The sequence below is a fragment of the Coregonus clupeaformis genome, chromosome 25, assembly GCF_020615455.1.
Source record: "Coregonus clupeaformis isolate EN_2021a chromosome 25, ASM2061545v1, whole genome shotgun sequence".
NCBI classification, from domain to species: domain Eukaryota; kingdom Metazoa; phylum Chordata; class Actinopteri; order Salmoniformes; family Salmonidae; genus Coregonus; species Coregonus clupeaformis.
The window spans coordinates 14,126,985-14,415,342 of NC_059216.1; the positions used below are offsets into that span (position 1 = coordinate 14,126,985).

Genomic DNA, 288,358 nt, shown 5'->3' on the forward strand with positions numbered 1-288,358 from the left:
CTAAGGGGACAGGACAACTTCACCGCATCAAAGGGACGATGGACGGGGTCATGTACCGTCAAATCTTGGGTGAGAACCTCCTTCCCTCAGCCAGGGCATTGAAAATGGGTCGTGGATGGGTATTCCAGCATGACAATGACCCAAAACACACGGCCAAGGCAACAAAGGAGTGGCTCGAGAAGAAGCACATTAAGGTCCCGGAGTGGCCTAGCCAGTCTCCAGACCTTAATCCCATAGAAAATCTGTGGAGGGAATTGAAGGTTCGAGTTGCCAAACGTCAGGCTCGAAACCTTAATGACTTGGAGAAGATCTGCAAAGAGGAGTGGGACCAAATCCCTCCTGAGATGTGTGCAAACCTGGTGGCCAACTACAAGAAACGTCTGACCTCTGTGATTGCCAACAAGGGTTTTGCCACCAAGTACTAAGTCATGTTTTGCAGAGGGGTCAAATACTTATTTCCCTCATTAAAATGCAAATCAATTTATAACATTCTTGACATGCGTTTTTCTGGATTTTTCTGTTTTTATTCTGTCTCTCACTGTTCAAATAAACCTACCATTAAAATTATAGACTGATCATGTCTTTGTCAGTGGGCAAACGTACAAAATCAGCAGGGGATCGAATACTTTTTCCCCTCACTATACAGGAGCTAAACAATCAAACCTCTTGCCTCCCTGGCTAAGCCCTAGTCGCTCACCTCCTCCTGGTGCCTGGCTAACCTCTTGCCTCCCTGGCTAAGCCCTAGTCGCTCACCTCCTCCTGGTGCCTGGCTAACCTCTTGCCTCCCTGGCTAAGCCCTAGTCGCTCACCTCCTCCTGGTGCCTGGCTAACCTCTTGCCTCCCTGGCTAAGCCCTAGTCGCTCACCTCCCTCCTGGTGCCTGGCTAACCTCTTGCCTCCCTGGCTAAGCCCTAGTCGCTCACCTCCTCCTGGTGCCTGGCTAACCTCTTGCCTCCCTGGCTAAGCCCTAGTCGCTCACCTCCTCCTGGTGCCTGGCTAACCTCTTGCCTCCCTGGCTAAGCCCTAGTCGCTCACCTCCTCCTGGTGCCTGGCTAACCTCTTGCCTCCCTGGCTAAGCCCCTAGTCGCTCACCTCCTCCTGGTGCCTGGCTAACCTCTTGCCTCCCTGGCTAAGCCCTAGTCGCTCACCTCCTCCTGGTGCCTGGCTAACCTCTTGCCTCCCTGGCTAAGCCCTAGTCGCTCACCTCCTCCTGGTGCCTGGCTAACCTCTTGCCTCCCTGGCTAAGCCCTAGTCGCTCACCTCCTCCTGGTGCCTGGCCAACCTCTTGACTCCCTGGCTAAGCCCTAGTCGCTCACCTCCTCCTGGTGCCTGGCCAACCTCTTGCCTCCCTGGCTAAGCCCTAGTCGCTCACCTCCTCCTGGTGCCTGGCCAACCTCTTGCCTCCCTGGCTAAGCCCTAGTCAGCTCACCTCCTCCTGGTGCCTGGCTAACCTCTTGCCTCCCTGGCTAAGCCCTAGTCGCTCACCTCCTCCTGGTGCCTGGCTAACCTCTTGCCTCCCTGGCTAAGCCCTAGTCGCTCACCTCCTCCTGGTGCCTGGCTAACCTCTTGCCTCCCTGGCTAAGCCCTAGTCGCTCACCTCCTCCTGGTGCCTGGCTAACCTCTTGCCTCCCTGGCTAAGCCCTAGTCGCTCACCTCCTCCTGGTGCCTGGCTAACCTCTTGCCTCCCTGGCTAAGCCCTAGTCGCTCACCTCCTCCTGGTGCCTGGCTAACCTCTTGCCTCCCTGGCTAAGCCCTAGTCGCTCACCTCCTCCTGGTGCCTGGCTAACCTCTTGCCTCCCTGGCTAAGCCCTAGTCGCTCACCTCCTCCTGGTGCCTGGCTAACCTCTTGCCTCCCTGGCTAAGCCCTAGTCGCTCACCTCCTCCTGGTGCCTGGCTAACCTCTTGCCTCCCTGGCTAAGCCCCTAGTCGCTCACCTCCTCCTGGTGCCTGGCTAACCTCTTGCCTCCCTGGCTAAGCCCTAGTCGCTCACCTCCTCCTGGTGCCTGGCTAACCTCTTGCCTCCCTGGCTAAGCCCTAGTCGCTCACCTCCTCCTGGTGCCTGGCTAACCTCTTGCGTCCCTGGCTAAGCCCTAGTCGCTCACCTCCTCCTGGTGCCTGGCTAACCTCTTGCCTCCCTGGCTAAGCCCTAGTCGCTCACCTCCTCCTGGTGCCTGGCTAACCTCTTGCCTCCCTGGCTAAGCCCCTAGTCGCTCACCTCCTCCTGGTGCCTGGCTAACCTCTTGCCTCCCTGGCTAAGCCCTAGTCGCTCACCTCCTCCTGGTGCCTGGCTAACCTCTTGCCTCTCTGGCTAAGCCCTAGTCGCTCACCTCCTCCTGGTGCCTGGCTAACCTCTTGCCTCCCTGGCTAAGCCCCTAGTCGCTCACCTCCTCCTGGTGCCTGGCTAACCTCTTGCCTCCCCTGGCTAAGCCCTAGTCGCTCACCTCCTCCTGGTGCCTGGCCAACCTCTTGCCTCCCTGGCTAAGCCCTAGTCGCTCACCTCCTCCTGGTGCCTGGCCAACCTCTTGCCTCCCTGGCTAAGCCCTAGTCGCTCACCTCCTCCTGGTGCCTGGCTAACCTCTTGCCTCCCTGGCTAAGCCCCTAGTCGCTCACCTCCTCCTGGTGCCTGGCTAACCTCTTGCCTCCCTGGCTAAGCCCTAGTCGCTCACCTCCTCCTGGTGCCTGGCTAACCTCTTGCCTCCCTGGCTAAGCCCTAGTCGCTCACCTCCTCCTGGTGCCTGGCTAACCTCTTGCCTCCCTGGCTAAGCCCTAGTCGCTCACCTCCTCCTGGTGCCTGGCTAACCTCTTGCCTCCCTGGCTAAGCCCTAGTCGCTCACCTCCTCCTGGTGCCTGGCTAACCTCTTGACTCCCTGGCTAAGCCCTAGTCGCTCACCTCCTCCTGGTGCCTGGCTAACCTCTTGCCTCCCTGGCTAAGCCCTAGTCGCTCACCTCCTCCTGGTGCCTGGCCAACCTCTTGCCTCCCTGGCTAAGCCCTAGTCGCTCACCTCCTCCTGGTGCCTGGCTAACCTCTTGCCTCCCTGGCTAAGCCCTAGTCGCTCACCTCCTCCTGGTGCCTGGCTAACCTCTTGCCTCCCTGGCTAAGCCCTAGTCGCTCACCTCCTCCTGGTGCCTGGCCAACCTCTTGCCTCCCTGGCTAAGCCCCTAGTCGCTCACCTCCTCCTGGTGCCTGGCTAACCTCTTGCCTCCCTGGCTAAGCCCTAGTCGCTCACCTCCTCCTGGTGCCTGGCCAACCTCTTGCCTCCCTGGCTAAGCCCTAGTCGCTCACCTCCTCCTGGTGCCTGGCTAACCTCTTGCCTCCCTGGCTAAGCCCTAGTCGCTCACCTCCTCCTGGTGCCTGGCTAACCTCTTGCCTCCCTGGCTAAGCCCTAGTCGCTCCACCTCCTCCTGGTGCCTGGCTAACCTCTTGCCTCCCTGGCTAAGCCCTAGTCGCTCACCTCCTCCTTGTGCCTGGCTAACCTCTTGCCTCCCTGGCTAAGCCCCTAGTCGCTCACCTCCTCCTGGTGCCTGGCTAACCTCTTGCCTCCCTGGCTAAGCCCCTAGTCGCTCACCTCCTCCTGGTGCCTGGCTAACCTCTTGCCTCCCTGGCTAAGCCCTAGTCGCTCACCTCCTCCTGGTGCCTGGCTAACCTCTTGCCTCCCTGGCTAAGCCCCTAGTCGCTCACCTCCTCCTGGTGCCTGGCTAACCTCTTGCCTCCCTGGCTAAGCCCTAGTCGCTCACCTCCTCCTGGTGCCTGGCTAACCTCTTGCCTCCCTGGCTAAGCCCTAGTCGCTCACCTCCTCCTGGTGCCTGGCTAACCTCTTGCCTCCCTGGCTAAGCCCTAGTCGCTCACCTCCTCCTGGTGCCTGGCTAACCTCTTGCCTCCCTGGCTAAGCCCTAGTCGCTCACCTCCTCCTGGTGCTCATTACTGCTACCACAGTTCTCCTCCAAAGGAGGAGGTGGATCCTGCGCCTCCTGCTGCCTGCTGCCACCAGGTCCCAGACCAAGGCTCTCCTCCATAAACTTCTTCTCCTCCCGCTCTCTTTCAATGTTTATATCACCTCCCTGATTCTCTGAGCGGCTGGACCTCCCTGGCCCTGGCCCCTGATTCTCTGAGGGGATGGACCTCCCTGGCCCTGGCCTCTGATTCTCTGAGCGGTTGGACCTCCCTGGCCCTGGCCCCTGATTCTCTGAGCGGCTGGACCTCCCTGGCCCTGGCCCCTGATTCTCTGAGCGGATGGACCTCCCTGGCCCTGGCCTCTGATTCTCTGAGGGGATGGACCTCCCTGGCCCTGGCCTCTGATTCTCTGAGCGGCTGGACCTCCCTGGCCCTGGCCCCTGATTCTCTGAGGGGATGGACCTCCCTGGCCCTGGCCCCTGATTCTCTGAGCGGATGGACCTCCCTGGCCCTGGCCTCTGATTCTCTGAGGGGATGGACCTCCCTGGCCCTGGCCTCTGATTCTCTGAGCGGCTGGACCTCCCTGGCCCCTGATTCTCTGAGGGAATGGACCTCCCTGGCCCTGGCCCCTGATTCTCTGAGGGGATGGACCTCCCTGGCCCTGGCCCCTGATTCTCTGAGCGGCTGGACCTCCCTGGCCCTGGCCCCTGATTCTCTGAGGGGATGGACCTCCCTGGCCCTGGCCCCTGATTCTCTGAGGGGATGGACCTGCCTGGCCCCTGATTCTCTGAGGGGATGGACCTCCCTGGCCCTGGCCCCTGATTCTCTGAGCGGCTGGACCTCCCTGGCCCTGGCCCCTGATTCTCTGAGGGGCTGGACCTCCCTGGCCCCTGATTCTCTGAGGGGCTGGACCTCCCTGGCTCCTGATTCTCTGAGCGGCTGGACCTCCCTGGCCCCTGATTCTCTGAGGGGCTGGACCTCCCTGGCCCCTGATTCTCTGAGGGGCTGGACCTCCCTGGCCCTGGCTCCTGATTCTCTGAGGGGCTGGACCTCCCTGGCCCTGGCTCCGGATTCTCTGAGGGGCTGGACCTCCCTGGCTCCTCCTAGAGGCAAATAAGGCAAATATGTTCAGTGTACAAATGCATATACAAGATAACAGGGGCTGCATCTGAAAAAGGACCCCATTCACTATAAAGTGCACTACTTTTGGCCAGGGCCCTATAGCGCACTATATAGGGAATAGGGTGCCATTTGGAATACACTAATTTCCCTGCATTCGGTAAGTATTCAGACCTCTGCTTTTTCCACATTTCATTACATTACGGAGACTTATTCTAAAATGGATTAAATTGTTTTTTCCCCCCTCATCGATCTACACACAATACCCCATAATGACAAAGCAAAAACAGGTCTTTAGAAATGTTTTGCTAATTTATTAAATAAATAAAAAACTCCCAGTCCCTGCCGCTGAAAAACATCCCACAGCATGATGCTGCCACCACCATGCTTCACCGTGGAGATGGTGCCAGGTTTCCTCCAGACGTGACGCTTGGCATTCAGGCCAAAGAGTTCAATCTTGGTTTCATCAGACCAGAGAATCTTGTTTCTCATGGTCTGAGAGTCCTTTAGGTGTCTTTTGGCAAACTCCAAGCGGGCTGTCATGTGCCTTTTACTGAGGAGTGGCTTCCGTCTGGCCACTACCATAAAGTCCTGATTGGTGGAATGCTGCAGAGATGGTTGTCCTTCTGGAAGGTTCTCAAATCTCCACAGAGGAACTCTGGAGCTCTGTCAGAGTGACCATCGGGTTCTTGGTCACCTCCCTGACCAAGGCCCTTCTCCCCCGATTGCTCAGTTTAGCCGGGCGGCCAGTCTTGGTGGTTCCAAACTTCTTCCATTTAAGAATGATGGAGGCCACTGTGTTCTTGGGGACCTTCAATGCTGCAGAAATTTTTTGGTTCCCTTCCCCAGATCTGTGCCTCGACACAATCCTGTCTCAGTGCTCTAAAGACAATTCCTTCAACCTTATGGCTTGGTTTTTGCTCTGACATGCACTGTCAACTGTGGGGCCTTTCCAAATCATGTCCAATCAATTGAATTTACCACAGGTGGACTCCAATCAAGTTGTAGAAACATCTCAAGGATGATCAATGGAAACAGGAAGCCCCTGAGCTCAATTTCGAGTCTCATAGCAAAGGGTCTGAATACTTATGTAAATAAGGTATGTTTTTTATTTTTAATATACATTTGCAAAAACGTCTAAAAAGCTGTTTTCGCTTTGTCATTATGGGGTATTACGTGTAGATTGATGAAGAACATTTTTTATTAAATCCATTTTAGAATAAGGCTGTAACGTAACAAAATGTGTAGAAAGTCAATGGGTTTGAATACTTTCCGAATGAACTGTATTATATTTCCCTATAACAGCGCACTCCTTTTGACCAGAGCCCAATGGGCTACATTAGGAAATAGGGCGTCAAGCCCAGACTCTCTACAAGTGGTGAAAGTGGAACATAAAACTTACAGGCTCCTTTTCTTTCCCTGCACGTTTCCTCTCCTTCTGTCGCTGTGGGGGGTAAGAACAGAGAGAAATACCTGCATTAGAACAACAGGTGGTTTCCCCTGGAGGGCGAAGAGCATGTGTACCAAATGCCACCCTTCTCTCTATACACACACACTATGGGCATGAGGCCAAAAATTCAACACTTCATAGGGAATAGGATGTAATTTGGGATGAAACACATGATTACTGCTTGACCCTGTTTGGCTACTGCTGTCACCACACACAGACGGTGCAGTAGGATCGGGGAGGATTTTCATATCGTCATACCGTCCTTCTCTCATATACATTATTACCCCTTAGGGGGCACCAACAAAACACTAAAAACCCTATTGGGTATCTATTGCCAGAACACTAATGAAATTAGCACAAGTAACAGTTGAAATGAAGAACGCGATCTGCTTTATCGCCAAACGTATTGCACAAGTTGACAGCAGGTATTCATTTAAAAAGTGGCTACAAATATTTAAAATTTATTGAAAAACTTAAAATAAATAGTTTAAAACAGCATTGAAAAAAGCATCATGTGGTTATTTCCAAATACCGCCCAAGCCTACAATACAGACAGACAGGACAGACAGGACAGGACAGGACAGGACAGGACAGACAGGACAGACAGGACAGGACAGACAGAGACAGACAGGACAGGACAGACAGAGACAATACAGACAGAGACAATACAGACAGGACAGGACAGACAGGACAGGACAGACAGGACAGGACAGACAGGACAGGACAGGACAGGACAGACAGAGACAGACAGAGACAGGACAGGACAGGACAGACAGAGACAGACAGGACAGGACAGACAGAGACAATACAGACAGGACAGGACAGACAGAGACAATACAGACAGGACAGACAGAGACAGGACAGACAGGACAGACAGGACAGGACAGACAGGACAGGACAGGACAGGACAGACAGGACAGGACAGACAGGACAGACAGAGACAGACAGGACAGGACAGACAGGACAGGACAGACAGGACAGGACAAAAAGGACAGACAGAGACAGACAGGACAGGACAGACAGGACAGGACAGACAGGACAGGACAGACAGGACAGGACAAGACAGAGACAGGACAGACAGGACAGGACAGACAGAGACAGGACAGACAGGACAGAGACAGGACAGACAGGACAGAGACAGGACAGACAGGACAGGACAGGACAGGACAAGACAGACAGGACAGACAGGACAAGACAGACAGGACAGGACAGACAGAGACAGGACAGACAGGACAGGACAGACAGGACAGAGACAGGACAGACAGGACAGGACAGACAGGACAGACAGGACAGACAGGACAAGACAGACAGGACAGGACAGACAGAGACAGGACAGGACAGACAGAGACAGGACAGACAGGACAGAGACAGGACAGGACAGACAGAGACAAGACAGACAGGACAGGACAGCCCATCACTACAGACTAGGATTAACATGGTAACTGGGATCATCCCTGGAACACTTTATATTTCCTGAAAAGAATAGAACTGACAAGACCCGGGAAATCAAACCTTTTCCCCATGTTTCAGGCCCTGACTCAGGCCCTCACTCAGGCCCTAACCCTAACCCTCACTCAGGCCCTCACTCAGGCCCTCACTCAGGCCCTAACCCTAACCCTGACTCAGGCCCTGACTCAGGCCCTCACTCAGGCCCTAACCCTAACCCTCACTCAGGCCCTGACTCAGGCCCTCACTCAGGCCCTAACCCTAACCCTCACTCAGGCCCTCACTCAGGCCCTCACTCAGGCCCTCACTCAGCCCCTAACCCTAACTCAGGCCCTGACTCAGGCCCTCACTCAGGCCCTAACCCTAACCCTCACTCAGGCCCTCACTCAGGCCCTCACTCTGGCCCTCACTCAGGCCCTAACCCTAACCCTCACTCAGGCCCTAACCCTAACCCTCACTCAGGCCCTAACCCTAACCCTCACTCAGGCCCTAACCCTAACCCTCACTCAGGCCCTCACTCAGGCCCTAACCCTAACCCTCACTCAGGCCCTGACTCAGGCCCTCACTCAGGCCCTCACTCAGGCCCTAACCCTAACCCTCACTCAGGCCCTGACTCAGGCCCTCACTCAGGCCCTAACCCTAACCCTCACTCAGGCCCTCACTCAGGCCCTCACTCAGCCCTGACTCAGGCCCTCACCATGCGTAGTATCAAACAGGTTGTCCATGAAGCCTTTAGCCTGTAAACAACAGCAAATCAGCTCCAAGTGATTTTAATTTTGGAAATCTGTTCCAAAGTACAGCAGTATGTGGACACTCCTTCAAATTAGTGGATTCGGCTAATCCAGCCACACCCGTTGCTGACAGGTGTATAAAATCGAGCACACAGCCATGCAATCTCCATAGACAAACATTGGCAGTAGAATGGCCGTACTGAAGAACTCAGTGACTTTCAACGTGGCACCGTCATAGGATGCCACCTTCCCAACAAGTCAGTTCATCACATTTCTGCCCTGCTAGAGCTGCCCCGGTCAACTGTAAGTGCTGTTATTGTGAAGTGGAAACGTCTAGGAGCAACAACGGCTCAGCTGCGAAGTGGTAGGCCACACAAGCTCACAGAACCGGACCTCTGAGTGCTGAAGCGTGTAAGAATCGTCTGCCCTCGGTTGCAACACTCACTACCGAGTTCCAAACTGCCTCTGGAAGCAACGTCAGCACAAGAACTGTTCGTCTGGAGCTTCATGAAATGGGTTTCCATGGCCGAGCAGCCGCACACAAGCCTAAGATCACCATGCGCAATGCCAAGTGTGGGCTGGAGTGGTGTAAAGCTCGCCACCATTGGACTCTGGAGCAGTGGAAACGCGTTCTCTGGAGTGATGAATCAAGCTTCACCATCTGACAGTCCGATGGACGAATCTGGGTTTGGCGGATGCCAGGAGAACGCTACCTGCCCAAATGCATAGTGCCAACTGTAAAGTTTGGTGGAGGAGGAATTAGGGCTGACCCCATTTAGTCGACTGGTCGATTGTTTGGTCCATAGGCTGTTGGTCGACCAAGATTTATTTAGTAGAGCAGTCACTTCAGAGAATATGGCAGTACGTCCAACAGGCCTCACAACTTCAGACCACGTGTAACCACGCCAGCCCAGGACCTCCACTTCCTGCTTTTTCACCTGCAGGATCGTCTGAGACCAGCCACCCAGACAGCTGATGAAACTGAGGAGTATTTCTGTCTGTAATAATGCCCTTTTGTGGGGGAAAAACTCATTCTGATTGGCTGGTCCTGGCTCCCCAGTGGGTGGGCCTATGCCCAGTCACATGAAATCAGTTGATTAGGGCCTAATGAATTGATATCAATTGACTGACTTCCTGATATGAACTGTAACTCAATAAAATAGTTGAAATTGTTGCGTTTATATTTTTGTTCAGTAGAGTTGATAATCCCTGCTATAAAAGAACGTGCGACTCTTAGAGCTGTCATTGTGAATCTTCACAAAATTGATTTGCAATCCACTACATAGGAATCGGTCACTAACCAGGTTTCCGTAATCCACTACATAGGAATCGGTCACTAACCAGGTTTCCCTCCAACCTTGTAATGCCAGTAAAGTACATGTCGATTAAAAATAAATGTCACGAAAGGCCTGATTGAAACAGGAAATTTGTCAGTAAACTTTCAAAATGTCGACAAAACACAAGGTGGGATCCTTTTATGTATAAAATGTATTATGCAAGAAATGGCGGTGGAAACATTTATGCGCAAATATTGATATAATAACCATAATTTCAAAGTAAACTTGGGAGTCATGTGAAGATATGTTGTGTGGTCCTCCCACTACGACTCATTGGAAACCCATGCACTTTATTAGACTAATGAAATAAATGATGATGAACTTCACAGGGTGGTGAAAGTGCACGGTGAGGAGCTTGATGCTCCTTTCCAATAAATATCGAGGGTCTTATTCTGGTGACATGATGATCGATGCTTGGCTGCAGTTTGACAAATATAAATAATCTCATTGTCCATAATGATCTCATGTAGGCTATATAGAGCGCAGGTGCAAACCAGAGTGGGCACATTACACGCTGTAACTAGTGATGGGGAAAAAGACAAAAAAAGTAGATATTTACATATCGGGATATTATATTAGACGATATATTGTATCGTTTTGACAATATCGCAATATTATTTACGCGCAAGTTGTCTGTAACATGCACCAAAACTCCTGTCTTTCTCCTTCATAGCTTGATCTCCATTCTTTAAATAGGGAGCCAATTTGTTTTAAGCACTTTAATTTCTATGACTGATTAAAACTCATTTTCTCACGTCTCCATCTGGTCCCACTGCGGCAGACATGAGCAATATGTTTGGAACATCGAATCGCCATAAAAAAAAAAAATCACAGTATTGAATCGCAATACATATCATATCGGCACCAAAGTATCGTGATAATATCGCATCGTGAGGTCCCTGGCAAATCCCAGTCCTAGCTATAAACGCAAAACATTTGTGACTAAACCATCAGTAGAGTTTAAAATGTGACGGAAACCCATTTAACTATTAAAACATGTCAATTGGATGGAAAACTAGCTACAGACATGAAGTCTTAACAATAAAAAAAAATAAAAAATCACATTGTATGATTTTAAGTAATTAATTTGCATTTTATTTTATTTAATTCAGAGAGGCATGAGGGAAAATTCAGATCTTCTCCTGTCCCAATCCCACTGAAACCCCAAAATCCTGATTCCTGTCTCGCATGAAATTCTTATCTTTATTCTGTAATCCATAGTTTGTATTATCAAAGCATGTCTCTCGCCTATGCATGTCAAAACACTGCTATAACATTTCCCCCGCTTCTCTGCGTTGTCTCGTATTGCTGCCAATATGAGAGCGTCGGCAGAGAATGTGTGATGAACAAACAGTATGAGTAGATATGGATAACAGAGTTACTCCCCCGTTAAGATACCTTGATATTGGGGCCTCCCGAGCGGCGCAGCTGTCTAAGGCACTGCATCACAGTGCTTGAGGCGTCACTACAGACCCGGGTTCGATCCCAGGCCGTGTCACAACCGGCCGTGACCGGGAGTCCCATAGGCCGGCGCACAATTGGCCCAGCGTCGTCTGGGTTAGGGGAGGGTTTTGGCCAGGGGTGCTTTACTTGTCTCATCGCGCTCTAGCGACTCCTTGAGGCGGGCCGGGCGCCTGCAGGCTGACTTCAGTCGCCAGTTGAACGGTGTTTCCTCCATTGGTGCGGCTGGCTTCCGGGTTAAGTGAGCGGGCGTTAAGAAGCACGGTTTGGCGGGTCATGTTTCGGAGGACGCATGACTTGACCTTCGCCTCTCCCGAGCCCGTTGGGGAATTGCAGCGATGTGACAAGATCGTAATTGGGTAGGAAAAGGGGGTTAAAAAATAAAAGATACCTTGATATTTCTAATATTTCCACTCTTCAACCCATTACTCATGAGCTGATCTGCTATCTGTATAATCAACTAGATTTTGCCAAATATAGGAGATATTCTGTCATTCGTTGGAGGTTATCTAGCAAGTTTAGCAACTTTTGACTTTTGTTTGACAGCCGTTACAAAGTTAGAATATTTTGACAACGCTATACTCAGAGTGCTCTGTGCATCCGGAGCGTGCTCTGTCGAAATGCGCTGCCGATCAAAGATAGTTACTATCATTACTAAATATCAGTTTAATTTGCTGTGAAATCTTGACATAGCGGCACAGCCAAGCCAACCAGGTGGCACAGCGCCCCTCTTATTTGGGGAGAACCCTGGCATAGTGACCAGATCTTGGTTTTAAAACACTTTAAAAACGGGCACTTCCGATTGATGCGGTACTTCCCAGGACTCTCTGGATAAATATGCATTATTCCAGGTATTGAAACGTGGTAGATTTTCAGGAAAAATATTAATCCCTACGACAGACACTACAGACAGACTATAGATAGACAGACATACACTACAGACACACACTACACAGACAGACAGACAGACACTACAGACACAGACATACACACTACAGACAGACATGACAGACAGACACACTACAGACAGACAGACAGACTCTACAGACAGAGACAGACAGACTCTACAGACAGAGACAGACACTACAGACCGAGACAGACAGAGACAGACAGACACTACAGACAGAGACAGACACACTACAGACGGAGACAGACACGACAGACAGAGACAATACAGACAGACACTACAGACAGACTATAGATAGACAGACATACACGACAGACAGAGACACTACAGACAGAGACACACTACAGACAGACAGACACCACAGACAGACAGACTACAGACACTACAGACAGACACACTACAGACAGAGACAGACACGACAGACAGAGACAGACAGACACGACAGACAGAGACAGACAGAGACACTACAGACAGACAGACACTACAGACAGACAGACACTACAGACAGAGACAGACAGACACTACAGACAGAGACAGCAACACTACAGACAGAGACACACTTCAGACAGACATACACTATAGACAGACACCACAGACAGACACATACACACTACAGACAGAGACAGACACTACAGACAGAGACAAACACTACAGACAGAGACAGACACTACAGACAGAGACAGACACTACAGACAGAGACAGACACGACAGACAGACAGAGACAGACACTAGACAGACACTACAGACAGAGACAGACACACTACAGACAGAGACACACACTACAGACAGAGACATACACACTACAGACAGAGACAGCAACACTACAGACAGAGACACTACAGACAGAGACAGACACACTACAGACAGAGACACACACTACAGACAGAGACATACACACTACAGACAGAGACATACACACTACAGACAGAGACAGACACTACAGACAGAGACAGACAGACACTACAGACAGAGACAGACACGACAGACAGACAGAGACAGACACTAGACAGACACTACAGACAGAGACAGAGACACTAGACAGAGACAGACACACTACAGACAGAGACACACACTACAGACAGAGACATACACACTACAGACAGAGACAGCAACACTACAGACAGAGACAGCAACACTACAGACAGAGACACTACAGACAGAGACAGACACACTACAGACAGAGACACACACTACAGACAGAGACATACACACTACAGACAGAGACAGCAACACTACAGACAGAGACAGCAACACTACAGACAGAGAAACACTACAGACAGACAGACAGACACGACAGTCAGAGAAACTACAGACAGAGACAGACACACTACAGACAGAGACAGCAACACTACAGACAGAGACAGCAACACTACAGACAGAGACAGCAACACTACAGACAGAGACACACTACAGACAGAGACAGACACTACAGACAGAGACAGACAGACACTACAGACAGAGACAGACACGACAGACAGAGACAGACACTAGACAGACACTACAGAGACAGACAGACACTAGACAGACAGAGACATACACTACAGACAGAGACAGACAGACAGACACACTACAGACAGAGACAGACACACTACAGACAGAGACAGACACACTACAGACAGAGACAGACACTACAGACAGACAGAGACACTACAGACAGACTATAGATAGACAGACACACATACACTACAGACAGAGACAGACACGACATACACTACAGACAGACTACAGAGACAGACAGACTCTACAGACAGAGACAGACAGACTCTACAGACACGACAGACAGATAGAGACACTACAGACACACTACAGACAGAGACAGACAGACACTACAGACAGACAGACAGACAGACACTACAGACAGAGACAGACACACTACAGACAGAGACAGACAGATACAGACAGAGACAGACACAACAGACAGACACACTACAGACAGAGACAGACACTACAGACAGAGACACTACAGACAGACAGACACTACAGACAGACAGACACTACAGACACTACAGACAGACAGAGAAGACACTACAGACAGACAGAGACAGACACTACAGACAGAGACAGACAAACTAGAGACAGGCAGACACTACAGACAGGAGACAGACAGAGACAGACACTACAGACAGAGACAGACACTACAGACAGACAGACAGAGACAGACACTACAGACAGACAGAGAAGACACTACAGACAGACAGAGACAGCCACACTACAGACAGAGACAGACACACTACAGACAGAGACAGACACACTACAGACAGAGACACTACAGACAGAGACAGACACACTACAGACAGAGACACACACTACAGACAGAGACATACACACTACAGACAGAGACAGACACTACATACAGAGACAGACAGACACTACAGACAGAGACAGACACGACAGACAGACAGAGACAGACACTAGACAGACACTACAGACAGAGACAGACAGACACTAGACAGAGACAGACACACTACAGACAGAGACACACACTACAGACAGAGACATACACACTACAGACAGAGACAGCAACACTACAGACAGAGACACTACAGACAGAGACAGACACACTACAGACAGAGACACACACTACAGACAGAGACATACACACTACAGACAGAGAAAGCAACACTACAGACAGAGACAGCAACACTACAGACAGAGAAACACTACAGACAGACAGACAGACATGACAGTCAGAGAAACTACAGACAGAGACAGACACACTACAGACAGAGACAGCAACACTACAGACAGAGACAGCAACACTACAGACAGAGACAGCAACACTACAGACAGAGACACACTACAGACAGAGACAGACACTACAGACAGAGACAGACAGACACTACAGACAGAGACAGACACAACAGACAGAGACAGACACTAGACAGACACTACAGAGACAGACAGACACTAGACAGACAGAGACAGACAGAGACATACACTACAGACAGAGACAGACAGACAGACACACTACAGACAGAGACAGACACACTACAGACAGAGACAGACACACTACAGACAGAGACAGACACTACAGAAAGACAGAGACACTACAGACAGACAGAGACACTACAGACAGACTATAGATAGACAGACACACATACACTACAGACAGACAGACAGACACGACATACACTACAGACAGACTACAGAGACAGACAGACTCTACAGACAGAGACAGACAGACTCTACAGACACGACAGACAGATAGAGACACTACAGACACACTACAGACAGAGACAGACAGACACACTACAGACAGACAGACAGACAGACAGACATACACTACAGACAGAGACAGACACACTACAGACAGAGACAGACAGATACAGACAGAGACAGACACAACAGACAGACACACTACAGACAGAGACAGACACTACAGACAGAGACACTACAGACAGACAGACACTACAGACAGACAGACACTACAGACACTACAGACAGACAGAGAAGACACTACAGACAGACAGAGACAGACACACTACAGACAGAGACAGACAAACTAGAGACAGGCAGACACTACAGACAGGAGACAGACAGAGACAGACACTACAGACAGAGACAGACACTACAGACAGACAGACAGAGACAGACACTACAGACAGACAGAGAAGACACTACAGACAGACAGAGACAGACACACTACAGACAGAGACAGACACACTACAGACAGAGACAGACACACTACAGACAGAGACAGACACACTAGAGACAGGCAGACACGACAGACAGGAGACAGACAGAGACAGACACTACAGACAGAGACACTACAGACAGACAGAGACAGACACACCTACAGACAGAGACAGACACACTACAGACAGGAGACAGACACACTACAGACAGGCAGACACTACAGACAGGAGACAGACACTACAGACAGAGACAGACACTACAGACAGAGACACACTACAGACAGAGACACACTACAGACAGAGACTACAGACAGAGACAGACACTACAGACAGACAGACACACACACTACCTACAGACAGAGACACACTACAGACAGAGACACACTACAGACAGAGACTACAGACAGAGACAGACACTACAGACAGACAGAGACAGACACACTACAGACAGAGACAGACACACTACAGACAGAGACAGACACACTACAGACAGGCAGACAGACACTACAGACAGAGACAGACAGGCAGACAGACACTACAGACAGAGACAGACACTACAGACAGAGACAGACACTACAGACAGACAGAGACACTACAGGCAGACTACAGACAGACAGAGACACACTACAGACAGAGACAGACACACTACAGACAGAGACACACTACAGACAGACACACTACAGACAGAGACTACAGACAGAGACAGACACTCACCATCTTTTTAAGTCTTTTCTTTTCTGCTTTTTCTTTCAGTTTGTTCTCTTCTTCTATAAGTTCTCTGGCGTTTTTTTCAGCTTCCTAAAAAGGAAAGTTATTCTCAGTAAAAACGTCCTCTTCATGCTGAATGTAATACAAAATGATGTGATTGACTGAAAAAGTTGTTTGGCATCTTACCTCAGGAGTGAGTTGTCTTATACGTGGGTGGGGGGTTAATGATTTCTTTGGGACACTATGCCCTAAAAAATTCTGTGCAAATCCGCAATAGGCTTTATTATTTTTCAGCTTTCTGTCATCATAATAGTCTTCGTCATCGTCAACATAGTCAATCATGGGGTTGACAAAATCAAGACCTGGAAATCAAACATAGGGTGAAATGCATGGCAATGGACAGCAATAATACATATCTGCTGATTAACTAAAGCAGTCTTTCCCAATCCTGGCCCTGGGCACCCAAAGGGGCAAATCCTGGCCCTGGGCACCCAAAGGGGCAAATCCTGGCCCTGGGCACCCAAAGGGGCAAATCCTGGCCCTGGGCACCCAAAGGGGCAAATCCTGGTCCTGGGGTCCCAAAGGGGTGCACATTTCTGTCCTTAGTAGCACTATACAGGTGATTCAAAAAATCAACTCATCATCAAGCTGTGTAAAGCTAGCGAAAAAACTAAAATGTGTACCAATTGCGGTCCCCAGGACCAGGATTGGGAAATGCTGAACTAAATCAATAAATGGTACCGTGTAATGACAATTCACATTAGGACCACATCTTTACAAGGCAGACATGTAGATCCCTCATCTGGCCTTTCAGTAGGGTAAAGTCCCAAATGGTACCCTATTCCCTATGTAGTACACTACTTTTGACCAGGGCCCATATGGATCTGGTCAAAAGTAGTGCACTACATAGGGAATAGTGTGTTATTTGGAACACATCTCTGAGTTCACCTGAACTTGAACTGGCTATCATACAGCATATGACCTAATCAGACTTGAATCATCCAAAGATTTCCAAACAAAAATATGACTTGCTAAACAGTATTTCTTACCAATCTGGCATTAATAGGGAACAATGTACCATTCGGGACTGTATGTTCTTACCAAACATGCCAGAGTTGAACAAATCCATAAAGGTGTGTTTAGTGTCTCGTCCACTTATCAGATCCACCAAAGCTTCCTGTCGGTGAGAGAGAGAGAGAGAGATTAAAGTAGATTTACTGGGAACCATGAGGCTATATAGCTAACTAACTATATACTGCCGCACTTATCATTGGAGCAGAAGGCAAACATGAATCTGATCTGTCATGCATCAGATTTAGATTCTAGTCATTTAGCAGACGCTCTTATCCAGAGCGACTTACAGTTAGTGAGTGCATACATTATTTTTCTCCATACTGGCACCCCGTGGGAATCGAACCCACAACCCTGGCGTTGCAAGCGCCATGCTCTACCAACTGAACTACAGGAGGCATGTACTCACTCGCTCACACACACACACACACACACACACACACACTACTCACGTGGGTTTGCAAAATGTGTGGGTTTTCCTGAATGATGACATGGTCTGATGAAGTGAAGAGAAAATATAATCAGAGACAGGGTAAGTTACCTCATGTCTATGTGCGAATCTTTGACAACAAATGGCATAGCTAGCTAATTATGTTCAGAATGACATCAATTTCCTATTAATGTGTGTGGTTGATGGTGACCTGTGTTGCCACCTGCTCCTACACGCTGGTGCACATGCTGAAGAAAACAGAAGCTGAAGTTTGCCAACTTAATACGGTTACCTCAAATTCAGCAGTGGCTAACTGGCTAACGTTGGCGTTATATAGCTAGCTACCTTTCCTTGGTTACGCGACGAGACTGACACATTTCAAGCTAGCTCATCTCGATCTTACCTGGTTTCCAATCTCTCTTTCTAATGTTAGACATTTTATTTGACTAATTTGTGGTGCTTGGTTCGACAGAAAATGACTTCTCTGAAACTCAACGTCTTCCTTGTTTCTCCTTTCCGGGTTTACGTGACGCCCAGACACGCCTGCGTAGCTTAACTCGCTACCTTCATACTCCACTGCTCTGAAGTGAATCCAAACTAGCCTCACATATGAACGCCAGAGGTCGTCACTAGTTACCCCAGCCACAAAGTCATAAACCCCGCCTATTTCTAGAATGTATCTTCTTAAAATGTGACGTTAAACCTAACCTTAACAACACTGCTAACCTTATGCCTAACCCTAACCTTAACCACACTGCTAACCTTATGCCTAACCCTAACCTTAACCACACTGCTAACCTTATGCCTAACCCTAACCTTAACCACACTGCTAACTTTATGCCTAACCCTAACCTTAACCACACTGCTAACCTTATGCCTAACCCTAACCTTAACCACACTGCTAACCTTATGCCTAACCCTAACCTTAACCACACTGCTAACCTTATGCCTAACCCTAACCACACTGCTAACCTTATGCCTAACCCTAACCTTAACCACACTGCTAACCTTATGCCTAACCCTAACCTTAACCACACTGCTAACCTTATGCCTAACCCTAACCTTATGCCTAACCCTAACCTTATGCCTAACCCTAACCCTAACCTTCTGCCTAACCCTAACCCTAACCTTATGCCTAACCCTAACCCTAACCACATTGCTAACCTTATGCCTAACCCTAACCTTATGCCTAACCCTAACCCTAACCTTATGCCTAACCCTAACCCTAACCTTATGCCTAACCCTAACCCTAACCACACTGCTAACCTTATGCCTAACCCTAACCTTAACCACACTGCTAACCTTATGCCTAACCCTAACCTTATGCCTAACCCTAACCCTAACCCTAACCCTATGCCTAACCCTAACCTTATGCCTAACCCTAACCTTATGCCTAACCCTAACCTTATGCCTAACCCTAACCCTGACCTTATGCCTAACCCTAACCTTATGCCTAACCCTAACCCTAACCTTATGCCTAACCCTAACCCTAACCCTATGCCTAACCCTAACCTTATGCCTAACCCTAACCCTAACCTTATGCCTAACCCTAACCTTATGCCTAACCCTAACCCTAACCTTATGCCTAACCCTAACCTTATGCCTAACCCTAACCCTAACCTTATGCCTAACCCTAACCTTATGCCTAACCCTAACCCTAACCTTATGCCTAACCCTAACCCTAACCTTATGCCTAACCCTAACCCTAACCTTATGCCTAACCCTAACCCTAACCTTATGCCTAACCCTAACCTTATGCCTAACCCTAACCCTAACCTTATGCCTAACCCTAACCCTAACCTTATGCCTAACCCTAACCCTAACCTTATGCCTAACCCTAACCCTAACCCTAACCTTATGCCTAACCCTAACCTTATGCCTAACCCTAACCCTAACCTTATGCCTAACCCTAACCCTAACCTTATGCCTAACCCTAACCCTAACCCTAACCTTATGCCTAACCCTAACCCTAACCTTATGCCTAACCCTAACCTTATGCCTAACCCTAACCCTAACCCTAACCCTAACCCTAACCTTATGCCTAACCCTAACCCTAACCTTATGCCTAACCCTAACCCTAACCCTAACCTTATGCCTAACCCTAACCCTAACCTTATGCCTAACCCTAACCTTAACCACACTGCTAACCTTATGCCTTACATTAAGACAAAAAGCTAATTTTAGTCTTCATACAGTTTTACGTTATAGCCAATTTGAACTTTGTGACTGTGGTAAGTGGTGGAAACCAGTCAGAGTGGAAGAAACATAATTGGCCTACATAATTGACCTTATGCCAAATCCATTCATCTGTGGTTACTTCTGTTTCCTAAATTGCAGCCAATTAAAGAGTTGCAAATTTTTTCTATAGCTCAGTTTCCATCCAACTGGCGACCGATTTTCATACGAATATTCTAAAATCCGCATTTAAACAAATTCACATTTCCCCACCAGAGATGTTTCCATCAAATTAACTTGTTGCAGATAAAAGCTTGTGCATGATGACATAGTGCACACAAAAATACCTTTTGCGATTAAATTCCCTTGTACCGAATAAAAAATACAAGTTAAATAGGTTTCCATCGCATTTTAAACTCTACTGATGGTTTTCTCACAAACAATGTTGCGTTATATAGCGAGTTTACCCACTCTGCTATTGGCAAGTCCACTTTGGTATTGGCAAGTGCACTCTAGCCAACAGTGCTGTCTGCGCACTGTTGGCTAGAGCGCACTTATAGCATTTTACATTTACATTTTAGTCATTTAGCAGACGCTCTTATCCAGAGCGACTTACAGTTAGTGAGTGCATACATTTTTCATACTGGCCCCCCGTGGAAATCGAACCCACAACTCTAGCATTGCAAGCGCCATGCTCTACCAACTGAGCTACAGGATGCCTACATCATGAGATTATTATGGTGTTTTCAATACAACTGAGTTTAATATGTCGTCAGAAAGTAGGAGCTAGAAAGAGTCCAGAGTTCCCGATTTGGAATTCCGAGTTGGATGACAGTCAGAGCGTTATTTTCAGAGTTCCCAGTTGTCTTGAACGCACTGAAGTCGGAGATTTTCCAGTTCCGAGTGCCCAGTTGTTTCCAGTTGTTTTGAAGGTGGCATTATTATGGACAAAAGAGAGAGAAAGTCTGGTCATGGCTCACGTCAACACCCATCATCCTGAAAACCCTAGACCCACTCCAATTCGCATACCGCCCCAACAGATCCAAAGATGACGCAATCTCAATTGCACTCCACACTGCCCTTTCCCATCTGGACAAAAGGAACACCTATGTGAGAATGCTGTTCATTGACTACAGCTCAGCGTTCAACACCATAGATCACCCTGGGACTAAACACCTCCCTCTGCAACTGGATCCTGGACTTCCTGACGGGCCGACCCCAGGTGGTAAGGGTAGGTAACAACACATCTGCCACGCTGATCCTCAACACGGGGGCCCCTCAGGGGTGCGTGCTCAGTCCCCTCCTGTACTCCCTGTTCACCCATGACTGCATGGCCAAACACGACTCCAACACCATCATTAAGTTAACCGACGACACGATTGTGGTAGGCCTGATCACCGACAACGATGAGACAGCCTATAGGAAGGAGATCAGAGACCTGGCAGTGTGTTGCCAGGACAACAACCTCTCCCTCAACGTCAGCAAGACAAAGGAGCTGATCGTTGACTACAGGAAAAGGAGGGCCAAACACACCCCAATTCACATCGACAGGGCTGTAGTGGAGCAGGTCGAGAGTTTCAAGTTCCTTGGTGTCCACATCACCAACAAACTATCATGGTCCAAATAAACCAAGACAGTCGTGAAGAGGGCACGACAAAGCCTATTCCCCATCAGGAGACTGAAAAGATTTGGCATGGGTCCCCAGGTCCTCAAAAAATTCTACAGCTGCTCCATCGTGAGCATCCTAACTGGTTGCATCACCGCCTGGTTTGCAACTGCTCGTCATCTGACCGTAAGGCGCTACAGAGGGTAGTGCGTACGGCCCAGTACATTACTGGGGCCGAGCTTCCTGCCATCCAGGACCTCTATACCAGGTGGTGTCAGAGAAAGGCCCTAAAAATGGTCAAAGGCTCCAGCAACCCAAGTCATTGACTGTTCCCTCTGCTACCACACGACAAGCAGTACCGGAGCGCCAAGTCTAGGTCCAAAAGGCTCCTTAACAGCTTCTACCCCCAAGCCATAAGACTGCTGAACAATTAATCAAATGGCTACCTGGACTATTTGTATTGACCCCCTTTTTTTTTTTACGTTGCTGCTACTTGCTGTTTATTATCTATGTATAGTCACTTTACCCCTACCTACAAGTACATATTACCTCGACTAACCTGTACCCCCGCACATTGACTCGGTACCGGTACCCCCTCTATATAGCCTCGTTATTGTTATTTTATTGTTACTTTTATACTTTAGTTTATTTAATACATATTTTCTTAACTCTTATTTTCTTAAAACTGCATTGTTGGTTAAGGGCTTGTCAGCATTTCTACACCTGCTGTATTCGGCGCATGTGACAAATAAAATGTGATTTTATTATTTTTATTTGTCAAACTGCAGCCAATCATCGATTATCATGTCACCACAATAATGCCGCGTTCACATGCTAATCAGGTGTCAGAACTAGGACACTCAGACATTTATGACATGCTGATTCGTTGAACGTGGCACGTGTATAACTACAACCAGATAGCAAGTTGGGCATTTCAGAGTTTCCTAGTTCCGACTGGTATGTGAACGCGGCATAAAACCCTCGATATTTATTGGAAAGGACGGAGCGTCAAACGCATCACCTTGCACTTTCACCACGCTGTGAAGTTCATATTTTATTTCATCTGTAGACTCATAAACTGCACGCTTTCCCGACGAGTCATAGTGGGAGGAGCACAGCATGCTGGGAGATCTCAAACTGAGGATAAGGAAGGAACTAGAGGAAGTACATGAGCCGTGATAAATTCCAACCATCTCCTGTGATTACCTTTAGTTAGCGTTCTTTGTTTTATCCAAGGCCAGTGTACATCGTTCAGAAATTTGAGTTCATATTTCCTACAATTCATGTGTTGTGGACGCACTTCTTTGTTATGCTAGTTAGCGTTTTTACCGCGAGCTAGCAACTGTAAGCTTGCTGACCCTGTTTGTCATCTAATTTCAGACATTTAGCATTTCAGGGTCTAGTCTTATATGCACTGTGGTTATATGGATGTATGCTGTTTAGATTATGTGGGTATTTTGTTAGCAATTAGCCTTGTGGATGCATTATACATTCAAGTTCATGCAGTTGTGTGAGGATGATGGTGCTGCGCAGTTGCACTCCTCTGATCATTCATTAGTGAAGTCACAGCCATGTTGTTAGGTTGTATTGCCCTTGTGCAGCAGATAACCTATTGTAGCCATATTATTTATAGCTTATGTAATTGGAGGTTGTATTAAGCCTGTACCTGCCATTTACTATTGTATTTCATTTTCCCTTTTTCAGAACCACACACAAACTCTTGGTTGACACAATTGTGCCATTACTGCTCTGTGAATCAGCGTAAATTAAACTACCTCAACTGGAATCATACCGGTCTGTCATCTGTGCCCTTACAAGCGCCTGGGAGAGAACACATAGTGCTAAGTACAACCCTACAGAATATACAGTCCACCAAGTCCTCAACTACCTGGTCCCCTGTAGCTCAGTTGGTAGAACATGGCGCTTGCAACGCCAGGGTTGTGGGTTCGTTTCCCACGGGGGGGCCAGTATGAAAATGTATGCACTCACCTACTGTAAGTCGCTCTGGATAAGAGCGTCTGCTAAATGACTAAAATGTAAAATTGTTATATCAATATGTGCGCATAAAAGCGTTTCCATCGACATTTCTCGCATAATTCATTTTACTAGGGGGTAGATCAGCTTAATATTGCAGATAGATTGTAACACCCACATACATGCATACATACACATACAGTGGGGAGAACAAGTATTTGATACACTGCCGATTTTGCAGGTTTTCCTACTTACAAAGCATGTAGAGGTCTGTAATTTTTATCATAGGTACACTTCAACTGTGAGAGACGGAATCAAAAAAAAAATCCAGAAAATCACATTGTATGATTTTTAAGTAATGAATTTGCATTTTATTGCATGACATAAGTATTTGATCACCTACCAACCAGTAAGAATTCTGTCTCTCACAGACGTGTTAGTTTTTCTTTAAGAAGCCCTCCTGTTCTCCACTCATTACCTGTATTAACTGCACCCGTTTGAACTCGTTACCTGTATAAAAGACACCTGTCCACACACTCAATCAAACAGACTCCAACCTCTCCACAATGGCCAAGACCAGAGAGCTGTGTAAGGACATCAGGGATAAAATTGTAGACCTGCACAAGGCTGGGATGGGCTACAGGACAATAAGCAAGCAGCTTGGTGAGAAGGCAACAACTGTTGGCGCAATTATTAGAAAATGGAAGAAGTTCAAGATGATGGTCAATCACCCTCAGTCTGGGGCTCCATGCAAGATCTCACCTCGTGGGGCATCAATGATCATGAGGAAGGTGAGGGATCAGCCCAGAACTACACGGCAGGACCTGGTCAATGACCTGAATATAATAATAATAATAATATGCCATTTAGCAGACGCTTTTATCCAAAGCGACTTACAGTCATGCGTGCATACATTTTTGTGTATGGGTGGTCCCGGGGATCGAACCCACTACCTTGGCGTTACAAGCGCCGTGCTCTACCAGCTGAGCTACAGAGGACCTGAAGAGAGCTGGGACCACAGTCTCAAAGAAAACCATTAGTAACACACTATGCCGTCATGGATTAAAATCCTGCAGCGCACGCAAGGTCCCCCTGCTCATGCCAGCGCATGTCCAGGCCCGTCGGAAGTTTGCCAATGACCATCTGGATGATCTAGAGGAGGAATGGGAGAAGGTCATGTGGTCTGATGAGACAAAAATAGAGCTTTTTGGTCTAAACTCCACTCACTGTGTTTGGAGGAAGAAGGATGAGTACAACCCCAAGAACACCATCCCAACCGTGAAGCATGGAGGTGGAAACATCATTCTTTGGGGAAGCTTTTCTGCAAAGGGGACAGGACGACTGTCCTTCCCTCAGTAAGAGCATTGAAGATGGGTCGTGGCTGGGTCTTCCCGCATGACAATGACCCGAAACACACAGCCAGGACAACTAAGGAGTGGCTCCGTAAGAAGCATCTCAAGGTCCTGGAGTGGCCTAGCCAGTCTCCAGACCTGAACCCAATAGAACATCTTTGGAGGGAGCTGAAAGTCCGTATTGCCCAGCGACAGCCCCGAAACCTGAAGGATCTGGAGAAGGTCTGTATGGAGGAGTGGGCCAAAATCCCTGCTGCAGTGTGTGCAAACCTGGTCAAGACCTACAGGAAACGTATGATCTCTGTAATTGCAAACAAAGGTTTCTGTACCAAATATTATGTTCTGCTTTTCTGATGTATCAAATACTTATGTCATGCAATAAAATGCAAATTAATTACTTAAAAATCATACAATGTGATTTTCTGGATTTTTGTTTTAGATTCCGTCTCTCACAGTTGAAGTGTACCTATGATAAAAATTACAGACCTCTACATGCTTTGTAAGTAGGAAAACCTGCAAAATCGGCAGTGTATCAAATACTTGTTCTCCCCACTGTATGCCCCTTTGGCTGTAGTGGCCTGTATGCAGCCGGCATCTCAGCAGCTGTCTTCTCAGGTGAGTTCTGTGGCTCTGGCCTCGCAATCTGCTTCGAGACACGGCAGAGGCCGGATCGATGGTGAGGCATATCTGTAACCAAAGACTTTGTGTTAAGCCAGTGTGTTAATGTATGCGGATGACTCAACACTACAGTTGAAGTCGGAAGTTTACATACACCTTAGCCAAATACATTTAAACTCAGTTTTTCACAATTCCTGACATTTAATCCTAGTAAAAATTCCCTGTCTTAGGTCAGTTAGGATCACCACTTTATTTTAAGAATGTGAAATGTCAGAATAATAGTAGAGAGAATTATTTATGCTTTTATTTATTTCATCACATTCCCAGTGGGTCAGAAGTTTACATACACTCATTTTACATTTACATTTTTAGTCATTTAGCAGACGCTCTTATCCAGAGCGACTTACAGTTAGTGAATACATATATATTTTTTTATACTGGCCCCCCGTGGGAATCGAACCCACAACCCTTGCGTTGCAAACGCCATGCTCTATCAACTGAGCTACATCCCTGCCGGCCATTCCCTCCCCTACCCTGGGCCAATTGTGCGCCGCCCATGAGTCTCCCGGTCACGGCCGGCTGCGACAGAGCCTGGATTTGAACCAGGATCTCTAGTGGCACAGTTAGCACTGCGATGCAGTGCCTTAGACCACTGCGCCACTCAATTAGTATTTGGTAGCATTGCCTTTAAATTGTTTAACTTGGGTCAAACTTTTCGGGTAGCCTTCCACAAGCTTCCCACAATAAATTGTGAATTTTGGCCCATTCCTCCTGACAGAGCTGGTGTAACTGAGTCAGGTTTGTAGGTCTCCTTGCTCGCACACGCTTTTTCAGTTCTACCAACAACTTTTCTATAGGATTGAGGTCAGGGCGTTGTGATGGCCACTCCAATACCTTGACTTTGTTGTCCTTAAGCCATTTTGCCACAACTTTGGAAGTATGCTTGGGGTCATTGTCCATTTGGAAGATCCATTTGCGACCAAGCTTTAACTTCCTGACTGATGTCTTGAGATGTTGCTTCAATATATCCACATAATTTTCCTTCCTCACGATGCCATCTATTTTGTGAAGTGCACCAGTCCCTCCTGCAGCAAAGCACCCCCACAGCATGATGCTGCCACCCCCGTGCTTCACGGTTGGGATGGTGTTCTTCGGCTTGCAAGCCGCCCCCTTTTTCCTCCAAACATAACGATGGTCATTATGGCCAAACAGTTCTATTTTTGTTTCATCAGACCAGAGGACATTTCTCCAAAGACTACGATATTTGACCCCATGTGCAGTTGCAAACCGTAGTCTGGCTTTTTTATGGCGGTTTTGGAGCAGTGGCTTCTTCCTTGCTGAGCGGCCATTCAGGTTAGGTCGATATAGGACTCGTTTTACTGTGGATATAGATACTTTTGTACCTGTTTCCTCCAGCATCTTCACAAGGTCCTCTGCTGTTGTTCTGGGATTGATTTGCACTTTTCGCACCAAAGTACGTTCATCTCTAGGAGACAAAACGCGTCTCCTTCCTGAGCAGTATGACGGCTGCGTGGTCCCATGGTGTTTATACTTGTGTACTATTGTTTGTACAGATGAACGTGGTACCTTCAGGCGTTTGGAAATTGCTCCCTAGGATGAACCAGACATGTGGAGGTCTACAATTTATTTTCTGAGGTCTTGGCTGATTTCTTTTGATTTTCCCATGATGTCAAGCAAAGAGGCACTGACTTTGAAAAAATGAAGGTAGGTCTTGAAATACATCCACAGGTACACCTCCAATTGACTCAAATGATGTCAATTAGTCTATCAGAAGCTTCTAAAGCCATGACATCATTTTCTGGAATTTTCCAAGCTGTTTAAAGGCACAGTCAACTTAGTGTATGTAAACTTCTGACCCACTGGAATTGTGATACAGTGAATTATAAGTGAAATAATCTGTCTGTAAACAATTGTTGGAAAAATTACTTGTCATGCACAAAGTAGATGTCCTAACCGACTTGCCAAAACTAGTTTGTTCACAAGAAATGTGTGTATGTAAACTTCCGACTTCAACTGTAAACACGCCAGCTACCACAGCGACTGAAATGACTGCAACACTTAACAAAGAGCTGCAGTTAGTTTCAGAATGGGTGGCAAGGAATAAGTTAGTCCTAAATATTTCTAAAACTGAAAGCATTGTATTTGGGACAAATCATTCACTCAACCCTAAACCTCAACTAAATCTTGTAATGAATAATGTGGAAATTGTGCAAGTTGAGGTGACTAAACTGCTTGGAGTAACCCTGGATTGTAAACTGTCATGGTCAAAACATATTGATACAACAGCAGCTAAGATGGGGAGAAGTCTGTCCATAATAAAGAGCTGCTCTGCCTTCTTAACAGCACTATCAACAAGGCAGGTCCTACAGGCCCTAGTTTTGTCGCACCTGGACTACTGTTCAGTCTTGTGGTCAGGTGCCACAAAGAGGGACTTGGGAAAATTGCAATTGTCTCAAAACAGGGCAGCACGGCCGGCCCTTGGATGTACACAGAGAGCTAATATTAATAATATGCATGTCAATCTCTCCTGGTTCAAAGTGGAGGAGAGATTGACTTCATCACTACTTGTATTTATGAGAGGTATTGACATGTTGAAAGCACCGAGCTGTCTGTTTGAGCTACTGGCACACAGCTCAGACACCCATGCATACCCCACAAGACATGCCACCAGAGGTCTCTTCACAGTCCCCAAGTCAAGAACAGACTATGGGAGGCGCACAGTACTACATAGAGCCATGACTACATGGAACTCTATTCCATATCAGGTAACTCACAGTAAAATTTTAAAAAATTGATAAAAATCCACCTTATGGAACAGCGGGGACTGTGAAGCAACACAAACATAGGCACAGACACATGCATACACACACATGATAACATACGCACTATACACACATGGATTTTGTGTTATAGATATGTGGTAGTAGAGTAGAGGCCTGAGGTCACACACTTAATATGTTGTGAAATCTGTTATGAATGTATTGTAATGCTTTTAAAATGTATAACTGCCTTAACTTTGCTGGACTCCAGGAAGAGTAGCTGCTGCCTTGGCAGGAACTAATGGGGATCCATAATAAACCCCAGGAAGAGTAGCTGCTGCCTTGGCAGGAACTAATGGGGATCCATAATAAACCCCAGGAAGAGTAGCTGCTGCCTTGGCAGGAACTAATGGGGATCCATAATAAACCCCAGGAAGAGTAGCTGCTGCCTTGGCAGGAACTAATGGGGATCCATAATAAACCCCAGGAAGAGTAGCTGCTGCCTTGGCAGGAACTAATGGGGATCCATAATAAACCCCAAGGAAGAGTAGCTGCTGCCTTGGCAGGAACTAATGGGGATCCATAATAAACCCCAGGAAGAGTAGCTGCTGCCTTGGCAGGAACTAATGGGGATCCTTAATAAATACAAATACAAATGTAGAAAAACACTTTTTTATGCATTTTATATTTTAATGTTTAATTATTGTATTTCAATTACTTTACTATTAATTTATTACAATGATTCTTAACACTGTTTTTAACATTGTATTAAAAATTCATCATAATGCATCATTTTAATCCTGTTTTTAGAAGTTAATTGTTTCTGCGTGATAATCATTTGAGTCACATTTTTGGTATTTTATTAAGCATTAGAAGGCATCGTTGTTGAATAGTAAAGCATGTTTGATTAAGAGGGAAATGGAGAATCTGCCAAAAAAAATACACCATAACAAAACAGTCATGCGGTGCGACCAGCAATGTTCATTCGGTACAACCAGTGTTTTTAATGTTACTTTTTTTCTATAAGAGACTGGTTTTCATTTATTTAACAGAAGTTGTAGTTGAGTCATTCAAAAAGGTTCGTCCAGTGAAAAGTGAAAAAGAAAGATATTTATTATACTGTAACTTATAACTTCTTTAATGTTGAATATTTGAGATATGCATATATTCATATTTTACTCTTATTTGCTTGAAATAATGGTCCGAAAACATTTTTTTATTTTTGATTCATGGTCGCACCAAATCACTTTTTTTTTGGAGGTCAATTTAACAATCGCATAAAAAAATGAAAATTAACAACCATTTTTTGCGACAAACCCTGAACGTGCATACGTAACACTCAAGGGAACATTAGTGTTTGAAATTAAATAGTTTTCCCTTTTCAAAATGTTTCCCTTTTTAAAACCTTATACGTTATTGACCCTTCAACAAAGTACTGAGTAAAGGGTCTGAATACTTTCCGAATGAACTGTAGATATGTGTCTGTCTGTCTGTCTGTCTGTCTGTCTGTCTGTCTGTCTGCGTCCTACTGTCCTTTCAGTCCTCCTCCTATTCCCCCCCCCGCAGTAAGTCCAGTCTGTACTCTATCAGAGTAAAGTTGGTGATTTTGGCGATGGGCTCAGGGATGACGAACTCTCTGATCCGTGTGTAGCCCATGTTCTCATACAGCCTCTGTGCATCAGTCTGCACTACAGACGTGTAGAGGATGACAGCAGGGAAGCCTCTCTCCCTGCTGAAGTCTGCCACTGTCCTGCTGAGGGCCTTGGCGATGCCCATACCCCGGTGTGTCCGGCGTACAGACAACCTCTTCAGCTCCATGTAGCCTGGTTCCCTCTCCGCGGGCAGGCAGGCCACCGTTGCCACCACCCGGCCGTCGCTCTCAGCCACCCAGAAACACGAGTCCTTGTTCTCCAGGTAGGTCTCCTGGATGTGGTTGAGGTCCTTCTTAAGGGAGGTGTCGATGTAGCTGTTGAAGAGGTAGCCCACCAGCTGCTTGGCCCCGGCCAGGAGGAGAGTGACCGCTACTACAGGCAGCAGGATGGACTTGGAGCTGGCCAGCAGGGCGCAGAACGTGACCATCAGGGTCATCTGGGTCAGGGGCTGTTTGAGGAGGTGCATGAAGGAGGAGGGGACGTGCTCGCTCATCCCCAGGGTGAAGATCTCCTTCACGGACTCCTTGTCATCATCCTGGTACCTTCGGATCGTGACGCCAGCAACCATGGCACTGGTCTGTAGGGTTGGGCAGATATTATTAAATTGAACATCGTGATATTTGACATTGATGATATAGTGATGTGCAAGATGATATATCATGATTTACAAAAATATACTTATTTGAACTTTACAAATCAAAACTGTGCAGTTTTATCAGTTAGACTATCAATCTGTCAAATGAAGTCTAAATGAATTAACTAGGCTAAGCCTTATTTTTTCACCATACGGAGATTACTTAATGAGAATGCGACCATTATATAATAAATTAGCAAAATAATGACAGTCTGGATTTAGTCACAGTCTATAATGATTTAGTCATTAACGGTGCAAAACGATTATATCGTATATATCAATATATTTTTAGAGTAGCATATCGTAGAAGAAGTCTCCCCAAATATCAGCCAACCCTACCGTTCTGTCTACTGTCTGCACAATAACAACACAGAAAGAGCAGAAACCTTCCGTTCAACCCACAAACAAACATGGTAGTCAGTCACACTAAACCGGAGTCTCCTCTGGCTCCCCGTCCATCCCCCATAAACACACACTGGTCTGCCCTTCAATACATACAGAGATGACAGTGAGAGATGACAGTGAGAGAGAACAGTCTAGTAGTCTAGTCACTACAACCCGTAGAAATATAATCTATAGATGGTATAATAGGTGACCTGGCAACATTAGTTCACATTTCCAGGGTTAAAGGTTAAGCCCTTTCTATAGAGTATATGTCTACGCTACAACCTACCTACCCCTCAACACTCCAAGGTACCTTCGACACACACACACACACACAACACACACACACACAACAGCAACACTCTCCCTCCCAACCCTCATCAACAGACTCCCTCATCAACAGACTCCCTCATCAACAGACTCCGTGTCCTTGGAGGAGGTCTTGCCTCAGATAGGTACTTTCAGCAACACGGGTGTATTTACATACAGTGCATTTGGAAAGTATTCAGACCCCTTGACTTTTTCCACATTTTGTTACATTACAGCCTTATTCTAAAATTGATTAAATATATTTTCCCCTCAACAATCTACACACAATACCCCATAATGAAAAAGCAAAAACAGTTTTTTGAAATTTTTGCAAATGTATTAAAAATGAAAAACAGAAATATCACATTTACATAAGTATTCAGACCCTTTACTCAGTACTTTGTTGAAGCACCTTTGGCAGCGATTACAGCCTTGAGTCTTCTTGGGTATGACGCTACAAGCTTGGCACACCTGTATTTGGGGAGTTTCTCCCATTCTTCTCTGCAGATCCTCTCAAACTCTGTCAGGTTGGATGGGGAGCGTCGCTGCACAGTTATTTTCAGGTCTCTCAAGAGACGTTCTATCGGGCTCTGGCTGGGCCACTCAAGGACATTCAGAGACTTGTCCCGAAGCCACACCTGCGTTGTCTTGGCTGTGTGCTTAGGGTCGTTGTCCTGTTGGAAGGTGAACCTTCGCCCCAGTCTGAGGTCCTGAGTGCTCTGGAGCAGGTTTTCATCAAGGATCTCTCTGTACTTTGTTCTGTTCATCTTTCCCTCGATCCTGACTAGTCCCGCTGAAAACATCCCCAGAGCATGATGCTGCCACCACCATGCTTCACTGTAGGGATGGTGCCAGGTTTCGTCCAGATGTGACGCTTGGCATTCAGGCCAAAGAGTTCAATCTTGGTTTCATCAGACCAGAGAATCTTGTTTCTCATGATCTGTGAGTTCTTTAGGTGCCTTTTGGCAAACTCCAAGCGGGCTGTCATGTGCCTTTTACTGAGGAGTGGCTTCCATCTGGCCACTGTACCATAAAGGCCTGATTGGTGGAGTGCTGCAGAGATGGTTGTCCTTCTGGAAGGGTCTCCCATCTCCACAGAGGAACTCTGGAGCTCTGTCAGAGTGACCATCGGGTTCTTGGTCACCTCCCTGACCAAGGCCCTTCTCCCCCGATTGCTCAGTTTGGCCAGGCGGCCAGCTCTAGGAAGAGTCTTGGTGGTTCTAAACTTCTTCCATTTAAGAATGATGGAGGCCACTGTGTTCTTGGGGACTTTAAATGCTGCAGACATTTTTTGGTATCCTTCCCCAGATCTGTGTCTTGGAGCTCTACAGACAATTCCTTCGACCTCATGGCTTGGTTTTTGCTCTGACATGCACTGTCAACTGTGGGACCTTATATAGACAGGTGTGTGCCTTTCCAAATCATGTCCAATCAATTGAATTTACCACAGGTGGACTCCAATCAAGTTGTAGAAACATCTCAAAGATGATCAATGGAAAGCTCAATTTCAAGTGTCATAGCAAAGGGTCTGAATACTTATGTAAATAAGTGTTTTTTATATTTTTTTATATACATTTGCTAACATTTCTAAAAACCTGTTTTCGCTTTGTCATTATGGGGTATTGTGTGTAGATTGATGAGGAACTTGTATTTAATCAATTTTAGAATAAGGCTGTAACGTAACAAAATGTGGAAAAAGTCAAGAGGACTGAATACTTTCCGAATGCACTAGTATTGCTTTCAATTGTCCTGGGTTGCACAAAAACAGTCCCTGGGAAGCCACAAGTTAAATATAATTCCATGTCAACTTATTGTGACAGTGGGAAGGACGGTTGGTCATTATGACGGGGGGAGTTTGAGACAACATATCTTAAGGTTCGTATTATGAAACAGACTTTCCAAACGTGAAACGGAATTGTATTTAACTTGTGGCTTCCCAGGGACTGTTTTTGTGCAACCCAATACAATTGAAAGCAACACTAGTGTATAAACTAGTACACTGAGTGTATAAAACATTAGGAACATCTTTGTAATATTGAGTTTCACCCCCACAAATCATCAAGGAACCTACCAGGTACAACCCTAAATCCGTAAACATGGGTACCCTCATAGATATCATCCTGACTAACTTACCCTCTAAATACACCTCCGCTGTCTTCAACCAGGATCTCAGCGATCACTACCTTATTGCCTGCGTCCGTAATGGGTCCTCGGTCAAACGACCACCCCTCATCACTGTCAAACGCTCCCTAAAACACTTCAGCGAGCAGGCCTTCCCAATTTAGTCATTTAGCAGACGCTCTTATCCAGAGCGACTTACAGTTAGTGAGTGCATAAATTTTTCATACTGGCCCCCCATGGGAATCAAACCCACAACTCTGGCATTGCAAGCGCCATGCTCTACCAACTGAGCTACAGGAGGCCCAAAATAGACCTGGCCCGGGTATCCTGGATGGATATTGACCTCATTCCGTCAGTAGAGGATGCCTGGTTGTTCTTTAAAAGTGCTTTCCTCTCAATCTTAAATAAGCATGCCCCATTCAAAAAATTCAGAACTAAGAACAGATATAGCCCCTGGTTCACCCCAGACTTGACTGCCCTTGACCAGCACAAAAACATCCTGTGGCGTACTGCATTAGCATCGAACAGCCCCCGCGATATGCAACTTTTCAGGAAAGTCAGGAACCAATATACACAAGCAGTTAGGAAAGCAAAGGCTAGCTTTTTCAAACAGAAATTTGCATCCTGTAGCACTAACTCCAAAAAGGTTTTGGGACACTGTAAAGTCCATGGAGAATAAGAGCACCTCCTCCCAGCTGCCCACTGCACTGAGGCTAGGAAACACTATCACCACCGATAAATCTACGATAATTTCAATAAGCATTTTGCTACGGCTGGCCATGCTTTCCACCTGGTGCCTACCCCTAACCCGGCCACCAGCTCTGCACCCTCCGCTGCAACTTGCCCATGCCCCCCCCGCTTCTCCTTCACACAAATTCAGACAGCTGATGTTCTGAAAGAGCTGCACAATCTGGACCCCTACAAATCAGCTGGGGTAGACAATCTGGACCCTTTTTTAAATTAGCCGCCGAAATTGTCGCAACCCCTATTACTAGCCTGTTCAACCTCTCTTTCGTATCGTCTGAGATCCCCAGAGATTGGAAAGCTGCCGCGGTCATCCCCCTCTTCAAAAGGGGGTGACACTCTAGATCCAAACTGTTACAGACCTATATCCATCCTGCCCTGCCTTTCGAAAGTATTTGAAAGCCAAGTTAACAAACAGATCACCGACCATTTCGAATCCCACCGTACCTTCTCCGCTATGCAATCCGGTTTCCGAGCTGGTCATGGGTGCACCTCAGCCACGCTCAAGATCCTAAACGATATAATAACCGCGATCGATAAAAGACAGTACTGTGCAGCCGTCTTCATCGACCTGGCCAAGGCTTTTGACTCTGTCAATCACCGCATTCTTATTGGCAGACTAAATAGCCTTGGTTTCTCAAATGACTGTCTCGCCTGGTTCACCAACTACTTCTCAGATAGAGTTCAATGTGTCAAATCGGAGGGCCTGTTGTCTGGACCTATGGCAGTCTATGGGGGTGCCACAGGGTTCAATTCTCGGGCCGACTCTATTCTCTGTGTATATCAATGATGTCGCTCTTGCTGCTGGTGACTCTCAGATCCACCTCTACGCAGACGACACCATTTTGTATACATCTGGCCCTTCATTGGACACTGTGTTAACTAACCTCCAAACGAGCTTCAATGCCATACAACACTCCTTCCGTAGCCTCCAATTGCTCTTAAACGCTAGTAAAACTAAATGCATGCTCTTCAATCAAACGCTGCTGGCTTACTTCTAGGTTAGACTACTGCAATGCTCTATTTTCCGGCTACCCGGATAAAGCACTAAATAAACTTCAGTTAGTGCTAAATACGGCTGCTAGAATCCTGACTAGAACCAAGAAATTTGATCATATTACTCCAGTGCTAGCTTCCCTACACTGGCTTCCTGTTAAGGCAAGGGCTGATTTCAAGGTTTTACTGTTAACCTATAAAGCGTTACATGGGCTTGCTCCTACCTATCTTTCCGAGTTGGTCCTGCCGTACATACCAATACGTACGCTACGGTCACAAGACGCAGGCCTCCTAATTGTCCCTAGAATTTCTAAGCAAACAGCGGGAGGCAGGGCTTTCTCCTATAGATCTCCATTTTTATGGAACAGTCTGCCTACCCATGTGAGAGACGCAGACTCGGTCTCAACCTTTAAGTCTTTACTGAAGACTTATCTCTTCAGTGGGTCATATGATTGAGTGTAGTCTGGCCCAGGAGTGTGAAGGTGAACGGAAAGGCTCTGGAGCAACGAACAGCCCTTGCTGTCTCTGCCAGGCCGGTTCCCCTCTCCACTGGGGTTCTCTGCCTCTAACCCTGTTGCAGGGGCTGAGTCACTGGCTTGCTGGTGCTCTTTCATGCCGTCCCTGGGAGGGTGCGTCACTTGAGTGGGTTGAGTTACTGACGTGATCTTCCTGTTCGTTGGCTCCCTTGGTTTGTGCTGTGGTGGAGACCTCTGTGGGCTATACTGGCCTTGTCTCAGGATTGTAAGTTGGTGGTTGAGGATATCCCTCTAGTGGTGCGGGGGCTGTGCTTTGGCAGAGTGGGTGGGGTTATATCCTTCCTGTTTGGCCCTGTCCGGGGTTTCTTCGGATGGGGCCACAGTGTCTCCGGACCGCTCCTGTCTCAGCCTCCAGTATTTATGCTGCAGTAGTTTATGTGTCGGGGGGCTGGGGTTAGTTGGTTATACCTGGAGTACTTCTCCTGTCTTATCCAGTGTCCTGTGTGAATTTAAGTATGCTCTCTCTAATTCTCTCGTTCTCTCTTTCTCTCTGAGAACCTGAGCCCTAGGACCATACGTCAGGACTACCGGGCATGATGACACCTTGCTGTCCCCAGTCCGCCTGGCCTTGCTGCTATTCCAGTTTCAACTGTTCTGCCTGCGGTTACGAAACCCCTACCTGTCCCAGACCTGCTGTTTTCAACTCTTAATGATCGGCTATGAAAAGCCAACTGAGAGACCTGAGCCCTAGGACCATACGTCGGGACTACCGGCCGTGGTGACTCCTTGCTGTCCCCAGTCCGCCTGGCCTTGCTGCTATTCCAGTTTCAACTGTTCTGCCTGCGGTTATGGAACCCCTACCTGTCCCAGACCTGCTGTTTTCAACTCTTAATGATCGGCTATGAAAAGCCAACTGAGATTTATTCCTGATTATTATTTGACCATGCTTGTCACTTATGAACATTTTTGAACATCTTGGCATGGTTCTGTTATAATCTTCACCCGGCACAGCCAGAAGAGGACTGGCCACCCCTCATAGCCTGGTTCCTCTCTAGGTTTCTTCCTAGGTTTTCGCCTTTCTAGGGAGTTTTTCCTAGCCACCGTGCTTCTACACCTGCATTACTAGCTGTTTGGGGTTTTAGGCTGGGTTTCTGTACAGCACTTCGAGATATTAGCTGATGTAAGAAGGGCTATATAAAATAAAATTGATTGATTGATTGATTGATCCGCCCGCCCGACTAGAATCACTACTCTCAGCGGGTCTGACATAGAATATGTGGACAACTACAAATACCTAGGTGTCTGGTTAGACCGTAAACTCTCCTTCCAGACTCACATTAAGCATCTCCAATCAAAAGTTAGATCTAGAATCGGCTTCCTATTTCGCAACGAAGCCTCCTTCACTCATGCTGCTAAACATGCCCTCGTAAAACTGACTATCCTACCGATCCTTGACTTCGGCGATGTCATTTACAAAATAGCTTCCAACACTCTACTCAGCAAATTGGATGTAGTCTATCACAGTGCCATCCGTTTTGTCACTAAAGCCCCATATACTACCCACCACTGTGACCTGTACGCTCTTGTTGGCTGGCCCTCACTACATATTCGTCGCCAAACCCACTGGCTCCGGGTCATCTATAAATCACTGCTAGGCAAATCCCCGCCTTATCTTAGCTCATTGGTCACCATAGCAACACCCACCCGTAGTATGCGTTCCAGCAGGTATATCTCACTGGTCATCCCCAAAGCCAACACCTCCTTTGGCCGCCATTCCTTCCAGTTCTCTGCTGCAAATGACTGGAACGAACTGCAAAAATCTCTGAAGCTGGAGACTCTTATCTCCCTCACTAACTTTAAGCATCAGTTGTCAGAGCAGCTTACCGATCACTGCACCTGTACACAGCCCATCTGAAATTAGCCCACCCAACTACCTCATCCCCATATTGTTATTTATTTTGCTCATTTGCACCCCAGTATCTCTAATTGCACATCATCTTCTGCACATCTATCACTCCAGTGTTAATACTAAATTGTAATTATTTTGCACTATGGCCTATTTATTGCCTTACCTCCATAACTTACTACATTTGCACACACTGTATATATATTTTCTGTTGTATTTTTGACTTTATGTTTTGTTTTACCCCATGTGTAACTCTGTGTTGTTGTTTTTATCGCACTGCTTTGTTTTATCTTGGCCAGGTCGCAGTTGTAAATGAGAACTTGTTCTCAACTGGCTTACCTGGTTAAATAAAGGTGAAATAAAAATAAATTTAAAAAACATCCAAGCTAAAAGTGCCTGCATATGGAATTTGGCCAATTTTACTGGGATTTTATCAACATCAAAATTACACACAAGCTGAAATTCTAAACCACCAACAGAGTCAAATAAATACTTAGGGAAGACATTCCAAATACTGTTCTGGTTCTTAATATACTTCAGAATCCAATTTATTTTACAATTATTATTTAGAGTATTGAAATCTAAAACCTCAAGACCTCCTTGTTCTTGGGTATTACTGAGAATATCTTTCCGTAGAGTGAGGCTTGTTCCTCCAAATAAAATTATAAAGAATCTTATCTAAGTCCTTTACAATTTTAGGGGGTAAGTCAAGTGATAACCCTTTCGCTTTGGACAACTTGGGAACTATTTCACACTGGGACGATTTTTACATGACACCTACATCTTTTGTCTTGCCCATTCACCCTCTGAATGGCACAAATACACAATCAATGTTTCTCAAAATGCATGCTACCGTGCTCCGAGTACGCAAATTGGAGCTTCTCAAATGTACTCTCCTCCTCACAAGAGAACGTGGTCGGAGCATGAGTGTGGAGCACGGTAGTTCGCATATTGAGAAACTCCCAATGTCTCAAGGCTTAAAAACCCTTCTTTAACCTGTCTCCTCCCCTTCATCTACACTGATTGAAGTGGATTTAACAGGTGACATCAATAAGGGATCATAGCTTTCACCTGGATTCACCTGGTCAGTCTGTCACGGAAAGAGCAGGTGTTCCTAATGTTGTAAATACACCCGCGTTGCTAAAAGCACCCGGTTTCCCGTAACCTGACTGCAGTGTCAGTGTCCTATCCGTCATCCAATTAAGATGCGACATCAAACCTCTGATCATCGCTAGCTATAATAAAAACAGTTATTTGATACCTAGCTATATTAGTTATCAAATCATTTAAATAAACTAAAATAATTTATCCCGATTAGCAAATAGCACGTGACTCTACTAGTAAGCTAAATGTAGGAATTGCTAACTCGCCAAATGATACGTTGGCCATCAAATTATTAATATTTCTGCTGTAATGCAAATGCTGTTTGTAAGAGATAACCCACCTGATTTAGAAATGTCTCAGAGAAATATAATCCAATCTGAACAGGTCGAACAACAGGCGGACTTCCGTCTTCGCAGAGGTGGGAGGGATTTATGGTATGTCTTGTTTCTAATTGGCTGAAAGAAAGACCTTATAGCTCATATATTCTGAAGTTTATTTTAGCACCATTATAAAAATGAGAAAGAAACTCAAGGCCAATGTAGCTATTTAGAAAGGTAAAACAAGGGGTAGCTTAACATGTGAAAAATTATCTTGATAAAAAACAGCTCACACATGATTATATACTTCATAGGAAGGCCCTCAAAATTGTCAAAGACTCCAGCCACCCTAGTCATAGACTGTTCTCTCTACTACCGCACGGCAAGCGGTACCGGAGTGCCAAGTCTAGGTCCAAGAGGCTTCTTAACAGCTTCTACCCCCAAGCCATAAGACTCCTGAACAGCTAATCATGACTACCCAGACTATTTGCACTGCCCGCCCGCCCCCCACCCCATCTTTTTACGCTGCTGCTACTCTGTTAATTATTTATGCATAGTCACTTTAACTCTACCCACATGTACATATTACCTCAACTAGCCGGTGCCCCTGCACATTGACTCTGCACCGGTACCCCCCTGTATATATAGCCTCCCTACTGTTATTTTATTTTACTTCTGCTCTTTTTTTCTCAACACCTTTTTGTTGTTGTTTTAATTTACTTTTTTATTAACAAATAAATGCATTGTTGGTTAAGGGCTGTAAGTAAACATTTCACGGTAATGTCTACACCTGTTGTATTCGGCGCATGTGGCAAATAAAATACTGAGTCAGTATCTCTCTAACCCTGCTGTACCCTACCGTGCTGAGTCAGTATCTATCTAACCTTCATAACTTAACCTACTGTTCTGACTTGGTGGTGCACATGTAGCCTATAGGCTGTTTTAGAGAAATGTAAATATCATCGAATATTGTAAGAGCTTTCATTGTCTGCTTATATGCCCCCTTTATTTATCCTACGGTTCTGACTTGGTGTACAGGGAGAGAACACTGTAAGAACGGCCCATGTTCTGAATTCTGTTGCTGTAGATTTCAAAAGCGCTGAACAAATAGTTATATTGACTACGTCCGTCCTAGCTCGCTCGTTAATGTCTTAAACAAAATTACGGATTGCCTCTTATCCGCTTGGCGTCCCCTTATGCCGTAGTTTGTACATCTCAATTGTCAGTAGAAACCACATTTGTTTAAGCAAGTCAGCCATTTCAGAGGGACTACAGGGGACAGACAGAGGGACACTGCAGTGGACAGACAGAGAGGGACTACAGGGAACAGAAAGAGAGAGACTGCAGGGGACAGACAGAGAGGGACTGCAGGGGACAGACAGAGAGAGACTGCAGGGGACAGACAGAGAGACTGCAGGGGACAGACAGAGAGGGACTACAGGGAACAGAAAGAGAGAGACTGCAGGGGACAGACAGAGAGGGACTGCAGGGGACAGACAGAGAGAGACTGCAGGGGACAGACAGAGAGACTGCAGGGGACAGACAGAGAGAGACTGCAGGGAACAGAACGAGATAGACTGCAGGGGACAGGAAGAGAGAGACTGCAGGGGACAGAACGAGATAGACTGCAGTGGAAGACAGAGAGGGACTGCAGGGAACAGAAAGAGAGAGACTTCAGGGGACAGAAAGAGAGAGACTGCAGGGGACAGACAGAGAGAGACTGCAGGGGACAGACAGAGAGGGACTGCAGGGGACAGACAGAGAGGGACTGCAGGGGACAGAACGAGATAGACTGCAGTGGAAGACAGAGAGGGACTGCAGGGAACAGAAAGAGAGAGACTGCAGGGGACAGACAGAGAGAGACTGCAGGGGACAGAAAGAGAGAGACGGCAGGGGACAGACAGAGAGGGACTGCAGGGGACAGAACGAGATAGACTGCAGTGGAAGACAGAGAGGGACTGCAGGGAACAGAAAGAGAGAGACTGCAGGGGACAGACAGAGAGAGACTGCAGGGGACAGAAAGAGAGAGACGGCAGGGGACAGACAGAGAGGGACTGCAGGGGACAGAACGAGATAGACTGCAGTGGAAGACAGAGAGGGACTGCAGGGAACAGAAAGAGAGAGACTGCAGGGGACAGACAGAGAGAGACTGCAGGGGACAGAAAGAGAGAGACGGCAGGGGACAGGAAGAGAGAGACTGCAGGGGACAGACAGAGAGAGACGGCAGGGGACAGGAAGAGAGAGACTGCAGGGGACAGACAGAGAGACTGCAGGGGACAGACAGAGAGGGACTGCAGGGAACAGAAAGAGAGAGACTGCAGGGGACAGGAAGAGAGACTGCAGGGGACAGACAGAGAGACTGCAGGGGACAGACAGAGAGACTGCAGGGGACAGACAGAGAGACTACAGGGGACAGACAGAGAGACTGCAGGGGACAGACAGAGAGAGACTGCATGGGACAGGAAGAGAGAGACTGCAGGGGACAGACAGAGAGAGACTGCAGGGGACAGACAGAGAGGGACTGCATGGAACAGAAAGAGAGAGACTGCAGGGGACAGACAGAGAGACTGCAGGGGACAGACAGAGAGACTGCAGGGGACAGACAGAGAGACTGCAGGGGACAGGAAGAGAGAGACGGCAGGGGACAGGAAGAGAGAGACTGCAGGGGACAGACAGAGAGAGACGGCAGGGGACAGGAAGAGAGAGACTGCAGGGGACAGACAGAGAGACTGCAGGGGACAGACAGAGAGGGACTGCAGGGAACAGAAAGAGAGAGACTGCAGGGGACAGGAAGAGAGACTGCAGGGGACAGACAGAGAGACTGCAGGGGACAGACAGAGAGACTGCAGGGGACAGACAGAGAGACTACAGGGGACAGACAGAGAGAGACTGCAGGGGACAGACAGAGAGAGACTGCATGGGACAGGAAGAGAGAGACTGCAGGGGACAGACAGAGAGAGACTGCAGGGGACAGACAGAGAGAGACTGCAGGGGACAGACAGAGAGACTGCAGGGGACAGACAGAGAGGGACTGCAGGGAACAGAAAGAGAGAGACTGCAGGGAACAGAAAGAGAGAGACTGCATGGGACAGGAAGAGAGAGACGGCAGGGGACAGGAAGAGAGAGACGGCAGGGGACAGGAAGAGAGAGACTGCAGGGGACAGACAGAGAGAGACGGCAGGGGACAGGAAGAGAGACTGCAGGGGACAGACAGAGAGACTGCAGGGGACAGACAGAGAGACTGCAGGGGACAGACAGAGAGACTACAGGGGACAGACAGAGAGAGACTACAGGGGACAGACAGAGAGAGACTGCATGGGACAGGAAGAGAGAGACTGCAGGGGACAGACAGAGAGAGACTGCAGGGGACAGACAGAGAGAGACTGCAGGGGACAGACAGAGAGACTGCAGGGGACAGACAGAGAGAGACTGCAGGGGACAGACAGAGAGGGACTGCAGGGAACAGAAAGAGAGAGACTGCAGGGAACAGAAAGAGAGAGACTGCATGGGACAGGAAGAGAGAGACTGCAGGGGACAGAAAGAGAGAGACTGCAGGGGACAGGAAGAGAGAGACTGCATGGGACAGGAAGAGAGAGACTGCAGGGGACAGACAGAGAGAGACTGCAGGGGACAGACAGAGAGGGACTGCAGGGAACAGAAAGAGAGAGACTGCATGGGACAGGAAGAGAGAGACTGCAGGGAACAGAAAGAGAGAGACTGCAGGGGACAGACAGAGAGAGACTGCAGGGGACAGACAGAGAGGGACTGCAGGGAACAGAAAGAGAGAGACTGCATGGGACAGGAAGAGAGAGACTGCAGGGGACAGACAGAGAGGGATACCATTCAGTCATGTTTTGTGTTTATTACTATAATGGAATAATAGTTGTAAACATGGGATTACATTAATAAGACATTCATAATATTAAACTCTCCACAATCCAACATCTTCATGGAGTAGGCTGCAACATCTTCATGGGGTAGGCTGCAACATCTTCATGGAGTAGGCTGCATTTATTTTCTTCCATGATTATCTTTGAGCTATTAGCTGATTGCTCAGACTGTTAACTTCACTGGATGGTAGATTAAAGTAGACTACAATACAATCATTAGTGGAAAGTTGTTAAATAGACATTAATATTTGACCTCAGAATTGACCAGTGGGTTTTCCTCAGCCACTATAAAAGCCTCAGCCACTGGTTGATATTAACAGCAGAACGTTTTGAAGATGTGCTGTTGAAATAGTAATTTTCACCGTTCGCGTTCTGTGTCCACTATTCGACCCAGAAATAAAAAGTAGCGCTAAAGATCTGAAGTGATACATTAAATACCTGCAGGGAGGGAACTGGGAGTGAACTGGGAGGGAACTGGGAGGGAACAGGGAGGGAACTGGGAGGGAACTGGGAGGGAACAGGGAGGGAACTGGGAGGGAACTGGGAGGGAACAGGGAGGGAACTGGGAGGGAACAGGGAGTGAACTGGGAGGGAACAGGGAGGGAACAGGGAGGGAACAGGGAGGGAACTGGGAGGGAACAGGGAGGGAACTGGGAGGGAACAGGGAGTGAACTGGGAGGGAACAGGGAGGGAACAGGGAGGGAACAGGGAGGGAACTGGGAGGGAACTGGGAGGGAACAGGGAGGGAACTGGGAGGGAACTGGGAGGGAACTGGGAGGGAACTGGGAGGGAACTGGGAGTTGTGCTGGAGAAAGTTTTGATGCGTCGCTGAACAGGAAAGGCGTAAATATTGCCTGCCGGATTCATTGAAATAAATAGGCTCCAATCCTACAGGAAAACAGACGAATCTCTTTCAGCGGAGGAAAGTGTTCATCGATCTAAAGCTGTTTCCATAAAATGCCCTTACATTCCATTGTTATAAATCAAGGACTGCAATGATAAAGACAAATCCTGTTGCACATTAAAACCTCTTCTGGATATGACCCTTCATCTCAATTTCCGCCTAAAATGACATACCCCAAATCTAACTGCCTGTAGCTCAGTGCCTGAAGAAAGGATATGCATATTCTTGATACCATTTGAAAGGAAACGCTTTGAAGTTTGTGGAAATGTGAAATGAATGTAGGAGAATATAACACATTAGATCTGGTAAAAGATCAAAAATAACATGCGTTTTCTATTTTTATTGCATCATCTTTTAAATGCACAAGAAAGGAAAGGCCAGACGTTGAGACAGGAAGCTGGGGGTCATTCAGATGTTGTCCCCAACAGGGAAACAGTGTGAGTGCAAAGTTTCAGACTGATACATTCAAGAATGAATGTTTAGTATGAAGTCTCCCAGGTGTCCCTCACGAGTTTGCCCAAATGTACCCAAGTGGCCGAATAGGTTTATACATTTTCAAGTACATAACTATAGAGAACATACAAAAATGCTACATTAATAGTAGTAATACAAAAAAAAAGTAAGTTTACACACAAAGATGAAGGGGTCTGTACTTTCCAGCCATGTCACGGGGCGGCAGGTAGCTTAGTGGTTAAGAGCGTTGTGCCAGTAACCGAAAGGTGCCCTTGAGCAAGGCACTTAACCCTAATTGCTCCTGTAAGTCGCTCTGGATAAGAGCGTCTGCTAAATGACAAAAAAAAAAAAATCCAGCTGAGGTCCTGGCTGCCTTTTAGGTCTAAATGTTGGTGGAAGTGGCTCCACATCAACCTCTAGCACAGTGGTAGTTGCCTCTGGTGCACTGGCCCTCCCCCGCTTCTGGGCTGGCCTCTTCACACCTCAGGATGGCCCGGCCGGGGGGGTGGGTGTGGCGCCACAGACAGCAGGAGTCAGACTGGAGGAACCAGTTCCTACGTTTGAATGAGTGGGGGATGGAGGACTTGAATGTGGTCTCTTTTGGAGTTGGCTCCCCAGAGGTAATCTGAGTCAGAGATCTAAAAGTGGATATTTTCCTTCCAAAAACATTTATTCCGCGCTGGAATCAAAACTGTGCTCACTCAAGAGTCCTCATCCATTCGTTCTGTGTCACTCTCCCAGTCAATTTCTGCAATAATCTCATCCAAATATCTACACTTGGACTTCAATTTATCTTTTCCACTCTTAGTAGCCATGTTTTACTTTTTCAGTTTTGAGAGAAGTTTGTAGAAGAGAAGGAACTGCAGCGTGACGTAAACTACCGCGCGTCCTGTTTCCTTTCACCCTTGGAATGAACACTGCTCTAGCATGATGGCTGTTTGTCACACTGCTGGAAAGTCACAGCTCATTGGCTATCTCGCTAGCAGTGTTTCAACATATTAGGTGGTCATTGGACCAAGACACTGTAAATCAAGTGAACACTGCTCGTCTCATTGGTGCGTAATGATGGCTGACCTTCATGGGCTAATTGACGTGTTGTGTAGCCAATACGTCATGTAGAATGATGAAACGTTTGGTTGTCTTCTAGAGTCTGGAGGATTGCACAGAAACCGAACTTGACCGGGTTTAAACAACGTTTTTCTGATTTTCATAAATTGTTTTGTTGAAAGAGTCGGAATTCATGCAAAATGCTGTATTCAACATGGATCGTGTTAGGATATAAAAATGGATTTTATCAAACAAAACTATGCTACATTTTATCTCTGGGACCCTCAGGATGACAAATCAGAGCAAGATTACATTATTTACCTTCAGAGGTGAATGTATCAAACCAGTTGCCGTTATAAAAGTGTTTTGTTGTTGTGCACTCTCCTCAAACAATAGCATGGTATTTTTTAGCTGTAATAGCTACTGTAAATTGGACAGTGCAGTTAGATTAACAATCATTTAAGCTTTCTGCCCATATAAGACATGTCTATGTCCTGGAAAGTTGGCTGTTGTTTACAACACCATTCTAGTCACATATCGCATATTGAGCAGCAACTGTCCCGAATTCGGGACACTGATCCTGTAGAGGTGACATAGTTCGTCCTGTGATGTTCACTGAATCAATACTAGCGGGGCTATCCTATCAGTAACTGAATCAATACTAGCAGGGCTATCCTATCAGTAACTGAATCAATACTAGCAGGGCTATCCTATCAGTAACTGAATCAATACTAGCAGGGCTATCCTATCAGTAACTGAATCAATACTAGCAGGGCTATCCTATCAGTAACTGAATCAATACTAGCGGGGCTATCCTATCAATAACTGAATCAATACTAGCGGGCTATCCTATCAGTAACTGAATCAATACTAGCAGGGCTATCCTATCAGTAACTGAATCAATACTAGCGGGGCTATCCTATCAGTAACTGAATCAATACTAGCGGGGCTATCCTATCAGTAACTGAATCAATACTAGCAGGGCTATCCTATCAGTAACTGAATCAATACTAGCAGGGCTATCCTATCAGTAACTGAATCAATACTAGCGGGGCTATCCTATCAGTAACTGAATCAATACTAGCGGGGCTATCCTATCAGTAACTGAATCAATACTAGCAGGGCTATCCTATCAGTAACTGAATCAATACTAGCGGGGCTATCCTATCAGTAACTGAATCAATACTAGCGGGGCTATCCTATCAGTAACTGAATCAATACAAGCAGGGCTATCCTATCAGTAACTGAATCAATACTAGCGGGCTATCCTATCAGTAACTGAATCAATACTAGCGGGCTATCCTATCAGTAACTGAATCAATACTAGCAGGGCTATCCTATCAGTAACTGAATCAATACTAGCCGGGCTATCCTATCAGTAACTGAATCAATACTAGCAGGGCTATCCTATCAGTAACTGAATCAATACTAGCGGGGCTATCCTATCAGTAACTGAATCAATACTAGCGGGGCTTACCTATCAGTAACTGAATCAATACTAGCGGGGCTATCCTATCAGTAACTGAATCAATACTAGCAGGGCTATCCTATCAGTAACTGAATCAATACTAGCGGGGCTATCCTATCAGTAACTGAATCAATACTAGCGGGGCTATCCTATCAGTAACTGAATCAATACTAGCAGGGCTATCCTATCAGTAACTGAATCAATACTAGCAGGGCTATCCTATCAGTAACTGAATCAATACTAGCGGGGCTATCCTATCAGTAACTGAATCAATACTAGCGGGGCTATCCTATCAGTAACTGAATCAATACTAGCAGGGCTATCCTATCAGTAACTGAATCAATACTAGCGGGGCTATCCTATCAGTAACTGAATCAATACTAGCGGGGCTATCCTATCAGTAACTGAATCAATACAAGCAGGGCTATCCTATCAGTAACTGAATCAATACTAGCGGGGCTATCCTATCAGTAACTGAATCAATACTAGCGGGGCTATCCTATCAGTAACTGAATCAATACTAGCAGGGCTATCCTATCAGTAACTGAATCAATACTAGCGGGGCTATCCTATCAGTAACTGAATCAATACTAGCAGGGCTATCCTATCAGTAACTGAATCAATACTAGCGGGGCTATCCTATCAGTAACTGAATCAATACTAGCGGGGCTTACCTATCAGTAACTGAATCAATACTAGCGGGGCTATCCTATCAGTAACTGAATCAATACTAGCAGGGCTATCCTATCAGTAACTGAATCAATACTAGCGGGGCTATCCTATCAGTAACTGAATCAATACTAGCGGGGCTTACCTATCAGTAACTGAATCAATACTAGCGGGGCTATCCTATCAGTAACTGAATCAATACTAGCAGGGCTATCCTATCAGTAACTGAATCAATACTAGCGGGGCTATCCTATCAGTAACTGAATCAATACTAGCGGGGCTATCCTATCAGCAGTTGCAGTGATCAGAAAGCCCTCTAGCGGTTAAAATATCACCTCGGGGGAGACCAATATGGAGGTGACCGTTCTGACTGACCACACACTTGCCTGGCAAATTGCAACATGTTCACTGAATTACAGAATGAAAACATTTAGTAGAGGATTAAATGGGAATAAATTGATAGCCCCCATATGACAACACATGGAACAATGGTAAAATGGACTGTTACTTCAATCCCAGTTTTAGAACGTGTAGTTTTGGGTAGCGGGGACAGTGAAGACAAAGTGAAATATGAAGGGTACTTTGGTAATTTATTCCCACTGGCTCCTTGTGGATATCACTTAATGGTATTCCAATTTACTGTAGGCTCCTAAACCCAATGGCCTACAGTAGTTAGATAGTTAATTAGTGTATGTAAAGCCTTACCAACAACATTGGACTTTCATTGTAGTCTGAAATTGACAAATCTAAATTATAGCAAAATAAAAACATACAAAATATATCTCCATTTACTTTATTATTGCAAATTCCTTCAATTATATCTTATTTACAACAAATCTCACACACAACATTGTCCATCCACCGTCTGAGAGTGTTGGGGTTTCTCGTGTCTCAGTACTCATCTCTGAGGGAGGTTAGGGAGAGGGTTTCAGTCAGGGCAAAAAAAAACAAAAAAAAACATTGGTAGCACTGGTTTTCCCTACTTAAAAAAATTAGGCGCACCACATGAAATTTAGGAGCACCAGAAAATTAGATTTTCTTAATTGATTGAGTTCCAGGCAAGGCGTGGCTTAACGTGACCACACCACCGAGCAGGGTACAGACGTAGGGTACTCCCGTTACACCCATGTAATTAGCCTAACTTTTGGCGCCATCTTCAGCAAACTACTGACACTTTTTTGTCATTTCAATAAAGGTTTTCAGCAGCCTCACGTGTCATTAACATATTTGGCTGTCACAACAACAAATGATTTGCATGATTCTTATTCTCAGTACTCATCTCAGAGGTTAGGGAGAGGGTCTTAGTACTCATCTCTGAGAGGTTATAGAGAGGGTCTTAGTACTCATCTCAGAGGTTAGGGAGAGGGTCTCAGTACTCATCTCAGAGGTTAGGGAGAGGGTCTCAGTACTCATCTCAGAGGTTAGGGAGAGGGTCTCAGTACTCATCTCAGAGGTTAGGGAGAGGGTCTCAGTACTCATTTCTGAGAGAGGTTAGCGAGAGGGTCTCAGTACTCATCTCTGAGAGGTTATAGAGAGGGTCTGGGTTAACTCCTGGGTACTGGGTAGTGGTTCAGTAAGTACGTCCCAAACTGCACCCTATTCCCTATATAGTACACAACCCATAGGGATCTGGTCAAAAGTAGTGCACTACGTTGGGTATAGGATGCCATGTCAGTACACATCTCTCAATGACGTAACAGTCAGAGCCTTGGCTAGCTGCTGGGTACTAGTCAGACCCCAGGGGTTAAAGGTCACTGTTCTGTTCCTGGTGACCATGAGGAACCCGTTGGTGCCGAATCGTCCTGGGACGTCCCCCACATCCAGCCATACGAAGGCTGCTACGGCGGAGGACTGCAGGGTCACGGTGTATTCTCCCACCTCGTCCTGCTGCACCTTGGCCTGAGGAGAGAGAGAGAGAGAGAGGGGTCACGGTGTATTCTCCCACCTCGTCCTGCTGCACCTCGGCCTGAGAGGAGAGAGAGAGAGGGGTCACAGTGTATTCTCCCACCTCGTCCTGCTGCACCTCGGCCTGAGAGGAGAGAGAGAGAGAGGGGTCACAGTGTATTCTCCCACCTCGTCCTGCTGCACCTCGGCCTGAGAGGAGAGAGAGAGAGAGAGGTCACAGTGTATTCTCCCACCTCGTCCTGCTGCACCTTGGCCTGAGAGGAGAGAGAGAGAGAGAGGGGTCACGGTGTATTCTCCCACCTCGTCCTGCTGCACCTTGGCCTGAGAGGAGAGAGAGAGAGAGGGGTCACGGTGTATTCTCCCACCTCGTCCTGCTGCACCTTGGCCTGAGAGGAGAGAGAGAGGGGTCACAGTGTATTCTCCCACCTCGTCCTGCTGCACCTCGGCCTGAGAGGAGAGAGAGAGAGGGGTCACGGTGTATTCTCCCACCTCGTCCTGCTGCACCTTGGCCTGAGAGGAGAGAGAGAGAGGGGTCACAGTGTATTCTCCCACCTCGTCCTGCTGCACCTTGGCCTGAGAGGAGAGAGAGAGGGGTCACAGTGTATTCTCCCACCTCGTCCTGCTGCACCTCGGCCTGAGAGGAGAGAGAGAGAGGGGTCACGGTGTATTCTCCCACCTCGTCCTGCTGCACCTTGGCCTGAGAGGAGAGAGAGAGAGAGAGGGGTCACGGTGTATTCTCCCACCTCGTCCTGCTGCACCTTGGCCTGAGGAGAGAGAGAGGGGTCACAGTGTATTCTCCCACCTCGTCCTGCTGCACCTTGGCCTGAGAGGAGAGAGAGAGGGGTCACAGTGTATTCTCCCACCTCGTCCTGCTGCACCTCGGCCTGAGAGGAGAGAGAGAGAGGGGTCACGGTGTATTCTCCCACCTCGTCCTGCTGCACCTTGGCCTGAGAGGAGAGAGAGAGAGAGAGGTCACAGTGTATTCTCCCACCTCGTCCTGCTGCACCTTGGCCTGAGAGGAGAGAGAGAGAGAGGGGTCACGGTGTATTCTCCCACCTCGTCCTGCTGCACCTTGGCCTGAGGAGAGAGAGAGAGAGAGAGGGGTCACGGTGTATTCTCCCACCTCGTCCTGCTGCACCTTGGCCTGAGAGGAGAGAGAGAGAGAGAGGTCACAGTGTATTCTCCCACCTCGTCCTGCTGCACCTTGGCCTGAGAGGAGAGAGAGAGAGAGAGAGGTCACAGTGTATTCTCCCACCTCGTCCTGCTGCACCTTGGCCTGAGAGGAGAGAGAGAGAGAGAGGGGTCACGGTGTATTCTCCCACCTCGTCCTGCTGCACCTCGGCCTGAGAGGAGAGAGAGAGAGAGAGGTCACAGTGTATTCTCCCACCTCGTCCTGCTGCACCTTGGCCTGAGAGGAGAGAGAGAGAGAGAGAGGTCACAGTGTATTCTCCCACCTCGTCCTGCTGCACCTTGGCCTGAGAGGAGAGAGAGAGAGAGAGAGGTCACAGTGTATTCTCCCACCTCGTCCTGCTGCACCTTGGCCTGAGAGGAGAGAGAGAGAGAGAGGGGTCACGGTGTATTCTCCCACCTCGTCCTGCTGCACCTCGGCCTGAGAGAGAGAGAGAGAGAGAGAGGTCACAGTGTATTCTCCCACCTCGTCCTGCTGCACCTTGGCCTGAGAGGAGAGAGAGAGAGAGGGGTCACGGTGTATTCTCCCACCTCGTCCTGCTGCACCTTGGCCTGAGAGGAGAGAGAGAGAGAGAGGTCACAGTGTATTCTCCCACCTCGTCCTGCTGCACCTTGGCCTGAGAGGAGAGAGAGAGAGGGGTCACGGTGTATTCTCCCACCTCGTCCTGCTGCACCTTGGCCTGAGAGGAGAGAGAGAGAGAGAGGAGGGGTCACGGTGTATTCTCCCACCTCGTCCTGCTGCACCTTGGCCTGAGAGGAGAGAGAGAGAGGGGTCACAGTGTATTCTCCCACCTCGTCCTGCTGCACCTCGGCCTGAGAGGAGAGAGAGAGAGAGAGGGGTCACAGTGTATTCTCCCACCTCGTCCTGCTGCACCTTGGCCTGAGAGGAGAGAGAGAGAGAGAGGGGTCACAGTGTATTCTCCCACCTCGTCCTGCTGCACCTTGGCCTGAGAGGAGAGAGAGAGAGAGAGAGGGGTCACGGTGTATTCTCCCACCTCGTCCTGCTGCACCTTGGCCTGAGAGGAGAGAGAGAGAGGGGGGGTCACGGTGTATTCTCCCACCTCGTCCTGCTGCACCTTGGCCTGAGAGGAGAGAGAGAGAGAGGGGTCACAGTGTATTCTCCCACCTCGTCCTGCTGCACCTTGGCCTGAGAGGAGAGAGAGAGAGGGGTCACAGTGTATTCTCCCACCTCGTCCTGCTGCACCTCGGCCTGAGAGGAGAGAGAGAGAGAGAGGGGTCACAGTGTATTCTCCCACCTCGTCCTGCTGCACCTTGGCCTGAGAGGAGAGAGAGAGAGAAAGGGGTCACAGTGTATTCTCCCACCTCGTCCTGCTGCACCTTGGCCTGAGAGGAGAGAGAGAGAGAGAGAGGGGTCACGGTGTATTCTCCCACCTCGTCCTGCTGCACCTTGGCCTGAGAGGAGAGAAGAGGGGGTCACGGTGTATTCTCCCACCTCGTCCTGCTGCACCTTGGCCTGAGAGGAGAGAGAGAGAGGGGTCACAGTGTATTCTCCCACCTCGTCCTGCTGCACCTTGGCCTGAGAGGAGAGAGAGAGAGAGAGAGGGGTCACGGTGTATTCTCCCACCTCGTCCTGCTGCACCTTGGCCTGAGAGGAGAGAGAGAGAGAGAGGGGTCACGGTGTATTCTCCCACCTCGTCCTGCTGCACCTTGGCCTGAGGAGAGAGAGAGAGAGGGGTCACTACGGGAGTCATGCTGCCATCCAGAGAGACGGGCTGAAAACTGAGCACTCCTGGTCCATTCCTATCAATACCCTATTCGTGATGTGTTATAGGCACGTTTATAACACCGTATGAACTATGCGTAATGTATTATAAACGCACAACCAATAACAAGCTGTGTATTAACCCAGACTACCATAAGAGTGTATACATTAGTCATGCTGCCATCCGGAGAGACAGGGGGGGACGGGGGGGCTGAAATATAGCACTCCTTATCTATCCAATAACAATCTGTATATTAACCCCAACTGCCCTATAGGAGATCCAGCGGACAAATGTGATTGATGTGACGTAATTAGAACCAGAACTAACGAAGATGCTGCAGTCAGTTGTGATGATGTCATTGTGCTGCTGGAGAGTGTGTCCTTCCTATTGGTTCATCTTACAGTGATGTTGGGTCTCAGCATCCCCTGGGCCTTTTTGGGTGAGCTGAGGAAGAGGTGGTTGATGGGACCTTGCTGGCCGTTGACATCCTCAAGGTGAAAGGTCAGGAGACAGGTGAGGCGGGTACAGCTCCCACCCCCACACCCCGCCAGCAGGGCTGTGATTGGCTGTTTGTGGATGACCTCAGCACTTCCTCCTTCCACCAGCACCTGTCCGGAAGCCACAGTGCACACAGGATCCAGACTGCTCCACTCATACACCGAAACCTGATAACAAGATAAATCAGTCTACAATCACTACTCTGTCACCGATGGTGTTTTTATTTATTAGGGATCCCCATTAGCGGTTGCCAAGGCAGCAGCTACTCTTCCTGGGGTTTATTATGGATCCCCATTAGTTCCTGCCAAGGCAGCAGCTACTCTTCCTGGGGTTTATTATGGATCCCCATTAGTTCCTGCCAAGGCAGCAGCTACTCTTCCTGGGGTTTATTAGGGATCCCCATTAGTTCCTGCCAAGGCAGCAGATACTCTTCCTGGGGTTTATTATGGATCCCCATTAGTTCCTGCCAAGGCAGCAGCTACTCTTCCTGGGGTTTATTATGGATCCCCATTAGTTCCTGCCAAGGCAGCAGCTACTCTTCCTGGGGTTTATTATGGATCCCCATTAGTTCCTGCCAAGGCAGCAGCTACTCTTCCTGGGGTTTATTATGGATCCCCATTAGTTCCTGCCAAGGCAGCAGCTACTCTTCCTGGGGTCCAACCACAACTTACATACAATAAAACAATCCATAACACAACACCTTATTACATACTACTCTACCATAACATATTTACAATACAACATCAATAATACAGCAAAATAACAATATTAAAATGTGTGTGTGTAGAGTGCGTGTGTGTGTGTGTGTGTGTGTGTGTGTTTCTTCACAGTCCGCGCTGTTCCATAAAGTGTTGTTTATGTAGTCATGGCTCTATGTAGAATTGTGTGTTTCCCGTAGTCTGTTCTGGACTGTGAAGAGACCTCTGGTGGCATGTCTTGTGGGGTATGCATGGGTGTCAGAGCTGTGTGCTAGTAATTTAAAACAGACAGCTCGGTGCATTCAGCATGTCAACACCTCTTACAAAAACAAGTAGTGATGAAGTCAATCTCTCCTCCACTTTGAGCCAGGAGAGACTGACATGCATATCATTAATGTTTGCTCTCCGTGTACTTTTAAGGGCCAGCCGTGCTGCCCTGTTCTGAGCCAACTGCAATTTTCCCAAGTCCCTCTTTGTGGCACCTGACCACACGACTGAACAGTAGTCCAGGTGTGACAAAACTAGGGCCTGTAGGACCTGCCTTGTTGATAGTGCTGTTAAGAAGGCAGAGCAGCGCTTTATTATGGACAGACTTCTCCCCATCTTAGCTGCTGTTGTATCAATATGCTTTGACCATGACAGTTTACAATCCAGGGTTACTCCAAGCAGTTTAGTCTCCTCAACTTGCTCAATTCCCACATTATTCATTACAAGATGTAGTTGAGGTTTAGGGTTTAGTGAATGATTTGACCCAAATACAATGCTTTATGTTTTTGAAATATTTAGGACTAACTTATTCCTTGCCACCCATTCTGAAGCTAACTGCAGCTCTTTGTTAAGTGTTGCAGTCATTTCAGTCGCTGTTGTAGCTGACGTGTATAGTGTTGAGTCATCCGCATACAAAGACACACTGGCTTTACTCAGAGCCAGTGGCATGTCGTTAGTAAAGATTGAAAAACAGCTGCCCTGGGGAATTCCTGATTCTACCTGGATTATGTTTGAGAGGCTTCCATTAAAGAACACCCTCTGTGTTCTGTTAGACAGGTAACTCTTTATCCACAATATAGCAGGGGGTGTAAAGCCATAACACATAGGTTTTTCCAGCAGCAGACTATTGGATTAGAGTTATCCACTTTGCCTGCCTGAGGACTACGGAGGAAAATAGTTATCCACTTCGCCTGCCTGGGGACTGGTTCTAAAGGGCAGTAGTGAAGTACTTACATAAATACGGTCCATAATTATTGACACCCTTGATAAAGACGAGAAAGAAGAGTGTATAAAATAAATACAAATACTGAACTTTATTGTAAAAAGAATTACAAGTATTTTATTTTATACTAATACAATTGCTCAGAGAAAGAAATTTTGTTTAACAAGTAATAAAAACATTTTTAAGATAGGGGTCAATATTATTGGCACCCTTGTTTTCAATATTCTAGCACCCTCCCCTTGCTAGGATAACGACACTGAGCCTTTTTCTATAATGCCTGATGAGATTGGAGAACACATTGGGAGGGATCTTAGACCGTTCCTCCAATCAGAATATTTTCTGATCCTTGATATCCTTCGTCTGCGCTTATGGACTGCCCTCTTCAATTCAAACCACAGGTTTTCAATTGGGTTCAAGTCTGGAGACTGAGATGGCCATTGCCAAATATTGATTTTGTGGTCAATAAACCATTTATTTGTGGATTTTGATGTTATCTTGCTGGAAGATCCACTTGGATCCTGGCAGAGGCATCCAGGTTGTTGGCTAAAATGTCCAAGTACCTGGAATATTTCATGACCTTAAAAAGGGCCTCAGGACCAGTGGAACCAACATAGCCCCATAAAATCGAAGATGAACCATTTTGCTTTCAACCTGTCCTGTAGCCCTTGTTAAGGTCAATGGCATCATGAAACTTTACCAAGTACCAGCATATTTTTGCCAAAAACCTTTTTGCCTCTGCCCGGAGGCTGATATCCCCAAACACACATCAAAATCCACGAATAAATTGTTAATTGACCACAAAATAAACATTTTGCAATGGCCATCTCAATCTTCGGACATGAACCCCATTGAAAACATGTTGTTTTAATTGAAGAGGGCAGTCCATATGCGCAGACAAAGGATATCAAGGACCTGGAATGATTCTGAATGGAGGACTGGTCTAAGATCCCTCCCAATGTGTTCTCCAATCTCATAAAACAGGGGGGTGTACTGAAATTAGGTTTACCAATAATCTTGACTCCTATCTTTTTGTAGATTTTTTTTATATTACTTGAAGCACCTTTGGCAGCGATTACAGTCTCGAATCTTCTTGGGTATGACGCTACAAGCTTGGCACACCAGCATTTGTGGAGTTTCTCCCATTCTTCTCTGCAGATCCTCTCAATCTCTGTCAGGTTGGATGGGGAGCGTCGCTGCACAGCTATTTTCAGGTCTCTCCAGAGATGTTCGATCAGAGTGCTGGGCCACTCAAGGACATTCAGAGACTTGTCCCGAAGCCACTCCTGCGTTGTCTTGGCTGTGTGCTTAGGGTCCTTGTCCTGTTGGAAGGTGAACCGTCGCCCCAGTCTGAGGTCCTGAGCGCTCTGGAGCAGGTTTTCATCAAGGATCTCTCTGTACTTTGCTCCGTTCATCTTTCCCTCGACCCTGACTAGTCTCCCAGTCTCTGCCGCTGAAAAACATCCCCACAGCATGATGCTGCCACCACCATGCTTCACCGTAGGGATGGTGCCAGGTTTCCTCCAGACGTGACGCTTGGCATTCAGGCCAAAGAGTTCAATCTTGGTTTCATCAGACCAGAGAATCTTGTTTCTCATGGTCTGTGAGTTCTTTAGGTGCATTTTAGCAAACTCCAAGCGGGCTGTCATGTGCCTTTTACTGAAGAGTGGCTTCTGTCTGGCCACTCTACCATAAAGGCCTGATTGGTGGAGTGCTGCAGAGATGGTTGTCCTTCTGGAAGGTTCTCCCATCTCCACAGAGGAACTCTACAGCTCTGTCAGTGACCATCGGGTTCTTGGTCACCTCCCTGACCAAGGCACCTCTCCCCTAATTGCTCAGTTTGGCCGGGAGGCCAGCTCTAGGAAGAGTGTTGGTGGTTCCAAACTTCTTCCATTTAAGAATGATGGAGGCCACTGTGTTCTTGGGGACCTTCAATGCTGCAGACATGTTTTGGTACCCTTCCTCAGATCTGTGCCTCGACACAATCCTGTCTCGGAGCTCTACGGACCTCATGGCTTGGTTTTTGCTCTGACATGCACTGTCAACTGTGGGGCCTTATATAGACAGGTGTGTGCCTTTCTAAATCATGTCCAATCAAATGAATTTACCACAGGTGGACTCCAATCAAGTTGTAGAAACATCTCAAGGATGATCAATGGAAACAGGATGTACCTGAGCTAAATTTCGAGTCTCACAGCAAAGGGTCTGAATACTTATGTAAATAAGGTATTTCTGTTTTGTATTGTTAATAAATTAGCAACATTTTCAAGAAATCTGTTTTCACTTTGTCATCATGGGGTATTGTGTGTAGATTGATGAGGAAAAAAATTAATTTAATCCATTTTAGAATAAGGCTGTAACGTAACAAAATGTGGAAAAAGTCGAGGGGTCTGAATACTTTCCGAATGCACTGTAGATCAATATTTGTATTATTTATTTTATACAGTATTTTTTGCTAATCTTTATCAAGATAATTATGGATCTGACTGCATCAATAGGTTAATAAACAGAAATGTTCTGTGTTCTGTGTTCTGTGTTTTTAATGTGTGGACTCAATGTGGTATTGAGAAACAGTTATTTTATGGGTTGAAAATGGCGAGAGGGTCAACGTACCACAGTCCTGAGGTGAAGGTCGTGGCTCAGGTCAGACACAGCATAGACCACCAGACTACCCTGGTCCTCGAAGCCCACCGGCAGCACAGGGGAGAAGAAGTCCTGGGCAAAGTAATGCAGCATCTTCCACTTCCCACCAAACTCTGCAGACGAAGAAGAAGAACAGTGAAGCGCAGGATCTGAACCCTGGTCTCCCATGGGAGAAACCAACGTCTTGACCATGAGACCAAAAGGCAATTTCCCCTTCCGCCGAGGGTGACTGATTTTGACCTCCTCTGCTTCAGAGGCACTGTATGATATGAAGCCTCCTGTAGCTCAGTTGGTAGAACATGGCGCTTGTAACGCCAGGGTTGTGTGTTCGATTCCCACGGGGGGCCAGTATGAAAAATGTATGCACTCACTAACTGTAAGTCGCTCTGGATAAGAGCGTCTGCTAAATGACTAAAATGTAACACATTAGAGGCTGCTGCTGCCTATTGAAATCACTGGCCACTTTAAGAAATGGAACACTAGTCACTTTAATAATGTTTCCATATCTTGCACTACTCATCTCATATGTATATACTGCATTCTATTCTATAATATTCTACTGTATCTTAGTCCATGCCACTCTGACATTGCTTGTCCATATACAGTGGGGGAAAAAAGTATTTAGTCAGCCACCAATTGTGCAAGTTCTCCCACTTAAAAAGATGAGAGAGGCCTGTAATGTTCATCATAGGTACACGTCAACTATGACAGACAAATTGAGATTTTTTTTCTCCAGAAAATCACATTTTTAATGAATTTATTTGCAAATTATGGTGGAAAATAAGTATTTGGTCACCTACAAACAAGCAAGATTTCTGGCTCTCACAGACCTGTAACTTCTTCTTTAAGAGGCTCCTCTGTCCTCCACTCGTTACCTGTATTAATGGCACCTGTTTGAACTTGTTATCAGTATAAAAGACACCCGTCCACAACCTCAAACAGTCACACTCCAAACTCCACTATTGCCAAGACCAAAGAGCTGTCAAAGGACACCAGAAACAAAATTGTAGACCTGCACCAGGCTGGGAAGACTGAATCTGCAATAGGTAAGCAGCTTGGTTTGAAGAAATCAACTGTGGGAGCAATTATTAGGAAATGGAAGACATACAAGACCACTGATAATCTCCCTCGATCTGGGGCTCCATGCAAGACCTCACCCCGTGGGGTCAAAATGATCACAAGAACGGTGAGCAAAAATCCCAGAACCACACGGGGGGACCTAGTGAATGACCTGCAGAGAGCTGGGACCAAAGTAACAAAGCCTACCATCAGTAACACACTACGCCGCCAGGGACTCAAATCCTGCAGTGCCAGACGTGTCCCCCTGCTTAAGCCAGTACATGTCCAGGCCCGTCTGAAGTTTGCTAGAGTGCATTTGGATGATCCAGAAGAGGATTGGGTGAATGTCATATGGTCAGATGAAACCAAAATATAACTTTTTGGTAAAAACTCAACTCGTCGTGTTTGGAGGACAAAGAATGCTGAGTTGCATCCAAAGAACACCATACCTACTGTGAAGCATGGGGGTGGAAACATCATGCTTTGGGGCTGTTTTTCTGCAAAGGGACCAGGACGACTGATCCGTGTAAAGGAAAGAATGAATGGGGCCATGTATCGTGATATTTTAGTGAAAACCTCCTTCCATCAGCAAGGGCATTGAAGATGAAACGTGGCTGGGTCTTTCAGCATGACAATGATCCCAAACACACCGCCCGGGCAACGAAGGAGGGCCTTCCTCTGACACTGCCTAGTATATACAGTGGGGAGAACAAGTATTTGATACACTGCTGATTTTGCAGGTTTTCCTACTTACAAAGCATGTAGAGGTCTGTAATTTTTATCATAGGTACACATCAACTGTGAGAGATGGAATCTAAAACAAAAAATCCAGAAAATCACATTGTATGATTTTTAAGTAATTCATTTGCATTTTATTGCATGACATAAGTATTTGATCACCTACCAACCAGTAAGAATTCCGGCTCTCACAGACCTGTTAGTTTTTCTTTAAGAAGCCCTCCTGTTCTCCACTCATTACCTGTATTAACTGCACCTGTTTGAACTCGTTACCTGTATAAAAGACACCTGTCCACACACTCAATCAAACAGACTCCAACCTCTCCACAATGGCCAAGATCAGAGAGCTGTGTAAGGACATCAGGGATACAATTGTAGACCTGCACAAGGCTGGGATGGGCTACAGGACAATAGGCAAGCAGCTTGGTGAGAAGGCAACAACTGTTGGCGCAATTATTAGAAAATGTAAGAAGTTCAAGATGACGGTCAATCACCCTCGGTCTGGGGCTCCATGCAAGATCTCACCTCGTGGGGCATCAATGATCATGAGGAAGGTGAGGGATCAGCCCAGAACTACACGGCAGGACCTGGTCAATGACCTGAAGAGAGCTGGGACCACAGTCTCAAAGAAAACCATTAGTAACATACTACGCCGTCATGGATTAAAATCCTGCAGCGCACGCAAGGTCCCCCTGCTCAAGCCAGCGCATGTCCAGGCCCGTCTGAAGTGTGCCAATGACCATCTGGACGATCCAGAGGAGGAATGGGAGAAGGTCATGTGGTCTGATGAGACAAAAATTGAGCTTTTTGGTCTAAACTCCACTTGCCGTGTTTGGAGGAAGAAGAAGGATGAGTACAACCCCAAGAACACCATCCCAACCGTGAAGCATGGAGGTGGAAACATCATTCTTTGAGGATGCTTTTCTGCAAAGGGGACAGGACGACTGCACCGTATTGAGGGGAGGATGGATGGGGCCATGTATCGCAAGATCTTGGCCAACAACGTCCTTCCCTCAGTAAGAGCATTGAAGATGGGTCGTGGCTGGGTCTTCCAGCATGACAATGACCCGAAACACACAGCCAGGGCAACTAAGGAGTGGCTCCGTAAGAAGCATCTCAAGGTCCTGGAGTGGCCTAGCCAGTCTCCAGACCTGAACCCAATAGAAAATCTTTGGAGGGAGCTGAAAGTCCGTATTGCCCAGCGACAGACCCGAAACCTGAAGGATCTGGAGAAGGTCTGTATGGAGGAGTGGGCCAAAATCCCTGCTGCAGTGTGTGCAAACCTGGTCAAGACCTACAGGAAACGTATGATCTCTGTAATTGCAAACAAAGGTTTCTGTACCAAATATTAAGTTCTGCTTTTCTGATGTATCAAATACTTATGTCATGCAATAAAATGCAAATTAATTACTTAAAAATCATACAATGTGATTTTCTGGATTTTTGTTTTAGATTCCGTCTCTCACAGTTGAAGTGTACCTATGATAAAAAATTACAGACCTCTACATGCTTTGTAAGTAGGAAACCCTGCAAAATCGGCAGTGTATCAAATACTTGTTCTCCCCACTGTAGGTCTTGGATGGCAGGAAGCTTGGCCCCAGTGATGTAGTGGGCCGTACGCACTACCCTCTGTAGTGCCTTGCGGTCGGAGGCCGAGCAGTTGCCATACCAGGCAGTAATGCAACCAGTCAGGATGCTCTCGATGGTGCAGCTGTAGAACCTTTTGAGGATCTGAGGACCCATGCCAAATCTTTTCAGTCTCCTGAGGGGGAATAGGCTTTGTCGTGCCCTCTTCACGACTGTCTTGGTGTGTTTGGACCATGATAGTTCGTTGGTGATGTGGACACCACGGAACTTGAAACTCTCGACCCATTTTAACATTTGTGTTTATTGTTGTGAATTGTTAGATATTACTGCACTGTTGGAGCTCGGAACACAAGCTTTTTCGCTACACCCGCAATAACATCTGCTAAATATGTTTTTAACATTTTAAAGTATTTTATTTTAACGGACACTTCAGACAAAAGGCAACATGGGACATAATCATGCAGATGTGTAAATGCCCTCCAGTACATGCAGATGTGTGATGTGTAAATGCCCTCCAGTACATGCAGATGTGTAATGTGTAAATGCCCTCCAGTACATGCAGATGTGTAATGGGTAAATGCCCTCCAGTACATGCAGATGTGTGATGTGTAAATGCCCTCCAGTACATGCAGATGTGTAATGTGTAAATGCCCTCCAGTACATGCAGATGTGTGATGGGTAAATGCCCTCCAGTACATGCAGATGTGTAATGTGTAAATGCCCTCCAGTACATGCAGATGTGTAATGTGTAAATGCCCTCCAGTACATGCAGATGTGTGATGGGTAAATGCCCTCCAGTACATGCAGATGTGTGATGGGTAAATGCCCTCCAGTACATGCAGATGTGTGATGTGTAAATGCCCTCCAGTACATGCAGATGTGTAATGTGTAAATGCCCTCCAGTACATGCAGATGTGTGATGTGTAAATGCCCTCCAGTACATGCAGATGTGTGATGTGTAAATGCCCTCCAGTACATGCAGATGTGTGATGTGTAAATGCCCTCCAGTACATGCAGATGTGTGATGTGTAAATGCCCTCCAGTACATGCAGATGTGTAATGTGTAAATGCCCTCCAGTACATGCAGATGTGTAATGTGTAAATGCCCTCCAGTACATACAGTAACAGTACCTACCTATAGAGGACCAGGAAGGGCCCTGCCAGATATCATTGAGTTGCCAATAGAGAGCTCCCATGGTGTGACCTTTGCCCTCGATGACCTCACTCTGGCTGCGGCGGTAGAACTCTGTCTGGGCCTTAACACACTGGGCCTGCATGACCTGGAGGAAGACCAGTCACAGTGAACCCTGAGACAGATGGCTGTAGCCTCCTATGGAGTCGCTATATATATATGTGTGTCAAGGCAAAGTGAACACAAGCTCTGATCTCTGGCTGTGGTGTAAAGCATCTGGTGTACCTGTGTAATGTACAGTGCCTTCAGAAAGTATTCATACCCCTTGACTTATTCCCCTTGACTTATTCCCCATTTTGTGGTGTTACAGCCTGAATTCAAAATGGATTAAAAATAAATAAATAAATGTGTCACCCATCTACATACAATACACCTGAATGACAAAATGAAAACATGTTTTTAGAAATGTTTGCACATTTATTGAAAATGAAATACAGAAATATCTAATTTACATAAGTATTCACGCCTCAGAAAATGTTAGAATCACCTTTGGCAGCGATTACAGCTGTGAGTCTTTCTGGGTCAGTCTCTAAGAGCTTTCCACTCCTGGATTGTGCAACATTTGCCCATTATTCTTTTAAAGATTTTTCAAGCTCTGTCAAATTGGTTGTTGATCGTTGTTAGACAACCATTTTCAGGTCTTACCATAGATGTTCAAGTAGATTAAATAAAAACTAACTTGGCCACTCAATCCATCTTCTCCAGTGTAGATTTGGCCTTGTGTTTTAGGTTATTGTCCTGATGAAAGGTCAATTAATCTCCCAGTGTCTGGTGGAAAGCAGATTTACCAGGCTTTTCTATAGGATTTTGCCTGTGCTTAGCTCCAATCCATTTCTTTCTTATCCTGAAAAACGATTACAAGCATACACATAACATGATGCAGCCACCACTATGCCTGAACAGCTAATCAAATGGCTACCCGGGCTATTTGCATTGTATTTTTCTTAAAACTGCATTGTTGGTTAAGGGCTTGTAAGCATTTCACTGTAATGTCTACACCTGTTGTATTCGGCACATGTGACAAATAAAATTTGATTTGATTGGAAATATGGAGAGTGGTACTCAGTAATGTGTTGTATTGAATTTGTCCCAAACATAACACTTTGTATTCGGGACAAAAAGTGAATTGCTTTGCCACATTTTTTGTAGTATTACTTTAGTGCCTAGTTGCAAACAGGATGCATGTTTTGGAATATTTTTATTCTGTACAGGCTTCCTTCTTTTCAATCTGTCAATTATGCTAGTATTGTGGAGTAACTACAATGTTGTTGAGCCATCCTCAGTTTTCTCCTTTCACAGCCATTAAACTCTGTAACTGTTTTTAAGTCACCATTGGCCTCGTGGTGAAATCCCTGAACGGTTTCCTTCCTCTCGGGCAACTGAGTTAGGAAGGACGCCTGTATCTTTGTAGTGACTGGGTGTATTGATACACCATCCAAAGTGTAATTAATAACTTCACCATTCTTAAAGGGATATTCAATGCCCTTCTTTGCATTGGAAAACCTCCCTGGTCTTTGTGGTTGAATCTGTGTTTGATATTCACTGCTTGACTGAGGGACCTTACAGATAATTGTATGTATGTGTGGGGTACAGAGATGAGGTAGTCATTCAAAAATCATGTTAAACAATCCATGCAACTTGTTATGTGACTTGTTAAGCACATTTTTACTCCTGAACATATTTAGGCTTGCCATAACAATTAATTTGTAAACATTTCGAAAAAAAACCCATAATTCCTTTGACATTATGTGATATGGTGTGTAGGCCAGTCACCAAAAATCTCAATTTAATCACTTTTAAATTCAGGCTGTAACACAACAAAATGTGGAAAAAGTCTCACAGGGGTGTGAATCCTTTCTGAAGGGGTACCTGTGTGATGTATAGCGTGTCTCTGTATCTCTTCAGTGGATCTGCCGAGGCTGGGAGCTGGTAGTGTAGCCCAGCCTGCTGGAGCATCTGCTGGTTGCCAGTTTGGTGGTGCTGACGGTGAGAAGAGAAGTGACTCCCATAGCTCCAGTCTTCTGACACAGACACCTGAGGGCAGAGAAAATCTAAAATCACTGGATGACGTGAAGGTAGCACAATAAAGGAATTGAAATGTGGTCATCCCCCAACCTTGGGACAGTACCTTCTGCAAGGTGGAGAAGGAGGGCCAGGACTGGAAGCCGTACTCTGAGGCGAAGCGGGTGCGTGGCATGGCTGTCCAGTCCCAGCAGTCACGGCTGTAGCTGTAGTAGTGTGTGTCTCCAAAGTGTAGGTCGTAGGGGTCGTGGGCCACCCAACCCTCCCGCTGAGACTCTGCTCCGTTTGTGGGACTGGAGACCAGGAACGGGCGACTACCGTCCTCCTGAGGGCGAGAAGGCGATACCCTGAAGCAGCGTTTTTCCCAAACTAGGGGATTTGAAAATGGGGTCGTGAGAGAAACAGAACCGGGGTTACGTCAGTAACCTCCGGTAGACGCTAGATGAGGATGTAATCTTCTGTTTCCCTCTACAATGCCCACAAGCCACACAGGGCTCATTACAACAGAGTGGACAAGCCCAGGCACTAAATCATAAGGCACTAAATCAGACAATGTTGGTGAGCGCAGGGTTCAGTCTGGTTCAACCAGGCTAGGGAGGGATAGGGTTCAACCAGGCTAGGGAGGGATAGGGTTCAACCAGGCTAGGGAGGGATAGGGTTCAACCAGGCTAGGGAGGGATAGGGTTCAGTCTGGTTCAACCAGGCTAGGGAGGGATAGGGTTCAACCAGGCTAGGGAGGGATAGGGTTCAGTCCGGTTCAACCAGGCTAGGGAGGGATAGGGTTCAACCAGGCTAGGGAGGGATAGGGTTCAGTCTGGTTCAACCAGGCTAGGGAGGGATAGGGTTCAACCAGGCTAGGGTGGGATAGGGTTCAACCAGGCTAGGGTGGGATAGGGTTCAGTCCGGTTCAACCAGGCTAGGGAGGGATAGGGTTCAGTCCGGTTCAACCAGGCTAGGGTGGGATAGGGTTCAACCAGGCTAGGGAGGGATAGGGTTCAACCAGGCTAGGGAGGGATAGGGTTCAACCAGGCTAGGGAGGGATAGGGTTCAACCAGGCTAGGGAGGGATAGGGTTCAACCAGGCTAGGGAGGGATAGGGTTCAACCAGGCTAGGGAGGGATAGGGTTCAGTCTGGTTCAACCAGGCTAGGGAGGGATAGGGTTCAGTTTGGTTCAACCAGGCTAGGGAGGGATAGGGTTCAGTCCGGTTCAACCAGGCTAGGGTGGGATAGGGTTCAACCAGGCTAGGGTGGGATAGGGTTCAGTCCGGTTCAACCAGGCTAGGGAGGGATAGGGTTCAGTCCGGTTCAACCAGGCTAGGGAGAGATAGGGTTCAACCAGGCTAGGGAGGGATAGGGTTCAACCAGGCTAGGGAGGGATAGGGTTCAACCAGGCTAGGGAGGGATAGGGTTCAGTCTGGTTCAACCAGGCTAGGGAGGGATAGGGTTCAACCAGGCTAGGGAGGGATAGGGTTCAGTCCGGTTCAACCAGGTTAGGGAGAGATAGGGTTCAACCAGGCTAAGGAGGGATAGGGTTCAACCAGGTTAGGGAGAGAGGGGCTCCTCCTTCATCCAGCCATTATCAAACTACTGAGTTATGGTACAACGACGTCACTGTATTACATGGCTGGGTCTGAAATGGTACCCTGTTCATTATACAGTGAACTACTTTTGCCCATAGCCCTGATCAAAATTAGTTCACTATGTAGGGAACAGGGCCCTGGTTAAAGGAAGTGTACTATGTAGGGAACAGGGCCCTGGTTAAAGGAAGTGTACTATGTAGGGAACAGGGCCCTGGTTAAAGGAAGTGTACTATGTAGGGAACAGGGCCCTGGTTAAAGGAAGTGTACTATGTAGGGAACAGGGCCCTGGTTAAAGGAAGTGTACTATGTAGGGAACAGGGCCCTGGTTAAAGGAAGTGTACTATGTAGGGAACAGGACCCTGGTTAAAGGAAGTGTACTATGTAGGGAACAGGACCCTGGTTAAAGGAAGTGTACTATGTAGGGAACAGGGCCCTGGTTAAAGGAAGTGTACTATGTAGGGAACAGGACCCTGGTTAAAGGAAGTGTACTATGTAGGGAACAGGGCCCTGGTTAAAGGAAGTGTACTATGTAGGGAACAGGGCCCTGGTTAAAGGAAGTGTACTATGTAGGGAACAGGACCCTGGTTAAAGGAAGTGTACTATGTAGGGAACAGGGCCCTGGTTAAAGGAAGTGTACTATGTAGGGAACAGGACCCTGGTTAAAGGAAGTGTACTATGTAGGGAACAGGACCCTGGTTAAAGGAAGTGTACTATGTAGGGAACAGGACCCTGGTTAAAGGAAGTGTCCTATGTAGGGAACAGGACCCTGGTTAAAGGAAGTGTACTATGTAGGGAACAGGACCCTGGTTAAAGGAAGTGTACTATGTAGGGAACAGGACCCTGGTTAAAGGAAGTGTACTATGTAGGGAACAGGACCCTGGTTAAAGGAAGTGTACTATGTAGGGAATAGGACCCTGGTTAAAGGAAGTGTACTATGTAGGGAACAGGACCCTGGTTAAAGGAAGTGTACTATGTAGGGAACAGGGCCCTGGTTAAAGGAAGTGTACTATGTAGGGAACAGGGCCCTGGTTAAAGGAAGTGTACTATGTAGGGAACAGGACCCTGGTTAAAGGAAGTGTACTATGTAGGGAACAGGACCCTGGTTAAAGGAAGTGTACTATGTAGGGAACAGGACCCTGGTTAAAGGAAGTGTACTATGTAGGGAACAGGACCCTGGTTAAAGGAAGTGTACTATGTAGGGAACAGGACCCTGGTTAAAGGAAGTGTACTATGTAGGGAACAGGACCCTGGTTAAAGGAAGTGTACTATGTAGGGAACAGGACCCTGGTTAAAGGAAGTGTACTATGTAGGGAACAGGACCCTGGTTAAAGGAAGTGTACTATGTAGGGAACAGGGCCCTGGTTAAAGGAAGTGTACTATGTAGGGGAGAGGACCCTGGTTAAAGGAAGTGTACTATGTAGGGAACAGGACCCTGGTTAAAGGAAGTGTACTATGTAGGGAACAGGACCCTGGTTAAAGGAAGTGTACTATGTAGGGAACAGGGCCCTGGTTAAAGGAAGTGTACTATGTAGGGGAGAGGACCCTGGTTAAAGGAAGTGTACTATGTAGGGAACAGGGCCCTGGTTAAAGGAAGTGTACTATGTAGGGAACAGGACCCTGGTTAAAGGAAGTGTACTATGTAGGGAACAGGACCCTGGTTAAAGGAAGTGTACTATGTAGGGAACAGGACCCTGGTTAAAGGAAGTGTACTATGTAGGGAACAGGACCCTGGTTAAAGGAAGTGTACTATGTAGGTGATTCTACAGAAGTGGTACAAATTGCAGTCCCACCCCTCAAAAACTATTTTAAAAAACAGTTAAGTCTCCAAATGTAGGACATTTATTTACATAATGATATGTTCTAATTCAATCCAAGGCAATAACAAACATATAGTTAAATTAATTCACTGTAGCACCCAGTCCTGGTTTATACACCTGTTTCTATAGAGGTGGCTGGCCCAAACACTGACTCCTAAACTTCATGTTGGAAAATAAAACAAAATCATGATTTGTGATTGTTTTTTAACACTATTATTTCAATAGAACATCTTGAGTTGTTCTATTAATGCATTGCAAGATACTGACATAATTAGTCGTTTTGTTGATTTTAAAACATCTTTCTCTGAAAAATATTGTCCCCACTTTCGATGTCACTACTGAAACACACACTTTAAAAAGACTGTAGAATGAATGTACCTTAAGCCACACCCCTACACATGTCACCAGGTGATGAGACTGTAGAATGAATGTACCTTAAGCCACACCCCTACACATGTCACCAGGTGATGAGACTGTAGAATGAATGTACCTTAAGCCACACCCCTACACATATCACCAGGTGATGAGACTGTAGAATGAATGTACCTTAAGCCACACCCCTACACATATCACCAGGTGATGAGACTGTAGAATGAATGTGCCTTAAGCCACACCCCTACACATATCACCAGGTGATGAGATTGCACCCCTCTACCGTACCCTACCCTACCCTACCACCCCTCTACCGTACCCTACCCTACCCTACCACCCCTCTACCGTACCCTACCCTACCCTACCACCCCTCTACCCTACCCTACCCTACCACCCCTCTACCGTACCCTACCCTACCCTACCACCCCTCTACCGTACCTTACCCTACCCTACCACCCCTCTACCGTACCCTACCCTACCACCCCTCTACCGTACCCTACCCTACCCTACCACCCCTCTACCGTACCCTACCCTACCACCCCTCTCCAGCATGGCCACATGGTGAGCAATCTGTCTGCAAACATTTTGGAGAAAATGAGTGAGCAAGTTGGTCAATCTTCATGTATTTTTAAGAAATGTCACTACCGAACATCTAATATATCAAGAAATATGTTTAGCACGGTTTTGGAACAAAAGTATCTGTCTAAATGAAAAATAGCCAGCCATGTGGTAGCTATGGGGATTATTTAAAGTCCAAAATAAGTCAGAACTGCAAAATGTCACAACCGAAACAATTGATACCATAGAGTTTGTGTTGTGTGGCTAAATCGTTGTATCTGTGACATGATGGAGTCTGTGACAGAACAGGCAGCACCATTGAGGCTGTCTTTTTAAAGCTGCATGGGTCATGCTCTACCAACTGAGCTACAGAGGACCAGCATGTGGGTCGTGGACAAGTAGAGTACTGAGATGCAAAGCCAGCAGGGGGGCCCCAACCCTCCAAGAGCCCAAACATTGACATCTATTTGGCCAAAACATAGACGTCTATAATGTGCTATACAGTACTGCTCTGTATTGTACTGGACTGGACCCTACTCTACCGTACTCTAGTGTACCGTACCCTACCGTACTCTACCCTACCGTACTCTACCCTACCCTACCCTACCGTACTCTACTCTACCGTACCCAACTCTACTCTACCCTACCCTACCGTACTCTACCCTACCCTACCGTACCCTACCGTACTCTACCCTACCCTACCGTACCCTACCGTACTCTACCCTACCGTACTCTACCCTACCGTACTCTACCCTACCGTACTCTACCCTACCCTACCGTACCCTACCCAACTCTACTCTACCCTACCGTACTCTACTCTACCGTACTCTACTCTACCCTACCGTACTCTACCCTACCGTACTCTACCCTACCGTACTCTACCCTACCGTACTCTACCCTACCGTACTCTACCCTACCGTACTCTACCCTACCCTACCGTACTCTACCCTACCCTACCCAACTCTACTCTACCCTACCGTACTCTACTCTACCGTACTCTACTCTACCCTACCGTACTCTACTCTACCCTACCGTACTCTACCCTACCGTACTCTACCCTACCCTACCGTACCCTACCCAACTCTACTCTACCCTACCGTACTCTACTCTACCCTACCGTACTCTACCCTACCGTACTCTACCCTACCGTACTCTACCCTACCGTACTCTACCCTACCGTACTCTACCCTACCGTACTCTACCCTACCCTACCGTACTCTACCCTACCGTACTCTACCCTACCCTACCGTACCCTACCCAACTCTACCCTACCCTACCGTACTCTACTCTACCGTACTCTACTCTACCCTACCGTACTCTACCCTACCCTACCGTACTCTACTCTACCCTACCCTACCCTACCGTACCCTACCGTACTCTACCCTACCCTACCGTACTCTACCCTACCCTACCCTACCGTACCCTACCGTACTCTACTCTACTCTACCGTACTCTACCCTACCCTACCGTACTCTACCCTACCGTACTCTACTCTACCGTACTCTACTCTACTCTACCGTACTCTACTCTACCCTACCGTACTCTACCCTACCGTACTCTACCCTACCGTACTCTACCCTACCGTACTCTACCCTACCGTACTCTACCCTACCGTACTCTACCCTACCGTACTCTACCCTACCCTACCGTACTCTACCCTACCGTACCCTACCCAACTCTACTCTACCCTACCGTACTCTACTCTACCGTACTCTACTCTACCCTACCGTACTCTACCCTACCCTACCGTACTCTACCCTACCGTACTCTACCCTACCCTACCGTACCCTACCCAACTCTACTCTACCCTACCGTACTCTACTCTACCGTACTCTACTCTACCCTACCGTACTCTACCCTACCGTACTCCACCCTACCGTACTCTACCCTACCGTACTCTACCCTACCGTACTCTACCCTACCGTACTCTACCCTACCCTACCGTACTCTACCCTACCGTACTCTACCCTACCGTACTCTACCCTACCCTACCGTACCCTACCCAACTCTACCCTACCCTACCGTACTCTACTCTACCGTACTCTACTCTACCCTACCGTACTCTACCCTACCCTACCGTACTCTACTCTACCCTACCCTACCGTACCCTACCGTACTCTACCGTACTCTACTCTACCCTACCCTACCCTACCGTACCCTACCGTACTCTACCCTACCCTACCGTACTCTACCCTACCCTACCCTACCGTACCCTACCGTACTCTACTCTACTCTACCGTACTCTACCCTACCCTACCGTACTCTACCCTACTCTACTCTACCCTACCATACTCTACCCTACCGTACTCTACCCTACTCTACCGTACCGTACCCTACCCTACCCTACTCTACCCTACCGTACTCTACTCTACCCTACCCTACCGTACTCTACCCTACCGTACTCTACCCTACCGTACTCTACCCTACCCTACCGTACTCTACTCTACCGTACTCTACTCTACCCTACCCTACCGTACCCTACCCAACTCTACTCTACCCTACCGTACTCTACTCTACCGTACTCTACTCTACCCTACCGTACTCTACCCTACCGTACTCTACCCTACCGTACTCTACCCTACCGTACTCTACCCTACCGTACTCTACCCTACCGTACTCTACCCTACCCTACCGTACTCTACCCTACCGTACTCTACCCTACCCTACCGTACCCTACCCAACTCTACCCTACCCTACCGTACTCTACTCTACCGTACTCTACTCTACCCTACCGTACTCTACCCTACCCTACCGTACTCTACTCTACCCTACCCTACCCTACCGTACCCTACCGTACTCTACCCTACCCTACCGTACTCTACCCTACCCTACCGTACCCTACCGTACTCTACTCTACTCTACCGTACTCTACCCTACCCTACCGTACTCTACCCTACTCTACTCTACCCTACCATACTCTACCCTATCGTACTCTACCCTACTCTACCGTACCGTACCCTACCCTACCCTACTCTACCCTACCGTACTCTACTCTACCCTACCCTACCGTACTCTACCCTACCGTGCTCTACCCTACCGTACTCTACCCTACCCTACCGTACTCTACTCTACCGTACTCTACTCTACCCTACCGTACTCTACCCTACCCTACCGTACCCTACCGTACTCTACTCTACTCTACCGTACTCTACCCTACCCTACCGTACTCTACCCTACCCTACCCTACTCTAATAATAATAATAATAATATGCCATTTAGCAGACGCTTTTATCCAAAGCGACTTACAGTCATGCGTGCATACTGTACTCTACCCTACCATACTCTACCGTACTCTACCATACCCTACCGTACTCTACCCTACTCTACTCTACCCTACTCTACCCCTACCATACTCTACCCTACCATACTCTACCCTACCATACTCTACCCTACCATACTCTACCCTACTCTACCGTACCCTACCCTACCCTACCGTACTCTACTCCACCCTACTCTACCCTACCATACTCTACCCTACTCTACCGTACCGTACCCTACCCTACCCTACCGTACTCTACCCTACCGTACCGTACCCTACTCTACCCTACCCTACCGTACCCTACCCAACTCTACCCTACCCTACAGTACTCTACTCTACCGTACTCTACTCTACCCTACCGTACTCTACCCTACCCTACCGTACTCTACTCTACCCTACCCTACCGTACCCTACCGTACTCTACCGTACTCTACTCTACCCTACCCTACCCTACCGTACCCTACCGTACTCTACCCTACCCTACCGTACTCTACCCTACCCTACCCTACCGTACCCTACCGTACTCTACTCTACTCTACCGTACTCTACCCTACCCTACCGTACTCTACCCTACTCTACTCTACCCTACCATACTCTACCCTACCGTACTCTACCCTACTCTACCGTACCGTACCCTACCCTACCCTACTCTACCCTACCGTACTCTACTCTACCCTACCCTACCGTACTCTACCCTACCGTACTCTACCCTACCGTACTCTACCCTACCCTACCGTACTCTACTCTACCGTACTCTACTCTACCCTACCCTACCGTACCCTACCCAACTCTACTCTACCCTACCGTACTCTACTCTACCGTACTCTACTCTACCCCTACCGTACTCTACCCTACCGTACTCTACCCTACTAGTACTCTACCCTACCGTACTCTACCCTACCGTACTCTACCCTACCGTACTCTACCCTACCCTACCGTACTCTACCCTACCGTACTCTACCCTACCCTACCGTACCCTACCCAACTCTACCCTACCCTACCGTACTCTACTCTACCGTACTCTACTCTACCCTACCGTACTCTACCCTACCCTACCGTACTCTACTCTACCCTACCCTACCCTACCGTACCCTACCGTACTCTACCCTACCCTACCGTACTCTACCCTACCCTACCGTACCCTACCGTACTCTACTCTACTCTACCGTACTCTACCCTACCCTACCGTACTCTACCCTACTCTACTCTACCCTACCATACTCTACCCTACCGTACTCTACCCTACTCTACCGTACCGTACCCTACCCTACCCTACTCTACCCTACCGTACTCTACTCTACCCTACCCTACCGTACTCTACCCTACCGTACTCTACCCTACCGTACTCTACCCTACCCTACCGTACTCTACTCTACCGTACTCTACTCTACCCTACCGTACTCTACCCTACCCTACCGTACCCTACCGTACTCTACTCTACTCTACCGTACTCTACCCTACCCTACCGTACTCTACCCTACCCTACCCTACTCTAATAATAATAATAATAATATGCCATTTAGCAGACGCTTTTATCCAAAGCGACTTACAGTCATGCGTGCATACTGTACTCTACCCTACCATACTCTACCGTACTCTACCATACCCTACCGTACTCTACCCTACTCTACTCTACCCTACTCTACCCTACCATACTCTACCCTACCATACTCTACCCTACCATACTCTACCCTACCATACTCTACCCTACTCTACCGTACCCTACCCTACCCTACCGTACTCTACTCCACCCTACTCTACCCTACCATACTCTACCCTACTCTACCGTACCGTACCCTACCCTACCCTACCGTACTCTACCCTACCGTACCGTACCCTACTCTACCCTACCCTACCGTACCCTACCCTACTCTACCCTACCGTACTCTACCCTACCGTACTCTACCCTACCGTACTCTACCCTACCGTACTCTACCCTACCGTACTCTACCCTACTCTACCGTACCGTACCCTACCGTACTCTACCCTACCGTACTCTACCCTACCGTACTCTACCCTACCGTACTCTACCCTACCGTACTCTACCCTACCGTACTCTACCCTACTCTACCGTACCCTACCCTACCGTACTCTACCCTACCGTGCTCTACCCTACCGTACTCTACCCTACCGTACCCTACCGTACTCTACCCTACCGTACTCTACCCCTACCCTACCGTACTCTACCCTACCGTACCGTACTCTACCCTACCGTACCATACTCTACCCTACCGTACCATACTCTACCCTACCGTACTCTACCCTACCGTACTCTACCGTACTCTACCCTACCGTACTCTACCCTACCGTACTCTACCCTACCGTACTCTACCCTACCGTACTCTACCCTACCCTACCGTACTCTACCCTACCGTACTCTACCCTACCGTACTCTACCCTACCGTACTCTACCCTACCGTACTCTACCCTACCCTACCCTACTCAACCCTACCGTACTCTACCCTACCGTACTCTACCCTACCGTACTCTACCCTACCGTACTCTACCCTACCGTACTCTACCCTACCGTACTCTACCCTACCGTACTCTACCCTACCGTACTCTACCCTACCCTACCGTACCCTACCCTACCGTACTCTACCCTACCGTACTCTACCCTACCGTACTCTACCCTACCGTACTCTACCCTACCGTACTCTACCCTACCGTACTCTACCCTACCGTACTCTACCCTACCGTACTCTACCCTACCGTACTCTACCCTACCGTACTCTACCCTACCGTACTCAAGTTTACTCTACTTGAGTTTCTTACAACCACATAAATTCGGTCTTTAATTGTCATGGTCTCAACTCTCTGGGTCAGGATCTTATGACCAATGTCTTGGCTAATGATCCTGGATATTAACTTAGTCTTTGGTATAGAAACCATAGGCAACCCAACTTGACGAAGAAGAAAATGCTCTCTGACCACCCAGTTGATTACTTTTAAATGGTGGAAGACTTCAATGGCAATGTCTATACTAAAATCAGTTACATATATATATAATAATATGCCATTTAGCAGACGCTTTTATCCAAAGCGACTTACAGTCATGCGTGCATAAATTTTTACGTATGGGTGGTCCCGGGGATCGAACCCACTACCCTGGCGTTACAAACGCCATGCTCTACCAATTGAGCTACAGAGGATATGTATCTCTATGATTGATACTTGACACCAAAACACCTGTTATTTTGCCAAAATAAAGATGTTTAAATGATCACTTTACCTGTCTAACAACATAATTAATTAGATGCATAAATCAATCAGCAAGTTTCAGATTCATTCAATCAACACTGAACTTTTTACAGAGAAGAATAGAGATGATATTTCTCTAAATTCAATTTAAAGGTTTTGAAAATCAGTTTAAAAATATTGTTTTTACTATTTAGTTAATTTGGTATGCAAATAAAATGTTTAAAAGGAATCTGTAATATTAGGTTAATCAAAATGATCACTACTGTGCAGGGTTCTCTCTCTCCTGCACCCTTTTCACCATGTTTCAGTAGTGACTAATGTAGTTTAGTATCCTGTATATGTCTACCTGACATGTTGGAAGACGTGCTGAAAGTTAGGGGGAAAATAAGATGCAAATTGGAAGAAAAAAAATATCATCCCCCAATTTACACTTCTGTAGAATGACCCACATAGGCACTAGGGTTAATAATAATAATAATATGCCATTTAATAATAATAATAATAATAATAATAATAAGCCATTTAGCAGACGCTTTTATCCAAAGCGACTTACAGTCATGCGTGCATAATTTTTTTTTTTGGTGTATGGGTGGTCCCGGGGATCGAACCCACTACCTTGGCGTTACAAGCGCCGTGCTCTACCAGCTGAGCTACAGAGGACCACATTAGACGCAGGTCATGACTCTTACTACAGTATTTCTTAGTTAACTGTCTCAGACATGTCTCTCACCTTCTGAACAATAGCCCTGATGTTGTCCACATACAGAGTCACATAGTCTCTATGGTACCGGGGTTGCTGGGCAACAGGGATGCCGAACCAATCAGTGGCCAGGGCAGCCTCATTCTCGTTGTTCCCACTCCACACGATGACCGAGGGGTGGGACTTTAAGCGCCTCACCTGATTGGGGTGAGGAAACAGGAAGGAACACGTGTTATAACATGTTATTACATGCTATAACCAGGAAATGAGTCATCATAATCAATATTAACATACATCAAGGCCTTGTCCAGGGGATGCTACATCAAGCTGTCTGAAACAGGAGATTTGTAGTGTACTCTATGGGCCGTCGAGGCCTGGACAAAGCTACTAACATCAACCTGTAGTGTACTCTATGGGCCGTCGAGGCCTGGACAAAGCTACTAACATCAACCTGTAGTTGACTGAGCACGCCCCCATTCTCATCGACGGGGCTGTAGTGGAACAGGTTGAGAGCTTCAAGTTCCTTGGTGTCCACATCACCAACGAACTATCATGGTCCAAACACACCAAGACAGTCGTGAAGAGGGCACGACAAAGCCTATTCCCCCTCAGGAGACTAAAAAGATTTGGCATGGGTCCTCAGATCCTCAAAAAATTCTACAGCTGCACCATCGAGAGCATCCTGACTGGTTGCATCACCGCCTGGTATGGCAACTGCTTGGCCTCTGACCGCAAGGCACTACAGAGGGTAGTGCGTACGGCCCAGTACATCACTGGGGCAAAGCTCCCTGCCATCCAGGACCTCTATACCAGGCGGTGTCAGAGGAAGGCCCTCAAAATTGTCAAAGACTCCAGCCACCCTAGTCATAGACTGTTCTCTCTGCTACCGCACGGCAAGCGGTACCGGAGTGCCAAGTCTAGGTCCAAAAGACTTCTCAACAGCTTCTACCCCCAAGCCATAAGACTCCTGAACAGCTAATCATGGCTACCCGGAATATTTGCACTGCCCCCCCACCCCATCCTTTTTACGCTGCTGCTACTCTGTTAAGTATTTATGCATAGTCACTTTAACTCTACCCACATGTACATATTACCTCAACTACCTCAACTAGCCGGTGCCCCGCACATTGACTATGCAACGGTACCCCCTGTATATATAGCCTCCCTACTGTCACTTTATTTTACTGTATATATAGCCTCCCTACTGTCACTTTATTTTACTTCTGCTCTTTTTTTCTCAACACTTTTTTGTTGTTGTTTTATTCTTACTTTTTTTGTTTAAAATAAATGCACTGTTGGTTAAGGGCTGTAAGTAAGCATTTCACTGTAATGTCTGCACCTGTTGTATTCGGCGCATGTGACCAATAAAATTTGATTTGATTTGATTTGATTTAGTGTACTCTATGGGCCGTCGAGGCCTGGACAAAGCTACTAACATCAACCTGTAGGTGTAGCTCACCTGTTGGACAACCTCCTCTCTAACCGTCTCTATGAAGTCAGGCTCAGTGGGGTACATGGCACAGGCAAACATGAAGTCCTGCCAGATCTAAGGACAGACAAGGTATTTGTCAAAAGTACTGCACCATATAGGGAACAGGGTGCCATTTGGTACGGACCCCTTGTTTGAGTTTGGCAACAGACTTAGGTCTTGTCTGTCGGTCTCTATACTATTAAAATGGGGTAAAAATGAACATTTGTTTACGAAGACAAGGAGAAAGAGCACTCGTCAGTCAGTCAGTCAGTCAGTTTGTTAGTTACCATGACGCCCATCTCATCACAGAGAGTGTAGAACAGGTCCTGCTCATAGACTCCACCCCCCCAGACCCTGAGAGCGTTCATATTAGCGTCTACAGTCGACTGTAGAAGGTTCCTCACACTGAAACAGAACACAACTGTTGTCAATGGTTAGGCAATGAATAAAACGAGACACTAACTACTAACTACTGTCTGTTCAAATCTATCAGGTTACAGTGAGAGTTTTAATTCTTTAGAGTCTAAGACGTTGGGGGAGGGGGGTTGCTAAGAGTCTAAGACGTTGGGGGAGGGGGGTTGCTAAGAGTCTAAGACATTGGGGGAGGGGGGTTGCTAAGAGTCTAAGCCGTTGGGGGAGGGGGGTTGCTAAGAGTCTAAGCCGTTGGGGAGGGGGGTTGCTAAGAGTCTAAGCCGTTGGGGGAGGGGGTTGCTAAGAGTCTAAGCCGTTGGGGGAGGGGGGGTCGCTAAGAGTCTAAGACGTTGGGGGAGGGGGGTCGCTAAGAGTCTAAGACGTTGGGGGAGGGGGGGTCGCTAAGAGTCTAAGACGTTGGGGGAGGGGGGTCGCTAAGAGTCTAAGACGTTGGGGGGGGGGGGTCGCTAAGAGTCTAAGACGTTGGGGGAGGGGGTTGCTAAGAGTCTAAGCCGTTGGGGGGAGGGGGGTTGCTAAGAGTCTAAGACGTTGGGGGAGGGGGTCGCTAAGAGTCTAAGACGTTGGGGGAGGGGGGGTCGCTAAGAGTCTAAGACGTTGGGGGAGGGGGGTCGCTAAGAGTCTAAGCCGTTGGGGGAGGGGGGTCGCTAAGAGTCTAAGATGTTGGGGGAGGGGGGGTCGCTAAGAGTCTAAGACGTTGGGGGAGGGGGGTCGCTAAGAGTCTAAGGCGTTGGGGGGAGGGGGTCGCAAGAGTCTAAGACGTTGGGGGGAGGGGGTCGCTAAGAGTCTAAGACGTTGGGGGAGGGGGTTGCTAAGAGTCTAAGACGTTGGGGGGAGGGGTTGCTAAGAGTCTAAGCCGTTGGGGGAGGGGGGTTGCTAAGAGTCTAAGCCGTTGGGGGAGGGGGGTTGCTAAGAGTCTAAGACGTTGGGGGAGGGGGGTTGCTAAGAGTCTAAGCCGTTGGGGGAGGGGGGTTGCTAAGAGTCTAAGACGTTGGGGGAGGGGGGTTGCTAAGAGTCTAAGACGTTGGGGGAAGGGGATTGCTAAGAGTCTAAGACGTTGGGGGAGGGGGGTTGCTAAGAGTCTAAGCCGTTGGGGGAGGGGGGTTGCTAAGAGTCTAAGCCGTTGGGGGGGGGGGTTGCTAAGTCTAAGCCGTTGGGGGAGGGGGTTGCTAAGAGTCTAAGACGTTGGGGGAGGGGGGTTGCTAAGAGTCTAAGCCGTTGGGGGGGGGGGTTGCTAAGAGTCTAAGCCGTTGGGGGAGGGGGGTTGCTAAGAGTCTAAGACGTTGGGGGAGGGGGGTTGCTAAGAGTCTAAGCCGTTGGGGGAGGGGGGTTGCTAGAGTCTAAGCCGTTGGGGGAGGGGGTTGCTAAGAGTCTAAGACGTTGGGGGAGGGGGGTGTTGCTAAGAGTCTAAGACGTTGGGGGAGGGGGGTTGCTAAGAGTCTAAGACGTTGGGGGAGGGGGGTTGCTAAGAGTCTAAGCCGTTGGGGGAGGGGTTGCTAAGAGTCTAAGCCGTTGGGGAGGGGGGTTGCTAAGAGTCTAAGCCGTTGGGGGGAGGGGGGTTGCTAAGAGTCTAAGACGTTGGGGGAGGGGTGTTGCTAAGAGTCTAAGGCGTTGGGGGAGGGGGGTTGCTAAGAGTCTAAGCCGTTGGGGGAGGGGGGTTGCTAAGAGTCTAAGACGTTGGGGAGGGGTTGCTAAGAGTCTAAGGCGTTGGGGGAGGGGGGTTGCTAAGAGTCTAAGGCGTTGGGGGAGGGGGGTTGCTAAGAGTCTAAGACGTTGGGGGAGGGGGGTTGCTAAGAGTCTAAGCCGTTGGGGGAGGGGGGTTGCTAAGGTGTTAAATCAGAACACTAAAGTCTTGTTTGAATCATAATGCAAATACAATGACATTGTAATAGTCCCCTGTAGCTCAGTTGATAGAGCATGGCGCTTGCAACGCCAGGGTTGTGGGTTCGATTCCCACAGGGGGCCAGTATAAAAAAATGTATGCACTCACTAACTGTAAGTCGCTCTGGATAAGAGAGTCTGCTAAATGACTAACATGTTAATGTAATGTGGCCGTTTCAAATATACAAAACACATCCCATCTTAGAAGTATTTAATGAGTGAAAGGTTGATATCATGATTAAGACCAAAGACGATTAAGTGTCTATGTGTCTGTGTGTGTCTGTGTGTCTGTGTGTCTGTGTGTGTGTGTGTGTGTGTGTGTGTGTGTGTGCCTCACTCAGCAGGGCTGACCAGGTCCTGAAGGGCGTGAGCTGGGATCCAGTTTGACCCCTTCAGGAAGATGGGCTTCTTGTTGACCCGGAAGTAGAAACTCAGCCCAGGGGAACCAGCGATTGGCTCCTGGACCAGCTCCACTGTACGGAAATACACCTTGGGATTAACATAGAGAGGATGTTAAATACATCTGGAGATGGATGATAAATACAGTAACACCTGTTGGAAGCAGAATACCAGCCTGGTTAAACCTAAGATCCTAAAGACTAAGATCACCAGTGAAGCAATAGTGATTTTAGCATTCTGTCTGGTTTAACCAGGTTAGCTAAATACTACTTACATTACATCTGATGAATTTACACTTTGAGAGGGAATAGGAGGTGAGAAGAGAGGGGACTGGAGAGAGAGGACTGGAGACAGTGAGAAGAGAGAGAACTGGAGACAGTGAGAAGAGAGAGGACTGGAGACAGTGAGAAGAGAGAGGACTGGAGACAGTGAGAAGACAGAGGACTGAAGAGAGAGGACTGGAGACAGTGAGAAGAGAGAGGACTGGAGACAGTGAGAAGAGAGAGGACTGGAGACAGTGAGAAGAGAGAGGACTGGAGACAGTGAGAAGAGAGAGGACTGAAGAGAGAGGACTGGAGACAGTGAGAAGAGAGAGGACTGGAGACAGTGAGAAGAGAGAGGACTGGAGACAGTGAGAAGAGAGAGGACTGGAGACAGTGAGAGAGAGAGGACTGGAGACAGTGAGAAGAGAGAGGACTGGAGACAGTGAGAAGAGAGAGGACTGGAGACAGTGAGAAGAGAGAGGACTGGAGACAGTGAGAAGAGAGAGGACTGGAGACAGAGCGAAGAGAGAGGACTGGAGACAGTGAGAAGAGAGAGGACTGGAGACAGAGAGAAGAGAGAGGACTGGAGACAGTGAGAAGACAGACGACTGGAGACAGTGAGAAGACAGAGGACTGGAGACAGTGAGAAGAGAGAGGACTGGAGACAGTGAGAAGAGAGAGGACTGGAGACAGTGAGAAGAGAGAGGACTGGAGACAGTGAGAAGAGAGAGGACTGGAGACAGTGAGAAGAGAGAGGACTGGAGACAGTGAGAAGAGAGAGGACTGGAGACAGTGAGAAGAGAGAGGACTGGAGACAGTGAGAAGAGAGAGGACTGGAGACAGTGAGAAGAGAGAGGACTGGAGACAGAGCGAAGAGAGAGGACTGGAGACAGTGAGAAGAGAGAGGACTGGAGACAGAGAGAAGAGAGAGGACTGGAGACAGAGCGAAGACAGAGGACTGGAGACAGTGAGAAGACAGAGGACTGGAGACAGTGAGAAGACAGAGGACTGGAGACAGTGAGAAGACAGAGGACTGGAGACAGTGAGAAGAGAGAGGACTGGAGACAGTGAGAAGACAGAGGACTGGAGACAGTGAGAAGAGAGAGGACTGGAGACAGTGAGAAGAGAGAGGACTGGAGACAGTGAGAAGAGAGAGGACTGGAGACAGTGAGAAGAGAGAGGACTGGAGACAGAGCGAAGAGAGAGGACTGGAGACAGTGAGAAGAGAGAGAATAGGAGAGAGGAGTAGAGATGTTGAGTTCTGACCTGTGTGTCTGTCCTGAGTATGGCTGTTCCCTCCAGCATGGTTCCTCTTACACTGAGACGATAGGAGGGCTGCTCACCATGGCCACTGGGCCACCACAGCTTCACCTGGTTACTCTACAACACACACACTAGACATTTACCTCAGCACTGCGAAGAACAGAGATATGCTAAAACTCTGACATTCAGAGGTCATTCCAGTAGTCATAGGATGTGTCCCAAATGGCATCCTATTCCCTATTTAATGCACTAACACTATGGACCCTAACACTATGGACCCTAACACTATGGACCCTAACACTATGGACCCTAACACTATGGGCCCTAACACTATGGACCCTAACACTATGGACCCTAACACTATGGACCCTAACCCTATGGACCCTAACCCTATGGACCCTAACACTATGGACCCTAACACTATGGACCCTAACACTATGGGCCCTAACACTATGGACCCTAACACTATGGACCCTAACACTATGGACCCTAACACTATGGGCCCTAACACTATGGACCCTAACACTATGGACCCTAACACTATGGGCCCTAACACTATGGACCCTAACACTATGGACCCTAACACTATGGACCCTAACACTATGGACCCTAACACTATGGACCCTAACACTATGGACCCTAACACTATGGACCCTAGCACTATGGACCCTAACCCCCTGGACCCTAACACTATGGACCCTAACACTATGGACCCTAACCCCCTGGACCCTAACCCCCTGGACCCTAACCCCCTGGACCCTAGCACTATGGACCCTAACACTATGGACCCTAACACTATGGACCCTAACACTATGGACCCTAACCCCCTGGACCCTAACCCCCTGGACCCTAACACTATGGACCCTAACACTATGGACCCTAACACTATGGACCCTAGCATATGGTCCCTAGCACTATGGACCCCAACCCTATGGGCCCTAACACTATGGACCCTAACACTATGGACCCTAACACTATGGACCCTAACACTATGGACCCTAGCACTATGGACCCTAACACTATGGACCCTAACACTATGGACCCTAACACTATGGACCCTAGCACTATGGGCCCTAACCCCCTGGGCCCTAACCCTATGGGCCCTAACACTATGGGCCCTAACACTATGGACCCTAACCCTATGGACCCTAACCCTATGGACCCTAACCCTATGGACCCTAACCCTATGGACCCTAACACTATGGACCCTAACACTATGGACCCTAACACTATGGACCCTAACACTATGGACCCTAACCCTATGGACCCTAACACTATGGACCCTAACACTATGGACCCTAACACTATGGACCCTAACACTATGGACCCTAACACTATGGGCCCTAACACTATGGACCCTAACACTATGGACCCTAACACTATGGACCCTAACCCTATGGACCCTAACCCTATGGACCCTAACACTATGGACCCTAACACTATGGGCCCTAACACTATGGACCCTAACACTATGGACCCCTAACACTATGGACCCTAACACTATGGGCCCTAACACTATGGACCCTAACACTATGGACCCTAACACCATGGACCCTAACACTATGGGCCCTAACACTATGGACCCTAACACTATGGACCCTAACACTATGGACCCTAACACTATGGACCCTAACACTATGGACCCTAACACTATGGACCCTAACACTATGGACCCTAGCACTATGGACCCTAACCCCCTGGACCCTAACACTATGGACCCTAACACTATGGACCCTAACCCCTGGACCCTAACCCCCTGGACCCTAACCCCCTGGACCCTAGCACTATGGACCCTAACACTATGGACCCTAACACTATGGACCCTAACACTATGGACCCTAACCCCCTGGACCCTAACCCCCTGGACCCTAACACTATGGACCCTAACACTATGGACCCTAACACTATGGACCCTAGCATATGGTCCCTAGCACTATGGACCCTAACCCTATGGGCCCTAACACTATGGACCCTAACACTATGGACCCTAACACTATGGACCCTAACACTATGGACCCTAGCACTATGGACCCTAACACTATGGACCCTAACACTATGGACCCTAACACTATGGACCCTAGCACTATGGGCCCTAACCCCCTGGGCCCTAACCCTATGGGCCCTAACACTATGGGCCCTAACACTATGGACCCTAACCCTATGGACCCTAACCCTATGGACCCTAACCCTATGGACCCTAACCCTATGGACCCTAACACTATGGACCCTAACACTATGGACCCTAACACTATGGACCCTAACACTATGGACCCTAACCCTATGGACCCTAACACTATGGACCCTAACACTATGGACCCTAACACTATGGACCCTAACCCTATGGACCCTAACACTATGGACCCTAGCACTATGGACCCTAACACTATGGACCCTAACACTATGGACCCTAACACTATGGACCCTAACACTATGGACCCTAACACTATGGACCCTAACCCCCTGGACCCTAACCCCCTGGACCCTAACACTATGGACCCTAACACTATGGACCCTAACCCCCTGGACCCTAACACTATGGACCCTAACACTATGGACCCTAACCCCCTGGACCCTAACCCCCTGGACCCTAACCCCCTGGACCCTAACCCCCTGGACCCTAACACTATGGACCCTAACACTATGGACCCTAACACTATGGACCCTAACACTATGGGCCCTAACACTATGGACCCTAACACTATGGACCCTAACACTATGAACCCTAACCCCCTGGACCCTAACACTATGGACCCTAACACTATGGACCCTAACACTATGGACCCTAACACTATGGGCCCTAACACTATGGGCCCTAACCCCCTGGACCCTAACACTATGGACCCTAACACTATGGGCCCTAACCCTATGGGCCCTAACCCTATGGACCCTAACACTATGGACCCTAACCCCCTGGACCCTAACACTATGGACCCTAACCCCCTGGACCCTAACACTATGGACCCTAACACTATGGACCCTAACCCCCTGGACCCTAACACTATGGACCCTAACACTATGGACCCTAACACTATGGACCCTGCTCAATAGTAGTACACTATAAAGGGAATAGGGTGCCATTGGGAACACAACCATACAGTCACCTTCCCACCCAGCAGCCCATACTTACTGTGTTCACATGGAGGCTGAAGGTGTTCCTGCTCTGCCCAGAGAGAAACACCACTGTGAAGGTGTGTTCTGTAGACAGCTCCATCAGAGAGAGGTTGACCTGGGCTTTAGTCTCCTCCACAGCATCAACCAACACTTCCACCCTCACCACCCACTGAGACAGAGAGGAGTCTGGGAGACAGGAAGAGGAAGAAGAGGGCTTTCCATGACTAGCGGTGAATCCCAAACCACCCCCTCGCCCCTACCAACGTGCTTGGTGGGCCCTCCATTGTCACGTGTTGCTGACGAAACTCAGAGGGTGACTTCAAGAATTGCGAGGGGATCAAATAAAAGCATAAACTTCTGGACACTTATAAAACGAGCATGAAATTCAACTGCGAAAATTCCCCGTCATTTCACAAGAAATATACCTCAGTAACAGTTAAACAGTTCATTTGGAAAGTATTTTATATGTTACATTAGGCATGTGGTGTGTTATAGGATATATCACTTCACTCTCAAGCCAGCAGCGAAGCAGACTCGGTCAAAGTGGCTATCGATGAGTCTAATTAGCCACTACACCCTCCAGCATTTTAACTCCCTCAGCTTTGGGACATTTGTGCATATGGCAGAGGCGCGAGGGGAAGGGATGATTTGGGATTCAGCCTAGGAGAGTTCACCGAGTAACTGTACTGATACCGATTTCAGAATAGTTAGATGCACATGCAGAGAGAGAGAGAGAGAGAGACACATACCATAGACTGGTACGGTAGAGAGATGGATCAGTCGCAGCACATCAAAGGCCTCCAGGTGAACACCCTTCCACAGCCCCAGGGTTGGGAATGACGGTCCCCAGTCCCAACTGAAGGAACTCTGAGCCTGGCGGGGTAAAAGACCATCGGACAGGAGAGTTATCCAACAGGTGAATGGTGATCACAAATATAACTGACTGTTATTTTGTAGGGCACACAATAATGATGCCAATGTTTTAAGTATCTGTACGTTGGATGGTGATTTAAAACCTTAACCACACTGCTAACCTTATGCCTAACCTTAAATAAAACCAAAAAGCAACTTTTAGTTTTCATCCATTTTTACGATAGACTATTGTCTTTGTGGCTGTGGTAACTAGTGGAAACCGTGCCTGTTGTTCACACGCGTGTCTGCCCTCTCATTAGCTAGAATGGTTTCACCTGATCTTGCCTCCTCCCGACTGCGTTATATATATATATTTGAAGACATTTATTTTAATTGTTAGAGCGGCCACTAGAGTATGTGGTTAAAGTAATGGATCATCTGGCTCCATCATGATAAACAGAGCCGTTAGAAGAACAGCAACATACTAGAAACCAGTGGACATGTGCAGGATGCCAGCGGTGCGTTATGGTGTGGAAGTGAAACGCCAAGGTAGGTAAGTTGAAATAAGCAAGCAGCAATTGCAAATCAATCAATCAATTTTATTTTATATAGCCCTTCTTACATCAGATAATATCTCGAAGTGCTCAAAGTGTTGTGGCGTCTCTCTTTATGTAGTGTTGTGGTGTCTCTCTCTTTATGTAGTGTTGTGGTGTCTCTCTTTATGTAGTGTTGTGGTGTCTCTCTTTATGTAGTGTTGTGGTGTCTCTCTCTTTATGTAGTGTTGTGGTCAATCAATCAATCAATTTTATTTTATATAGCCCTTCTTACATCAGCTAATATCTCGAAGTGCTGTACAGAAACCCAGCCTAAAACCCCAAACAGCTAGTAATGCAGGTGTAGAAGCACGGTGGCTAGGAAAAACTCCCTAGAAAGGCGAAAGCCTAGGAAGAAACCTAGAGAGGAACCAGGCTATGAGGGGTGGCCAGTCCTCTTCTGGCTGTGCCGGGTGGAGATTATAACAGAACCATGCCAAGATGTTCAAAAATGTTCATAAGTGACAAGCATGGTCAAATAATAATCAGGAATAAATCTCAGTTGGCTTTTCATAGCCGATCATTAAGAGTTGAAAACAGCAGGTCTGGGACAGGTAGGGGGTTCCATAACCGCAGGCAGAACAGTTGAAACTGGAATAGCAGCAAGGCCAGGCGGACTGGGGACAGCAAGGAGTCACCACGGCCGGTAGTCCCGACGTATGGTCCTAGGGCTCAGGTCTCTCAGTTGGCTTTTCATAGCCGATCATTAAAGAGTTGAAAACAGCAGGTCTGGGACAGGTAGGGGTTTCGTAGCCGCAGGCAGAACAGTTGAAACTGGAATAGCAGCAAGGCCAGGCGGACTGGGGACAGCAAGGTGTCATCATGCCCGGTAGTCCTGACGTATGGTCCTAGGGCTCAGGTTCTCAGAGAGAAAGAGAGAACGAGAGAATTAGAGAGAGCATACTTAAATTCACACAGGACACTGGATAAGACAGGAGAAGTACTCCAGGTATAACCAACTAACCCCAGCCCCCCGACACATAAACTACTGCAGCATAAATACTGGAGGCTGAGACAGGAGCGGTCCGGAGACACTGTGGCCCCATCCGAAGAAACCCCGGACAGGGCCAAACAGGAAGGATATAACCCCCACCCACTCCGCCAAAGCACAGCCCCCGCACCACTAGAGGGATATCCCCAACCACCAACTTACAATCCTGAGACAAGGCCGAGTATAGCCCACAGAGGTCTCCACCACAGCACAAACCAAGGGGGGCGCCAACCCAGACAGGAAGATCACGTCAGTAACTCAACCCACTCAAGTGACGCACCCCTCCCAGGGGACGGCATGAAAGAGCACCAGCAAGCCAGTGACTCAGCCCCTGCAACAGGGTTAGAGGCAGAGAACCCCAGTGGAGAGGGGAACCGGCCCGGCAGAGACAGCAAGGGCTGTTCGTTGCTCCAGCCTTTCCGTTCACCTTCACACTCCTGGGCCAGACTACACTCAATCATATGACCTACTGAAGAGATAAGTCTTCAGTAAAGACTTAAAGGTTGAGACCGAGTCTGCGTCTCTCACATGGGTAGGCAGACTGTTCCATAAAAATGGAGATCTATAGGAGAAAGCCCTGCCTCCCGCTGTTTGCTTAGAAATTCTAGGGACAATTAGGAGGCCTCGTCTTGTGACCGTAGCGTACGTATTGGTATGTACGGCAGGACCAACTCGGAAAGATAGGTAGGAGCAAGCCCATGTAACGCTTTATAGGTTAACAGTAAAACCTTGAAATCAGCCCTTGCCTTAACAGGAAGCCAGTGTAGGGAAGCTAGCACTGGAGTAATATGATCAAATTTCTTGGTTCTAGTCAGGATTCTAGCAGCCGTATTTAGCACTAACTGAAGTTTATTTAGTGCTTTATCCGGGTAGCCGGAAAATAGAGCATTGCAGTAGTCTAACCTAGAAGTAACAAATGCATGGATTAATTTTTCTGCATCATTTTTGGACAGAAAATTTCTGATTTTTGCAATGTTACGTGATGGAAAAAAGCTGTCCTTGAAACAGTCTTGATATGTTCGTCAAAAGAGAGATCAGGGTCAAGAGTAACACCGAGGTCCTTCACAGTTTTATTTGAGACGACTTTACAACCATCTAGATGAATTGTCAGATTTAACAGAAGATCTCTTTGTTTCTTGGGACCTAGAACAAGCATCTCTGTTTTGTCCGAGTTTAAAAGTAAAAAGTTTTCAGCCATCCACTTCCTTATGTCTGAAACACAGGCTTCTAGCGAGGGGCAATTTTGGGGCTTCACCATGTTTCATTGAAATGTACAGCTGTGTGTCATCCGCATAGCAGTGAAAGTTAACATTATGTTTTCGAATAACATCCCCAAGAGGTAAAATATATAGTGAAAACAATAGTGGTCCTAAAACGGAACCTTGAGGAACACCGAAATGTACAGTTGATTTGTCGGAGGACAGACCATTCACAGAGACAAACTGATATCTTTCCGACAGGTAGGATCTAAACCAGGCCAGAACTTGTCCGTGTAGACCAATTTGGGTTTCAGTCTCTCCAAAAGAATGTGGTGATCGATGGTGTCAAAGGCAGCACTAAGGTCTAGTAGCACGAGGACAGATGCAGAGCCTCGGTCTGACGCCATTAAAAGGTCATTTACCACCTTCACAAGTGCAGTCTCAGTGCTATGATGGGGTCTAAAACCAGACTGAAGCATTTCGTATACATTGTTTGTCTTCAGAAAGGCAGTGAGTTGCTGCGCAACAGCTTTTTCAAAAAATTTTGAGAGGAATGGAAGATTCGATATAGGCCGATAGTTTTTTTATATTTTCCGGGTCAAGGTTTGGCTTTTCAAGAGAGGCTTTATCACTGCCACTTTTAGTGAGTTTGGTACACATCCGGTGGATAGAGAGCTGTTTATTATGTTCAACATAGGAGGGCCAAGCACAGGAAGCAGCTCCTTCAGCAGTTTAGTAGGAATAGGATCCAGTATGCAGCTTGAAGGTTTAGAGGCCATGATTATTTTCATCATTGTGTCAAGAGATATAGTACTAAAACACTTAAGTGTCTCTCCCGATCCCAGGCCCTCGCAGAGCTGTGCAGATCCAGGACAGCTAAGCCCTGGAGGAATACGCAGATTCAAAGAGGAGTCCGTAATTTGCTTTCTAATGGTCATGATCTTTTCCTCAAAGAAGTTCATGAATTTATCACTGCTGAAGTGAAAGCCATCCTCTCTTGGGGAATGCTGCTTTTTAGTTAGCTTTGCAACAGTATCAAAAAGAAATTTTGGATTGTTCTTATTTTCCTCAATTAAGTTGGAAAAGTAGGATGATCGAGCAGCAGTGAGGGCTCTTCGGTACTGCACGGTACTGTCTTTCCAAGCTAGTCGGAAGACTTCCAGTTTGGTGTGGCGCCATTTCCGTTCCAATTTCCTGGAAGCTTGCTTCAAAGCTCGGGTGTCTCTCTCTTTATGTAGTGTTGTGGTGTCTCTCTCTTTATGTAGTGTTGTGGTGTCTCTCTCTTTATGTAGTGTTGTGGTGTCTCTCTCTTTATGTAGTGTTGTGGTGTCTCTCTCTTTATGTAGTGTTGTGGCGTCTCTCTTTATGTAGTGTTGTGGCGTCTCTCTTTATGTAGTGTTGTGGTGTCTCTCTCTTTATGTAGTGTTGTGGTGTCTCTCTCTTTATGTAGTGTTGTGGTGTCTCTCTCTTTATGTAGTGTTGTGGTGTCTCTCTCTTTATGTAGTGTTGTGGTGTCTCTCTTTATGTAGTGTTGTGGCGTCTCTCTTTATGTAGTGTTGTGGTGTCTCTCTCTTTATGTAGTGTTGTGGTGTCTCTCTCTTTATGTAGTGTTGTGGTGTCTCTCTTTATGTAGTGTTGTGGTGTCTCTCTCTTTATGTAGTGTTGTGGTGTCTCTCTCTTTATGTAGTGTTGTGGTGTCTCTCTCTTTATGTAGTGTTGTGGTGTCTCTCTCTTTATGTAGTGTTGTGGTGTCTCTCTTTATGTAGTGTTGTGGCGTCTCTCTTTATGTAGTGTTGTGGCGTCTCTCTTTATGTAGTGTTGTGGTGTCTCTCTTTATGTAGTGTTGTGGTGTCTCTCTTTATGTAGTGTTGTAGTGTCTCTCTTTATGTAGTGTTGTGGTGTCTCTCTTTATGTAGTGTTGTGGTGTCTCTCTTTATGTAGTGTTGTGGTGTCTCTCTCTTTATGTAGTGTTGTGGTGTCTCTCTTTATGTAGTGTTGTGGTGTCTCTCTTTATGTAGTGTTGTGGTGTCTCTCTTTATGTAGTGTTGTAGTGTCTCTCTTTATGTAGTGTTGTGGTGTCTCTCTTTATGTAGTGTTGTGGTGTCTCTCTCTTTATGTAGTGTGTGTGTCTCTCTTTATGTAGTGTTGTGGTGTCTCTCTTTATGTAGTGTTGTGGTGTCTCTCTTTATGTAGTGTTGTGGTGTCTCTCTTTATGTAGTGTTGTGGTGTCTCTCTTTATGTAGTGTTGTGGTGTCTCTCTTTATGTAGTGTTGTGGTGTCTCTCTTTATGTAGTGTTGTGGTGTCTCTCTTTATGTAGTGTTGTGGTGTCTCTCTTTATGTAGTGTTGTGGTGTCTCTCTCTTTATGTAGTGTTGTGGTGTCTCTCTCTTTATGTGGTGTTGTGGTGTCTCTCTTTATGTAGTGTTGTGGTGTCTCTCTTTATGTAGTGTTGTGGTGTCTCTCTTTATGTAGTGTTGTGGTGTCTCTCTTTATGTAGTGTTGTCTCTCTTTATGTAGTGTTGTGGTGTCTCTCTCTTTATGTAGTGTTGTGGTGTCTCTCTTTATGTGGTGTTGTGGTGTCTCTCTTTATGTGGTGTTGTGGTGTCTCTCTTTATGTGGTGTTGTGGTGTCTCTCTTTATGTAGTGTTGTGGTGTCTCTCTTTATGTAGTGTTGTGGTGTCTCTCTCTTTATGTAGTGTTGTGGTGTCTCTCTCTTTATGTGGTGTTGTCTCTCTTTATGTAGTGTTGTGGTGTCTCTCTTTATGTAGTGTTGTGGTGTCTCTCTTTATGTAGTGTTGTGGCGTCTCTATGTAGTGTTGTGGTGTCTCTCTCTTTATGTAGTGTTGTGGTGTCTCTTTATGTGGTGTTGTGGTGTCTCTCTTTATGTGGTGTTGTGGTGTCTCTCTTTATGTAGTGTTGTGGTGTCTCTCTTTATGTAGTGTTGTGGTGTCTCTCTTTATGTAGGGTTGTCTCTCTTTATGTGGTGTTGTGGTGTCTCTCTCTTTATGTGGTGTCTCTCTCTTTATGTAGTGTTGTGGTGTCTCTATGTAGTGTTGTGGTGTCTCTCTTTATGTAGTGTTGTGGCGTCTCAGTTTATGTAGTGTTGTGGCGTCTCTCTTTATGTAGTGTTGTGGCGTCTCTCTTTATGTAGTGTTGTGGCGTCTCTCTTTATGTAGTGTTGTGGCGTCTCTCTTTATGTAGTGTTGTGGTGTCTCTCTCTCTTTATGTAGTGTTGTGGCGTCTCTCTTTATGTAGTGTTGTGGCGTCTCTCTTTATGTAGTGTTGTGGCGTCTCTCTTTATGTAGTGTTGTGGCGTCTCTCTTTATGTAGTGTTGTGGGGCGGCAGGTAGCTTAGCGGTTAAGAGCGTTGTGCCAGTAACCGAAAGGTCGCTGGTTCTAATCCCGAGCCAAATAGGTGAAATATCTGTCGATATGCCCTTGAGCAAGGCACTTAACCCTAATTGCTCATGTAAGTCGCTCTGGATAAGAGCGTCTACTAAATGACTAAAATGTAAATGTAAAATGTTGTGGCGTCTCTCTTTATGTAGTGTTGTGGTGTCTCTCTTTATGTAGTGTTGTGGTGTCTCTCTTTATGTAGTGTTGTGGTGTCTCTCTCTCTTTATGTAGTGTTGTGGCGTCTCTATGTAGTGTTGTGGTGTCTCTCTTTATGTAGTGTTGTGGTGTCTCTCTTTATGTAGTGTTGTCTCTCTTTATGTAGTGTTGTGGTGTCTCTTTATGTAGTGTTGTGGTGTCTCTCTCTTTATGTGGTGTTGTGGTGTCTCTCTTTATGTAGTGTTGTGGTGTCTCTCTTTATGTAGTGTTGTGGTGTCTCTCTTTATGTAGGGTTGTCTCTCTTTATGTAGTGTTGTGGTGTCTCTTTATGTGGTGTTGTGGTGTCTCTCTTTATGTAGTGTTGTGGTGTCTCTCTTTATGTAGTGTTGTGGTGTCTCTCTTTATGTAGTGTTGTGGCGTCTCTCTTTATGTAGTGTTGTGGCGTCTCTCTTTATGTAGTGTTGTGGCGTCTCTCTTTATGTAGTGTTGTGGCGTCTCTCTTTATGTAGTGTTGTGGCGTCTCTTTATGTAGTGTTGTGGCGTCTCTCTTTATGTAGTGTTGTCTCTCTTTATGTAGTGTTGTGGTGTCTCTCTTTATGTAGTGTTGTGGTGTCTCTCTTTATGTAGTGTTGTGGTGTCTCTCTTTATGTAGTGTTGTGGTGTCTCTCTCTTTATGTAGTGTTGTGGTGTCTCTCTTTATGTAGTGTTGTAGTGTCTCTCTTTATGTAGTGTTGTGGTGTCTCTCTTTATGTAGTGTTGTGGTGTCTCTCTTTATGTAGTGTTGTGGTGTCTCTCTTTATGTAGTGTTGTGGTGTCTCTCTTTATGTAGTGTTGTGGTGTCTCTCTTTATGTAGTGTTGTGGTGTCTCTCTTTATGTAGTGTTGTGGTGTCTCTCTTTATGTAGTGTTGTGGTGTCTCTCTTTATGTAGTGTTGTGGCGTCTCTCTTTATGTAGTGTTGTGGTGTCTCTCTCTTTATGTAGTGTTGTGGTGTCTCTCTCTTTATGTAGTGTTGTGGTGTCTCTCTTTATGTAGTGTTGTGGTGTCTCTCTCTTTATGTAGTGTTGTGGTGTCTCTCTCTTTATGTAGTGTTGTGGTGTCTCTCTCTTTATGTAGTGTTGTGGTGTCTCTCTCTTTATGTAGTGTTGTGGTGTCTCTCTTTATGTAGTGTTGTGGCGTCTCTCTTTATGTAGTGTTGTGGCGTCTCTCTTTATGTAGTGTTGTGGTGTCTCTCTTTATGTAGTGTTGTGGTGTCTCTCTTTATGTAGTGTTGTAGTGTCTCTCTTTATGTAGTGTTGTGGTGTCTCTCTTTATGTAGTGTTGTGGTGTCTCTCTTTATGTAGTGTTGTGGTGTCTCTCTCTTTATGTAGTGTTGTGGTGTCTCTCTTTATGTAGTGTTGTGGTGTCTCTCTTTATGTAGTGTTGTGGTGTCTCTCTTTATGTTAGTGTTGTAGTGTCTCTCTTTATGTAGTGTTGTGGTGTCTCTCTTTATGTAGTGTTGTGGTGTCTCTCTTTATGTAGTGTTGTGGTGTCTCTCTCTTTATGTAGTGTTGTCTCTCTTTATGTAGTGTTGTGGTGTCTCTCTTTATGTAGTGTTGTGGTGTCTCTCTTTATGTAGTGTTGTGGTGTCTCTCTTTATGTAGTGTTGTGGTGTCTCTCTTTATGTAGTGTTGTGGTGTCTCTCTTTATGTAGTGTTGTGGTGTCTCTCTTTATGTAGTGTTGTGGTGTCTCTCTTTATGTAGTGTTGTGGTGTCTCTCTTTATGTAGTGTTGTGGTGTCTCTCTTTATGTAGTGTTGTGGTGTCTCTCTTTATGTAGTGTTGTGGTGTCTCTCTTTATGTAGTGTTGTGGTGTCTCTCTCTTTATGTAGTGTTGTGGTGTCTCTCTCTTTATGTGGTGTTGTGGTGTCTCTCTTTATGTAGTGTTGTGGTGTCTCTCTTTATGTAGTGTTGTGGTGTTCTCTCTTTATGTAGTGTTGTGGTGTCTCTCTTTATGTAGTGTTGTCTCTCTTTATGTAGTGTTGTGGTGTCTCTCTCTTTATGTAGTGTTGTGGTGTCTCTCTTTATGTGGTGTTGTGGTGTCTCTCTTTATGTGGTGTTGTGGTGTCTCTCTTTATGTGGTGTTGTGGTGTCTCTCTTTATGTAGTGTTGTGGTGTCTCTCTTTATGTAGTGTTGTGGTGTCTCTCTCTTTATGTAGTGTTGTGGTGTCTCTCTCTTTATGTGGTGTTGTCTCTCTTTATGTAGTGTTGTGGTGTCTCTCTTTATGTAGTGTTGTGGTGTCTCTCTTTATGTAGTGTTGTGGCGTCTCTATGTAGTGTTGTGGTGTCTCTCTATGTAGTGTTGTGGTGTCTCTTTATGTGGTGTTGTGGTGTCTCTCTTTATGTGGTGTTGTGGTGTCTCTCTTTATGTAGTGTTGTGGTGTCTCTCTTTATGTAGTGTTGTGGTGTCTCTCTTTATGTAGGGTTGTCTCTCTTTATGTGGTGTTGTGGTGTCTCTCTCTTTATGTGGTGTTGTGGTGTCTCTCTCTTTATGTAGTGTTGTGGTGTCTCTATGTAGTGTTGTGGTGTCTCTCTTTATGTAGTGTTGTGGCGTCTCAGTTTATGTAGTGTTGTGGCGTCTCTCTTTATGTAGTGTTGTGGCGTCTCTCTTTATGTAGTGTTGTGGCGTCTCTCTTTATGTAGTGTTGTGGCGTCTCTCTTTATGTAGTGTTGTGGTGTCTCTCTTTATGTAGTGTTGTGGTGTCTCTCTTTATGTAGTGTTGTGGTGTCTCTCTCTCTTTATGTAGTGTTGTGGCGTCTCTCTTTATGTAGTGTTGTGGCGTCTCTCTATGTAGTGTTGTGGCGTCTCTCTTTATGTAGTGTTGTGGCGTCTCTCTTTATGTAGTGTTGTGGCGTCTCTCTTTATGTAGTGTTGTGGTGTCTCTCTTTATGTAGTGTTGTGGTGTCTCTCTTTATGTAGTGTTGTGGTGTCTCTCTCTCTTTATGTAGTGTTGTGGCGTCTCTATGTAGTGTTGTGGTGTCTCTCTTTATGTAGTGTTGTGGTGTCTCTCTTTATGTAGTGTTGTCTCTCTTTATGTAGTGTTGTGGTGTCTCTTTATGTAGTGTTGTGGTGTCTCTCTCTTTATGTGGTGTTGTGGTGTCTCTCTTTATGTAGTGTTGTGGTGTCTCTCTTTATGTAGTGTTGTGGTGTCTCTCTTTATGTAGGGTTGTCTCTCTTTATGTAGTGTTGTGGTGTCTCTTTATGTGGTGTTGTGGTGTCTCTCTTTATGTAGTGTTGTGGTGTCTCTCTTTATGTAGTGTTGTGGTGTCTCTCTTTATGTAGTGTTGTGGCGTCTCTCTTTATGTAGTGTTGTGGCGTCTCTCTTTATGTAGTGTTGTGGCGTCTCTCTTTATGTAGTGTTGTGGCGTCTCTCTTTATGTAGTGTTGTGGCGTCTCTTTATGTAGTGTTGTGGCGTCTCTCTTTATGTAGTGTTGTCTCTCTTTATGTAGTGTTGTGGTGTCTCTCTTTATGTAGTGTTGTGGTGTCTCTCTTTATGTAGTGTTGTGGTGTCTCTCTTTATGTAGTGTTGTGGTGTCTCTCTTTATGTAGGGTTGTCTCTCTTTATGTAGTGTTGTGGCGTCTCTCTTTATGTAGTGTTGTCTCTCTTTATGTAGTGTTGTGGTGTCTCTCTTTATGTAGTGTTGTGGTGTCTCTCTTTATGTAGTGTTGTGGTGTCTCTCTTTATGTAGTGTTGTCTCTCTTTATGTAGTGTTGTGGCGTCTCTCTTTATGTAGGGTTGTCTCTCTTTATGTAGTGTTGTGGCGTGTCTTTATGTAGTGTTGTCTCTCTTTATGTAGTGTTGTGGTGTCTCTCTTTATGTAGTGTTGTGGTGTCTCTCTTTATGTAGTGTTGTGGTGTCTCTCTTTATGTAGTGTTGTGGTGTCTCTCTTTATGTAGTGTTGTGGTGTCTCTCTTTATGTAGGGTTGTCTCTCTTTATGTGGTGTTGTGGTGTCTCTCTCTTTATGTGGTGTTGTGGTGTCTCTCTTTATGTAGTGTTGTCTCTATGTAGTGTTGTGGTGTCTCTCTTTATGTAGTGTTGTGGCGTCTCTCTTTATGTAGTGTTGTGGCGTCTCTCTTTATGTAGTGTTGTCTCTCTTTATGTAGTGTTGTGGCGTCTCTCTTTATGTAGTGTTGTGGCGTCTCTCTTTATGTAGTGTTGTAGTGTCTCTCTTTATGTAGTGTTGTGGTGTCTCTCTTTATGTAGTGTTGTGGTGTCTCTCTTTATGTAGGGTTGTCTCTCTTTATGTGGTGTTGTGGTGTCTCTCTCTTTATGTGGTGTTGTGGTGTCTCTCTTTATGTAGTGTTGTCTCTATGTAGTGTTGTGGTGTCTCTCTTTATGTAGTGTTGTGGCGTCTCTCTTTATGTAGTGTTGTGGCGTCTCTCTTTATGTAGTGTTGTCTCTCTTTATGTAGTGTTGTGGCGTCTCTCTTTATGTAGTGTTGTGGCGTCTCTCTTTATGTAGTGTTGTAGTGTCTCTCTTTATGTAGTGTTGTGGTGTCTCTCTTTATGTAGTGTTGTGGCGTCTCTCTTTATGTAGTGTTGTGGCGTCTCTCTTTATGTAGTGTTGTGGCGTCTCTCTTTATGTAGTGTTGTGGCGTCTCTCTTTATGTAGTGTTGTGGTGTCTCTCTCTCTTTATGTAGTGTTGTGGCGTCTCTATGTAGTGTTGTGGTGTCTCTCTCTTTATGTAGTGTTGTGGTGTCTATGTGGTGTTGTGGTGTCTCTCTTTATGTGGTGTTGTGGTGTCTCTCTTTATGTAGTGTTGTGGTGTCTCTCTTTATGTAGTGTTGTGGTGTCTCTCTTTATGTAGTGTTGTGGTGTCTCTCTTTATGTAGTGTTGTGGTGTCTCTCTCTTTATGTAGTGTTGTGGTGTCTCTCTCTTTGTGTGGTGTTGTGGTGTCTCTCTTTATGTAGTGTTGTGGTGTCTCTCTTTATGTAGGGTTGTCTCTCTTTATGTAGTGTTGTGGTGTCTCTTTATGTGGTGTTGTGGTGTCTCTCTTTATGTAGTGTTGTGGTGTCTCTCTTTATGTAGTGTTGTGGCGTCTCTCTTTATGTAGTGTTGTGGCGTCTCTCTTTATGTAGTGTTGTGGCGTCTCTCTTTATGTAGTGTTGTGGCGTCTCTCTTTATGTAGTGTTGTGGCGTCTCTCTTTATGTAGTGTTGTGGCGTCTCTCTTTATGTAGTGTTGTGGCGTCTCTCTTTATGTAGTGTTGTGGCGTCTCTCTTTATGTAGTGTTGTGGTGTCTCTCTTTATGTAGTGTTGTGGTGTCTCTCTTTATGTAGTGTTGTGGTGTCTCTCTCTCTTTATGTAGTGTTGTGGTGTCTCTCTTTATGTAGTGTTGTGGTGTCTCTCTTTATGTAGTGTTGTGGTGTCTCTCTCTTTATGTAGTGTTGTGGTGTCTCTCTTTATGTAGTGTTGTGGTGTCTCTCTTTATGTAGTGTTGTGGTGTCTCTCTCTTTATGTAGTGTTGTGGTGTCTCTCTTTATGTAGTGTTGTGGTGTCTCTCTTGTCATGATGTGTGTTTTGTCCTATATTTTAATTTTTAATCCCAGCCACCGTCCCCGCAGGAGGCCCTTTGGTAGGCCGTCATTGTAAATAAGAATTTGTTCTTAACAGACATGCCTAGTTAAATAAAGGTAAAATAAAAATCAATCTCTAATCTGACGGTGGTCCTGACAGTGAGTCCAGCTGTTTTCAGTGGAAAGAGACAGATATTGATCTGTTTGTGTGTCTCTTTCTCTTGTTTGTGTCCCAAATTGCACCCTATTACCTATATAGTGCACTATATATGGTAGTGCACTATATAGGGAATAGGGTGCCATTTGGGATGCACACTGTCTCTATCACTCTGGTCTGACGTACTTGTTTAATCAAACCTGTGATCTGATCTGTTCTCTGATCTAGTGAAAAATATTTTCCATTTTGTAATTATTTCATTACTTTATTCTACTTCTTTCCAGAACAATTGAAGCTAAAAAGATTGAATAAATTGATGGTGGTAGAGGGAAAAACAAGCTTCTGGGTGTTTCTTTACGTATTCACCATATCTTTCTTTGACTGCTACTTCTGATGTCTGCTACTTCATATATTAAAGAAAGCAACTTTACCTGCTAAAACTTCAACATCTGCACACTGCAATATTGAGTCAAGAGGTTGGCAAAAGATATATAAAAGTACCAGAGAATCTCTTTAATCTTTACTTCAAGTCAGATGTTTATGTGTTATGTATAAGAGGCATACAGGAAGTATTCACACCCCTTGACTTTTTCCACATTTTGTTGTGTTACAGCCTGAAATTTCTGTTTAAAATGATTACATTTAGATTTTGGGGGGACACTGACCTACACACAATACCCCATCATTTCAAAGTGGAATTATGTTTTTAGACATTTCTACAAATTAATAAAAATGAAAATCTGAAATGTCTTGAGTTAATAAGTATTCAAGCCATTTTTTTTATGGCAAGCCTAAATAAGTTCAGGAGTAAAAATGTGCTTAACCCGCAGTCACATAATAAGTTGCATGGACTCACTCTGTGTGCAGTAATAGTGTTTAACATGATTTTTGAATGACTACCTCATCTCTGTCCCCCCACACATACAATTATCTGTAAGGTCCCTCAGTCGAGCAGTGAATTTCAAACACAGATTTAACCACAAAGACCAGGGAGGTTTTCCAATGCCTCACAAAGAAGGGCACCTATTGATAGATGGGTAAAAAGTAGACACTAAAGCAGACATTGAATATCTCTTTGAGCATGGTGAAGTTATTAATGACACTTTGAATGGTGTATCAATACACTCAGTCACTCCAAAGATACAGGCGTCCTTCCTAACTCAGTTAACGGAGAAGAAGGAAACCACTTAGGGATTTCACCATGAGGCCAATGGTGACTTTAAAACAGTTACAGAGTTTAATGGCTGTGATAGGAGAAAACTGAGGATGGATCAACATCATTGTAGTTACTCCACAATACTAACCAAAATGACAGATTGAAAAGAAGGAAGCCTGTACAGAATACAAATATTCCAAAACATGCATCCTGTTTGCAACAAGGCACTAAAGTAATACTGCAAAACATGTGGCAAAGCTATTAACTTTTTGTCCTGAATACAAAGTGTTATGTTTGGGGCAAATCCAATACAACACATTACTGAGTACCACTCTCCATATTTTAAAGCATAGTGGTGGCAGCATCATGTTATGGGTATGCTTGTAATAGTTAAGAACTAGGGAGTTTTTCAGGATAATTTTTTTTTTTTATGGAATGGAGCTAAGCACAGGCAAAATTCTAGAGGAAAACCTGGTTCAGTCTGCTTTCCACCAGACACTGGGAGATGAATTCACCTTTCAGCAGGACAATAACCTAAAACACAAGGCCAAATCTACACTGGAGTTGCTTACCAGGAAGACAGTGAATGTTCCAGTGGCTGAGTTTTGACTTAAATCTATGGCAAGACTTGAAAATGGTTGTCTAGCAACGATCAACAACCAATTTGACACAGCTTGAAGAATTTTGAAAAGAATAAAGGGCAAATGTTGCACAATCCAGGAGTGGAAAGCTCTTAGAGATTTACCCAGAAAGACGCACAGCTGTAATCGCAGCCAAAGGTGATTCTAACATCTATTGACTCAGGGGTGTGAATACTTATGTAAATGAGATACTTTTGGTGATGTAGTGTATGTGGACACCTGCTTGTCCAACATCTCATTCCAAAATCATGGGCATTAATATGGAGTTGGTCCCCCCTTTGCTGCTATAACAGCCTCCACTCTTCTGGGAAGGCTTTCCACTAGATGTTGGAACATTGCTGAGGGGACTTGCTTCCATTCAGCTACAAGAGCATTAGTGAGGTCGGGCACTGATGTTGGGCGATTAGGCCTGGCTCGCAGTCTGTGTTCCAATTCATCCCAAAGGTGTTCGATGGGGTTGAGGTTAGGGCTCTGTGCAGGCAGGTCAAGTTCTTCCACACCGATCTTGACAAACTATTTCTGTATGGATCTCGCTTTGTGCACAAATGTCCCAGGAAAGGGTCTTCCCAAACTGTTGCCACAAAGTTGGAAGCACAGAATCATCTATAATGTCATTGTATGCTGTAGCGTTAAGATTTCCCTTCACTGGAACTAAGGGGCCTAGCCCGAACCATGAAAAACAGCCCCAGACCATTATTCCTCCTCCACCAAACTTTACAGTTGGCACTATGCATTCAGGCAGGTAGTGTTCTCCTGGCATCCACTAAACCCAGATTAGTCCGTCGGACTGCCAGATGGTGAGCGTTATCCATCACTCCAGAGAACGCGTTTCCACTGCTCCAGAGTCCAATGGCGGCGAGCTTTACACCACTCCAGCTGACACTTGGCATTGCGCATGGTGATCTTAGGCTTGTGTGCGGCTGCTCGGCCATGGAAACCCATTTCATGAAGCTCCCGACGAACAGTTATTGTGCTGATGTTGCTTCCAGAGGCAGTTTCGAACTCGGTAGTGAGTGTTGCAACCGAGGACAGATGATTCACGCGTTACGCGCTTCAGCACTCAGAGGTCCCGTTCTGTGAGCTTGTGTGGCCTACCACTTCACGGCTGAGCCGTTGTTGCTCCTAGACGTTTCCACTTCACAATAACAGCACTTACAGTTGACCGGGGCAGCTCTAGCAGGGCAGAAATTTGACAAACGGACTTGTTGTAAAGCTGGCATCCTATGACGGTGCCACATTGAATGTCACTGAGCTCTTCAGTAAAACCATTCTACTGCCAATGTTTGTCTATGGAGATTGCATGGCTGTGTGCTCAATTTTATACACCTGTCAGCAACGGTTGTGGTTGAAATAGCCAAATCCACTAATTTGAAGGGGTGTCCACATACATTTATAGATATATAGTGTATTTTTGTATTTCATTTTGAATAAATTTATTAAAATGTCTAGGTTAGGTTAGGATAATTAGGTTAAGGTTAGGATAATTAGGTTAAGGTTTGGACACTGGTTTAGGGTTAGTTAAAATGCTCCCTGAAACGATTCCAAAATGACGATGATTTTGATGATTTATGCGTCACTTCCATCCGTAGCTGGTATACCGTCTAGCCACAACCTAAAATAAGGGTATGTTGCTAATATCATCTCAGTAGCTAGCTAGATCGCTAGCTTTTTTTTTTTGCAAAAAAAAACTAGCCCATTCATTGCACATTGTAAATATCTGACGGCTACTAGGATAGAAAACACAAGACCAAATGCATAAATAAGCCAACAGATATTAGTTAAATAAAATATGGAACAGTAAATTAATGTTCAGTATATCTTTCGTTTTGGATCGAGCTAGCTAGTAGCGAGCTAGCTGACAGCAAAGGTGTCCTCTAGAGATGATGCGCAGGAGCTTGCAGGGATTTGTAGTCTTGCATGATGTCTACTTTGATGCTAATTAGCATTTTCGAAATCTGAGAGTAAATAGAGTCAAATATATTGATAAAAGTCACCTTGTCCGAGAGGGATTTACATGGGTTATCAAAACATCAGAGAAAAAAATACAGACTTCATTTGAAGTGTTTCTAAAATGGGGGCTACTATTGGAACCATTTCCGCTAGGCTTAATGGGTATTATGACGACAACCCTGTGGGGATCTATAAAGGTTAAATAAATACAAATACATTCTTCCCAAGAGTTACAGCTTTCAAGAGTGACATAATTTGATGGAGATCAAATTACACATGACTAAACTGTAAAAAAACTGAAAGATTAAATGTTTCCTGTCAACACACAATAAGCACTATTAACTGAAAAGATGATATTATAAATTCCCAAGAGTTTCAAGCCACTCACCTTTCTGATAAAGTTGACGTGACATTCGCCCTTCTGGACGGGCGGAGGACAGTCCGGGGGCACCCTGTAGGAGGAGTGGGCCTGACTCCTTTCTGAGGCGTACACTACAGGGGAAAGGAGGCTCACCTTCACAACGTTCTTCCCTTCTCTCAACAACTGGCCTACGCTGAAGTCCTGAAGATCAGGGAAACCATGTTATCAAGTGGTCCTGTGTGGCTCTGCCTCAGTTGGTAAGCATAGTCAGGATTTCGGGTTCGATGCCCTCTGGGGGGGGGTCACCCATATACGAAAAATTTATGCACGCTTTGCTGAATGTCGCTTTGGATAAAAGTGTCTGTAAATGGCTTATGTTAGTAATGTTATCTAAAGAGATTGTTGGGCCAGATCAAACACAAATCACTATACATACATATTATGTAAATGGTAACACAGATTTGACAATTGAACTAAAACTATCATACACACCTTAAATCATACTACAAAATGTGCAATATAAATCATGTTCATACGGGAAATAATAAAAATTTTCCATACATATCTGCGGAACATGTTGTCCGTCTTTCCCACAACAACTCCATTCAGAGAGATGGACGCTACAGTGTCCACCCCTTCAAACACCAGCTGGACTCTCTGTTTAGCCCTGGAGAAGGGGACAACAAGGTTTATCTTACAAAAACTGAGGGGTGGCTTCCCGGACACAGATTAATCCTAGTCCTAGACTAAAAAGACAGCTCAATGGAGAATCTCCATAGAAAGTTATTTTTATTCCGAGACGAGGCTTATTCTGTGTCCGGGTGAACCGGCCTTGAAAGACAAGGCTTGTTCTGTGTCCGGGTGAACCGGCCCTGGGAGTAGAGAATACATTAAGTGTAAGCTGTGCAAATAGTACCTTAGCTCAGTTGAGGCAGAAAATGTAGTGGTGTATGTCCAGTTGTCAAGAGCGATCCACCTATATGCTACGTCATTGAACCTGAAGTAGAGATCCTGAGAGAGAGAGAGAGAGAGAGAGAGAGAGAGAGAGAGAGAGAGAGAGAGAGAGAGAGAGAGAGAGAGAGAGAGAGAGAGAGAGAGAGAGAGAGAGAGAGAGAGAGAGAGAGAGAGAGAGAGAGAGAGAGAGAGAGAGAGAGAGAGAGAGAGAGAGAGAGAGAGAGAGAGAGAGAGAGAGAGAGAGAGAGAGAGAGAGAGAGAGATGCATTTTCATGTAATAAAGGAGGCTACGTCAGTCAGTAGGTGTAGCTGCAGCCCAACATGGCGACCGGAGTATGGGCGAGTCGAAAGGAGTGAGTACGGAAAGCGAATCAGCTAATTGGGCAGATTTGTTGCCACTCAAGACCGTTTTGCGTGGCTGATTGGGCTGCACGACGAGTCGATAAGCCGGTGCGAATGACTAGTGCACCGCCATTGGATGGATTTTTTTTTCCATCTCAGGATTTTTTTTCAAGTAGGATAGCAGGCTACACAAGAAATAACTAATATTGATAACCATCACAGAAATAACTAATATTGATAACCATCACAGAAATAACTAATATTGATAATCATCTAGATACATGTCATACTATTTTTGCCCAGACAGCATCAGATACATGGGCTACACATAGAGAGACAGAGGGGCGCTGTTTCGCTCGCTCGGATGCTTTCTCCGGTGAGATAGTTTTAGCCACTTGCAAATTGAAGGAAAGTTGGCAGGTGCACACCATTTTCGTATGCTGGAATAATTTTGGACTAACGTGCGAAGGAAACCTAGTTTTTGAAGTGATTTGTTTGACAATCAGATGAAAACATCATGACTGGTTGTGTTCATGCCACAATAAAAAGTAATACATTTTTACAGTTAAATGACATGTCTTTACTATAAAAACCCATTAAAACTCAACATAAGCCTCGTGAAACAACGTGCTAGCCATGCTATAAAGTTATAGTTAGCCATGCTAGCAATCTCTGCTGCTAGCCATCTCATTTCAGCAACAAAACCCGCTAGGTGAATATTTTTGGTTAACGCTTACTAGTTAATAGAATTGATTCGCCATCTGGCTAGAATAGATGCAAGGTCCTCAGGCTGGTCACTGTAGATGGGAGCCTGGCAGACTGATCAGCCTGCAGTGCATTCAGAAAGTATTCAGACCCCTTGAGACTTTTTCCACATGTTGTTACGTTACAACCTTATTCTAAAATGGATTGAATCGTTTTTTTCCCCCTCAACAATCTACACACAATACCCCATAATCACAAAGCAAAAACAGGTTTTTAGAAATGTTAGCACATTTATAAAAAATAAAAAACTTATATGACATTTACATAAGTATTCAGACCCTTTACTCAGTACTTTGTTGAAGCCCCTTTAGCAGCGATTACTGCCTCGAGTCTTGTTTGGTATGACGCTACAAGCTTGGCACACCTGTATTTGGGGAGTTTCTCCATTTTCTTCTCTGCAGATTCTCTCAAGCACTGTCAGGTTGGATGGGGAGCGTTGCTGCACAGCTATTTTCAGGTCTCTCCAGAGATGTTCGATTGGGTTCAAGTCCGGGCTCTGGCTGGGCCACTCAAGGACATTCAGAGACTTGTCCCGAAGCCACTCATGCGTTGTCTTGGCTGTGTGCTTAGGGTCGTTGTCCTGTTGGAAGGTGAACCTTCGCCCCAGTCTGAGGTCCTGAGCGCTCTGGAGCAGGTTTTCATCAAGGATCTCTCTGTACTTTGCTCCGTTAATCTTACCCTCGATCCTGACTAGTCTCCCAGTCACTGCCACTGTAAAACATCCAAACAGCATGATGCTGCCACCACAATGCTTTTGGCAAACCCAAAGTGGGCTGTCATGTGCCTTTTACTGAGGAGTGGCTTCCATCTGGCCACTCTACCATAAAGGCCTGATTGGTGGAGTGCTGCAGAGATGGTTGTCCTTCTGGAAGGATATCCCATCTCCACAGAGAAACTCTGGAGCTCTGTCAGAGTGACCATCGGGTTCTTGGTCACCTCCCTGACCAAGGCCCTTCTCCCCCGATTGCTCAGTTTGGCCGGGCGGCCAGCTCTAGGAAGAGTCTTGGTGGTTCCAAACTTCTTCCATTTAAGAATGGTGGACACTGGGTTCTTGAGGACCTTCAATGCTGCAGACATTTTTTGGTACCCTTTCCCAGATCTGTGCGTCGACACAATCCTGTCTTGGAGCTCTATGGACAATTCCTTCGACCTCATGGCTTGGTTTTTGCTCTGATATGCACTGTCAACTGTGGGACCTTATATAGACAGTTGTGTGCCTTTCCAAATCATGTCCAATCAATTGAATTTACCACAGGTGGACTCCAATCAAGTTGTAGAAACATCTCAAGGATGATCAATGGAAACAGGATGCACCTGAGCTCAATTTCGAGTCTCATAGCAAATGGTCTGAATACTTATGTAAATAAGGTATTTTTGTATTGATTTATTTTATATAAATATGCAAACATATCTAAAAACCTGTTTTCGCTTTGTTATTATGGGGTATTGTGTGTAGATTGATGAGGATTTGTATTTATTTAATCAATTTTAGAATAAGGCTGTAGCGTAACAAAATGTGGAAAAAGTCAAAGGGTCTGAATACTTTCCGAATGCACTGTATGTAGCAGCCTGCCAGACTGATTGTGCTAAGGACAACCATATTCTACTCGCTGCTAGTGTGATCTTGCAATCGGCGAAACACAAAGGCCACAATAATTGCTACAAATCAGCCTCCCAAGTGGCGCAGCGGTCTAATGTACTGCATCTCAGTGTTTGAGGCGTCACTGATTGGGAGTCCCATAGGGCGGCGCACAATTGGCCCAGCGTCGTCCGGGTTTGACCGGTGTAGGCCGTTATTAAAAATAAGAATTTGTTCTTAACTGACTTGCCTAGTTAAATAAAGGTAAAATAAATAAATAAAAATCGCAGTGCTTGAGGAGTCACTAGACCTGGGTTCAATCCCAGGCTGTGTCACAACCGGCCGTGACCGGGGTCCCATAGGGCGGCGCACAATTGGCCCAGCGTCGCCCGGGTTAGGGGAGGGTTTGGCCGAGGGGGCTATACTTGGCTCATCGCGCTCTAGCGACTCCTTGTGGCGGGCCGGGCGCCTGCAGGCTGACTTCGGTCATCAGTTGGACAGTGTTTCCTCTGACACTTTGGAGAAGAGCGGTTTGGCGGGTCATGTTTCGGAGGACGCATGACTCGACCTTCGCATCTCCCGAGCCCGTTGGGGAGTTGCAGCGATGAGACAAGATCGCAGTTGGATATCATGAAATTGGGTAGAAAATGGGTGTAAAATACAACAACAAAAAATATATGCTACAAATCATGACTCCATTTTTAGATCGGGCAGCAGACTCAATCAACCAATGACAACATTGGTGGAACTCTCCCGGCGGGAAAAATTCTAAATACCGCTATAGTGCATAATTATGTCTGAAACACCCTCTAATCACTCAGAATTGTGTAGGGAGACTGGAAAAACACCCCACACAGTGTCTCGCGGTGAAGTTTCCACTGAATATCTTACTTAAAAGCTAAAAAGGTTTTGAAGGGGAATAATAACACTGTACTCTATACAGAGCATATGAGCGGAGTGGAGCGGTGAGAATCTCAGCTCCTCGCTCACGGAGCTGTTCACCCCTCCGCTCCCCCCGCTCAAAGCCACATCAGGCCAGTCCGCTCATTATCGCTCAGCGCTCAACGCAGTTTGCATCGCGCTCCACTCAAATCGCCCCCCACTCACTCCAAAAAAGGAACAAAATCTGCATGTATTTCACTTTTAGCTTAAACCACAGCCTTACTTTATCTCCCTGAATTTGTTGCATACAGACTCATCTCGGATTATCCATTCTGTCTTGAACGGGATCTAACACTGACGCTAAAATGAGATGTTAATCAGTATAGTATATTCCATAGCGAATTGACACGTTGTTTGCCGATGCCCATTGGAAGTGCAGCGTGAGTGTAATCGGTGAGCAGGGATTTGATTTCTGTGACAGCAGGGAGGATCATCCCCAGGTTCCCCAGCTCCTTCTGCATTTTGTCTGTGAGGTCTGCTAGTGGTGTCAGCACACTGACAAGGTGCGTCAGCTGCCGTACTTGATTCAGGGTGATGTTAGCAACATTAGACTTGAGTTTGTTTTACCATAACGGGTCTTTTTGGAACAACCGGATGAACGACTGAATCATCCGCAGCTGGCTGCTCCATCGAATGGCGCAGGCATTTGTGGGGCGGACACCTAATTGGTCGGTTTCCTCTGTGCTCTTGCGTACACTTTTCACCAGGTGCCCGACTTTCACTAACAGCCTATTAATGTTGTCGTGCTTGTTAACGGCGTTTTTGATCGCCAGCTGAAGCATGTGAATGGGGCATCTCAGATGTAAATTTGACAAAGTAAAGTACTGATTTATCATCGTTTCTTGGGGGGGTGTAGCCCGGTTGAGCTACGCTGGCGAAGTGTTGCATCCCTTCGCGTTCTCCTTTACTCAGCGGTTCATAGTCCATGAAAATCATTTCAAAAAATGCTACATCCAGCTCTCTTTTTCTCTCCCTTGTTATGGTTGGGCCTTTACGTGCAGTGAATAAACTTTTGAATTCCTCAACCCTTTTCTCTTGTTGCTGCTGCTGCTCCTCTCGCTCTATAAAATACAAATTCATGGACGACACAAATTAAATTAAACAGATGGATTCTGGGTCAGGCTTGAGCATGCTTCAGACTTGTGGTGTGAGCGAGCGAAATTGGAGCGGGACATAGGGCGACGCTCCGTCCTTTTAAAAATGCCGCTCTGCGCTCTGTTCAAAATCTGTCCGCTCACGCTCCACGCTCGCTCCCGCTCCACTCCGCTCATATGCTCTGACTCTATATAGCCATTGAAACGTGTAAATGCCTGCTGAGCCTTATCCAATTGTCTCACACCATCACAACCATAAACATCAACGCATTTTACTCCATCGTTTGTAAACAATGTAATTGTAAATAAACACTTCATAGCTTCAAAACATGGTTAAAACTTTCATTTTGATCTCATGGATTGAGCCGTCCTTGCATCCATAGCTCAGTCTATGAATTTGAAGAGGTCAGGGGGCAGGGTCCAATAGACAGGGAAGAGGTCAGGGGTCAGGGTCCAATAGACAGGGAAGAGGTCAGGGTACAGTAGACAGGGAAGAGGTCAGGGTACAGTAGACAGGGAAGAGGTCAGGGTACAGTAGACAGGGAAGAGGTCAGGGGTCAGGGTACAGTAGACAGGGAAGAGGTCAGGGTACAGTAGACAGGGAAGAGGTCAGGGTACAGTAGACAGGGAAGAGGTCAGGGTACAGTAGACAGGGAAGAGGTCAGGGTACAGTAGACAGGGAAGAGGTCAGGGGGCAGGGTACAGTAGACAGGGAAGAGGTCAGGGGGCAGGGTACAGTAGACAGGGAAGAGGTCAGGGGGCAGGGTCCAATAGACAGGGAAGAGGTCAGGGGTCAGGGTCCAATAGACAGGGAAGAGGTCAGGGTACAGTAGACAGGGAAGAGGTCAGGGTACAGTAGACAGGGAAGAGGTCAGGGGGCAGTAGACAGGGAAGAGGTCAGGGTACAGTAGACAGGGAAGAGGTCAGGGGGCAGGGTACAGTAGACAGGGAAGAGGTCAGGGGTCAGTAGACAGGGAAGAGGTCAGGGGGCAGTAGACAGGAAAGAGGTCAGGGTACAGTAGACAGGGAAGAGGTCAGGGTACAGTAGACAGGGAAGAGGTCAGGGTACAGTAGACAGGGAAGAGGTCAGGGGTCAGGGTACAGTAGACAGGGAAGAGGTCAGGGTACAGTAGACAGGGAAGAGGTCAGGGGTCAGGGTACAGTAGACAGGGAAGAGGTCAGGGTACAGTAGACAGGGAAGAGGTCAGGGGTCAGGGTACAGTAGACAGGGAAGAGGTCAGGGTACAGTAGACAGGGAAGAGGTCAGGGGGGCAGGGTACAGTAGACAGGGAAGAGGTCAGGGGCAGTAGACAGGGAAGAGGTCAGGGGGCAGGGTACAGTAGACAGGGAAGAGGTCAGGGTCCAGTAGACAGGGAAGAGGTCAGGGGGCAGGGTACAGTAGACAGGGAAGAGGTCAGGGGGCAGGGTACAGTAGACAGGGAAGAGGTCAGGGTACAGTAGACAGGGAAGAGGTCAGGGGTCAGGGTACAGTAGACAGGGAAGAGGTCAGGGGGCAGGGTACAGGGAAGAGGTCAGGGGGCAGGGTACAGTAGACAGGGAAGAGGTCAGGGGGCAGGGTACAGTAGACAGGGAAGAGGTCAGGGGTCAGGGTACAGTAGACAGGGAAGAGGTCAGGGTACAGTAGACAGGGAAGAGGTCAGGGGTCAGTAGACAGGGAAGAGGTCAGGGGGCAGTAGACAGGAAAGAGGTCAGGGTACAGTAGACAGGGAAGAGGTCAGGGTACAGTAGACAGGGAAGAGGTCAGGGGTCAGGGTACAGTAGACAGGGAAGAGGTCAGGGTACAGTAGACAGGGAAGAGGTCAGGGGTCAGGGTACAGTAGACAGGGAAGAGGTCAGGGTACAGTAGACAGGGAAGAGGTCAGGGGGCAGGGTACAGTAGACAGGGAAGAGGTCAGGGGGCAGTAGACAGGGAAGAGGTCAGGGGGCAGGGTACAGTAGACAGGGAAGAGGTCAGGGTCCAGTAGACAGGGAAGAGGTCAGGGGCAGGGTACAGTAGACAGGGAAGAGGTCAGGGGGCAGGGTACAGTAGACAGGGAAGAGGTCAGGGTACAGTAGACAGGGAAGAGGTCAGGGGTCAGGGTACAGTAGACAGGGGAAGAGGTCAGGGGCAGGGTACAGGGAAGAGGTCAGGGGGCAGGGTACAGTAGACAGGGAAGAGGTCAGGGGCAGGGTACAGTAGACAGGGAAGAGGTCAGGGGGCAGGGTACAGGGAAGAGGTCAGGGGCAGGGTACAGTAGACAGGGAAGAGGTCAGGGGCAGGGTACAGTAGACAGGGAAGAGGTCAGGGGGCAGGGTACAGTAGACAGGGAAGAGGTCAGGGGGCAGGGTACAGTAGACAGGGAAGAGGTCAGGGGTCAGGGTACAGTAGACAGGGAAGAGGTCAGGGGGCAGGGTACAGTAGACAGGGAAGAGGTCAGGGGGCAGGGTACAGTAGACAGGGAAGAGGTCAGGGGGCAGGGTACAGTAGACAGGGAAGAGGTCAGGGGGCAGGGTACAGTAGACAGGGAAGAGGTCAGGGGTCAGGGTACAGTAGACAGGGAAGAGGTCAGGGGGCAGGGTACAGTAGACAGGGAAGAGGTCAGGGGGCAGGGTACAGTAGACAGGGAAGAGGTCAGGGGGCAGGGTACAGTAGACAGGGAAGAGGTCAGGGGCAGGGTCCAGTAGACAGGGAAGAGTTCAGGGGGCAGGGTACAGTAGACAGGGAAGAGGTCAGGGTACAGTAGACAGGGAAGAGGTCAGGGGCAGTAGACAGGGAAGAGGTCAGGGGGCAGTAGACAGGGAAGAGGTCACGGGGCAGGGTACATTAGACAGGGAAGAGGTCAGGGGGCAGGGTACAGTAGACAGGGAAGAGGTCAGGGGGCAGGGTACAGTAGACAGGGAAGAGGTCAGGGGGCAGGGTCCAGTAGACAGGGAAGAGTTCAGGGGGCAGGGTACAGTAGACAGGGAAGAGGTCAGGGTACAGTAGACAGGGAAGAGGTCAGGGGGCAGTAGACAGGGAAGAGGTCAGGGGGCAGTAGACAGGGAAGAGGTCACGGGGCAGGGTACATTAGACAGGGAAGAGGTCAGGGGGCAGGGTACAGTAGACAGGGAAGAGGTCAGGGGGCAGTAGACAGGGAAGAGGTCAGGGTACAGTAGACAGGGAAGAGGTCAGGGTACAGTAGACAGGGAAGAGGTCAGGGTACAGTAGACAGGGAAGAGGTCAGGGGGCAGTAGACAGGGAAGAGGTCAGGGGGCAGGGTACAGTAGACAGGGAAGAGGTCAGGGGGCAGGGTACAGTAGACAGGGAAGAGGTCAGGGGGCAGGGTACAGTAGACAGGGAAGAGGTCAGGGGGCAGGGTACAGTAGACAGGGAAGAGGTCAGGGGTCAGGGTACAGTAGACAGGGGAAGAGGTCAGGGGGCAGTAGACAGGGAAGAGGTCAGGGGGCAGGGTACAGTAGACAGGGAAGAGGTCAGGGTACAGTAGACAGGGAAGAGGTCACGGGGCAGGGTACAGTAGACAGGGAAGAGGTCAGGGGGCAGGGTACAGTAGACAGGGAAGAGGTCAGGGTACAGTAGACAGGGAAGAGGTCGGGGGGCAGGGGATGTTTATGAGGGGGAAGGCAGAAGGAAGTGTGCAACATTAAAAAGAGCACTGACAACAACAAAAGGAATGTACAGTAATATCAGTCATGGGAACTATTCAGATTGTAATTATACAACATGGAATTCAACACGTTACATTTTAATCCCAGATGTACATTTATAAAACTCCCTAGGTCAGCCAATTACTATGAAAAGACTACACAAAAGTATATTTAATGTCTAATCATCTATAGCAGGGCTGGGCAGTATACCTTATTTCACTATATACAGGAATTGATACACGGACCGGTTTGGCTTTCTACTTTACCTTCTAAAACGACACTTGAATGTTTGGTTTGTTAAATGTGATACGCTGTGTGTAACGTCCATTTTCATAATTTACTACTTGAATCATCTCTCTCTCTCTCTCTCTCTCTCTCTCTCTCTCTCTCTCTCTCTCTCTCTCTCTCTCTCTCTCTCTCTCTCTCTCTCTCTCTCTCTCTCTCTCTCTCTCTCTCTCTCTCTCTCTCTCTCTCTCTCTCTCTCTCTCTCTCTCTCTCTCTCTCTGTGCCGCTTTCCACACAGACCTAGCCCCACCCCCTGTCACTCAAGGAGCACATGTGTTGTTCCTCGACCAAGAGACTCTTGCGTTCAGTCGGCATGGTCAATGCAGCGCATGCAACAATGATGCTGTTTCCACTTTGCTTCTTAATATAAATCCACAAGCGTTCTATAATTACACTATTAGTTTGTGTTTCTTACATCTGCAAACAGCTAGTTTGTCTTTTCTTAGCAAGTTGTGGCTAAATTGTGTTAGCCGCTAATGCTAATAGCTAGCTAGCTAATAAATGTACTGAGTCAGAGCAAACATAGCTTGCTGATACCAGTGATGGTGTCGGTTTGAACAACAGACCAAAGAGGATCAGGTGAAGCATGAATACAGTAGCTACATGAAGTAGCTAAGAGAAAATATTTAATGTAGCAAAAGATTATAGGGTCCCCTAGGAAACACTGACCAACACTTTGGTTCCTACCCTGTCACAATAACTCCTCCCTGGCATTTTCATTAGTTGTCATGTCAAACAACACTGTATTCAAAGTGCCAACTACTATATTCTAACTATATAATTTGAATAATCATTCTATTTCCATGATTCCAACAGCTCACCCAAGTGTTTAGAAGTGTCAGAGCACCTTACCGATCACTGCACCTGTACACAGCCCATCTGTAATTAGCCCACCCAACTACCTCATCCCCATATTGTTATTTATTTTGCTCATTTGCACCCCAGTATCTCTATTTGCACATCATCTCTTGCACATCTATCATTCCAGTGTTAAAACTAATTGTAATTATTTTGCCCTATGGCCTATTTATTGCCTTACCGCCATACCTTGCTACATTTGCACACACTGTATATATATTTTCTGTTGTATTTTTGACTTTATGTTTTGTTTTACCCCATATGTAACTCTGTGTTGTTGTTTTTATCGCACTGCTTTGCTTTATCTTGGCCAGGTCGCAGTTGTAAATGAGAACTTGTTCTCAACTGGCTTACCTGGTTAAATAAAGGTGAAATAAAAAATAATAATAATAAATAAATATAGAATCACAAGTCAAATCGCAAATGCAACATTTGGTTAAAAATAAGGCCTTGATTTTTTTTCCAAAATCGTGCAGCCCTACAGTGCAGGAAATGCAAAAAATGTATCAAAATGCTGGAAATTATTTTTGGTTGAAGTTTAATTGAACAGTATAAAAATAATCAGAATGGAGAAAGACCCACTGGAATAACTTAGAACGCATGTGTTGCCACAACCTAGCGTCACGCACCACTCTTAAAGAAAATGTAGAATTTGTATTATTCAAAAACATAAAACACCGTCAAATTAGAAAAATACCATATGATCTTTTGGACATAAGTTCAAGAATTATATTTATCAACAGAGATGCAGAAGGTGTAAAGGAGAAGAAGTGAAGTGTCGGTTCAAAGTTGTAAAAAATGCATTATTAAAGGAGCCTGACTTCTGTTTCATGATGATGAATTGACGATGAAATAACCACCATATTACAGCGATCATGTTGGTTTTGGTGAGGACCACTTTTTGTGATTACTATACGTAAACTGGCCAGTAGATGACGATAGTATTGGTGACTGCTTTCCTTTCGACCCCCACTCGCCCATACTCCGGTCGCCATATTGGGCTGTAGCTACCCCCTTCTCGCTCACCTGGCTAATCTTAAAATAATCAGTACAAACCAAAAGGGGAAGACGGAAGACATCACGACTCTTCTCACCTTGATAAAGCCCTGTTTCAGGAGAGCTGAGTGTACACACCCCGGTACCTCTGCAGGAAGCGACAGGGACCCATTTGAGTTCTGTATGGTCCATTCCCTGTTCAGGCTGAGTTGCTGCTCTTCTCTGGATACATTGTATCCGAAAAGGACGTGAAAACTCCAGACATAATAAAAGACAACAAAAATGCTTCCTCTTTTTCTTAACGCGCTCATGTTGTGGCTTCTGCAGCGAAAAGTATCTAGTCAGGTTTCGAACATTTAATACGAACCAAATGATTTATCAACATGTATTACTGCATAAAAATAAACTTAACATCAAACACTGATTATAAACGTTATAAAAACGCTGTATGTTATTCAGTACAAACTGCTTCTTTCTTGTTGTTAAAAATCATGTGACCATACATATCAGCTGATCCATGGCACATCACGTGGCAACATCATCTTCTTCTATGGTATATTGGCGATCGTACAATTTAATGTGCATTCCGCCACCTACTGTGCGGGATGGAAACAGGATTCCCCAAAATGGAATCAAAATACCCCCCAGAAACTACCAAATATATATATATATATAAACTAAACTAAAATCAAACAATTTTTCTGGAAACAAATGTATAAAACAGATCTGATCCCTACACAGGCTCAAGGGGAACCTGGGAGGGCTGTTCTTCCGACGCCAGTACCACTTGCAAGTCTTCACTTTTCTGCCGCACCCACAATAATATCCAGTTTCTTAGATTTCTTTGAGACTTGTGCCGTACAGTTTATAACCGTGGCAATGAACGCCACAAAATCCACCTTTTTAACACACAGGGTATCTTGTGACTGGCAGCAAACATGTCCTACAGGCTGTAGCGTCCTCTACCATATCTTCACTAACATCACTTGTTTTCTCTATTATTTTAATCGCCTCCGCATAGAAGATTCGATTGGTCGCTCTAACTTTTGCCACTCCTTCAGCCTTCCAGGGCACTCCAGGAACGGGATGATGATCCCCATCACAATTGCAACACCGTCGTCCTTCTACACAGCGTTCTTCAATAGACTATGTCCGTCTGCATACTCTTGAAAAATTGCCAAATCCTTTACAATTGTTACACTGCAGTGGTTTGGGGAGGAAAGCGCTCACATTGTTACACTGCAGTGGTTTGGGGAGGAAAGCGCTCACATTGTTACACTGCAGTGGTTTGGGGAGGAAAGCGCTCACATTGTTACACTGCAGTGGTTTGGGGAGGAAAGCTCTCACAGCGTATCTTACATAACCAAGCTTCACATGCAGGTATTTGCTCTTTATCTCAAAACCACAGGACCGACAGACTTTCTTATTTTTCTCCATTCACCCAGCGGGTCAGACGCCAGGCACCAACATTCACCCAGCGGGTCAGACACCAGGCACCAACATTCACCCAGCGGGTCAGACGCCAGGCACCAACATTCACCCAGCGGGTCAGACGCCAGGCACCAACATTCACCCAGCGGGTCAGACACCAGGCACCAACATTCACCCAGTGGGTCAGACGCCAGGCACCAACATTCACCCAGCGGGTCAGACGCCAGGCACCAACATTCATCCAGCGGGTCAGACGCCAGGCACCAACATTCACCCAGCGGGTCAGACGCCAGGCACCAACATTCACCCAGCGGGTCAGACACCAGGCACCAACATTCACCCAGTGGGTCAGACGCCAGGCACCAACATTCACCCAGCGGGTCAGACGCCAGGCACCAACATTCATCCAGCGGGTCAGACGCCAGGCACCAACATTCACCCAGCGGGTCAGACGCCAGGCACCAACATTCACCCAGCGGGTCAGACACCGGGCACCAACATTCACCCAGCGGGTCAGACACCGGGCACCAACATTCACCCAGCGGGTCAGACACCGGGCACCAACATTCACCCAGCGGGTCAGACGCCGGGCACCAACCACACCTGGAATTTTCTTCAGGTATTCAACCTGAACATCCGTCGTCACCCCTGAGATGACTCCTTTGACGGGTGCTCTTCTCCAAAGTTCAAAACACAAAACTTCTGTTGTCCGGATTCTTTTGAGGCCTCACTGCAATTCTTCAGAAATACAATGAATCAAAATAAGACCACTCCCGGTCACTCTGACAGACTGCACTTTTCCCAGCACCTACTTCACCATTCGACACCTCAAAAAGGTCTCCCACATACGCATCTTTACTCAACAAACGCTTCCCAACAAGAAGCGATTCATTATCATTCATACACGTATCCTCCACTCCGATTTTAGACTACTTCCTTTTTGTTCCAGTTTTAGATACTACTGTTGTCCATTCAGAACGTTCTTCTTCACCAACCTTGCTCGACGCGCTGCTTGATTCGAACTCATCATCCACTTCTGCCATATTTCCCAATGTGGCAACATCAAAGTCAGGTTTGGAGCAAAAGGATTTCCTTCCTCTCATTGGTCAGATGGATCATGATTTATAATAATCAGTGCTTTACAATATGCAATAATAGCCATTAGGAATTTACATGATATACTGAAAGCCTATGGAATTTACATGATATACTGAAAGCCTATGGAATTTACATGATATCCTGAAAGCCTATGGAATTTACATGATATACTGAAAGCCTATGGAATTTACATGATATACTGAAAGCCTATGGAATTTACATGATATACTGAAAGCCTATGGAATTTACACATCTCTTTTCTGATGGCAGGGATTCGTTTGAATGGATTAACCTGGGGTCTTTCTTACTTCATTTATATAAATATGACACTGATTGATATTACCAGGGCTGTGCACAGACCTTTTGGGGGGAATGTGCAAAAACTGCAACTGCGGTCCCAGACTCAGACTGGGCAGTTATTCCAAGAAGAGGGGAAAGCAGCACAATCTGACGAGGAGGGAAAGCAGCACAATCTGACGAGGAGGGAAAGCAGCACAATCTGACGAGGAGGGAAAGCAGCACAATCTGACGAGGAGGGAAAGCAGCACAATCTGACGAGGAGGGAAAGCAGCACAATCTGACGAGGAGGGAAAGCAGCACAATCTGACGAGGAGGGAAAGCAGCACAATCTGACGAGGAGGGAAAGCAGCACAATCTGACGAGGAGGGAAAGCAGCACAATCTGACGAGGAAAGTATTTTTTCTAAACCATTTTGAACTCAAATAAATGCTGAATTTATTAACAATGACCAACACAATTCCATTCAAAATAGAAGATTGTTTCTTACAATTGTGGAAAGCCGTTTTAACTAACACACAGTGTATTAGCTACACCCATCTAGTACTGGGCCTACCCCCGACTTTGCCTCCAGAACAGCCTGGACGGGTGACGCCAGGCAGGATGGGGCCACGGACTCACGCTGCTTACGCAAAATCCTGACTCTCCCATCAGCATGATGCAACAGGAACCAGAATTAATCGGACCAGGCGATATTTTTCCACTCCTCAATTGTGTTCACTGGAGCCACTTCTTGTTTTTAGTTGATAGGAGTGTAACCCAGTGTGGTCGTCTGCTGCCCATCCATGACAAGGACAGACGAGTGCCGTTCTGCGCCGTTAATTGCCTGTTTGTGACCTGCCTTCTTGCTGCCACTGACTGGATGTCTCTTGGTCTGCCTACGGCGGCCTTTCTCAATAGCAAGGCTATGCTCACTGAGTCTGTACATAGTCAAAGCAATTACATTTTAATCGATGGCAATTTGAAGAGATCCTGAGGCCCATTTTCTTAAGGTATCTGTGACCAACAGATGCATATCTGTATTCCCAGTCACGTAAAATCCATAGATTAGGGCCTAATGAATATATATCAATTGACAGTTGCATGTATATTTTTGTTCAGTATAGTGAGACATGAACTGGGTAGATAGTGGAGTCAAAGATGATCAATATACATTCCTGATTTCCTCTCCGTTCAGTGCTGCCTGACTCCCCCCACTCTAGGACCCCCCCTCCCCCCTCAACCACTACATATAAACTCAACAGATCGCACACAGGTGTATATAGATCATTTACAGTAGCCAACGATAAAATTGGTAAGAATCTACAAAGTGTTTATGATTTAACTTTTATTGATGGGAAAACTAAAAAAAGGCAACAGAGGCACCAGTTGATAAGTTCAACCGTTAGCTCTGCATAACGTCTCAGGGCTACAAGAAGACAGTGTTTTAGGTAGGTGACTTAACTATAAGCTCTCAACTTCTAAAACCATCAAAAAGATAAAAGCTTTAATTTAATATTTTTTTTTACCCCATTTGCCCTGCAATGTATCCACTTCATATGGATAACACCCCCCTATTACTTATATCTCCATTAACATGCATAAAATACATTACATTTCTTATTTTTTCCTGACTGTGGATGTTGTTGACTCATACCGCAGCATTTTTCTGTCTGTTCACACATCTGGTTATGACGTGGTAAATATTCTCTCAGGCCATGGGGGGTCGATAACAATATTAAAAGCATTACACTGCTGCCAAACGAAATGGCACCCTATTCCCTATATAGTGCACTACTTTTGACCAGGATCCATAGGGATATTCCCGTAGTAGGGTTCTGGTCAAAAGTAGTGCACTATATATAGGGAATCGGGTGCCATTTCAGACAGCCAACATCACACACACCAGTGGGTGGATCCTGAAGAGACATGTCTGTCGGTCTGTCCGGTCCAGTCAGGTGCCTTTAACGTCTTGTGGTTTAGTCTGATAACCAAGGAGGCCAGCGCAGGCAGGCCAGCCGGCACGGCTGTATACTGTTGTTGCATGCTCAACACGGAGAGTTCAGAACCCATGAAAGACTTTACATTACTTTTTTTTTTGGTTTTTTTCCCCCACTTAAAATGAAAATGGTACACGCCGACTGTCCGAGCAGGAAACACTATCTTTTTAATAGCACATGAATGAAAGAGTGAAAATGGGAGCAAAATGGGTCTAATTCAATAACAAAAACGAGAAGAAAAAAAATTTAAACCAGCAATTGAAGTTTGACTCCAGCTACGACGACGTTCTCCTTCAGATGATCCGTGTCATCACATGGCGTATTTCTGCGTCCATTCTCTTGCTATTCTGCTGTATCTGTAGGAGAGAGAACACAATACATGATGCGGTCCAAACGGCACCCTGTTCCCTATATATATTACACTACTTTTGACCAGGGTCAGAACGGATGCCATTTGGGACGCAGACATGTTGTACAAATCATCAGGAAATCCAAAACAGACAGTCATCAGAGCAGGTTCAATATCCATGCTGAGGAAAGAAGCCAGTCAGAGATACAACGTTTGTGTTCTGTATAGAACAAATGAACGGCGCCGGAGGAGATGGCTGCCGTTTTACGGAATCCTAACCAATGGTGCTATTTTGTGTGTTTTTTTCCCCATTGTTTGTAGCTTATTTTGTACATGTTTCTGCCAACCGTCTCTTATGACCGAAAATAGTTTCTGGACATCAGAACAGCGATTACTCGCCTCCAACTGGACAATGATTTTTTCTTTAACGAGTCGGACGCGAAGGATTTAATGCTGATACCAGACCAGGCCCAAATCCCCGTCATTCACATGAAGAAGAGACGCCGATACAGGGGACGCAGGTCCGGGTGCCTTGTGAGAATTAGTCGGCGAGTGGGTAACTCGCCTCTACTATTCGTCCTATTGGCCAACTTCCAATCACTGGAGAATAAACTGGATGAGCTCTGTTCGAGACTATACTACCAACGGGACATTAAAAACTGTAATATCTTATGTTTCACCGAGTCGTGGCTGAACGACGACATGGATAATATACAGTTGGCTGGGTTTTCTGTGCATCGGCAGGACAGAACAGCTGCCTCCGGTAAGACGAGGGGCGGCGGTCTATGTCCATTTGTCAATAACAGCTGGTACGCAAAATCTAATATTAAGGAAGTCTCGAGGTTTTGCTCGCCTGAGGTAGAGTATCTCATGATAAGCTGTAGACCCACTATCTACCAAGAGAGTTTATCTATATTTTTCGTAGCTGTATATTTATCACCACAAACTGATGTTGGCACTAAGATTGCACTCAATGAGCTGTATAAGGCCATAAGCAAACAGGAAAACGCTCATCCAGGTGACACTCCTATTGGCCGAGGACTTTAATGCAGGGAAACTTAAATCCGTTTTACCTCATTTCTACCAGCATGTCACCTGTGCAACCAGAGGGGGGAAACTAGACCACCTTTACACAACACAGACGTGTACAAAGCTCTCCCTCGCCCTCCAAATGGCAAATCTGACCGTAATTATATCCTCCTGATTCCTGCTTACAAGCAAAAACTAAAGCAGGTAGCACCAGTGACTCGCTCAATACAGAAGTGGTCAGATGACGCAGATGCTAACCTGCAGGACTGTTTTGCTAGCACAGACTGGAATATGTTCTGGGATTCATACGATGGCATTGAGGAGTACACCGCATCAGTCACCGGCTTCATTAATAAGTGCGCCGATGACGTCGTCCCCACAGTGACCGTACGTACATACCCCAACCAGAAGCCATGGATTACAGGCAACAGCCGCACTGCGCTAAAGGATAGAGCTGCAGCTTTCAAGGAGCGGGACTCTAACCCGGACGCTTATAAGAAATCCCACTATGCCCTCCGACGAACCATCAAACAGGCAAAGTGTCAACACAGGACTAAGATTGAATCCTACTACACCGACGCTCATCTGATGTGGCATGGCTTGAAAACTATTACGGACTACAAAGGGAAGCCCAGCCACGAGATGCCCAGTGACACGAGCCTACCAGATGAGCTAAATTTCTTCTAAGTTCGCTTCGAGGCAAGTAACCCTGAAGCATGCATGAAAGCACCAGCTGTTCTGGACGACTGTATGATCACGCTTTCCGTAGCAGATGTGACTAAGACCTATAAAACCGGTCAACATTCACAAGGCCGCAGGGCCAGACAGATTACCAGTACGTGCACTCAGAGCATGCACTGATCAACTGGCAAGTGTCTACACTGACATTTTCAACCTGTCCCTGACCGAGTCTGTAATACCTACATGTTTCAAGTAGACCACCATAGTCCCTATGCCCAAGAACACCAAGGTAACCTGCCTAAATGACTACCGACCCGTAGCACTCACGTCTGTAGCCATGAAGTACTTTGAATGGCTAGTCATGGCTCACAACACCACCATCATCCCAGAAACACTAGACCCACTCCAATTCACATACCACCCCAACAGATCGACAGATGATGCAATCTCTATTGCGCTCCACACTGACCTTTCCCACCTGGACAAAAGGAACACCTATGTGAGAATGCTGTTAATTGACTACAGCTCAGCGTTCAACACCATAGTGCCATCAAAGCTCATCACTAAGCCAAGGACCCTGGGACTAAACACCTCCCTCTGCAACTGGATCCTGGACTTCCTGACGGGCCGTCCCCAGGTGGTAAGGGTAGGTAACAACACATCTGCCACACTGATCCTTAACACAGGGGCCCCTCAGGGGTGTGTGCTTAGTCCCCTCCTGTAATCCCTGTTCACCCACGACTGCGTGGTCAAGCACGACTCCAACACCATCATTAAGTTTACTGACGACACAACGGTGGTAGGCCTGACCACAGACAACGATGAGACAGCCTATAGGGAGGAGGTCAGAGACCTGGCAGTGTGTTGCCAGGTCAACAACCTCTCCCTCAACGTCAGCAAGACAAAGGAGATGATCGTGACAGGAAAAGGAGGGCCGACCATCGAGAGCATCCTGAGTGGTTGCATCACCGCCTGGTATGGCAACTGCTCGGCCTCCGACCGCAAGGCACCACAGAGGGTAGTGCGTACAGCCCAGTACATCACTGGGGCCAAGCTTCCTGCCATCCAGGACCTCTATACCAGGCGGTGTCAGAGGAAGGCCCTAAAAATTGCCAAAGATTCCAGCCACCCTAGTCATAGACTGTTCTCTGCTACCACAAGGCAAGCGGTACCGGAGTGCCAAGTCTAGGTCCAAAAGGCTTCTTAACAGCTTCTACCCCCAAGCCATAAGACTCCTGAACAACTAATGAAATGGCTACCTGGACTGGCTACCTGGACTGGCTACCCCCCCCCCCTACTTTCATTATTTTACTTTAGTTTATTTTGTAAATATTTTCTAAACTCTTATTCAATTTATCTTAAAACTGCATCGTTGGATAAGGGCTTGTAAGTAAGCATTTCACGGTATTTGGTGCATGTGACATTATTTAAGAGAGCAGTAACATCTGGGCCTGTATTCATAAGGAGGGGAGGGGAGTTCCTTACTAATCAGTGACCAGGGCCTGTATTCATAAGGAGGGGAGGGGAGTTCCTTACTAATCAGTGACCAGGGCCTGTATTCATAAGGAGGGGAGGGGAGTTCCTTACTAATCAGTGACCAGGGCCTGTATTCATAAGGAGGGGGAGGGGAGTTCCTTACTAATCAGTGACCAGGGCCTGTATTCATAAGGAGGGGGAGGGGAGTTCCTTACTAATCAGTGACCAGGGCCTGTATTCATAAGGAGGGGAGGGGAGTTCCTTACTAATCAGTGACCAGGGCCCGTATTCATAAGGAGGGGGAGGGGGAGTTCCTTACTAATCAGTGACCAGGGCCTGTATTCATAAGGAGGGGGAGGGGAGTTCCTTACTAATCAGTGACCAGGGCCTGTATTCATAAGGAGGGGAGGGGAGTTCCTTACTAATCAGTGACCAGGGCCTGTATTCATAAGGAGGGGGGAGGGGAGTTCCTTACTAATCAGTGACCAGGGCCTGTATTCATAAGGAGGGAGGGGAGTTCCTTACTAATCAGTGACCAGGGCCTGTATTCGTAAGGAGGGGAGGGGAGTTCCTTACTAATCAGTGACCAGGGCCTGTATTCATAAGGAGGGGGAGGGGAGTTCCTTACTAATCAGTGACCAGGGCCTGTATTCATAAGGAGGGGGAGGGGAGTTCCTTACTAATCAGTGACCAGGGCCTGTATTCATAAGGAGGGGAGGGGAGTTCCTTACTAATCAGTGACCAGGGCCTGTATTCATAAGGAGGGGGAGGGGAGTTCCTTACTAATCAGTGACCAGGGCCTGTATTCATAAGGAGGGGAGGGGAGTTCCTTACTAATCAGTGACCAGGGCCTGTATTCATAAGGAGGGGGGGGGAGTTCCTTACTAATCAGTGACCAGGGCCTGTATTCATAAGGAGGGGAGGGAGTTCCTTACTAATCAGTGACCAGGGCCTGTATTCATAAGGAGGGGGGGGAGTTCCTTACTAATCAGTGACCAGGGCCTGTATTCATAAGGAGGGGAGGGGAGTTCCTTACTAATCAGTGACCAGGGCCTGTATTCATAAGGAGGGGAGTTCCCTTACTAATCAGTGACCAGGGCCTGTATTCATAAGGAGGGGAAGGGGAGTTCCTTACTAATCAGTGACCAGGGCCTGTATTCATAAGGAGGGAGGGGAGTTCCTTACTAATCAGTGACCAGGGCCTGTATTCATAAGGAGGGGAGGGGAGTTCCTTACTGATCAGTGACCAGGGCCTGTATTCATAAGGAGGGGAGGGGAGTTCCTTACTGATCAGTGACCAGGGCCTGTATTCATAAGGAGGGGGAGGGGGAGTTCCTTACTAATCAGTGACCAGGGCCTGTATTCATAAGGAGGGGAGGAGAGTTCCTTACTAATCAGTGACCAGGGCCTGTATTCATAAGGAGGGGAGTTCCTTACTAATCAGTGACCAGGGCCTGTATTCATAAGGAGGGGAGTTCCTTACTAATCAGTGACCAGGGCCTGTATTCATAAGGAGGAGTTCCTTACTAATCAGTGACCAGGGCCTGTATTCATAAGGAGGGGAGTTCCTTACTAATCAGTGACCAGGGCCTGTATTCATAAGGAGGGGAGTTCCTTACTGATCAGTGACCAGGGCCTGTATTCATAAGGGAGGGGAGGGGAGTTCCTTACCAATCAGTGACCAGGGCCTGTATTCATAAGGAGGGAGGGAGTTCCTTACTAATCAGTGACCAGGGCCTGTATTCATAAGGAGGGGGGGGAGTTCCTTACTAATCAGTGACCAGGGCCTGTATTCATAAGGAGGGAGGGGAGTTCCTTACTAATCAGTGACCAGGGCCTGTATTCATAAGGAGGGGGGGAGGGAGTTCCTTACTAATCAGTGACCAGGGCCTGTATTCATAAGGAGGGGAGGGGAGTTCCTTACTAATCAGTGACCAGGGCCTGTATTCATAAGGAGGGGAGTTCCTTACTAATCAGTGACCAGGGCCTGTATTCATAAGGAGGGGAGTTCCTTACTGATCAGTGACCAGGGCCTGTATTCATAAGGAGGGGAGTTCCTTACTAATCAGTGACCAGGGCCTGTATTCATAAGGAGGGGAGTTCCTTACTAATCAGTGACCAGGGCCTGTATTCATAAGGAGGGGAGGGGAGTTCCTTACTAATCAGTGACCAGGGCCTGTATTCATAAGGAGGGGAGGGGAGTTCCTTACTAATCAGTGACCAGGGCCTGTATTCATAAGGAGGGGAGGGGAGTTCCTTACTAATCAGTGACCAGGGCCTGTACTCATAAGGAGGGGAGGGGAGTTCCTTACTAATCAGTGACCAGGGCCTGTATTCATAAGGAGGGGAGGGGAGTTCCTTACTAATCAGTGACCAGGGCCTGTATTCATAAGGAGAGGAGGGGAGTTCCTTACTAATCAGTGACCAGGGCCTGTATTCATAAGGAGGGGAGGGAGTTCCTTACTAATCAGTGACCAGGGCCTGTATTCATAAGGAGGGAGGGGGAGTTCCTTACTAATCAGTGACCAGGGCCTGTATTCATAAGGAGGGAGGGGAGTTCCTTACTAATCAGTGACCAGGGCCTGTATTCATAAGGAGGGGAGGGGAGTTCCTTACTAATCAGTGACCAGGGCCTGTATTCATAAGGAGGGGAGGGGAGTTCCTTACTGATCAGTGACCAGGGCCTGTATTCATAAGGAGGGGAGGGGAGTTCCTTACTAATCAGTGACCAGGGCCTGTATTCATAAGGAGGGGGAGGGGAGTTCCTTACTAATCAGTGACCAGGGCCTGTATTCATAAGGAGGGGAGGGGAGTTCCTTACTAATCAGTGACCAGGGCCTGTATTCATAAGGAGGGGAGTTCCTTACTGATCAGTGACCAGGGCCTGTATTCATAAGGAGGGGAGGGGAGTTCCTTACTAATCAGTGACCAGGGCCTGTATTCATAAGGAGGGGAGTTCCTTACTGATCAGTGACCAGGGCCTGTATTCATAAGGAGGGGAGGGGAGTTCCTTACTAATCAGTGACCAGGGCCTGTATTCATAAGGAGAGGAGGGGAGTTCCTTACTAATCAGTGACCAGGGCCTGTATTCATAAGGAGGGGGAGTTCCTTACTGATCAGTGACCAGGGCCTGTATTCATAAGGAGGGGAGTTCCTTACTAATCAGTGACCAGGGCCTGTATTCATAGGAGGGGAGTTCCTTACTAATCAGTGACCAGGGCCTGTATTCATAAGGAGGGAGGGGAGTTCCTTACTAATCAGTGACCAGGGCCTGTATTCATAAGGAGGGGAGGGGAGTTCCTTACTAATCAGTGACCAGGGCCTGTATTCATAAGGAGGGGAGGGGAGTTCCTTACTAATCAGTGACCAGGGCCTGTATTCATAAGGAGGAGGGAGTTCCTTACTAATCAGTGACCAGGGCCTGTATTCATAAGGAGGGAGGGGAGTTCCTTACTAATCAGTGACCAGGGCCTGTATTCATAAGGAGGGGAGGGGAGTTCCTTACTAATCAGTGACCAGGGCCTGTATTCATAAGGAGGGGAGGGGAGTTCCTTACTAATCAGTGACCAGGGCCTGTATTCATAAGGAGGGGAGTTCCTTACTGATCAGTGACCAGGGCCTGTATTCATAAGGAGGGGAGTTCCTTACTAATCAGTGACCAGGGCCTGTATTCATAAGGAGGGGAGTTCCTTACTAATCAGTGACCAGGGCCTGTATTCATAAGGAGGGGAGTTCCTTACTGATCAGTGACCAGGGCCTGTATTCATAAGGAGGGGAGTTCCTTACTAATCAGTGACCAGGGCCTGTATTCATAAGGAGGGGAGGGGAGTTCCTTACTAATCAGTGACCAGGGCCTGTATTCATAAGGAGGGGGAGGGGAGTTCCTTACTAATCAGTGACCAGGGCCTGTATTCATAAGGAGGGGGGAGGGGAGTTCCTTACTGATCAGTGACCAGGGCCTGTATTCATAAGGAGGGGAGTTCCTTACTGATCAGTGACCAGGGCCTGTATTCATAAGGAGGGGAGGGGAGTTCCTTACTAATCAGTGACCAGGGCCTGTATTCATAAGGAGAGGAGGGGAGTTCCTTACTAATCAGTGACCAGGGCCTGTATTCATAAGGAGGGGAGGGGAGTTCCTTACTGATCAGTGACCAGGGCCTGTATTCATAAGGAGGGGAGTTCCTTACTAATCAGTGACCAGGGCCTGTATTCATAAGGAGGGGAGGGGAGTTCCTTACTAATCAGTGACCAGGGCCTGTATTCATAAGGAGGGGAGTTCCTTACTGATCAGTGACCAGGGCCTGTATTCATAAGGAGGGGAGTTCCTTACTAATCAGTGACCAGGGCCTGTATTCATAAGGAGGGGAGTTCCTTACTAATCAGTGACCAGGGCCTGTATTCATAAGGAGGGGAGTTCCTTACTAATCAGTGACCAGGGCCTGTATTCATAAGGAGGGGAGGGGAGTTCCTTACTGATCAGTGACCAGGGCCTGTATTCATAAGGAGGGGGAGGGGGAGTTCCTTACTGATCAGTGACCAGGGCCTGTATTCATAAGGAGGGGAGGGGAGTTCCTTACTGATCAGTGACCAGGGCCTGTATTCATAAGGAGGGAGGGAGTTCCTTACTAATCAGTGACCAGGGCCTGTATTCATAAGGAGGGGAGTTCCTTACTGATCAGTGACCAGGGCCTGTATTCATAAGGAGGGGAGGGGAGTTCCTTACTAATCAGTGACCAGGGCCTGTATTCATAAGGAGGGGAGTTCCTTACTAATCAGTGACCAGGGCCTGTATTCATAAGGAGGGGAGTTCCTTACTAATCAGTGACCAGGGCCTGTACTCATAAGGAGGGGAGGGGAGTTCCTTACTAATCAGTGACCAGGGCCTGTATTCATAAGGAGGGGAGTTCCTTACTAATCAGTGACCAGGGCCTGTATTCATAAGGAGGGGAGGGGAGTTCCTTACTAATCAGTGACCAGGGCCTGTATTCATAAGGAGGGGGAGGGGAGTTCCTTACTAATCAGTGACCAGGGCCTGTATTCATAAGGAGGGGAGTTCCTTACTAATCAGTGACCAGGGCCTGTATTCATAAGGAGGGGAGTTCCTTACTGATCAGTGACCAGGGCCTGTATTCATAAGGAGGGGAGGGGAGTTCCTTACCAATCAGTGACCAGGGCCTGTATTCATAAGGAGGGGAGGGGAGTTCCTTACTAATCAGTGACCAGGGCCTGTATTCATAAGGAGGGGGGAGGGGAGTTCCTTACCAATCAGTGACCAGGGCCTGTATTCATAAGGAGGGGAGGGGAGTTCCTTACTAATCAGTGACCAGGGCCTGTATTCATAAGGAGGGGAGGGGAGTTCCTTACTAATCAGTGACCAGGGCCTGTATTCATAAGGAGGGGAGGGGAGTTCCTTACTAATCAGTGACCAGAGCCTGTATTCATAAGGAGGGGAGGGGAGTTCCTTACTAATCAGTGACCAGGGCCTGTATTCATAAGGAGGGGGAGGGGAGTTCCTTACTAATCAGTGACCAGGGCCTGTATTCATAAGGAGGGGGAGGGGAGTTCCTTACTAATCAGTGACCAGGGCCTGTATTCATAAGGAGGGGAGGGGAGTTCCTTACTAATCAGTGACCAGGGCCTGTATTCATAAGGAGGGGGGAGGGGAGTTCCTTACTAATCAGTGACCAGGGCCTGTATTCATAAGGAGGGAGGGGAGTTCCTTACTAATCAGTGACCAGGGCCTGTATTCATAAGGAGGGGGAGGGGAGTTCCTTACTGATCAGTGACCAGGGCCTGTATTCATAAGGAGAGGAGGGGAGTTCCTTACTAATCAGTGACCAGGGCCTGTATTCATAAGGAGGGAGGGGAGTTCCTTACTAATCAGTGACCAGGGCCTGTATTCATAAGGAGGGAGGGGAGTTCCTTACTAATCAGTGACCAGGGCCTGTACTCATAAGGAGGGGAGGGGAGTTCCTTACTAATCAGTGACCAGGGCCTGTATTCATAAGGAGGGGGGGGGAGTTCCTTACTAATCAGTGACCAGGGCCTGTATTCATAAGGAGGGGAGGGGAGTTCCTTACTAATCAGTGACCAGGGCCTGTATTCATAAGGAGGGGAGGGGAGTTCCTTACTAATCAGTGACCAGGGCCTGTACTCATAAGGAGGGGAGGGGAGTTCCTTACTAATCAGTGACCAGGGCCTGTATTCATAAGGAGGGGAGGGGAGTTCCTTACTAATCAGTGACCAGGGCCTGTATTCATAAGGAGGGGAGGGGAGTTCCTTACTAATCAGTGACCAGGGCCTGTATTCATAAGGAGGGGAGGGGAGTTCCTTACTAATCAGTGACCAGAGCCTGTATTCATAAGGAGGGGAGGGGAGTTCCTTACTAATCAGTGACAAGAGCCTGTTTTCATAAAGCCTCTCAGATTAGGAGTGTTGATCTAGGATCAGGTCCCACCTGTCCATATAATCTCATTCATTATAAACTAATAGGCTAAACTGGCCCTAGATCAGCACTTTTACTCTGAGATGCTTTATGAATACAGGCCCTGATGACGATCAACACCATACATTAACTCTCAATTGCACATCACCTGTGTCATGAAACATCTGAACTTTAAGGTCAATTTAGTTCTCTAATTAAAATCACTGGCTGGACAATAAGCACAGACAAACACATTCACCAATATCCATACTCAAGCCTAGCTTTTAGACTACAGCAAAAACACATTTGCTGTCCACACACAACCAAACTAAAGCCTTACAAGGACTGTGGTAGACAGTTGTGGGCTGAGTGATGCGGAAGCTTCTGGAGAATCCAGCGAGACCAGACAACATGCTGCCATAAACACCGAACAACAACCTCCGCTCCACCTAGCAGTGTGGTGAGCGTTCTGGCACAAACCATACTGCCCCCGTCCATTCAGCCAGTGGGGTTCTCCATCCATCGCGCGGACAGAAATATCTCTCCGGGGAAAAAGAAAGCCGGAGGTTTCATGATTAACTACACATGGTGTGATTGTGGTAACGTACAGGAACTCAAGTCATTTTGTTCTCCCGAGCTGGAATACCATCAATTGCAGACCCAATTACCTAGAGAGAATTTTCTTTGGTCATTGACACAGTCATGTATATCCCCCCTTTAATAAAGGAAATCTGAGGTAACGTTACCAAAGTTCCATCAACACATCTCCTGTGCTACTCGTTCATCGAGAACTCTTGACCATTGCTCCTCCTCCTTCCGGGGTGGCTACAAACCCCTCCCCTACACTTCCTTCGGCAAATCAGATCACACCTACATTTTGCTCCTCCCCTCCTATAGGCAGAAACCTAAACAGGAAGTACCCGTGGTAAGGACTGTTCAACGTTGATCTGACCAATTGGAATCTACACTGAGTATACGAAACATTAGGAACACCTTCCTACTATTGAGTTGCAAGTTCAAGTTCCACGGCATGCACATCACTGACAATCTGAAACGGTCCAGCCACACAGACAGCGTGGTGAAGAAGGCGCAACAGAGCCTCTTCAACCTCAGGAGGCTGAAGAATTTCGGCTTGGCCCCTAAGACCCTCACAAACTTCTACAGATGAATCATTGAGAACATCCTGTCGGACTGTATCACCGCCTGGTACTGCAACGTCCACAACCGCAGGCCTCTCCAGAGGGTGGTGCGTTCAGCACAACGCATCATCGGGGGCACACTGCCTGCCCTCCAAGACATCTACAGCACCCGGTATCACAGGAAGGCCAAAAATATCAAAGGGCCTCAGCCAACCGAGCCACAGCCTGTTCACCCCGCTACCATCTAGATGGAGACAGAACAGGTGTACTCACACCACACCATCACACATCTTTCTCTCCCTCACACCACACCCTCACACATCTTTCTCTCCCTCACACCACACCCTCACACATCTTTCTCTCCCTCACACCACACCCTAACACATCTTTCTCTCTGCTTTGAGAGACACTGGGCATTATTCTGCTTCGAGAGAGACACTGGGCATTATTCTGCTTCGAGAGAGACACTGGGCATTATTCTGCTTCGAGAGAGACACTGGGCATTATACTGCTTCGAGAGAGACACTGGGCATTATTCTGCTTCGAGAGAGACACTGGGCATTATTCTGCTTCGAGAGAGACACTGGGCATTATACTGCTTCGAGAGAGACACTGGGCATTATTCTGCTTCGAGAGAGACACTGGGCATTATTCTGCTTCGAGAGAGACACTGGGCATTATTCTGCTTCGAGAGAGACACTGGGCATTATTCTGCTTCGAGAGAGACACTGGGCATTATTCTGCTTCGAGAGAGACACTGGGCATTATTCTGCTTCGAGAGAGACACTGGGCATTATTCTGCTTCGAGAGAGACTGGGCATTATTCTGCTTCGAGAGAGACACTGGGCATTATTCTGCTTCGAGAGAGACACTGGGCATTATTCTGCTTCGAGAGAGACACTGGGCATTATTCTGCTTCGAGAGAGACACTGGGCATTATTCTGCTTCGAGAGAGACACTGGGCATTATTCTGCTTCGAGAGAGACACTGGGCATTATTCTGCTTCGTCTCTGCTGTAGACCATGATTGTGTGTATGGGTAACCAACAAAGCCGACAGGAACATGTTATAATGTATATCACTTTCCCAGTGACCAAAACTGGTTGAAAATAAGCATTTTCACTGGGTTATACAGAACGAAAATATGAAAGATAAAGTGTGCCCTTCCAGGACACCTGCTGTATAAAATGAGACGGGTGCATTTCCAACAGACAGCAACAGTATAAAAGGACACTTACTTGTCACTATCTGTTTTATAGATGCGTGCGATCTCTGGCACTAGAGGGTCGTCTGGGTTGGGGTCACATAACAGGGAGCAGATGGAGAGAAGAACTGCAGAGGAAGACCGTCACAAGAGTTACAACCCATTTCTCTGTAATGTAACTAGAAACAGGGGCATGGGATTAGATCCCCACTATAGACTACTCTCTCTCTCTCAGACATCAAGGCCATGCGATGTAGTAATGTCTGATATACAGTATATCCACTGGGGGCACATTCATTCTAGAAAACATCTCCAGAATCTCCATTGAAATAACTTTATAGTGCAGGACTAGGCTTTAATCCGTGTCCAGGAAACTGCCCCATAATGCACCTTTAGTGGATCTGTCCGCCGCAGAGTAGTCCTAACTCACCTTTAGAAATAGTTAACGCCGGAGACCACTGTGATCTGAGAATATCCAGACAGATACTGCCGTTACTGTTAATATTGGGGTGGTAAATTCTTGTGGTAAACGCTAACTGGAAGAGAGAGAGAGAGAGAGAGAGAGAGACAGAGAGACAGAGAGGGAAAGAGAGGGGGGAGAGAGACAGAGAGACAGAGAGGGAAAGAGAGAGACAGAGAGAGAGAGAGAGAGGGGGGGAGAGAGACAGAGAGACAGAGAGACAGAGAGACAGAGAGGGAAAGAGAGGGGGGAGAGAGACAGAGAGACAGAGAGGGAAAGAGAGGGGGGAGAGAGAGAGAGAGACAGAGAGGGAAAGAGAGAGACAGAGAGGGAGAGAGAGAGAGAGAGAGAGAGAGAGACAGAGAGGGAGAGGGGGGAGAGAGAGAGAGAGAGAGAGAGAGAGAGAGAGACAGACAGAGAGACAGAGAGAGAGAGAGAGAGAGACAGAGAGACAGAGAGACAGAGAGGGAAAGAGAGAGACAGAGAGAGAGAGAGAGAGGGGGGGAGAGAGACAGAGAGACAGAGAGACAGAGAGACAGAGAGGGAAAGAGAGGGGGGAGAGAGAGAGAGAGACAGAGAGACAGAGAGAGAGAGACAGAGAGACAGAGAGGGAAAGAGAGAGACAGAGAGACAGAGAGGGAAAGAGACAGAGAGGGAAAGAGAGAGACAGAGAGACAGAGAGGGAAAGAGAGGGGGGAGAGAGAGAGAGAGACAGAGAGGGAAAGATGAATTCAACAAAATGTTAATACAGTAAATCATGCCCTCCTGCTACCTAACATCAACTACATACAGCACCACCAGGCTGCGGCCTAGAACAATACAAATGGCCGTAAGTGTAACCATTTGACACTGATTTAGGAACGAGCCCCTTTGCTAACCTATGTGAGGTGACATGGACCCCTTACCTTTGGGGGTTTGAAAGGATAGTGTGTAGCATGGCCCCTTACCTTTGGGGGTTTGAAAGGATAGTGTGTAGCATGGCCCCTTACCTTTGGGGGTTTGAAAGGATAGTGTGTAGCATGGCCCCTTACCTTTGGGGGTTTGAAAGGATAGTGTGTAGCATGGCCCCCTTACCTTTGGGGGTTTGAAAGGATAGTGTGTAGCATGGCCCCTTACCTTTGGGGGTTTGAAAGGATAGTGTGTAGCATGGCCCCTTACCTTTGGGGGTTTGAAAGGATAGTGTGTAGCATGGCCCCTTACCTTTGGGGGTTTGAAAGGATAGTCTGTAGGGAAATGAATGGTCAAGAAGAAAACACCCCCCTGATATGGACTGTCATTCTGAAAGGAGAGAAAGAGCGAGAGAAAGAGCATCACATTACAGTCCATCTGTAATTACTACTGATCACATGTCACTCCAAAAGCCTTTACTTCCAGAAAATGGAATACATTCATCAAACTAGCAATTCAAGAATTTTGAAAATTCTCCCATTAAAGTGGGATACATGACTTGTACTTACAGGTCCCATGATTGTGGCTTGCCAGTGAAACACTGACGGAAGGAGAGAAAGTGAGTTAGTGCACATTAAATGGGTATTATAATCTTTAACCAGTGTTTCTTAACGCTCGTCGCACCTTTGATCAGGGCAAAAACTAAAATATTTCACCCCTTTGGTTCTTCGGGACCAGGATTAAGAAACACTGCCTTCAACAGTTCCACGACAACACGACTAAGACACCTACTGTCATCTCCCACTGGTCCTGCTGAGCACTGTGCCGGAGGGTCACGAGCCAGGTCATTCAGCTCCTGCAAATCAACAAAGAGACGAGGAACAATTAGCTCTGGAAACCAGGCAGACATTTTGAATGATTAAAGCTACACAGTGCCTACCGTTGAGCTCCCATCTGAGAACAAAGAATGAGCGATGGCCTATCAGCCCACAGTAACCTACACCTGGGGCATATTCAGTAGGGCACACCGTAGCAAAACGTCAGCCCACAGTAACCTACACCTGGGGCATATTCAGTAGGGCACACCGTAGCAAAACGTCAGCCCACAGTAACCTACACCTGGGGCATATTCAGTAGGGCACACCGTAGCAAAACGTCAGCCCACAGTAACCTACACCTGGGGCATATTCAGTAGGGCACACCGTAGCAAAACGTCAGCCCACAGTAACCTACACCTGGGGCATATTCAGTAGGGCACACCGTAGCAAAACGTCAGCCCACAGTAACCTACACCTGGGGCATATTCAGTAGGGCACACCGTAGCAAAACGTCAGCCCACAGTAACCTACACCTGGGGCATATTCAGTAGGGCACACCGTAGCAAAACGTCAGCCCACAGTAACCTACACCTGGGGCATATTCAGTAGGGCACACCGTAGCAAAACGTCAGCCCACAGTAACCTACACCTGGGGCATATTCAGTAGGGCACACCGTAGCAAAACGTTTGGCAAAGGGAAACAGGTAGTCCCTCCCTGTTTCCGTTGGTTTCCTTCCATTTGGTGTCTACTAGTAGTAGTGAATACAACCCAACTGTGTGTTGTTCTGAAAGGAAGATGCCATTTCTCCCAGAACCAGTCAGACGGTCATTCAACACCACCTATACAATGAGGCAAGCATAACATCACCTCCGCCACCATGGCAACCACTGATTGAAAGTTGTTGTACTGTACACATTACAGAAAACAGAACTATGGGCTCTGGTCAACAGTAGTACACTATAAAGGGAATAGGGTACCATTTGGGACTCACTAGGGCCGACAGCAAGATGGCGGTTTTTAAGATGTGGGGGCTACGCTCTGCCCTGCGGGGGCTCGACACCACAACCACCCACGTACCTTTAGAATTTACACTAAGGGCTTTCTCACAGTAGCCGTGGGGTTATGTAAATGAAGTATCTAGGTCTTGTGCAGGTTACTTTCCCATTGCACGACTTCATTTGGCTGAATCACCCATGCCATGGCAGAAGGCAGATTCACTGAAAGAGAAAGACCCTACCAGGAAACCAAATATTTTGATTATATGAGGAACGTGTTGCCGCAAACAACCAGTGTGTGTGGCCCAAGTCATCGTCAAAGCAGTGTACATTCCCCTCAAGCAAATACCACAACGGCTCTCACGGAACTACACTGGGCTTTGTGCAAACTGGAAACCTCATATCCTGAGGCCACACTTATTGTTGCTGGGGACTTTAACAAAGCAAATCTGAGGAAAACACTACCGAAGATTTACCAACACATTGCCTGCGCCACTAGCACATCAAAAACTCTCGATCATTGCTACACTCCCTTCCGGGGCGGCTACAAGGCCCTCCCACACCCTCCCGCAAATCAGATCACGCCTCCATTCTGCTCCTCCCTTCCGAGGCAGAAACTCAAACAGGAAGTACCTGTGGTAAGGACTGTTCAACACTGGTCTGACCATTCGGAAGATTGTTTTGATCACGCGGACTGGGATATGTTCTCGTCCTCTGTAGCTCAATTGGTAGAGCACGGCGCTTGTAACGCCAGGGTAGTGGGTTCGATCCCCGGGACCACCCATACGTAAAAATGTATGCACACATGACTAAGTCACTTTGGATAAAAGCGTCTGCTAAATGGCATATTAATTATTATTACCTCTGAGAATAACATTGAAGTATACACTGACACGGTGACTGAGTTTATCATCAGGAAGTGTATAGGGGACGTGTCCACCGTGACTATTAAAACCTATCCAAACTAAACCTGTGGATAGATGGCAGCATTCATGCAAAACTGAACGCACGAACCACCACATTTAACCACAGCAAGGTGACTGTGAATATGGATGAGTACAAACAGTCCAGTTATGCCCTTTGTAAGGCAATTAAACTGGCAAAATGTCAGGGTGGGAACAAAGTGGAGTCAGAATTCAAATGGCTCAGCCACGAGAAGTATGTGGCAGGGCCTCCAGACAATCACGGATTATAAAGGGAAAATCAGCCAAAATCGCGGACACCGACATCTTGCTCCCAGACAAGCTAAACACCTTCCACCGCCACTCCCCAGGACTGTGAGCTCACCTTCCACCGCCACTCCCCAGGACTGTGAGCTCACCTTCCACCAACACTCCCCAGGACCGTGAGCTCACCTTCCACCAACACTCCCCAGGACCGTGAGCTCACCTTCCACCAACACTCCCCAGGACCGTGAGCTCACCTTCCACCAACACTCCCCAGGACTGTGAGCTCACCTTCCACCAACACTCCCCAGGACTGTGAGCTCACCTTCCACCAACACTCCCCAGGACCGTGAGCTCACCTTCCACCAACACTCCCCAGGACCGTGAGCTCACCTTCCACCGCCACTCCCCAGGACTGTGAGCTCACGTTCTCTGTGGCCGACATAAGACATTTAAGCATGTTAACCCTCGCAAGGCTGCCGGCCCAGACGACATCCCTAGCCACGTCATCAAAGCATGCACAGAACAGCTGGCTGGAGTGTTTACAGAAATATTCTCTCTCTCCCTATCCCAGTCTGCTGTCCCCACTTGCATCAACATGTCCACCATTGTTCCTGTACTCAAGAAAGCAAAGTTAACTGAACTAAATGACTATCGCCCCGTAGCACTCACTTCTGTCATCATGAAGTGCTTTGAGAGGCTAGTTAAGGATCATATCACCTCCATCTTACCTGACACTCTAGACCCATTGCAATTTGCATACCACCCGAATAGACTTCAGAAGCCAGCAGAGGGAGCACACCCCATCCACATCGACGGAGTGGAGAAGGTTAAAAAGCTTCAAGTTCCTCGGCGTACACAACACTGACAATCTGAAACGGCCCACCCCACACAGACAGTGTAGTGAAGAAAGCGCAACAGTGCCTCAACCTCAGGAGGCTGAAGAAATTTGTCTTGGCCCCTAAGACCCTCATAAACTTCTATAGCACCATTAAGAGCATCCTATTGGGCCTTTTGGACCTAGACTTGGCGCTCCGGTACCACTTGCCGTGCGGTAGCAGAGAGAACAGTCTATGACCTGGGTGACTGAAGGCCGACAATTTTTTGACTGTCATGTGCCTTTTACTGAAGAGTGGCTTCCGTCTGGCCACTCTACCATAAAGGCCTGATTGATGGAGTGCTGCAGAGATGGTTGTCCTTCTGGAAGGTTCCCCCATCTCCACAGAGGAACTCTGGAGCTCTGTCAGAGTTTACGTCGGGTTCTTGGTCACCTCCCAGACCAAGGTCCGTCTCCTCCCATTGCTCAGTTTGGCCGGGCGGCCAGCTCTAGGATGAGTCTTGGGGGTTCCAAACCTCCTCCATTTAAGAATTATGGAAGCCATTGTGTTCTTGGGGACCTTCAATGCTGCAGAAATGTTTTGGTAACCTTCCCCAGATCTGTGCCTTGACACAATCCTGGCTCGGAGCTCTACAGACAATTCCTTCGACCGCATGGCTTGGTTTTTGCTCTGACATGCACCGTCAACTGTGGGACCTTATATAGACAGGTATGTGCCTTCCCAAATCATGTCCAATCAATTGAATTTAACAGGTGGACTCCAATCACCTTGTAAATATATCAAGGATGATCAATGGAAACAGGATGCACCTGAGCTTAATTTAAAGTCCCATAGCAAAGGGTCTGAATACTTATGTAAATAAGGTACCTTTTATTTGTAATTCATTTGCAAACATTTCCACATTTTTTTTTTCACTTTGTCATTATGGGGTATTGCGTGTAGACTGAGGAAAAACAATTATTTAATCCATTTTAGAGTAAGCCTGTAACATAACGAAATGTGGAAAAGGGGTCTGAATACTTTCCGAATGCGCTGTATCTACAGAAATAAAATAGATCCTACTTCTGTTGCCTGTTTGAGTGTTTGTTTAATAGCCTACTGATTCCTTGAGCACCAACCACAACATGTCGGATAAACAATTTCACAAATTTGGCTGGTTTTAATTTAATTTAACCTTTATTTAACTAGGCAAGTCAGTTAAGAACAAATTCTTATTTACAACAACGGCCTACACCGGCAAAACCCGGACGACGCTGGGCCAATTGTGTGCCGCCCTATGGGACTCCCAATCACGGCCGGTTGTGATACAGCCTGGAATCGAACCAGGGGGTCTGTAGTGACGCCTCAAGCACTGAAATGCAGTGCCTTAGACCGCTGGGCCACTTGGGAGCTTTGCTATGCTGTAATAAAGGCTTTACACTTTTCTCTCTCTCTCTATCGTTAGAACAGCCTCTAATAATAATGGTATTATTTATAATGTATTGATCTCCTTATTGATATTACTATTACTGTTATGATCATCATTAATATTAGAATAAGTAATGTCATTATCATTAGTAGGCTTAGTATAGCAGCCTTGTATAACCACCATGGAGCTGTAGGCCTAAGAGCGCGTCCTGTTTAGTCTTAATACCGTAACTTACTTAGGCCTATATTTCAATACTTATCAGCTATAGTACTGTATCAATCATTCATTCGTACATGTCATCACACAGCATACCAGTCATTCATGATTTGAAATGCAATTAAGCATTTTAGTTGTAAAATAAAAATAAAGCGACCCTTGAATAATTAGCATAAACAACAAATAAACCGTTCCATTTAGGAAATTGCATTCACGAATTAATGCGGCTGGTTTTAGTCTTTGCTAAAAAAAAAAACGTTTGCTCCTTACCTTATTTTCCTAGATCTCCAGTATCTTCCACACATCTGACTTCCCCTTTACCTCCTGAGCAACCAGTAAACATTCCCCTTTACCTCCTGAGCAACCAGTAAACATTCCCCGTTTAGAGTTTGTCACTTCCTCTGCATCCATTTTGCTGTCACGTGTTACGGTGTTATAACCAGTTTATTGATGTGATTATGATATGCTATAGGTATTGATCATGTGCATGCAATGCATTACATGTGTTATGTAAAGACAACAAGGGTGTCACGTCTCCTCCCGTTGCTCCCCTCCGGCGCTCTGATTCGCCGGTCTACCGAGCCACCGGTCAGAGCGCACCACCTCGGCAACATCGGAATGGAAACCAAAAACGACTCAAATGAAACGCACCCTAAAATCACCTCCAGCGCACCTGCACCTCATCGCCACCCCTATTTAGCCCTGGACTGTTCTGGATGATGTTGTGTGTGATTGTTAAGCTTCGTGTCGGTTACTCCATCTTTGTTATTTCTCTTCCTCATTGTTAAGTAAACCTTGACCTTGTTAATTCCTGTGTCCTGCCTCTTCGTATACTCAGTACTCGTCACAAAGGGTTGAGGGAATAGGGAATGTTTTCCTAAACAAATGGAGGGATTTCTGTAACAACTTTTCAGTCAGGCTGTAATTATGTTGCATCTTCAGCAATACGGACAGCGTGATAAATACTCAATGTTATGTGGTGTTCGCTGCAGCAGGGAGGAGAGAGAGACGATGGGTGCTAGTCACTCGCAGTAATTTTTAACACAGCGCAGCCAGTCTGAGCCAGGCCCAATCAAAATCAATTGCGGTCGAACTCCCTCTAGTCCTTTGTGTGTCTTAATTATTTCATCAAACAGCGCTTAAAGCATCAGACAAGCTCAGTGCATATACAGTGGGGGAAAAAAGTATTTAGTCAGCCACCAATTGTGCAAGTTCTCCCACTTAAAAAGATGAGAGAGGCCTGTAATTTTCATCATAGGTACACGTCAACTATGACAGACAAAATGAGAAAAAAATATTCCAGAAAATCCCATTGTAGGATTTTTAATGAATTTATTTGCAAATTATGGTGGAAAATAAGTATTTGGTCAATAACAAAAGTTTCTCAATACTTTGTTATATACCCTTTGTTGGCAATGACACAGGTCAAACGTTTTCTGTAAGTCTTCACAAGGTTTTCACACACTGTTGCTGGTATTTTGGCCCATTCCTCCATGCAGATCTCCTCTAGAGCAGTGATGTTTTGGGGCTGTCGCTGGGCAACACAGACTTTCAACTCCCTCCAAAGATTTTCTATGGGGTTGAGATCTGGAGACTGGCTAGGCCACTCCAGGACCTTGAAATGCTTCTTACGAAGCCACTCCTTCGTTGCCCGGGCGGTGTGTTTGGGATCATTGCCATGCTGAAAGACCCAGCCACGTTTCATCTTCAATGCCCTTGCTGATGGAAGGAGGTTTTCACTCAAAATCTCACGATACATGGCCCCATTCATTCTTTCCTTTACACGGATCAGTCATCCTGGTCCCTTTGCAGAAAAACAGCCCCAAAGCATGATGTTTCCACCCCCATGCTTCACAGTAGGTATGGTGTTCTTTGGATGCAACTCAGCATTCTTTGTCCTCCAAACACGACCGAGTTGAGTTTTTACCAAAAAGTTATATTTTGGTTTCATCTGACCATATGACATTCTCCCAATCCTCTTCTGGATCATCCAAATGCACTCTAGCAAACTTCAGACGGGCCTGGACATGTACTGGCTTAAGCAGGGGGACACGTCTGGCACTGCAGGATTTGAGTCCCTGGCGGCGTAGTGTGTTACTGATGGTAGGCTTTGTTACTTCGGTCCCAGCTCTCTGCAGGTCATTCACTAGGTCCCCCCGTGTGGTTCTGGGATTTTTGCTCACCGTTCTTGTGATCATTTTGAGCCCACGGGGTGAGATCTTGCGTGGAGCCCCAGATCGAGGGAGATTATTAGTGGTCTTGTATGTCTTCCATTTCCTAATAATTGCTCCCACAGTTGATTTCTTCAAACCAAGCTGCTTACCTATTGCAGATTCAGTCTTCCCAGCCTGGTGCAGGTCTACAATTTTGTTTCAGGTGTCCTTTGACAGCTCTTTGGTCTTGGCCATAGTGGAGTTTGGAGTGTGACTGTTTGAGGTTGTGGACAGGTGTCTTTTATACTGATAAGTTCAAACAGGTGCCATTAATACAGGTAACGAGTGGAGGACAGAGGAGCCTCTTAAAGAAGAAGTTACAGGTCTGCGAGAGCCAGAAATCTTGCTTGTTTGTAGGTGACCAAATACTTATTTTCCACCATAATTTGCAAATAAATTCATTAAAAATCCTACAATGTGATTTTCTGGATTTTTTCCCCTCATTTTGTCTGTCATAGTTGACGTGTACCTATGATGAAAATTACAGGCCTCTCTCATCTTTTTAAGTGGGAGAACTTGCACAATTGGTGGCTGAATAAATACTTTTTTTCCCCACTGTAGTTGATTTGATTAAAACACATAGGAAGTGTCTATATGGAAAAATAGATGATACAATTTCAACCAATCGATTGTTCGAAAGAACAGACGACTCTCGGTCGACCAAGATTTTGTCTGTCGGGGACAGCCATATTAGTAATGTTTTCATACTGTTTGTCCCACTTCATATGTATATACTGTATTCTAGTCATGGTTCATCCTATATAACTACTGCTGTCCACTTCATATGTATATACTGTATTCTAGTCATGGTTCATCCTATATAACTACTGCTGTCCTCTTCATATGTATATACTGTATTCTAGTCATGGTTCATCCTATATAACTACTGCTGTCCTCTTCATATGTATATACTGTATTCTAGTCATGGTTCATCCTATATAACTACTGCTGTCCTCTCCATATGTATATACTGTATTCTAGTCATGGTTCATCCTATATAACTACTGCTGTCCACTTCATATGTATATACTGTATTCTAGTCATGGTTCATCCTATATAACTACTGCTGTCCACTCCATATGTATATACTGTATTCTAGTCATGGTTCATCCTATATAACTACTGCTGTCCACTTCATATGTATATACTGTATTCTAGTCATGGTTCATCCTATATAACTACTGCTGTCCACTTCATATGTATATACTGTATTCTAGTCATGGTTCATCCTATATAACTATTGCTGTACATATACTATTCTTCAGATATACTACATATTCTATCCATATTGTCTATACATCCCATCATATACACAAAACACACACGTGTATATACACACACACACAAAATATACAAAAGTATGTGGACACCCTTCAAATTAGTTGATTGAACGCAACCTGCCCCAATGCAGTGCCAACTGTAAAGTTTGGTGGAAGAGGAATAATGGTCTGGGGCTGTTTTTCATGGTTCGGGCTAGGCCCCTTAGTTCCAGTGCTTTCAACTTTTTAGCAACAGTTTGGGGAAGGCCCTTTCCTGTTTCAGCATGACAATGTCCCCGTGCACAAAGCGAGGCCCATACAGAAATGGTTTGTCGATATCTGTGTGGAAGAACTTCACTGGCCTGCACAGAGCCCTGACCTCAACCCCATCGAACGGCTTTGGGATGAATTGGAACGCTGACTGCGAGCCAGGCCTAATCGCCCAACATCAGTGCCCGACCTCACTAACGCTGTTGTGGCTGAATGGAAGCAAATCCCCACAGCAATGTTCCAACATCTAGTCGAAAGTCTTCCCAGAAGAGTTGAGGCTGTTATAGCAGCAAAGGGGGGACCAACTCCATATTAATGCCCATGATTTTGGAATGAGCTGTTTGATGAGCAGGTGTCTGTTGTATGTATACTGAACTAAAATATAAGCGCAACATGTTGGTTTCATGAGCTGAAATTAGAGATCGCAGAAATTGCTCATACGCACAAAAAGTTTATTCCATCCACCTGGCTGCAGGAATGAGGAGGATTTCTGTCTGTAATAAAGCCCTTTTGTGGCGGAAAACTAATTCTGATTGGCTGGGCCTGGCTCCCAAGTGGGTGGGCCTATGCCCTCCATGGCTGCGCCCCTGCCCAGTCATGTGAAATCCACAGATTAGGGCCTAATGAATTCATTTCAATTGACTGATTTTGTTATATGAACTGTAACTCAGTAAAATCTTTTTAAAATTGCTGCATGTTGCGTTTATATTTTTGTTCAGTATACATTCACATATTAGTACATACATACTGTACTCCAGACTAAGACATCGCTCGTCCTAATATTTCTAAATGCCATTATTTTTATTTCTAGATGTGTGTATTGTTAGTTATTACTGCACTGTTGGCGCTAGGAACACACATTTCACTACACCCGCAACAACATCTGCAAAATATGTGTATGCAAACGATAAGATTTGATTTTGATTTGTGTTGCATTACTACCCCATGTTGAATTTAAGTAACTTCATGTGATCCCTTTGAAAACAAAGCTGTTATCAATATGAAACATTAACTACACCTGCTGATGTGTAACTGAGTGACTGATAATCACTGATGACTGTATTCATGTCCACATCTTGTGGCCCCCCAGGGGCCTCTCCATTGGGATATCAATGGCCCAACTTCATCAAATGGCTGTGGTGTCGCTTACAGACGAACAGGTTCAGAGAGGGTACCAGAATTAGATACACACATTTATATTAAAATATATTGTTAGTGATCTTCCTAGCTAACGTTTTATCAACCTAGCTAGCTACCCCATCCCACCTACATGTACGTTTTGCTAGCTAACGTTTCCGTTAGCATACGTTACCTGTAACTTTTAGCTAGGTCTGGTGAGACGGCTAACATCTAAATTAGTTAGCTGGCAGCACAACAATGATAACTGAAATTGAAATTCAGTAGCCAACTAGCATTAACGTTGCCTCTGAAATGCTGTTGGTTTTCACTCAGACAGGCCTTGTATCAGAAGTTAGCGGAGTGTCTCGCTTTGAGATAGCCGATGATGATAGTTATGGCCTATTTATTGCCTTACCTCCATAACTTACTACATTTGCACACACTGTATACAGATTTTCTATTGTGTTATTGACTGTACGTTTTGTTTACCCCATATGTAACTCTGTGTTGTTTTTATCGCACTGCTTTGCTTTATCTTGGCCAGGTCGCAGTTGTAAATGAGAACTTGTTCTCAACTGGCTTCTTACCTGGTTAAATAAAGGTGAAATAAAAGAAATAAATAAAATGAAACTCAACTCCAAGGTACGAATTACGACTATGTGGGCGGGCTGGAACTCCGACGTCACTTAACTAGATTGTATCAAAAACGACATATTTCAGCACCCAAAGGATAGCAGGCAATTACACACGATCGGTCTGTGTAATTACGGGCTATTCGTTGGGTGCTCAAATCAGTAGTTTGATAACTTTCATCAGTAAAAGGCCAAATAGTAAGTCAATGTAACGTTAGCTAACTAACAACAATTGGCTAACGTTAGTTAGTTAGATTACTAATTTACTGTACAAATCACCAGCTTAGTTAACTAACTAGACTTACACGAGACCCCAAAACCCAAATAACTAGTAATACATACCGTACTAGCTCGTTAACTAGCTAGCTAGATACTACTACCTAACGAGCTAGCCAGTCTAGTGTCAACAAACCGATGGCACAGATGAAAGGGGAAACGTATATTTGGATATGGGATGGGCGTTAGCTAGCTAGATAGTTAGCTAGCCAACTTTAGCCATAATTAACGTTAACTAGCTAGCTAACGACGTACATCGACAATCGAGGTAACGTAAACCTGGCTAACTAGCTACCTAGTTAGTTACCTTATGGATCCTTTTCAGCGCCATCCTCGCTTCGAGAGAGTCGCAATCAATGTTGCAATGCGAATCTTCACCGAGTTTGCCCAACTGGGCAACTGACGCGGTATAACAGGGGAGCTAGCTAGCTAGCTGGCCAGGCAAATCCAATGTTAGCTAACGTTAAGCGTCGACCCTAATATAGCTAGCTAGGCTAACGTTAGCTAGATGGCTAACGTACGACTGTGCGTATGCCGCGGCGTCGAAAAACCAAACAGTTCCTTGACAAAAAAAGCTAGCTATCTAATCTTCACTTGAAATAAATCAATACGGGACGACCACGTCTTTATCGTCGTTAACGTATATCTTCCTCCGTAGCTTGTATAAATAACTGTTCTTCCGCAAAATATTAGCAACAAGATGTCGTCTCCGTCCGAAACAACTAGCATGACAGGGAGCTAACCGCTTGCTAGCCACATCATGCATTCCTAATGGGCGGTCCTGTGGATAACTCCGCCCCAGCCCTTTTTGACCATCATATAATAATATCCCACTAATAGGTACCTATTTATGTATTAGGTGACGCATAGTTACAGTAATCACACACACATCATTTATATACAAAAATAATGAGTAGTTATACATCTCAGCAGTTGGACAACAGGAGCCACTGTTCAATTCTGTGCTTCATACATATCGGTACCGCAGGCATCATAGGAAATTACTTCAAACAACCATAGAGCATCGTGTCAGCAAACATGATTCATTAGTTTATAATCCACAGTAGACAATATGGTAGTTTATGTTATTGTTGGCCTATAAATAAACCTGAAGTGACCATGACCATGACATACTTTGTACAGTTGACACAGAACTATGATGAGACAAATTCATTTACATATGGCAGAATAAATATGCACTTGGTGTTTCAGTGGCAGAATTGTAGTCAAAAGAAAATAACATGCTCCCCAAGAAGGTACTTCATTTTCAGGTGTATGCTACTTTATATTGTTAGCCTGGGTACCAGTCTGTTTTCAGGTGTATGCTACCTTATATTGTTAGCCTGGGTACCAGTCTGTTTTCAGGTGTATGCTACTTTATATTGTTAGCCTGGGTACCAGTCTGTTTTCAGGTGTATGCTACTTTATATTGTTAGCCTGGGTACCAGTCTGTTTGTGCTAACATTCCCCTCCTTGTCATGTTTGGCATGGCAAAGAGTTGGAATGATAGCACAAACAGATCTTCGACCAGGCTAACCTTCTATATCATCATCATTATTATTATGATTATTATTTATTTAATACCAAACGACAACATCACTCCTGCCCAGACCCACCACCACATCACCCCTGCCCAGACCCACCACAACATCACTCCTGCCCAGACCCACCACCACATCACCCCTGCCCAGACCCACCACCACATCACCCCTGCCCAGACCCACCACCACATCACCCCTGCCCAGACCCACCACCACATCACCCCTGCCCAGACCCACCACCACATCACCCCTGCCCAGACCCACCACAACATCACTCCTGCCCAGACCCACCACCACATCACCCCTGCCCAGACCCACCACCACATCACCCCTGCCCAGACCCACCACAACATCACCCCTGCCCAGACCCACCACCACATCACCCCTGCCCAGACCCACCACAACATCACCCCTGCCCAGACCCACCTGCTCACACCCCCATCTCCAGCGCCCGTTTCACACACCACCACATGGCGTCAAACGTCACCATTTTGTTTCTCTCCGTCGCCCACGTACTTTCAACATTTAGATAATAAACATTTGACCTTTCCACTGTGTTAACGATGGAGGATTGGTTGATTTCCAGTTTTTAAGTATACGTTTTTTCAAGATGATTGACAAGGAATGTATCGTCCAACCCATCGGGTATCTCTGCACCCTCATATGACATGTCTTGAAATATGCAAGCAGACGGATTAAAAGTACATTTCCATTGTAATACTTCTGATGGTCAACTTTCTAACTCCGCCCACAACTTTTGGACTTTACAACATTCCCAGAAGCCATGAATTATTGAGTCATTGTTAGTTTTACACTTAAGACATGACTCTGCCGTTGTGCTGTAGAATTTGTCCATTTTGTCTCGTGCAATACATTCCATACATTAGTTTATACTGGATTAAGCGTACATTTTCGTTAACTGTAATCTCATTACTTATGTTCCAACATTCCCTCCATCTTGTGCCAACATCAGTTATATTTAAAGTCTTGGTTCCAATAGTTGATATATTTGTTTCTAAGAGGTTGTCAGTTGGATCGGCTCTCTGCTCTCTGCTCTCTGCAAGGTTTGGTATATCTTCCCTATCATATGAATATCCTTTTACATTAAATTTTTTTTTACATTACACTTTTCTGACTCAAACAGGGTTCCCTCAAGATTACTCTGATGTCCAAAAGCATTTCAAGCACATGAATTATTAGATTGTCAGCTGAAGGGTTGGACATTTGTTTTCCAACATTGTTTCACAGGTTTTTCAGTGGACTTGTTGGAGCTTCCCTTCACCACTCCTTCAAGGTCCTGTTGTGATGGGGTCCCCCCTCCTCTGTTCTGATAGGTCCTGTTGTGATGGGGTCCCCCCTCCTCTGTTCTGATAGGTCCTGTTGTGATGGGGTCCCCCCTCCTCTGTTCTGATAGGTCCCGTTGTGATGGGGTCCCCCCTCCTCTGTTCTGATAGTAGAACTACAGGTCCTGTTGTGATGGGGTCCCCCCTCCTCTGTTCTGACAGTAGAACTACAGGTCCCGTTGGCCCATCTGTGTAGCCTAGATCTCTGTCACAGAGTAGGATTTCACCTCTCAGGGCGTGTCCAGTTCTACACTGTATGACCGTGGCCGTCCCCTGTGTTCATGGTTCTGTTGGGTGAGGTCTCCCATCCTGCTCGCAGTCTCAGCCCTTCAGGTCTTTCTGGTTGTTTTCCCTGACAGAGGTCCACAGCTGTTTTCTCCTAGAAGGTTGTTCTCAGTCCTGCAGTTCTGTATAGCCACATTCACTCTAGTCAATACTCGGCCATTCCACTCTTTGAGAGTAGATTGCACTAACAGTCCTTTGGTTATGCAGTCAACCCCTCCACCGTTGCTCCTGCTCCCCTGAAGGCCTGTGTTGTCCCTGTTGGTAGGATGAGCTCCATCCCAAGGCTCCAGTCTCCAGGACTATCCCCAGAAGAGCAGCTGGACCCTAGGCTGACAAAGCCTACAAAGTCCCCTGTGGAGCTGAAGCGGAGACCCTGGGCAGGCTTCCTATGTGGGCATCCAGGTCTGTCCTCTCTATCTAAACCTCCCTCTCCCAGGGTCTCTGGCCCTCCTGCTGATCTGGGGAGCCTGGGGATGGCCGGTTAGCTGCAGTTCGTCAACACGGCTGAGCTCATTTCCTGGAAAGGAAGAGATGTGTGTTTTACTGGAAGGAACTAACAAGAACCAGCCAAGCTCAAAACTCTCTCAAAGCTCTCTCCCAGGAATATCAACCCTCTGACTATTTGGTATGATTAACTATTTGGTAAATCATAATGCCATGACTATGTTTATACTGTACCCATATCTATATATACAGTGGGGAAAAAAAGTATTTAGTCAGCCACCAATTGTGCAAGTTCTCCCACTTAAAAAGATGAGAGAGGCCTGTAATTTTCATCATAGGTAAACGTCAACTATGACAGACAAAAATAGAAAAAAAAATCCAGAAAATCACATTGTAGGATTTTTTATGAATTTATTGGCATATGATGGTGGAAAATAAGTATTTGGTCAATAACAAAAGTTTCTCAATACTTTGTTATATACCCTTTGTTGGCAATGACACAGGTCAAACGTTTTCTGTAAGTCTTCACAAGGTTTTCACACACTGTTGCTGGTATTTTGGCCCATTCCTCCATGCAGATCTCCTCTAGAGCAGTGATGTTTTGGGGCTGTCGCTGGGCAACACAGACTTTCAACTCCCCTCCAAATATTTTCTATGGGGTTGAGATCTGGAGACTGGCTAGGCCACTCCAGGACCTTGAAATGCTTCTTACGAAGCCACTCCTTCGTTGCCCGGGCGGTGTGTTTGGGATCATTGTCATGCTGAAAGACCCAGCCACGTTTCATCTTCAATGCCCTTGCTGATGGAAGGAGGGGTTTCACTCAAAATCTCACGATACATGGCCCCATTCATTCTTTCCTTTACACGGATCAGTCGTCCTGGTCCCTTTGCAGAAAAACAGCCCCAAAGCATGATGTTTCCAACCCCATGCTTACAGTAGGTATGGTGTTCTTTGGATGCAACTCAGCATTCTTTGTCCTCCAAACATGACAAGTTGAGTTTTTACCAAAAAGTTATATTTTGGTTTCATCTGACCATATGACATTCTCCCAATCCTCTTCTGGATCATCCAAATGCACTTCAGACGGGCCTGGACATGTACTGGCTTAAGCAGGGGGACACGTCTCGCACTGCAGGATTTGAGTCCCTGGCGGTGTAGTGTGTTACTGATGGTTGGCTTTGTTACTTTGGTCCCAGCTCTCAGCAGGTCATTCACTAGGTCCCCCACGTGTGGTTCTGGGATTTTTACTCACCGTTCTTGTGATCTTTTTGACCCCACGGGGTGAGATCTTGCATGGAGCCCCAGATCGAGGGAGATTATCAGTGGTCTTGTATGTCTTCCATTTCCTAATAATTGCTCCCACAGTTGATTTCTTCAAACCAAGCTGCTTACCTGTTGCAGATTCAGTCTTCCCAGCCTGGTGCAGGTCTACAATTTTGTTTTTGGTGTCCTTTGACAGCTCTTTGGTCTTGGCCATTGTGAAGTTTGGAGTGTGACTGTTTGAGGTTGTGGACAGGTGTCTTTTATACTGATAACAAGTTCAAACAGGTGCCATTAATACAGGTAACGAGTGGAGGACAGAGGAGCCTCTTAAAGAAGAAGTTACAGGTCTGTGAGAGCCAGAAATCTTGCTTGTTTGTAGGTGACCAAATACTTATTTTCCACCATAATTTGCAAATAAATTCATTAAAAATCCTACAATGGGATTTTCTGGATTTTTTTTTCTCAATTTGTCTGTCATAGTTGACGTGTACCTATGATGAAAATTACAGGCCTCTCTCATCTTTTTAAGTGGGAGAACTTGCACAATTGGTGGCTGACTAAATACTTTTTTGCCCCACTGTACATCCAGTGCCTTCAGAAAGTATTCATACCCCTTGACTTATTCCACATTTTGTTGTGTTACAGCCTGAATTAAAAATTGATTAAAAAAAAAAGCCACTCACCCAGCTATACACAATACCCCATAATTACAACGTGAAAACATGTTTTTAGACATTTTAGCAAATGTATTGAAAATGTATTACAGAAATATCTAATTTACATAAGTATTCACACCTCAGTCAATAGTTTGTAGAATCACCTTTGGCAGCGATTGCAGCTGTGAGTCTTTCTGGGTAAGTCTCTAAGAGCTTTCCACACCTCGATTGTGCAACATTTGCCCATTATTCTTTTAAAGATTCTTCAAGCTCTGTCAAATTGGTTGTTGATCATTGCTAGACAACCTGTTTCAGGTCTTGCTATAGATATTCAAGTAGATTTAAGTCAAAACTGTAACTCCGCCACTCAGGAACATTCACTGTCTTCTTGGTAAGCAACTCCAGTGTAGATTTGGCCTTGTGTTTTAGGTTATTGTCCTGCTGAAAGGTGAATTCATCTCCCAGTGTCTGGTGGAAAGCCGACAACCAGGTTTTCCTCCAGGATTTTTCCTGTGCTAAGCTCCATTCCGTTTTTTATCCTGAAAAACTCCCCAGTCCTTATCGATTACAAGCATTCCCATAACATGATGCAGCCACCACTATGCTTGAAAATATGGAGAGCGGTACTCAGTAATGTGTTGTATTGGATTTGCCCCAAACATAACACTTTGTTTTCAGGACAAAAAGTTAATTGATTTGCCAAATTGTTTGCAGTATTACTTTAGTGCCTTGTTGCAAACAGGATGCATGTTTTGGAATATTTTTATTCCTTCTTTTCACTCTGTCATTTAGGTTAGTATTGTGGAGTAACTACAATGATGTTGATCCATCCTCAGTTTTCTCCTATCACAGCCATTAAACTCTGTAACTGTTTTAAAGTCACCATTGGCCTCATGGTGAAATCCCTAAGTGGTTTCCTTCTTCTCCGTTAACTGAGTTAGGAAGGACGCCTGTATCCATTCAAAGTGTAATTAAATAACTTCCCCATGCTCAAAGGGAAATTCAATGTTTGCTTCTTTAATTTTTACCCATCTCCCAACCGATGCCCTTCTTTGCCGAGGCATTGGAAAACCTCCCTGGTCTTTGTGGTTGAATCTGTTTGAAATTCACTGCCGGGGTACAGAGGTGAGGTAGTCATTCAAAAATCATGTTAAACACTATTATTGCAGACAGAGTGAGTCCATGCAATGTATGTGACGTGTTAACCCTTCAGACCCCAATATAATGATAGAATGCTGCTGCAGATTACTGAGACATGGCTCAAAAACAAAGAACAAATGACAATTACAAGGTGACGTAGTTTTAAAGAGCACGACCTCTTCTTTAATATGACACCCCATTTTAAAGAGCACGACCTCTTCTTTAATATGACACCCCATCCATGTCAAGAGGAATAACACTCATTTTGTCCTCCAGTGTGTAAAGACACGCACTATTAAAAAACAATTAACACTCAACACAGCAAAAAAAAACTAGAGTATTTAAATTGCAGTAAATTTGACTAAATTACTCACTCAATATGTACTAAGTATAATATATAATACTAATAAATATTATGTACATATGAATAAAACAATTATCCAAAATGTGACCAGAGGACAATATTCAGAAAGTATTTCAAAACCCACACAAAATAGGCTATTTGATTAACAACAATTGTAACTTCTGTAACAATGTAAAAATGCAAAACAACTATTCAGAGACTATTTCAAAATGTAGATAACCTCCCTCAATAAGATTTAGTGAAGACCATGCCTGATCTTCCTGTCCGGTTTTGCGCCCCCTTGGGGTCGTGCGGTGGAGGAGGTCTTCGTGGGCTATACTCAGCCTTGTCTCAGGGTAGTAGGTTGGTGGTCTGTTGATATCCCTCTGGTGGTGTGGGGGCTGTGCTTTGACAAAGTGGGTGGGGTAATATCCTGCCTGGTTGGCCCTGTCCGGGGGTATCGTCGGACGGGGCCATAGTGTCTCCCGACCCCCCCCGTCTCAGCCTCCAGTATCTATGCTGCTATAGTCTATGTGCCGGGGGGCTAGGGTCAGTCTGTTATATCTGGTGTTATTCTCCTGTCTTATCTGGTGTCCTGTGTGAATTTAAGTATGCTCCCTCTAATTCTTTCTCTCCCCCTCCCCTCCCAGAGGACCTGAGCCCTAGGACCATGCCTCAGGACTACCTGGCCTGATGACTCCTGGCTGTCTCCAGTCCACCTGGTCCTCTCTCCCTCCCCTCCAGGAGGACCTGAGCCCTAGGACCATGCCTCAGGACTACCTGGCCCGATGACTCCTGGCTGTCCCCAGTCCACCTGGTCCTCTCTCCCTCCCCTCCCGGAGGACCTGAGCCCTAGGACCATGCCTCAGGACTACCTGGCCTGATGACTCCTGGCTGTCCCCAGTCCACCTGGTCGTGCTGCTGCTCCAGTTTCCACTCTTCTGCCAGCGGCTATGGAACCCTGACCTTTTCCCGGACCTGCTGTTTTCAACTCTCTCTCTCTCTACCGCACCTGCTATCTCGACCTCTGAATGCTTGGCTATGAAAAGCCAACTGACATTTACTCCAGAGCCTGGTTCCTCTCTAGGTTTCTGCCTTTCTAGGGAGTTTTTCCTAGCCATCGTGCTTCTACATCTGCATCGCTTGCTGTTTGGGGTTTTAGGCTGGGTTTCTGTATAGCACTTTGTGACATCTGCTGATGTAAAAAGGGCTTTATAAATACATTTGATTGATTGATTGATTGATGCCTGACACAAAATGTAGATAACCTCTCTCAATAAGATTTAGTACAGAGCAGGCCTGACAACATGTAGAAATAGACTCAGCAAAAAAAGAAAACGTCCCTTTTTCAGGACCCTGTCTTTCAAAGATCATTAATAATAATCCCTCTTCCTTCCTCTTCCGTTTTCTCAACCGTACACGCTCTCTTCCTAATAAGGGGTTTTCTCAACCGTACACGCTCTCTTCCTAATAAGGGGTTTTCTCGACGAGAGACGAGAGAGTCTAACTGAGTCTCATATTACATCCCAGCTCTGCCCTGACTATAACCCTGTCTAACTGAGTCTCATATTACATCCCAGCTCTGCCCTGACTATAACCCTCTCTAACTGAGTCTCATATTACATCCCAGCTCTGCCCTGACTATAACCCTGTCTAACTGAGTCTCATATTACATCCCAGCTCTGCCCTGACTATAACCCTGTCTAACTGAGTCTCATATTACATCCCAGTTCTGCCCTGACTATAACCCTGTCTGAGTCTCATATTACATCCCAGCTCTGCCCTGACTATAACCCTGTCTGAGTCTCATATTACATCCCAGCTCTGCCCTGACTATAACCCTGTCTGAGTCTCATATTACATCCCAGCTCTGCCCTGACTATAACCCTGTCTAACTGAGTCTCATATTACATCCCAGCTCTGCCCTGACTATAACCCTGTCTGAGTCTCATATTACATCCCAGCTCTGCCCTGACTATAACCCTGTCTAACTGAGTCTCATATTACATCCCAGCTCTGCCCTGACTATAACCCTGTCTAACTGAGTCTCATATTACATCCCAGCTCTGAATCATGCATATTTCAGATCCTGAGGGGAACATAAGGAACTAATGCACCCAACTTCTGCCAGCACTGCAACTTAACCTTTCTACATTAGCTCTGACAGCCAGAGGTTTCTCAATAAAAAACTACAACAACTCTCCTGCTACCATTGTACAGAATGACCTTCTCCCTAACCTAGCACAGACATCCTGCTCTGAGATAGTGGATATAGTGCATTCCAGATATAATGTGCAGGTCTGTGCAGATAATATGATTGTTTGTGGTTCCTGAGACTTGTCAAAACATTGTTAAAGGGATACTTTGGGATGTTGGTAATGAAGCCCTTTATCTACTTCCCCAGAGTCAGATTAACTCGTGGATACCATTTTTATGTCTCTGCATGCAGTTTAAAGGAAGTTGCTAACTAGCATTAGCATGCTAGCTGTTCCTGTAGACTTCCAGTCATTGCGCTAACGCTAGTTAATATTGGCTCACGAAACTGCCTCTAACTTCATACTGGACGCAGAGACATAAAAATGGTATCCACAAGTTAGTGCAGAGTCTGGAACGAACCCTTGATCTAGACTGCTGGTCCCAGATCTGTTTGTGCTATCATGTCAACTCCAACAAGGAGTGCCAAAGAGTGGTATGATGACACAAACAGACTGGTACCCAGGCTATCCCTGGTCCACCGTGTGTTGTGTAACCTCTCCAGGCTCCACCACTGGGTCTGAGGTCGCTGAGGTTTGATGACAGCAAGATCCAGGCTCCACCAATGGGTCTGAGGTCGCTGAGGGTTGATGACAGCAAGATCCAGGCTCCACCACTGGGTCTGTAGTCGCTGAGGGTTGATGACAGACAGTTCCAGACTTCATCTTACCTTTCGGATGTAACTGGACTACGTAATGAACCAAAGCGTTCGTTTCTATGCTGGTTGCTTGGCTCTATTTTACCTCGTAGCGGTCGCGGAGGACAGAGGACGCGGGCAGTTCTAATTCTATTTAACCTCAGTAGCGCTCGCTCAGTCCGCGCAAATGTATTACATCCGAATCGCTCTCCAAGGACGGTGTTTTTGATGGTGACTACCTGCAGACTATACTGCTTCAGAAGACCGAAAAGACTGAAAAGAGAACACTCTTTCTTTACCATATAGTTGTCTTTATATAAGAAAATTGCTAGCTACTTATTTAACTTAGCCTGCCTTGTCAGCTAGCTAGCTAGCTAGCAAGTTTTAATTAGCTAACTGCTATTGTAGTTTTCTGTTTGTACGTAGCTTGCACTTTAATGGCATCCCTCGAGGAGATTTTATTTTCGCTTTCCAACCAGGCGAAGCACGATGAAGGTACCACTGATCTTGACAAGAGGCGCAACATTAGTAGAGGGGCAGAGAAATTCACAATTCAGGGTAACGTTAAGTAGTTAACTTTATTAGATCACTGGAAGGATTTATTGTACAACCATTTTTCAACACTTAGCTATCTAGTTGGTTAGTTATACATTTAGTTACAGTGCATTCGGAAAGTATTCAGACCCCTTTACTTTCAAATTTTGTTACGTTACAGCCTTATTCTAAAATTGATTATATATTGTAATGACCTGACTAGATCATAAAAGAACAACTGTCCAGACAGAGGATTGAGTTTACGAATGGACGGTTTATTAAACCAACTTTACACAGGCTACTGTTTGGCCGTAGCCCACGCCAAATAAATGAAAGATAACCCACAAGCCAATCGTGACCTTCTCTTGTGAAGCCCAGACGTAAAAAGAGAGAGAACAAAGGCTAAACCTGGTCTTAACTTCCAATGCTCCATCCCCTGCCCAACCCCCTCCACGCCACTCCGCCAACCGCCAGGATGCCCGGCATCAGAACATTCCAGGCATTCCCGTGATTGGCAGATAGCAGGTTGATTGACATGTCGGACCCCGTGAACACTGGGTACTGGTAGGTACAACACAACCATCTACTAGCCTAACACATAACACACAGCTGTCTGTGCGGGTCGCTACACAGCCCCCCCACCACAAAGTCCCTCATCCCCGTGGGAACAAACAAAGTCTCTGAAGCGACCCGGAGGTCTCCTTTGCCTGCGTGGCTGTGATGGCCGCAGAGTGCCCCTCTGGGAACCAGGGGATGAAGGCAAGGACATGGGGGACAAGGAAGCGGGAACGGGTAATACAGTCCGTGGCTCTGGGGAACCACGCGGTGACACAGGGGGAGTGGGCTGTCTGAAGCCTTGTCTGCGGCACCTGGGGGTGGGTGCCTGGAGAATGTCATTGCCAGAGCGGGGAATTGTGGGGGGTTCCTGGGGTTTGGGGAGAAGAGGCCCCTCTATATGGGGCTAACCTGTCCCGGTGCAGTGTCACCTTTCTCCCCCTGGGAGGAAGCTGCACCGGTAAACAACCTCCCCTACCCTCTCCAGGACACTGCAGGGTCCCACCCAGTGACTGTCCAACTTGGGGCATCTGCCTTTTTCCTTAGCGGGCTGTAGACCCAGACCAGCTCCCCAGCCACAAAGTGCCTTCCCCGGGTGTGCACGTCATAGTTCCTCTTCTGCCTCACACCTGCATTCAGCAGCTGCTCTCTGGCGAAGGTGTGGGCTGTCTCCAGGCGGTCCTGGAGTCTCCGGGCATACTCCGGCCCGGGGGAAACATGAGGGCTATCCAGGGGCCGACCAACGCCATCTCCGCAGGGGTACGGATCTCTCTCCCCAGCATGAGGAGGGCAGGCGTGCAGGAGGTGGAGTCTTGGACAGCGGAGCGGCATGCCATGAGGACCATAGGCAGGTGCTTGTCCCAGTCACGCTGGTGTTTGGAGAGACGATGGCCAGCTGCTGTCCAAGCGTTTTGTTGAAGCGCTCCACAAGGCCATCACTTTGAGGATGGAGAGGAGTAGTGCGGGTCTTGTGCATACCCAGCCTCTCACACATGGTGGCGAACACACGGGACTCAAAGTTTCTGCCTTGGTCGCTGTGGATGGACTCTGCAGCTCCAAACCTGCTGAACATCCCCGCTGTCAGGGCGTCGACGATGGTCTCTGCCTCCTGGTCAGGCAGAGCATAGGCCTCGGGCCATTTTGTGAAATAGTCCATGGCCGTGAGCACCCAGCGGTTTCCACTGTCTGTGGTGGGGAACGGCCCAACTACATCCACTCCCACCCTCTCCATGGGAGCCCCCACTGGGAACTGTTGGAGCTGAGCATGAGAGCGGCCTGGGGGCCCTTTCTCGCTGTGCAGTTGTCACAGCGGCGGCAAAAGTCTTCCACATCCCTCTTGTGCTGCCCCCAGTAAAAGCCCTGACGGAGGCGGCGCAGTGTTTTTGTGACCCCAAAGTGTCCAGTCCCCACCCCCCATGAGTACTCTGGAGCACAGCCTCCCGCAATGCTTTTGGGACCACCACCTGCCACCTCTCCTCCCCCGTAGCTGACTCCTTCCATGCCCGCTGTAACACGCCATCAGCCAGCCGCAGTCGCTCAAACTTTGACCACAACCCTTTGGTCGCGAGTGAGAGCGCTGTCACCTCTTCCCATGGTGGCCTCACCTGCGCCTCTACCCACTGTAGCACTGGCTGTAGGTCTGTGTCCCGTCCCTGCTGCTGCCCCCCATTCAGCCACGTCGACAGTCTGCAGCTCACAGCAGACAGGCCCGCTCGCCCGACACACTGTGGCACAGACCCCCTCCTCTGCACACAGCTCTCTCTCCCGTCCCTCTCTCCGTTCACAGTGGCGGCAGCCGTCTGCAGTACAGGGCCGACGGGACATGGCGTCGGCGTTGGAGTGGCGTGCCCCTGCCCTGTGCACCACCGTGAAGTCATACGGCTGAAGCTCCTCCAACCAGCGTGCCACCTGCCCCTCTGGCTCTCTGAAAGACATGAGCCACTGGAGAGCAGAGTGGTCAGTCCTTACAGTAAAGGGCAGACCACCCAGGTAGTACTTGAAGTGTTTGACGGAAGCCACAACAGCCAAGAGTTCCCGCCGGGTGACACAGTAGCGGCGCTCATGTTTGTCAAATGTTTTGCTGAAGTACGCCACCGCTCTCTCCCCCTCTGGCCCCACCTGGGCCAGCACCCCACCCATGCCCACATTGCTCGTGTCTGTGTCCAGGATAAAGGGCAATGTGAGGTCAGGGGGGGCGAGCACGGGGGCCTCGATCAGTGCACGTTTGAGGGTGTTGAACGCCTCCTCACACTCCACTGTCCAAGTGAAAGCCTTGTCCTTCGGCAGCAGGCGGTTCAGTGGAGCAGCAACGCTTGAGAAGCCCCGTACAAACCTCCTGTAGTACGAGGCCAGGCCCAGGAAGCTCTTCAGCTGACGCTGGTCGGTGGGGGGTGGGCCAGTCTCTGACAGCCGCTACCTTGTCCTCCATGGTGCTGATCCCCTCCTTCCCCACTCGGTGGCCCAAGAAGGACACCTCTCTCCTCATGAAGTGGCACTTCTCGGGGTGGAGCTTCAGACCTGCGGCAGCCACCCTCTCCAGCACACACCGTAGCGCCCACAGGGCTGACTGGAAGGAGCTGCCATGGGCCAGGATGTCATCGAGGTATACCAGACACTGCTGTCGGGGGATGCCATCCAGCACCCTGTCCATCAAACGCTCAAAAGTAGTTGGAGCGTTGCACAGGCCAAAGCACAGGACCTTGAACTGCCAGTGTCCTCTGTTAGTGGAGAACGCAGTTTTGGCTCTGGCCTCTGGGGAGAGGGGCACCTGCCAGTAGCCACTGCGGAGGTCTAGTGAGGAGAACCAGGAGGACCCCCTAACCAGGTCCAGCGACTCATCGATACGTGGTATGGGGTATGAGTCCTTCCTGGTTACCTCATTCAGCCGCCTGTAGTCCGCACAGAACCTCAGCTTGCCCCCTTCTTCGGAACCATGACGACTGGCGCCGCCCAGGGCTGTCTGAGGGCTCAATGAAGTCTGCCCGCTGCATCTCCAACACAGCCTTGTCTGCCGCCTCCTGGCGTGCCAGCGGGATACGGCGGGGACGCATCTTGATAGGTCGAGCATCACCTGTGTCGATCTCATGCTGCACCAGATGAGTCTGACCCACCTCTTCCTCACTCAGCGCAAAGCTGTCTCTGAATTCAAACAGCAACTGCCTCAACCGTTCCTGCTGCTCGGGGTCAAGACCAACACAGTTCCTCCCCCATATCTCCCTCACTGCAGACAGTGTCCTCTCCCCTCCCATCTGGGGTAGCTGGGCTGGGGGCGCGGCCCGGGCTCACAGAGGACTGTGTCGTGGAGGTAGCTGGGGAATGTAACGCAACGCCGTAGGGTGACAGGGGGCTGGGGAAAAGTCACACCCAGATGTGGGGGGAGGGGGCAGCCATGAGTCTCTGCTGCTTTAACTGTTGGAGTAAAGGATTTGTTGGGTTGAGTGAATGTGACATTAGGGGGCCATGGTGACCTCCGGCCCTCCCTGGAAGCTCAGTGTGCCCCTATTTAGGTCTAACTGGCAGCCTGTGCTCCTAAGAAAGTCCAACCCCAGGATACAAGGGTCCTGCACAGCCGCCACCCACACAGGATGACGCACAGTCCTGCCCCCTACTGTCAGAATCATTATTCCCTTCCCTTTCATGGGTGCCAGCTCACCTGTGACTGTGCGGAGCTGCACAGTTGTAGGCTCACACTGAGTCCAACCTGGCACAATATCTGGCCTCACCAGGGTTACTGTGGACCCAGTGTCCACCAGGGCGGAGCAGGGCACCCCCTCCACAGTGACAGGGACATGACAAAAGTCCCCAACACAGGTCCGGCCCACCACAACAACAGGCTCCATCCGCTTGCCCTCGTCTGCTTCTGGGGAAGTGGAGCCTTGCTTCCCCGTCTGTGCCGGTGGGCTCCTCCTGAAGAAGATGGTGGTTGGGATAGAAAGCCAGGGGTCCGCACTACCGGTCTATCGGACCCCGAGCCGCTTTCCCTGAGCTCTGGGGACATGGGGCAATCTCGGCGCAGATGGCCTGGCTGGCCACAACCCCAGCAGACCCTGGGACCAGGGCGTGTGTTTCGTTCCGCCTGTAGCGACACAGCACGAATGAGTTCTGTCATTTCAGCCACCCATGCAGGCTTTTCCGGCTCCGTGCTGCTCTTCCCCCCCGCTCGCACAGAGGGTCTGTCTCCCTGCACCCCCACCAAAGCCCCAGCTGAAGCCCCAGCCCACACCAGCTCCCTCTCCAAAGCCATCTCCAAGGCTACCTGCAATGACTCAGGATGAGCCAGCTGGGTCTGTATGCACAGCTCCGTAGGAGAGAGCGCCTGTATGAACTGGTCCCGTGCTAGCTCGCTCTGCACGGAGGGGGGCATGTGAGCATATGCCCGCCGAGAGAGGCTCTCAATGTCATTAGCTAGCACCCGTAGAGGCTCTCCAGGCTGCCTGCGTCTATTACTCAGTTCGGAGCGCAGTAGCCCGGGCTGTACACACTGTCCATAGCGCCTCCTCAGTGCTCCCACTAAAGCACCATAATCACGTCTGTCCTCGGGGCTAATCAATATCAAACAGGCCAGAGCTTCATCCGTGAGGCATAAAGCCAACTGCAGTGCCCTATCTTCATCCGACCACCCCCTAAAATGAGCTAACAGTTCAAACTGAGCATGAAAAGCTTCCCAATCCGCCTTACCGGAATACTTCGGAGTCTTAACGGATACGGACACAGCCGGGAACTGGGCGCCGCCATGTTTGTTTACATCCTGAGCCCCAGATTCCTCGTCCCGCCGCGTCAGCGTCACCCCCTTCGGTCCGCCCACCAGAATCCGCGCGAAACACAGTCGACGAAGCACTCATGCCCACTTCAGCCGCCATCACTCTAACGTCCTCCCTCAAGCGGCCTCTGGGCTCCGATGCCCTGGCGATCTCCTCAGCCAGAACCCCGACGTCCATGCACACGCACCTCCTTGTCCATAATCGTCCCCTACCTCCACCTTCACTTTCGGATTCCCTCGAAGCATCTTCAACCCCGTTCTCACCTACGGTAGCTAGCCACAGAAGTCAGCTAGCTAGCTGGCTAACTTTATCAACGTTTTTACTTCTGACACCAATGTAATGACCTGACTAGATCATAAAAGAACAACTGTCCAGACAGAGGATTGAGTTTACGAATGGACGGTTTATTAAACCAACTTTACACAGGCTACTGTTTGGCGTAGCCCACGCCAAATAAATGAAAGATAACCCACAAGCCAATCGTGACCTTCTCTTGTGAAGCCCAGACGTAAAAAGAGAGAGAACAAAGGCTAAACCTGGTCTTAACTTCCAATGCTCCATCCCCCTGCCCAACCCCCCTCCACGCCACTCCGCCAACCGCCAGGATGCCCGGCATCAGAACATTCCAGGCATTCCCGTGATTGGCAGATAGCAGGTTGATTGACATGTCGGACCCCGCGAACACTGGGTACTGGTAGGTACAACACAACCATCTACTAGCCTAACACATAACACACAGCTGTCTGTGCGGGTCGCTACAATATATATATTTTTAAATCCTCATCAATCTACACACAATACCCCATAATGACAAAGTGAAAACAGGTTTTTAGAAATTTTTGCACATTTATTAAAACAAAAAAATTGAAATACCTTATTTACGTAATTATTCAGACCCTTTGCTATGAGACTCGAAATTGAGCTCAGATGCATCCTGTTTCCATTGATCATCCTTGAGATGATTCTACAACTTGATTGGAGTCCCCTGTGGTAAATTCAATTGATTGGACATGATTTCGAAAAGCACACACCTGTCAATATAAGGTCCCACAGTTGACAGTGCATGTCAGAGCAAAAACCAAGCCATTAGGTTAATTGGAATTGTCCTTAGAGCTCCGAGATAGGACTGTGTCGAGAAAAAGATCTGGGGAAGGGTACCAAAAAATGTCTGCAGCATTGAAGGTCCCCAAGAACACAGTGGCCTCCATCATTCTTAAATGGAAGAAGTTTGGAACCACCAAGACTCTTCCTAGAGCTGGCTCTTCCCAAACTGAGCAATCGGGGGAGAAGGGTCTTGGTCAGGGAGGTGACCAAGAACCCGATGGTCACACCGACAGAGCTCCAGAGTTCCTCTGTGGAGATGGGAGAACCTTCCAGGACAACCATCTTTGCAGCACTCCACCAATCAGGCCTGTATGGTACAGTGGCCAGACGGAAGCCACTCCTCAGGAAAAGCACATGACAGCCCTCTTGGAGTTTGCCAAAAGGCACCTAAAGACTCTCAGACCATGAGAAACAAGATTCTCTGGTCTGATGAAACCAAGATTGAACTATTTGGCCTGAATGCCAAGCATCACGTCTGGAGGAAACCTGGCACCATCCCTACAGTGAAACATGGTGGTGGCAGCATCATGCTGTGGGGATGTATTTCAGCGGCAGGGACTGGGAGACTAGTCAGGATCGAGGGAAAGTACGGAGAGTTCCTTGATGAAAACCTGCTCCAGAGCGCTCAGGACCTCAGACTGGGGTGAAGGTTCACCTTCCAACAGGACAAGGACCCTAAGCACACAGCCAAGACAATGCATGAGTGGCTTCGGGACAAGTCTCTGAATGTCCTTGAGGGGCCCAGCCAGAGCCCGGACTTGAACCCAATCGAATATCTCTGGAGAGACCTGAAAATAGCTGTGCAGAAACACTCCCCATCCAACCTGACAGATCTTGAGGATCTGCAGAGAAGAATGGGAGAAACTCCCCAAATACAGGTGTGCCAAGCTTGTAGCGTCATAACCAAGAAGACCCGAGGCTGTAATCGCTGCCAAAGGTGCTTCAACAAAGTACTGAGTAAAGGGTCTGAATACTTATGTAAATCTGATATTTCCGGTTTTTTTTGTTTTGTCATTATGGGTATTGTGTGTAGATTGATGAGAAAAACTATTTAATCCATTTTAGAATAAGGTTGTAACGTAACAAAATGTGGAAAAAGTCAAGGGGTCTGAATACTTTCCGAATGCACTGTATCACATAGTTAGTGCAGGCTGAAATATGGTGCGTTTGGATATATGGTGCGTTGGGATATATGGTGCGTTTGGATATATGGTGCGTTTGGATATATGGTGCGTTGGGATATATGGTGCGTTGGGATATATGGTGCGTTGAGATATACAGTGAGGGAAAAAAGTATTTGATCCCCTGCTGATTATGTACGTTTGTCCACTGACAAAGACATGATCAGTCTATAATTTTAATGGTAAGTTTTTTTGAACAGTGAGAGACAGAATAACAACAACAAAAATATTTGAAAAACGCATGTCAAAAATGATATAAATTGATTTGCATTTTAATGAGGGAAATACGTTTTTGACCCCTCTGCAAAACATGACTTAGTACTTGGTGGCAAAACCCTTGTTGGCAATCACAGAGGTCAGACGTTTCTTGTAGTTGGCCACCAGGTTTGCACACATCTCAGGTGGGATGTTGTCCCACTCCTCTTTGCAGATCTTCTCCTAGTCATTGAGGTTTCGAGCCTGACGTTTGGCAACTCGAACCTTCAGCTCCCTCCACAGATTTTCTGGCTAGGCCACTCCAGGACCTTAATGTGCTTCTTCTTGAGCCACTCCTTTGTTGCCTTGGCCGTGTGTTTTGGGTCATTGTCATGCTGGAATACCCATCCACGACCCATTTTCAATGCCCTGGCTGAGGGAAGGAGGTTCTCACCCAAGATTTGATGGTACATGGCCCCGTCCATCGTCCCTTTGATGCGGTGAAGTTGTCCTGTCCCCTTAGCAGAAAAAACACCCCCAAAGCATAATGTTTCCACCTCCATGTTTGACGGTGGGGATGGTGTTCTTGGGGTCATAGGCAGCATTCCTCCTCCTCCAAACACGGCGAGTTGAGTTGATGCCAAAGAGCTCGATTTTGGTCTCATCTGACCACAACACTTTCACCCAGTTCTCCTCTGAATCATTCAGATGTTCATTGGCAAACTTCAGACGGCCCTGTATATGTGCTTTCTTGAGCAGGGGGACCTTGCAGGCGCTGCAGGATTTCAGTCCTTCACGGCGTAGTGTGTTACCAATTGTTTTCTTAGTGACTATGGTCCCAGCTGCCTTGAGATCATTGACAAGATCCTCCCGTGTAGTTCTGGGCTGATTCCTCACCGTTCTCATGATCATTGCAACTCCACGAGGTGAGATCTTGCATGGAGCCCCAGGCCGAGGGAGATTGACAGTTCTTTTGTGTTTCTTCCATTTGCGAAAAATCGCACCAACTGTTGTCACCTTCTCACCAAGCTGCTTGGCGATGGTCTTGTAGCCCATTCCAGCCTTGTGTAGGTCTACAATCTTGTCCCTGACATCCTTGGAGAGCTCTTTGGTCTTGGCCATGGTGGAGAGTTTGGAATCTGATTGATTGATTGCTTCTGTGGACACGTGTCTTTTATACAGGTAACAAACTGAGATTAGGAGCACTCCCTTTAAGAGTGTGCTCCTAATCTCAGCTCGTTACCCTGGAGCCAGAAATCTTTCTGATTGAGAGGGGGTCAAATACTTATTTCCCTCATTAAAATGCAAATCAATTTATAACATTTTTGACATGCGTTTTTCTGGATTTTTTTGTTGTTATTCTGTCTCTCACTGTTCAAATAAACCTACCATTAAAATTATAGACTGATCATTTCTTTGTCAGTGGGCAAACGTACAAAATCAACAGGGGATCAAATACTTTTTTCCCTCACTGGATATATGGTGTGTTGGGATATATGGTGCGTTTGGATATATGGTGCGTTTGGATATATGGTTGCTATGCTATCTGGTAACAAGTATTCGTTGTTATGTAACAAGTGTTGAATTCCATGTTGTATACAGTGGGGGAAAAAAGTATTTAGTCAGCCACCAATTGTGCAAGTTCTCCCACTTAAAAAGATGACAGAGGCCTGTAATTTTCATCATAGGGACACGTCAACTATGACAGCCAAAATGAGAAGAAAAAAAATCCAGAAAATCACATTGTAGGATTTTTAATGAATTTATTTGCAAATTATGGTGGAAAATAAGTATTTGGTCAATAACAAAAGTTTCTCAATACTTTGTTATATACCCTTTGTTGGCAATGACACAGGTCAAATGTTTTCTGTAAGTCTTCACAAGGTTTTCACACACTGTTGCTGGTATTTTGGCCCATTCATCCATGCAGATCTTCTCTAGAGCAGTGATGTTTTGGGGCTGTCGCTGAAGCAACACAGACTTTCAACTCCCTCCAAAGATTTTCTATGGGGTTGAGATCTGGAGACTGGCTAGGCCACTCCAGGACCTTGAAATGCTTCTTACGAAGCCACTCCTTCGTTGCCCGGGCGGTGTGTTTGGGATCATGGTCATGCTGAAAGACCCAGCCACGTTTCATCTTCAATGCCCTTGCTGATGGAAGGAGGTTTTCACTCAAAATCTCACGATACATGGCCCCATTCATTCTCTCCTTTACACGGATCAGTCGTCCTGGTCCCTTTGCAGAAAAACAGCCCCAAAGCATGATGTTTCCACCCCCATGCTTCACAGTAGGTATGGTGTTCTTTGGATGTAACTCAGCATTCTTTGTCCTCCAAACACGACGAGTTGAGTTTTTACCAAAAAGTTATATTTTGGTTTCATCTGACCATATGCCATTCTCCCAATCCTCTTCTGGATCATCCAAATGCACTCTAGCAAACTTCAGACGGGCCTGGACATGTACTGGCTTAAGCAGGGGGACACGTATGTCACTGCAGGATTTGAGTCCCTGGCGGCGTAGTGTGTTACTGATGGTAGGCTTTGTTACTTTGGTCCCAGCTCTCTGCAGGTCATTCACTAGGTCCCCACGTGTGGTTCTGGGATTTTTGCTCACCGTTCTTGTGATCATTTTGACCCCACGGGGTGAGATCTTGCGTGGAGCCCCAGATCGAGGGAGATTATCAGTGGTCTTGTACAGTGGGGAGAACAAGTATTTGATACACTGCCGATTTTGCAGGTTTTCCTACTTACAAAGCATGTAGAGGTCTGTCATTTTTATCATAGGTACACTTCAACTGTGAGAGACAGAATCTAAAACAAAAATCCAGAAAATCACATTGTATGATTTTTAAGTAATTAATTTGCATTCTATTGCATGACATAAGTATTTGATACATCAGAAAAGCAGAACTTAATATTTGGTACAGAAACCTTTGTTTGCAATTACAGAGATCATACGTTTCCTGTAGGTCTTGACCAGGTTTGCACACACTGCAGCAGGGATTTTGGCCCACTCCTCCATACAGACCTTCTTCAGATCCTTCAGGTTTTGGGGCTGTCGCTGGGCAATACGGACTTTCAGCTCCCTCCAAAGATGTTCTATTGGGTTCAGGTCTGGAGACTGGCGACTGGCTAGGCCACTCCAGGACCTTGAGATGCTTCTTACGGAGCCACTCCTTAGTTGCCCTGGCTGTGTGTTTTGGGTCGTTGTCATGCTGGAAGACCCAGCCACGACCCATCTTCAATGATCTTACTGAGGGAAGGAGGTTGTTGGCCAAGATCTTGCGATACATGGCCCCATCAGTCGTCCTGTCCCCTTTGCAGAAAAGCATCCCCAAAGAATGATGTTTTCACCTCCATGCTTCATGGTTGGGATGGTGTTCTTGGGGTTGTACTCATCCTTCTTCTTCCTCCAAACACGGCGAGTGGAGTTTAGACCAAAAAGCTCTATTTTTGTCTCATCAGACCACATGACCTTCTCCCATTCCTCCTCTGGATCATCCAGATGGTCATTGGCAAACTTCAGACGGGCCTGGACATGCGCTGGCTTGAGCAGGGGGACCTTGCGTGCGCTGCAGGATTTTAATCCATGACGGCGTAGTGTGTTACTAATGATTTTCTTTGAGACTGTGGTCCCAGCTCTCTTCAGGTCATTGACCAGGTACTGCCGTGTAGTTCTGGGCTGATCCCTCACCTTCCTCATGATCATTGATGCCCCACGAGGTGACATCTTGCATGGAGCCCCAGACCGAGGGTGATTGACCGTCATCTTGAACTTCTTCCATTTTCTAATAATTGCGCCAACAGTTGTTGCCTTCTCACCAAGCTGCTTGCCTATTGTCCTGTAGCCCATCCCAGCCTTGTGCAGGTCTACAATTGTATCCCTGATGTCCTTACACAGCTCTCTGGTCTTGGCCATTGTGGAGAGGTTGGAGTCTGTTTGATTGAGTGTGTGGACAGGTGTCTTTTATACAGGTAACGAGTTCAAACAGGTGCATTTAATACATGTAATGAGTGGAGAACAGGAGGGCTTCTTAAAGAAAAACTAACAGGTCTGTGAGAGCCGGAATTCTTACTGGTTGGTAGGTGATCAAATACTTATGTCATGCAATAAAATGCAAATTAATTACTTAAAAATCATACAATGTGATTCTCTGGATTTTAGATTCCGTCTCTAACAGTTGAAGTGTACCTATGATAAAAAATTACAGACCTCTACATGCTTTGTAAGTAGGAAAACCTGCAAAATCGGCAGTGTATCAAATACTTGTTCTCCCCACTGTATGTCTTCCATTTCCTAATAATTGCTCCCACAGTTGATTTCTTCAAACCAAGCTGCTTACCTATTGCAGATGCAGTCTTCCCAGCCTGGTGCAGGTCTACAATTTTGTTTCTGGTGTCCTTTGACAGCTCTTTGGTCTTGGCCATAGTGGAGTTTGGAGTGTGACTGTTTGAGGTTGTGGACAGGTGTCTTTTAAACTGATAACAAGTTCAAACAGGTGCCATTAATACAGGTAACGAGTGGAGGACAGAGGAGCCTCTTAAAGAAGAAGTTACAGGTCTGTGAGAGCCAGAAATCTTGCTTGTTTGTAGGTGACCAAATACTTATTTTCCACCATAATTTGCAAATAAATTCATAAAAAATCCTACAATGTGATTTTCTGGATTTTTTTTCCTCAATTTGTCTGTCATTGTTGACGTGTACCTATGATGAAAATTACAGGCCTCTCTCATCTTTTTAAGTGGGAGAACTTGCACAATTGGTGGCTGACTAAATACTTTTTTTCCCCCACTGTACATTACATTTGTCATTTAGCAGACGCTCTTATCCAGAGCGACTTACAGTTAGATACGGTGTGGGTACGCTGTGGGGGTAGGCTCGGCTACATGATGAGATGATCATGGATAAGAGTGAGAATATTAGTATTTGTCAAACGGAAGTCAAGCGTCGATCATCACGTCATCAGAATAAGACCCTCAATATTTATTGTAAAAGAGCATGGTTATTATATCAACATTTGCACATAAATGCGTTTCCTCCACTATTTCTTGCATAATTAATTTTACTGACACCATAAGATCCCACCGTGTCAAACCTACAAATGATCTGTTGGCATTTATAAAATTGTACCCGAAACGACCTGTTTCCATCACAGCTGTCGTAATTATTTTGATACGGTATAACCTATAAATCAGTCACAGAGTGCATCCCAAATGGTACCCTATTCCCTATATAGTGCACTACTCCCATATGGGCCCTGATCAAAAGTAGTGCACTATGTAGGGAATAGAGTGCTATTTGGGATGCAGCGCCTAACAACCCCTCAAATGAACCATAGCTTCAACAGTAGCTCTGGTCCAGGGCGTTACGTCACTACTCCACCACGTAGTGGAGGAACACGCACTAACGCCCTGGACCAGAGCTATCCTTCATCCATCCAGGTCCACAATACAACACAGATTCATAATGACTTATTCGACAAGGTCAGGTGGTCCCTTCTCCGTTTCAGTTAGTTGTCTTCCGTTTGGTGCCTAATGAATGTGACCCAGGACCAAACGTTGTGGAAAGTAGAACATGGCATGAATAGAGCCGATGTGATTCCTTGTTCTGAACGTCAGAGAGAGACGTGTTCGTTCTACATATTTCTATCCGAGCGCTCTAGAACGTTGCGCCCTGCTGAACGCGTCCCCAGGTGAAGTTATCCACACCTGAGTCCTGGCTACAATCTTTAGACAGGTGAAGTCCTGGCTACAATCTTTAGACAGGTGAAGTCCAGGCTACAATCTTTAGACAGGTTCTGGCATTGATGACTCAGTATTGCCATACCCTCCTTGAACTCAAACAGTAGAGCAGATTGATGAAGGCGAAGGCTCCTATCGATCACCAGAGGGTTATTCATTAGTAACACAGGCTCCTATCGATCACCAGAGGGTTATTCATTAGTAACACAGGCTCCTATCGATCACCAGAGGGTTATTCATTAGTAACACAACCTCCTATCGATCACCAGAGGGTTATTCATTAGTAACACAGGCTCCTATCGATCACCAGAGGGTTATTCATTAGTAACACAGGCTCCTATCGATCACCAGAGGGTTATTCATTAGTAACACAGGCTCCTATCGATCACCAGAGGGTTATTCATTAGTAACACAGGCTGCTATCGATCACCAGAGGGTTATTCATTAGTAACACAGGGTCCTATCGATCACCAGAGGGTTATTCATTAGTAACACAGGCTCCTATCGATCACCAGAGGGTTATTCATTAGTAACACAGGCTCCTATCGATCACCAGAGGGTTATTCATTAGTAACACAGGGTCCTATCGATCACCAGAGGGTTATTCATTAGTAACACAGGGTCCTATCGATCACCAGAGGGTTATTCATTAGTGCAAACCGTAGCAAACAAAAACAAGAGTTTATATTGGACAAAATTCGGGCAGTCCCTCCCTGTTTGCTTCCGTTTGGTTCATAGTGAATAAACCCCAGATTAAATGTAACGCTAATCCAGGTTACGTAACATTATAACAAGGTGTTATAAGCAGATGTTATAGCCAGGTATTACTCAGTATTTATGCCTAAATTATAATACATAAAGGAATGGTTTCCCAGTCACAGATTAAGCCTATTGGGCTTGCTTTTTAATCCAGGCTTAATCTGTGTCTGGTAAACCAACCAAAAGTCTCCCAGACACTAACCCAAAATCAATGTTGTAAGCCATAGCAGCAGTAACAGAGAGTTACGGCAGGTAGCTTAGTGGTTAAGAGCGTTGTGCCAGTAACCGAAAGGTCGCTGGTACTAATCCCCGAGCCGACTAGGTGAAAAATCTGTCGATGTGCCCTCGAGCAAGGCACTTAACCCTGATTGCTCTGGATAAGAGCGTCTGCTAAATGACTAAATATGTAAATGTAATAAAACAGCAGTCACACAACACCGATTGGAACTGGAGCAATAAAAAGCATTCAAATCATCAAGACAACGGAGAGAAGGTAGAAAGTGTTAGGTGAGAAGTCAGAGAGAAGGCTGTGATAGGTCCTTTAAAAACTGAGGCTAGAGGTTACAGGTCAGAGTGATTGTACAAGCAGAGAGAGGGGTGTAGGGTGAAGACGCTGATCTCGGGTCGGTTTTGTATTTCCACCACTAAATGGTTAAGGTTAGGATTGGGGGAAGGGAAGCTAATCTGTACCTAGGGAAACTTCACCCCGGAGTGCAGAGTAGCAGTACCCGCTGAAAGGTCTGGATGGTATACAGTAGAGGACCTGTGATCACTAGGAGCCTGTGATCTTCAAGGCATTACTAGTCGATCACCAAACATTTCTGTAGAAAAGCCAATGATAAAGGCTTGAGCTCCTTCAATTTCTTTCTTTGTGTTGCCCTGTTGGCGGTAGGTGCACTTGATTCAGAAGCCCTGCACACCGGGGGAGGCAAAGTGTTCCCATTTTGGACCATTTCATGACTGAAAAGAAACTCCCCTTACTGGTGGACCGGGAGATCTGTTGCCAAATCGAGTGCGCCTACTGCGCTGGCCAATCGGATAGCTCAAATCACCGTGCCAACAGCTTCCACGACCCTGGCCACAACAAAGTTTGATACTAGCCTGTGACATTTCATAACTTTTAACACCTTGACCAGAGAGAAACTGTCAAAGAATACAGCAAAGAGCTGCTGTTTTTACGAGTGAGTTCATGTTAAAGTTTTTATTCAACACTGTTTTTATTCAACACTATTACAAAAACAGAAATTACACTTCTCCCTCTGTCCACACACACTGCAGCTGCAATGAATGAGTAGCCAAGTGTATCGATAGCCCTGCATCTTTATTATTATTAGCAGCTTGTCCTGTATATTTTAATATCGAGTAATATTTCACTTTCTCTGGTCGTAGGAACAACATGAATTTGTGGATGAGGCTGATGAGGTGCGGGTTGAGTTTCACCATCAGGTGGAAGACGGTGTCCCCCTCTCTCTGTTCAGTCTCACCGGAGGAAGGAGAGATCAGGGACCGTGAGAGGAGGACCCTCTGCTGCTCTCTCCCTCCCTCCGCTGAGACTAATGCCGTGTTCAAAACAACTAGGAACTCGGAAATGTCCCACTTCCGTCTTCAGTGCATTTAAAAGACAACTGGGAAGAATCGTTTTGAACGGTCACCCAACTCGGAATTACAAATCTGAAACTCGGGCATCTTTCTAGCGCTTCACGACCTGAAGATCACGGATGTCATGATTTCACCTCGTCCCCCCCCCCCAGAGTTCCCAGAGTTCCCAGCTGTCTTGAAAGCACCATGACCATCAGATGCAGGTACCATCAATCCAATAAAATAAAAAACCTAATAATTTTAAATTTATGCTCAACTGTGCCTCAGTCAGCAAGTGCTACACCAACTGAACTATTCTATTACCAAAGCTCGAGTTTTGAAATATAATATGGTCAGAGAACAGTATCACCAGACCAGGCATTTGGCCAATATGCAGAGAAAATGTTATTAGGTTAATGTTACATTTAAAAAAATTATAATGTTAGGCGGTAGAGCTCAGCTTGCTTTTTTTGACTGCGAAAGTGTCCTTGACTCAGAAAAAGGTTGGTGACCACTGTGTCCTTGACTCAGAAAAGGTTGGTGACCACTGTGTCCTTGACTCAGAAAAGGTTGGTGACCACTGTGTCCTTGACTCAGAAAAGGTTGGTGACCACTGTGTCCTTGACTCAGAAAAAGGTTGGTGACCACTGTGTCCTTGACTCAGAAAAGGTTGGTGACCACTGTGTCCTTGACTCAGAAAAAGGTTGGTGACCACTGTGTCCTTGACTCAGAAAAAGGTTGGTGACCACTGTGTCCTTGACTCAGAAAAGGTTGGTGACCACTGTGTCCTTGACTCAGAAAAGGTTGGTGACCACTGTGTCCTTGACTCAGAAAAGGTTGGTGACCACTGTGTCCTTGACTCAGAAAAGGTTGGTGACCACTGTGTCCTTGACTCAGAAAAGGTTGGTGACCACTGTGTCCTTGACTCAGAAAAGGTTGGTGACCACTGTGTCCTTGACTCAGAAAAGGTTGGTGACCACTGTGTCCTTGACTCAGAAAAGGTTGGTGACCACTGTGTCCTTGACTCAGAAAAGGTTGGTGACCACTGTGTCCTTGACTCAGAAAAGGTTGGTGACCACTGTGTCCTTGACTCAGAAAAGGTTGGTGACCACTGTGTCCTTGACTCAGAAAAGGTTGGTGACCACTGTGTCCTTGACTCAGAAAAGGTTGGTGACCACTGTGTCCTTGACTCAGAAAAGGTTGGTGACCACTGTGTCCTTGACTCAGAAAAGGTTGGTGACCACTGTGTCCTTGACTCAGAAAAGGTTGGTGACCACTGTGTCCTTGACTCAGAAAAGGTTGGTGACCACTGTGTCCTTGACTCAGAAAAGGTTGGTGACCACTGTGTCCTTGACTCAGAAAAAGGTTGGTGACCACTGTGTCCTTGACTCAGAAAAAGGTTGGTGACCACTGTGTCCTTGACTCAGAAAAAGGTTGGTGACCACTGTGTCCTTGACTCAGAAAAGGTTGGTGACCACTGTGTCCTTGACTCAGAAAAGGTTGGTGACCACTGTGTCCTTGACTCAGAAAAGGTTGGTGACCACTGCATGAGGGCGGTCGGTAGCGAAACCAAGTTCAAGGTGGTCCCTCCGTTTCAGTCCGTTTTCCTCCATTTTGGTGCCTAATGAACACTGCTCTCTACGTGATTCCTGGAGCGTGTGACCGGGGACAAAAAGTAGTGCACTATATAGGGAACAGGGTGACATTTGGGACGCACCCCCATTTGGGACGCAGCCCCCATGCCGTCAGAACCTGGGTTGATAGAGGGCAACGCGGCCGCTGAGGCAGCCTGAGGCCAGCTGGCAGTGGGTCGGGGAGAACTTGGTGGTGAGGACCACGTCACTGTGGGAGTAGATGGACCGGACCTCCCGGAGACAGCTGGTCTGGACGGGCAGGCAGTCAGACAGCTCCATGCAGTTCTCATCGAAGGAGAGCAGTCGCACCCCGTACCTGTTGGGACAATACTTGGGAGTCATTACAAAAGCTGAAAACTGTGGCCCAATTCCAAATCGACCCCAATCCCTATACACTCGTGGATATCTGAGATTTTATAGGTGTAAGTAATATGAGAATAAGTCCACCAAGCCCTCTGATTGGCTAAGCAATATGAGAATAAGTCCACCAAGCCCTCTGATTGGCTAGGTGGGTTTTACCATATCGCTTATACTGAGTCTGTATCTTTAGGTTTCCTCTAAGCTCCAGTCTTCTGTTCAACCAAGAGTTCAACTGACATCATCTTCACTTTAACCCCATTATATAGCCATTCTAATAGCGTAAATGACCCATAATTGGACAGTAGTTGTCATAACACTCCATACCCGTAGGGGGAGCAGATGAGCCGCCCGTCAGGGCTGAAGCACAGCTCCTTGATGTAGCCCCTCCCCACATTGGCCTCCTCGATGTAGTGGGTCAGACGTAGCGAGCAGCGGGGGGAGACAGGGGGACGCGTGGGGGATCCATCCTGGAACTCATATACACACGTCCACTGGAGAGGAGAGAGAGAGCGGAGGGGGTTGGGAGGGAGGGGAGAGAGGGGGGTGCGAGGGAGGGAGAGGAGAGCGAGAGAGGGGTGGGAGGGAGAGGAGAGAGTTGGGAGGAGGGAGAGGAGAGAGAGGGGGAGGGAGGGAGAGGAGAAAGAGAGGGGGGTGGGAGGGAGGGAGAAAGTTGGGAGGGAGGGAGAGGAGAGAGAGAGGGAGGGGAGAGGAGAGGAGAGAGCGGGGGTGGGAGGGAGAGGAGAGAGAGAGAGTTGGGAGGGAGGGAGGGAGAGGAGAGAGAGAGAGGAGAGAGAGAGTTGGGAGGGAGGGAGGGAGAGGAGAGAGAGGGGGGAGGGAGGGAGAGGAGAGAGAGAGAGTTGGGAGGGTGGGAGGGAGAGGAGAGAGAGAGAGTTGGGAGGGAGGGAGGGAGAGGAGAGAGAGAGGGGGGTGGGAGGGAGAGGAGAGAGAGAGAGAGGGGAGGGAGGGAGGGGGAGGAGAGAGAGAGAGTTGGAAGGGAGGGAGGGAGAGAGAGAGAGAGAGTTGGGAGGGAGGGAGAGGAGATAGAGAGGGGGTGGGAGGGAGAGGAGAAGGAGAGAGTTGGGAGGGAGGGAGGGAGGGAGAGGAGAGAGAGTTGGGAGGGAGGGAGGGAGAGGAGAGAGAGAGGGGGGTGGGAGGGAGAGGAGAGAGAGAGTTGGGAGGGAGGGAGGGAGAGGAGAGAGGAGAGGGAGGGAAGGAGGGAGGGGAGAGAGAGAGAGTTGGGAGGGAGGGAGAGGAGAGAGAGAGAGTGGGGGAGAAGGGGAAGGAGAGAGAGAGGGAGAGAGAAGAGGGTAACCTGTTCATCTATGATGACAGACAGGGCATTAGAAAAGCATGTCCAAGGGCAAACTCAAATGGACCCCTATGCACTCATCAGAAGATTTGATTGGTATAAGCAATAATGAAACGTCCACCTAGCCAATCAGAGGGCCAGGTGGAGCAACAGGGCCTTCAGAATGTATTCATACCCCGTGACTTATTACAGCCTGAATTCAAAATGGATTAAATATATTTTTTTCTCATTCATCTACACACAATACACCATTATGACAAAGTGAAAACATGTTTTTAGACATTTTAGCACATCTATTGAAAATGAAATACATACATATCTAATTTACATAAGTATTCACACCCCTCAGTCAATAGTTTGTAGAAGCACCTTTGGCAGCGATTACAGCTGTCAGTCTTTCTGGGTAAGTCTCTAAGAGCTTTCCACACCTGGATTGTTCAACATTTGCCCATTATTCTTTTAAAGATTCTTCAAGCTCTGTCAAATTGGTTGTTGATCGTTGTTAGACAACCATTTTCAGGTCTTACCATAGATGTTCAAGTAGATTTAAGTCAAAACTAACTCCGCCACTCAGGAACATTCACTGTCTTCTTGGTAAGCAACTCCAGTGTGGATTTGGCCTTGTGTTTTAGGTTATTGTCCTGCTGAAAGGTGAATTAATCTCCCAGTGTCTGGTAGAAAGCAGACTGAAGCAGGTTTACCTCTAGGATTTTGATGTGCTTAGCTCCATTCGATTTCTTTTTTATCCTGAAAAACTCCCCAGTCCTTAACGATTACAAGCATACCCATAACATGATGCAGCCACCACCATGCTTTAAAATATGGAGAGTGGTACTCAGTGATGTGTGGTAAAGTGTAATTAATAACTTCACCATGCTCAAAGTGATATTCAGTGGTGTAAAGTACTTAAGCAGTACTTTAATTTTTACTTAAGTAGTTTTTGGTGGGTATCTGTACTTCACTATTTATATATTACTATTTATATTTGACAACTTTTACTCCACTACAGAAAATAATTTACTTTTTACTCCTACTCCTACTTTACTACTACATTTTCCCTGACACCCAAAAGTACATTTTGACAGGAAAATGGTCCAATTCACACACTTATCAAGAGAACATCCCTGGCCTCTGATCTGGTGGACTCACTAAACACAAATGCTTCGTTTGTAAATTATGTCTGTGTTGGAGGGTGCCCCTGGCTATTTTACTGGGTGACTTTCACTTGAGTCATTTTCTATTAAATGTATCTTTACTTTTACTCAAGTACGACAATTGGGTACCTTTTCCACCACTGGGGATATTCAATGTCTGCTTACTTTTATAAAAAAAAAAAAAATGTATCTACCAATAGGTGTCCTTCTTTGCGAGGCATTGGAAAACCTCCCTAGTCTTTGTGGTTGAATTTGTGTTTGAAATTCACTGCTCGACTGAGGGACCTTTTCAGATAATTGTATGTGTGGGGTACAGAGATGAGTTAGTCACGGTGCTTATCTTGTAAATCGGGAGGTTCCCGGAACAAAAAGTGAGCGCTAGAGGTGAGTTCTGAGGTTCCGGAACGCATGAGGTAAGAACTCACCTTTATAATAAAGCACTGCATGCATATCATCGCATTTGCGTAGTAGTGTTGGCCTTTTCCTAAACGGATTTCATGCAATTCTACGTCATTTTACATGAATATTTTTTAATACCGCACAAATGATCGAAATGGCAGGCTACTTTGACACTGACAAAACTGAAAATCAGAGACCGATAAAAATGACCTTGTCTTGAATCCATCAATAGCCTAGGCGAAGGCTACAATATGAGGAAATTAGTCCTAAAAATGCTTTCTAGTATCACTGACTCACTCGCTGGTGATTGTCGATGCGCTCGTGCCAAAAGCCTCTCTCGCTCTCTCCTTTTTTTGTAAAACAATATTTGGAAGTCGATCAAATATTTTGGTAGCCTACAGCATAGAGTCTTCCCTTTTCAGCAGGAGCCATTTGCTTTCCAACCTGTACATGAAATATTGTGAATATTGTTTTGTCGGCATGCTGTTTTTTCACTGACAGATTTGCCGCTCGTTCCCGACTGTAGACTATTCCTTGTTATTGGGCTACGATCCACAGCTAGGCTATTTGTTTAAATAAGCTATTGATCCTCTGTAGCTAAATTATACATGATTATATTATATATTATCTCATGGTGTAGTGGGCTATTCCGAATGATTTCACTTATTTCTGAACAGACAGCAGTAATTCTATAACTTTTGCAAATGTATTTCAATTTATCATGCAGTTCCTCCGGCTATGATTCTATAAGGAAATAAATGATGAAGCGCAACGCTGGAGAGATGAGAGGAGCAGGCTGATTTGTATCAGAGCAGAGAGAGGTGATAGAAAGTGAATCTCATTCTAGTTCTGAGAGAGATCCTGGCTTCTCACAGCCCTGGTCACCCGTTGGTCTCACACAGGTTACAATGTTGCGCAAACCATAAACCCGGGCCGGCCCAACCCAAATCAACTCTTAGAATATTAGGCCCGGGCTGAAAATCTTATTTTTCACATTACGTTTTTTTGTTGGGGGCAGGAGAATTAACGAAGGAGGCAACTCAAATCAACTTTGATCGCTAATATCAAATTAAACACTAGGTAGTCATTAAAATTATCATGTTAAACACTATTATTGCACAGAGAGTGAGTCCATGCAACTTATTATGTGACTTGTTAAGCACATTTTTACTCCTGAACTTATTTAGGCTTTCCATAACAAAGGAGTTTAACACTTATTGACTCAAAACATTTCATCTTTTCATGTAAGGGATAATCAACAAGGGTAGGCTGGACACATGAAAGAACACCATCCCAACCGTGAAGCACGGGGGTGGCAGCATCATGCTGTGGGGGTGCTTTGCTGCAGGAGGGACTGGTGCACTTCACAAAATAGATGGCATCATGAGGAAGGAAAATTATGTGAATATATTGAAGCAACATCTCAAGACATTAGTCAGGAAGTTAAAGCTTGGTCGCAAAATGGGTCTTCCAAATGGACAACGACCCCAAGCATACTTCAAAAGTTGTGGCAAAATGGCTTAAGGACAACAAAGTCAAGGTATTGGAGTGGTCATCACAAAGCCCTGACCTCAATCCTATAGAACATTTGTGGGCAGAACTGAAAAAGCATGTGCGAGCAAGGAGGCCTACAAACCTGACTCAATTACACCAGCTCTGTCAGGAGGAATGGGCCAAAATTCACCCAACTTATTGTGGGAAGCTTGTGGAAGGCTACCCAAAACATTTGACCCAAGTTAAACAATTTAAAGGCAATGCTACCAAATACTAATTGAGTGAATGTAAACTTCTGACCCACTGGGAATGTGATGAAAGAAATAAAAGCTGAAATAAATCATTCTCTCTACTATTATTCTGACATTTCACATTCTTAAAATAAAGTGGTGGTCCTAACTGACCTAAGACAGGGCATTTTTACTATGATTAAATGTCAGGAATTGTGAAAAACTGAGTTTAAATGTATTTGGCTAAGGTGTATGTAAACTTCCGACTTCAACTGTGTGTATATATACACTGCTCAAAAAAATAAAGGGAACACTTAAACAACACAATGTAACTCCAAGTCAATCACACTTCTGTGAAATCAAACTGTCCACTTAGGAAGCAACACTGATTGACAATACATTTCACATGCTGTTGTGCAAATGGAATAGACAACAGGTGGAAATTATAGGAAATTAGCAAGACACCCCCAATAAAGAAGTGGTTCTGCAGGTGGTGACCACAGACCACTTCTCAGTTCCTATGCTTCCTGGCTGATGTTTTGGTCACTTTTGAATGCTGGCGGTGCTTTCACTCTAGTGGTAGCATGAGACGGAATCTACAACCCACACAAGTGGCTCAGGTAGTGCAGCTCATCCAGGATGGCACATCAATGTGAGCTGTGGCAAGAAGGTTTGCTGTGTCTGTCAGCGTAGTGTCCAGAGCATGGAGGCGCTACCAGGAGACAGGCCAGTACATCAGGAGACGTGGAGGAGGCCGTGAGGAGGGCAACAACCCAGCAGCAGGACCGCTACCTCCGCCTTTGTGCAAGGAGGAGCACTGCCAGAGCCCTGCAAAATGACCTCCAGCAGGCCACAAATGTGCATGTGTCTGCTCAAACGGTCAGAAACAGACTCCATGAGGGTGGTATGAGGGCCCGACGTCCACAGGTCGGGGTTGTGCTTACAGCCCAACACCGTGCAGGACGTTTGGCATTTGCCAGAGAACACCAAGATTGGCAAATTCGCCACTGGCGCCCTGTGCTCTTCACAGATGAAAGCAGGTTCACACTGAGCACATGTGACAGACGTGACAGAGTCTGGAGACACCGTGGAGAACGTTCTGCTGCCTGCAACATCCTCCAGCATGACCGGTTTGGCGGTGGGTCAGTCATGGTGTGGGGTGGCATTTCTTTGGGGGCCGCACAGCCCTCCATGTGCTCGCCAGAGGTAGCCTGACTGCCATTAGGTACCGAGATGAGATCCTCAGACCCCTTGTGAGACCATATGCTGGTGCGGTTGGCCCTGGGTTCCTCCTAATGCAAGACAATGCTAGACCTCATGTGGCTGGAGTGTGTCAGCAGTTCCTGCAAGAGGAAGGCATTGATGCTATGGATTGGCCCGCCTGTTCCCCAGACCTGAATCCAATTGAGCACATCTGGGACATCATGTCTCGCTCCATCCACCAACGCCACGTTGCACCACAGACTGTCCAGGAATTGGCGGATGCTTTAGTCCAGGTCTGGGAGGAGATCCCTCAGGAGACCATCCGCCACCTCATCAGGAGCATGCTCAGGCGTTGTAGGGAGGTCATACAGGCACGTGGAGGCCACACACACTACTGAGCCTCATTTTGACTTGTTTTAAGGACATTACATCAAAGTTGGATCAGCCTGTAGTGTGGTTTTCCACTTTAATTTTGAGGGTGACTCCAAATCCAGACCTCCATGGGTTGATAAATTTGATTTCCATTGATAATTTTTGTGTGATTTTGTTGTCAGCACATTCAACTATGTAAAGAAAAAAGTATTTAATAAGATTATTTCATTCATTCAGATCTAGGATGTGTTGTTTAAGTGTTCCCTTTATTTTTTTGAGCAGTGTATATACACACAGTTTGTGGTAGGTGGGCTTGTTGACTGGTTCTCTTGACACGTACAGTGGCTTGCGAAAGTATTCACCCCCCTTGGCATTTTTCCTATTTTGTTGCCTTACAACCTGGAATTAAAATTGATTTTTTGGGGGTTTGTATCATTTGATTTACACAACATGCCTACCACTTTGAAGATACAAAATATGTTTTATTGCGAAACAAACAAGAAATAAAACAAAAAAACAGAACTTGAGCGTGCATAACTATTCACCCCCCCAAAGTCAATACTTTGTAGAGCCACCTTTTGCAGCAATTACAGCTGCAAGTGTCATGGGGTATGTCTCTATAAGCTTGGCACATCTAGCCACTGGGATTTTTGCCCATTCTTCAAGGCAAACCTGCTCCAGCTCCTTCAAGTTGGATGGGTTCCGCTGGTGTACAGCAATCTTTAAGTCATACCACAGATTCTCAATTGGATTGAGGTCTGGGCTTTGACTAGGCCATTCCAAGACATTTAAATGTTTCCCCTTAAACCACTCGAGTGTTGCTTTAGCAGTATGCTTAGGGTCATTGTCCTGCTGGAAGGTGAACCTCCGTCCCAGTCTCAAATCTCTAGAAGGCTGAAACAGGTTTCCCTCAAGAATTTCCCTGTATTTAGCACCATCCATCATTCCTTCAATTCTGACCAGTTTCCCAGTCCCTGCCAATGAAAAACATCCCCACAGCATGATGCTGCCACCACCATGCTTCACTGTGTGGATGGTGTTCTGGGGTGATGAGAGGTGTTGGGTTTGTGCCAGACATAGCGTTTTCCTTGATTGCTAAAAAGCTCAATTTTTGTCTCATCTGACCAGAGTACCTTCTTCCATATGTTTGGGGAATCTCCCACATGGCTTTTGGCGAACACCAAACGTGTTTGCTTATTTTTTTCTTTAAGCAATGGCTTTTTTCTGGCCACTCTTCCGTAAAGCCCAGCTCTGTGGAGTGTACGGCTTAAAGTGGTCCTATGGACAGATACTCCAATCTCCGCTGTTGAGCTTTGCAGCTCCTTCAGGGTTATCGTTGGTCTCTTTGTTGCCTCTCTGATTAATGCTCTCCTTGCCTGGTCTGTGAGTTTTGGTGGGCGGCCCTCTCTTGGCAGGTTTGTTGTGGTGCCTTATTCTTTCCATTTTTTTAAATAATGGATTTAATGGTGCTCCGTGGGATATTTTTTTATAACCCAACCCTGATCTGTACTTCTCCACAACTTTGTCCCTGACCTGTTTGGAGAGCTCCTTGGTCTTCATGGTGCCGCTTGCTTGGTGGTGCCCCTTGCTTAGTGGTGTTGCAGACTCTGGGGCCTTTCAGAACAGGTGTATATACACTGAGATCATGTGACACTTAAAGTTTTTGAAACAAGTAATTTTTTTCATTTCACTTCACCAATTTGGACTATTTTGTGTATGTCCATTACATGAAATCCAAATAAAAATCCATTTAAAGTACAGGTTGTAATGCAACAAAATAGGAAAAACGCCAAGGGGGATGAATACTTTTGCAAGGCACTGTATCTCTCGTATTAAGCCTGTGTTGCTTTTGGGAGAACAAAAAAATAAAACTATAGCCGGATCTAGTCAGATTCGCTAACCTCAACTCTAGTATACATGCATTATATAGTCATCTTAATATCTCATATGACAGAAAAGACAAAAGACTGCATCTTCAGCCCGCCAATAAATTACATAGTGCAACCCCCGCAGTTAGCAAATGTACCTCAACATGACCTTTGCTTGCGCGATAAGGCAGAGTGCACGCTAACGGGCTTGTCGAGTTGGCTACTTGTGCGAGAAGGCAGAGCGGCTCGATGCTGGTTGATGAATTTGACAATGAATGTACTAGGAAAATAAGTTTCTCCACCAGGGGGTCTCTATCCAGGGGGAAAATTGATCTTCATTCTCACTGCTGCCATCTATTGGAATTATTTAGCAGTTGAAATAATAAATTTTGAAGCCATGTATCGATCTGACAATCAGTTTCTATACCTAAGGTTACTGAATATAGTGTATATCCTTTTAAAACATTTTTTTATTTAACCAGGTGCAAATGAGCAAAATAAATAACAATATGGGGATGAGGTAGTTGGGTGGGCTAATTTCAGATGGGCTGTGTACAGGTGCAGTGATCGGTAAGCTGCTCTGACAACTGATGCTTAAAGTTAGTGAGGGAGATAAGAGTCTCCAGCTTCAGAGATTTTTGCAGTTCGTTCCAGTCATTGGCAGCAGAGAACTGGAAGGAATGGCGGCCAAAGGAGGTGTTGGCTTTGGGGATGACCAGTGAGATATACCTGCTGGAACGCATTCTACGGGTGGGTGTTGCTATGGTGACCAATGAGCTAAGATAAGGCAGGGATTTGCCTAGCAGAGATTTATAGATGACCTGGAGCCAGTGGGATTGGCGACAAATATGTAGTGAGGGCCAGCCAACGAGAGCGTACAGGTCACAGTGGTGGGTAGTGTATGGGGCTTTGGTGACAAAACGGATGGCACTGTGATAGACTACATCCAATTTGCTGAGTAGAGTGTTGGAGGCTATTTTGTAAATGACATCACTGAAGTCAAGGATTGGTAGGATAGTCAGTTTTACGAGGGCATGTTTGGCAGCATGAGTGAAGGAGGCTTTGTTGCAAAAATTATAGTTTTAACCATGTTCTGATGCTTTAGTGTGTTTTTTTTAACAAGGAAGCTGGTTAAATAAAATACTGCACTTTTTAGACATTCCTACTTCCAACATAACGGCAATGTCTGTTTCTCCAAATAACTCCAAATGGATGTATTTTGATGTTTTGAAGTTCTACACCATTTCATTCAGGATAATCTATTATTTCTAATTATGTAAATGTGGGTAGCATAGTATGCTGTGATCAATTGCTGGTAGTTCAAACTTCAAAATTATATTTTTACTCCTGGAACTCTGAGGTCGTCCCATTGTTTCCTACAGGGGTATGTCTGTCTATTTCGCCAAATCTCTCACAATGTGTATATTTGCATTATTTCAAGTCGGACACCATTTTAAAAATCAGGAGAATATCCTCGGTTGTCATCGATCACTAGACCAGCAATAGTCAGAAGTTTTCATTTTGTCCCTACTTCCTCATTACGCAGACATAAACACTGTTGACACCGTCGAGGTGCGGATGTTTATTTTCTGCACAAGTTGTTTTTTTCCCCAGTTTCGTCCCAACTACAGATTGTAGTGGTAAAACAAAAAAGGGAGACATTTTTCTGTGCCTTTTAGGCAAAATTGAATTCTAAGCATCACTCCAGTCAGAAGAGGCTCTGCGAAGGTTCGTTTCAATTCATTCGCTAGTTATCCAGCTTAACCAACGTTATTTTGCCGTTTTTCAGCCTTGGGTGAATTTTGACTCGTTCTATTGCCCAGCCTAACGAGGGGTTATGCGTTCAATGGAAAATGATGAACGACTGGAAAATCCCACGGAGTTGCATTATTTTCCAGAGAACGCATAGAGCCCCGAGTTGATCATCCATGGCTCTAATTTAACACATTTATACCTCTAGAAATATGTTCATTTGCTGGTAGAAATGTGTTCATTTACCTCTAGAAATGTGTTCATTTACCTCTAGAAATGTGTTCAACATCCACTGAAGTAGCTAGCAGGTTTACAAGATACAATAGTTGCCGTGGTAACCAAACAAACTGACCTGCTAGTTTAGCTAACCAAACCGCCAGTCCTAGCTTGCCATTATGAAAATCCAATTCAACAACGCCAAATGTTTTCAAATTTGACTTTTGCTTTCAAAAGCAGCTCAAACAGAACATGTAAGAATGAACTACAGCCATTGAATTCTACTGTGTTGATATACCGTGTGTTACAGGGAAATAATGCACGCTCTAGAATGCCCTTCATGCCAATCAGAAACAAGTATTCAACAATGCCAAAGTATAATTTTAATTTGACATTATCGGGTATTGTGGGTAGACCAGTGACAAAAAATCTCAACTTCATCAATATTAAATTCAGGCTGTAACACAAAAAAATACTTTGGCGTTATGTTAAAGGAGAATCATGAGGTAGATGTCGGGGTGCTGTGTGTAGATGTCGGGGTGCTGTGTGTAGATGTCGTGGGGTTGTGTGTAGATGTCGGGGTGCTGTGTGTAGATGTCGGGGTGCTGTGTGTAGATGTCGGGGTGCTGTGTGTAGATGTCGGGGGGTTGTGTGTAGATGTCGGGGTGCTGTGTGTAGATGTCGGGGTGCTGTGTGTAGATGTCAGGGGTGCTGTGTGTAGATGTCGGGGTGTTGTGTGTAGATGTCGGGGTGCTGTGTGTAGATGTCGGGGGGTTGTGTGTAGATGTCGGGGTGCTGTGTGTAGATGTCAGGGGTGCTGTGTGTAGATGTCGTGGTGCTGTGTGTAGATGTCGGGGTGCTGTGTGTAGATGTCGGGGTGCTGTGTGTAGATGTCGGGGTGCTGTGTGTAGATGTCGGGGTGCTGTGTGTAGATGTCGGGGTGCTGTGTGTAGATGTCGGGGTGCTGTGTGTAGATGTCGGGGGGTTGTGTGTAGATGTCGGGGTGCTGTGTGTAGATGTCGGGGTGCTGTGTGTAGATGTCGGGGTGCTGTGTGTAGATGTCGGGGTGCTGTGTGTAGATGTCGGGGTGCTGTGTGGTGAAAGTTACCTCCTGGGGGTTTTGGGGGGTCAGGTGACTCACCTCCTGGTCGTCCATGTTGGAGGAGCACCGGATGAGGGCGGCCCATCCTTTAGGGTGAAGCTGGAGAGAGGTGATGCAGTTTCCCCGGTCCCTCTCTCCTGGGATCTCTGGAGTCAACACCTCTAAACTGTTCCTGGGGGAGAGACCTGGGAGAGGGAGGGGCAGCAACATGAAGTCAACCCTAGGGCTGTACGTCTAACCGACAATTATGAAAATAAAATAATCATCATAACCGTAAAAAACTAAAACACCTGTTCTATTCATTCTATTTCTATGGCAGCACACGCAGTCAGGAGCGGAGGAGAGGAGAAAATGGGCATTAAAAAAACACTAATAATTCCAACGGTTATTACTGTGACCGTGGTCATTTGGCTGGCTAATTACAGTCATCCACAGCCTTAGTCAACACATAACATAGACGGGGGAAGCAACACAGCACACTGACAGTCAACACAGCACACTGACAGTCAACACAACACAACACACCGACAGTCAACACAACACACCGACAGTCAACACAACACACCGACAGTCAACACAACGACAGTCAACACAACACACTGACAGTCAACACAACACAGCACACTGACAGTCAACACAACAAAACTCAGTCAACTAAACAACCAACAGCCAACACAACACACTGACAGTCAACACAACACACTGACAGTCAACACAACACACCGACAGTCAACACAACACAGCACACTGACAGTCAACACAACACACCGACAGTCAACACAACACACCGACAGTCAACACAACGACAGTCAACACAACACACTGACAGTCAACACAACACAGCACACTGACAGTCAACACAACAAAACTCAGTCAACTAAACAACCAACAGCCAACACAACACACTGACAGTCAACACAACACACTGACAGTCAACACAACACACTGACAGTCAACACAACACACTGACAGTCAACACAACACAACACACTGACAGTCAACACAACACAACACACTGACAGTCAACACAACACACTGACAGTCAACACAACACACCGACAGTCAACACAACACAACACACCGACAGTCAACACAACAAAATCAGTCAACTAAACACACCGACAGTCAACACAACACACCGACAGTCAACACAACACACTGGCAGTCAACACAACACAACACACTGACAGTCAACACAACACACTGCCAGTCAACACAACACAACACACTGACAGTCAACACAACAAAACTCAGTCAACTAAACACACCGACAGTCAACACAACACAACACACTGACAGTCAACACAACACAACACACTGCCAGTCAACACAACACAACACACTGCCAGTCAACACAACACAACACACTGACAGTCAACACAACACAACACACTGCCAGTCAACACAACACAACACACTGACAGTCAACACAACACAACACACTGACAGTCAACACAACACACTGCCAGTCAACACAACACACTGCCAGTCAACACAACACACTGACAGTCAACACAACACACTGACAGTCAACACAACACACTGACAGCCAACTAGGGCTGACCCTATTTAGTCGACTCGTCGATTGTTTGGTCGATAGGCTGTTGGTCGACAGATTTCTTTAGTCCAGCAGTCGCAATTACTAGAATGATTTTTCATGGCGCTCAAGACACCAGTCTGATTGGCTCCCGTCTCAGTGGACTGATCCATTGCGGAGGCCACAGGAACGGCACAGTCCATCACTCAAAAGACACGTGATACTGAAATTGTATACGGTTATATTACGTAATAACAAAATGGTGCAACACTAATAAATCTAATATTATTTTATAACAAATGCGCCTTCTCCCGCGTTGGATACGGTCGCTGTCCGCGGCTCTGAAACATAATCTTCAGTGCGCCGTAGAATTGGCTCCTTTCCCCATGTTGCTATGTGCATAACAGCAAAGGTTGGGACACCAGCATATTGGGATTGAGAACTAAAGCGGGAGGCAGGAGACGAGGAAACAGCCCTTATTGTCTAAGAACATTGAGGAGAGCAGAAACCCCAATTTAATTAGGTCTGTAATCAACAGCCTAACTGTTAAATTGTCCTGGCTTTATAAATCATCCATATCTACAGAAATAAGACCGATCCCGCTTCTGCTGCCTGTTTGACTGTTTATTTAAATAGCCTACGGATTCCGTGAGCACCAAGCAACGGCAAAATGTCGGATAAAGCAATTTCACAAATTCTGCTGTTTTTAATCTTTGCTATGCCGTAATAAAACCTTCACACTTTTTTTTTTCTTCTCTCGTTAGAACAGGATGGTATGACTTATAATTTATTTAAGGTTGTTTACACTGTTCCAAACAGGCAGAAAAATTATATTGTAATCTAACAGCACCCGTTTGTCACACATAATATGGGAGAATCAATGTAGTCGGTCGGAGTCATATTCCACAAACCTGGTCTCCGCTCCACTCCGTTGGTGGCGTTCATTAGAAAGTTCCTTCACCGTGGAGTGGAGTTTATTCAGCTACCTAATAGCTTGTGTTTGAATGGTTGTTTTACAATAGACTTGTAATGTCTAAAGTAAGCCTAATATTCCTCAGACTGACCTTCTCTGTGAGGGTGGATCTTGCTGGAGTCGTTCCCCTGTCGAGGAGCCCCACTTGACCTCGAAGCAGACGCTGAACCATCTAGAGACAGATTCACATTAATCACCTGGGCTGAGGGGGGTGATGCAGTGACAGGGTCTCACCTGGGCTGAGGGGGGGTGAGGATGGGGGTGATGCAGTGACAGGGTCTCACCTGGGCTGAGGGGGGGTGAGGATGGGGGTGATGCAGTGACAGGGTCTCACCTGGGCTGAGGGGGGTGAGGATGGGGGAGAGGGGGGTGATGCAGTGACAGGGTCTCACCTGGGCTGAGGGGGGGGGTGAGGATGGGGGAGAGGGGGGTGATGCAGTGACAGGGTCTCACCTGGGCTGAGGGGGGTGAGGATGGGGGTGATGCAGTGACAGGGTCTCACCTGGGCTGAGGGGGGTGAGGATGGGGGAGAGGGGGGTGAGGATCGGGGTGATGCAGTGACAGGGTCTCACCTGGGCTGAGGGGGGTGCGTCTGGCCCGCAGCATACGGTAGCTGCCGACCTCCAGAGACTGTGTGAGGTCCAGGTCATGAAGGATCAGCAGGTAGCCTGATGATGTGGAGATCAGCATCTTGGAACAGTCTGGTGTCAGACGCATTCTCATCAGGTAACGCGTGTGGAAGAACTTCTTGTGGGGGCAGCCATCCTCTGTAAACCTACAGGTATAGGAGAGAGGAGGAGTCAGGGAGAGGAGGAGTCAGGGAGAGGAGGAGTCAGGTAGAGGAGGAGGAGTCAGGTAGAGGAGAGAGGAGGAGTCAGGGAGAGGAGGAGTCAGGTAGAGGAGGAGGAGTCAGGTAGAGGAGAGAGGAGGAGTCAGGGAGAGGAGGAGTCAGGTAGAGGAGGAGGAGTCAGGTAGAGGAGAGAGGAGGAGTCAGGGAGAGGAGGAGTCAGGTAGAGGAGGAGTCAGGTAGAGGAGGAGGAGTCAGGTAGAGGAGGGAGGAGGAGTCAGGTAGAGGAGGGAGGAGGAGTCAGGTAGAGGAGGGAGGAGGAGTCAGGTAGAGGAGGAGTCAGGTAGAGGAAAGAGGAGGAGTCAGGTAGAGGAGGAGTCAGGTAGAGGAGAGAGGAGGAGTCAGGTAGAGGAGGGAGGAGGAGTCAGGGAGAGGAGGAGTCAGGTAGAGGAGAGAGGAGGAGTCAGGTAGAGGAGGAGTCAGATAGAGGAGGAGTCAGATAGAGGAGGAGTCAGGTAGAGGAGGAGTCAGGTAGAGGAGGAGTCAGGTAGAGGAGGAGTCAGGTAGAGGAGGAGTCAGGTAGAGGAGGAGTCAGGTAGAGGAGAGAGGAGGAGTCAGGTAGAGGAGAGAGGAGGAGTCAGGTAGAGGAGGGAGGAGGAGTCAGGTAGAGGAGGAGTCAGGTAAAGGAGGAGTCAGATAGAGGAGGAGTCAGATAGAGGAGGAGTCAGATAGAGGAGGAGTCAGGTAGAGGAGGAGTCAGGTAGAGGAGAGAGGAGGAGTCAGATAGAGGAGGAGTCAGATAGAGGAGGAGTCAGATAGAGGAGGAGTCAGATAGAGGAGGAGTCAGATAGAGGAGGAGTCAGATAGAGGAGGAGTCAGATAGAGGAGGAGTCAGATAGAGGAGGAGTCAGGGGCTGCATCCCAAATGGGACCTTATTCCCTATATAGTGCACTACTTTAGACCAGAGAATGGTACCTTATTCCCTATATAGTGCACTACTGTTGACCAGAAACCTTTGGTAGTGCACTATAGTATAGTAGTCACTATATAGAGAATAGCATGCCATTTCTGTTGTACAAACACTGGCATATCACAGATTGGACACTGGCATATCACAGATTGGACACTGGCATATCACAGATTGGACACTGGCATATCACAGATTGGACACTGGCATATCACAGATTGGACACTGGCATATCACAGACGTCGACACACACCTGTTGGTGTCCCAGGTGATGACGTTTCCGTCGAAGCCGGAGGTGACGAGGAGTCGTGTGCTGGTGTCGTACTCGATGTTCTTGACCCAGCTGGCGTGACCGTGCAGCGAGCACACCTTAGAGTTCAGCTTCCTCAGGTCCCACAGAGCTATGGTGGTGTCATCAGAACACGTGGCAAACAAACGGTTGTCCAGAAACCTGTGAAGAGAAGAGCAGCCCGTACATTATAACAACAATACTGTACATGGCATTTAGAAAAACGCTTTTCAAAGGACCCAAAGTGGCTCAAAGACCCGAAGGGGCTCAGTCTTTCTGTGATTCCTCGCCTTCCATTTCCACAGCCAATACGGTTGAGAAGGTCCAGGATGATTGTCTAATGTGTTTTGAGACGGACGCAGAGAGAGAGGAATCTAGCTGAAATAGAGCCATGAGACATGGATGTGTAGAGAATCCGTCTGCTAGGACAGTATTCTTAGGACACCAAAGCAGTCTGGACATAGCCATGTCTCAGGGCTGGAGCAGACCTAGGGACATTACTTACAGGACAAACAGCATTGACAGACTTCTGACAGAGACAGCCAGGAAGGAGAAGGCTTGGGAACAGCCAGCAGTATCTCTGGTCCAGGGAGGTTATGTGTGGCCTGCTCAAGGCTCAGCATCGGCTAGTCACATGTAAATGCCCTGGACCAGAGATAGGGAACATCCAGCTAGCGTACCTGATGACACAGACAGGCAGGAGAAGGCAGGAGAAGACAGGAGAAGGCAGGAGAAGACAGGAGAAGGCAGGAGAAGACAGGAGAAGGCAGGAGAAGGCAGGAGAAGGCAGGAGAAGGCAGGAGAAGGCAGGAGAAGGCAGGAGAAGACAGGAGAAGGCAGGAGAAGGCAGGAGAAGGCAGGAGAAGGCAGGAGAAGGCTAGGGCATTTATAAACCTTCCGAACTAGCACACCTGATTCAAGTAGTCCAGGGCTTGATAACTAGTCCAGGGCTTGATAACTAGTCCAGGGCTTGATAACTAGTCCAGGGCTTGATAACTAGTCCAGGGCTTGATAACTAGTCCAGGGCTTGATAACTAGTCGACAAGTTGAATCAGGTGTGTTAACTCTGGAATAGTTCCAATACATGGAACGGCTGGGTGGACCTGAGGAGCAGTTAGAGAAAGTCTGGGCTGGAGACTGGAATAGTTCCAATACATGGAACGGCTGGGTGGACCTGGGGAGCAGTTAGAGAAAGTCTGGGCTGGAGACTGGAATAGTTCCAATACATGGAACGGCTGGGTGGACCTGAGGAGAGGTTAGAGCACATGTGTCAAACTCATTCCACGGAGGGCCGAGTGGCTGCGGGTTTTCGCTCCTCCCTTGTCCTTGATTGATGAATTAAGGTCACTAATTAGTAAGGAACTCCCCACACATGGTTGTCTAGGGCTTAATTGAAAGGAAAAACCAAAAACCTGCAGACACTAGGCCCTCCATGGAATGAGTTTGACACCCCTGGGTTAGAGAAAGTCTGGGCTGGAGACTGGAATAGTTCCAATACATGGAACGGCTGGGTGGACCTGAGGAGCAGTTAGAGAAAGTCTTGGCTGGAGACTGGAATAGTTCCAATACATGGAACGGCTGGGTGGACCTGAGGAGAGGTTAGAGAAAGTCTGGGCTGGAGACTGGAATAGTTCCAATACATGGAACGGCTGGGTGGACCTGGGGAGCAGTTAGAGAAAGTCTGGGCTGGAGACTGGAATAGTTCCAATACATGGAACGGCTGGGTGGACCTGGGGAGCAGTTAGAGAAAGTCTGGGCTGGAGACTGGAATAGTTCCAATACATGGAACGGCCGGGTGGACCTGGGGAGCAGTTAGAGAAAGTCTGGGCTGGAGACTGGAATAGTTCCAATACATGGAACGGCTGGGTGGACCTGGGGAGCAGTTAGAGAAAGTCTGGGCTGGAGACTGGAATAGTTCCAATACATGGAACGGCTGGGTGGACCTGAGGAGAGGTTAGAGAAAGTCTGGGCTGGAGACTGGAATAGTTCCAATACATGGAACGGCTGGGTGGACCTGAGGAGCAGTTAGAGAAAGTCTGGGCTGGAGACTGGAATAGTTCCAATACATGGAACGGCTGGGTGGACCTGAGGAGCAGTTAGAGAAAGTCTGGGCTGGAGACTGGAATAGTTCCAATACATGGAACGGCTGGGTGGACCTGAGGAGAGGTTAGAGAAAGTCTGGGCTGGAGACTGGAATAGTTCCAATACATGGAACGGCTGGGTGGACCTGAGGAGAGGTTAGAGAAAGTCTGGGCTGGAGACTGGAATAGTTCCAATACATGGAACGGCTGGGTGGACCTGAGGAGAGGTTAGAGAAAGTCTGGGCTGGAGACTGGAATAGTTCCAATACATGGAACGGCTGGGTGGACCTGAGGAGAAGTTAGAGAAAGTCTGGGCTGGAGATGTCGTTGAGGAGCATGAGGTGTCTCCTCTAACGCCCAGGAAGCTCCCATTAAAAATGCCAGTAGACAGCTCTGCAAGTTGTTATAATGTCCAAAATATGTTCGTTACTCACAGAATATGGCGGGGTCTACGCTTTGTTGTTGTTGGAATCCCAGACTGCCCCTTTAAATCATCAATAGCATTCTGTTTGATTTACAAAGCTGCTACCACTAAGATAAGTTGGAGCTCAATCATGCACACTTCATATCACAATTGCACAGACAATTACTTGCATCTAAACACAACATTTTTAATGTCACCGAATATGGAGTGGTCAGACCTCAGTCTTAAGGGGGGCATATGAAATGCATGGGAGGGCAGGGCACAATTATTATTAGCCTACAGTATGTATATTTAATAATACATTCCCTCAAGTGGGGGGGCACAAGCATTTTTGGGGGCGGGCCCGGCCCCCTATGGCCCGCCCATAGCGACAGGTGTGGGAGTTTCGCTGAGCAACCATCTTCATTTAGTCCTGTTTACGGCCAGTATGTACTTCCAGAAAAGGTGTAAAAATGCCTCTTCGGCACCTCCAACGTATTGAGCTGTTGTAGACTTCAGACCTCTGCGTGGCAATAATGAGTGATTGCTGTTGTTGTGTTGAAAATGCTTATTATTATTTATTTTTTGGTTGCTTGTACATTTTTACTTAAGACCTTTTTTTGGAAGTACATGCCGGCCGTAAATTATGATAGTTGCTCAGCGAAACTCTACATTTGGTGAACAACGAACATATTTTGACATTAAAGCTTGCAGAGCTGTCTAAGGGCAGTTTGAATCGGAGCTTCCTGGACGTTAAGAGAGGAGACACCTCATGCTCCTCGTCGACATCTCTAACGACCAGATACTGGGGCAGAGAACACCCAGCTAGCTATCCTACCTGATGTTGTTGACACAGTCTTCATGCGCCTCCACCAGGGTCTTGATGTGTTTGGAGGAGATGGGGTCAAACAGGAGAACCTCTGTCTGCTCACAGGCCACTGTCAGGACAGACCTGTGGAGGGGTGGGACGTAAGGTCACAACAGAAACAGGCCCTCCCCTAGGACTCCTGGATAAGTTGGTTCTTCCTGGTCAACTTGTGTAATGTAAAAAAGGTCTGTCTGTGGATTGTGACTACTGATCATACAACTTAACTAGCTTTCCTATTACCATCTTGCACAAATATGGATAAAACTTGTCTAAAAATTTACACAAAACAAACAAACACGTAAAAACCCATTTCATCCTGTCCTTACCCGTCGGGGGAGTATTCCAAATTGAACACCGCGCCATGAGTTTGGGTATTGAGGTTGACCGAGTCTGCAGCCGGACTCATGGAAGAATACAAGTTCGTCATTGTCCTAAAGTTATCCCTAGATGGATCCACGAACAGCCCTCTCCTAATAGTCCTGCTCTGTAGCATGGAGAATAGGCTGTTGGAGTTACTCTCAACCGAACCTGGACCAGCCATAGCGGTACCCCCCTGCCCCGAGGCGCCTTGTCCATTCGGCTGACACCGGGGATTGTCCTCCGCCGCTGCGAAATCCGACCTGGAGCTTCTCAGGTTAGGGCCACTCTCCTCTCGGCTGCTCTGCGGAGGAAGCGCCGGCGTCTTGCCTTCATCGTCGGAGTCGTCTGTCTCCGGGTCCTGTTCCTTGTCCGACACTCTACTGCTGCTAGACCTGTCCTGCGACTCGTCCGCGTCCACGCTGTCGCTCTGTTGCTCCAAGCTCATTGTGCCTGTCAGGGCTATCGCCAACGGGTGCCTGCGCAGGCCCGTTGTTTCAGAGATAGTGTCTCGGTTCAACAACGAATTGTGCAATTATTGTATCCCGAATACACCTACCTCTACCCCGTTTAGAGAATCCCGCCCAAAAAACGTGAGTGGAATTTCAAGAAACTAGACAGACACGGGATGGCTAGTTGATGTAGCTAACCACACAAAACTGGAGCAAAATAGACGGTGCTGTGACGGAGTTCAGCTTCCTTCTTCTTCCGTTGAATTTTCTTATTCTTCTTCGATGAGGTTTAACGGCGGTTGGCATCCAATACATGTTGCATTACCGCCACCTACTGGACTGGAGTATAACTCCCTTATACTTTGCTTTAAAAAAATTAAAAATTAAACCAATACCCTACCATCTAACACTACACTCACAAAATAATAATAATAATAATAATAATAATAATAACTACCATACTCCACTATTTAAATCTATTTAGTCCTACCTCATTCCAACAGCCTGAAAGGATGGGACACCACCACTTAACACACCCTGTAACTCTTCTGAGGTCAAGTCTCGCACACCCAAATACCTCTCTGCAGCTGCCACCACAAACTCTATTTTCTGCGACTTACATTCCATCCCTGCAGTTGATTACCATTGCTATGAACGCTAAATAGACAATCTTACTGAAACATATATCACTTGTTGGTTTATCCCTCTGTACTGGTACAGATCTACTCCTCCCACCACTCCTCTCAGGACCCCTCCCCCTTGACCCATCTTCCTCTACTTTCTTCCCTGCCTCAGCATATGACAACTTCTGCACTACTGTAACCCTGGAAACCTCAACCTGCCTCAGCATATGACAACTTCTGCACTACTGTAACCCTGGAAACCTCAACCTGCCTCAGCATATGACAACTTCTTCACTACTGTAACCCTGGAAACCTCAACCTGCCTCTCTCGCACCGGACCTTTCTGATCCCCAGCCCCATGGGCACCCCTACAATTAACACATACCACTACTTTCCCCAATGTTACACATTCCTTTGTCTCATGCCCTTCTGCACACTTCTCACACCTCCCTCCTACATACTGCTGCCACATGCCCATAAGCTTGACACCTGTAACAACGTAATGTATTCGGCACAAAAGCTCGTACTGGATAACTTATATATCCTAACATCACTTTGTCGGGCAAAGACTCAACATCAAAACTCAAAACAACAGACAATGACCCTTCTGTTTCTCCACTCACGCCACCCTGTTTACGTCGCACCAAACAACGAGCATCACAAACACCGGGAATCTTCTCCTTCAGTTGGTCAGCTTTCACATTTACTGCTACCCCAGTAATCACTCCCTTCAATGGCGCCCTTTTCTTGAGATCTCTTGCCCCCATTAGTTAAATATGGAGCGCCTTCTCCCTCTGACCAGCAGAAACAATTATCACTCGACCACTTCTGGTTACCCTCACCGATTCCACAGCACCCAATTCTGTTTTCACCCACCCTGAAACCACAAATGGATCAGCCAAAAGACAAGGTTCCACTTTTTCCAAAAAACTTCACTCCTACTGTCACAGACTCATCTTTATCCTGACCCTAGGACCGAGTTTGGGAAACCCTGGTCTAATGGACTGACTTGGAAAAAGACAGCTCCTGCACTCATCCCAAGTCAAGCACTGTAGTTAGCCAACATTTTAAAAACTCAAAATGACATGGCCACATATCAAAAAGCGGACACTGACTTGCACTGGTCTCATATGACTTGCAGTTAGCTCGCTAGCTAGCTATTAGGAAACTGAAGGAAGTGTGACTTGATATACAATTAGTACAGTATACCTTCTGTGTTTCGACTGCGATAACAGTTAGTTGACAAACAAGCTAGCCAGATAAAAATCGATCTTGCAGGCTAGATCATTTTTCACCGATGTTTTGATGAACCAGTCCGTTTTCACAACAAGAGGATGCAGGACCTCTGAAAAGACCTGACGCCCAAAACCATATTTCATTTCAGAATATATTAAAATAAGGTAAAGGTCCGTTTTAGGTTTCGGCAGCTGTGTCAGTCTCTCCCCGCTGAGCCAATCTTCTTCTTCTATAATATTCTTATGGCGTTCCTAAAAAAAAAACGTTGGAGGTGCATCTGCTGTACTGGAGTGTGTAGTCAACCACAGTTTACAGACTAAATAATAGGTCACCCACCTTTTCTGAGTCAAAATGCAAGCCGAGATCTACCTCTCAGATTGACTTAAAAAACGTAAGTCTATGCAGCATGAACCAATTCAAAACAGTTCTGTAGCAATGAGGTTTGTGCAGTAGGCTATAGGCCCAGTACATTATCACTGCATATTGGCTTTGCTTGAATTTCCCTGCCAATGTTGTTCTCAAACCATTTTCAAATTATATTTCAACATTTTAGGTACATGATCACACTGGTATAGATCATTTGTTGTATTACTTATGAGGCTGCCCCTCACCCGACTCACCGTCCCCCCTCTCTCCGCTGAAAAAGGGGACAGACTTCCAGCTGATGGCCAAACTAAAGTCACACTGCATTACTTCTGCCTCAAGCACCAATTCATGTTGTTACTCCTATAACCAGAGAAAGTGAAATATTCCTTGATATTAAAAAAGACAAGCCGCAATAATACCAATGCAAGCTTATCGAAAACGGGCATTTTATGGCTTATAAAACTGTTGAACAAAGTGTTGGCAGTGCTGAAAAACAACTTAAAACATGAACTTACTCACTAAAACAGCAGCTCTTTGCCGTATTCATTGAGTCTCTCTCTAGTCGTGGTTTGAAACGTTTTGAAATCTGACATTATCAACTTTGCTGTGCGTTCTTTTTATGGCGTTAAGAAACTGCTGACACGGTGATCTGAGCTATCTGATTTGCTCTCTGGGCAGAGTTCTACCTTCAGACACATGAAATGGTTCAAAATGGGAACACTTTTCCTTCCCGGCGCTAGGGCAGCTAAATCAAGTGCACCTACCGTCAACAGCGCAAAACGAATACAAACGCAAGGCTTTATCTTTTTTTTTTTTTTTTTTGACTCAAATACACGATATGGTCAAAAGTATGTGGACACCCCTTTAAATTAGTGGATTCAACTATTTCAGCCACACCCGTTGCTGACAGGTGTATAAAATCGAGCACACCACCATGCAATCTCCACAGACAAACATTTGTCCTCGGTTGCAACACTCACTACCGAGTTCCAAACTGTCTCAGCACAATAACTGTTTGTCAGGAGCTTCATGAAATGGGTTTCCATGGCTGTGGAAACGGCATCTGGCCGTCCAACGGACATATCTGTGTTTGGCGGATGCCAGAACACTACCTGCCTGAATGCATAGTGCCAACTGTAAAGTTTGGTGGAGGAGGAATAATGGTCTGGGGCTGTTTTTCATGGTTTGGGCTAGGCCCCTTAGTTCCAGTCTCTAATTCAAGTCTCCCGAGTGGCGCAGTGGTCTAAGGCACTGCATTGCAGTGCTAGCTGTGCCACTAGAGATCCTGGTTCGAATCCAGGCTCTGTCGTAGCCGGCCGCGACCGGGAGACCCATGGGGCGGCGCACAATTTGCCCAGCGTCGTCCAGGGTAGGGGAGGGAATGGCCGGCAGGGATGTAGCTCAGTTGGTAGAGCATGGTGTTTGCAACGCCAGGGTTGTGGGTTCGATTCCCATGGGGGGGCCAGTATGAAAAATAAAAAAATAATGTATGCACTCACTAACTGTAAGTCGCTCTGGATAAGAGTGTCTGCTAAATGACTAAAAATGTAAATCTAAAAATGTAAAGATAAATCTTAAAGCTACAGCATACAATGACATTATAGACGATTCTGTCCTTCCAACTTTGTGGCAACAGTTTGGGGAAGGCCCTTTCCTGTTTCAGCATGACAATGCCCCTGTGCACAAAGCGAGGTCCATACAGAAATGGTTTGTCGAGATCGGTATGAAAGAACTTGACTGGCCTGCACACAGCCCTGACCTCAACCCCATCAAACACCTTTGGGATGAATTGGAACGCCGACTGCGAGCCAGGTCTAATCGCCCAACATCAGTGCCTGACCTCACTAATGCTCTTGTGGCTGAATGGAAGCAAGTCCCCGCAGCAATGTTCCAACATCTAGTGGAAAGCCTTCCCAGAAGAGTGGAGGCTGTTATAGCAGCAAAGGGGGGACCAACTCCATATTAATGCCCATGATTTTGGAATGAGATGTTCGACGAGCAGGTCTTCACATACTTTTGGCCATGTGGTGTATTTGGAGATCGACCAGGATATCGACCGGTTGGTGACCACTGATCTAGATCATGCACTGATTCATAGATTTTCTGATGTTTTCTTTCTTGGTCATGTGACATGAAATTATCCTTGAAATACTGTAGAAGCCAGGTGTGTGTGCTGACATTCACACTGATGATGGCCTGAGGCCCAAACGTTTTTTTGTTTACAGACACTATTCAGTAGTAAAGACCTTCTTATCATTCATTATAATGGGGGGTGAAAATGTATGCACTCACTACTGTATGTCTCTCTGGATAAGCGCGTCTGCTAAATGACTAAAATGTAAAATGTTTCCTGATTAAGCAGCTTAGGCCTATAGGTATATGGTGGGCAAATAATCACTTGGGCTTCTAAATTCATCATAAAAGATCCATTTAATTTATTCCAACTAGGACTGTATCATGCTACTAATGATTAATTGATTTAGACCGTCGATCAAAGTCCTGGATAGGTACTTACACTGAGTGTACAAAACATTAGGAACACCTTCCTAATATTGAGTTGCACCCCCTTTTGCCCTCAGAACAGCCTCCATTAATCGGGGCATGGACTCTACAAGGTGTCGAAAGCGTTCCACAGGGATGCTGGCCCATGTTGACTCCAATGCTGCCCCCAGTTGTGTCAAGTTGGCTGGATGCTCTTTGGGTGGTGGACCATTCTTGATACACACAGGAAACTGTTGAGTGTGAAAAACCCAGCAGCGTTGCAGTTCTTGACACACTCAAACCTGTGCACCTAACACCTACTTCCATACCCCGTTCAAAGACACATATCTTTTGTCTTGCCCATTCACCCTCTGAATGGCACACATACACAATCCATGTCTCAATTGTCTCAAGGCTTAAAAACATTTATTTAACCGGTCTCCTCCCCCTTCATCTACACTGATTGAAGTGGATTTAACAAGTGACATCAATAAGGGATCATAGCTTTCACCTGGATTCATGGAAAGAGCAGGTGTTCATAATGTTTTGTTCCCTCAGTGTATATTGGTTTTTATTGGGTTGAACTCATTGCCTCACCCATAAATAGTTCATTTCAGCTCCTTCACTCCTATCAATACATTAAGGCACCAATATAATAATCTCTTAACATATTGAACTATTCCCTTATTTTTTGCAATACTCCGGTTCTGTCCCAAATGGTACCCTATTCCCTATATAGTGCACTAATTTTGCCCTGGCCTTGTCCAGGTTGTGTAATTATACTTCAAGCTGCCTCAAGCTACAGAAACAGGAGAGGACAGGAGGCTAAGACAAGGCTCCTCACTCTGACTTGATATATAATATGGTGCCATTCGAGACAACCTCTCCAAAACCCTGGTTGTTATTTCTTCATCCTCCAGGCCACGAACAGGGCTGAGACGCCCACTACAGCAGCCCCCAGGAGGTAGTAGCTCCCTCCTCCTCCTCCTCCTCCTCCTCTCTCCTCCTGCTTCTGCTTCAGTTCAGGGACAGCGCTAGCCTCCATCATGGTCTTAATCATGACCTCTGCCTCCACAGGCTCCAGGAGATGATGGTTCTCAGCCAAGGAAGAGCCGTTGATGATGGGGACAGAGCCAATAGGAGCTCGGGGAGGAGCATCAGGATGTTTTGTTGAGGTGTTTTGGCCAATCATAATCAGACCCGGAGATTCTTCAGACTTACTAACTGCTTTCCCCAGACTGTCCTCAGTTTGGCCGTGCTGGTTCGGACCAGACGACAGGACAAGGTCTGTAGATCCAGAGCGAGGTGTGATCTGGGATTGGCTGTTGTGGTTCTGAACTGGCGGGGGGGGTTCAGACACACTGACATCATTATTACCCAGCATGCTCTGTGTTTGGCCATCCTGATTCTGGATACATGGCTCCTCGGACACGTGGACTACAATACCCAGCATGCTCGGTGTCTGGCCGTCGTTGTTCTGGATGGAGGCGTCCTCAGACACGTGAACTACATTGAGCAGCACTTCCTGGTCCCCCAGGGAGCTCAGGCAGGGGGACTCGTAGGTGTCCTCTTGAGGCTCGTTATGGGACAGGGGTTCTGTTATTTCCTCAGGAACGCCATTCTCCCGACATGGCAGAGGGGTGGCAGTAGGGACGGGGTGTGGGACGGGGTCTGGGACCACAACAGGACTGGTCACATCAGCCGTAGCAGGTTCCAGGCCTGACACAGACCTCTGTAGACGTGTTGAGTCCCCTGAGTATGGCTGGCTGTCTATGATCTCACTGAGGAGGACTTCAGGCTTGCTGAAGAAAATGTCATCCTGGTTCACTGGGGCCATGGCCGGGGAGGAGAGCTGGCTCGGGGGGCTCTGAGCCGGCTCAGTGTGCTGCTCATCTTCAGTCACCTGCAGGAGAGAGATCTTTTAGTTCCTGCTTCTCAATGTTTTTACTGTCTTCAGTTTCAGTGTAGATGTGGTCAACAGATTTCATTTCATTACCAACTTGAATTCAGTAAGATTCAATCTACTCAGCAAAATTACAAATCATTTTATTAACCAAACACACAGACAATAGGCAGAATCTACAACACACTCAGAGCTGATTAATGAAGGTGCTGGAGGCAAAAGGCTAAACTAGAGAAACACTAATATTATTATTTACCTGGGTTGGATCAGAGTCCTCGACAGCCTCCTGGTGGAAGGTAGTCACTTTGGCTGTTGGTGGCGAGGTGTCCTGAACCGGACGTCTCTCAGGGGACTGGGCTGTGGCCAAGGCAGCAGGGGTGGGGGTGGATTCAGTTTGGGACAGGGCTAGGTCTGAGACAGGCAACGTGGGAGTGGTTTCAGACAGGGCCATCTGTGTTGCAGCATCACCGTGAGATGAGTTGTCCCCCAGACTGACAGTTTCAATAGGACCAGGCTGGGATGAGGCAGCTTCTTCAGAGTGGGAGACTGGAGGTACAGAGATCACTGTGGGCTCCTCCGCTGAGACAGGAGACGGGGCTGCTTGGGGCTCTGCTTGAGGGGCAGCGACAGCAGAAGGCGCTGCCTCTGAGGCTATTTCAGGGCTCACTGCTGCTTCGGGAGCCTGTGGGGCTGGCTCTGAAGAGGAGACAGCCACGGGAGCCTCAGGAACTGAGCTTGGGGGGGCTTCTGGCTGGGCAGCCACCACAGGAGGTGGCGAAGCCTCTGGGGCTACTTTAGGATGGGGTGAATTTTCAGGTGGGGCTTCCACAGGGGGGGCAGCTACCTCTGGTGGGGCTGGCTGAGCTGGGAGGACCAGAGAAGATGGGGACCCCTCAGAGCTCTCTGGGCTGGTAGAAGGAGCTGGATGAACATGGGCCCTGACTACAGCAGCTGAAGGAGGTGAAGGATCTATGGAAGTAAGAGAAACAGTAGCAGATTGATGCATGTCACCATTACTAACACATAATGAGCACCATGTTCCGTTTGACATGTATTGTAATGGTGAAACATGATGGAAGAAACATTGGATTTGCTTTATTCACCCCAAAACACAGTTCTGGACAGCATTCAAATACGTCAACTGTTTATTGAGCAACAGCCCACACAAAAAACACATGTCCTCTCTCATCATATCCACAATGTTGAACTGAGTCACAACAGAGATCCTAGTGTCCAGTTTTAAATGCACTTTAAATAAAGTTTGATTTGATGGTGACGTACTGTTCTGGTTGTGCTTGTTCCACTCTGCCCTCAGTTCATCAGCTAGGTCCTGATGTTCCAAAACCACCAAGGCTGATATCAACTCTTCTGGCCAGTTCATTCTCTTCTGCACATAGTCCAGCAGGAGTTGAATCGCCGCATAGTTACCAGAGAAGTCCTTCTTGGCCTGGATCTCCTCCTGAAAGTACAATGAATAAGGATATTTGTTTATTTAAAACACATTAGAAAATATAGTTCATATATTTATTTACCAGGTACATAATCTGGTTCAGATTATACATCAGATACAAATAAAAATATTGTAATAATTGGATTGATAATCTGAATAAAATATGTCCTAAATGACCAACAACATCCAACCAGCTACTCACCCTGCCAGAAGCTACCTACCCAGCTACTGACCCTGCCAGAAGCTACTCACCCAGCTACTGACCCTGCCAGAAGCTACTCACCCAGCTACTGACCCTGCCAGAAGCTACCTACCCAGCTACTGACCCTGCCAGAAGCTACTCACCCAGCTACTGACCCTGCCAGAAGCTACTCACCCTGCCAGAAGCTACTCACCCAGCTACTGACCCTTCCAGAAGCTACTCACCCTGTCAGAAGCTACCTACCCAGCTACTGACCCTGCCAGAAGCTACTCACCCAGCTACTGACCCTGCCAGAAGCTACTCACCCAGTTACTCACCCTGCCAGAAGCTACTCACCCTGCCAGAAGCTACTCACCCAGCTACTCACCCTGTCAGAAGCTACTCACCCAGCTACTCACCCTGTCAGAAGCTACTCACCCAGCTACTCACCCTTTCAGAAGCTACTCACCCAGCTACTCACCCTGTCAGAAGCTACTCACCCAGCCAGAAGCTACTCACCCTGCCAGAAGCTACTCACCCTGCCAGAAGCTACTCACCCTGCCAGAAGCTACTCACCCAGCTACTCACCCTGCCAGAAGCTACTCACCCTGCCAGAAGCTACTCACCCAGCTACTGACCCTGCCAGAAGCTACTCACCCAGCTACTGACCCTGCCAGAAGCTACTCACCCAGCTACTCACCCAGCCAGAAGCTACTCACCCAGCTACTCACCCTGCCAGAAGCTACTCACCCTGCCAGAAGCTACTCACCCAGCTACTCACCCTGTCAGAAGCTACTCACCCAGCTACTCACCCTGCCAGAAGCTACTCACCCTGCCAGAAGCTACTCACCCAGCTACTAACCATGCCAGAAGCTACTCACCCTGTCAGAAGCTACTCACCCTGCCAGAAGCTACTCACCCTGTCAGAAGCTACTCACCCAGCTACTCACCCTGCCAGAAGCTACTCACCCTGTCAGAAGCTACTCACCCAGCTACTCACCCTGCCAGAAGCTACTCACCCAGCTACTCACCCTGCCAGAAGCTACTCACCCTGCCAGAAGCTACTCACCCAGCTACTCACCCTGCCAGAAGCTACTCACCCTGTCAGAAGCTACTCACCCAGCTACTCACCCTGCCAGAAGCTACTCACCCTGCCAGAAGCTACTCACCCAGCTACTAACCATGCCAGAAGCTACTCACCCTGTCAGAAGCTACTCACCCTGCCAGAAGCTACTCACCCTGTCAGAAGCTACTCACCCAGCTACTCACCCTGCCAGAAGCTACTCACCCTGTCAGAAGCTACTCACCCAGCTACTCACCCTGTCAGAAGCTACTCACCCAGCTACTCACCCTGTGTCAGAAGCTACTCACCCAGCTACTCACCCTGTCAGAAGCTACTCACCCAGCTACTCACCCTGTCAGAAGCTACTCACCCAGCCAGAAGCTACTCACCCTGCCAGAAGCTACTCACCCTGCCAGAAGCTACTCACCCTGCCAGAAGCTACTCACCCAGCTACTCACCCTGCCAGAAGCTACTCACCCTGCCAGAAGCTACTCACCCAGCTACTGACCCTGCCAGAAGCTACTCACCCAGCTACTGACCCTGCCAGAAGCTACTCACCCAGCTACTCACCCAGCCAGAAGCTACTCACCCAGCTACTCACCCTGCCAGAAGCTACTCACCCTGCCAGAAGCTACTCACCCAGCTACTCACCCTGCCAGAAGCTACTCACCCTGCCAGAAGCTACTCACCCAGCTACTCACCCTGCCAGAAGCTACTCACCCTGTCAGAAGCTACTCACCCAGCTACTCACCCTGCCAGAAGCTACTCACCCTGCCAGAAGCTACTCACCCAGCTACTCACCCTGCCAGAAGCTACTCACCCTGTCAGAAGCTACTCACCCTGCCAGAAGCTACTCACCCTGCCAGAAGCTACTCACCCTGTCAGAAGCTACTCACCCAGCTACTCACCCTGCCAGAAGCTACTCACCCTGTCAGAAGCTACTCACCCAGCTACTCACCCTGCCAGAAGCTACTCACCCTGCCAGAAGCTACTCACCCTGTCAGAAGCTACTCACCCTGTCAGAAGCTACTCACCCAGCTACTCACCCTGCCAGAAGCTACTCACCCTGCCAGAAACTACTCACCCAGCTACTGACCCTGCCAGAAGCTACCCACCCAGCTACTGACCCTGCCAGAAGCTACTCACCCTGCCAGAAGCTACTCACCCTGCCAGAAGCTACTCACCCTGCCAGAAGCTACTCACCCAGCTACTAACCCTGCCAGAAGCTACTCACCCTGCCAGAAGCTACTCACCAAGCTACTCACCCTGCCAGAAGCTACTCACCCTGCCAGAAGCTACTCACCCAGCTACTCACCCTGCCAGAAGCTACTCACCCTGCCAGAAGCTACTCACCCTGCCAGAAGCTACTCACCCAGCTACTGACCCTGCCAGAAGCTACTCACCCTGTCAGAAGCTACTCACCCAGCTACTCACCCTGCCAGAAGCTTCTCACCCTGTCAGAAGCTACTCACCCAGCTACTCACCCTGCCAGAAGCTACTCACCCTGCCAGAAACTACTCACCCAGCTACTGACCCTGCCAGAAGCTACTCACCCTGCCAGAAGCTACTCACCCAGCTACTGACCCTGCCAGAAGCTACTCACCCTGCCAGAAGCTACTCACCCTGCCAGAAGCTAGTCACCCAGCTACTAACCCTGCCAGAAGCTACTCACCCTGCCAGAAGCTACTCACCAAGCTACTCACCCTGCCAGAAGCTACTCACCCTGCCAGAAGCTACTCACCCAGCTACTGACCCAGCCAGAAGCTACTCACCCTGCCAGAAGCTACTCACCCTGCCAGAAGCTACTCACCCTGCCAGAAGCTACTCACCCAGCTACTGACCCTGCCAGAAGCTACTCACCCTGTCAGAAGCTACTCACCCAGCTACTCACCCTGCCAGAAGCTACTCACCCTGTCAGAAGCTACTCACCCAGCTACTCACCCTGCCAGAAGCTACTCACCCTGCCAGAAACTACTCACCCAGCTACTGACCCTGCCAGAAGCTACTCACCCAGCTACTGACCCTGCCAGAAGCTACTCACCCTGCCAGAAGCTACTCAGCCAGCTACTGACCCTGCCAGAAGCTACTCACCCTGCCAGAAGCTACTCACCCTGCCAGAAGCTACTCACCCTGCCAGAAGCTACTCACCAAGCTACTCACCCTGCCGGAAGCTACTCACCCTGCCGGAAGCTACTCACCCAGCCAGAAGCTACTCACCCTGCCTGAAGCTACTCACCCTGCCAGAAGCTACTCACCCTGCCAGAAGCTACTCACCCTGCCAGAAGCTACTCACCCTGCCAGAAGCTACTCACCCAGCCAGAAGCTACTCACCCAGCCAGAAGCTACTCACCCAGCCAGAAGCTACTCACCCAGCCAGAAGCTACTCACCCAGCCAGAAGCTACTCACCCTGTCAGAAGGTGTAAGGCAAGGGAGATTGGCCATGAGCTCTGTGGCTCTCACTCTGGTCACAAACACCCCCATTCTGTGCCGCAGGTGCATAGACAGTTTTTCACGGGCAAACGACGACATCGTCATGTGCTGTGGAGAGAGCAGGAGAGGAGAAATGATCAGCAACACAGGTATAGTAGCAACACAGGTATAGTAGCAACACAGGTATAGTAGCAACACAGGTATAGTAGCAACACAGGTATAGTAGCAACACAGGTATAGTGCGTGGCTATGATGCAGTCTGGCTGTAAAATAAGCTACCACTGTGCCGGATTGTTACCTGGTCTCTCAGATGGATATATTCTACTTCAGGGTGGACCTCAAAATGATCCTATTGGCAGGTGTTGAACCCTGAAAATAAAAAGGTAAAAACATAGTAACTCATTAATGACCTCCAGACTCTGGGAGAGCTTAATATCACAATCCAAGGAGCTCTAGTCTAGCAACTGGAAAACCACTGTGGCACCCTATTCCCCCTGGTCACTACCGTGGCACCCTATTCCCCCTGGTCACTACTGTGGCACCCTATTCCCCCTGGTCACCACTGTGGCACCCTATTCCCCCTGGTCACTACTGTGGCACCCTATTCCCCCTGGTCACTACTGTGGCACCCTATTCCCCCTGGTCACTACTGTGGCACCCTATTCCCCCTGGTCACTACTGTGGCACCCTATTCCCCCTGGTCACTACTGTGGCACCCTATTCCCCCTGGTCACTACTGTGGCACCCTATTCCCCCTGGTCACTACTGTGGCACCCTATTCCCCCTGGTCACCACTGTGGCACCCTATTCCCCCTGGTCACTACTGTGGCACCTATTCCCCCTGGTCACCACTGTGGCACCCTATTCCCCCTGGTCACTACTGTGGCACCCTATTCCCCCCTGGTCACCACTGTGGCACCCTATTCCCCCTGGTCACTACTGTGGCACCCTATTCCCCCTGGTCACTACTGTGGCACCCTATTCCCCCTGGTCACCACTGTGGCACCCTATTCCCCCTGGTCACCACTGTGGCACCCTATTCCCCCTGGTCACTACTGTGGCACCTATTCCCCCTGGTCACCACTGTGGCACCCTATTCCCCCTGGTCACCACTGTGGCACCTATTCCCCCCTGGTCACTACTGTGGCACCCTATTCCCCCTGGTCACTACTGTGGCACCCTATTCCCCCTGGTCACCACTGTGGCACCCTATTCCCCCTGGTCACTACTGTGGCACCCTATTCCCCCTGGTCACCACTGTGGCACCCTATTCCCCCTGGTCACCACTGTGGCACCCTATTCCCCCTGGTCACCACTGTGGCACCCTATTCCCCCTGGTCACTACTGTGGCACCCTATTCCCCCTGGTCACTACTGTGGCACCCTATTCCCCCTGGTCACTACTGTGGCACCCTATTCCCCCTGGTCACCACTGTGGCACCCTATTCCCCCTGGTCACCACTGTGGCACCCTATTCCCCCCTGGTCACTACTGTGGCACCCTATTCCCCCTGGTCACTACTGTGGCACCCTATTCCCCCCTGGTCACCACTGTGGCACCCTATTCCCCCTGGTCACCACTGTGGCACCCTATTCCCCCTGGTCACTACTGTGGCACCCTATTCCCCCTGGTCACTACTGTGGCACCCTATTCCCCCTGGTCACCACTGTGGCACCCTATTCCCCCTGGTCACTACTGTGGCACCCCTATTCCCCCTGGTCACCACTGTGGCACCCTATTCCCCCTGGTCACCACTGTGGCACCCTATTCCCCCTGGTCACCACTGTGGCACCCTATTCCCCCTGGTCACTACTGTGGCACCCTATTCCCCCCTGGTCACTACTGTGGCACCCTATTCCCCCCTGGTCACCACTGTGGCACCCTATTCCCCCTGGTCACTACTGTGGCACCCTATTCCCCCTGGCCACCACTGTGGCACCCTATTCCCCCTGGTCACCACTGTGGCACCCTATTCCCCCTGGTCACCACTGTGGCACCCTATTCCCCCTGGTCACCACTGTGGCACCCTATTCCCCCTGGTCACCACTGTGGCACCCTATTCCCCCTGGTCACTACTGTGGCACCCTATTCCCCTGGTCACTACTGTGGCACCCTATTCCCCCTGGTCACCACTGTGGCACCTATTCCCCCTGGTCACCACTGTGGCACCCTATTCCCCCTGGTCACTACTGTGGCACCCTATTCCCCCCTGGTCACCACTGTGGCACCCCTATTCCCCCTGGTCACCACTGTGGCACCCTATTCCCCCTGGTCACCACTGTGGCACCCTATTCCCCCTGGTCACCACTGTGGCACCCTATTCCCCCTGGTCACTACTGTGGCACCCTATTCCCCCTGGTCACCACTGTGGCACCCTATTCCCCCTGGTCACTACTGTGGCACCCTATTCCCCCTGGTCACCACTGTGGCACCCTATTCCCCCTGGTCACTACTGTGGCACCCTATTCCCCCTGGTCAAAAGTAGTGCACTGTATAGGACATTGGCTGCCATCTGAGACGCAGCTAAGGACCTCTACTATAACCAGGGAAAACACCTAGGACTGTGTCTCCCACTAAGGACCTCTACTATAACCAGGGAAAACACCTAGGACTGTGTCTCCCACTAAGGACCTCTACTATAACCAGGGAAAACACCTAGGACTGTGTCTCCCACTAAGGACCTCTACTATAACCTGGGAAAACACCTAGGACTGTGTCTCCCACTAAGGACCTCTACTATAACCAGGGAAAACACCTAGGACTGTGTCTCCCACTAAGGACCTCTACTATAACCAGGGAAAACACCTAGGACTGTGTCTCCCACTAAGGACCTCTACTATAACCTGGGAAAACACCTAGGACTGTGTCTCCCACTTCCAATGTAAGGACCTCTACTATAACCAGGGAAAACACCTAGGACTGTGTCTCCCACTAAGGACCTCTACTATAACCAGGGAAAACACCTAGGACTGTGTCTCCCACTAAGGACCTCTACTATAACCAGGGAAAACACCTAGGACCTCTACTATAACCAGGGAAAACACCTAGGACTGTGTCTCCCACTAAGGACCTCTACTATAACCAGGGAAAACACCTAGGACTGTGTCTCCCACTAAGGACCTCTACTATAACCAGGGAAAACACCTAGGACTGTGTCTCCCACTAAGGACCTCTACTATAACCAGGGAAATCACCTAGGACTGTGTCTCCCACTAAGGACCTCTACTATAACCAGGGAAAACACCTAGGACTGTGTCTCCCACTAAGGACCTCTACTATAACCAGGGAAAACACCTAGGACTGTGTCTCCCACTAAGGACCTCTACTATAACCAGGGAAAACACCTAGGACTGTGTCTCCCACTAAGGACCTCTACTATAACCAGGGAAAACACCTAGGACTGTGTCTCCCACTAAGGACCTCTACTATAACCTGGGAAAACACCTAGGACTGTGTCTCCCACTTCCAATGTAAGGACCTCTACTATAACCAGGGAAAACACCTAGGACTGTGTCTCCCACTAAGGACCTCTACTATAACCAGGGAAAACACCTAGGACTGTGTCTCCCACTAAGGACCTCTACTATAACCAGGGAAAACACCTAGGACCTCTACTATAACCAGGGAAAACACCTAGGACTGTGTCTCCCACTAAGGACCTCTACTATAACCAGGGAAAACACCTAGGACTGTGTCTCCCACTAAGGACCTCTACTATAACCAGGGAAAACACCTAGGACTGTGTCTCCCACTAAGGACCTCTACTATAACCAGGAAATCACCTAGGACTGTGTCTCCCACTAAGGACCTCTACTATAACCAGGGAAAACACCTAGGACTGTGTCTCCCACTAAGGACCTCTACTATAACCAGGGAAAACACCTAGGACTGTGTCTCCCACTAAGGACCTCTACTATAACCAGGGAAAACACCTAGGACTGTGTCTCCCACTAAGGACCTCTACTATAACCTGGGAAAACACCTAGGACTGTGTCTCCCACTAAGGACCTCTACTATAACCAGGGAAAACACCTAGGACTGTGTCTCCCACTAAGGACCTCTACTATAACCAGGAAAACACCTAGGACTGTGTCTCCCACTAAGGACCTCTACTATAACCTGGGAAAACACCTAGGACTGTGTCTCCCACTAAGGACCTCTACTATAACCAGGGAAAACACCTAGGACTGTGTCTCCCACTAAGGACCTCTACTATAACCAGGGGAAAACACCTAGGACTGTGTCTCCCACTAAGGACCTCTACTATAACCAGGGAAAACACCTAGGACGGTGTCTCCCACTAAGGACCTCTACTATAACCAGGGAAAACACCTAGGACTGTGTCTCCCACTAAGGACCTCTACTATAACCAGGGAAAACACCTAGGACTGTGTCTCCCACTAAGGACCTCTACTATAACCAGGGAAAACACCTAGGACTGTGTCTCCCACTAAGGACCTCTACTATAACCAGGGAAAACACCTAGGACGGTGTCTCCCACTAAGGACCTCTACTATAACCAGGAAACACCTAGGACTGTGTCTCCCACTAAGGACCTCTACTATAACCAGGGAAAACACCTAGGACTGTGTCTCCCACTAAGGACCTCTACTATAACCTGGGAAAACACCTAGGACTGTGTCTCCCACTAAGGACCTCTACTATAACCTGGGAAAACACCTAGGACTGTGTCTCCTACTTGTAGGCTACGGTCTGTAATTTGTCTCAATATATTTAATAATGTGTACCAAATCCGTGATTTGTGCATTTTTATTGGGTAAGCATTAGAATAAGCTGCCTCAATATGTGCAGCCGTATAATGCCTCTCTAGGAGCTGATCCGTCGTCAGTATTTCCGAATAATTCTAATGTTAAAAGAAAGATTTGAATAGAGAAAGCTGATCTGAGAGCAGCACTCCCTTTCTTTCGATCCTATCAGTATCGACACATGCTCCCAACTATGCATTTAGTAACCGTTCTCTCTGCGTGGTGTTTTGGGAAACGCATTTAACATCTTCGGCCGTTGTAGGAAAGATGAATTGTTAAAAACACTCCTAAGCCCCATCGCTGTCGGGGGAAAACCGGGCCCAGACCTTTAGAGCAGGAGAAACATTGTTTATTGAACACACTTTAAATCCTTCCTGTTCATACATAGACACACTGACAGATAATCTGTTGTTGTTCTGTTAAATAAGGAAGGAGCCCTTCATTCATAGGACATCCAGTCTATATAAGGCTACTAAAAATGGCACCCTATCTGATATATAGTGCACTACCTTGGCACCCTATCTGATATATAGTGCACTACTCCCTTTGACCTTGGTGCGTAGGGCTGTGGTGAAAAGTAGTGCACTATATAGGGCATAGGTACTCCTTCATTCCCAGGATCTCCTCTCTACATCGTCCACTACAGCTGTTGATTTAATCCCCAGACTATTTACCAAAATAGTGGCGGGGGGTGTCAGCTTTGTTGTTGTTTGAACTGCAGATTTACCGTTTAAGAGTTGACAGTCGAAATGTATCAGGTAGATTTAAACCCAGGAGAGAGTGTCCCGACCTAGGAGACTGTCGGAGTGATATAGATTTAAACCCCGGAGAGAGTGTCCCGACCTAGGAGACTGTCGGAGTGATATAGATTTAAACCCCGGAGAGAGTGTCCCGACCTAGGAGACTGTCGGAGTGATATAGATTTAAACCCAGGAGAGAGTGTCCCGACCTAGGAGACTGTCGGAGTGATATAGATTTAAACCCCGGAGAGAGTGTCCCGACCTAGGAGACTGTCGGAGTGATATAGATTTAAACCCCGGAGAGAGTGTCCCGACCTAGGAGACTGTCGGAGTGATATAGATTTAAACCCAGGAGAGAGTGTCCCGACCTAGGAGACTGTCGGAGTGATATAGATTTAAACCCAGGAGAGTGTCCCGACCTAGGAGACTGTCGGAGTGATATAGATTTAAACCCCGGAGAGAGTGTCCCGACCTAGGAGACTGTCGGAGTGATATAGATTTAAACCCCGGAGAGAGTGTCCCGACCTAGGAGACTGTCGGAGTGATATAGATTTAAACCCAGGAGAGGGTGTCCCGACCTAGGAGACTGTCGGAGTGATATAGATTTAAACCCAGGAGAGAGTGTCCCGACCTAGGAGACTGTCGGAGTGATATAGATTTAAACCCAGGAGAGAGTGTCCCGACCTAGGAGACTGTCGGAGTGATATATATTTAAACCCAGGAGAGAGTGTCCCGACCTAGGGAGACTGTCGGAGTGATATAGATTTAAACCCGGAGAGAGTGTCCCGACCTAAGAGACTGTCGGAGTGATATAGATTTAAACCCAGGAGAGGGTGTCCCGACCTAGGAGACTGTCGGAGTGATATAGATTTAAACCCAGGAGAGAGTGTCCCGACCTAGGAGACTGTCGGAGTGATATAGATTTAAACCCAGGAGAGGGTGTCCCGACCTAGGAGACTGTCGGAGTGATATAGATTTAAACCCAGGAGAGTGTCCCGACCTAGGAGACTGTCGGAGTGATATACATTTAAACCCAGGAGAGTGTGTCCCGACCTAGGAGACTCATATGTCATTCTCTGTTTAAGCTGTCACACACACACTACTTACCCGTGAGACAATTGTTGGGCGGGTAGCAAAAGTTTTACAATGTAAGAAAATAATATATGAGAGAGTTAAGAAACAGGTGATCGGGTGAAGCATTAAAAGGACAGCAAAATACGAATGTGCAATGTGAAACGCTGAGAGAGAAAAAGCACCTTGAGGAGACAAGGGCAACTAGGCAGAGCTCTGCCAGGGGAATGCCCTCTAGTCTAAACACTAGGTCACCCCAACCCTGGCTCACCTGGCTGTAGGTTACCTGCTCAGGTGTGTAAGGGATATTATCAATCAATGTTTATAAGAGACAGAATACATGATTGATAAGGCCTACAATATTGTCCGAGTAAATAGTACAGTAATTGTCTATTTTCACGTAGGCTGCCATCTTATTGAAGGGTAACAGTCAGAGAAAAACATCTTCACTGCAGACTGAGGTGTACAATTATGTGTTATATTTTCAATGACAATTTGTCACAGATTAAATAAACAGATTTTTTGCGTAATGATCAGTCCACGTTCAGTGCAAAAGTGAGGTAAAGACCGAAATGTCTGAAGACTGTTGCGCACTTCAGAAGAGAACAGATCTCTCTTCTACGCAAAATGAAGCATAAATTCCGATCGGCTACATTTCCGATTTCCAAGTTTGTAACAATGAGCAGACTAGTAAATTGTTTGATATATTATGATGTAACTGACTGCTATGGCGTTCTTTCCCTATGGTTTTTTCCCCCCCCATTCAGTTTTCTGACCAAATGCAGGAAAGCCTGTGTCGACAGTTGAGCTCCAATCAACGACGGAGAAAAGTAGTAGCAATGCTGGTTGTAGTGAAGGACCCGTAAATGTCAGAAATACACAATTGTCTTACCTTTACGTGGTTGAACTTCGGCAGACGGTGAATATAGCACTCCTGTGCGCTTGAAGTATACACGCCAGCACCTATGTGACGCTAGCCACAATAAGGATGAGCCACAATGTTGGAATTTGAGATTTGCCTTCAAAATAAAAGTTATTCATTGAAAGTGATGCAAACGGACACAAATAGTGGAATCGTGCCATATTTGTACTAGGTAATGCTAAACAGGGTTGGAATGTTGTTACATAAATGCAACAAAATACAATAATTATTTAATTCGACAAAAATTTGAAATCGCATTGTAGATATACAAGTCTTCAGAATTGCATTGGGGAGATTCATTTCACTTTACAGCTGTACCTATGGACTGTGGATTACATTTAATTTTTTTTTACATTTTAGTCATTTAGCAGACGCTCTTATCCAGAGCGACTTACAGGAGCAATTAGGGTTAAGTGCCTTGCTCAAGGGCACATTTACGTCATTTAGCAAACGCTCTTATCCAGAGCGACTCACAAATTGGTGCATTCACCCTATAGCCAGTGGGATAACCACTTTACAATTTTTTTGGGGGGGGGTGGGGGGGGGGTAGAAGGATTACTTTATCCTATCCCAGGTGTTCCTTAAAGAGGTGGGGTTTCAAGTGTCTCCGGAAGGTGGTGAGTGACTCCGCTGTCCTGGCGTCGTGAGGGAGCTTGTTCCACCATTGGGGTGCCAGAGCAGCGAACAGCTTTGACTGGGACTGGATCAATGAAATGGTGTATCAGTCTACTCAGTGACACCCACAGAACACAACTGTGAAGAGTTTACACACATATTAGCATCGTAGCTCTTATTTGCGGGACTAATATAGGTCTAAACTTCACAGTTGTGTTCTGTGGGTGTCACTGAGTAGCCTGATTCGCCATTTCATTCATCCACAGTCCATAGGTACAGCTGTAAAAAGTGTAATATAATTATGCCCCCAATGCAATTCTGAAGTCTAGTACATCCACAGTGACATTAACAGATTTTAACTTTTTTTGTCAAATTAACTAATTGTGTTTTGTTGAATTTATATAAACATTCCAACCTTGTTTAGCATTATCTAGTCCAAATATGGCATGATTCCACCCTGTAGCTCAGTTGGTAGAGCATGGCGCTTGCAACGCCAGGGTTGTGGGTTCGTTTCCCACAGGGGGGCCAGTATGAAAATGTATGCACTCACTAACTGTAAGTCGCTCTGGATATAAGCGTCTGCTAAATTACTAAAATGTAAATGTAAATGTATACATTTGCATCACTTTCAATGAGGGACTTTAATTTTGAAGGCAAACCGCAAATTCCACTACTGTGGCTAATTCTTATTGTGGCTAGCTTCACATAGGTCAACAGCTGACAACTTTCTATTGAACCCTTAAGGTCGATGTCTGAGCATAATAAAACATTCCTTACTGCTATTAGCCCATACAAACACAATGAATAACAGATTCACTACATGGAACAACAGATAGTCCCCCAAAGAAATCTAAAGGAAGTGTTCTAAATGTAAATCTAAATGTAAATGTTCTAAAGTGTCTGTCCTATATCTGAGAGATATAAGCAAGATCAGGAAACATTTGATATATATATATTTTTTTTTATATGTATTTAACCCCTTATTTTAGTCACTAAACAGGCTCCATATATACATCCACTAATTTTTTCAAACGACATGTCCGTGCGAGTCTCACCTTTACACAGATGGGTAATATTGTGTAGGCCAAACCGTTCCGACCCTTTTTTGAGAAGACCGGTTTTCGGGAATTCTTATGATCTGACAAACAATGCTCTAGCTCTGTCACCGCAGATGCGGAAGTGTTACATAGGCGGATGTGGTGAAATGAGACGCATCCAATGCAAAAAAAAACCTATCTCTAGTTTAAACACCCATGTGCCTGCAACTCCAGAGGTGGTGACTCTACTCACCGTGTGCTCTGGTTGGTTGAAACCCGCAATCTCTCGCTTATCATTTGAGGACAGTGGAGAGCTTGAAAATGACAGCAAACAGTAACGGTTCCCTGCTAACTTGCTGAACACTAACGCGTGCGTTGCAAAAGAAATGTACACATACATGTTATTCAATCATTTCATCCAAACTGCTCGCGTGGGTCTGCGTAGATAAAATACAACTTGTTTCTATTTGTGACGCGCTGCAAGTCCCGCCTCTCCCCTCTCCTCATTGGTTTTTAGGAGCATGTACCCCATGTGGGTGATTGAAAGATGAACTGAGGTCCACACTCCAGTCCAGTTGGTGGTTGTAATGCACCTTAAAGCTGGTTGTGACCACCACATACAGTCCACAGAAGAAGACTGAAGAAGGAGCGATTACTAGAAACTAACTAGGTTTCCACTTTTATCTGTGGATTAATTGTCAGAGTAGAGGTAGAGAACACATGATTTTGTGTGACTCAAAATAGTTCCAAATTCTACAAAGATCCAGAAAGAAAGGACCTTGTGAATTTCAGGTAAAATAACAACCCAATGTTTATATACCAGGACAAATTAGCAAGAAACAGCAAGCCAACTAGCTAAATTGCCATGAATGTTTCATGTGTTTCGACCTGGCCCCAAATGAATATAATTGGTTCAGAGTTCGTTTTGATATTTCAACCTGCGTATCCTGATCGCGTCTGGAATGGATGGACAAAATCAACATGCGTGCCCCGTCTAGTCCGAATGTAAAAGGCTTGTCTCACACTGTCATACAAATCAAGCTACTGCCAGTCCTTAAAGGAGAACTGCACCCGCTGATTTGGCCTCGAATTTTGGCTTGCTCCTCAAGAAATGCTGCCAGCCATGACAGTTTGCTTGGGGGTGTGGTTTGATGTGGGTGTGTCTTTGCTCCACCCACCAAGACACACCCATCTGTCAGAACCTTGCCCACAGCTGTTTCCCCCACTCAATCAAAACAAACACGCCTCCTGCAGGTTGAGTTCAATAACTACAGGCAGGATGTATGGCGAGATGCCGGAGGAAGCTTTAATAGGTCAGTAGCCTACAGAGTAATATGAGAAGAATGCAATTGCTGAATTCATGTAGATATTCTAAACTAAGTGTTTTGATAACTTTGAAATGTAGTAACAGGCCCATGTAGAATAAACAACCCTTTACATAATATTATAGAAGCAGTGTTCTGATAATTTAACAATGTTCACCTTTCATTGTCTTTCCCAGCAGATACAGATAATGTGCCTATCAGCATTTAGACTGGTGGTAATGGGGTTACCTTGGTAACATGTCAGAGTGGTCATACCTTCCTGTCTGGTGGTAATGGGGTTACCTTGGTAACATGTCATGTCATCTATATTTTTCATAGCTGTCTATTTACCACCACAAACCGATGCTGGCACTAAGATTGCACTGAATGAGCTGTATAAGGCCATAAGTCAACAGGAAAACGCTCATCCAGAGGCGGCGCTCCTAGTGGCCGGGGACTTTAATGCAGGGAAACTTAAATCCATTCTACCTAATTTCTACCAGCATGTTAAATGTGCAACCAGAGGAAAAAAAACTCTAGACCACCTTTACTCCACACACAGAGACGCATACAAAGCTCTCCCTCGCCCTCCATTTGGCAAATCTGACCATAACTCTATCCTCCTGATTCCTGCTTATAAGCAAAAACTAAAGCAGGAAGCACCAGTGACTCGGTTAATAAAAAAGGGGTCAGATGACGCAGATGCTAAGCTACAGGACTGTTTTGCTAGCACAGACTGGAACATGTTCCGGGATTCTTCAGATAGCATTGAGGAGTACACCACATCAGTCACTGGCTTCATCAATAAGTGCATCGATGATGTCGTCCCCACAGTGACCGTACGTACATATCCCAACCAGAAGCCATGGATTACAGGAAACATCCGCACTGAGCTAAAGGGTAGAGCTGCCGCTTTCAAGGGGCGGGACTCTAACCCGGACGCTTATAAGAAATCTCGCTATGCCCTCTGACGAACCATCAAACAGGCAAAGAGTCAATACAGGACTAAGACTGAATCGTACTACACCAGCTCTGATGCTCGTCGGATGTGGCAGGGCTTGAAAACTATTACAGACTACAAAGGGAAGCACAGCCGCGAGATTCCCAGTGACACAAGCCTACCAGATGAGCTAAATCACTTCTATGTTCGCTTCGAGGCAAGCAACACTGAAGGATGCATGAGAGCACCAGCTGTTCCAGATGACTATGTGATCACGCTCTCCGTAGCCGATGTGAGTAAGACTTTTAAGCAGGTCAACATTCACAAGGCCGCAGGGCCAGACGGATTACCAGGACGTGTACTCCGAGCATGTGCTGACCAACTGGCAAGTGTCTTCACTGACATTTTCAACATGTCCCTGACTGAGTCTGTAATACCAACATGTTTCAAGCAGACCACCATAGTCCCCGTGCCCAAGGACTCTAAGATAACCTGCCTAAATGACTACCGACCCGTAGCACTGACGTCTGTAGCCATGAAGTGCTTTGAAAGGCTGGTCATGGCTCACATCAACACCATTATCCCAGAAACCCTAGACCCACTCCAATTTGCATACCGCTCCAACAGATCCACAGATGATGCAATCTCTATTGCACTCCACACTGCCCTTTCCCACCTGGACAAGAGGAACACCTACGTGAGAATGCTATTCATTGACTACAGCTCAGCATTCAACACCATAGTGCCCTCAAAGCTCATCACTAAGCTAAGGATCCTGGGACTAAACACCTCCCTCTGCAACTGGATCCTGGACTTCCTGACGGGCCGCCCCCAGGTGGTAAGGGTAGGTAACAACACATCTGCCACACTGATCCTCAACACGGGGGCCCCTCAGGGGTGCGTGCTCAGTCCCCTCCTGTACTCCCTGTTCACCCATGACTGCATGGCCAGGCACGACTCCAACACCATCATTAAGTTTGCCGACGACACAACAGTGGTAGGCCTGATCACCAACAACGATGAGACAGCCTATAGGGAGGAGGTCAGAGACCTGGCCGTGTGGTGCCAGGATAACAACCTCTCCCTCAACGTGACCAAGACAAAGGAGATGATTGTGGACTACAGGTAAAAAAAGAGGACTGAGCACGCCCCCATTCTCATCGACGGAGCTGTAGTGGAACAGGTTGAGAGCTTCAAGTTCCTTGGTGTCCACATCACCAACGAACTATCATGGTCCAAACACACCAAGACAGTCGTGAAGAGGGCACGACAAAGCCTATTCCCCCTCAGGAGACTGAAAAGATTCGGCATGGGTCCTCAGATCCTCAAAAAATTCTACAGCTGCACCATCGAGAGCATCCTGACTGGTTGCATCACCGCCTGGTATGGCAACTGCTCGGCCTCCGACCGCAAGGCACTACAGAGGGTAGTGCGTACGGCCCAGTACATCACTGGAGCCAAGCTTCCTGCCATCCAGGACCTCTATACCAGGCAGCGTCAGAGGAAGGCCCTCAAAATTGTCAAAGACTCCAGCCACCCTAGTCATAGACTGTTCTCTCTGCTACCGCACGGCAAGCGGTACCGGAGCGCCAAGTCTAGGTCCAAAAGACTTCTCAACAGCTTCTACCCCCAAGCCATAAGACTCCTGATCAGCTAATCATGGCTACCCAGACTATTTGCACTGCCCCCGGTACCCCCCTGTATATATAGCCTCCCTACTGTTATTTTATTTTACTTCTGCTAATTTTTTCTCAACACTTTTTTTGTTGTTGTTTTATTTTACTTTTTTATTAAAAATAAATGCACTGTTGGTTAAGGGCTGTAAGTAAGCATTTCACTGTAATGTCTGCACCTGTTGTATTCGGCGCATGTGGCCAATACAATTTGATTTGATTTGATTTGAGTGGTCATACCTTCCTGTGTGGTGGTAATGGGGTTACCTTGGTAACATGTCAGAGTGGTCATACCTTCCTGTCTGGTGGTAATGGGGTTACCTTGGTAACATGTCAGAGTGGTCATACCTTCCTGTGTGGTGGTAATGGGGTTACCTTGGTAACATGTCAGAGTGGTCATACCTTCCTGTGTGGTGGTAATGGGGTTACCTTGGTAACATGTCAGAGTGGTCATACCTTCCTGTCTGGTGGTAATGGGGTTACCTTGGTAACATGTCAGAGTGGTCATACCTTCCTGTGTGGTGGTAATGGGGTTACCTTGGTAACATGTCAGAGTGGTCATACCTTCCTGTCTGGTGGTAATGGGGTTACCTTGGTAACATGTCAGAGTGGTCATACCTTCCTGTCTGGTGGTAATGGGGTTACCTTGGTAACATGTCAGAGTGGTCATACCTTCCTGTCTGGTGGTAATGGGGTTACCTTGGTAACATGTCAGAGTGGTCATACCTTCCTGTGTGGTGGTAATGGGGTTACCTTGGTAACATGTCAGAGTGGTCATACCTTCCTGTCTGGTGGTAATGGGGTTACCTTGGTAACATGTCAGAGTGGTCATACCTTCCTGTCTGGTGGTAATGGGGTTACCTTGGTAACATGTCAGAGTGGTCATACCTTCCTGTGTGGTGGTAATGGGGTTACCTTGGTAACATGTCAGAGTGGTCATACCTTCCTGTCTGGTGGTAATGGGGTTACCTTGGTAACATGTCAGAGTGGTCATACCTTCCTGTCTGGTGGTAATGGGGTTACCTTGGTAACATGTCAGAGTGGTCATACCTTCCTGTCTGGTGGTAATGGGGTTACCTTGGTAACATGTCAGAGTGGTCATACCTTCCTGTCTGGTGGTAATGGGGTTACCTTGGTAACATGTCAGAGTGGTCATACCTTCCTGTCTGGTGGTAATGGGGTTACCTTGGTAACATGTCAGAGTGGTCATACCTTCCTGTGTGGTGGTAATGGGGTTACCTTGGTAACATGTCAGAGTGGTCATACCTTCCTGTGTGGTGGTAATGGGGTTACCTTGGTAACATGTCAGAGTGGTCATACCTTCCTGTCTGGTGGTAATGGGGTTACCTTGGTAACATGTCAGAGTGGTCATACCTTCCTGTGTGGTGGTAATGGGGTTACCTTGGTAACATGTCAGAGTGGTCATACCTTCCTGTCTGGTGGTAATGGGGTTACCTTGGTAACATGTCAGAGTGGTCATACCTTCCTGTCTGGTGGTAATGGGGGTTACCTTGGTAACATGTCAGAGTGGTCATACCTTCCTGTCTGGTGGTAATGGGGTTACCTTGGTAACATGTCAGAGTGGTCATACCTTCCTGTGTGGTGGTAATGGGGTTACCTTGGTAACATGTCAGAGTGGTCATACCTTCCTGTCTGGTGGTAATGGGGTTACCTTGGTAACATGTCAGAGTGGTCATACCTTCCTGTCTGGTGGTAATGGGGTTACCTTGGTAACATGTCAGAGTGGTCATACCTTCCTGTGTGGTGGTAATGGGGTTACCTTGGTAACATGTCAGAGTGGTCATACCTTCCTGTCTGGTGGTAATGGGGTTACCTTGGTAACATGTCAGAGTGGTCATACCTTCCTGTCTGGTGGTAATGGGGTTACCTTGGTAACATGTCAGAGTGGTCATACCTTCCTGTGTGGTGGTAATGGGGTTACCTTGGTAACATGTCAGAGTGGTCATACCTTCCTGTCTGGTGGTAATGGGGTTACCTTGGTAACATGTCAGAGTGGTCATACCTTCCTGTGTGGTGGTAATGGGGTTACCTTGGTAACATGTCAGAGTGGTCATACCTTCCTGTCTGGTGGTAATGGGGTTACCTTGGTAACATGTCAGAGTGGTCATACCTTCCTGTGTGGTGGTAATGGGGTTACCTTGGTAACATGTCAGAGTGGTCATACCTTCCTGTCTGGTGGTAATGGGGGTTACCTTGGTAACATGTCAGAGTGGTCATACCTTCCTGTGTGGTGGTAATGGGGTTACCTTGGTAACATGTCAGAGTGGTCATACCTTCCTGTCTGGTGGTAATGGGGTTACCTTGGTAACATGTCAGAGTGGTCATACCTTCCTGTCTGGTGGTAATGGGGTTACCTTGGTAACATGTCAGAGTGGTCATACCTTCCTGTGTGGTGGTAATGGGGTTACCTTGGTAACATGTCAGAGTGGTCATACCTTCCTGTCTGGTGGTAATGGGGTTACCTTGGTAACATGTCAGAGTGGTTATACCTTCCTGTGTGATGTCCCCTATACAACAGGAGTTCCCTGATCCTGGTGCAGAATACACAGGGTTTCTCCCTCCCCATATTGACTGATACCATTCAATCAAAAATATAAATAAAATACATTACAAGTAAAAGTTGTGTCTAGTAAAATGTTAATGCCAGGACTCTCTCCATTCAGAGACATCAGTATCAAGCCCGTCTGTCAGAGTGCCAGGTCTCTCTCCATTCAGAGACATCAGTATCAAGCCCGTCTGTCAGTCTGGACTTCATCACATCATCTTCCAAGTCTCCATGTGCTGGCTCCATACATGTTTCTGTGAACACAAACACACATAGTCACTGTTCTGTTACCAATGGTAGTTAGGATAGGTGATATCTGACACACAAACCGGTACTATGTTGAAGATTGAACAGGTCAGATAAAACCTACCCAATTCTGGTCTCCCCATCAAACGACCGAGGCTGCCGTCTGACGAAAGCGTCTCCAGTCCATCTGTAGAAATAGGCAGAGTTGAGGCAGAGGTCATCAGTGACACATGGAATGAAAAGAGTGTTGCTATTACTGGACATGAGTTCTGTATTATTAGGAATCACTTTCGGTCCCACGTTGTGGATTAGTCAAGACGACTAGCTTGATTGTGCCTCCGCCATGTATATCTCACTAGGTCAGGATATTTAAGCCTCCATATATCCACTAGTTCTAATATATCCATGATATTCGTGATTTCCTTAAGTGCATGAGGGTGATAGTTTGTAGTGTGATTTCCTTTACGATCCATTGAGGTATTTAAAACCGTATTATAATCTCCCTCCATAATAATAGTTGTGTATTGCCTGTAAGCTTGGTAAATTATTATACTGTATATATATTGAAAGAAGTGTGGATCATCATTATTTGGACCGTATAGAGCCAAATTGGGCTATGGTCCAATAAGATATTTAAAAGGATCCACCTTCCTTGCAGCTCTGTTTGGACAATTTGCACATTGGGATTGAAATTATTGTTAATTAAAATCATCACCCCTTTTGAGTTTCTTTGCCCATGGGAGAAGTATATCCCCCCCCAAGTCCTTTCTCCACACAACTTCATCTAAAGATGTTGAATGAGTTTCCTGTAAACTATAGATATTATATTCCTTCTCTTTTAGCAGGTAAATACTGATCGTCTTTTCTTATTATCTGCTAAGCCATTACAATTATAACTGGCTATACTTATTTCACCATTTACCATAATGAGATACAAGTTTCAAATCTATTTATCATAATATATGTTTGTAAACTCACCATTAAAAATGACCATAGTTATTGAGTGTCCATATACAGTCGTGGTCAAACGTTTTGAGAATGACACAAGTATTGGTCTTCACAAAGTTTGCTGCTTCAGTGTTATGAGATATTTTCGTCAGATGTTACTATGGTATACTGAAGTATAATTACAAGCATTCCATAAGTGTCAAAGGCTTTTATTGACAATTACATTAAGTTTATGCAAAGAGTCAATATTTGCAGTGTTGACACTTCTTTTTCAAGACCTCTGCAATCTGCCCTGGCATGCTGTTAATTAACTTCTGGGCCACATCCTGACTGATGGCAGCCCATTCTTGCATAATCAATGCTTGGAGTTTGTCAGAATTTGTGGGGTTTTGTTTGTCCACCTGCCTCTTGAGGATTGACCACAAGTTCTCAATGGGATTAAGGTCTGGGGAGTTTCCTGGCCATGGACCCAAAATGTCGATGTTTTGTTCCCCAAGCCACTTAGTTCTCACTTTTGCCTCATGGCAAGGTGCTCCATCATGCTGGAAAAGGCATTGTTCGTCACCAAACTGTTGCCTGAGAAGCAGCCCCACACATGAATGGTCTCAGGATGCTTTACTGTTGGCATGACACAGGACTGATGGTAGCGCTCACCTTGTCTTCTCCGGACAAGCTTTTTTCCGGATGCCCCAAACAATCGGAAAGGGGATTCATCAGAGAAAATGACTTTACCCCAGTCCTCAGCAGTCCAATCCCTGTACCTTTTGCAGAATATCAGTCTGTCCCTGATGTTTTTCCTGGAGAGAAGTGGCTTCCTCGCTGCCCTTCTTGACACCAGGCCATCCTCCAAAAGTCTTTGCCTCACTGTGCGTGCAGATGCAATCACACCAGCCTGCTGCCATTCCTGAGCAAGCTCTGCACTGGTGGTGCCCCGATCCCGCAGCTGAATCAACTTTAGGAGACGGTCCTGGCGCTTGCTGGACTTTCTTGGGCGCCCTGAAGCCTTCTTCACAACAATTGAACCTCTCTCCTTGAAGTTCTTGATGATCCGATAAATGGTTGATTTAGGTGCAATCTTACTAGCAGCAATATCCTTGCCTGTGAAGCCCTTTTTGTGCAAAGCAATGATGACGGCACGTGTTTCCTTGCAGGTAACCATGGTTAACAGAGTAAGAACAATGATTTCAAGCACCACCCTCCTTTTAAAGCTTCCAGTCTGTTATTCTAACTCAATCAGCATGACAGAGTGATCTCCAGCCTTGTCCTCGTCAACACTCTCACCTGTGTTAACGAGAAAATCACTGACATGATGTCAGCTGGTCCTTTTGTGGCAGGGCTGAAATGCAGTGGAAATGTTTTTGGGGGATTAAGTTCATTTTCACGGCAAAGAGGGACTTCTGATCACTCTTCATAACATTCTGGAGTAAAAACTGAGGCAGCAGACTTTGTGAAAATTAATATTTGTGTCATTCTCAAAACTTTTGACCACGACTGTAAATAGGGGCCCTTCCTTTAAAAAGACCACATGGATAACAGGGCCTTTAAGAGATAGGGGCCCATCCTTTAAAAAGACCACGTGGATCCTAGATTTTGGACCCGGGTAAACATGTCAGTCTACCAGCCCGGCTGGCCAGTGTAACCACTGTCAAATCATAGACAGACCTATGGATGCAAAGACAGACCATCCAGGATATAACAATTATAGTTTTAACCGTGTTTTGAGGCTCTACAGTCTTTGTTTACATTTACTTTGTTTACAAACATTAAAACAAGCTTATATTTTGGTTGTGATGGGATACGACAGTTCAACTGTCGTATCCCATCAAGAATCTTCAAGAACCAATGGGTATATACTGTATCATGAATTTACAAGTCCAGAAAACGGGATGTAGCGACTAAGGATTCTAGCATTAAATATGTGATTTTGACCGTATGTATTGCGATTGCTCATAAAGAATTGCCTCATTGAGGATATTAATGTTTTCTAAACTGAACGACAGAGGAAGACGGAACAGAACAGTGACTCAAACTCAGAAAAACAAGGCTAGCTCATCTGCGTCTTCTGCGGTGAGTCTTGACTGCCTTGATAAGAAGACGTGGGTGGCGCGTCCCAAATGTCACCCTATACTGAACAGGGCCCTGGTCTAAAGTAGTGCCCTGAGTAGGGAATAAGGTGCTATTTGGGACGACTGACTTACTGACTGAACAGAAACCCCCCTGACAGGATCTGTGGACGAGACGCACCCGGCTCTTCTTTAGCTACTGCCTTTAGTCATGACTCATTCTGAGAAAGCTAAAGGGATGTTGGAGCGTGTCCCAAATGGCCCGCTGTTCCCTACATAGTGCACTACTTTAGACCAGGGCCCATAGGGATTAGGGTGGGATTAGGGACGCAGCCATTGTTGTGTTTTAATGCATGAGAGGAAATAAACCTATAGTCTCCACAGAAAAGGTATTCTAAGAGCTCTGATGAACAGAAGGCTGGCTACTCAGGCAGGTTTATATAACAGAAGGCTACTCAGGCAGGTTTATATAACAGAAGGATACTCAGGCAGGTTTATATTGCAGACTGCTGCTAGTTGTCCGTCTCACGTCTGTTATGGCATGTTATGGGGTTGTACGTTTGTGTCCCAGTCTGCTGTTCCCTCCTGCCGCCACAAGGTGGCAGCGTTCCAATGAGTAGTGTAGTGTGACACGTTCACTCCCTAATGGTGTTCATCCTTTCAGTCTGCAATATAAACCTGCCTGAGTAGCCTTCTGTTATATAAACCTGCCTGAGTACAAGTGGTCCTCTGTAGCTCAGCTGGTAGAGCACGGCGCTTGTAACGCCAAGGTAGTGGGTTCGATCCCCGGGACCACCCATACACAAAAATGTATGCACGCATGACTGTAAGTCGCTTTGGATAAAAGCGTCTGCTAAATGGCATATTATTATTTATTATTTACAATTCGTCCAGGGTAGGGGAGGGAATGGCCGGGACGGATGTAGCTCAGTTGGTAGAGCATGGCGTTTGCCAGTTGGTAGAGCATGGCGTCGCCAGGGTTGTGGGTTCGATTCCCACGGGGGGCCAGTATGAAAAAAATAATGTATGCACTCACTAACTGTAAGTCGCTCTGGATAAGAGTGTCTGCTAAAATGTGAAAAAAAATGAAACACTGCCTCTGTTAGAGCGTCATGCGTTGGTGCTGCTCAGTGAGGGAACAGAACCCAGCCGCACCTCACTGACCAGAACCCAGCCGCACCTCACTGACCAGAAGGGAACAGAACCCAGCCGCACCTCACTGACCAGAAGGGAACAGAACCCAGCCGCACCTCACTGACCAGAAGGGAACAGAACCCAGCCGCACCTCACTGACCAGAAGGGAACAGAACCCAGCCGCACCTCACTGACCAGAAGGGAACAGAACCCAGCCGCACCTCACTGACCAGAAGGGAACAGAACCCAGCCGCACCTCACTGACCAGAAGGGAACAGAACCCAGCCGCACCTCACTGAACAGAACCCAGCAGCCAGCCGCACCTCACTGACCAGAACCCAGCAGCCAGCCGCACCTCACTGACCAGAAGGGAACAGAACCCAGCAGCCAGCCGCACCTCACTGAACAGAACCCAGCAGCCAGCTGCACCTCACTGACCAGAACCCAGCAGCCAGCCGCACCTCACTGACCAGAAGGGAACAGAACCCAGCAGCCAGCCGCACCTCACTGAACAGAACCCAGCAGCCAGCCGCACTCCCATCCCCCATCAGTCACTCCCATCCCCCATCAGTCACTCCCATCCCCCATCAGTCACTCCCATCCCCCATCAGTCACTCCCATCCCCCATCAGTCACTCATATCCCCCATCAGTCACTCCCATCCCCCATCAGTCACTCATATCCCCCATCAGTCACTCCTATCCCCCATCAGTCACTCCCATCCCCCATCAGTCACTCCTATCCCCCATCAGTCACTCCCATCCCCCATCAGTCACTCCTATCCCCCATCAGTCACTCCCATCCCCCATCAGTCACTCATATCCCCCATCAGTCACTCCCATCCCCCATCAGTCACTCCCATCCCCCATCAGTCACTCCCATCCCCCATCAGTCACTCCCATCCCCCATCAGTCACTCCCATCCCCCATCAGTCACTCCCATCCCCCATCAGTCACTCCCATCCCCCATCAGTCACTCCCATCCCCCATCAGTCACTCCTATCCCCCATCAGTCACTCCCATCCCCCATCAGTCACTCATATCCCCCATCAGTCACTCATATCCCCCATCAGTCACTCCCATCCCCCATCAGTCACTCCCATCCCCCATCAGTCACTCCCATCCCCCATCAGTCACTCCCATCCCCCATCAGTCACTCCCATCCCCCATCAGTCACTCCCATCCCCCATCAGTCACTCCCATCCCCCATCAGTCACTCATATCCCCCATCAGTCACTCCCATCCCCCATCAGTCACTCCTATCCCCCATCAGTCACTCCCATCCCCCATCAGTCACTCCTATCCCCCATCAGTCACTCCCATCCCCCATCAGTCACTCCTATCCCCCATCAGTCACTCCCATCCCCCATCAGTCACTCCCATCCCCCATCAGTCACTCCTATCCCCCATCAGTCACTCCCATCCCCCATCAGTCACTCCCATCCCCCATCAGTCACTCCCATCCCCCCATCAGTCACTCCCATCCCCCATCAGTCACTCCCACCCCCATCAGTCACTCCCACCCCCATCAGTCACTCCTATCCCCCATCAGTCACTCCCATCCCCCATCAGTCACTCCCATCCCCCATCAGTCACTCCCATCCCCCATCAGTCACTCCTATCCCCCATCAGTCACTCCTATCCCCCATCAGTCACTCCCATCCCCCATCAGTCACTCCCATCCCCCATCAGTCACTCCCATCCCCCATCAGTCACTCCCATCCCCCATCAGTCACTCCCATCCCCCATCAGTCACTCCCATCCCCCATCAGTCACTCCTATCCCCCATCAGTCACTCCCATCCCCCATCAGTCACTCCCATCCCCCATCAGTCACTCCCATCCCCCATCAGTCACTCCCATCCCCCATCAGTCACTCCCATCCCCCATCAGTCACTCCCATCCCCCATCAGTCACTCATATCCCCCATCAGTCACTCCCATCCCCCATCAGTCACTCCTCTGCTCTCTCTCACTCTTTCCCTCTCTGTCTCTTTTTTTCTGCAACTCATCTGTCTGCTGCAATAGGAATATGACTGACTGCCACTGCACTATACAGACTCACTGGATTCCTCCGCTATATAGTTGACCAGGGGTGTCAAACTCATTCCATGGTCCTAGTGTCTGCTGGGTTCTGGGTTTTCCTTTCAATTAAGCCCTAGACAACCAGGTGGGGACTTTTTGGGGAGTTCCTTACTAATTAGTGACCTTAATTCATCAATCAAGGACAAAGGAGGAGTAAAAACCTGCAGACAGGAATTTGACACGTGCAGTATATTATTGACTGTAGGCCACATTGGAACATTTTGGCGGTTTTTCCGCCAGGTCATTATCAAACTGCTGTCCAATAAAGCAATGAGATGCCCTAGGCTAAAGGGTGGCTGGCTTACAATTAAGGGCCAATCTGGAATTGATACATCCATTTCACCAGCATCATCCCTCAACTGTTTACCAAAAAAAGTGGCGGGGTAACCACTGTGTTTAAATCCCAGATTGCTCCTTTAAAGTGTGGGCTAAATAGTTGAATAGCATGTGTTGCTTAGTTTGAATAGATTTGGCTATGGCTAAAGGCTTGTAAACGTCCCACTGGCTGTACAGGGTGTACCACCACTCCGTACTACAATAGCCCTGGGTGGGAGATAAAACACCAATCTACCAAAGTGTCTCCATCCTTTTTTAGAGTTCAAACGTACTACTGGCATGACAAACAACAACAACAACAACAACAACAACAACTCCTACTACTGGCATGACAAACAACAACAACAACAACTCCTACTACTGGCATGACAAACAACAACAACAACAACTCCTACTACTGGCATGACAAACAACAACAACAACAACTCCTACTACTGGCATGACAAACAACAACAACAACAACAACAACTCCTACTACTGGCATGACAAACAACAACAACAACAACAACTCCTACTACTGGCATGACAAACAACAACAACAACAACAACTCCTACTACTGGCATGACAAACAACAACAACAACAACAACTCCTACTACTGGCATGACAAACAACAACAACAACAACTCCTACTACTGGCATGACAAACAACAACAACAACAACTCCTACTACTGGCATGACAAACAACAACAACAACAACTCCTACTACTGGCATGACAACAACAACAACAACAACAACAACTCCTACTACTGGCATGACCAACAACAACAACAACAACTCCTACTACTGGCATGACAAACAACAACAACAACAACTCCTACTACTGGCATGACAAACAACAACAACAACAACTCCTACTACTGGCATGACAAACAACAACAACAACAACTCCTACTACTGGCATGACAAACAACAACAACAACAACTCCTACTACTGGCATGACAAACAACAACAACAACAACTCCTACTACTGGCATGACAAACAACAACAACAACAACTCCTACTACTGGCATGACAAACAACAACAACAACAACTCCTACTACTGGCATGACAAACAACAACAACAACAACTCCTACTACTGGCATGACAAACAACAACAACAACAACTCCTACTACTGGCATGACAAACAACAACAACAACAACTCCTACTACTGGCATGACAAACAACAACAACAACAACTCCTACTACTGGCATGACAAACAACAACAACAACAACTCCTACTACTGGCATGACAAACAACAACAACAACAACAACAACTCCTACTACTGGCATGACAAACAACAACAACAACAACAACTCCTACTACTGGCATGACAAACAACAACAACAACAACTCCTACTACTGGCATGACAAACAACAACAACAACAACTCCTACTACTGGCATGACAAACAACAACAACAACAACTCCTACTACTGGCATTACAAACAACAACAACAACAACTCCTACTACTGGCATGACAAACAACAACAACAACAACTCCTACTACTGGCATGACAAACAACAACAACAACAACTCCTACTACTGGCATGACAAACAACAACAACAACAACTCCTACTACTGGCATGACAAACAACAACAACAACAACTCCTACTACTGGCATGACAAACAACAACAACAACAACTCCTACTACTGGCATGACAAACAACAACAACAACAACTCCTACTACTGGCATGACAAACAACAACAACAACAACTCCTACTACTGGCATGACAAACAACAACAACAACAACTCCTACTACTGGCACGACAAAAACAACAACAACAACTCCTACTACTGGCATGACAAACAACAACAACAACAACTCCTACTACTGGCATGACAAACAACAACAACAACAACAACTCCTACTACTGGCATGACAAACAACAACAACAACAACAACAACTCCTACTACTGGCATGACAAACAACAACAACAACAACAACAACTCCTACTACTGGCATGACCAACAACAACAACAACAACTCCTACTACTGGCATGACAAACAACAACAACAACAACTCCTACTACTGGCATGACAAACAACAACAACAACAACAACAACTCCTACTACTGGCATGACCAACAACAACAACAACAACTCCTACTACTGGCATGACAAACAACAACAACAACAACTCCTACTACTGGCATGACAAACAACAACAACAACAACAACAACTCCTACTACTGGCATGACAAACAACAACAACAACAACAACAACTCCTACTACTGGCATGACCAACAACAACAACTCCTATCTATGTTGGTCCTGCGAAAGGAGTGACAGAGAAGTTGTCTTTCTTTCCGACCGATCAGCTGGCGGACCCACTGGGCACAGACATCAGTTTTGTATACATTTGGTTGAGTTGTCACATTATTTTTTCTTTTTTTTTTAGTTGGGTGAGGAGAAAAACAATCCCTTAAGTTGATGACTTTTTTTCAAATCCATTTAGTTTTCCACTTTGATTCAATGTCATCATCACAGATTTTTTTCGGTTTGAAATGACGTGGAAACACCGTTGATTCAACCCATTTTCTGTGAAGTGGGGAGCATCTGCAATGTTATGTCATCCCAGGGCTGTGGGCGCTCTCGAACTGTTCTCACAGCGCAGTACCCCGAGGGTGAGGTGTTTCCCCTACTTTCAGTGGGTCTGACCTGAGAGACAGGCCGCAGCCTGGATAGGATAGTGATCAATGGAACTCTTTCAGAACACAGGATCATTGTAATATATGCTTCACGCTATCATATTACTAGAGAGTCTGATAAACTGGGCCTTGTGGTGGAATATGTTTTCTACTACACTCTTCCTGCAAAGAGAGGATAAAGGTGTGACGTTGTCACTGGTTTGGTTTCAACCATAGAGAATGATAGAGAAAACATATCTTCATAGTTCCTGTTTTGGTGTCTGTGAGCGCACGGGCAGGGCCATTGAGGCGATCTCCATTTTGAAGTAGTCCATTTTATTATTCACGATTGGCTGATCCCTCCCGATGACCCGGTTCGACATGACTCCAACAGGGTCACCAGGAGCGATCAGCCAATGAAGTTGGAAGTCCCACCCAGTTGACTACATTGAAGTGGTGGAAGCCCTTAACGCCGCTGCCCATGGTAATGCTGCCTTTCAGCCACTAGAGACCTCTATCGTTCTCTATGGTTTCAACAGTTCTGACTGCAGAGAGAAGGGCGCTTGTCTTGGACGAGAGGCGCATCGCACCGTCGATAGCCTTATTAGCATAGCCGAGCCGAGCACACGCCACGAAACACATGCGTGGGCAACGAACAGTGAGGACACGCCGAACAATACCGACAACTTTAAACGATACAATAATGCTGAGCCGTCCACCCCGCGACTAGGCTGGCCGTGCATCTCCGAGAGACGCTGAGGAGCTGGGGGAGACGGCGGGTATCATACCATTTCATTTCCACGTTTAGATTTTGATCCTGTCTCCCTCTCTGCCGTGTGTATTTGGACATGTCCTCGCTAAATATAGACGACGACCAGAGATGGGTTCCTACACACGTCCAGGTCACCGTTCTGCGGGGCAGGGGCTTGCGTGCGAAGGGCAAACACGGCACCAGCGACGTCTACACCATTATCCAGGTGGGCAAGGAGAAATACTCGACTTGTGTTGTGGAAAAGACCACTGCTCCCGAATGGAAGGAGGAATGTTCCTTCGAGTTGTTACCGGGTGTTCTGGAGCAGGTTGGGGACGGGGGCGCCTACCCCGCCGGGAGCAGCGACTTGGTCCTGACGGTGATGCACCGGGCGCTTATGGGACTGGACGTGTTTCTGGGCCAAGCCGTCATCCCCCTGGATAAGGTGTTTCAGGACAGAATATGCATGAAAAACGAGTAGGTTTCATTTTTTGGGGGGGGTTTTGTAGTCTTTTGCCCTATATTAATTTGATTTCAGCGCTTCAGGGAGAGAAGGTAACGTCGGCCGTGTCCTGCTTGGTGGTCTGTTCTAGAAAGAGCATTGCTTTGTTCCAAAGAGAGGGCTTCTAACTCGAAAGCGTTACCTTCTACAACACATAGCCAACTTCACCTTTCTTTATCGTTTTTTTATTTTTTTTTAGAGGGTTTCTTCTAAAGTTCACTTCTATAAACACAGCAACTGTCAGATCATGCTGCAGCTGTAACCCAGGGCCTCTGCACTACCAGACACGCCCTCTACATGCAGCCAGACATCACAACTAGTTTGTCAGATGGACTCTGAAGAGGGGAGTTTTTTTTCTATAGCATGTACTGGGTTATGATGAGGGAACCGACGTGTTCTTTTAATCCTTAAAATATTGTCCTGATTCTTCGCTACTGGATAGCCATTCTAGACGGCCGTGTTATTCCTTTTCAGGCTGTGGAAGGCTACAGGAGGTTAACCTACAGAGCTGGGCTGTGATCAGGGAGGTTAACCTACAGAGCTGGGCTGTGATCAGGGAGGTTAACCTACAGAGCTGGGCTGTGATCAGGGAGGTTAACCTACAGAGCTGGGCTGTGATCAGGGAGGTTAACCTACAGAGCTGGGCTGTGATCAGGAGGTTAACCTACAGAGCTGGGCTGTGATCAGGGAGGTTAACCTACAGAGCTGGGCTGTGATCAGGGAGGTTAACCTACAGAGCTGGGCTGTGATCAGGGAGGTTAACCTACAGAGCTGGGCTGTGATCAGGGAGGTTAACCTACAGAGCTGGGCTGTGATCAGGGAGGTTAACCTACAGAGCTGGACTGTGATCAGGGAGGTTAACCTACAGAGCTGGGCTGTGATGAGGGAGAACTCATTTTCTTACTGGAAATGTAGGCCTAATTCTGTTCTTCTATGCAGAGAGTAATTCTAAAATCCGGAGGTGGAATAACATGTTATTCTTCAGTAGTCTGTGTTGTGGCCCCAGGCAGGACTATGGCAGAATGTGAAATTACTGGGGATTAGGATTAGTCCCAATTCTCAGGATAATCCAGTGGTCTCATGGCCTAAAAGCTCTGGCATGCATCCCAAATGGTACCCTATTCCCTTTATAGTGTACTACTGTTGACCAGAGCCCATTACAGTGTAGTGCACTACTGCAGCCTCTGTGTTGTTGGAGCCTATTTATAGCATAGTGTTGTTGTAAAGCCCATCCTTCCTTCCATGGATCACATAAAGAGTGCTATAGTTTAGTGATGAACAGCAAAGAACTCCCTCTATGAACATTCCAGTAATATTGTCACCTCCCATTCAATTCTCTGTGCTCAGGCCTGTCATATCAGCTATCCATTATTGGAGGTGTTTTGACCACACATTTAGGAGACCATTTGTTATGAAAAGCTGACATCTTGTATTTGGCATGTCATTGACTAAACACTGATGGACTTCAGGGTAAACATTTAGGCAAACCTTTTCTACAGTGGTCAGTTCGGCTAGAATGTGGGTAGCAGTGTCCCTTTCTGGATATGTTAACACATGATAGGAAGGATATCTGAATGATGAGGAGACATCTCTGTCGTCCCTTCAGTCTGCCCGTCCTTGTAAACAACATATGGAATGAATAGGCTGTACCATTTACCAGAACTGAAGATGACATGTAGCCTGGTCCTAGATCTGTTTGTGATCATTGTCATGTTTGGCAATCAGTGACAGGCTACATGAAAGAGGATAGTCCTAAACTCACATCACAAGAGGATAGTCCTAAACTCACATCACAAGAGGATAGTCCTAAACTCACATCTCAAGAGGATAGTCCTAAACTCACATCACAAGAGGATAGTCCTAAACTCACATCACAAGAGGATAGTCCTAAACGCACATCTCAAGAGGATAGTCCTAAACTCACATCACAAGAGGATAGTCCTAAACTCACATCTCAAGAGGATAGTCCTAAACTCACATCTCAAGAGGATAGTCCTAAACTCACATCACAAGAGGATAGTTTTAAAGATTATGATGAGAGATCAGTTGTCATCATTGTGCATTAGTTGTAGTGATGACCATCACCCCTCATGCTATTAGGTGATGTACAGTGCATTCGGAAAGTATTCAGACCCCTTTCCCTTTTCCACATTTAGTTATGTTACTGCCTTGTTCTGAAATGGATTAAATTGTTTTTTTCCCTCATCAATCTACACACAATACCCCATAATGACAATACCCCATAATGACAAAGTGAAACAGGTTTTTAGAAAGTTTTGCAAATTTATAAAAAAACAGAAATACCTTATTTACATAAGTATTCAGACCCTTTGCTATGAGACTCGAAATTGAGCTCAGGTGCATCCTGTTTCCATTGATTATCCTTGAGATGTTTCTACAACTTGATTGGAGTCCACCTGTGGTAAATTGAATTGATTGGACATGATTTGGAAAGGCACACACCTGTCTATATAAGGTCCCATAGTTGACAGTGTATGTCAGAGCAAAAACCAAGCCATGAGGTCGAAGGAATTGTCTGTAGAGCTCCGAGACAGGATTGTGTCGAGGCACAGATCTGGGGAAGTGTACCAAAACATTTATGCAGCATTGAAGGTCCCCAAGAACATAGTGGCCTCCATCATTCTTAAATGGAAGAAGTTTGGAAGGACCAAGACTCTTCCTAGAGCTGGCCACCCGGCCAAACTGAGCAATCGGGGGAGAAGGGCCTTGGTCAGGGAGGTGCTCTGCAGCACTCCACCAATCAGGCCGTTATGGTACAGTGGCCAGACGGAAGCCACTCCTCAGTAAAAGGCACAAGACAGCCCGCTTGGAGTTTGCCAAAAGGCACCTAAAGACTCTCAGACCATGAGAAACAAGATTCTCTGGTCTGATGAAACCAAGATTTAACTCTTAGGCCTGAATGCCAAGCGTCATGTATGGAAGAAACCTGGCACCATCCCTATGGTGAAGCATGGTGGTGGCAGCATCATGCTCTGGGGATGTTTTTCAGTGGCAGGGAATGGGAGACTAGTCAGGATCGAGGCAAAGATGAACGGCGCAAAGTACAGAGAGATCCTTGATGAAAACCTGCTCCAGAGTGCTCAGGACCTCGGACTGGGGCGACGGTTCACCTTCCAACAGGACAACGACCCGCCAAGACAATGCAGGAGTGGCTTTGGGACAAGTCTCTGAATGTCCTTGAGTGGCCCAGCCAGAGCCCGGACTTGAACACGATCGGACATCTCTGGAGAGACCTGAAAATAGCTGTGCAGCGACACTCCCCATCAAACCTGACAGAGCTTGAGAGGATCTGCAGAGAAGAATGGGAGAAACTCCCCAAATACAGGTGTGCCAAGCTTGTAGCGTCATACCCAAGAAGACTCGATGCTGTAATCACTGCCAAAGGTGCTTCAACAAAGTACTGAGTAAAGGGTCTGAATACTTATGTAAATGTAATATTTCAGTTTAAATATTTTTATACATTTGCAAAAATTTATCAAAAACGATTTTTCCTTTTTCATTATGGGGTATTGATGAGGAAAAAAACTATTTCATCAATTTTAGAATTAGGCTCTAATGTAACAAAATGTGGAAAAAGTCAAGGGGTCTGAATACTTTTCGAATCAACTGTATATTCAAGATATCAGAGAGTGATCCTTCAAATGGATTGATGGTGCGTATTGCGGGGAATGATGACCGAGGTGTGCCTGGACCCAGCTCTGCCAAAGACCTGTCACTTAAAATTCTTTCTGATATTTATAAATCCCTTACAGGGGTGAGGGGCTAAGATGTTGGTAGTGCTCAGCCTCTGCTTGGCACTGGGACATACTGTATATTCCAGAACCAGGAAACCAGGACATTTGCCAGGGTCATGCTCTCAATTTTCTTTCAACCAGAGAATTGTCCTTCTCCCACATCTTTTACATGTTGCCTCAACAATTGGCATTCTCATGTACTGTAGGACAAGGGGAAATACTCTCAGTTATTTGGGAGTGTCACAAAAGCATCTTAGGGCAGAAATGTAATGTACGGAATTGACAGAATTCCCTTTCATGTGGAATACAGAGCAGTGGCAAGGTATATTTCTACCTGCAACAGCATACTGCTTGATCCATCTCTAGTCATCCATCTCTAGTCATCCATCCTCTAGTCATCCATCTCTAGTCATCCATCTCTAGTCATCCATCTCTAGTCATCCATCTCTAGTCATCCATCTCTAGTCATCCATCTCTAGTCATCCATCCTCTAGCCATCCATCTCTAGCCATCCATCTCTAGCCACGGGTGGCCGGAACATCATAAATTACATCATAAATGATTTGTACTCTGCAAATTGACTCAAGAAGCCCATACAGATATTGTACATTTTTTACATTTTAGTCATTTAGCAGACGCTCTTATCCAGAGCGACTTACAGTTAGTGAATACATATATATATATATTTTTAATACTTGCCCCCCCGTGGGAAACGAACCCACAACCCTGGCGTTGCAAACGCCATGCTCTATCAACTGAGCTACATCCCTGCCGGCCATTCCCTCCCCTAACCTGGACGACGCTGGGCCAATTGTGCGCCGCCCCATGGGTCTCCCGGTCGCGGCCGGCTGCGACAGAGCCTGGATTTGACAAACAATAATTTCAAACCTTGATTACATTGGTACACGATCACATATGTCTCCATTTTTATGAGTGGAAATACTTAAGAATAGATTTCCTAAATTACAATTTATTAAGTGAATTTGTCCCACGGGCTGCTAGTTAACGATCCCTGTTTTATAGAATGAGAGGGAGGAGGATGTTGTAGATGGTTTATAGAATGAGAGGGAGGAGGATGTTGTAGATGGTTTATAGAATGAGAGAGCAGAGGATGTTGTAGATGGTTTATAGAATGAGAGAGAGGAGGATGTTGTAGATGGTTTATAGAATGAGAGAGGAGGATGTTGTAGATGGTTTATAGAATGAGAGGGAGGAGGATGTTGTAGATGGTTTATAGAATGAGAGAGGAGGATGTTGTAGATGGTTTATAGAATGAGAGGGAGGAGGATGTTGTAGATGGTTTATAGAATGAGAGGGAGGAGGATGTTGTAGATGGTTTATAGAATGAGCGAGAGGAGGATGTTGTAGATGGTTTATAGAATGAGAGGGAGGATGATGTTGTAGATGGTTTATAGAATGAGAGAGGAGGAGGATGTTGTAGATGGTTTATAGAATGAGAGAGAGGAGGATGTTGTAGATGGTTTATAGAATGAGAGAGAGGAGGATGTTGTAGATGGTTTATAGAATGAGAGAGAGGAGGATGTTGTAGATGGTTTATAGAATGAGAGAGAAGGATGTTGTAGATGGTTTATAGAATGAGAGGGAGGAGGATGTTGTAGATGGTTTATAGAATGAGAGGGAGGAGGATGTTGTAGATGGTTTATAGAATGAGAGGGAGGAGGATGTTGTAGATGGTTTATAGAATGAGAGGGAGGAGGATGTTGTAGATGGGTTATAGAATGAGAGGGAGGAGGATGTTGTAGATGGTTTATAGAATGAGAGGGAGGAGGATGTTGTAGATGGTTTATAGAATGAGAGAGGAGGAGGATGTTGTAGATGGTTTATAGAATGAGAGAGAGGAGGATGTTGTAGATGGTTTATAGAATGAGAGAGAGGAGGATGTTGTAGATGGTTTATAGAATGAGAGAGGAGGATGTTGTAGATGGTTTATAGAATGAGAGGGAGGAGGATGTTGTAGATGGTTTATAGAATGAGAGAGAGAGGAGGATGTTGTAGATGGTTTATAGAATGAGAGGGAGGAGGATGTTGTAGATGGTTTATAGAATGAGAGAGGAGGATGTTGTAGATGGTTTATAGAATGAGAGAGGAGGATGTTGTAGATGGTTTATAGAATGAGAGAGGAGGATGTTGTAGATGGTTTATAGAATGAGAGAGGAGGATGTTGTAGATGGTTTATAGAATGAGAGAGAGGAGGATGTTGTAGATGGTTTATAGAATGAGAGAGGAGGATGTTGTAGATGGTTTATAGAATGAGAGAGGAGGATGTTGTAGATGGTTTATAGAATGAGAGGGAGGAGGATGTTGTAGATGGTTTATAGAATGAGAGAGGAGGATGTTGTAGATGGTTTATAGAATGAGAGAGGAGGATGTTGTAGATGGTTTATAGAATGAGAGAGGAGGATGTTGTAGATGGTTTATAGAATGAGAGAGGAGGATGTTGTAGATGGTTTATAGAATGAGAGAGAGGAGGATGTTGTAGATGGTTTATAGAATGAGAGAGAGGAGGATGTTGTAGATGGTTTATAGAATGAGAGGGAGGAGGATGTTGTAGATGGTTTATAGAATGAGAGGGAGGAGGATGTTGTAGATGGTTTATAGAATGAGAGGGAGGAGGATGTTGTAGATGGTTTATAGAATGAGAGGGAGGATGATGTTGTAGATAGTTTATAGAATGAGAGAGGAGGATGTTGTAGATGGTTTATAGAATGAGAGAGTGGAGGATGTTGTAGATGGTTTATAGAATGAGAGAGAGGAGGATGTTGTAGATGGTTTATAGAATGAGAGGGAGGAGGATGTTGTAGATGGTTTATAGAATGAGAGAGGAGGAGGATGTTGTAGATGGTTTATAGAATGAGAGAGGAGGATGTTGTAGATGGTTTATAGAATGAGAGAGAGAGGAGGATGTTGTAGATGGTTTATAGAATGAGAGAGCAGAGGATGTTGTAGATGGTTTATAGAATGAGAGAGAGGAGGGTGTTGTAGATGGTTATAGAATGAGAGAGGAGGAAGATTTTGTAGATGGTTTATAGAATGAGAGGGAGGAGGATGTTGTAGATGGTTTATAGAATGAGAGGGAGGAGGATGTTGTAGATGGTTTATAGAATGAGAGGGAGGAGGATGTTGTAGATGGTTTATAGAATGAGAGAGGAGGAGGATGTTGTAGATGGTTATAGAATGAGAGGGAGGAGGATGTTGTAGATGGTTTATAGAATGTGAGAGAGGAGGATGTTGTAGATGGTTTATAGAATGAGAGGGAGGAGGTTGTTGTAGATGGTTTATAGAATGAGAGGGAGGAGGATGTTGTAGATGGTTTATAGAATGAGAGAGACGAGGATGTTGTAGATGGTTTATAGAATGAGAGAGGAGGATGTTGTAGATGGTTTATAGAATGAGAGAGCGGGGGATGTTGTAGATGGTTTATAGAATGAGAGGGAGGAGGATGTTGTAGATGGTTTATAGAATGAGAGAGAGGAGGATGTTGTAGATGGTTTATAGAATGAGAGAGGAGGAGGATGTTGTAGATGGTTTATAGAATGAGAGTGGAGGATGTTGTAGATGGTTTATAGAATGAGAGGGAGGAGGATGTTGTAGATGGTTTATAGAATGAGAGAGAGGAGGATGTTGTAGATGGTTTATAGAATGAGAGAGGAGGATGTTGTAGATGGTTTATAGAATGAGAGGGAGGAGGATGTTGTAGATGGTTTATAGAATGAGAGAGAGGAGGATGTTGTAGATGGTTTATAGAATGAGAGAGAGGAGGATGTTGTAGATGGTTTATAGAATGAGAGGGAGGAGGATGTTGTAGATGGTTTATAGAATGAGAGGGAGGAGGATGTTGTAGATGGTTTATAGAATGAGAGGGAGGAGGATGTTGTAGATGGTTTATAGAATGAGAGGGAGGAGGATGTTGTAGATGGTTTATAGAATGAGAGGGAGGAGGATGTTGTAGATGGTTTATAGAATGAGAGGGAGGAGTATGTTGTAGATGGTTTATAGAATGAGAGAGGAGGATGTTGTAGATGGTTTATAGAATGAGAGAGGAGGATGTTGTAGATGGTTTATAGAATCAGAGGGAGGAGGATGTTGTAGATGGTTTATAGAATGAGAGAGAGGAGGATGTTGTAGATGGTTTATAGAATGAGAGAGAGGAGGATGTTGTAGATGGTTTATAGAATGAGAGGGAGGACGATGTTGTAGATGGTTTATAGAATGAGAGGGAGGATGATGTTGTAGATGGTTTATAGAATGAGAGGGAGGAGGATGTTGTAGATGGTTTATAGAATGAGAGGGAGGAGGATGTTGTAGATGGTTTATAGAATGAGAGAGGAGGAGGATGTTGTAGATGGTTTATAGAATGAGAGAGAGGAGGATGTTGTAGATGGTTTATAGAATGAGAGGGAGGAGGATGTTGTAGATGGTTATAGAATGAGAGAGGAGGAGGATGTTGTAGATGGTTTATAGAATGAGAGGGAGGAGGATGTTGTAGATGGTTTATAGAATGAGAGAGGAGGATGTTGTAGATGGTTTATAGAATGAGAGGGAGGAGGATGTTGTAGATGGTTTATAGAATGAGGGAGGAGGATGTTGTAGATGGTTTATAGAATGAGAGAGGAGGATGTTGTAGATGGTTTATAGAATGAGAGAGAGGAGGATGTTGTAGATGGTTTATAGAATGAGAGAGCGGAGGATGTTGTAGATGGTTTATAGAATGAGAGAGGAGGATGATGTTGTAGATGGTTTATAGAATGAGAGAGAGGAGGATGTTGTAGATGGTTTATAGAATGAGAGAGCGGAGGATGTTGTAGATGGTTTATAGAATGAGAGGGAGGAGGATGTTGTAGATGGTTTATAGAATGAGAGAGGAGGATGTTGTAGATGGTTTATAGAATGAGAGAGGAGGGGGATGTTGTAGATGGTTTATAGAATGAGAGAGAGAGGAGGATGTTGTAGATGGTTTATAGCATGAGAGGAGGATGTTGTAGATGGTTTATAGAATGAGAGAGGAGGAGGATGTTGTAGATGGTTTATAGAATGAGAGGGAGGAGGATGTTGTAGATGGTTTATAGAATGAGAGAGGAGGATGTTGTAGATGGTTTATAGAATGAGAGGGAGGAGGATGTTGTAGATGGTTTATAGAATGAGAGAGAGGAGGGTGTTATAGATGGTTTATAGAATGAGAGAGAGGAGGATGTTGTAGATGGTTTATAGAATGAGAGAGGAGGAGGATGTTGTAGATGGTTATAGAATGAGAGGGAGTAGGATGTTGTAGATGGTTTATAGAATGAGGGAGAGGAGGATGTTGTAGATGGTTTATAGAATGAGAGAGGAGGATGTTGTAGATGGTTTATAGAATGAGAGAGAGAGGAGGATGTTGTAGATGGTTTATAGAATGAGAGAGCAGAGGATGTTGTAGATGGTTTATAGAATGAGAGAGAGGAGGGTGTTGTAGATGGTTATAGAATGAGAGAGGAGGAAGATTTTGTAGATGGTTTATAGAATGAGAGGGAGGAGGATGTTGTAGATGGTTTATAGAATGAGAGGGAGGAGGATGTTGTAGATGGTTTATAGAATGAGAGGGAGGAGGATGTTGTAGATGGTTTATAGAATGAGAGAGGAGGAGGATGTTGTAGATGGTTATAGAATGAGAGGGAGGATGTTGTAGATGGTTTATAGAATGTGAGAGAGGAGGATGTTGTAGATGGTTTATAGAATGAGAGGGAGGATGATGTTGTAGATGTTTTATTGAATGAGAGGGAGGAGGATGTTGTAGATGGTTTATAGAATGAGAGAGAGGAGGATGTTGTAGATCGTTATAGAATGAGAGAGGAGGATGATGTTGTAGATAGTTTATAGAATGAGAGGGAGGAGGATGTTGTAGATGGTTTATAGAATGAGAGGGAGGAGGATGTTGTAGATGGTTTATATAATGAGAGGGAGGAGGATGTTGTAGATGGTTTATAGAATGAGAGGGAGGAGGATGTTGTAGATGGTTTATAGAATGAGAGGGAGGAGGATGTTGTAGATGGTTTATAGAATGAGAGGGAGGAGGATGTTGTAGATGGTTTATAGAATGAGAGGGAGGAGGGATGTTGTAGATGGTTTATAGAATGAGAGAGGAGGATGTTGTAGATGGTTTATAGAATGAGAGAGTGGAGGATGTTGTAGATGGTTTATAGAATGAGAGGGAGGATGTTGTAGATGGTTTATAGAATGAGAGAGGAGGAGGATGTTGTAGATGGTTATAGAATGAGAGGGAGGAGGATGTTGTAGATGGTTTATAGAATGAGAGGGAGGAGGATGTTGTAGATGGTTTATAGAATGAGAGGGAGGAGGATGTTGTAGATGGTTTATAGAATGAGAGGGAGGAGGATGTTGTAGATGGTTTATAGAATGAGAGGGAGGAGGATGTTGTAGATGGTTTATAGAATGAGAGGGGAGGAGGATGTTGTAGATGGTTTATAGAATGAGAGAGGAGGATGTTGTAGATGGTTTATAGAATGAGAGAGGAGGATGTTGTAGATGGTTTATAGAATGAGAGGGAGGAGGATGTTGTAGATGGTTTATAGAATGAGAGGGAGGAGGATGTTGTAGATGGTTTATAGAATGAGAGGGAGGAGGTTGTTGTAGATGGTTTATAGAATGAGAGGGAGGAGGATGTTGTAGATGGTTTATAGAATGAGAGAGAGGAGGATGTTGTAGATGGTTTATAGAATGAGAGGGAGGAGGATGTTGTAGATGGTTTATAGAATGAGAGAGAGGAGGGTGTTATAGATGGTTTATAGAATGAGAGAGAGGAGGATGTTGTAGATGGTTTATAGAATGAGAGAGGAGGAGGATGTTGTAGATGGTTATAGAATGAGAGGGAGTAGGATGTTGTAGATGGTTTATAGAATGAGGGAGAGGAGGATGTTGTAGATGGTTTATAGAATGAGAGAGGAGGATGTTGTAGATGGTTTTATAGAATGAGAGAGAGAGGAGGATGTTGTAGATGGTTTATAGAATGAGAGAGCAGAGGATGTTGTAGATGGTTTATAGAATGAGAGAGAGGAGGGTGTTGTAGATGGTTATAGAATGAGAGAGGAGGAAGATTTTGTAGATGGTTTATAGAATGAGAGGGAGGAGGATGTTGTAGATGGTTTATAGAATGAGAGGGAGGAGGATGTTGTAGATGGTTTATAGAATGAGAGGGAGGAGGATGTTGTAGATGGTTTATAGAATGAGAGAGGAGGAGGATGTTGTAGATGGTTATAGAATGAGAGGGAGGATGTTGTAGATGGTTTATAGAATGTGAGAGAGGAGGATGTTGTAGATGGTTTATAGAATGAGAGGGAGGAGGATGTTGTAGATGGTTTATTGAATGAGAGGGAGGAGGATGTTGTAGATGGTTTATAGAATGAGAGAGAGGAGGATGTTGTAGATCGTTATAGAATGAGAGAGGAGGATGATGTTGTAGATAGTTTATAGAATGAGAGGGAGGAGGATGTTGTAGATGGTTTATAGAATGAGAGGGAGGAGGATGTTGTAGATGGTTTATAGAATGAGAGGGAGGAGGATGTTGTAGATGGTTTATAGAATGAGAGGGAGGAGGATGTTGTAGATGGTTTATAGAATGAGAGGGAGGAGGATGTTGTAGATGGTTTATAGAATGAGAGGGAGGAGGATGTTGTAGATGGTTTATAGAATGAGAGGGAGGAGGATGTTGTAGATGGTTTATAGAATGAGAGGGAGGAGGATGTTGTAGATGGTTTATAGAATGAGAGAGGAGGATGTTGTAGATGGTTTATAGAATGAGAGAGTGGAGGATGTTGTAGATGGTTTATAGAATGAGAGAGAGGAGGATGTTGTAGATGGTTTATAGAATGAGAGGGAGGAGGATGTTGTAGATGGTTTATAGAATGAGAGAGGAGGAGGATGTTGCAGATGGTTATAGAATGAGAGGGAGGAGGATGTTGTAGATGGTTTATAGAATGAGAGGGAGGAGGATGTTGTAGATGGTTTATAGAATGAGAGGGAGGAGGATGTTGTAGATGGTTTATAGAATGAGAGGGAGGAGGATGTTGTAGATGGTTTACAGAATGAGAGGGAGGAGGATGTTGTAGATGGTTTATAGAATGAGAGGGAGGAGGATGTTGTAGATGGTTTATAGAATGAGAGAGGAGGATGTTGTAGATGGTTTATAGAATGAGAGAGGAGGATGTTGTAGATGGTTTATAGAATGAGAGGGAGGAGGATGTTGTAGATGGTTTATAGAATGAGAGGGAGGAGGATGTTGTAGATGGTTTATAGAATGAGAGGGAGGAGGTTGTTGTAGATGGTTTATAGAATGAGAGGGAGGAGGATGTTGTAGATGGTTTATAGAATGAGAGAGACGAGGATGTTGTAGATGGTTTATAGAATGAGAGAGGAGGATGTTGTAGATGGTTTATAGAATGAGAGAGCGGGGGATGTTGTAGATGGTTTATAGAATGAGAGGGAGGAGGATGTTGTAGATGGTTTATAGAATGAGAGAGAGGAGGATGTTGTAGATGGTTTATAGAATGAGAGAGGAGGAGGATGTTGTAGATGGTTTATAGAATGAGAGTGGAGGATGTTGTAGATGGTTTATAGAATGAGAGGGAGGAGGATGTTGTAGATGGTTTATAGAATGAGAGAGAGGAGGATGTTGTAGATGGTTTATAGAATGAGAGAGGAGGATGTTGTAGATGGTTTATAGAATGAGAGGGAGGAGGATGTTGTAGATGGTTTATAGAATGAGAGAGAGGAGGATGTTGTAGATGGTTTATAGAATGAGAGAGAGGAGGATGTTGTAGATGGTTTATAGAATGAGAGGGAGGAGGATGTTGTAGATGGTTTATAGAATGAGAGGGAGGAGGATGTTGTAGATGGTTTATAGAATGAGAGGGAGGAGGATGTTGTAGATGGTTTATAGAATGACAGGGAGGAGGATGTTGTAGATGGTTTATAGAATGAGAGAGGAGGAGGATGTTGTAGATGGTTTATAGAATGAGAGTGGAGGATGTTGTAGATGGTTTATAGAATGAGAGGGAGGAGGATGTTGTAGATGGTTTATAGAATGAGAGAGAGGAGGATGTTGTAGATGGTTTATAGAATGAGAGAGGAGGATGTTGTAGATGGTTTATAGAATGAGAGGGAGGAGGATGTTGTAGATGGTTTATAGAATGAGAGAGGAGGAGGATGTTGTAGATGGTTTATAGAATGAGAGAGGAGGAGGGTGTTGTAGATGGTTTATAGAATGAGAGAGGAGGATGTTGTAGATGGTTTATAGAATGAGAGGGAGGAGGATGTTGTAGATGGTTTATAGAATGAGAGGGAGGAGGATGTTGTAGATGGTTTATAGAATGACAGGGAGGAGGATGTTGTAGATGGTTTATAGAATGACAGGGAGGAGGATGTTGTAGATGGTTATAGAATGAGAGAGGAGGATGTTGTAGATTGTTTATAGAATGAGAGGGAGGAGGATGTTGTAGATGGTTTATAGAATGAGAGAGGAGGATGTTGTAGATGGTTTATAGAATGAGAGGGAGGAGGATGTTGTAGATGGTTTATAGAATGAGAGGGAGGAGGATGTTGTAGATGGTTTATAGATTGAGAGAGGAGGATGTTGTAGATGGTTTATAGAATGAGAGGGAGGAGGATGTTGTAGATGGTTTATAGAATGAGAGAGGAGGATGTTGTATATGGTTTATAGAATGAGAGAGCGGAGGATGTTGTAGATGGTTTATAGAATGAGAGGGAGGAGGATGTTGTAGATGGTTTATAGAATGAGAGAGGAGGAGGATGTTGTAGATGGTTTATAGAATGACAGGGAGGAGGATGTTGTAGATGGTTTATAGAATGAGAGAGGAGGATGTTGTAGATGGTTTATAGAATGAGAGGGAGGATGATGTTGTAGATGGTTTATAGAATGAGAGGGAGGAGGATGTTGTAGATGGTTTATAGAATGAGAGAGGAGGATGTTGTAGATGGTTTATAGAATGAGAGGGAGGAGGATGTTGTAGATGGTTTATAGAATGAGAGAGGAGGATGTTGTAGATGGTTTATAGAATGAGAGAGAGGAGGATGTTGTAGATGGTTTATAGAATGAGAGAGTGGAGGACGATGTTGTAGATGGTTTATAGAATGAGAGGGAGGATTGTAGATGTACGTACTCTATATGCATCATGCAGAACAGAACGATGTAATGTAACTTCATAGTGTAGCTCAGCTGGTAGAGCACGGCGCTTGTAACGCCAAGGTAGTGGGTTCGATCCCCGGGACCACCCATACACAAAAATGTATGCACGCATGACTGTAAGTCGCTTTGGATAAAAGCGTCTGCTAAATGGCATATTATATTATTATTATTATATTATTATGTTGTAGATGGTTTATAGAATGAGAGGGAGGAGGATGTTGTAGATGGTTTATAGAATGAGAGGGAAGAGGATGTTGTAGATGGTTTATAGAATGAGAGGGAGGAGGATGTTGTAGATGGTTTATAGAATGAGAGGGAGGATTGTAGATGTACGTACTCTATATGCATCATGCAGAACAGAACGATGTAATGTAACTTCATAGTGCAGGTTGAGGTCATGAGAGGCCTTATGTATGTCGTATATTAATCAATCCTGTCTGTCCTCCATTGCTAAACAACATGCTATGAACTCGCCTTTGCAATTAACTAGCCTATCTTTGAAAGACCTAACCACTAATCCACTCCATTCTATAATATAACTAACTGTATTGTGAGAGTGGTGAGCAGTACTGAGGGAGGGGCTCTCATCACATCCAGATGTGGAATGTGTTTCTCCTTCCATGTCCATTGGGGTTTCTGCCTTTACAGCCTGTCCTGCTGAGGAGGCTATAGTTTGGGAAGTGATGTGTCCCAAATGGCACCCCATTCCCTTTAAAGTGTACTACTCTGGTCAATAGTAGTACACTACACTGTAAAGGGCTCTGGTCAATAGTAGTACACTATACTGTAAAGGGCTCTGGTCAACAGTAGTACACTACACTGTAAAGGGCTCTGGTCAATAGTAGTACACTATACTGTAAAGGGCTCTGGTCAATAGTAGTACACTACACTGTAAAGGGCTCTGGTCAATAGTAGTACACTATACTGTAAAGGGCTCTGGTCAATAGTAGTACACTATACTGTAAAGGGCTCTGGTCAATAGTAGTACACTATACTGTAAAGGGCTCTGGTCAATAGTAGTACACTACACTGTAAAGGGCTCTGGTCAATAGTAGTACACTATACTGTAAAGGGCTCTGCTCAATAGTAGTACACTATACTGTAAAGGGCTCTGGTCAATAGTAGTACATTATACTGTAAAGGGCTCTTGTCAATAGTAGTACACTATACTGTAAAGGGCTCTGGTCAATAGTAGTACACTATACTGTAAAGGGCTCTGGTCAACAGTAGTACACTACACTGTAAAGGGCTCTGGTCAATAGTAGTACACTACACTGTAAAGGGCTCTGGTCAATAGTAGTACACTATACTGTAAAGGGCTCTGGTCAATAGTAGTACACTACACTGTAAAGGGCTCTGGTCAATAGTAGTACACTATACTGTAAAGGGCTCTGGTCAATAGTAGTACACTATACTGTAAAGGGCTCTGGTCAACAGTAGTACACTACACTGTAAAGGGCTCTGGTCAATAGTAGTACACTACACTGTAAATGGCTCTGGTCAATAGTAGTACACTATACTGTAAAGGGCTCTGGTCAATAGTAGTACACTATACTGTAAAGGGCTCTGGTCAATAGTAGTACACTATACTGTAAAGGGCTCTGGTCAATAGTAGTACACTACACTGTAAAGGGCTCTGGTCAATAGTAGTACACTATACTGTAAAGGGCTCTGCTCAATAGTAGTACACTATACTGTAAAGGGCTCTGGTCAATAGTAGTACACTATACTGTAAAGGGCTCTGGTCAATAGTAGTACACTATACTGTAAAGGGCTCTGGTCAATAGTAGTACACTACACTGTAAAGGGCTCTGGTCAACAGTAGTACACTACACTGTAAAGGGCTCTGGTCAATAGTAGTACACTACACTGTAAAGGGCTCTGGTCAATAGTAGTACACTACACTGTAAAGGGCTCTGGTCAATAGTGGTACACTATACTGTAAAGGGCTCTGGTCAATAGTAGTACACTATACTGTAAAGGGCTCTGGTCAATAGTAGTACACTATACTGTAAAGGGCTCTGGTCAATAGTAGTACACTACACTGTAAAGGGCTCTGGTCAATAGTAGTACACTATACTGTAAAGGGCTCTGCTCAATAGTAGTACACTATACTGTAAAGGGCTCTGGTCAATAGTAGTACATTATACTGTAAAGGGCTCTGGTCAATAGTAGTACACTATACTGTAAAGGGCTCTGGTCAATAGTAGTACACTATACTGTAAAGGGCTCTGGTCAATAGTAGTACACTATACTGTAAAGGGCTCTGGTCAACAGTAGTACACTATACTGTAAAGGGCTCTGGTCAATAATAGTACACTATACTGTAAAGGGCTCTGGTCAATAGTAGTACACTATACTGTAAAGGGCTCTGGTCAACAGTAGTACACTATACTGTAAAGGGCTCTGGTCAATAGTAGTACACTATACTGTAAAGGGCTCTGGTCAATAGTAGTACACTATACTGTAAAGGGCTCTGGTCAATAGTAGTACACTATACTGTAAAGGGCTCTGGTCAATAGTAGTACACTATACTGTAAAGGGCTCTGGTCAATAGTAGTACACTACACTGTAAAGGGCTCTGGTCAATAGTAGTACACTACACTGTAAAGGGCTCTGGTCAATAGTAGTACACTATACTGTAAAGGGCTCTGGTCAATAGTAGTACACTACACTGTAAAGGGCTCTGGTCAATAGTAGTACACTATAAAGGGAATAGGGTACCATTTGGGATGCAGGCATGATGTATCCAGCTCTGCTTACTCCAAGAACATTCCGGAATCTAAAACGACTTACAGGACTACAGTATATCTGACCTAACCTGTCGTACTGCACTACAAACCCCAGCTATACCGAGTGAACTACAAACCCCAGCTATACCGAGTGAACTACAAACCCCAGCTATACCGAGTGAACTACAAACCCCAGCTATACCGAGTGAACTACAAACCCCAGCTATACCGAGTGAGGTGGAAGCAGTATATCTGACCTAACCTGTGGTACTGGTTATATAAATATAAATATACTGCACTACAAACCCCAGCTATACCGAGTGAACTACAAACCCCAGCTATCCCGAGTGAACTACAAACCCCAGCTATACCGAGTGAACTACAAACCCCAGCTATACTGAGTGAACTACAAACCCCAGCTATACCGAGTGAACTACAAACCCCAGCTATACCGAGTGAGGTGGAAGCAGTATATCTGACCTAACCTGTGGATAACCACCGAGCCTCGGCGTGAAACATGTCAAGCTCTGATCCAGTGGAATACCTGATTTACCTTTTACCCCTTGTGTCTTACCAGAGCTCACTGGCACAGGAAAGTCTGAGGGCCCAGAATAGTTGAAACAATAACACAGGTTTGCTATGGGCCAGACCCAGTTGATAGTTGATACAATGTTTTGAGTTAGTTGCAGACAGGCCCATAGCCTATCTTTGAAAGACTTAACTACTGGGCGGCAGGTAGCTTAGTGGTTAAGAGCGTTGTGCCAGTAACCGAAAGGTCGCTGGTTCTAATCCCCGAGCCGACTAGGTGAAAAATCTGTCGATGTGCCCTTGAGCAAGGCACTTAACCCTAATTGCTCCTGTAAGTCGCTCTGGATAAGAGCGTCTGCTAAATGACACAAAAATAAAGTAGCCAATGTGATATTTATTTTATCCTGATATTTTCTACCTGCAGTGTTTTTTTATTTGTTGGCTTTATTGCTATTTTTACCTAGTTGGCAATAGAAGTAACTTTTAGATTTGTATAATTTAGATAGAATTTAGATTAACCAGATGACAATGATTTTGAGATACGAAGACGTTATTGTAATTAAAATCAAACTGTTTAAAATTAAACTGTTCCACGAAAATGTGCGTACTAACATCATTTTATGACAAGTTTCATGCAATTTTACTCGTTTTGCCATGGGGCAATAATACATTTTTGCAGTTTAAAAGCTAATTTCCTGCAATTTCACAGATTTTGCCATGAATTATGCCATGTTAATGATATCTGAGCGCGAGTGACTAACAAAATCAAAGGGGGCCCCCTGGAGGTCAGAGCCCCGGGGCATATGCCCTGGGTGCCCAGTCCATGATTACTACAAGTTTAGATAGCTGGGTAGACTGGTAAGTTAATCTAAAAGTATTACTTGACATGGCTAATTGAGTGACTGTCAGTGACTGACAAAACAAGAGAAAAACTGCTGATGAACAACCAAATGTAAAACTTGCACCTTGTGTATTCTACGATTCGAACTCTCAACAGTAAGTTCATTTTTTAGGGGGTGGGGGTCGTGGTCGGGGTCGGGGGGCCCCCTAGTGGCCCTAAGTTACTGATTATGACACTTATTCCTGGAGCCAGTGCTGCTGAGCGATAGCAATGGTACGATGGGCTAAATTATAAACCACATGAACCCTGGAGGAGGGGGGAGGAGGAGGAGGAGGGGGGAGGAGGAGGAGGAGGAGGAGGAGGGGGGGGGAGGAGGAGAGGGAGGAAGAGGAGGTAGAGGAGGAGGGAGGGGGGAGGAGGAGAGGGAGGAGGAGGTGGAGGGGGGAGGAGGAGGTGGAGGTGGAGGAGGAGGAGGAAGAGGGGGGGGAGGAGGAGGAAGGGGGGGGGGAGGAGGAGGAGAGGGAGGAAGAGGAGGTAGAGGAGGAGGGGGGGGAGGAGGAGGAGGGGGGGAGGAGGAGGAGGGGGGAGGAGGTAGAGGAGGAGGGGGAGGAGGAGGAGGGGGGAGGAGGAGGAGGGAGGGGGAGGAGGAGGGGGAGGAGGAGGAGGAGGGGGGGGTTATTTTCTTTTGGTTATCTTGATCTCTGGCTCTCTCAAGTCATTGTGTCTCAAGTTTCCAGTTTTAATGTCACATGCACAAGTACAGTGAAATGCATTTCTTGCAAGCGCTAAATCCAACAATGCAATAATCACTGTTTCATTATTTAATCAAAGTGTGCATAAAGCATCAGACGAGCTCAGTGCATATAGCCTAGTTGATTTTATTAAAACAGGGTGTGTCTCTGGAAACATTTATTGGTCAAAAGAACAGACGACTCGGTCGACCCAAGATGTGTATTTTATTTTGGGTCGGGGACAGGGCTAATTTAATAGTGGAACGATGTCCCCTAGTTAAATACCTCTGGATGTTACTGATTAATGCCAGTTATATTTGCATGTGTAAACTGTCTCTGTTAAAAAACAGGTCGGTGTTAAACAGCTACGCCGGTGAATGGTATTTTTCTCCCTTCGGAGTGGAACAGAGAGGAAATGGCACCCTATTCCCTATATAGTGCACGTCAAAAGTAGTGCACTAAATAGGGAAAAGTGCTATTTGGGACGCAAACAGGAGATTGTCTCCGATAGGGGACGGGGTTTGGGGAACAGGGTGGAGTGTTGTGGTTTCCTGTTTTGGGGAGATTCCGGAACAGATGGGGAGTGTTGTGGTTTCCTGTTTTGGGGAGATTCCGGAACAGGGTGGAGTGTTGTGGTTTCCTGTTTTGGGGAGATTCCGGAACAGATGGGGAGTGTTGTGGTTTCCTGTTTTGGGGAGATTCCGGAACAGATGGGGAGTGTTGTGGTTTCCTGTTTTGGGGAGATTCCGGAACAGATGGGGAGTGTTGTGGTTTCCTGTTTTGGGGAGATTCCGAACAGGGTGGAGTGTTGTGGTTTCCTGTTTTGGGGAGATTCCGAACAGATGGGGAGTGTTGTGGTTTCCTGTTTTGGGGAGATTCCGAACAGGGTGGAGTGTTGTGGTTTCCTGTTTTGGGGAGATTCCGGAACAGATGGGGAGTGTTGTGGTTTCCTGTTTTGGGGAGATTCCGGAACAGATGGGGAGTGTTGTGGTTTCCTGTTTTGGGGAGATTCCGGAACAGGGTGGAGTGTTGTGGTTTCCTGTTTTGGGGAGATTCCGGAACAGGGTGGAGTGTTGTGGTTTCCTGTTTTGGGGAGATTCCGGAACAGATGGGGAGTGTTGTGGTTTCCTGTTTTGGGGAGATTCCGGAACAGATGGGGAGTGTTGTGGTTTCCTGTTTTGGGGAGATTCCGGAACAGGGTGGAGTGTTGTGGTTTCCTGTTTTGGGGAGATTCCGGAACAGATGGGGAGTGGTGTGGTTTCCTGTTTTGGGGAGATTCCGGAACAGGGTGGAGTGTTGTGGTTTCCTGTTTTGGGGAGATTCCGGAACAGATGGGGAGTGTTGTGGTTTCCTGTTTTGGGGAGATTCCGGAACAGGGTGGAGTGTTGTGGTTTCCTGTTTTGGGGAGATTCCGGAACAGGGTGGAGTGTTGTGGTTTCCTGTTTTGGGGAGATTCCGGAACAGGGTGGAGTGTTGTGGTTTCCTGTTTTGGGGAGATTCCGGAACAGGGTGGAGTGTTGTGGTTTCCTGTTTTGGGGAGATTCCGGAACAGATGGGGAGTGTTGTGGTTTCCTGTTTTGGGGAGATTCCGGAACAGGGTGGAGTGTTGTGGTTTCCTGTTTTGGGGAGATTCCGGAACAGATGGGGAGTGGTGTGGTTTCCTGTTTTGGGGAGATTCCGGAACAGATGGGGAGTGTTGTGGTTTCCTGTTTTGGGGAGATTCCGGAACAGGGTGGAGTGTTGTGGTTTCCTGTTTTGGGGAGATTCCGGAACAGGGTGGAGTGTTGTGGTTTCCTGTTTTGGGGAGATTCCGGAACAGGGTGGAGTGTTGTGGTTTCCTGTTTTGGGGAGATTCCGGAACAGGGTGGAGTGTTGTGGTTTCCTGTTTTGGGGAGATTCCGGAACAGATGGGGAGTGTTGTGGTTTCCTGTTTTGGGGAGATTCCGGAACAGATGGGGAGTGTTGTGGTTTCCTGTTTTGGGAGATTCCGGAACAGGGTGGAGTGTTGTGGTTTCCTGTTTTGGGGAGATTCCGGAACAGATGGGGAGTGTTGTGGTTTCCTGTTTTGGGGAGATTCCGAACAGATGGGGAGTGTTGTGGTTTCCTGTTTTGGGGAGATTCGGAACAGGGTGGAGTGTTGTGGTTTCCTGTTTTGGGGAGATTCCGGAACAGGGTGGAGTGTTGTGGTTTCCTGTTTTGGGGAGATTCCGGAACAGGGTGGAGTGTTGTGGTTTCCTGTTTTGGGGAGATTCCGAACAGATGGGGAGTGTTGTGGTTTCCTGTTTTGGGGAGATTCCGGAACAGATGGGGAGTGTTGTGGTTTCCTGTTTTGGGGAGATTCCGGAACAGATGGGGAGTGTTGTGGTTTCCTGTTTTGGGGAGATTCCGGAACAGATGGGGAGTGTTGTGGTTTCCTGTTTTGGGGAGATTCCGGAACAGATGGGGAGTGTTGTGGTTTCCTGTTTTGGGGAGATTCCGGAACAGATGGGGAGTGTTGTGGTTTCCTGTTTTGGGGAGATTCCGGAACAGGGTGGAGTGTTGTGGTTTCCTGTTTTGGGGAGATTCCGGAACAGATGGGGAGTGTTGTGGTTTCCTGTTTTGGGGAGATTCCGAACAGATGGGGAGTGTTGTGGTTTCCTGTTTTGGGGAGATTCCGGAACAGGGTGGAGTGTTGTGGTTTCCTGTTTTGGGGAGATTCCGAACAGATGGGGAGTGTTGTGGTTTCCTGTTTTGGGGAGATTCCGGAACAGATGGGGAGTGTTGTGGTTTCCTGTTTTGGGGAGATTCCGGAACAGGGTGGAGTGTTGTGGTTTCCTGTTTTGGGAGATTCCGGAACAGGGTGGAGTGTTGTGGTTTCCTGTTTTGGGGAGATTCCGGAACAGATGGGGAGTGTTGTGGTTTCCTGTTTTGGGGAGATTCCGGAACAGATGGGGAGTGTTGTGGTTTCCTGTTTTGGGGAGATTCCGGAACAGATGGGGAGTGTTGTGGTTTCCTGTTTTGGGGAGATTCCGAACAGATGGGGAGTGTTGTGGTTTCCTGTTTTGGGGAGATTCGGAACAGGGTGGAGTGTTGTGGTTTCCTGTTTTGGGGAGATTCCGAACAGGGTGGAGTGTTGTGGTTTCCTGTTTTGGGGAGATTCCGGAACAGGGTGGAGTGTTGTGGTTTCCTGTTTTGGGGAGATTCCGGAACAGGGTGGAGTGTTGTGGTTTCCTGTTTTGGGGAGATTCCGGAACAGGGTGGAGTGTTGTGGTTTCCTGTTTTGGGGAGATTCGGAACAGGGTGGAGTGTTGTGGTTTCCTGTTTTGGGGAGATTCGGAACAGGGTGGAGTGTTGTGGTTTCCTGTTTTGGGGAGATTCCGGAACAGATGGGGAGTGTTGTGGTTTCCTGTTTTGGGGAGATTCCGGAACAGGGTGGAGTGTTGTGGTTTCCTGTTTTGGGGAGATTCCGGAACAGATGGGGAGTGGTGTGGTTTCCTGTTTTGGGGAGATTCCGGAACAGATGGGGAGTGTTGTGGTTTCCTGTTTTGGGGAGATTCCGAACAGATGGGGAGTGTTGTGGTTTCCTGTTTTGGGGAGATTCCGGAACAGGGTGGAGTGTTGTGGTTTCCTGTTTTGGGGAGATTCCGGAACAGGGTGGAGTGTTGTGGTTTCCTGTTTTGGGGAGATTCCGGAACAGGGTGGAGTGTTGTGGTTTCCTGTTTTGGGGAGATTCCGGAACAGGGTGGAGTGTTGTGGTTTCCTGTTTTGGGGAGATTCCGGAACAGATGGGGAGTGTTGTGGTTTCCTGTTTTGGGGAGATTCCGGAACAGATGGGGGAGTGTTGTGGTTTCCTGTTTTGGGGAGATTCCGGAACAGATGGGGAGTGTTGTGGTTTCCTGTTTTGGGGAGATTCCGGAACAGATGGGGAGTGTTGTGGTTTCCTGTTTTGGGGAGATTCCGGAACAGATGGGGAGTGTTGTGGTTTCCTGTTTTGGGGAGATTCCGGAACAGGGTGGAGTGTTGTGGTTTCCTGTTTTGGGGAGATTCCGGAACAGATGGGGAGTGTTGTGGTTTCCTGTTTTGGGGAGATTCCGGAACAGATGGGGAGTGTTGTGGTTTCCTGTTTTGGGGAGATTCCGGAACAGATGGGGAGTGTTGTGGTTTCCTGTTTTGGGGAGATTCCGGAACAGGGTGGAGTGTTGTGGTTTCCTGTTTTGGGGAGATTCCGGAACAGATGGGGAGTGTTGTGGTTTCCTGTTTTGGGGAGATTCCGGAACAGATGGGGAGTGTTGTGGTTTCCTGTTTTGGGGAGATTCCGGAACAGGGTGGAGTGTTGTGGTTTCCTGTTTTGGGGAGATTCCGGAACAGGGTGGAGTGTTGTGGTTTCCTGTTTTGGGGAGATTCCGGAACAGATGGGGAGTGTTGTGGTTTCCTGTTTTGGGGAGATTCCGGAACAGATGGGGAGTGTTGTGGTTTCCTGTTTTGGGGAGATTCCGGAACAGATGGGGAGTGTTGTGGTTTCCTGTTTTGGGGAGATTCCGGAACAGATGGGGAGTGTTGTGGTTTCCTGTTTTGGGGAGATTCCGGAACAGGGTGGAGTGTTGTGGTTTCCTGTTTTGGGGAGATTCCGGAACAGATGGGGAGTGTTTACAATCTCAGTCTGAACAGACAGAAATACCCAGGAACAGCCAGCTGCATACCTATCCTTCTGCCCTTCTAGGACATGTACTGTCTCGCTCGTGTGGGTGTGTGGGTGTGTGTGTTGCCTTCACAGCAGTTCTACTTCTACTTTCGATTACGTTTTAGTTTTGAATATTTTTATTTTTTCATTCAAGCTTCACATTCAGATTCTATGCAGCTGCAAGGCCACAAATAGAACTTGCAACCTTTTTTTTTGCACACAACAAAGATCGCAACTATTTGAACAAAATGGCCTTAGAAAGCAGAAGCTGCAGACCATGTTTATCCACTCTCAGGTATACTTTTTTGCACTTTTATTGAAAATGAAACACAGAAATATCTCATCCATTCAATAAGTAGGAAATACTGGGTCCTCCAACAACTGTCTGTCTCTGTCCCTGTATGTCCCCCCCCCATATCCTGTGCTTGAGCTAAAGCATGCATGCTGCTAATAATGGTTTCAGGTGTGTTACTAAAGGGATATACAGTGAGGGGGAAAAAAGTATTTGATCCCCTGCTGATTTTGTACGTTTGCCCACTGACAAAGACATGATCAGTCTAATAACAACAACAAAATCCAGAAAAACGCATGTCAAAAATGTTTGATTGCATTTTAATGAGGGAAATAAGTATTTGACCCCTCTGCAAAACATGACTTAGTACTTGGTGGCAAAACCCTTGTTGGCAATCACAGAGGTCAGACGTTTCTTGTAGTTGGCCACCAGGTTTGCACACATCTCAGGAGGGATTTTGTCCCACTCCTCTTTGCAGATCTTCTCCAAGTCATTAAGGCTTCGAGCCTGACGTTTGGCAACTCTGACCTTCAGCTCCCTCCACAGATTTTCTATGGGATTAAGGTCTGGAGACTGACTAGGCCACTCCAGGACCTTAATGTGCTTCTTTTTGAGCCACTCCTTTGTTGCCTTGGCCGTGTGTTTTGGGTCATTGTCATGCTGGAATACCCATCCACGACCCATTTTCAATGCCCTGGCTGAGGGAAGGAGGTTCTCACCCAAGATTTGACGGTACATGGCCCCGTCCATCGTCCCTTTGATGCGGTAAAGTTGTCCTGTCCCCTTAGCAGAAAAACACCCCCAAAGCATAATATTTCCACCTCCATGTTTGACGGTGGGGATGGTGTTCTTGGGGTCATAGGCAGCATTCCTCCTCCTCCAAACACAGCGAGTTGAGTTGATGCCAAAGAGCTCGATTTTGGTCTCATCTGACCACAACACTTTCACCCAGTTCTCCTCTGAATCATTCAGATGTTCATTGGCAAACTTCAGACGGGCCTGTATATGTGCTTTCTTGAGCAGGGGGACCTTGCGGGCGCTGCAGGATTTCAGTCCTTCACGGCGTAGTGTGTTACCAATTGTTTCCTTGGTGACTATGGTCCCAGCTGCCTTGAGATCATTGACAAGATCCTCCCGTGTAGTTCTGGGCTGATTCCTCACCGTTCTCATGATCATTGCAACTTCACGAGGTGAGATCTTGCATGGAGCCCCAGGCCGAGGGAGATTGACAGTTATTTTGTGTTTCTTCCATTTGCAAAAAATCGCAGCAACTGTTGTCACCTTCTCACCAAGCTGCTTGGCGATGGTCTTGTAGCCCATTCCAGCCTTGTGTAGGTCTACAATCTTGTCCCTGACATCCTTGGAGAGCTCTTTGGTCTTGGCCATGGTGGAGAGTTTGGAATCTGATTGATTGCTTCTGTGGACAGGTGTCTTTTATACAGGTAACAAGCTGAGATTAGGAGCACTCCCTTTAAGAGTGTGCTCCTAATCTCAGCTTGTTACCTGTATAAAAGACACCTGGGAGCCAGAAATCTTTCTGATTGAGAGGGGGTCAAATACTTATTTCCCTCATTAAAATGCAAATCAATTTATACAATTTTTGACATGTGTTTTTCTGGATTTTTTTGTTGTTATTCTGTCTCTCACTGTTCAAATAAACCTACCATAAAAATTATAGACTGATCATTTCTTTGTCAGTGGGCAAACGTACAAAATCAGCAGGGGATCAAATACTTTTTTCCTTCACTGTATAGCATATCTACAGCATATATGCCATATTGAAATGCTGCCTTATTGTTTTTCGTTCATGTTCCAGTTCACAGTTTGGTTCTAAAATAGCACTTCATTTTCACCTAAAGGAGATTGGGACACATAAAATAAAAAGTTACGCCATTATCCCGTGACTGTTATTTGTCATAGGACACAACGCTTTGCTTTGTTGCAATGTTGTTTAGTTCATCACACAAGAAGAAACCCCACTGTATGCATTCTAATAGGCTATGAGCAGATGATTACCTGTGGAATGCCAAAAAGCCTAACCTTGAAACCTAATGAACAAATGGAGGTTTGATTTGCTGTAATTATTGAATTATGAAGCCACTGTTACTAGCCTGTGTTCCAGTCTGTTTAGCTATCATTCCACTCCTTGTCATAGTGGAATGTTTGCACAAACAGACTGGATTTCTCCAGGCTACATTGTTACAGCATCTCTAGATGTTATTGCTCTACCCTCGTCTTCAGAACCATAGAAATAGAATGATGGTCAGAACACAGGGCCTTCAGAATGTATTCAACCCCCTTGACTTTTTCCACATTTTGTTGTGTTACAAAGTGGGATTAAAATGGATTTAATTGTCATTTTTTGTCAACGGTCTACACAAAGTTCTCTGTCAAAGTGAAAGAAATTATTACATTTTTTAAATAAATTATAAAAAATTAAACACTAATATATCTTTGATTAGATAAGTATTCAACCCCCTGAGTCAATTAATGTTAGAATCACCTTTGGTAGCGATTACAGCTGTGAGTCTTTCTGGGTAAGTCTCTAAGGGCTTTCCACACCTGGATTGTTCAACATTTGCCCATTTTATACCTTTTTTAAATCTTCAAGCTCTGTCAAGTTGATTGTTGATCATTGCTAGACGGACATTTTCAAGTCTTGCCATACAGTAGATTTTCAAGCCTATTTAAGTCAAAACTGTAACTAGGCCACTCAAGAACATTCAATGTTGTCTTGGTAAGCAACTCCAGTATATATTTGGCTTGTGTTTTAGGTTATTGTCCTGCTGAAAGTTGAATTTGTCTCCCAGTGTCTGTTGGAAAGCAGACTGAACCAGGTTTTCCTCTAGGATTTTTCCTGTGCTAAGCTCCATTCCGTTTTTTATCCTGAAAAACTCCCCAGTCCTTATCGATTACAAGCATACCCATAACATGATGCAGCCACCACCATGCTTGAAAATATAAAGAGTGGTACTCAGTGACGTCTTGTATGTGCCCGAAACATAACGCTTTGTATTCAGAACAAAACCTTTCTCTTTGCCAAATGTTTTGCAATATAATTTTAGTGCCTTATTGCAAAACAGGATGCATGTTTTGAAATATGTTTTATTCTGTACAGGCTTCCTTCTTTTCACTCTGTCATTTCGGTTAGTATTGTGGAGTAACTACAATGTTGGTGATCCATCCTCGGTTTTCTCCTATCACAGCCATTAAACTCTGTAACTGTTTTAAAGTAACCATTGGGCTCATGGTGAAATCCCTGAGCGGTTTCCTTCCTCTCCAGCAACTGAGTTAGGAAGGAAATCTGTATCTTTGGAGTGACTGGGTGTATTGATACACCATCCAAAGTGTAATTAATAACTTCACCATGCTCAAAGGGATATTCAATGTCTGCTTTTTAAATATTTTATTTTATATTGGTCTTGGCCATGGTGGAGAGTTTGGAATCTGATTGATTGCTTCTGTGGACAGGTGTCTTTTATACAGGTAACAAGCTGAGATTAGGAGCACTGCTAATAGGTGCTTTTCTTTGCGAGGCATTGGAAAACCTCCCTGGTCTTTGTGGTTGAATCTGTGTTTGAAATTCACTGCTGGACTGAGGGAGATAATTGTATGCATGGGGTAAAGAGATGAGGTAGTCAGTCAAAAATTAAACACTTATTGCACAAAGAGTGAGTCCATGCAACTTATTATGTGACTTGTTAAACAAATTTTTACTCCTGATTGTAGACTTGCCATAAGAAAGGGGTTGAATACTTACTGACTCAAAAAATAAATTTTCAGCTTTTCTTTTGTAATTAATTTGTAAAAAACATTCTAAAAACATAATTCCACTTTGACATTATGGGGTATTGTGTGTAGGCCAGTGACACAAAAACTATATTTAATCCATTTGAAATTCAGGCTGTAACAACAAAACGTGGAATATGTCAAGGGGTGTGAATACTTTCTGAAGGCGTTGTACATGACGGTATTCATAATGCACTGCATGACTTGTTCTTCCACCACACCTGGCTTACAATGATAACGCTGCTTCTATTTTTGCGTAGTCATAGAAGACTGAATACAGAAGAGTTAAAAGATTAGAGCATCTTTAGAGGTTAGAGGTTCGAGGTTAGAGGTTGCCTTACTTAGGGCCTTTTCTCAGAAGGATTGGGATGAAATTTGTAGATCACATTTTGTGACGGGAATGTCATGAGGCGAGAGGGAGTTCGGTTGACGTTTTTGCTTCGCAGCTCAAAACTACCGGTTAAGAGCGTTGTGCCAGTAACCGAAAGGTCACTGGTTCTAATCCCCGAGCCGACTAGGTTAAAAATCTGCCGATGTGCCCTTGAGCAAGGCTCTTAACCCTAATTGCTCCTGTAAGTCGCTCTGGATAAGAGTGTCTGCTAAATGACCAATTCATTGTATTGTATTATGTTATTGCAAAGTATTCATCTACTAGCTAAGATTGTACCTTTTTTTATGCTTATACCACATTACACTCTTGAATAATGCAACAATTCACAAGCAGACATTTATTTTCTCATCCATTAATTTAGTTGCAGGACAATAACACCAGCAAGTGACACAGCTGCTTGATCGCTAGCTAACATTAGCGAACAACATTTGCTTTATCAAGTAACTTCAGCATAGCAAAACATTTTCGTTTTACCCATCTCATACAAATATAACCGTAACGTTATCATAGTGTCATATTATACAGATCTAATACTATGTAGCAAACTAAACAATGTCTATCCTCCTCACATACTTGCTAGCTAATTAGTTAGCTGAATGCTAACGTCAGCCAACGTCAGCTAAACAATAGCTAGATTCTATATTAGCATACTTAGAACAAACCATGCTTCATTTCACATTAGTTATATTTTTTATATATATTCATGCAAATAATGACATGAAAAAAGCACATTGCGACTACAAAAGTGTTTAATTCACTGGGCAGTTGATGAGTGCGTTCCCCCTGCTTGTTTTTGTGTTGAATGACAATGTTCTGAGAATCCCTTGATGCTACACCATCAATTTCAGAGTAACCAGATTTTACAGCAATTTCAGATAACTCTTATCATAATATATGGAGAATTGCTATACATTTCAGCTGTTTCAAAAACATTGTTTCGCTATTCAGTTTTATACTGTAGGAGTGTTGGGGCTGAACAAGACGATTCTGTTTACACTGCCCTGCTTGGAGGGGGGCAACTGTCGGGGGAGTGTCGTGACGTAACAAGTTCGCAAGTTTACATTTATAAAACCCGATTAGCACGTCACAGACTCCTTTCATCTCTTTTATTTTCTCAGCTCTGTTTCATCTATCTGTTCTAGATCTATGTTTTTATGTTATCTAGTATTCTAGATCTATGTTTTTATGTTATCTAGTATTCTAGATCTATGTTTTTATGTTATCTAGTATTCTAGATCTATGTTTGGACGTGACATATTTTTCCATCGGTCAAGTCTTGTTTTGTCTACCACGTCGATAACCTCCCTGCTGGTATTTATAGCGTGCTTTCATGACAACAGTTCAAAGGTCTTAAAGTACCGGTATGTAACCTCCCTGACTCGACTTAACAGTACTTTAAGACCTTTGAACTGTTGTCATGAAAGCACGCTATAAATACCAGTAGCTTTTGTTTTTATTTCAGATGCCAATCAGCTGGGGTGAATAATTATGTCATTCCAGATTAAGACTGGATTTTTTTGAAGTGATGTTGTTATTAGGATTATGATAATCTCTGTTAATGCCCCTGAAATAATGTCTTCTAGTTAAAAAGCGGAATGCTAAAACAGGGGCCTTTCAAATCTGAAGCCTTGGGTACAGTAAGCTCAGTCATCTATAATTCATAAGGGGAGAAAGTCCTGAGAAATATAGCATCAGAGAGAGCAAACATTTTTAAATCATGATACTTTTACTTTTCAGTCACAATTTAAAACTGCCATTACAGATGTGATATTTTGTGAAAAAGGACTCAATGCCGACGGTCATAACAATATCTCAGGTGAACGATGAAATGATGAAATGGGTTGTAGTTCTGGAAGGCTCTGATGCAGCATTAATGTATCTGTAATGGACTACAACGCTACGCTTCCATTGGCACTGTGATGTCACACCTGTCAGAGGTTTGCTACTGGGGGAATATACTTCTATCAAATGTCTCTTGATAATAAGACGGATGACTTCTGATCCTGGATTTGCTATCAACGGGACTCTCGTAACTGCAATATTCTCTGCTTTTCTGAAACATGGATTTCGGACAAGATGCCCCAACATCGCTATCCAACTCGATGGATTCTCGATTCACCGATCTGACAGGACTTTGGATTCTGGGAAATCGAGAGGGGGAGGGGGTATGCCTCTTCATCAACAGCCAATGGTGTGCTGACCATTGTTCACCCGTCTTGGAATACCTGATGGTCAAATGCTGACCCTTCTACCTCCCGAGGGAGTTTTCAGCTGTTATCGTGACTGCTGTATACATTCCACCTCAGGACAAGTAAAACAACAAGCTGTCGCTTAACAAGCTGTACAAGGCTATAAACAAGCAGGAAGGGGCGGCAGGTAGCTTAGTGGTTAAGAGCGTTGTGCCAGTAACCGAAAGGTCGCTGGTTCTAATCCCCGAGCCTACTAGGTGAAAAATCTGTCAATGTGCCCTTGAGCAAGGCACTTAACCCTAATTGCTCCTGTAAGTTGCTCTGGGTAAGAGCGTCTGCTAAATGACTAAAATGTAAAAATGTAAACCATTAGTGCTGAGCGATTATCCAACATTTCACACCTGTAATCATTAAGTGCTTTGAAAGGCTGGTTATGGCACATCAACTTTATCCCAGACGCCCTAATGCTCCACACTGCCTTCACTCACCTAGATAAGAGGAACACCTATGTGAAAATGCTATTCATTAACCACTGCTCAGCGTTCAACACCATAGTCTCCTCCAAGCTCGTCACCAAGCTTGGGACCCTGGGACTGAACACCTCCCTCTGTAACTGGATCCTAGACTTCCTGATGGGCTGACCACAAGGGTAGCGAACATCACATCCGCCACACTGACCCTCATCACATCCGCCACGCTGACCCTCAACACGGGGGCCCCTCAGGGGTGTGTGCTTAGTCCCCTCCTGTACTCCCTGTTCACCCACAACTGCGTGGCCACGCACGACTCCCAACACCATCATCAAATTTACTGACGACACGACGGTGGTAGGCCTGATCACTGGTGACGATGAGACTGCCTACAGGGAGGTTGGTGACCTGGCAGTAAGACCAAGGAGCTGATCCTACAGGAAATGAGGGCGAGCATTATGGGGCTGCAGTGGAGCAGGTAGAGAGCTTGAACTTCCTCAATGTCCAAATCACTAAGGACTTAAAATGGTCACACACACACACACACACACACACACACACACACACACACAAGCAGTCGTGAAGAAGGTGCCAGAACAACTCCTCTCAGAAGGTACTGACTCTTCATACTCTACGCACACGCTCATAGACAATCTTCATTTACTCTGCTGCTACTCTGTTTATCTTATATCCTGATGCCTAGTCACCTGACCCCTATACATATCTACCTCCATCACTCCAGTATCCCTGTCCCCTTACCCCTATACATATCTACCTCCATCACTCCAGTATCCCTGTCCCCTTACCCCTATACATATCTACCTCCATCACTCCAGTATCCCTGTCCCCTTACCCCTATACATATCTACCTCCATCACTCCAGTATCCCTGCACATTGTTAATATGGTACTGGAACTGACCCTGTATATAGTCACCTGACCCCTATACATATCTACCTCCATCACTCCAGTATCCCTGCACATTGTTAATATGGTACTGGAACTGACCCTGTATATAGTCACCTGACCCTTATACATATCTACCTCCATCACTCCAGTATCCCTGCACATTGTTAATATGGTATTGGAACTGACCCTGTATATAGTCACCTGACCCCTATACATATCTACCTCCATCACTCCAGTATCCCTGCACATTGTTAATATGGTATTGGAACTGACCCTGTATATAGTCACCTGACCCCTATACATATCTACCTCCATCACTCCAGTATCCCTGCACATTGTTAATATGGTATTGAACTGACCCTGTATATAGTCACCTGACCCCTATACATATCTACCTCCATCACTCCAGTATCCCTGCACATTGTTAATATGGTATTGGAACTGACCCTGTATATAGTCACCTGACCCCTATACATATCTACCTCCATCACTCCAGTATCCCTGGACATTGTTAATATGGTATTGAACTGACCCTGTATATAGTCACCTTACCCCTATACATATCTACCTCCATCACTCCAGTATCCCTGCACATTGTTAATATGGTACTGGAACTGACCCTGTATATAGTCACCTGACCCCTATACATATCTACCTCCATCACTCCAGTATCCCTGCACATTGTTAATATGGTACTGGAACTGACCCTGTATATAGTCACCTGACTTTCTCCTGTTCTTCTTATTTCTATTTCTTGTGTATGTTTTTGTTGTTGTATTTATTGATTGTTGGGAAAGAACAAGCATGAAAGGCATTTCACTGAGTTCAACTGTATCACACCAGTTTATTAGCTACACCGCCCCGTTCACATAAATGGTTCACTCCTACAGACAGTGAGTCACGTGGCCGTGGCTTGCTATATGAAGCAGGTAGACGGGCATCGAGGCATTCAGGTACTGTTTCGATTGAACGTTAGAATGAAACAAAATAAGTGACTTAAGTGACTGAGTGGTATGATCGTTGGTGCCTGGCGCGACAAAGAAAAAAATTCCAGTCAGCGACGGTCCTGTGGGCGAAAACAGCTTGTTGATGAGAGGTCGAAAGAGAATGGCAAGAATCGTGCACGTGTGGATGGGCTATTGCTGCAGACGACCACGGCAGGTTCCACTCCTATCAGCTAAAAACAAGAAGAAGCGGCTCCAGTGGGCACACGATCACCAACACTGGACAACTGAGGAGTGGAAGAACATTGCCTGGTCCGACAAATCCCGGTTCCTGTTGCGTCATGCTGATGGCAGAGTCAGGATTTGGCGTAAACAGCATGAGTCCATGGCCCCTTCCTGCCTGGTGTCAATGGCGTGGGGAATGTTTTCACATGTTAGGTCCTTTTTATACCAATTGAACAACGTTTCGATGTCCCGAAGAATTCAGGCTGTTCTGGAGACCGAGGGGTCCGACCTAGTACTAGATAGGTGTACCTAATAAACTGGCCAACGAGTGTACATCTAGCTGGTTTTTCTCAAGCTCAAGGGAGGAAGTGTCTCTTTTTGTTAACAACAGCTGGTGTGCAATCTCTAATATTAAGGAAGCCTCCAGGTTTTACTCGCCTGAGGTAGAGTACCTCATGATAAGCTGTAGACCACACTGTTTACCAAGAGAGTTTCTCTGTTTTTCGTAGCTGTCTATTTACCACCACAAACTGACGCTGGCACTAAGACCGCACTCAACGAGCTGTATAAGGCCATAAGAAAATGCTCATCCAGAGGCGGCGCTCCTAGTGGCCGGGGATTTTAATGCAGGGAAACTGAAATCCATTTTACCTAATTTCTACCAGCATGTTACGTGTGTAACCAGAGGCGAACAAACTCTATATCACCTTTACTCCACACACAGAAACATATACAAAGCTCTCCCTCGCCCTCCATTTGGCAAATAACTCTATCTTCCTGATTCCTGCTTACATGCAAAAACTCAAACAGGAAGTACCAGTGACGCGCTCAATACGGAACAGGTCCGATGAAGTGGAGGCTAAGCTACAGGACTGTTTCGCTAGCACAGACTGGAATATGTTCTGGGATTCATCTGATGGCATTGAGGAGTTTTACCACATCAGTCACTGGCTTCATTAGTAAGTGCATCGACGACATCGTCCCCAATGTGACCGTACGTACATATCCCAACCAGAAGCCATGGATTACAGGCGGCATCCGCACTGAGCTAAAGGCAAGAGCTACCGCTTTCAAGGAGCGGGACACACATTTGGACACTTATAAGAAATCCTGCAAACAGACAAAGCGTCAATACACAACTAAGATCAAATCCTACTACACCGGCTCTGATGCTCGTCGGATGTGGTAGGGCTTGCAAACTATGGATTACAAAGGGAAACCCAGCTGTGAGCTGCCCAGTAACGCGAGCCTACCAGACGAGCTAAATGCCTTCTATGCTTGCTTCGAGGCAAGCAACACTGAACCATGCATGAGAGCACCAGCTGTTCCGGACGACTGTGATCACACTCTCCGTAGCCGATGTGAGTAAGACCTCACATCGAAAGGCTGGTCATGGCTCATATCAACACCATCATCACAGACACCCTGGATCCACTCCAATTCGCATACCTCCCCAATAGATGACTCAATCACCATTGCATTGGCGTGACTTTCATTATTGTGATGACTATTATTTATCGAATAATTACCTACTATGTTTAATTGTTACTAGATTAAATTAATAATGTAACAATTAACTCATTAGGAATTTGGGGCACCATGGGAAAATGTGTTTAACGAGTTACCGGTTCCCGAGTTAACTCTAAAGCTATCTAGATATCTCTTATCATTTAAGTCATTTATTAATAATTTACCTCATATCAGTCTCATTCTGAAAGTCGTAGGCGCTTTAAGTCTGCACGAACCCGGGTCTTACTGATCATTCCGTACCACACAAATTGATTTAATTAATTATTTACTAACTAATTAAAATGACAACACAAGATACAAACACATACACGTGTAGGTTAGGGATTAGAACTTAATACAATGAAAACGGGTCCCTAGCAGACTAACACAATATGACACTTGTTACAACAAATAGCGAGTTAAAGAGAGCGCGAGAGAGAGAGAGAGAACACTTGGATAAACATGGAACTACGCTCACAGTAATCCTAATACCTTGCCCCGAACTGCCACCCGTTTGGTAAGAACTAATGCAATTATTTACGTGTATCTCTGTTGGACCCAGGCCTTTGTGGAAAGGGGTCGATTGGGCTTTCTCTTTCGTATGGGCCTTAGATGTAAGGCTCTGATTGTCCACGAGGTCACAATGTCCTTCTTCTTAGTTGTCTGTTTACTTTCACTCGTTCTGGAAGTGGTCTTCTGAGGACAGCTAATCTCCCCTGTGGGGTGATGAAAGCAGTGTAGTAGACGATGGCTTGAAGAGAGTAACAGGATGGTCCCACTTAAATTCACCTTCTTAGATACAGTACTTAGAACAGCTACTCAGCCGTAACATTGATTGTTAGTGGAGGCAACTTCGTCGTCTTCACCTCGTGTTGATTTTCAGGGTCGGGACCAATATGGACCTCGCTGCAGCTTGAGGTCCGTCTAGTCTTCCTGGTCTGTAGCCTTTAAACCATTTTGCCATATTCAGCTTGCGCTGCATGTCGGCTGGTTTGTTAATCTGGGAAAGAGGTTGTTTTACGTCATGCGGACACGCTTTCTGAGCTCCCGTGGGCGTGGCTAGTTACTGGTGCAAATATTCTGAACACTATGATTTTCGTTTTAAAGAACCAAAATCATCTTCCTATCTATATAAAAAATATTATCTTTCTCCTGGATATTTCCTACGCATTATAATGAATGCAAACTTGAAATGCACAGTATGAAAGCTCCTCAAGTTGCAATGTTTTCATTATAACTTTTTTATAAAAGTCTTAATGACGTCACAAAATCAACATTAATTTTCCTAATTCTCTCTTTCATCACTCCCAACATTTGGATGTTGAAATATACTGTTCCAGTGTCCACCTTTGGTCGTTTAGGGTTCTGTCCCTGTAACACATTCAGATCTCCAATACTAGCAAACCATGTAGGATTTGGCGCGAGGGGTCATAAACCCCCCCTTGTCAATCCCTCCTCTGTTCTGCGGGAGAGAGAGGGAGATCTGTAGACTGTTGCTCCTCTGTATTCCGATCTTGGGCTTCTCACGTGAAACCATCACATGAGAGTCATGACAGCGGTGTCAGAGAAAGACCCTAAACATTTTCTAAGACTCCAGCCAGCCAATCATAGACTGTTCTCTCTGCTACCGCACGGCAAGCAGAAATGATGCACCAAGTCTGGGACCAACAGGATCCTGAACAGCTTCTACCCCCAAGCCATAAGACTGATAAATATACTGAACAAAAATATAAACGCAACATGTAAAGGGTTGGTCCCACGTTTCATGAGCTGAAATAATAGATCCCAGAAATGTTCCATACTCACAAAAAGCTTATCTCTCAAATTTTGGGTACAAATTAGTTTACATCCTTGTTAGTGAGCATTTATCCTTTGCCAAGATAATCCATCTACCTGACAGGTGTGACATATCAAGAAGCTGATTAAACAGCATGATCATTACACAGGTGCACCTTGTGCTGGGGACAATAAAAGGCCAATCTAAAATGTGCAGTTTTGTCACACAACACAATGCCACAGATGTTTTGAGGGAGCGTGCAATTGGCATGTTGACTTCAGGAATGTCCACCACAGCTGTTGCCAGAGAATGTATTGTAAATTTCTACCATAAGCCGCCTCCAACGTCATTTTAGAGAATTTGGCAGTACGTCCAACCGGCCTCACAACAGCAGACAACGTGTAACCACGCCAGCCCAGGACCTCCACATCCGGCTTCTTCAGCTGCGGTATAATCTGAGACCAGCCACCCGGATAGCTGATTAAACGGAGGAGTATTTCTATCTGTAATAAAGCCCTTTTGTGGGGAAAAACCCATTCTGATTGGCTGGACCGGCTCCCCAGTGGGTGGGCCTGGCTCCCCAGTGGGTGGGCCTATGCCCTCCCAGGCCCACCCATGGCTGCACCACTGCCCAGTCATGTGAAATCCATAGATTAGGGCCTAATTTATTTAAATTGACTGATTTCTGTATATGAACTGTAGCTCAGTAAAATCGTTGAAATTGTTGCATGTTGCATTTATATTTTTGTTCAGTATAGTTAGTTCTGGTAGCTATTAGTTAAATAGTTAACCAATCTGCATTGACCGTTTTTGCGCTAACTTTTTTTGTCTCATCACATACACTGCTGCTACTGTTTACCATCTGTTCCTAGTTATACAGTATCTACCTCAATGACCTCGTACCCCTGCACATCCACTCAGTACTGGTACTCCCTGTTTATAGCCAAGTTTCTCATTGTGTATTTATTATTACTTTTATTATTATGTGTTTTTACTTTTCTATTATCTCTCTATTGTCTTTCTCTCTGCGTCGTTGGGAACGGCCCGTCAGTCAGCATTTCACTGTTAGTCCACACCTGTTGTTTACAAAACATGTGACAAATACAATTTATATTTAATATAAATGGTTCAGATCTGCCTGACAATTACTATAACACTAGCTACTAAGGCTAATAGCAGTTGGGCTGGTTTCAGCAGCAGCATATCTACAGAATGAATGTGATCATTTCCCATGATTCATTCAGTACCTGACAGAGTTCAAGGCTACTACCTGTTTAGAACTACTACCTGTTTAGAACTACTACCTGTTTAGAACTACTACCTGTTTAGAACTACTACCCGTTTAGAACTACTACCTGTTTAGAACTACTACCTGTTTAGAACTACTACCTGTTTAGAACTACTACCTGTTTAGAACTACTACCCGTTTAGAACTACTACCCGTTTAGAACTACTACCCGTTTAGAACTACTACCTGTTTAGAACTACTACCTGTTTAGAACTACTACCCGTTTAGAACTACTACCTGTTTAGAACTACTACCCGTTTAGAACTACTACCCGTTTAGAACTACTACCTGTTTAGAACTACTACCTGTTTAGAACTACTACCCGTTTAGAACTACTACCTGTTTAGAACTACTACCCGTTTAGAACTACTACCTGTTTAGAACTACTACCCGTTTAGAACTACTACCCGTTTAGAACTACTACCCGTTTAGAACTACTACCCGTTTAGAACTACTACCCGTTTAGAACTACTACCCGTTTAGAACTACTACCCGTTTAGAACTACTACCCGTTTAGAACTACTACCCGTTTAAAGCTACTACCTTTTGGGATGTTTTCAGCAGCACAGCGGCATATCTATGAATGGCCAATGACGGTAACCGTGTTATGCTGTTGTCACATGGTCATTGTGTTAAGGCCAGCCAGTAGCCACTCATTGTTAGGTTGTTTTCCTGGTGGTTGTTTTGCCAGGGTTTAGAAGAGGCTGTGTCCCAAATGTACCCTATTCTCAATGTAGTGCCCTCCATAGGGCTCTGGTAAAAAGTAGTGCACTGTGGAGGGAATAGGCTGCCATTTGGGATGCAGCATATGTCAAGGAGAGGAAAACAGGTCTGATGACGACAAGTGGCCAGAATGTATCATGGGAAATCTGAACGAACACACACACACACACACACACACACTGGATCGGGGCATCGGGGTGTGTGTTTAGTAGGACAAACACACACACACACTCTCTCCCTGGACGTGAGGCCAGATTAACCTCGTTCAGATGAACAATAAGTTAATTCAGTCTCTCCTCGGTCTCTCCTGATACCTTTTATGTCTCCAGCTCAAGGAAACGGTCAATTAATGCACCCCATTGGAGTTTAATGCACCCCATTGGAGTTTAATGCACCCCATTGGAGTTTAATGCACCCCATTGGAGTTTAATGCACCCCATTGGAGTTTAATGCACCCCATTGGAGTTTAATGCACCCCATTGGAGTTTAATGCACCCCATTGGAGTTTAATGCACCCCATTGGAGTTTAATGCACCCCATTGGAGTTTAATTAATGCACCCCATTGGAGTTTAATTAATGCACCCCATTGGAGTTTAATGCACCCCATTGGAGTTTAATGCACCCCATTGGAGTTTAATGCACCCCATTGGAGTTTAATGCACCCCATTGGAGTTTAATGCACCCCATTGGAGTTTAATGCACCCCATTGGAGTTTAATGGGGTATTTATTTGTACAGTTATACCGTTGGTTTGAGACTAGATCCATTGAAATTCAGTTTTCATCTCTAACTATTGAAGTTTAAAATAATGAAATGCTAGACAATCAGATTAAAGCACTCCTACATATGTTTAGAAATCTCTACCTATTGAAGCTGAAACTAGAACAAATCCTTGCTCATTAAAGCCGTCTACATCAGATCAAGTCTGAAGTGAAGTCTGTTGTTTTTGTCCCTCTGTCTGTCCCAGGTGGTACAAGCTGAACTCTAAGACTGGGAAGAAGGAGAAGGAGCGAGGGGACGTCCAGGTGACGGTGCAGTTCACCAAGAACAACCTCACAGCCAGCATGTACGACCTCTCCCTGGGTAAGGACAAGCCCCGGTCCACCTTCGGCAAGATCAAGGACCGCATCAAAGGCAGGAGGAGGAGGAGCAATGACTCTGATGAAGACTCCGCCTCCGCCGTCGTGGGCGGCTACGGGCCTGTTTCCCGCATGAGGAACCGGTTGCCGAGTGACGGCGGCGGGGAGGAAGACTATGAGGATGATGAAGGAGGGGAGGGGCGGAGGAGTAAGATGAGGAACTTCTTCCTGCGAGGGAAACTGAGGAAGTCGTCCGATACGAGGTCGAGCACGTCGCTAGGGTCGGAGAGTAGTGAGTCGTCGTCGAGGGGAGGGAGTCTCAGTCCCACCGCTGGGATCTCTGTGGTGGTGTCTGACTTGTCTAACTCGCCTAGCAACAGCAGCAACTTCACCGCAGACAGCCCTGGTGAGAGGAAGGAACTATATAATTAGTTATTCCTTCTAGTGGAATAAAGGACCTCCTACTAACTCTGTTGACTAACCAATATCCACAAATCATAGTAACATTAGAAGGTTTTTATCACCAGTTAATCACTTTAAACTAGGGAGGTGCATCTTTCCCTTTCAAGACGATTCGACATGTATCTAGATACATGGGCTCTGTACGATAGTGGAACGATACGTTTTAGTTTGAAATGATTAGGTTTGATTCGGTTTGATTAGGTTTGATTCGGGGAACGAATTGTGATACAATTCGATGCACTAACATTTGTTCCATAAACATGTCCATTATAAATTAAATCTGCTGCTGATGGAGCTCATGAGCTGGGCCTCTCTGAGCTGGGCCTGTGTGTGTGTGTGTGTGTGTGTGTGTGTGTGTGTGTGTTACAAAACTAGATCCAGGGTATGACTGTGGCAATGAGTAGGTCCGGAGACATGTTGGACAAAACCCACTGAGTTGATGATGGCTCCGAAAGCCTTTTGGAGTGCGTCTGTGGACTTTTCCATGTGAATATTGAAGTCACCAAAAATGTGAATATTATCTGCCATGACTACAAGGTCCGATAGGAATTCAGGGAACTCAGTGAGGAACGCTGTATACGGCCCAGGAGGCCTGTAAACAGTAGCTATAAAAAGTGAATGAGTAGGCTGCATAGATTTCATGACTAGAACCTTGACGAAAACGCAGTCATTTAAAATTTATATATATTTGCTGTCGAAAAATGTTAGCAACACCTCCGCCTTTGCGGGATGCGAGGGGGATATGGTCACTAGTGTAACCAGGAGGAGAGGCCTCATTTAACACAGTAAATTCATCAGGCTTGAGCCATGTTTCAGTCAGGCCAATCACATCAAGATTATGATCTGTGATTAGTTAATTGACCATAACTGCCTTGGAAGTGAAGGATCTAACATTAAGTAGCCCTATTATGAGATGTGCGATATCACAATCTCTTTCAATAATGACAGGAATGGAGGAGGTCTTTATTCCAGTGAGATTGCTAAGGCAAACACCGCCATGTTTCGTTTTGCTCAACCTAGATTGAGGCACAGACACGGTCTCAATGGGGATAGCTAAGCTGACTACACTGACTGTGCTAGTCTGGAGTCCATCACTCCTCAGCAGGCCAGGCTTGGTCCTGTAGCACCCCTCCATCTAGGATGGAGTCCGTCACTCCTCAGCAGGCCAGGCTTGGTCCTGTAGCACCCCTCCAGCTAGGATGGAGTCCATCACTCCTCAGCAGGCCAGGCTTGGTCCTGTAGCACCCCTCCAGCTAGGATGGAGTCCATCACTCCTCAGCAGGCCAGGCTTGGTCCTGTAACACCCCTCCAGCTAGGATGGAGTCCATCACTCCTCAGCAGGCCAGGCTTGGTCCTGTAGCACCCCTCCATCTAGGATGGAGTCCATCACTCCTCAGCAGGCCAGGCTTGGTCCTGTAGCACCCCTCCAGCTAGGATGGAGTCCGTCACTCCTCAGCAGGCCAGGCTTGGTCCTGTAGCACCCCTCCAGCTAGGATGGTGTCCATCACTCCTCAGCAGGCCAGGCTTGGTCCTGTAACACCCCTCCAACTAGGATGGAGTCCATCACTCCTCAGCAGGCCAGGCTTGGTCCTGTAGCACCCCTCCATCTAGGATGGAGTCCGTCACTCCTCAGCAGGCCAGGCTTGGTCCTGTAGCACCCCTCCAGCTAGGATGGAGTCCATCACTCCTCAGCAGGCCAGGCTTGGTCCTGTAGCACCCCTCCATCTATGATGGAGTCCATCACTCCTCAGCAGGCCAGGCTTGGTCCTGTAACACCCCTCCAGCTAGGATGGAGTCCATCACTCCTCAGCAGGCCAGGCTTGGTCCTGTAGCACCCCTCCAGCTAGGATGGGTCCATCACTCCTCAGCAGGCCAGGCTTGGTCCTGTAACACCCCTCCAGCTAGGATGGAGTCCATCACTCCTCAGCAGGCCAGGCTTGGTCCTGTAACACCCCTCCAGCTAGGATGGAGTCCATCACTCCTCAGCAGGCCAGGCTTGGTCCTGTAACACCCCTCCAGCTAGGATGGAGTCCATCACTCCTCCGCAGACCAGGCTTGGTCCTGTTTGTGGGTGAGTCCCAGAAAGAGGGCCAATTATCTACAAATTCTATATTTTGGGAGGGGCAGAAAACAGTTTTCAACCAGCGATTGAGTTGTGAGACTCTGCTGTAGAGCTCATCACTCCAACTGGGAGGGGGCCAGAGACAATTACTCGATGCCGACACATCTTTCTAGCTAATTTACACTCTGAAGTTATGTTGCGCTTGGTGACCTCTGACTGTTTCATCCTAACATCGTTGGTGCCAACGTGGATAACAATATCCCTATACCATCTACACTCGCCAGTTTTAGCCTTATCCAGCACCATCTTCAGATTAGCCTTTACGTCGGTAGCCCTGCCCCGTGGTAAACAGTGTATGATCACTGGATGATTTTTTAAAAGTCTAATATTGCGTGTAATGGAGTCTCCAATGACTAGAGTTTTCAATTTGTCAGAGCTAATGGTGGGAGGCTTCGGCGGCTCAGACCCCATAACGGGTGGAGGAGAGACCTGAGAAGGCTCTGCCTCTGACTCAGACTCGTAGCTTAATGGGGAAAACCAGTTGAAAGTTTCTGTCGCTCCTCCCCACCAGCCTCCACTGATATATATATATATATATATATATATATACACACACACACACACACAGTGGGGAAAAAAAGTATTTAGTCAGCCACCAATTGTGCAAGTTCTCCCACTTAAAAAGATGAGAGAGGCCTGTAATTTTCATCATAGGTACACGTCAACTATGACAGATAAAATCCAGAAAATCACATTGTAGGATTTTTAATGAATTTATTTGCTAATTATGGTGGAAAATAAGTATTTGGTCAATAACAAAAGTGTCTCAATACTTTGTTATATACCCTTTGTTGGCAATGACACAGGTCAAACGTTTTCTGTAAGTCTTCACAAGGTTTTCACACACTATTGCTGGTATTTTGGCCCATTCCTCCATGCAGATCTCCTCTAGAGCAGTGATGTTTTGGGGCTGTCACTGGGCAACATGGACTTTCAACTCCCTCCAAAGATTTTCTATGGGGTTGAGATCTGGAGACTGGCTAGGCCACTCCAGGACCTTGAAATGCTTCTTACGAAGCCACTCCTTCGTTGCCCGGGCGGTGTGTTTGGGATCATTGTCATGCTGAAAGACCCAGCCACGTTTCATCTTCAATGCCCTTGCTGATGGAAGGAGGTTTTCACTCAAAATCTCACGATACATGGCCCCATTCATTCTTTCCTTTACACGGATCAGTCGTCCTGGTCCCTTTGCAGAAAAACAGCCCCAAAGCATGATGTTTCCACCCCCATGCTTCACAGTAGGTATGGTGTTCTTTGGATGCAACTCAGCATTCTTTGTCCTCCAAACACGACGAGTTGAGTTTTTACCAAAAAAGTTATATTTTGGTTTCATCTGACCATATGACATTCTCCCAATCCTCTTCTGGATCATCCAAATGCACTCTAGCAAACTTCAGACGGGCCTGGACATGTACTGGCTTAAGCAGGGGGACACGTCTGGCACTGCAGGATTTGAGTCCCTGGCGGCGTAGTGTGTTACTGATGGTAGGCTTTGTTACTTTGGTCCCAGCTCTCTGCAGGTCATTCACTAGGTCCCCCCGTGTGGTTCTGGGATTTTTGCTCACCGTTCTTGTGATCATTTTGACCCCACGGGGTGAGATCTTGCGTGGAGCCCCAGATCGAGGGAGATTATCAGTGGTCTTGTATGTCTTCCATTTCCTAATAATTGCTCCCACAGTTGATTTCTTCAAACCAAGCTGCTTACCTATTGCAGATTCAGTCTTCCCAGCCTGGTGCAGGTCTACAATTTTGTTTCTGGTGTCCTTTGACAGCTCTTTGGTCTTGGCCATAGTGGAGTTTGGAGTGTGACTGTTTGAGGTTGTGGACAGGTGTCTTTTTATACTGATAACAAGTTCAAACAGGTGCCATTAATACAGGTAATGAGTGGAGGACAGAGGAGCCTCTTAAAGAAGAAGTTACATGTCTGTGAGAGCCAGAAATCTTGCTTGTTTGTAGGTGACCAAATACTTATTTTCCACCATAATTTGCAAATAAATTCATTAAAAATCCTACAATGTGATTTTCTGGATTTTTTTTTCTCAATTTGTCTGTCATAGTTGACATGTACCTATGATGAAAATTACAGGCCTCTCTCATCTTTTTAAGTGGGAGAACTTGCACAATTGGTGGCTGACTAAATACTTTTTTCCCCCACTGTATATATATATATATACACACACACACAGTGAGGGAAAAAAGTATTTGATCCCCTGCTGATTTTGTACGTTTGCCCACTGACAAAGAAATGATCCGTCTATAATTTTAATGGTAGGTTTATTTGAACAGTGAGAGACAGAATAACAACCAAAAAATCCAGAAAAACGCATGTCAAAAATGTTATAAATTGATTTGCATTTTAATGAGGGAAATAAGTATTTGACCCCTCTGCAAAACATGACTTAGTACTTGGTGGCAAACCCTTGTTGGCAATCACAGAGGTCAGACGTTTCTTGTAGTTGGCCACCAGGTTTGCACACATCTCAGGAGGGATTTTGTCCCACTCCTCTTTGCAGATCTTCTCCAAGTCATTAAGGTTTCGAGGCTGACGTTTGGCAACTCGAACCTTCAGCTCCCTCCACAGATTTTCTATGGGATTAAGGTCTGGAGACTGGCTAGGCCACTCCAGGACCTTAATGTGCCTCTTCTAGAGCCACTCCTTTGTTGCCTTGGCCGTGTGTTTTGGGTCATTGTCATGCTGGAATGCCCATCCACGACCCATTTTCAAAACCCAAGATTTGACGGTACAAGGCCCCGTCCATCGTCCCTTTGATGCGGTGAAGTTGTCCTGTCCCCTTAGCAGAAAAACACCCCCAAAGCAAAATGTTTCCACCTCCATGTTTGACGGTGGGGATGGTGTTCTTGGGGTCATAGGCAGCATTCCTCCTCCTCCAAACACAGCGAGTTGAGTTGATGCCAAAGTGCTTGATTTTGGTCTCATTTGACCACAACACTTTCACCCAGTTCTCCTCTGAATCATTCAGATGTTCATTGGTAAACTTCAGACGGGCCTGTATATGTGCTTTCTTGAGCAGGGGAACCTTGCGGGCGCTGCAGGATTTCAGTCCTTCACGGCGTAGTGTGTTACCAATTGTTTTCTTGGTGACTATGGTACCAGCTGCCTTGAGATCATTGACAAGATCCTCCCGTGTAGTTCTGGGCTGATTCCTCACCATTCTCATGATCATTGCAACTCCACGAGGTGAGATCTTGCATGGAGCCCCAGGCCGAGGGAGATTGACAGTTATTTTGTGTTTCTTTCATTTGCGAAGAATCGCAGCAACTGTTGTCACCTTCTCACCAAGCTGCTTGGCGATGGTCTTTTAGCCCATTCCAGCCTTGTGTAAGTCTACAATCTTGTCCCTGACATCCTTGGAGAGCTCTTTGGTCTTGGCCATGGTGGAGAGTTTGGAATCTGATTGATTAATTGCTTCTGTGGACAGGTGTCTTTTATACAGGTAACAAACTGAGATTAGGAGCACTCCCTTTAAGAGTGTGCTCCTAATCTCAGCTCGTTACCTGTATAAAAGACACCTGGGAGCCAGAAATCTTTCTGAGAGGGGGTCAAATACTTATTTCCTTTATTAAAATGCAAATAAATTTATAACATTTTTGACATGCGTTTTTCTGGATTTTTTTTAATGTTGTTATTATATATATATATATATATATATATATATATATATATATATATATATATATATATATATATATATATATATATATATATACAGTGAGGGAAAAAATTATTTGATCCCCTGCTGATTTTGTACGTTTGCCCACTGACAAAGACATGATCAGTCTATCATTTTAATTGTAGGTTCATTTGAACAGTGAGAGACAGAATAACAACAAAAAAATCCAGAAAAACGCATGTCAAAAATGTTATTAATTGATTTGCATTTTAATGAGGGAAATAAGTATTTGACCCCCTCTCAATCAGAAAGATTTCTGGCTCCCAGGTGTCTTTTATACAGGTAACGAGCTGAGATTAGGAGCACACTCTTAAAGGGAGTGCTCCTAATCTCAGTTTGTTACCTGTATAAAAGACACCTGTCTACAGAAGCAATCAATCAATCAGATTCCAAACTCTCCACCAGGACGTCAGGGACAAGATTGTAGACCTACACAAGGCTGGAATGGGCTACAAGACCATCGCCAAGCAGCTTGGTGAGAAGGTGACAACAGTTGGTGCGATTATTCCCAAATGGAAGAAACACAAAATAACTGTCAATCTCCCTCGGCCTGGGGCTCCATACAAGATCTCACCTCGTGGAGTTGCAATGATCATGAGAACAGTGAGGAATCAGCCCAGAACTACACGGGAGGATCTTGTCAATGATCTCAAGGCAGCTGGGACCATAGTCACCAAGAAAACAATTGGTAACACACTACGCCGTGAAGGACTGAAATCCTGCAGCGCCCGCAAGGTCTCCCTGCTCAAGAAAGCACATATACAGGGCCGTCTGAAGTTTGCCAATGAACATCTGTAGTAGTAGTAGTAGTAGTAGCGGTAGTAGTAGTAGCAGTAGTAGTGGTAGTAGTAGCAGTAGTAGTGGTAGTAGCAGTAGTAGTAGTAGTGGTAGTAGTAGTAGCGGTAGTAGTAGTAGCAGTAGTAGTAGTAGTAGTAGTAGTAGTAGCAGTAGTAATAGTAGCAGTAGCAGTAGTAGCAGTAGTAGTAGTAGTAGTAGTAGCAGTAGCAGTAGTAGCAGTAGTAGTAGTAGTAGTGTAGTAGTAGCAGTAGTAGTAGTAGCAGTAGCAGAGAACAGCGCCGGAGAAGATGGCTGCCGTTTTACAGCCCTCTAACCAATTGTACTATTATGTGTGTTTTTCCGCGTTATTTGTAATTTATTTTGTACATAATGTTTCTGCCATCGTCTCTTATAACCAAAAAGAGCTTCTGGATATCAGGACAGCGATTACTCACCTCGTATTGGACAAAGATTTTTTCTTCAACGAGGCGGCCGCGAAGGATATCATACAGACACCCGACAAGGCCCAAATCCCCGTCATTCGCGTGAAGAAGAGACGGAGATATCGTGGACGCAGATCTGGGTGCCTTGTAAGGATCCGATGGCGAGCGAGTAAACTGCCTCTTCCATCAATCCTATTAGCCAACGTTCAATCTTTTGAAAATAAAGTGGACGATTTAAGATTACGGTTATCCTACCAACGGGACATTAAAAACTGTAATATATTATGTTTCACCGAGTCGTGGCTGAACGACGACAATGATAACATTCAGCTAGCAGGCTATACGCTACATCGGCAGGACAGAACGGCTGACTCTGGTAAGACAAGGGGTGGCGGTCTGTGTATATTTGTAAACAACAGCTGGTGCACAAAACCAAATACTAAGGAAGTCTCGAGGTTTTGCTCGCCTGAGGTAGAGTATCTTATGATAAGCTGTAGACCACACTATTTACCAAGAGAGTTTTCATCTATATTTTTCATAGCTGTCTATTTACCACCACAAACCAATGCTGGCATTAAGATTGCACTGAATGAGTTGTACAAGGCCATTAATCAACAGGAAAACGCTCATCCAGATGCAGCGCTCCTAGTGGCCAGGGACTTTAATGCAGGGAAACTTAAATCCGTTCTACCTAATTTCTACCAGCATGTTAAATGTGCAACCAGAGGGAAAAAAACTCTAGACCACCTTTACTCCACACACAGAGACGCATACAAAGCTCTCCCTCGCCCTCCATTTGGCAAATCTGACCATAACTCTATCCTCCTGATTTCTGCTTATAAGCAAAAACTAAAGCAGGAAGCACCAGTGACTCGGTTAATAAAAAAGTGGTCAGATGACGCAGATGCTAAGCTACAGGACTGTTTTGCTAGCACAGACTGGAACATGTTCCGGGATTCTTCAGACAGCATTGAGGAGTACACCACATCAGTCACTGGCTTCATCAATAAGTGCATCGATGATGTCGTCCCCACAGTGACCGTACGTACATACCCCAACCAGAAGCCATGGATTACAGGAAACATCCGCACTGAGCTAAAGGGTAGAGCTGCCGCTTTCAAGGAACGGGACTCTAACCCGGACGCTTATAAGAAATCCCGCTATGACCTCCGACGAACCATCAAACAGGCAAAGAGTCAATACAGGTCTAAGATTGAATCGTACTACACTGGCTCTGACGCTCGTCGGATGTGGCAGGGCTTGAAAACTATTACAGACTACAAAGGGAAGCACAGCCGCGAGCTGCCCAGTGACACAAGCCTACCAGACGAGCTAAACCACTTCTATGCTCGCCGAGGCAAGCAACACTGAAGCATGCATGAGAGCACCAGCTGTTCCGGATGACTATGTAATCACGCTCTCCGTAGCCGATGTGAGTAAGACTTTTAAGCAGGTCAACATTCACAAGGCCGCAGGGCCAGACGGATTACCAGGACGTGTACTCCGAGCATGTGCTGACCAACTGGCAAGTGTCTTCACTGACATTTTCAACATGTCCCTGACTGAGTCTGTAATACCAACATGTTTCAAGCAGACCACCATAGTCCCCGTGCCCAAGGACTCTAAGATAACCTGCCTAAATGACTACCGACCCGTAGCACTGACGTCTGTAGCCATGAAGTGCTTTGAAAGGCTGGTCATGGCTCACATCAACAGCATTATCCCAGAAACCCTAGACCCACTCCAATTTGCATACCGCCCCAACAGATCCACAGATGATGCAATCTCTATTGCACTCCACACTGCCCTTTCCCACCTGGACAAGAGGAACACCTACGTGAGAATGCTATTCATTGACTACAGCTCAGCATTCAACACCATAGTGCTCTCTAAACTCATCACTAAGCTAAGGATCCTGGGACTAAACACCTCCCTCTGCAACTGGATCCTGGACTTCCTGGCAGGGCCGCCCCCAGGTGGTAAGGGTAGGTAACAACACATCTGCCACACTGATCCTCAACACGGGGGCCCCTCAGGGGTGCGTGCTCAGTCCCCCTCCTGTACTCTCTGTTCACCCATGACTGCATGGCCAGGCACGACTCCAACACCATCATTAAGTTTGCCGACGACACAACAGTGGTAGGCCTGATCACCGACAACGATGAGACAGCCTATAGGGAGGAGGTCAGAGATCTGGCCGTGTGGTGCCAGGACAACAACCTCTCCCTCAACGTGACCAAGACAAAGGAGATGATTGTGGACTACAGGAAAAAAAAGAGGACTGAGCACGCCCCCATTCTCATCGACGGGGCTGTAGTGGAACAGGTTGAGAGCTTCAAGTTCCTTGGTGTCCACATCACCAACGAACTATCATGGTCCAAACACACCAAGACAGTCGTGAAGGGGGCACGACAAAGCCTATTCCCCCTCAGGAGACTAAAAAGATTTGGCATGGGTCCTCAGATCCTCAAAAAATTCTACAGCTGCACCATCGAGAGCATCCTGACTGGTTGCATCACCGCCTGGTATGGCAACTGCTTGGCCTCCGACCGCAAGGCACTACAGAGGGTAGTGCGTACGGCCCAGTACATCACTGGGGCAAAGCTTCCTGCCATCCAGGACCTCTATACCAGGCGGTGTCAGAGGAAGGCCCTCAAAATTGTCAAAGACTCCAGCCACCCTAGTCATAGACTGTTCTCTCTGCTACCGCACGGCAAGCGGTACCGGAGTGCCAAGTCTAGGTCCAAAAGACTTCTCAACAGCTTCTACCCCCAAGCCATAAGACTCCTGAACAGCTAATCATGGCTACCCGGACTATTTGCACTGCCCCCCCACCCCATCCTTTTTACGCTGCTGCTACTCTGTTAAGTTTCCCACGGGGGGCCAGTATAAAAAAATATATATGTATTCACTAACTGTAAGTCGCTCTGGATAAGAGCGTCTGCTAAATGACTAAAATGTAAAATGTAAATGTAGTAGTAGCAGCAGTAGTAGTAGTAGTAGTGGTGGCAGTAGTAGTAGCAGTAGTAGTAGCAGTAGTAGTAGTAGTAGTAGCAGTAGTAGCAGTAGTAGCAGTAGCAGTAGTAGCAGTAGCAGTAGTAGTAGCAGTAGTAGCAGTAGTAGTAGTAGTAGTAGTAGTAGTAGTAGTAGTAGCAGTAGTAGTAGTAGTAGTAGTAGTAGCAGTAGTAGTAGTAGTAGTAGTATACATCGGTTGTCACTCAACTAATAAAGCCTAATAACAGATGTAGGAAGATCAGAAACAGTCCTCCTACCTCGAGTTGGTCAGTGCGTGAAGCTGGGTACATTGCCAAGTTTGACTAGGCTACAGATATTGCCTGGCCTTCAGCAGGCAAAATCACTTGTAGATCAATAACTGTCATCACAGTTCAATGCTTAGTTGTACACTGAAGGACGATCAGCAGAGTAATATGAGTAAAACATTTCAGTGAATCAGCGATTCCTAACATTTCAATCAATGCTACATTTGGATCGGTTTGGGGTCCGTGGACCGATGCAGTCATTTCAATCAGGGACCGATGTGAGTCGTTACATCCCTACTTTAAACGTTTGATTACCTACATTGTCCCTCTTTGCTTGACTTTTCCTGCATCTGTCTTCCTCCACAGAGCATACGGCAGAGTCGTCTCCCAAGCTGGCCTCCTATACATGCGAGTTCACTGACGAGTCTGGAGAGATCAACATCCCTGTGCCTCAGCCTGTCTGCATCAACGGAAGCCATGTGTACAGCACGGCCCTGGACCCTGGCCCGGGGAACGGCCCGGGGAATGGCCCGGGGAACCCCATAATACCCTTAGATCCTCTAGCCCTGGTGAAGAACAACCTGCCTCTGTCCCAGTCCCTTCAGAACCTGAGCCAGCAGAGAGAGGAGCTCCCTGTCCTCCTCCCTAAAGGTCCCGCTGCGGACGGCCGGCGCTGGTCCTTTGACAAGGCAGGGAAGGAGGAGAAGGTGGCCATCGCAGCGGCCCTGGAGCAGGCTGGCCACGGGATGGGCGAGGAGGACAGGGAGGAGTCAGACAGAGACGGCCAGGGGAGGAAACGAAGCAGAAACTGTCTGGATGAGTCTGAACAGGCCTCGGACTCTGGCCCAGGCGAAAAACACAAAGGATGGTTTGGATCAAAGGACAACCAGAACAAACCCAGGTGAGAACAAATTACCACTAGTGGGTGTAAACGGGTGAGAGCACAGGGTGACGGAGACAGCTCAGAAAGATGGGGGACCTCCACTGACAACATTATAGATTGAAATCATATGATGTGTAAGGGATGGTCAGTCTTCTTGGCAACTGGTTTAGAAAAGGTTTCTACACAGAGCAGGTTGGAGTCAATAACCACATTTCCAGCTGGTTTAGAAAAGGTTTCTACACAGAGCAGGTTGGAGTCAATAACCACATTTCCAGCTGGTTTAAAAAAGGTTTCTACACAGAGCAGGTTGGAGTCAATAACCACATTTCCAGCTGGTTTAAAAAAGGTTTCTACACAGAGCAGGTTGGAGTCAATAACCACATTTCCAGCTGGTTTAAAAAAGGTTTCTACACAGAGCAGGTTGGAGTCAATAACCACATTTCCAGCTGGTTTAAAAAAGGTTTCTACACAGAGCAGGTTGGAGTCAATAACCACATTTCCAGCTGGTTTAGAAAAGGTTTCTACACAGAGCAGGTTGGAGTCAATAACCACATTTCCAGCTGGTTTAAAAAGGTTTCTACACAGAGCAGGTTGGAGTCAATAACCACATTTCCAGCTGGTTTAAAAAAAGGTTTCTACACAGAGCAGGTTGGAGTCAATAACCACATTTCCAGCTGGTTTAGAAAAGGTTTCTACACAGAGCAGGTTGGAGTCAATAACCACATTTCCAGCTGGTTTAAAAAAGGTTTCTACACAGAGCAGGTTGGAGTCAATAACCACATTTCCAGCTGGTTTAAAAAAGGTTTCTACACAGAGCAGGTTGGAGTCAATAACCACATTTCCAGCTGGTTTAAAAAGGTTTCTACACAGAGCAGGTTGGAGTCAATAACCACATTTCCAGCTGGTTTAAAAAAGGTTTCTACACAGAGCAGGTTGGAGTCAATAACCACATTTCCAGCTGGTTTAAAAAAGGTTTCTACACAGAGCAGGTTGGAGTCAATAACCACATTTCCAGCCACAGTTTTTATGCGAGTGAAGTCATACCGTATTTTAAAAAATATTTTAAAAAATAATGACCGCTGTCATGGAAACAGGAAGTTTCGGTACAATTTTATAAATGCAGACAGATCAAAATTAATTATGCGAGAAATGGTGGTGGAAATGCCTTTATGCACAAATATTGATATAATAACCATCATATCGATGTAAACTTGGAGTCACGCAATTAAATGTTGTGTGGGCCTCCCACTACGACTCAGGAAACCATGCAGTTTATTAGTCTACAGATAAATAATAAATTATGATAAACTTCACAGGGTGGTGAAAGTGTACGGTGAGGAGCTTGATGCTCCTTTCCAATAAATATAGAGGGTCTTATTCTGGTGACATGATGATCGATGCTTGACAAATACTAATATTCTCACTCTTATCCATAATAATCTCATCATGCAGACTAACCTACCTGCAGTCCAGTAGGGGGGCCTCTGGTCTAAGGAGATCCCAATGCCCCAGGGCAGTGAAGGGGACATTGCCCTGCATAGGGTGCCGTCTTTTGGATGGGACGTTAAAACCGGTGTCCTGATTCTGGTCACTGAAGCTCCCATGGCACTTATCATAAGAGTAGGGTGTTAACCCTGGTGTCCTGGCTAAATTTGCAATCTTACCATCATGGCCACCTAATCATCCCCAGCTTCCAATTGGCTCATTCATCCCTGTAATGCTTCACCAGGTCATTGCTTTGAAAGATAAAATGTTCTCAGTCAAGTTAACTGGTAAAATAAGGGTTAATACTGCTAAGAGGGCATGCATCTTTAAAGTCTGCACAAGCTACTGCTCTACTGCTTCTGATATCGCTATTGGAACATCTGCTGGAGACCTACGGCTAGGAGAGCTACGGCTAGGAGAGCTACGGCTAGGAGAGCTACGGCTAGGAGCGCTACGGCTAGGAGAGCTACGGCTAGGAGCGCTACGGCTAGGAGAGCTACGGCTTGGAGAGCTACGGCTAGGAGCGCTACGGCTAGGAGAGCTACGGCTAGGAGAGCTACGGCTAGGAGAGCTACGGCTAGGAGAGCTACGGCTTGGAGAGCTACGCTAGGAGAGCTACGGCTAGGAGAGCTACGGATAGGAGCGCTACGGCTAGGAGAGCTACGGATAGGAGAGCTACGGATAGGAGAGCTACGGCTAGGAGAGCTACGGCTAGGAGAGCTACGGCTAGGAGAGCTACGCTAGGAGAGCTACGGCTAGGAGAGCTACGGCTAGGAGAGCTAGGGCTAGGAGAGCTAGGGCTAGGAGAGCTACGTCTTGGAGAGCTACGTCTTGGAGAGCTACGGCTTGGAGAGCTTGCATCGGTAGATTCTGCAACGCTTCCACACAACCTGCTGCCAGGAGTGTGCATCATCTAGGACCTTTTTGTTGTTGACAGTACGCATACTAGATTCTGCAGCATCCTTAGTTTCTCTAGTGGCTAGTGTCTCCTCGGAGTGACTAAAAGCATTTCGAGCCGTATTCTGAAGTAGTGTTAGTTGGGACTGTCTCTCTTGATGCGTTAGTTGGGACTGTCTCTCTTGATGCGTTAGTTGGGTCTGTCTCTCTTGATGCGTTAGTTGGGACTGTCTCTTGATGAGGATGTGTTAGTTGGGACTGTCTTTCTTGATGAGGATGCGTTAGTTGGGACTGTCTCTCTTGATGCGTTAGTTGGGACTGTCTCTCTTGATGCGTTAGTTGGGACTGTCTCTCTTGATGCGTTAGTTGGGATGTCTCTCTTGATGCGTTAGTTGGGACTGTCTCTCTTGATGCGTTAGTTGGGACTGTCTCTCTTGATGCGTTAGTTGGGACTGTCTCTCTTGATGCGTTAGTTGGGACTGTCTCTCTTGATGAGTTAGTTGGGACTGTCTCTCTTGATGCGTTAGTTGGGACTGTCTCTCTTGATGCGTTAGTTGGGACTGTCTCTCTTGATGCGTTAGTTGGGACTGTCTCTCTTGATGAGGATGCGTTAGTTGGGACTGTCTCTCGATGTGTTAGTTGGGACTGTCTCTTGATGAGGATGTGTTAGTTGGGACTGTCTCTCTTGATGAGGATGTGTTAGTTGGGACTGTCTCTCTTGATGCGTTAGTTGGGACTGTCTCTCTTGATGAGGATGTGTTAGTTGGGACTGTCTCTCTTGATGAGGATGTGTTAGTTGGGACTGTCTCTCTTGATGCGTTAGTTGGGACTGTCTCGCTTGATGAGGATGCGTTAGTTGGGACTGTCTCTCTTGATGCGTTAGTTGGGACTGTCTCTCTTGATGCGTTAGTTGGGACTGTCTCTCTTGATGCGTTAGTTGGGACTGTCTCTCTTGATGCGTTAGTTGGGACTGTCTCTCTTGATGCGTTAGTTGGGACTGTCTCTCTTGATGCGTTAGTTGGGACTGTCTCTTGATGAGGATGCGTTAGTTGGGACTGTCTCTCTTGATGCGTTAGTTGGGACTGTCTCTCTTGATGAGGATGTGTTAGTTGGGACTGTCTCTCTTGATGCGTTAGTTGGGACTGTCTCTCTTGATGCGTTAGTTGGGATTGTCTCTCTTGATGCGTTAGTTGGGACTGTCTCTCTTGATGCGTTAGTTGGGACTGTCTCTCTTGATGCGTTAGTTGGGACTGTCTCTCTTGATGCGTTAGTTGGGACTGTCTCTTGATGAGGATGCGTTAGTTGGGACTGTCTCTCTTGATGCGTTAGTTGGGACTGTCTCTTGATGAGGATGCGTTAGTTGGGACTGTCTCTCTTGATGAGGATGCGTTAGTTGGGACTGTCTCTCTTGATGCGTTAGTTGGGACTGTCTCTCTTGATGCGTTAGTTGGGACTGTCTCTCTTGATGCGTTAGTTGGGACTGTCTCTCTTGATGAGGATGCGTTAGTTGGGACTGTCTCTCGATGCGTTAGTTGGGACTGTCTCTTGATGAGGATGTGTTAGTTGGGACTGTCTCTCTTGATGAGGATGTGTTTGTTGGGACTGTCTCTCTTGATGCGTTAGTTGGGACTGTCTCTCTTGATGAGGATGTGTTAGTTGGGACTGTCTCTTGATGAGGATGTGTTAGTTGGGACTGTCTCTCTTGATGCGTTAGTTGGGACTGTCTCTCTTGATGAGGATGCGTTAGTTGGGACTGTCTCTCTTGATGAGGATGCGTTAGTTGGGACTGTCTCTCTTGATGCGTTAGTTGGGACTGTCTCTCTTGATGCGTTAGTTGGGACTGTCTCTCTTGATGCGTTAGTTGGGACTGTCTCTCTTGATGCGTTAGTTGGGACTGTCTCTCGATGCGTTAGTTGGGACTGTCTCTCTTGATGAGGATGCGTTAGTTGGGACTGTCTCTCTTGATGTGTTAGTTGGGACTGTCTCTCTTGATGAGGATGCGTACAGTGGACCTATACTATACTAACATCGTGAATGGAGCTGTGGGCCTCTGGTGAAAAGGGGGATAGGGTGCACTATATAGGGGATAGGGTGCCATTTGGGACGTTGTATCTCAGCTGTAACACTTCCTCTGCTCTAGCCTGAAATCCACAACCTGTTTTGTGCCAACAATCCACTCCTTGTACTCTGTGTCACTGCCAATCGTGACAAGGAGTGGCGAGGAATGGAATGATAGCACAAACTGACTGGTAGCCAGGCTACAACTAAACCAGCATGGTGTTTAGGATGGTAGCCAGGCTACTTCTAAACCAGCATGGTGTTTAGGATGGATGGATCTGTGTATCTCTGCTGTAACACTTCCTCTCTCTACTCTGCCTCTAGTTTCGGCTGACAGACAGGCAGGCAGGCATCTGCATTGCAGATAGGGGTGGGGTATTGCAGACAGACAGACAGACAGACAGACAGACAGACAGACAGACAGACAGACAGACATACAGATAGGGGTGGGGTATTGCAGATAGATAGACAGACAGACAGACAGACAGACAGATAGATAGATAGGGGTGGGGTATTGCAGACAGACAGACAGACAGACAGACAGACAGACAGACAGACATACAGATAGGGGTGGGGTATTGCAGATAGATAGACAGACAGACAGACAGACAGATAGATAGATAGGGGTGGGGTATTGCAGACAGACAGACAGATAGGGGTGGGGTATTGGGGTGGGGTATTGGGGTGGGGTATTGGGGTGGGGTATTGCTCCAGTGAAATGAACTATAAAGCTGAAACCTCCACTACACTCTGATATGATACATGTATTATTTGTATTTATTTAATCTTTATTTAACTAGGCAAGTCAGTTAAGAACGAATTGTTATTTCCAATGACGGCCTGTGTCAATCTGTGTATAACGTATCAGAGATCTCAGGCTGGTGGAATCTTTACATGACTAGATGGCTCCTCCCTTTTTTTCTAGTTTGTGTTATGAGGTTAACCATGATGTTTGTTTTTCTAATGTTAAATCTCGTACGGGCAATTGACGTGTGTGTACATGCAGTTGTGAAAAAGGAAATTGTGCTGATCTCTCTAACACACTGGGGACTCTCTCCTGGGGATACTAGGGATGTTCTGATCTCTCTAACACACTGGGGACTCTCTCCTGGTGATACTAGGGATGTTCTGATCTCTCTAACACACTGGGGACTCTCTCCTGGTGACACTAGGGATGTTCTGATCTCTCTAACACACTGGGGACTCTCTCCTGGTGACACTAGGGATGTTCTGATCTCTCTAACACACTGGGGACTCTCTCCTGGTGACACTAGGGATGTTCTGATCTCTCTAACACACTGGGGACTCTCTCCTGGTGATACTAGGGATGTTCTGATCTCTCTAACACACTGGGGACTCTCTCCTGGTGATACTAGGGATGTTCTGATCTCTCTAACACACTGGGGACTCTCTCCTGGTGATACTAGGGATGTTCTGATCTCTCTAACACACTGGGGACTCTCTCCTGGTGATACTAGGGATGTTCTGATCTCTCTAACACACTGGGGACTCTCTCCTGGTGACACTAGGGATGTTCTGATCTCTCTAACACACTGGGGACTCTCTCCTGGTGACACTAGGGATGTTCTGATCTCTCTAACACACTGGGGACTCTCTCCTGGTGATACTAGGGATGTTCTGATCTCTCTAACACACTGGGGACTCTCTCCTGGTGATACTAGGGATGTTCTGATCTCTCTAACACACTGGGGACTCTCTCCTGGTGATACTAGGGATGTTCTGATCTCTCTAACACACTGGGGACTCTCTCCTGGTGATACTAGGGATGTTCTGATCTCTCTAACACACTGGGGACTCTCTCCTGGTGATACTAGGGATGTTCTGATCTCTCTAACACACTGGGGACTCTCTCCTGGTGACACTAGGGATGTTCTGATCTCTCTAACACACTGGGGACTCTCTCCTGGTGACACTAGGGATGTTCTGATCTCTCTAACACACTGGGGACTCTCTCCTGGTGACACTAGGGATGTTCTGATCTCTCTAACACACTGGGGACTCTCTCCTGGTGATACTAGGGATGTTCTGATCTCTCTAACACACTGGGGACTCTCTCCTGGTGACACTAGGGATGTTCTGATCTCTCTAACACACTGGGGACTCTCTCCTGGTGATACTAGGGATGTTCTGATCTCTCTAACACACTGGGGACTCTCTCCTGGTGATACTAGGGATGTTCTGATCTCTCTAACACACTGGGGACTCTCTCCTGGTGATACTAGGGATGTTCTGATCTCTCTAACACACTGGGGACTCTCTCCTGGTGATACTAGGGATGTTCTGATCTCTCTAACACACTGGGGACTCTCTCCTGGTGATACTAGGGATGTTCTGATCTCTCTAACACACTGGGGACTCTCTCCTGGTGACACTAGGGATGTTCTGATCTCTCTAACACACTGGGGACTCTCTCCTGGTGATACTAGGGATGTGCTGATCTCTCTAACACACTGGGGACTCTCTCCTGGGGATACTAGGGATGTTCTGATCTCTCTAACACACTGGGGACTCTCTCCTGGTGATACTAGGGATGTTCTGATCTCTCTAACACACTGGGGACTCTCTCCTGGTGATACTAGGGATGTTCTGATCTCTCTAACACACTGGGGACTCTCTCCTGGTGATACTAGGGATGTTCTGATCTCTCTAACACACTGGGGACTCTCTCCTGGTGATACTAGGGATGTTCTGATCTCTCTAACACACTGGGGACTCTCTCCTGGTGATACTAGGGATGTTCTGATCTCTCTAACACACTGGGGACTCTCTCCTGGTGATACTAGGGATGTGCATCTTTCCTTTTCAAGACGATTTGGTGTGATTCGGTTTGATTAGAGGAATGAATCGATGCGATACGATTCAATGCACTAACATTTATTGCATACACACATTCATTTTCCATTCTAAACTACACTGAACAAAAATATAAATGCAACATGTAAAGTGTTGGTCCCATGTTTCATGAGCTGAAATAAAAGATCCCAGAAATTTTCCATACGCACAAAAAGCTTATTTCTCTCAAATGTTGTGCACAAATTTGTTTACATCCCTGTTAGTGAGCATTTCATCTTTGCCAAGATAATCCATCCACCTGACAGGTGTGGCATATCAAGAAGCTGATTAAACAGCATGATCACTACACAGGTACACCTTGTGCTGCGGACAATAAATGGCCACTCTAAAATGTACAGTTTTGTCACACAACACCACAGATGTCTCAAGTTTTGAGGAAGCGTGCAATTGGCATGCTGACTGCAGGAATGTCCACCACAGCTGTTGCCAGAGAATTGAATGTTAATTTCTGTACCATAAACTGCCTCCAATGTTGTTTTAGAGAATTTGGCAGTACGTCCAACCGGCCTCACAACCGCAGACCACGTGTAACCACGCCAGTCCAGGACCGCAACATCCGGCTTCTTCACCTGCAGGAGCTGAGACCAGCCACCCGGACAGCTGATGAAACTGTGGGTTTGCACAACCGAAGAATTTCTGCACAAACTGTCAGAAACCATCTCCGGGAAGCTCATCTGCGTGCTCGTCGTCCTCACCAGGGTCTTGACCTGACTGCAGTTCGGCGTCGTAACCAACTTCAGTGGGCAAAAATGCTCACCTTCGATGGCCACTGGCACGCTGGAGAAGTGTGCTCTTCACGGATGAATCCCGGTTTCAACTGTACCGGGCAACTGTACTGGGCGAGCGGTTTGATGATGTCAACATTGTGAACAGAGTGCTGCATGGTGGCGTTGGGGTTATGGTATGGGCAGGCATAAGCTACGAACAACGAACACAATTGCATTTTATCGATGGCAAACATAACGATGGTCATTATGGCCAAACAGTTCTATTTTTGTTTAATCAGACCAGAGGACATTTCTCCAAAAAGTACGATCTTTGTCCCCATGTGCAGTTGCAAACCGTAGTCTGGCTTTTTTATGGCGGTTTTGGAGCAGTGGCTTCTTCCTTGCTGAGCGGCCTTTCAGGTTATGTCAATATAGGACTCGTTTTACTGTGGCTATAGAAACTTTTGTACCTGTTTCCTCCAGCATCTTCACAAGGTCCTTTGCTGTTGTTCTGGGATTGATTTGCACTTTTCTCTAGGAGACAGAACGCGTCTCATTCCTGAGCGGTATGACGGCTGCGTGGTCCCATGGTGTTTATACTTGCGTACTATTGTTTGTACAGATGAATGTGGTACCTTCAGGCGTTTTGGAAATTGCTCCCAAGGATGAACCAGACTTGTGGAGGTCTACAATTTTTTTTCTGAGGTCTTGGCTGATTTCTTTTGATTTTCCCATGATGTCAAGCAAAGAGGCACTGAGTTTGAAGGTAGGCCTTGAAATACATCCACAGGTACACCTCCAATTGAC

At 46.5% G+C, this 288,358-nt stretch overlaps 7 protein-coding genes and 2 long non-coding RNA genes across 27 annotated transcripts in view; 2 read left to right on the plus strand and 7 right to left on the minus strand.

Annotated features, from left to right (window-relative positions):
- LOC121546411 (inactive TPR repeat-containing thioredoxin TTL3) overlaps nucleotides 1–18,755 on the minus strand; it is a 39,421-nt gene extending 20,666 nt beyond the window's left edge. For 3 of the 14 annotated variants that reach the window (XM_041857683.1, XM_041857684.1, XM_041857682.1), the window contains exons 1-7: nucleotides 18,590–18,755; nucleotides 18,209–18,252; nucleotides 17,787–17,862; nucleotides 16,872–17,047; nucleotides 16,692–16,775; nucleotides 6,413–6,454; nucleotides 3,903–4,994 (exon numbers count right to left, since the gene is read on the minus strand). In XM_041857683.1, the coding sequence (XP_041713617.1) occupies nucleotides 3,903–4,994; nucleotides 6,413–6,454; nucleotides 16,692–16,775; nucleotides 16,872–17,047; nucleotides 17,787–17,862; nucleotides 18,209–18,252; nucleotides 18,590–18,623 (1,548 nt within the window). In that variant the 5' untranslated portion in view covers nucleotides 18,624–18,755. The remainder of the gene's footprint in view (nucleotides 1–3,902; nucleotides 4,995–6,412; nucleotides 6,455–16,691; nucleotides 16,776–16,871; nucleotides 17,048–17,786; nucleotides 17,863–18,208; nucleotides 18,253–18,589) is intronic. The other 11 variants (XM_041857692.1, XM_041857690.1, XM_041857685.1 and 8 more) reach the window with 11 other exon arrangements.
- Nucleotides 18,756–22,989: 4,234 nt separating this feature from the next.
- LOC121545289 lies at nucleotides 22,990–23,753 on the plus strand. The gene is made up of 2 exons (XR_005996247.2): nucleotides 22,990–23,165; nucleotides 23,672–23,753. It is a non-coding gene; the product is annotated as an uncharacterized LOC121545289 (long non-coding RNA).
- Nucleotides 23,754–29,376: 5,623 nt separating this feature from the next.
- LOC121545290 (probable N-acetyltransferase CML1) lies at nucleotides 29,377–39,429 on the minus strand. The gene is made up of 2 exons (XM_041855714.1): nucleotides 39,358–39,429; nucleotides 29,377–30,920 (listed from the first exon to the last, which is right to left on the minus strand). The coding sequence occupies exon 2, from the start codon at nucleotides 30,909–30,911 to the stop codon at nucleotides 30,240–30,242; it is 672 nt and encodes a 223-aa protein (XP_041711648.1). The 5' UTR covers nucleotides 30,912–30,920; nucleotides 39,358–39,429; the 3' UTR covers nucleotides 29,377–30,239.
- A 9,113-nt stretch (nucleotides 39,430–48,542) lies between these two features.
- Nucleotides 48,543–113,502, minus strand: manba (mannosidase, beta A, lysosomal). Its single transcript, XM_041857697.1, has 17 exons — nucleotides 113,097–113,502; nucleotides 102,455–102,549; nucleotides 102,100–102,205; nucleotides 101,566–101,739; nucleotides 85,280–85,403; nucleotides 84,547–84,716; nucleotides 81,423–81,536; nucleotides 79,832–79,983; nucleotides 77,472–77,589; nucleotides 77,173–77,259; nucleotides 75,744–75,911; nucleotides 64,333–64,551; nucleotides 64,074–64,238; nucleotides 62,148–62,292; nucleotides 57,599–57,741; nucleotides 52,984–53,247; nucleotides 48,543–49,664 (listed from the first exon to the last, which is right to left on the minus strand). The coding sequence occupies exons 1-17, from the start codon at nucleotides 113,307–113,309 to the stop codon at nucleotides 49,437–49,439; spliced, it is 2,685 nt and encodes an 894-aa protein (XP_041713631.1). The 5' UTR covers nucleotides 113,310–113,502; the 3' UTR covers nucleotides 48,543–49,436.
- Nucleotides 113,503–117,133: 3,631 nt separating this feature from the next.
- LOC121546416 (ubiquitin-conjugating enzyme E2 D2) lies at nucleotides 117,134–143,427 on the minus strand. Of its 2 annotated transcripts, XM_041857700.2 has the most exons (7): nucleotides 142,972–143,426; nucleotides 132,245–132,308; nucleotides 132,022–132,053; nucleotides 131,765–131,842; nucleotides 130,535–130,640; nucleotides 130,139–130,232; nucleotides 117,134–118,159 (listed from the first exon to the last, which is right to left on the minus strand). In XM_041857700.2, exons 1-7 carry the CDS (start codon nucleotides 142,993–142,995, stop codon nucleotides 118,114–118,116), a joined length of 444 nt encoding a protein of 147 aa, XP_041713634.1. In that variant the 5' UTR covers nucleotides 142,996–143,426; the 3' UTR covers nucleotides 117,134–118,113. The 2 variants fall into 2 exon arrangements, with proteins under 2 accessions (XP_041713634.1, XP_045063445.1); XM_045207510.1 differs by lacking the exon at nucleotides 117,134–118,159 and having other exon boundaries at nucleotides 130,135–130,232; nucleotides 142,972–143,427.
- A 27,023-nt stretch (nucleotides 143,428–170,450) lies between these two features.
- On the minus strand, nucleotides 170,451–191,039 carry wdr32 (WD repeat domain 32). Of its 2 annotated transcripts, none has more exons than XM_041857702.2 (8): nucleotides 190,304–191,039; nucleotides 189,948–190,061; nucleotides 186,590–186,787; nucleotides 185,154–185,356; nucleotides 184,673–184,753; nucleotides 182,111–182,256; nucleotides 171,297–171,463; nucleotides 170,451–170,928 (listed from the first exon to the last, which is right to left on the minus strand). In XM_041857702.2, exons 1-8 carry the CDS (start codon nucleotides 190,780–190,782, stop codon nucleotides 170,724–170,726), a joined length of 1,593 nt encoding a protein of 530 aa, XP_041713636.2. In that variant the 5' UTR covers nucleotides 190,783–191,039; the 3' UTR covers nucleotides 170,451–170,723. The 2 variants fall into 2 exon arrangements, with proteins under 2 accessions (XP_041713636.2, XP_041713635.2); XM_041857701.2 differs by having other exon boundaries at nucleotides 182,078–182,256.
- A 4,927-nt stretch (nucleotides 191,040–195,966) lies between these two features.
- On the minus strand, nucleotides 195,967–212,103 carry LOC121546419 (cell surface glycoprotein 1). 3 transcript variants are annotated; one of them, XM_041857703.1, is made up of 7 exons: nucleotides 211,689–211,822; nucleotides 209,989–210,069; nucleotides 202,819–202,889; nucleotides 202,497–202,628; nucleotides 198,677–198,854; nucleotides 197,652–198,364; nucleotides 195,967–197,395 (listed from the first exon to the last, which is right to left on the minus strand). In XM_041857703.1, exons 4-7 carry the CDS (start codon nucleotides 202,623–202,625, stop codon nucleotides 196,394–196,396), a joined length of 2,022 nt encoding a protein of 673 aa, XP_041713637.1. In that variant the 5' UTR covers nucleotides 202,626–202,628; nucleotides 202,819–202,889; nucleotides 209,989–210,069; nucleotides 211,689–211,822; the 3' UTR covers nucleotides 195,967–196,393. The 3 variants fall into 3 exon arrangements, with proteins under 3 accessions (XP_041713637.1, XP_041713639.1, XP_041713638.1); XM_041857705.2 differs by lacking the exons at nucleotides 209,989–210,069; nucleotides 211,689–211,822 and adding an exon at nucleotides 211,924–212,103; XM_041857704.1 differs by lacking the exon at nucleotides 209,989–210,069.
- A 6,264-nt stretch (nucleotides 212,104–218,367) lies between these two features.
- On the minus strand, nucleotides 218,368–263,709 carry LOC121546421. The gene is made up of 3 exons (XR_005996385.1): nucleotides 263,566–263,709; nucleotides 218,524–218,586; nucleotides 218,368–218,407 (listed from the first exon to the last, which is right to left on the minus strand). It is a non-coding gene; the product is annotated as an uncharacterized LOC121546421 (long non-coding RNA).
- Nucleotides 228,158–288,358, plus strand: part of rab11fip5a (RAB11 family interacting protein 5a (class I)) — a 77,486-nt gene continuing 17,285 nt past the window's right edge. For both annotated transcript variants that reach the window (XM_041857706.2, XM_041857707.2), the window contains exons 1-3: nucleotides 228,158–228,819; nucleotides 267,780–268,297; nucleotides 279,014–279,548. In XM_041857706.2, coding sequence (XP_041713640.1) covers nucleotides 228,440–228,819; nucleotides 267,780–268,297; nucleotides 279,014–279,548 — 1,433 coding nt within the window. In that variant the 5' untranslated portion in view covers nucleotides 228,158–228,439. The remainder of the gene's footprint in view (nucleotides 228,820–267,779; nucleotides 268,298–279,013; nucleotides 279,549–288,358) is intronic.

Coding starts and splice junctions, on each gene's coding strand:
- wdr32 (XM_041857701.2), bottom strand. CDS start 190,782: ATGAGCTTGGAGCAACAGAGCGACAGCGTGGACGCGGACGAGTCGCAG. Junction 182,257..184,672: donor GATCCACCCTCACAGAGAAG/GTCAGTCTGAGG, acceptor TCCCTCTCCCAG/GTCTCTCCCCCAGGAACAGT. Junction 171,464..182,077: donor CCCCCCAAAACCCCCAGGAG/GTAACTTTCACC, acceptor TCTCCTCTCCAG/TGGACGTGTGTATATGAGTT.
- manba (XM_041857697.1), bottom strand. CDS start 113,309: ATGAGCGCGTTAAGAAAAAGAGGAAGCATTTTTGTTGTCTTTTATTAT. Junction 85,404..101,565: donor ACGTCAACTTTATCAGAAAG/GTGAGTGGCTTG, acceptor TTACCCCGCCAG/GCTCAGAGTTCCTTCAGTTG. Junction 53,248..57,598: donor ACCTTCACCTCAGGACTGTG/GTACGTTGACCC, acceptor TCTTGTTATCAG/GTTTCGGTGTATGAGTGGAG.
- LOC121546419 (XM_041857705.2), bottom strand. CDS start 202,625: ATGACGATGTCGTCGTTTGCCCGTGAAAAACTGTCTATGCACCTGCGG. Junction 198,365..198,676: donor GAACAAGCACAACCAGAACA/GTACGTCACCAT, acceptor TTACTTCCATAG/ATCCTTCACCTCCTTCAGCT. Junction 197,396..197,651: donor AGGACTCTGATCCAACCCAG/GTAAATAATAAT, acceptor TCTCTCCTGCAG/GTGACTGAAGATGAGCAGCA.
- LOC121545290 (XM_041855714.1), bottom strand. CDS start 30,911: ATGGTTGCTGGCGTCACGATCCGAAGGTACCAGGATGATGACAAGGAG.
- LOC121546416 (XM_041857700.2), bottom strand. CDS start 142,995: ATGGCGCTGAAAAGGATCCATAAG. Junction 132,054..132,244: donor AGGACCAGTGGGAGATGACA/GTAGGTGTCTTA, acceptor TCCTTCCGTCAG/TGTTTCACTGGCAAGCCACA. Junction 131,843..132,021: donor AAGCCACAATCATGGGACCT/GTAAGTACAAGT, acceptor CTCTCCTTTCAG/AATGACAGTCCATATCAGGG.